Below are 288,358 nucleotides of genomic sequence, written 5' to 3'. Positions count from 1 at the left end.
AAGTTCTTCAACTGTTTTATATGGTTTTTATCCTCATTTTCCAACTGTGGAAACTGAACTACAGAAAGGTTTAGTGACTCACCTAGAATTATGCAGCCATCACATGGTAGAGCTGAGGTTTTAATTCAGGTCTGTATGCCATTAAATCTCACATTTTAAATTACTGAACACTATTGGCTCCCAACTTACATTATATCCACCTTAATAAGTACTTGAAGAACTTGCTGGGCTTATTTACATTCAAGAAGTGGTGAAAACATTTGACTTCTCTTTTCTACTAACCCTGGCCATATAATGAGTGCATGGCTTCCAGAACCCTGGGTCAAACCCAGCCTACCCATATCCCTTTCTATAGGACCATGCCCTTTCATGACAACTGAACACTTTGGAGAGAGGAGGTGCTGAAGCTCTCAGCTCTAAAGTGTCCAGTTGCAGGAGCTGGTGCAAGAAAAAGGCTATGAATTAGCAGCATACTGGTGGGAACCAGCCTCCCACCTTAAGAATGCTCCTGAGCAAGTCACAACTTCTCACTGGGCAAACCAGGGAAAATCCCAGCCCCATGCCATTATACTTGGCCAACTCACCTACACACTATGTGGCAGGCAGCCAAAGAAAATGAGTCACAGACCTCAGGGCCTCATTTGAAGCATTGCCTTAAACCTTCTCACTTCAGTCCTTCCCTTGCTCTTCACTTACTGTTCTGTTCCTTCTGCATACCTGGCTCCAGACCTTCTTGGAACTTTCTTCTATTTGTGGCCCTGCATTATTCACCCCTTAGGCTTTCCATGCTCAGCTTTTGACTGTCTCTCAGCACTCTCTAAGAACAGGCTTTCCTCATTCCCTGGCTCTTCCTGTTCCTTACAGTTCTAGGTCACTACGCTGGCCAATTCAAGCTACTGTCCCTGGAAACTCCACTCCTCAAGGTGGTGAGAGGTTGGGAAAACAGAAAGTAAATCAATAAGTGATGAAGAGTCAATGATAAAGATACATAACCAGTGCCTCCATCTCCTTCATGGTACACTAAACCCTAATCCCTTTCACTATTTGGAAATTTCCTATGGCCAACCCATTTATCCCACAAAATATACATGATGCAGGGAACTGAGAATGCATACAGCTACCATATTATTTAAACTATAAATTAGAATATGTGAACTGATGCTATGAATGTGCTTATGGCAACAACACAGTAGAATATTTGAATTCATTAATGCCCTGGAAAATCTTTGATATGCCATCACATCTTCATATAGTAAAATGGAAGGGTACCACATGTGCCTGTGTGCTCAAAACCAATGCCTACTAGCCTGATATGTTGACTATATCTTACCCCACACTGCTCATTCCTTGCACTCTGACCACACTCACCTGCCTTCAGTTCATATTTGCCCCACTCCCTCCTGCTACAAGATGCAAGCAATTTCCTTTTCTGGTAAGTTCTTTCTCTCTTCTCTAGAATTAACTCCCGTCTTTTTCCAGCTCTTGCCTCTGTCATCACTTCTCTACAGGAGTTTTCACTGCCTCCCTCAATCATAGCACCATGATCTTACCCATCGAATCCACTGTAACACTTACCACAGTTGTAATTTTGCATACATTTGTGTGATAATGTAATTAATATCTGCCTCCATTAGAATGAAAGTTCCATGTGAACAGGAGCCATGTCTTCTTGTTCACCACTATATCCTCTGCATTTGACATGTCTAATACCAAGTAGGTATGTTTTTTAATTTGTTTAATTTTGCAAAAATTTAATGGCCTAAAATGCCCACCAATCAAGTCTTCCCAAAAAATTTTGGCTAAGTTCATCAACCCCATGGAAAAAGAAGAAGGGTCCTGAGGCACATCTAGGTTGGTTCTCTTCAATTAGCAAATGGGTACCTAGCAGTTTAACAGATGAGTAAAGTACAGTCTCTTGGCAACCAAAATATAGGCTATGTAAGAAATTATGGTAATCAGGACACAGAGAGTAAATCAACATGCCCAAGTTCACTTACCTAGTAGACAGCAGAGCCAGGATTTAAACCCCAGCTGTTTGGCTCTATTTGATTAACCTTGATGAACCTCAGCTTTCTCATCAGTAAAATGGGAGCAATGATGCCAGCTTACAGAGTTATTATAAAAATTACATAATATAGTATATTGAAATCACTTGCACATAATAAATATTCATAGTATGGTACCAATTGCTATTAGTTTCTTTGAAAGGGAAGGGAAGCCAGAGAAGCTATATGCTAAGAACTGGAGAAATACTTGCCCTTCCTTAAAATCCTCATCCCCCCCCCCTTGTCTTATTCCCTCCTCTTTCCCTCTCTCCCTCTCTCCCTCCCTCCAGCTATAATCTTCAGAAGAGATATTTTTAGGGGCAAAGAAAGGAAGAGAGGAGAGCAGATTGAGTGAGAAGTTAGGGAAAAGGGGGCTTAAAGGACACTGGAAAGAGGAAGAAAAAATAGGAGAGAAGGACCAACACATGTAAGATGGTTATATTTCTGCCTCTACTAAATAAAAATATGGCTGCATCCAGATTTACCACAGGACTTTCTTTTCATTCTTAAAAAAGAGATGGGAGTGGGGCGCCTGGGTGGCTCCGTCGGTTGAGCGTCCGACTTTGGCTCAGGTCATGATCTTGTGGTCCATGAGTTCGAGCCCTGCGTTGGGCTCTGTGCTGACAGCTCAGAGCCTGGAGCCTGTTTAGGATTCTGTGTCTCCCTCTCTCTCTTTGACCTTCCCCCATTCATTCTCTGTCTCTCTTTGTCTCAAAAATGAATAAACGTTAAAAAAATTTAAAAAAAAAGAGATGGGGAGAAAGGGAAAAAATAGACATGGGCTTAGAAGTGTACTGGCTAAGAGACCCACTTAGATTATGGCTGGCCCTGCCCCCAAATTATCTAAAAAGGTCAATGGGCCTAGAAAAATTGCCTCAATTTATGTAGCTTTGAAACACACACACACACACACACACACACACACACACACACGATTGTTCAAAGCTGTCCCTTCAGCATTTCCCAGTCATATTGTTCACTTTTGTGTGTTTGTTAGTTGAAGGTGTCCCTGGCCCTCATGGAACAGGAGCCCCAGGAGTCCAGGGAATGTGCCTTTTCCTCTGCAACCAAATACTTAATGTTTGCTGGGAATTGTGATGAAAGATGGATGAGGGGAATGGCTCTTATGATGGTGGTAACACAGTCAGCTCCCCGTTCCCTGCTGGGTTTGTTTAGCTACGCCTCAGATACCAGCATACCTGGGGCTCTTAGAACACAAGGAACCAATTGAATAGATCCCCTGGAAATTCAAGGGGCAGAGCACAGTGGGAGAAGTGATTTTTGGGAGATTGCTAGGCCAACTTGGCAGACTGGAGACTTGGGAACCCTCTGGGATACATGTCCAAACCAAACTTGCGAAATACTGGCTCATCCCCAGGTCCTTTGCTAGGGTCTTTGGGGAAAGTACTAAATGCAAGCCAGTCAAGTTGAACATTACACTATTTATAATTACAAGACAGAAAAAAAAGACAGAAAAAAGGAAGGGGAGACAGAAAGTAGGAACATGATTAAGGCTTGCTAGCAACAACTTAGATACAGTGTCATTAAAAGTAACACATGCTTCTATAAATCAATGAATGCAAGCTTTAAAAAAATTGTTTTCAAGAAAGAATGAATGTGCAAAAAGAACCATTGTAGTACTTAGCATTACGTGAAATGAAAAAAAAAAGATACTTGCATTCAAAGGGAAATGTGCCATGGAAACACATAAGAGATGAAATATTGAAGGATCTTAACCACGAACATATGCAAAGTATTATTATAATTAGCACTGTTACAACTCTTTATGATGTTCTTAGAAATACAATTTAATTAAGGGGGTGGGAGCAAGCATTTTACATCTCATGAGTCGCCATAATGCTACTTCCCTATTCCTGCTTATGGTGAACTGACCATCTTTAGATTAACAATATGCAGAACTGTCAAATAAAATATCCATTCTTGCCATTGTAATCAGGGGAATAAAAGCTATTCTTTTAGTAATATAAGTTAGAATATTTGAGTTAAGTTTTCACCTTCCTCCTTGTCCTACTATAGAAGTTAAATAAGTGACTTCACCTCTCTGAATCTGAAACAATCCATCAGTCACTTAGGGTTTAATGCATGTTACAGACGGTGCTTGCTTTTGTCAAAAGAGAATTTTCTCCCTACATTTTATCATGGGTATAGCCCATATACAGTGTGATTTGGGGAAGTCTTAAAGATTGATGTAGATCTGTTTACAGCCCCTCCCCAAGAAATCTGTATGGGCTTACTAAAAGCTATTCAGTGGCTTCAGAGAATGTGACTTCATTCTCCCTTTCAATTCAGTAAGCACTTCTTGAGTATCCACCATGTGCACAGGAAGCTGAAGTAGCACAAGTAGAATGTGGAGAACATTAAAATTTCTGGGGTACTCTCAGGAGAGCCTTCTACTCTTCCTCCCCATGCACTGACACCCCCCACTACCTCTTTCGAGTTCCTTCAACTATTAGGGTTCTGCTTAGTTCACAGGGGCCAACAGACTCCCTGGTCCCTTCCTTCTGTTCATGCCATATGTGAGCTTCAGCAGCCACAAAACTCCTAAGTGAAAGAAGCCAAAAGAGCTTGGAAGACCCAGGGTACCTTTGAGCCTCAGGGAAATGTTTGACTTTTGAAACATCTATGGCAAAGTATTTTCTGCCTATTACTCCAGTCTCTGGTAGGGGGAGGAAAAAGTTAGAGACAGGGAATCCTGCTCCCCACATCCCCTTCCCAGTGGCCCCTTGGGTGCAAAGGAATTCATGATTCCCCTCACCTCCCATAACCAATAAGGAGATAACTTCTGGTGCAAAAAACAACCTAAAACAAACAAATAAACAAAATACAGCCTAGTATTATGGGGAGTTAGAGGAGGAGTTCGATGCTTAGGAAGGAGGAAGGGGCTGCTGGGTAAGGTGAGATTCCTTCTGTGCTCCCATCCTCTTTGTTTGGTTTGCTATCAAAGCTGCATCCTGTGCTGGAGAAATCCTTATTGACTATCATACAAGGTAATAGGAAACAGTCTGGATACCAAGGAGAAAAAGAGAAATTCTGTTCTAACAGGTATTCTATTCTAACCCACAGCCAAAACAAATTGTTCCTTCCAACTCCACTGGGAACCAGAGCCCAAGCCACTGATCAGCTACCAGAGCTCCCTGTGCAGCTCTGGAAAAACACACAAAGCATACAGCTGCTCACTATTAATTGATGGGCTGATAATTAACACTGTGTATGTAGACTTTGGGCCCAATATGTGACTTGATTTGTGAAAACAATGTCTGCCAGCCATATCTGGTCCTGAGGGACACCAGCTGGGACTGGGATAGGGCCAGAGGCAATGGCAGACTAAAGAGCACTGCTGGCATCCTTGAAACACACAGCTAAGGGAGAAGTCTGGAGGAGGCAGAAAGTCCTAGGAGAATAGGAGAACGAGAGGAGACAAGGATAAAGGAAAGGAAATAAGGGAAGGACAAAGGAGAAAAAAAAAACAGCAAAGCCCTTCTCTAAATGCCCCAGATGAGGGCCTTTGATGCCATGGAGCTTGCCATTCTCCCTGCCACTCCCCACTCACTGCACTGCACCTTTATTCTTGTTCTACCGCACTCCGTCACTGTATTCTTTGTCAAGGTAACCAAATCCACACATTCATAGACAACAAGACATGTCAAATCCATTTTTGGTTAAAAGCCAATGGTCACCTACATTTTAGTGGCTGACAAAGATACCACATTGTAAGTAGATCTCTTTTGTTGCAGAGTCTCTTGCTGCCATATTATTCTCTGCAATTGTGTCACTCAGTTCTCTTGGGTGAGCCAGAAGGACAGAAGAGTCCTGTTTCTAAGATTCTCCTCTGAGATCAAGTCCTACTGCAGCAGGGCTGTCTTTCTTGACACCCTTCCACCTGTCCCTCCAACACCATTGCCCTTCTTGATCCTGATTCCCTCAGTCCAGCCCCCTGCCTCAAGATCCTTCTGCTGCGTGTCTTATCCTAATCCTTCAGGGACCTGTTTTTCCTTCTGCTAAACAGCAAATGAAGTCTCCCAAACATGTTAAATAAAGTTGGTGGCTTAACGTGTCACTCTTCCCTTGTATGACTGTTGCATTTTCATAGAGGTTAAACAAAAAGAATAGCCCTCAGATGACAAAATAATAAGCATGACTATAGATAAGGAAATTCTGGGACAGGAGATCTGCCTATTCTGCTTCTAGGAAAGGCTTATCTTGGGTATGAGGTTGACATTATTGGATCACCAGGGATATTTCTCAAAGCTGAAAGGTTGCCTTGTTAGTTAACTGGTTAGGGAAAAAGAGAGGGAAGTTAGTTTTACTTCCTACCCTATTGGTCAAATTGCTCTTCAGGAACTTCACACAATGGCTATCTCCTGCCATGGCATATACTCAGCTTACTAAATTTTGTAAAGCTGTATTAATGAGAACACCAGTGACAAGAAAGATAGACTCTCTTGGGTCAGGCTTACTCCCCAGAATCATGCCTAAATCACTGTTACTTTCAAACTATGCTCTTGATTCAACTCACAGACCAGCTGGGCAAAGTAAGGTGATTGCCATTCACAGAGATGAAGATAGAAGACTCAAGTCCACAGTTGGTTTAAGCATCAGATTCTTGATTTCAGATCAGGTCATGATCTCACTGTCATTTGATAGAGCCCTATGTAGGGCATGGAGCCTACTTAAGATTCTTTCTCCCTCTGCCTCTGCCTCTGCCCTTCCCCTACTTACACTCTCTTTCTCTGAAAAAAAAAAAAAAAGACTAAAGTCCATTCCAATACACCCATGGCCTAGTCACACTGGCCTGCCTTTGTACTTTGTGGCCCCACATCTCCTTTGCTTCTTGTTCCACTCTGCTCTGAGCCAGGCCAGAAAGGCAAGTGTATTACTTCCTCCAAGTGAAATGGCTGAGTTCCAAGTGCAGGAAGGAAGCAATCTTATCAGACCTCTGGACCATTGATAAAACCACAGAAGGAAATCATTGAGTTTCAAATTGAGAAAGGGAAGTCTTAGATAAAACTAGGAATTGCCTAGGGGGTTTCCACTTTAAAGTTTTTTCCACATCAATAGAAAAGCTTTTTATTATAGCTAGGGGAATTTATTTGTGGTCTTAGAGCTCAAGTGCTGTCTGCCTCTGAGAGCTGTTTATAAGGTCTTCAGTAATGATGAGTCCTTTCCATCCCCAAAAGATAGCTATTCTTTTCTTCACCCCACTTCCTTTTGTAGAGCCATCAGGCCTTTTCCTAGAGGCCCAGAGTTATTTCAGATATTCTCGGAGGATTTTCAGAACTATATTTAAGTTTCACAATAGAAGAAACTTCCAGATAGGCAGGTAGACTGTACCTCATATCAAAAGAAATTATGGAATTGCTTTCATTGTACATATGTTCATGTAAAGGATTGTCTAGAATATATTACTTCACACTTCATTTCAAGGTCCTTTCCAATACTAGGCTTTGGGAATTCTATGTGGTGTTTTGGGTTGGTTAGTTGGCTAGCTTTTGTATTCAGTGATATTTGTCTTCAACTATACTTAGGAAGAGAACACATACACTGAGGAGTAAAGGATGAGGTGAGCATACAAATGAGCACTGAGGCAAGAGAGACTTTTCAGATAGGTACACAATTTGAAAGGAACGTTTGAGCTGAGCAACTGTCTTCAGCCTAACTTATTCACTAACTTACTTAAGCTGAATTCCTAAGGGGCAGTGGCCCAAAGACTTTTTCAGGAGTTAAAAAAGAATGGAGGATCCAATTAAGAACAGAATCTCTTTAATTTTTCTCTTTTTTCAGGTTTGGGAAACAATGAAGTGCAGATAGTTATGTCTGTTTTATAAATTCATATTTTAAAGGGCTTTATTGAGGTATAATATCCATACCATCCAATTTATTCACTTAAAGTGTACATTTCAGTGGCTTTTAGTATATTCAAGGAGTTGTGCAACCGGCAACATTATCTAATTTTAGAATATTTTCATCACTCCAAAAAGAAACTCAATGTCCATTAACAGTCATTCCTCATTCCCTCCAAACCCTTCTCCCAATCATTGGGCAACCACTAGTATACTTACTGTCTCTGCAGATTCATCTATTCTGGACGTTTCATCTAGATGGATTCATACAGCAATTTTAACAGCTTTATTGAGGTATAATTGATATACAAGAACTGCACATATTTAATGTGTATGATTTAATGAGCTTAACATACTGTAAACTCTATGATAACATCACAACCAAAATAATAGACATAGCCAACAACTCCCTCAGCTTCCTTGTGTCCCTTTTTTTTTTTCTTGGCAGGGGAGGATTGTGGTAAGAACACTTAACGTGAGGCCTGCCCTCTTTTTCTCTTTCTTTATTTCTTTTTTTTTGTATAGAGAGAGAGAGAGAGAGCGCAGAGGAGGGGCAGAGAGAGAGAGAGAGAGAGAAAGAGAGAGGGAGAGAGAGAATCCCAAGCAGGCTCCACACCCAGCACAGAGCCTGAAGCAACTCCATCTCACAATCATGAGATCACGACCTAAGCCCAAATCAAGAGTCTGGCATTTAACCAACTGAGCCACTTAGGCGCTCCAAGATCTACCCTCTTAACAAATTTTAAAGTGCACAATACCACATTATTAACTATAGAAGATCTTTAAAACTTATTCATCTAGCATAACTGAAACTTTATATCTAGTGAATAACAACTTCCCATTTCTCCCATCACCTCCCCAACCCCTGGCAACCACTACTGTATTCTCTGATCCTGAGAGTTTGACTATTTTAGATACTTCATATAAGTGGAATCACAACATTTGCCCTTTTGTGACTCACTTGTTTCACTTAGCCTAATGTCCTCCAGGTTTATCTAAGTTTTCAGAGTGGCAGTATTTCCCTCTTTTTTAAGGGTGAATAATATTCTATTGTATGTCTATACATCTTCTTTATACATTCGTCTGTTGATGGACACTAGTGTTCTTTCCATATCTTGGTTATTGTGAATAATGCTGCAATGAACATGGGAGGGCAGATATCTCTTTGAAATTTTGATTTCAATTATTTTCATATATACCAAGAAGTGGGATTGCTAGATCATTTGGTAATTTTATTTTCAAATATTTGAGGGAGTGTCCACACTGTTTTCCATAGCTGCTACAACATTTTACATTCTTAACATTTACATTAACTACTTAGCAATTTCTCCACAATGCTGCCAACAGTTATATTTTTTCTTTATTTTTTAATAGTAGCCATCCTAATAGTTATGAGGTGATATCTCATTGTAGTTTTGGTTTGCATTCTCCTGATAAATCATGTTGAGCATCTTTTCATATACTTGCTGGCCATTTGTATGTCTTCTTTGGAGAAATGTCTGTTTTACAAACAGCACTTGTTTTGATCAAATTCTCTCACTTAGCATATATGTTTTCAAGGTTTATTGATATTGTGGCATGTATCAGTACTTTATTTCTATTTATTGACAAATAATATTCCATTGTATGGATGTACTGCATTTTGTTTGTCCTTTGTCTATTGATGGATAATGGGGTTATTTCCACTTTTTGGCTAGTATGAATAATGGGGCTGTAAATGTTCATGTACAAGTTTTTATGTGGATGTGCATTTTCATTTTTCCTGGGTATATACCTATGAATGGAATTATTGTGTCATATAGTAGCTGTATGTTTAACTTTTTGAGGAACTGTCAGATTGTTCTCCAAGCTGTTGCACCATTTTACACACCCATCAACAATAAATGAAGATTCCAATTCCTCCACATCCTCTGAAACACTGGTTATTATCTGTCTTTTCACTTAAACCCATCCTAGTGAGTGTGAAGTGCTATCTCGGTGTGGTTTTGTCTTAAGTTTCTCTAATGACTAATGATGTTGAGTATCTGTTCCTGTACTTATTGACCATTTGCATCTTATTTGGAGAAATGTCTATTCAAATCATTTGCCTACTTTCAAATTGGGTTATTTTTCCTTTTATTATTGAGCTGTAATAGTTCTAGACACAAATCCTTTAGTAAATCCACTTTTTAAAAAATTAATAAAATCCTCCTGGATTGTTATTTTATTTCCTACATTTCTTTCCAAAATCTAATAGACCATCTTCTTTCTGACACCTTTATTACTTTTAGACTGCTGCCTCCATTGCACAAAGATACTAACAACTCTGGCCACCATTGATTTTTGTAATGGATGACAGACCCTACTGTTCGTGTCTTGAGGTCCACCTTATCAAAGACAATGGACGTCTTCACTGTCTACTCTGCTTGCCAACTAAAAACTGTTTCACAATCCAACCCAGAATCACAAAAAAACAAGAATAAATATAGTACCCCCACTCCTGTACCCAAATAGCTGAACAACTAAAAAGAAACATACCAACCTCAACTAGGCTGATGGTTGACACCACAATGGTTCTAGCTTCTCTCAGACACCAGTCAGATGAGCCACATAGACATCTCAGCACCGAGTCACCTCATGAAAAGTGTCTTGCCCTAATTTCATTGCTATGTATTCTAGAAGATGGCATCTTCTTCAGAAAATACAGGAGCCATCCTGTGTGACCATCTAAACTATTAGTCATAAATCAAAAGGTTTATAGGGGCTAAGCAGGTAACCTGATAAGTAAAGCTGCTCAAGTATAGGATGTGCTGAAGACTTTGGGAAACTGGAAAGCAAGTACCCAATATATGTACAACCTGTCTCCAGTTGATTTTGCCATGCAGGATTGCAAGCCCCATGTTGCCAGATCTTATTTTTTTTTTTTTCAACGTTTTTTATTTATTTTTGGGACAGAGAGAGACAAACAGAGCATGAACGGGGGAGGGGCAGAGAGAGGGAGACACAGAATCGGAAACAGGCTCCAGGCTCCGAGCCATCAGCCCAGAGCCCGACGCGGGGCTCGAACTCACGGACCGCGAGATCGTGACCTGGCTGAAGTCGGACGCTTAACCGACTGCGCCACCCAGGTGCCCCTTTTTTTTTTTTATTTTTTTTTCAACGTTTTTTATTTATTTTTGGGACAGAGAGAGACAAACAGAGCATGAACGGGGGAGGGGGCCAGATCTTATTTTTTAAGGCAAGCTAGAAACTGGATTTTTGTGTGAAAAATTCCTTTTAAAATACTGGCAATAAATTTGATATTTTTTTATTATTTTTAAATATAATTTATTGTCAAATTGGTTTCCATACAACACCCAGTGCTCATCCCAAGTGCCCTCCTCAAAGCCCATCACCCACTTTTCCCTCTCCCCCACACCCCCATCAACTTTCAGTTTGTTCTCTGTATTTAAGAGTCTATAATGGTTTGCCTCCCTCCCTCCCTCTCTGTAACTATTTTTTCCCTTTACCCTCCCCCATGGTCTTCTGTTAAGTTTCTCAAGATCCACATATGAGTGCTAAATTTGAAATTTTAGAAAACATTGTGCAGGCCAAACAAAACATGTGCACTGGCTGGATCTGGCCAATCGGCCACCAGTTTATAATCTCTCTTCAAAACACTACCTAATTCTTCCTCCAACATTCTCTGCCATTGGCAACACCAATCTGGGATCACATTGTTGCCCACATGCTTAAGGCTTCCTCCAGACTATTAGCTGTTTTTTAAAAATACTTTTTTTCTAGCTATTTCTTTCCATGTGCATACCAAGAAACACCATCCTCAAAGAGTAGCTTAATATACTGACAAAGAGCATGATCAGTCAGTGAGATCTATGTGCAATCCTAGCTCTTCCAACTACTAGCTATGTGTCTTTGGGCAAGTTAATCTACTTCTTTGAGCCTCAGTTTTTTCATCGTTAAAATGGATAAAGTAACATTCACTTTGCAGATTTGTTTTGAAGCAGTACATTTTAAGAATGTATAACATAAAAGATGCTTAATAAATATTATGAGTCATCCTTCATTCTTACTTCTTAACTAACATTATCTAATGTTTGATACATTGACACCATTACCTCCATCTCTTTTTCCCCTTTAAACTTTAAGTTCTGGAAGCAATGCTTTTTATGCTCATAGTGTGAAGCTCATGAACCTCAGTGTTCATCTAGACCCTGCCCAATGTCATTTCAATACCCTTGATCCCAAACGCAAGCTCCATCCTAGACTATGTGTATTTGTCCTGTATATTTTTCATTGTTAAATCTAAGTGACAATTGTTTGTTTCATACTTGTCAATTTCTGTGAAGCTTCTGGTAAAACACCCCATACACCCTACCAAGCTTTTTGAATGGCCTTCTAGAATAATATTTTGGATCAGCCAATATTTTGGATCAGCCAATAATATCTGTCTATTCAATTTTGTATCAGACCAGCTTCCTCTGAAAGTTCTCTTACTTTTGTTTCTATCCATTAAGACCTGGATGAAATTCATTTGGTTACATGGAATCTATTTCATAAAGAGTAGAAAGTATAAAATATTTCCACCTAATTCCATTTAGTTGTCCATTTGCAAGTAAGCAAACTCTGGAAGAATGACCATCGACTCAGGATAAACATGGAAAAAAGACCTAAGAAAAGATAACAAAAGTCATATGAGTCTCACCACTTTTAATCAAGTAAGATGGCTCCATTTATCTTATTGGTATAGAGGTCACCTCTCCAGCTTCCCAAAAGATCATCAAAAGTGATGGCTGAAAAGTGTTGAGCCTTATTCCAGTCTTCAGCTAGTTATTTCCACTGTCTGTCTTAAAGGAATGAGCACATTTAGCATATTTGTCTCTGAAGACTAGGCCAGAAGAGAATTTTCAAGGGTGTGTTGAGCTGCATTAAGAATCTAGACTCCCAAGATGTCTGCTTTGAAGAAGACAACCCTGTTGGAATATAAAGTCCCGGTATCTTTGTTTCAAGCTACATCCATCACCTTATGGTTATATCTCATGTGTGAAGGCACACCTGTTTCAGGTTCCCTGCAGGTATATCCCACTCCCACCTCTGAACTTTTCCAAAACAATATATTCTCCCTGTAATACTTTTCCTTCAGGCAGTCAAACGGTCTTTCCCATCATTTAAACAGCTTCTGAAATCCCATCAATCCTCCAGTCTTCTAAGATTGATTGGCCAACTGACAGGTTTTATTTTTTGTGGGGGGGTTAGACTGGACATGAAACACCCACAGCTATTTTTCCCTCCCTGATCATGTACTTAGCCCTTATTGCCTCACTTTTATTGAAGTACATTTACCGTTTATATCTGCAGAATTTGTTCTGGTCAAAGTTTGAGCAGAGAGTAATGTCTGCTGTACAAACAAATAGCTCATAAATCCAAGTTTCAGAATTCTACCCATAATACTATTGTACAATGCATTAATTTAGTAGGTTAAGGAAAACCCTAGGTTTTTGTTAGAGGTATTAAGGTACAAAAGTATTAGCAGAGGCTAGATCTCTTTTTGTGAAATATAAATGCAGAATTTAAATGCATATATGTGAAATAGAATTCAGTAACATTTACTAATGATGAAAGTAGAAGAGCATAGTTAAAATTAACAAGATATTACACTTAACAATATAAGTGAAGCTAGGACTCACATATTGATGATTGTTTTTTTTTTTTTCTTCTGTCATATTCATTATAGAGTAGAAAAGTAGTTCAATGAGAAGTCACATGGACCTGAGTTTGAACACTAGTTAGTTGCACTACTTACTATCTGATCATGGTCAAATTAACTAACTTCTTTGAGCCTCAGTTTCATAATCTTTGGAATATAGATAATAGTTACTACCTTATAAGGTTAATGGGAGAATCATTAACAAAAGATAACATTAATTGACCAAATACTTGGAATCAGGCATAGTTTTAAACTCTTTAAATGGATTATCTCATATAATAATCCCAACCACCCTATAAGACAGGTACTATTATTATCTCCAGTTTACAGGACTCCTTAGGCAAGGGAAGTTAAGTAACTTGCCCAAAGTCATACAGTTACTAAGTGGTGGCACTAGAATGTGAATCTAGGCACTCTATTTCTTTTTTATTTTTTTATTTTATTTCAACACACCTTTGAAAATTCTCTTTGGCCTAGCCTTCAGTAATCTCTATACCCAATGTGTGGCTCAAACTCACAGCCCTGAGATCAAGAGTCACATGTTCCACAGACTGAACCAATCAGGCATCCCAAGGCACTCTGTCTTAACCACAACCATGCAATTCTTTCAAAGAGTAGAGTATATAATGCCTGCAAAGCACTTAATACAGTACCAAGCACATAGTAAGTGCTCAAAAAATGTTTATTATTTGTATAACTTACCATGACTTATTAAGAATATCCTCTCAGGGTGCCTGAGTGGCTAAGTTGGGTAAGTGTCTGACTTCTGCTCAGGTCATGATCTCATGGTTCATGGGTTCAAGTGCCACATCAGGCTCTGTGCTGACAGCTCGGAGCCTGGAACCTGCTTTAGATTCTGTGTCTCCCTCTCTCTCTGCCCCTCTCCCCAACTCTCTCTCTCTCTCAAAAATAAACATTAAAAATAATGTTCTCTCACAATTTATTTCAGTATATTCAGCCATCTGCCTCATATAAAAACATATACTTCAGGGCTTTCTACCTTAGAGTCTTCCCTCTTAGAAGTCATGTCTCACAGTGATATGGCTCCCTTTATAGACCACCAGGTAGAACAAGGTCCTTAAATGCTTTCTGAAGAAGAAGTAAGAGGAGAAGAGGAAGAGAGGGAGAAGGGACAGAAGTTCTTAACATTTGTGGAAAGAGGTTCAACAATTACATGGGGGGGTCTGTGGGGCTAGGTTGGACTTCTACTGTGGGACTTTCCAAGTTCAGTTTTAGTTGCTGTGGAAAGAATGGGGGTGATTTCCTGTCACCCCTACTTCACCATGCCTCCAGAGTGATCCATACCCTTCTATGGAGCCTAGCAGCCCCATGTCAACAGAAAGCTTATGACATTTTGCATAATTAAGCATGATTGTGAAGCTTGTTGAAAACAAAAGTGGGTGAATTTTAACATTTTATGAGTATTGAGAAGAAAGCATTAATTACTTATGGACTGTATCTTTTTAAGAATTTTTTAATGTTTATTTATATTTGAGACAGAGAGAGAGAGAGAGAGAGGCAGTGCATGAGCATGGGAGGGGCAGAGAGAGAGAGAGAAAGACAGAGACAGAGACAGAATCTGAAGCAGGCTCTAGGCTCTGAGCTGTCAGCACAGAGTCCAACATGGGGCTCCAACTCACAAGCCATGAGATCATGACATGAGCTGAAGTTGGACGCTCAACCAACTGAGCCATCCAGGTTCCCTGACTTATGGACTATATCTTTAGAGGCCCAACAAGCCTTGAAGGCCCCCAGATTTCTGCTAAACTCCCACCAATTGAGAGTTATTTATTTTTACCAAGGTCTCCCTCAAAATTCATTATTATTTTTAAAAATAAACACATTAAGCCAGTTATTCACATATTAAATCAAGTTAATTTAATCAGAATGCTTCCTCCCTGGCAAATAGAGGGTATCCACTGTGGAGGAATTGGGAGATTGGCTCGAGCAAAGGGCAAACAGATTAATTTCAGAATGTAGGGGCACTGGTTAAGTGTGGGCATGAATGCACAAAGCTGTCTCCATGTCCTCTTTTAAATACCAAAACTCATAAGAACCGATAACCAAAATGGTTTAACACTGATCTATCTGATCTGCTTTGTTTCAAACAACAAGGAGATGCTAGAGTAAATACTGCAAGGGGGAGAGAATAAAGGGGATTTTTGTGCCTGGTCCACAAACCCAACCTTGGGGCTTCATATGGTTGATGTTTGATAATAGACTGCTCACTTGAAATCGGAGAAAGGCTGAAAGGGGAAGGTAAGGATTGTTTGTTCTTAGTGCCTTCCTCCCCTTGGTGACAATTTGAAGTCCCAGCAGAATGATCCTGAAAACTCACAAGATTCTTCAGAACTTGAATGTGTGGGTTCACCAAATGGAACAAAGCCTTGGCACTCTTTAATGTAACAGGGTGCCACAAACCTGCCCACTGCAGCGGTTACTGTAGCACAGGGAAAATTCTCCACGTCCCCACACAGAGTACTTAATGGTGGACTTTCAGGTGCTATGGCAAGCCAGTATGAGAACAATTTACAGGTGGAGAGAACTTCTTGGTTATTCTAAAATTGTACCACAAAAGTAAGCTCCTACCTCTCAGTTTGGCTCTGCTTGGGTATATATAAGTTGGTGATTCTCCAACTTATACATTCATTCACTTATATGCTAATCTCCCTGTCCAACACATAGGGGCCCAAATTTAAGCTTACATTGAATGAGCTCACAATTTGTTTCAGAGCCAAGGGCTGCTGTTGCACCTACTTCAGATGTCATCCCCCTGATTTTAGTGGGCTAAATAACCAGTAAGGCTGTAGACAATAAAGGAAAGGGAAGGAAGGAGACACTATTTGGGAGTAGGAAAAGAAAAAAAGAAAGCAAGAGAAAGGAAGAAGCTAACTGTGGGCTAAGGAGCTGCTGGTTCCAACACAAACACACACACACACACACACACACACACACATTCGTAAAAGTAAGAAACACAATCAAATCATCTCCACTACATGGGCCACCTAAATAAGGATGAAATCAAAGGAAAAGAATTTGAGGCATTGCTGGAAATAGAGAAATCATACTTAATGTGGTTTTCATAGCCTAGTTTGAGATCATGAACTACAGCAACCACAGTGGTACAAGAGACAACAGGTGTTGTAGAGGATTTAGAGAAAGGGGAACCCTCTTACACTGTTGATGGGAATGCACACTGGTGCAGCCACTGTGGAAGATAGTATGAAGGTGCCTCAAAGAGTTAAAAATAGAGGAGGGAGTTAATTAAGATGGTGGAGAAGAAGGGGGACCAGTATTTTCTTTGTCCCTCAAACACAGCTTTATTGAGGTCACATCACTTGGAATACCCGGGAAATTGATTGGTGGAGTGGCAGAAGGATCTCCATAGTTGGAGGGAGACAGCTTGGCAAGATCAAGCCTCTGGAGCTGAAACTCAGGAAGTTTCAAAAATGCACGACTTTCTCTGGAGTGGGGCCAGGGTTACTTCAACAAACAAATCAAACCACACCTGGTTGAAGGTCCAAACACTCCACAACTACAAGCAAGGAGGAGCTCAGCAGAGGACTGACCAGTGGAATAGAGCAGCCAAAATGCAACAATAGAGTGCATGCAACATACACCAAAAATACTTCCTGAAGTGCTCAGTTCTGGACAGGGTATGACCCCTTTTTAATATATTAGTACTCTCAGGTGTAGGACATAACAAGCTTTTATTTTATTTTTTAATGTTATTTAATGTTTATTTTGTTTTTTCTATTTTTTTTATTTTTTAATATGAAATTGATTGTCAAATTGGTTTCCATAACAAGCTTTTAAAACATGCTAAAATCGGAAACTTAGCCAAAATAACAAAATGGGGAATTCTCCCCCTGTCTCCAAAAAAACGGTTCAGAAAGAAACCAGAGCCAGAGAATTTCTCAAAACAGATATAAACAATATATCTGAACAAGAATTTAGAATAACAATCCTAAGACTAATAGCTGGGCTTTAAAAAAGCATAGAATATACCAGAGAAACTTGCTGCAGAGATCAGACCTAAGAACTAATCATGATGAATTAAAAATGCTATAACTCAGATGCAAAACAAGCTAGCTACAATAACAGTGAGTATGGAAGAAGCAGAGGAGAGGATAGGTGAAATAGAAGATAAATTTATGGAAAAGAACGAAACTGAAAAAAAGAGGGCAAGGAAATTACTGTATCTCAAGGGGGAGAATTAGAGAACTAAGTGATTCCATGAAATGAAACAATATCTGTATCATAGGAGTCCCAGAAGAAGAGTGAGATAAAGGGACAGAAGGTTTATTTGAACAAATTATAGCTGAGAACATCCCTAATCTGAGGAAGGAAACAGGTATCCAAGCCCAAGAGGCACAGAGAACTCCCTTCAAACACAACAAAAACAGGTCAACATCATGGCATACCATAGTGAAACTGGCAAAATACAAAGGTAAAAATAGAATTCTGGTAGCAGCCAGGGACAAACAGTCCTTAACCTATAAAGATAGACACATAAGGCTAGTAGCAGACCTGTCCACTGAAACTTGGAAGGGCAGAAGGTTGTGGCAGGAAATATTCAATGTGCTGAATAAGAAAAAATATGCAGCCAAGAATCCTTTGTCCAGCAAGAGTATCATTCAGGATAGAAGGAGAGGTAAAGACTTTCCCAGACAGACAAAAACTAAAGAAGTTCTTGACCACCAAACCAGCCCTGGAAGCGATCCTAAGGGGGACTCTGTGATTGGAAAACAGCAAAGACTACAAAGGACCAGAGACATCACAACAAGCATGAAATCTACAGATAACACAATGGTACTAAATTCATATCTTTTGATAATCACTCTGAATGTAAATGGGCTTAATGTCCAAATCAAAAGACATAGCGTATAAGAATGGATAAAAAACAAGATACATCTATATACTGCCTACCAGGGACTCATTTTAGACCTGAGGACACCTGCAGATTGAAAATGAGGGGATGGAGAACCATTTATCATGCTAATGGACATCAAAAGAAAGCTGGAGTAGTCATACTTATTATCAGCCAAACTAGATTTAAAAACAAAGGCTGTAACAAGAGATGAAGAAGGTCATTATATAATTAAGGGGTCTATCCATCAAGAAAAGTTAACAACTGTAAATATTTATGCCCTCAATGTGGAATACCCAAATATATAAATCAATTCATCACAAATATAAGCAAACTTATTGATTATAATACTGTAATTGTAGGAGAGTTTAATACTCTACTTACAACAATGGACAGATCATCTAGGCAGAAAATCAATAAGAAAACAACTGCTCTGAATGTCACATTGGGCCAGATGGACTTAAAAGATATATTCAGAACTTTTCATCCTAATGCAGCAGAATACACATTCTTCTCGAGTGTGCATGGAACATTCTCCAAAATAGATCACATAACGGGTCACTAAACAGCCCTCAACAGGTACAAAAATATTGAGATCATACCATGTGTATCTTCAGATCACAATGTTATGAAACTTGAAATCAACCACAAGAAAAAATTTGGAAAGCCCCCAAATACATGGAGGTTAAAGAACATCCTAGTAAAGAATGAATGAACTAGGAAATTAAAGAAAAAAATTAAAAATACATGGAAGCAAGTGAAAATGAAAACACAACAGTCCAAAACCTTTGGGATGCAGCATAGGCAGTCCTAAGAGGAAAATACATTGCAATTCGGGTCTATCTCAAGAAGCAAGAAAGGTCCCAAATATACAACCTAACCTTACACCTAAAGGAGCTAGAAAAGAAGCAGCAAATAAAGCCCAAAGTCAGATGAAGAAGGGAAACAGTAAAGATTAGAGCAGAAATAAATCATATAGAGTCCAAAAAACACAAGTAGGACAAATCAACAAATTTAAGAGCTAGTTTTTTGAAAGTAAAAACAAAATCAATAAATCCCTAGCCAGACTTCTCAAGAAGAAAAGAGAGAGGACCCAAAATAGATAAAATCATGAATGCAAGAGGAGAGAGGTTGTAGTCAGCCAATACCACAGAAATACAAACAGTTATTAGAGAATACTATGAAAATTGTATGCCAACATAACTGGACAATCTGGAAGAAATAGAAAAATTCCTAACTCGCACACTACCAAAACTCAAACAGGAAGAAATAGAAAATTTGAACAGACCCATAACCAGTGAAAAAATTGAATCAGTTATCAAAAATCTACCAACAAATAAGAGTCCTGGGCCAGATGGCTTCCCAGGGAAATTCTATCAGACATTTAAAGCAGAGTTAACTCCTATTCTTCTCAAACTGTACCAAAAGATAAAAATGGAAAGAAAGCTTCCAAACTCATTGTATGAAGCCAGCATTACCTTGATTCCAAAACCAGACGAAAACACCACTAAAAGGAGAATAATAGACCAATATCCCTGATGAACTTGGATGCAAAATTCTCAACAAGATACTAGAAAATTAAATTCAACAGTACATCAAAAGAATTATTCACCATGATCAAGTGGGATTCATTCCTGGGCTGCAGGGCTGGTTCAATATTTGCAAATCAATCAACGTGATATACCACATTAATAAAAGATAGCATAAGAACCATATGATCCTGTCAATAGATGCATAAAAAACATTTGACAAAATACAGCATCTTTTATTGATAAAAACCCTCAGGAAAGTCAGGATAGAAGGAACATACTTAACATCATAAAAGCCATATATGAAATGCCCACAGTTAATATCATCCTCTAAGAACTAAAGAACTATTCCCTTGATACCAGGAACACAACAGGGATGTCCACTCTCACCACTGTTGTTCAACATAGTGTTGGAAGTCCTAGCCTCAGCAATCAGACCACAAAACAAAATAAAAGGTATCCAAATTGTCAAAGAAGAAGTCAAACTTTCACTCTTCTCAGAAGGCATGATAATCTACAGGGAAAACCTGAAAGACTCCACCAAAACAACTATTAGAGCTAATGTCTGTATTCAGTAAAGTTGCAGGATACAAAATCAATGCACAGAAATCAGTTGTGTTTCTATATACCACTAATGAAGCAACAGAAAGAAATATCAAGAAATTGATCCCATTTACAACTGCACTAAAAACCATAATATACCTAGGAATAAGCCTAACAAAGGAGTAAAAGATCTGAACACTGAAAACTATAGAAAGCTTATTAAAGAAATTGAAGAAGAGACAAAAAAAATGGAAAAATATTCCATGCTCACAGATTGGAAGAATAAATATTGTTGAAATGTCAATACCACCCAAAGCAACCTACACATTTAATGCAATCCCTATCAAAATAACACCAGCATTCTTCAAAGAGCTAGAACAAACAATCCTAAAATTTGTATGGAACTACAAAGACCCCAAATAACCAAAACAATGTTGAAAAAAAATCTGCAGGCATCACAATCCTGGACTTTAACTTGTATGACAAAAGCTGTAACCATCAAGACAGTATGGTATTGGCAAAAAAAAAAAAAAAAAAAAAAAAAACTAGACACATAGATCAATGGAATAGAATAGAGAACCCAGAAAAGGACCCACAAATATATGGCCAACTAATCTTCAATAAAGCAAAAAGAGTATCCAATGGAAAAGGACAGTCTCTTTAGTAAATGGTGCTGGGAAAACTGGACAGCAACATGCAGAGGAATGAAACTGGACCATTTTATTACATCATACACAAAAAATAAATTCAAAATGGCTGAAGGACATAAATGTCAGATAGGAAACCATCAAAATCCTGCAGAACAAAACAAGCAGCAACCTCTTTGGCCTCAGCCTCAAGAACTTCTTGCTTGTCATGTCTCTGGAGGCAATGGAAATAAAAGTAAAAATGAACTATTGGGACCTCAAGACAAAAAGCTTCTGCACAGCAAAGGAAACAATCAACAAAACTAAAAGGCAACCGATGGAATGGAAGAAGATATATGCAAATGACATATCAGATAAAGGGTTAGTATCCAAAATATATAAAGAACTTATCAAACTCAACACTCAAAAAAAAAAGAATCCAGTGAAGAAATGGGCAGAAGATATGAATACACACTTCTCCAAGGAAGACATCCAGATGGCCAACCAACACATGAAAAGATGCTCAACATCACCCATCATCAGGGAAATACAAATCAAAACCACAATGAGATACCACCTCACACCAGTCAAAATGGCTAAAATTAACAACTCCAGGAAACAACAGATGTTGGCAAGGATGTAGAGAAAGGGGAACCCTCTTGCACTGTTTGTGGGAATGCAAACTGGTGCAGCCACTCTGGAAACCGTATGGAGGTTTCTCAAAAAATTAAAAATAGAACTACCCTACAACACAGAAATTCCACTACTAGGAATTTATCCAAAGGATACAAAAATGCTGATTCAAAGGGGGTAACTGAACCCCGATGTTTGAGGCAGTGCTGTCAACAATAGGCAAATTATGGAAAGAGCCCAAATGTCCATCAACTGACAAGTGGATTAAGAAGAATGTGGCAGATGGAGAAAAAGAAGATGGCGGCATAGGAGGACGCTGGGATCACTGCGCGTCCTGCTGATCACTTAGATTCCACCTACACCTGCCTAAATAACCCAGAAAACCGCCAGAGGATTAGCAGAACAGAGTCTCCGCAAGCGCAGAGCCAAGAGGCAGCCAAGAGCCAAGAGCCAAGCTCAGACCAGAGGCCCACGGAAGAGGGTAGGAAGGGCGGCGAGGCGGTGCACACTCCACGGACTGGAGGGAGGGAGCCGGGGCGGAGGGGCGGCCTGCCGCCCAAGCAGAGCCCCGGAGTCTGGCTGGCAAAAGCAGAGGGGCTGGACGGAGTGTGTTCCGACAGCAAGCACTACTTAGCATCTGGGAGGTCATAAGTTAACAGCTCTGCTCGGAAAGCGGGAAGGCTGGAGGACAAAGGGAGGGAGAGTTGCTGAGCCCACGGATGACAGAGCTCAGCTTGGCGGGGAACAAAGGCGCTCGCCAGCGCCATCTCCCTCACCCACCCCCCAGCCAAAATCCCAAAGGGAACCAGTTCCTGCCAGGGAACTTGCTCGCTCGGCGCAAACACCCAACACTGTGCTTCTGTGGAGCCAAACTTCCGGCAGCGGATCTGACTCCCTCCCACTGCCACAAGGCCCCTCCTGAAGTGGATCACCTAAGGAGAAGCGAGCTAAGCCTGCCCCTCCTGCCCCCGTGCACCTTGCCTACCCACCCCAGCTAATACGCCAGATCCCCAGCACCACAAGCCTGGCAGTGTGCAAGTAGCCCAGACGGGCCACGCCACCCCACAGTGAATCCCGTCCCTAGGAGAGGGGAAGAGAAGGCACACACCAGTCTGACTGAGGCCCCAGCAGTGGGCTGGGGACAGACATCAGGTCGGACTGCGGCCCCGCCCACCAACTCCAGTTATACACCACAGCACAGGGGAAGTGCCCTGCAGGTCCTCACCACTCCAGGGACTATCCAAAATGACCAAACGGAAGAATTCCCCTCAGAAGAATCTCCAGGAAATAACAACAGCTAATGAACTGATCAAAAAGGATTTAAATAATATAACAGAAAGTGAATTTAGAATAATAGTCATAAAATTAATCGCTGGGCTTGAAAACAGTATAGAGGGCAGCAGAGAATCTCTTGCTACAGAGATCAAGGGACTAAGGAACAGTCACGAGGAGCTGAAAAGCGCTTTAAACGAAATGCAAAACAAAATGGAAACCACGACGGCTCGGCTTGAAGAGGCAGAGGAGAGAATAGGTGAACTAGAAGATAAAGTTATGGAAAAAGAGGAAGCTGAGAAAAAGAGAGATAAAAAAATCCAGGAGTATGAGGGGAAAATTAGAGAATTAAGTGATACACTAAAAAGAAATAATATACGCATAATTGGTATCCCAGAGGAGGAAGAGAGAGGGAAAGGTGCTGAAGGGGTACTTGAACAAATTATAGCTGAAAACTTCCCTGAACTGGGGAAGGAAAAAGGCATTGAAATCCAAGAGGCACAGACAACTCCCTTCAGATGTCACTTGAATCGATCTTCTGCACGACATATCATAGTGAAACTGGCAAAATACAAGGATAAAGAGAAAATTCTGAAAGCAGCAAGGGATAAACGTGCCCTCACATATAAAGGGAGACCTATAAGACTCGTGACTGATCTCTCTTTTGAAACTTGGCAGGCCAGAAAGGACTGGCACGATATCTTCAGTGTGCTAAACAGAAAAAATATGCAGCCGAGAATCCTTTATCCAGCAAGTCTGTCATTTAGAATAGAAGTAGAGATAAAGGTCTTCCCAAACAAACCAAAATTGAAGGAATTTGTCACCACTAAACCAACCCTACAAGAGATCCTAAGGGGGATCCTGTGAGACAAAGTACCAGAGACATCACTACAAGCATAAATCATACAGACATCACAATGACTCTAAACCCATATCTTTCTATAATAACACTGAATGTAAATGGATTAAATGCGCCAACCAAAAGACATAGGGTATCAGAATGGATAAAAAACAAGACCCATCTATTTGCTGTCTACAAGAGACTCATTTGAGATCTGAGGACACCTTTAGATTGAGAGTGAGGGGATGGAGAACTATCATGCTACTGGAAGCCAAAAGAAATCTGGAGTAGCCATACTTATATCAGACAAACTAGACTTTAAATTTAAGGTTGTAACAAGAGATGAAGAAGGGCATTATATAATAATTACAGGGTCTATCCATCAGGAAGAGCTAACAATTATAAATGTCTATGCACCGAATACCGGAGCCCCCAAATATATAAAACAATTACTCATAAACATAAGCAACCTTATTGATAAGAATGTGGTCATTGCAGGGGACTTTAACACTCCACTTACAGAAATGGATAGATCATCTAGACACACGGTGAATAAAGAAACAAGGGCCCTGAATGATACATTGGATCAGATGGACTTGACAGATATATTTAGAACTCTGCATCCCAAAGCAACAGAATATACTTTCTTCTCGAGGGCACATGGAACATTCTCCAAGATAGATCATATACTGGGTCACAAAACAGCCCTTCATAAGTTTACAAGAATTGAAATTATACCATGCATACTTTCAGACCACAATGCTATGAAGCTTGAAATCGACCACAGGAAAAAGTCTGGAAAACCTCCAAAAGCATGGAGGTTAAAGAACACCCTACTAATGAATGAGTGGAGCAACCAGGCAATTAGAGAAGAAATTAAAAAATATATGGAAACAAACAAAAATGAAAATACAACAATCCAGACGCTTTGGGATGCAGCGAAGGCAGTCCTGCGAGGAAAATACATCGCAATCCAGGCCTATCTCAAGAAACAAGAAAAATCCCAAATACAAAATCTAACAGCACACCTAAAGGAAATAGAAGCAGAACAGCAAAGGCAGCCTAAACCCAGCAGAAGAAGAGAAATAATAACGATCAGAGCAGAAATAAACAATATAGAATCTAAAAAAACTGTAGAGCAGATCAACGAAACCAAGAGTTGGTTTTTTGAAAAAATAAACAAAATTAACAAACCTCTAGCCAGGCTTCTCAAAAAGAAAAGGGAGATGACCCAAACAGATAAAATCATGAATGAAAATGGAATTATTACAACCAATCCCTCAGAGATACAAACAATTATCAGGGAATACTATGAAAAATTATATGCCAACAAATTGGACAACCTGGAAGAAATGGACAAATTCCTAAACACCCACACTCTTCCAAAACTCAATCAGGAGCAAATAGAAAGCTTGAACAGACCCATAACCAGCGAAGAAATTGAATCGGTTATCAAAAATCTCCCAACAAATAAGAGTCCAGGACCAGATGGCTTCCCAGGGGAGTTTTACCAGACGTTTAAAGCAGAGATAATACCTATCCTTCTCAAGCTATTCCAAGAAATAGAAAGGGAAGGAAAACTTCCAGACTCATTCTATGAAGCCAGTATTACTTTGATTCCCAAACCAGACAGAGACCCAGTAAAAAAAGAGAACTACAGGCCAATATCCATGATGAATATGGATGCAAAAATTCTCAATAAGATACTAACAAATCGAATTCAACGGCATATAAAAAGAATTATTCACCATGATCAAGTGGGATTCATTGCTAGGATGCAGGGCTGGTTCAACATTCGCAAATCAATCAACGTGATACATCACATTAATAAAAGAAAAGAGAAGAACCATATGATCCTGTCAATCGATGCAGAAAAGGCCTTTGACAAAATCCAGCACCCTTTCTTAATAAAAACCCTTGAGAAAGTCGGGATAGAAGGAACATACTTAAACATCATAAAAGCCATTTATGAAAAGCCCACAGCTAACATCATCCTCAATGGGGAAAAACTGAGAGCTTTTTCCCTGAGATCAGGAACACGACAGGGATGCCCACTCTCACCGCTGTTGTTTAACATAGTGTTGGAAGTCCTAGCATCAGCAATCAGACAACAAAAGGAAATCAAAGGCATCCAAATTGGCAAAGATGAAGTCAAGCTTTCCTTTTTGCAGATGACATGATATTATACATGGAAAATCCGATAGACTCCACCAAAAGTCTGCTAGAACCGATACATGAATTCAGCAAAGTTGCAGGATACAAAATCAATGTACAGAAATCAGTTGCATTCCTATACACTAACAATGAAGCAACAGAAAGACAAATAAAGAAACTGATCCCATTCACAATTGCACCAAGAAGCATAAAATACCTAGGAATAAATCTAACCAAAGATGTAAAAGATCTGTATGCTGAAAACTATAGAAAGCTTATGAAGGTAATTGAAGAAGATATAAAGAAATGGAAAGACATTCCCTGCTCATGGATTGGAAGAATAAATACTGTCAAAATGTCAAAACTACTCAAAGCTATCTACACATTCAATACAATCCCAATCAAAATTGCACCAGCATTCTTCTCGAAACTAGAACAAGCAATCCTAAAATTCATATGGAACCACAAAAGGCCCCGAATAGCCAAAGTAATTTTGAAGAAGACCAAAGCAGGAAGCATCACAATCCCCGACTTTAGCCTCTAGTACAAAGCTGTCATCATCAAGACAGCATGGTATTGGCACAAAAACAGACACATAGACCAATGGAATAGAATAGAAACCCCAGAACTAGACCCACAAACGTATGGCCAACTCATCTTTGACAAAGCAGGAAAGAATATCCAATGGAAAAAGTCTCTTTAACAAATGGTGCTGGAAGAACTGGACAGCAACATGCAGAAGGTTGAAACTAGACCACTTTCTCACACCATTCACAAAAATAAACTCAAAATGGATAAAGGACCTGAATGTGAGAAGGAAACCATCAAAACCCTAGAGGAGAAAGCAGGAAAAGACCTCTCTGACCTCAGCCGTAGCAATCTCTTACTCGACACATCCCCAAAGGCAAGGGAATTAAAAGCAGAAATGAATTACTGGGACCTTATGAAGATAAAAAGCTTCTGCACAGCAAAGGAAACAGCCAACAAAACTAAAAGGCAACCAACGGAATGGGAAAAGATATTTGCAAATGACATATCAGACAAAGGGCTAGTATCCAAAATCTACAAAGAGCTCACCAAACTCCACACCCGAAAAACAACCCAGTGAAGAAATGGGCAGAAAACATGAATAGACACTTCTCTAGAGAAGACATCCGGATGGCCAACAGGCACATGAAAATATGCTCAACGTCGCTCCTCATCAGGGAAATACAAATCAAAACTACACTCAGATATCACCTCACGCCAGTCAGAGTGGCCAAAATGAACAAATCAGGAGACTATAGATGTTGGCGAGGATGTGGAGAAACGGGAACCCTCTTGCACTGTTGGTGGGAATGCAAATTGGTGCAGCCACTCTGGAAAACAGTGTGGAGGTTCCTCAGAAAATTAAAAATAGACCTACCCTATGACCAGCAATAGCACTGCTAGGAATTTATCCAAGGGATACAGGAGTACTGATGCATAGGGGCACTTGTACCCCAATGTTTCTAGCAGCACTCTCAACAATAGCCAAATTATGGAAAGAGCCTAAATGTCCATCAACTGATGAATGGATAAAGAAATTGTGGTTTAGATACACAATGGAATACTACGTGGCAATGAGAAAGAATGAAATATGGCCTTTTGTAACAACGTGGATGGAACTGGAGAGTGTGATGCTAAGTGAAATAAGCCATACAGAGAAAGACAGATACCATATGTTTTCACTCTTACGTGGATACTGAGAAACTTAACAGAAACCCATGGGGGAGGGGAAGGAAAAAAAAAAAAGGTTAGAGTGGGAGAGAACCAAAGCATAAGAGACTGTTAAAAACTGAGAACAAACTGAGGGTTGATGGGGGGTGGGAGGGAGAGGAGGGTGGGTGATGGGTATTGAGGAGGGCACCTTTTGGGATGAGCACTGGGTGTTGTATGGAAACCAATTTGACAATAAACTTCATATATTGAAAAAAAAAAGAAGAATGTGGCATATATATTGGGGTGCCTGGGTGGCTCATTCAGTTAAGCGTCTGACTTCAGCTCAGGTCATGATCTCACAGTCCGTGGGTTTGAGCCCCGCGTCGGGCTCTGTGCTGACAGCTCAGAGCCTGGAGCCTGTTTCAGATTCTGTGTCTCCCTCTTTCTCTGACCCTCCCCTGTTCATGCTCTCTCTCTCTCTCTCAGTCTCACAAATAAATAAATGGTAAAAAAAATTTAAAAAAAAGAAGATGTGGCATGTATATACAATAGAATACTACTCACCAATGAAAAAGAATGAAATTTTGCCATTTGCAACAACATGGATGGAACTGGAGGATATTATGCTAAGCAAAATAAGTCAGTCAGAGAAAAACAGATATCATATGATTTCACTCATGTATGGAATTTGAGAAACTTAACACATGAACATAGAGGAACGGAAGGAAATATAAGATAAAAACAGAGAGGGAGGCAAACCTTAAGGGACCCTTTAATACAAAGAACAAACTGAGGGTTGATGGGGGGTTGGGTTAAATAGGTGATGGGCATTAAGCAGGGCACTTTTGGGGATAAGCACTGGGTATCATATGAAGAGACAAATCACTGGGTTCTACTCCTGAAGCCAAGATGACACTGTATGTTAAGTACCTTGAAAATTTTTTAAAAAAAGTTAAAACTAGAACTATCCTATGACCTAGCAATTGCACTAATTGGTATTTATCCAAAGAACATAAAACTACTAATTCAAAGAGATACATGCACCCTGATGTTTATAGCAGCATTATCTACAATAGCCAAATTATGGAAACAGCCCACGTATCCATCAACTGATGAAAAGATAAAGAAAATGCAATATATATAAACAAGAGAATATTACTCAGCCATGAAAAGAATGAAATCTTGCCATTTGCAATGACATAGATGGAACTAGAGAGTATAATGCTAAGTGAAATAAGTCAGTCACAGGAAGACAAATAAATACCATATGATTTCACTCATATGTGGAATTTAAGAAACAACACAAATGAGCAAAGGGGAAAAAAGAGAGAGAGAGGCAAACCAAGAAACAAACTCCTCATAGAGAACAAACTGATGGGTACCAGAGGAGAGGTGGGGAGTATGGGTTAAATAGGTGATGGGGATTAAAGAGTGCACTTGTGATGAGCACCAAGCATTGTACGGAAGTGTAGAATCACTATATTGTACAGCTGAAACTAATATTACACTATATGTTAACAAATTAAATAAAAACTCTTTAAAAAAAGCATAGTGATATACATTCATATGCAGATATTAAATATCTTTCCTTCATAAATACAGCCTCTCAATACATGCATAGATATAGTTGCATACCAAGACCTCTGTACTCATACAGACACAGAAAGACATATACATCACTAAACACTGAAATATATATCTGTATACCCAGGTAGGCACATGGATGCAAAGTCAAATATGAACGTCTAGAAAATATAAACATAGAGGTACACACAAGAATACACAACTACAAATAAGATATCCATGTAAATTGTAATAGATATCCATGTAAATTGTAAATAGATACCCATGTAAGTAGATATGTAAATATCCATAGATATCCATGTAAATAGATATGTAAATGTAAATAGACATCCATGTAAATTGTAAAATGTAAATTGTAATACCATTTATCAGGAGTCTACTATGTGCCCAGAACTTTACATAGGTTGGCCCATTAATTCTCGCAAACACTCCTTTGAGAGGGGTATCATTAATCTCATTTTACAAAGTTAAAGGAGATAGTAACTAGCCAAGAGTCATGTAGCTAGTATAGCTTACAGTAGAACAATAATTCAAAACCAAGCCAGGGTGCCTGAAGAGCCACAACTCTCTAACACCTTTATGCTGTAGCCTCTCATGACAGCTTAGAGAAATTCACAGATGCACACCCATTTATAGGTACTTATGCTCTCTGGCCAAGAGAATTTTAAAATGTGATTAGCATAGTTCAGAGTCTGTTATCATCTTAATCATTTGTTTGAACTACAACAATCTGGAATTCCTTTGGGTCATTAGTACCTGTCAGTAAATTATAATGTGTTTAAATTACCTCTAGAGTATTTAAATTTAAACAGTCTTGTATCCTGGAGTAGGGCCAGCCAATATTTTAAAATAATAACACTATAATTAAAGCTTAAGGTAAGCTTAGGATCTCATTCAAGTTAACAAAAGATTACTCTTTACAGCAGAATTAAAAACAAGATTCTAATTAATTAATGTGCTAAATGTTCTTCCTTTTTGCAATCAGCATGGCAATTTCATCTGAGAAGATGCTGCACAAATATGCACACAAAAGCCCCAGCTGATACCCTGGCTGGATGCACTTCCCAGGGAACTGTCTTATTTCCTTGTACTATCCTGGGCAATTGTAGAGAACCCTTTGATGTCAAATATGAGCCTACCATAGGGTCCTCTACTGTGAATCCATACCCTCAAGTTTTGGGAAGCTTTAACAACCTCCCGGATAGGGAAATCAGGCACTCCAGTTTGCCCAAGACAATCCAGTTTACTCCTATTGTTTTGATTCAGCTAAGGGTATACTAAAAAGGGTCTTGATTTGGAAAATAACATACCTAAAGACCCTATTTTAGATCATTCATGAAGCCATGAATCTTCTGGCATGGAAGTAGACAGGATAGGGAAAAAAGCAATACAGAAGAAGTATAGAGGATTTACTTTCTTCTTGGACCTCCTACTAGATTTGGTGTTTGGGCCACAGTGTTGATTTCCTGTCACTGCACCCTAGTTTGTGCAATAATACCAACTATAGTCCCAGTTACTAGGGGCTTCCTCCCTCTCCCCAGCACAGCCAAAATTATAGTGTTTCCTGATAACTAGGGCATTTTCTTTGTCCATGGTACATACAAAGTTCAGCACCTTGTAACAGTGGTGATGGTGCTAAGGAATGGGCATGGGCAGAGCCTTCAAAAAACAGTAACAATGTAACATAGAGACTCTATAGAAGAACAAAAGGATTTGGAGAAATTTTCTAACAAAGTATTCAGGGGAAGAAATGTACTCTGTTAAGAAGATTGGAAACACTAAACAAAAACACATGGGATGTGTCATGGGGAGAAATCCTGCCTGAACAAGCAAGGGGTTGACTGCTCCATTGGATATTTTTCAAGTCTAACTTCTAAAGATTTTCTCCTGAAGAGATTACAAGAACAATGGAGGTCAAACTACAAAACATACAGTCAGCAAAAGCAACTCTTTTTCATGGATTCCATGAAAGACAGTGAGAAACAGTAACACCTTGGATCCCTACAACTTTCTTTTGAAAAGCTTATTGATGGTACTAACATTTTCTATTGAATTCCTTTGGCATTTGCATAATGTAGGCATGGAGAAGTGGAAGGACTTTCCCTAGGTCTCACAAGCCACTGGTAGAGCCCAAATCAGAACTCATCTTTACTGACGTCAAGGCTAGAAGAGTTTTAATTTTTTAATTAAACTCTGTGCCTATGGTAAGATTACATCTGCATAGTGACTAAATAAAAGGACCCTTGAGCTTGCCAAGGTTAGAGCCCTGGCTCTACCACTTACCAGCTATGTGACCATAGTCAGGATACTTCAACTCTCTTTGTCTCAGTTTCTTTACCTATAAAATGGGATAATAATAGTACCTCCTTCCCAGGGTTGTTGGGAGAATTATATATTAGATATAAAATCCTTAGAGCTGGTGTGCTAGAATAAGCCTTGCATTAGCTCTTAAGGACCAATTGTGTCCATCTTTTTCCAACACTTAGTGACACCATGCTGTTAGCTTGCAATCAGCCATGGTGGGAGTATTTTCACCATGGAAATAGGCAAACACTACAAATCAGGGATTTTCCCCCTACTGAGCCAGTTGTTAAACATTTACCACCACATCCCTGGGCAGGATAAACTGCCATTGTGTCAGATACAACTCCCTTGTGTGCTCAAGTGAGGTGGGGCTCTTTCAGCTCTTGGCAAATGTTGAGAGCCTTTTAGGAGCACAAGAGCTTCAATGGACTAGGACTAGACTGTTGTGGTTTGATTTTTCACTTTAAGGCCTGTTTGCTGTGGCAATTCTAATAACATATCCCCAAGGGGCACTGGATTACACAGCCTCCTCACATATAAGAGGTCTCAGCCCATCGGAGAGGAATTTGAGGACCAAGATGGTGGACACCACTGTAAAGAGCAAATCCAAAGGAAAGTAAATGGTAGGAAACTGAATACAATGAAGGGAGCAGTAACAAGTCTGCATTTAAGTTTCCGACGATCATTTTGGGGAGTGATAGAGATTCCATTATCAAAGAAAGAAGGGGATTGTATATAAAGCCAGGAACCAATTTGAACTTTAATGACCAACACAGAGAGAATTGGGTTAAAGCCAATTTATAGAACCAATGAAATGGATGGGAGTTGAAACAATACAGGCACAGAACAAACAGGCTTTAGGCCACGTGTAAATCTAGGCAAATACGAAACACATGGCATAGTCAGAGCACAGGCATTGCTCTCTGCCTCTCCCTCCACCATGGCCCTCCCCTTAAAGTTGGTCAGTCACATCTTGATAGAACTGGAACAAGAGACAGGAATCTACTGATATTCTGCCTGTGTTAGATTCCAAAGAAGACAAGACTCCAGCTTGCCTTTCAAAAATAAGACCAACATCCAGATCTATCCCTGGCACTTCCATGGAATCATCAAGTGTGAGTATGAAAATAATATTGTCTACCTTAGTCCCCTCTTTTAACAACTTTGGAAACTGAGGCCCAGAAAAGTGAATCCTCAATGTCTCAAAGCTGATTAGTGGCATACCTGGGCCAGAAGCTCAGGACTAATACGTTACTATGAAGCACAAGTTTAGTGTTTCTTAAGGGTTTCTTCTTATAAATATCACTTTAAAAAATGGGGTATGTTCATCAACTGATGAATGGATAAAGAAATTGTGGTTTATATACACAATGGAATACTACGTGGCAATGAGAAAAAATGAAATATGGCCTTTTGTAGCAACGTGGATGGAACTGGAGAGTGTGATGCTAAGTGAAATAAGCCATACAGAGAAAGACAGATACCATATGGTTTCACTCTTATGTGGATCCTGAGAAACGTAACAGAAACCCATGGGGCAGGGGAAGGAAAAAAAAAAAAAAGAGGTTAGAGTGGGAGAGAACCAAAGCATAAGAGACTGTTAAAAACTGAGAACAAACTGAGGGTTGCTGGGGGGTGGGAGGGAGGGCAGGGTGGGTGATGGGTATTGAGGAGGGCACCTTTTGGGATGAGCACTGGGTGTTGTATGGAAACCAATTTGACAGTAAATTTCATATATTAAAAAATAAATAAAATAAATAAATAAAATAAAATTTGAAAGTGGAAAAAAAAAATGGGGTATGTTCTTGTTAAGTTGGGAAAACCCTAATCTATTTTTGCTCCTAGCTTTCCTATTGTAGCCCAAAGTCAACAGCTCTTCTTCCAGATCACAGAAGTATTTACAAATTTAACTCACATGCAGTCCAGAAATCTTGGCTTTTAAAAGTTATTGATAACAAATGCTTGACACAATAGGATCTGGGAACCAGGTGAAATTCTAACATGTGTAGGGGGAAAAGCAAGGCTGGGGTAGCTTTGCTGTATTCATATGTGAACAAACTTCTACCTCCTGGTACATTTAATGTCCTCAGAAACAATACTTTTTAAAAAACCAATGAGTACTTGGGATAGAATTTATGTCTAGATTGCAGAATTCTATTACAGGGACTTCCTCTTTCTATTCTACCATTTCCCAGCTGCCAAGGTAGTCTCAGTGACTACCATAAGGTACCAAATCCCTTTGTCCAGAATACCAGCATATCTGTAGAAAGTTCCTTCAAGGACATTTTGGTTCACTTCAACCCTTTTGACTCACAGAATTTCTTTTTTTTTTTTTCTTGAAGTCTAATTGACATACAATAGTATATTAGTTTCAGGTGTACAACACAGTGATTCAATATTGATATACATTTTGGAATGATCACCATAATAAGTCTAGTTACCATCCATCACCATAGAAAGTTAATGCAGTATTATTGTCTATATTCTTTTTACACCAACTCAACATGATGATACATTTTGGCAGTTAGCTGGACATTGCTATTCTTGTGATTCTTTAAATCTTGAGGATTTTCCTGGTTTTGAACATCACAGGGTCAACTTATATATATCACTTGGCAAATCTGCTGCTGTAATGGAAGAGGGAAGGAAATAAAGGGCAATAGATGATCATGTGCTGACAAGCTATAGATGGCCTGCAGCCTGGGGAATCATACTCTTTGCATGAGGCTCAGAACAAAGGAAGGATTTGCTGGGGAGAGAGAACTAACATTTGTTGAAGGCTTTCTATATAATAAGGAAGTTAACTTGGAGTCTTCCCAAAAATTACACGCAGTACAGGAAAACTGAGGCTAATAAAGGACAAGTTACTCAGGTAGTAAGTAGCAGAACCAGAGTGAGACTCCAGGTCTGTTGGACTTCGAAGTCCATGATCTTTTCATAAGATCAGACTGCCTCCACTAAAGGGAGAGGAACATTTGATCTGAGTACTGACTGAACTCTTCTCATACTTCCTTCTTGAAGAAGGGGATCTCGCCTGCTGTGGTTATAGGTTCATCTGCTCAAGTCAGAGTTGGTGGCTACCAGCACAAAAAAAGGCATAAAAGTCAGTGAGAGGTGGAGGGAGCAACCTTCCAGGTACACAACACAGACTGAACCCCTTGGCCCTGCTTTGGAGCATTCCCACCTGCTGACCAGGCCAGATGAATAGCTCCTCACAGATCTGGCTGTCCTCACTGTACCTCCCCAACATAAAAACCATTTGCCTCTGAAAAAAGTTCTAATTGTTCAGACAACATAATAGCAGCCAGGACTTGTGTGGAAACTCTTGCTAACACCAGTGGAAAGGGAAGTAAGAAAACCATTTCACTTGCCTCTGAGTTTCTTTGCCAAGAGCACCAAATCTTAGTGTTCATTCATGCCACCTACAAATAATGAGCTATGACTATCTGCCAATTACTGTGTTAGGCTCTGAGGATATGAAGACAAATGACATACTCCCTTCCCTCAAAGAACTCCTAGCTCTTAGTAAAGTACAAGCTCTGAGAAGCAGTCTTATTTGATGGCTAATAGCATGGGCCCTATAATCAATTGCCATGCTTAAGTCCTAATTCTACCTCTTACTATTTGTGTAAACTTGGGAAGGTAATTTGACTTTTCTGTTCCTCTGTTTCCTCATCTCTGAAATAAAGGTTAGGAAGGTGAGTAAGCCCATGTTAGGCACTTATAACAATGTCCAGCAAATTTATAAATCCTCAATAAATATTTATTATTATTACTACTATAAGCCAAAGTGATTTCTTTCAAAGTCTGCCCTATCAGAATGAATGCATTCAGTGAATGAATTAACTTTAGCTTTTTAGAAAATCTCTTTCAATATTTGGATAGAAATGGAAGCTGAGGTGGGGGTGAGGTGTGATGTTCTTCACATGAGAAGACCATGAATCTTCTTATCCAGTTTATTTTGAGAACATGTGCCAATTGGAAGCAGGTAGTACCACTGACATTTTATAAATAATTAATTACCCTAATAGTCTCAGCTAGGTGGAGAATTTCCTTAAAACAACACAGCTTGTGCTGGCCACTCCCCTCTGTGGAACTGGATTTCTCCATCTGTGGGTTGAGAGGGTTGTATTGGGTTGATTATCAAAGGCCATTCAGGCTCTGACACTCAACATTTCTTCTGTTCTTAGTGCTCAATTGTTATTCCCAGAGAAAGAAAACACACATAAAATCTTGAAAGGTTTGTTGGAAAAGTTCCTGTTGTGATAAGGGAATTTGGCTAGGGAAGAAAATCCTGATTTGTCAACCATTGATCATTGATCAAAATATACACCTTTAATTATATAAAAAATATACCAAAATCATATACAGTAAAGATTTGAAGAGACCTTAAATTACATCATCTAGCCCAGCATTTCTCAATTTTGACACTATTGACATTTTAGACCAGATTATTCTTTTCCTGGAGGGGGAGGCTGTCCTGTGCATTGTGGGATGTTGAGCAGCATCCCCAGCCTCTGCCCACTAGATGCTGTTAGCAATCCCCCTGCCCCAACAACTTGTGACAACTGAAAATGTCTCCAGACATTGCCAAACGTCCCCTGGGGATAGGATTTCCAGATTTAGCTAATGTATTATATCTGGAAACACTACCTGCAGAGGGGGGCAACTCACCCCTAGCTGAGAACCATCAAAATTCTAGCCCCTTGCTACTTCAAAGTTCAACATGGGCAACACCTTGGAACTTTCCAGAAAAGCAGAATCTCAGGCTTAACCCAGACCCATTAAGAAAGGACAGGCATTTTAACAACTCCCCAAGTGATTTATATGCATGTTAAGTTTGAGAAACCCTGATTTAGTCTTAACCCTATATATATAAAACCCAAGATATAAATAGATAGATGATAGATAGATAGATAGATAGATAGATAGATAGATATAACTTACTGATGATACTTTTAAAAAGTATAGATGCCCACCATAATGTATTCTAATTTGGTAGGTCTGAGGTAAGGCTCCAGAATCAGTATTTCTAATTCTCACCACTGTTTCTGCCCAGTGAGCCTAAAATACATCAAGGTTTATGAAGTGTTGGTCCAGCCGTTTCATTTCACAAATGAAACTGAGGCCCAAATGAAGCAAATTACTTGCACAAGTCACAAAGACACAGTTGAAGAAGCATGGTTAAACTCTAGAATTAGACCCCAGGCCCACTGACTTCTAGTATTTCTCTTGCTTTCCCCTGGCCTTTCTACTGTCATTAAAGTTGCCTGCCAAAAGTTGTCTCCTCCTAAGAAAAGATAAAGAAAACAGAGGTGTTGCAAAATCAAATAGATTCTCACACCTCCAAAACCTTTAGGAATAACTGGCATTGATGACAGATAGCACCCTGGTAGGAAGGCTGATCCTAATATTTATCATCAGTTGTAATGAATGCTGCAATTAAAAGCAGGCTGACCTAACAGAAATCTGGAAATCTGTATCTCAATTCAGTTCAGCAGAGAATATTGCAGACAAAATAACAAGAGGCTAATATATTCAGATGCATTTTAAAATGAAATGAGGAGCAAGCAGTGAACATCTTAAACAGCATGGCAATGAATCTGTATTCTGCTTTAGGTTAGTTACAACACTGAAGAGACACATGCCTGGCCAGTGCCACCAGCATGGTACCATCTCTGAGTAGGCAGCCCTATACATCCCAAGATGTAGAAGCATACATTCTGGGTAGGATATGTGACTTTGGTGCAAGGTATGCTGGGAACTGACAGTCACCTCAAAAGAGTTTAGGAAACACCTCGCTTCACAGATTGCATTACAATACTCTGGGATGAAGCAATCTTTGGCTGAGGTTTGGGACTTCCAGAAGCCACTGAAATTTGTGGGGTGAAAAAACCCCAAACACTGTTTTTTTTTTAAAAAAATTTAATGTTTTATTTATTTTTGAGACAGAGACAGAGCATGAGCAGGGGAGGGGCAGAGAGAGAGTGAGACACAGAATCTGAAGCAGGTTCCAGGCTCTGAGCTGTCAGCACAGAGCCCGACACGGGACTCAAACCCACAAACCGTGAGATCATGACCTGAGCTGAAGTCAGACGCTCAACCGACTGAGCCATCTAGGCGCCTCCCCAAACACTGTTTTGACCCAAGGCCAGGGCTAGAGAATTTATTGCCTCCAGAAATCAGTTGAATTCCAATATCTTCATATTCCAGAACGAATGCAACTTCCACTTCTTAGAAGAAGAAATGTGGAAAGGGCAAGCATGAAACAATCTTTGCAGGCTGTCCACCCACCCCAAACCGCATAGCCCAGAGCACAGGCAGCTGGAAAAATTAATGTGTTCATTTGACAACCCCCCCAAAAGCTAGACCATGTAATTAATTTCTTTCTAAGCCCCTAAGTTATTCATTAGGAAGTGTGAAGAGTGCCCAAGGGACACTGCTGGATCACTTTTACCTTTATAGTTAAAATGATTTGTTAGGATTTATGAGCAATTTCTTTAATGCCAGTTGATTATTGGGTTGTCTTACAAAAAAGGAAAAAAAAAGCTCACTTCCAACAGCTTGTTATTGCCAACTTCTCCACCTGGAATTAATCAAGAAGTACTCAAGTAGGCACATAGAGCACCTACTATGTGCCCTGTGCAGTGGTAGGAATGATACAAAATAGAGGATTAAAAAGATGGGATATTTTCCTCATTCGCAAAGAATTTATGAATTCTATACACATGGAACAAGGACAATTACACATTAAGGTGCATGCATAGTTCAGAAGAATGGTTACCATAGAAGAAAGGCTCCATGGAAGAGGTGGAACTTTGTAGGATGGGGTGCCTTCCCAAATCACAAATCATTCCTAAAGCCAAGTAGTAATCTATACTAGATCATTGCTTCCAAACATGATGTCCAATCACCTATTGGGGATTTATGTACCTTTTTTCAAATTTTATGACATTCATCCATTCAACATTTATTGACCCCTACTATGTGCTAGGCATTTTTCTAGGAGCTTGACATACACCAGTAAACAAGGCAGGAAAGTCCCTGCCCTCATGGAGAATCTATTCTAATTGGGGAAGGAGACAATAACCATACATTCAAATAATTAGAAAGCAGGATGAGAGGATAGAGAGTGACAGAGGGTGTGATTTTATATAGGGAGAGCCAGGGAAGGCCTCTCTGAGGAGGTGATATCTGAGCTGAGACCTTAGCAGAATGAGAGAGAAACCAGGTGGATTGGATATCTGGAAAGGAGAGTATAGACTTGTTTCCCTGGTCAATCTTGCCTTGCCTGGGTATCAGCAAGCCTTTGTAACATCCTACTCCCAAACTATACCTGTTGCATTCAAGATGGCACATTCCATCTCCTCCTCTAATCCAGTGTACCTGCTTCTAAGCTTGAAAACAAATTGTTCCATCACTCCTTTTGAGCTGACAGATTCTAGTTACCAGCAAACATACTGGAAATACTGGTGGGAGTTAGGTGATGATTTTAACTAATGTCAACGTTAAAGTAATGCTAGAAGATGAAAATGGTTTAGTTTTGACCCAGGCAATTTAAAAACCACTAGATTCTCTATTTCTGCCAATCATTAAAAATTTTTAACTAAAACTATTATAGACACTATTATTAATCCAACTATATCATTAGTCTGACAATTCCTTTCATGAAAATAACTGGAAAATGTTTCCTAAACTTAAACTCAAAAAAGCCTTCTAACTTCTGTTTTGATCTTGATAGTTTATTTTAACAGCACATTATATCTATTTTATTCTGTAAGTCTTTGGAAGGCTTCAGACCAAAAGCAATAAAATTCTGAACTGACCGAAATGCCTTCCCCTCCACCTCTCCAATTCCTTTCCATGCCAAGTTCTCATAACTCCATGAAGCCTGTTCATCCAGCCTCATGTAAGTTCTGTCTCCTCAATAGATTATTCCAGGATGGTGAGGACATCTTATACTTTGTACCCCTGTACAGTGCTTTGCCCCCAGGTACTGTATATAAATACTTGTTTGTTGATCAACTAAATGTAGGTACTAATTGAAGTAAGCCTGAACAGAAGTCACAATGCTATAGAACCTGTCTTTCCAAGTTCTTTGTTGGAAAATTCAGTTACTGGTGTGCTTTCTGATAACTGGAATCCTAGGGACTAAGGGAATCACCTCATCAAGAAGTGTGGCTTCGTGATCAGACACTGAGTCACTGTATGGTAGTCTGTCTGCCCAGAAAACCAAGCCATCTCTTACATGCACAGGTCACTGAAGAGACACTTGGCTTTACTTCTGGGAAATGCAGAGCCACTTATCTGGAAAATAGAATGATCATTCCAATATTCTATTATTAACACAGGATTCAGTGTATACCTGGTTCTTTGGAGCAGTGTCTAGGATGGGTAAACTTTTGATAAATGATAAACTATTAATCATGAATGGAGAAAAACTTTCACTTAGATTAGGCTGATGGAAGAGGCTTGGACAGATGCAGATGTTTTGAAAGAAAAGATTTGGTAACTTAAACACTATGGAGGTAAGGCAATGTTAACATTTCTAATATGGGGCCTGGAAGAATGACTTCTTCTCTTACCTTAAGCATTGCCATAGGTGGTCAACGCTAAAGCAGAAAGGCCAGGGGAGCATGCATCTCTTCTCAGGTTACTACCATTGCCTCCAGTGCTGGCCTCTAGGAGGGCTGAATTTAATGACTCTTCTTCCTTCCTTCTGTTTATTTGTTTGAAAGTTAAGCTTGTTTAGTTATCATTGATTTGTTATGGGCCTGTCAGGGGTGATTTATCAGTAGTTTGTTCATAGTGACTTTTAAAATACAGCTATGTTATTGCAGCCATGTCATTTTCTCAGTATCAGACAAATGATTTAGTTGACATAGTCATGCTCTTGTACAATTTACTAAATGTATGGGGTGCTGAGCTTTTTCTGTTTGATTTTGTTTCGTTAAAACTTGGTAACATACTAGGTAGATATTGCCACTTAGTACTGAAGGCTAATTTGAACATTTTTGTTACTCAAGGTATCTTTAACCACATTTCTCCAACAGTACTACAATGAATTAAATGAGTGTGACTACTGGAGCATTTGGCAAATTGATATTTCAAGGAGGTTTTAATCTTTCAGGCTGGTCTGCTTTGTTCTCAAAGGCAACTGCTCCTTGAATGAACAATCCAATTTAGAAATGTGACTTGCTTTTCTGATTTTTGCTTTTGAAACCATGTTAACATTTTTTTTCTTAAGAGCTATGGTGTTTTTCTTCTGTGCACAAAGTACTTTCTTGAAAGGTATTTTGACAAACAGGTTGATGAAGGGCATACGGGGGCTCAACTAGTACCAGGAGAATACTACAGGTTTGTGATGCCTGTCAGCAGGCATAATCTTCATCTTGAATGGATTCAAATTAGAATTCTCCCAAGAAATTTCTGACATGGTTACAAATATATAGAATCATCTGGGAAGACTGTAAATAAATTGGTACAGCTTTTACAGAGAGCAAGTTGGCAACAATGTAATATTTTTCACCTATCACATTGGCAATTTTTTTTAATGATTAATAAAAGCCAGTGGTGGGAAAGGTGTGGGGTAATGGGTAGTCTCATACTCTATTGACAAGATTATATATTACCTTTTGGAGAGTAACTTGGAAATATGAAAAAAAATTGTAAATGCATGTACCATTTGATCCAGCAACTCTTTTTTTGACACTTAGACTAAAGAATTTGTACAATTTAGCAAAGGTATATGTACAACTATATGCATGGTGAAATTATTAGTTTATTATTAAAAAATAGAAACAACTTAATTACCATTAACCGATTTAATAAATCTATATATCCGTAATACAGAATACCGTGTCACTGTTACAAAGAATAAGAGTAATTCTGTTTGTACTGCTTTGAAGCATCCCCAAGATATAGTGTGCTTGAAAAAAGCAAGCTATGATATGGTATAGGTATTACTCAGAGCTCTCCAGAGAAACAGAACCAACAGAAGATTGTACACACACACGCGCGCGCACACACACACACACACACACACACACAGCACTTTATTATAAGGAATTGGCTCAGGTGATTATGGAAGCTGAGAAGTCCCAAGATCTGCAGCTGGCAAGCTAGAGACCCGGGAGAGCCAATAGTGTAAGCTCCAGTCCAAAACTTGGCAAGCTTGAAACCCAAGAAGATCTGATGTTTTAGTTTGAGTGAAAAGGCAGGAAAAGACCAATGTCCCAGATCAAACAGTTGGGCAGGAAGAGTTCCCTCTTACTTGCAGGAGAGGAAACCATTCTATTCAAGATTTCAACTGGTTGGATGAATCCCATCCACATTAGGGAGGGCAATGTGCTTTATTGGTTTTAATTTATTTTTTTTTTTTTTTTGAGAGAGAGAGAGAGGACAGAGCATAAGTGGGGGGGGGGGTAGACAAAGAGAGAGAGAGAGAGAGAGAGAGAGAGAATCTGAAACAGGTTCCAGGCTCTGAGCTGTCAGTACAAAGCCCAACATAGGGCTTGAATTCACAAACCATGAGCCAAATTTCAGATTCCCAACCGACTGAGCCACCCATGCACCCCAGTAATGTGCTTTATTTAACCTATCCATTTAAATGTTAATGTTTGCAGAAACACCCTCACAAATGCACCCAAAATAATGTTAACCAAATATCTGAACATCCCATGATCCAGTCAAGTTGACACATGAAATTAACCATTATAGTATGTATGGTATAATCTCATTTTTGTAAAACAAAAAAACTAAATAAAAATGCAACATTATGCATACACAGAAGAAAATATCAACAGCAATCACCTCTGAGTAGAAAGCCTGAGGTTTGGAGTAAGGATTGGGTACTTTGGGGGGGGGGGGATTGGGTACTTCTTTCACCATATATTCTTTATAGTTTTATTTTTAGTTGATTTTTTTAAATGTTTTTATTTATTTTTGAGACAGAGAGAGACAGAGCATGAACAGGGGAGGGGCAGAGAGAGAGGGAGACACAGAATTGGAACCGGGTTCCAGGCTCTGAGCTGTCAGTACAGAGCCCGACGCAGGGCTCGAACCCATGAACCGCGAGATCATGACCTGAGCCAAAGTCAGACGCTCGACCGACTGAGCCACCCAGGCGCCCCTTTAGTTGATTTTTAAAATCATGATCTTTGATTTCTTTATTGGTTTTATAATTTTAAAAAAACTAGTTAATAATAAAGTAGAGGGTAATAATAGGAGGTAGTACAGAAGTCCCTCTAGCTCAGAACCATGGGAATGGTTGTAAGTGATCGGTCAAGGCAAGGTGGAAAGAGAACAGGAGAAAAATCTACAAAAAAAATTGCTGGCCATCAACAGGCTGTAAGGGTAGCACAGTTTTGCCCTTGCCCTTTTTTTATTTCCTCTTTCTATTCCCTTCTTTCCGTAGTGTACCCATTGCTCCTCATGCTTGATAACTCAGAGACTGTAAATGTGATAAACCCTAATCCCCACCCCTACCCATGATCCTTTTCTTGCAGCACCTTTGGAATTCAACTCTTCACTTCCTCTCTCTTTCTCCTAATTATCCTAAGTGAAGGCAGAGCTTAATTGTTGTAAACAGTTTGTGTATAATTTAATCAGTAGATGGTACTAACGGGTAAAGAATTCATTCATTTACTCAACAAACATGTAACATGGACTGTGTATCTACTATGCATGACTCACTGTCTAGAGAATAGGCATTTCTACCTGGGAAAAGCAGTTGTTTGAGATTAGGAAAGAGAAGGTGTGTAAGGTGTTACAAGATATTCCAGGTAGAGGGAGCAACGCTGTCAAGATTTGATGATGTGAAATCCCATGACCTTTAAGAGAAACTGGACATTGTTTGGTATGACTAGAGGATGGAATATGAAGAGAGAGCACAGTGAGAAATGAGGCAAAGAGATACAAGGGAGGTATCAGCAGGATAATTATATATTATATGAGCTTGCCTCTCTGCAGAATGTTTGGTATCCATGTCTTTTCCCCATTAAATGCCAGAAGTACTCCCCCCCAACTATTATAATAATCAAAACATTATACCACAAATACACCTTTCTAAACATTCCTAAAGGAATCCCTCCCTGGTTGAGAACTACTGGGGCTTGATAAAAGATGACTATTTAGGTAAGAAATAACAAGTGTTGGTGAGGATGTAGAGAAAAATGAACACTTGTGCACTGTTGATGGGAACATAAATTGGTGCAGCCACTGTGGAAAACAGTATGGAATTTCCTCAAAAAATTAAAAATGGAAATACCACATGATCTGATAATTCCACTACTGGGTATTTACACAAAGAAAACTAAAACACTAATTCAAAAAGATATATATATATACCTCTATGTTTATTGCAGCATTACTTATAATAGCCAACATATAGAGGCAACCTAAGTGTCCTTTGATAGACAAATGGATAAAGAAGATGTGGTATAATATATACAATGGAATATTACGTGATCACAAAAAGGATGAGATCTTGCCATTTGCAACAACATGGATGAAACTAGAGAGCATTATGCTAAATGAAATAAGTCAGACCAAGAAAGATGAATACCATACGATTTCACTTATATGTGAAATCTAAAAAAAGAAAAAATGAAACAAGCAAAAAGCAGTATCAGACCTATTAATACAGAGAACAAACTGAAGGATGCCAGAGGGAAAGGGGTTGAGGAGATGGGCAGAATGGGTAAAGAGGAGTGGGAGATATAGAATTCCAGTTACAGAATGAATGAGTCATGGGAATAAAAGGTACAGCATAGAAAATATAGTCAATGATATTGCAATAGCATTGTATGGTGATAGATAGTAGCTACACTTGGGTTGAGCACAGTATAATGTATAGAGAAGTTGAATCATTATGTTTTATACCTGAAACTAATGTAACATTGGGTGTCAACTATACTCAAATAAAAAGAATTTTTAATGAGGACCTTTTATGCCCTGCTAATGAGTTTGGACTTAATGAGTAGGGCCTGAGCTTCTCAAACTATAGTAAGATAATGATGTGCAAACGGATACTTGAATTCCTAAGATAAACATGGCTAATTTTGAGGGATCAATTTTATCTGAAAACTTTTTAAATGAATGGAAATATGGTAATATAAATTTTACATTAAACACAGATATAATGTGGAATAGAATGCTAGATGATTATGAATTACTAAGGTAAAAGAAGGGAAATTTTATACTTGCACTAACTATACTCCAAACTTCTGGGGATATTTCAGGTAGAAAGTTAGAGAAACAATGGAAATTATTAGCCAATGAGTGTGGGAAACAAGGGAAAAGTATGATCAGATTTTCATTTTAGAAAGATCACTTTATCTGCAATTGGAGAATACATTGGAAGAAGAGAAAACATGCAGCCAGACCAGTTGAGAGTAAAAATGGTAAGTTATGGAGAGAAGGGATGGAAATGAAAGATATTTAGAAAGTAGAATTCACATGACCTAATGAATGAATGGATATGGAAAATGAAAGAAAGCAAGCTATTGATAGTGCCAACCATGTTTCTGCCTTGAGTAGCTAGTTAAGATAGAGACATTAAAAGATAAGCATAATTGGGGAAGGAAAGGCAAAAGTTAACTCAAATTTTTGAACATATTGATTTTGAGTTGACTACAGATTTCCAGTGAATATGTCTAGTAGGTAATAGTAAACATGCACTTGCAACTCATGGAAGAAATCTAGTCTGGGAATCTAGCTTTTGAAATTTTAATTATATTGGTGGTGATTAAAGCCATGGGCATGAATCAATTAACCCAAGGAAAGTGAATGGAGTGACAAGAAGAGTTCTAGGAAAAAAAAAAAAACAAACTCTAGGAAACAATGACTTTCAAAGGTTTGGCTGAGGAGGAAGATCCTGTGAAGGAGACTGGGAAAGAGTAATCCTAAAGGTAAGGAAAGAAAATCAAGAAAGAATACTGCCATGGAAGTCAAGAAAGAAGGAAGTTTCTTTTAATATTTTTATTTATTTTTTAGAGGTGGGGAGGGGCAGAGAGAGACACACATACACAGAATCTGCTGACAGCAGAGAGCCCGATGAGGGCTCAAACTCATGAACTGTGAGATCATGGCCTGAGCCAGTCAGACACTTAACCGACTGAGCCACTCAGGCACCCCAAGAAAGAAGGACGCTTTAAGTAGAAGAGGGTGACCAACAGTATCAGGTGACAGAGAAAATAAAGTCAGGTAGTGATGAGATGTGTAAATGAAATTTGACAGCTAAGAAAACAAGTTTAAGTAGTTTCAGCCAGATTGCAACAGGTTGTAATGGGTTGAGAATGCTTACTGCAGTGAGATAATTAAATGCATAGTATGATACCTGGAGATGTTTTTGAGGGTTTTTTTTATTTGTGTTATTATTGTTATTAGAATAAGGCTTGACCATCTTTAAATACTGAGAGGAAGGAACTAGATGACTGGGAATGATTGAAAGTAGATTTGAGCAAAAGGAAAATTAGTGAAGATCTCAGAACATATATGAGGTGATATCCATTTCACAGAAGGGAGAAAGACAAGGATGGGTCTAGATGTACGGATATTTGTCACTATGTCAAGGCAGAATGTTTGGTATGCTCCCTGTCCCAGATGGTTTCTATTATCTTGGTGATAGAGAAACAAAGTAACTTGCTGTAAGAGTAAGTGGTAGATGGAGTGGAAAAGGAGTCTGAGAAGAGAGGTTGAAGTTTGAAATAGGCAGTAAAGGGATGGGAAATGTTACTAACTGAGAAGTATGGAGGGACTTCCGGGTAGTGTTGTGGTTCCAGCTGCCAAAGACCAAGCTTTTATAGGAACCCCAGTGTGGTTGTGTGATTCCTTCTTTCTAGTATAAGCAACTTGGACATAGAAGGAGAGATACGATGGCCTGAAAATACAACATTGTTCAATGAATAAAATTTGGTGACTGCTGGGGAGCAATGAAGTCTCATACCCAACCTATTTTCTGACAATTAAAAATGATATGGTTCACTGTCTGTTCTTCTGTGCTCAGCACGTAACTATACCATTTTTGGCAGTGCCAACCACATTCCAGATAGATGTTAGTAAAGGCTGGAATAAGCAAATTTGGCTATATTCAACACCTGGACTGCAGTCTGCTTCCATCTGTGACAAAGTAGGTATTGTCACTATTTATGACTACCTCAGCTACATCATCTGCATGTGTGATTCCACTCACGAAAAAATTCAACAGCGAGGGAAACAAAGCAAAAATGAACTATTGGGACTTCATCAAAATAAAAATCTTCTCCATAGCAAAGGAAACAATTGATAAAACTAAAAGGCAGACTACAGAATGAGACAAGATATTTGCAAATGACACATCTGATAAAGAGTATCCACAATATGTAAAGAACTTATGAAACTCAACACCCAAAAAAACAAATAATCCAGTTAAGAAATGGCAGAAGCCATGAGTGGACATTTTTCCAAAGAAGACATCCAGATGGCTAACAGATACATCAAAAGATGCTCAACATCACTTATCATCAGGGAAATACAAATGAAAACCATGATGAGATACCACCTCACACCTGTCGAACGGCTAAAATTAACAACACAAGAAACAATAGGTATTGGTGAGGATGCCGAGAAAGGGGAACCCTATTGCACTATTTGTGGGAATGCAAACTGCTTCAGCCACTCTGGAAAACAGTATGGAGGTTCCTCAAAAGTTTAAAAATAGAACTACCCTATGATCCAGCAATTGCACTTCTAGGTATTTATCCAACTGATACAAAAATTCAGATTTGAAGGGGCATATGCACCCCAATCTTTATAGCAACATTATTGACAGTAGCCAAGCTATGTAAAGAGCCCAAATGTCCATCAACTATGTCAACAATAGTATATATATATATACTTATATATATATATATACATATATATGTATATATATATATATAAAACATCTTCTTTATCCATTCATATATATATATATATATATATATATATATATATATATATATATAATGGAATATTACTCAGCCATCAAAAAGAATGAAATCTTGCCATTTGCAATGATATGGAGGAAGCTAGAGTGTTATGCTAAGCAGGATAAGTCAGTCAGAGAAAGACAAATACCATATGATTTCATTAATATGTGGAATTTAAGAAAGAAAACAGATGAACATAGGGGAGGTGGGAAAAGAGGGAAACAAACTAAAAGAAACTCTTAACAATAGAGAACAAACTGAGGGTTGTTGGAGGGACATGGATGGGGGATGAGCTAGATAGGTGATGGGTATTAAAGAAGGCACTTTTTATGATGCGCACTGGGTATTGTATGTAAGTGATGAGTCACTGAATTCTACTCCTGAAATCAATATTGCACTGTATGTTAACTAACTCAAATTTAAGTAAAAATTTGAGGAGAAGAAAAAAATATACAAAACTCAACAATAAGAAAAAGAAGAGATTTAGCAGCAGTGTAAATACTGATAAAGGGAAGCTTGTCAACAATAGTAAGCCCATCTCCATATTCGAAGAATAAGGTATTACTAACATCAAATGGAACAATGCTGGTGTTGAATATGTTGTGGAGTCCACTAGTCTCTTCCCGTTATTAGAGAAGGCTGGAGCTCACTTAGGGTTGGAGGCTCCTTATCTCTTCCCCTTTCTCAGATATCTCCATGTTTGGGAAGGAAGGGAATCATGAGAAGTATGATCACTGCCTCACGATTATCAGCATTGCTTCCTGCTCCATGAACTGCTTGGCACTCTGGTCAAGATTATTTATCCATGTCAACTTTGAGATCATGGAAAGACTTATGATCACAGTTTACACCATCACTTCCACCATAAAAAATATGGATCTCCCCTCTAGAAAACTGTGGCATGTTGGTCATGGTACTTCTCAGATCATCATCTCTGCAAACATTGACACTGCCAAGACTGTGGGCAAAGTCATTCCTGAGCTGAATGGGAGTTTCACTGGCACAGTCTTCTGTGTTTTTATCCCCATGTCTTCCATTAATCTGACCTACACTCTGAAAAAAGATGACACATATGGTGACATCAAGAAGGTGTTAAATCAGGGGCGCCTGGGTGGCGCAGTCGGTTAAGCGTCCGACTTCAGCCAGGTCACGATCTCGCGGTCCGTGAGTTCGAGCCCCGCATCAGGCTCTGGGCTGATGGCTCGGAGCCTGGAGCCTGTTTCCGATTCTGTGTCTCCCTCTCTCTCTGCCCCTCCCCCGTTCATGCTCTGTCTCTCTCTGTCCCAAAAATAAAATAAAGAACATTGAAAAAAATATATATATATAAAAATTTAAAAAAAAATTAAAAAAAAATAAAAAAATAAAAAAAAAAGAAGGTGTTAAATCAGGCATTGGACGGCCCCTTGAAGGATATCCTGGCATATGCAGAGGACCAGGTTGTCTCCTGTGAGTTTAATAGTGACACCTATTCCTCCAGCTTTGATGTCTGGACCAGTATTGCCCTTAATGACAATGTTGTCAAGCTTATTTACTTATATGAAAATAAATTTGACTATAGAAACTACATTATGGACTTCATGGTTCACATGGCTTATAAGGACTAAAAGCCCTGAACCAGTACTCCCACTAACAGCACAAAAGGAAGAGAGAGGTCCTCATTTCTGGGAAGTCCTATCTCAGATATACCCTTAAGACATTGAGTATTTTCATCCTCAACATGATTCCCATCCCATATCCCCTAGAAGGATACCATCAACATAGTACCCTATACCCATCAGGGAAAAAATAAGGTGGTTTGCTGTGAACAAAATTTTGAAGCCAACTGCCAGCCAAAGAGTATGAGGCATTGCAGATAATAACTTTAGTACAGACATCATTTGGACATGGAGTAGAAATGGGCTGCAGCTCACAGTCTCTAGGTATGGGCATGGCTGTTTAGGCCCTGTGGAATATACTGAGACATTTGCCCGTTTTCTTCTTTGTGTCATTCTATGATGTATTTTTTTGCTCTACTGACCTACTCATAAGGGTTAAAGCTGGTTGTATGTGTCTCTTTAGCCACTAGCACCCCTATAGCTGTGACACTATCATGAGTACCACCTTTTAACCCAGGAAACCATGATATATGTCATGAAATACAAAACATAGTTACTCTAACCCCCTTAACAGAGGCAATTGCCCCATTTAGACAGAGGGAGGATATTTCCTATGTGGGCTTTCTGTGTGATAGGGGAGGCTCTTTGTGAATATGTGCATAGAGGCAGGGCTTTTTGTGAATATGTGGGCTCCAAGGGTGGTCTTGAGGCCTGGGAATCCTCAGACCATATTTCTGTCCATTCTTTTATTTGTGCATCCATTAAGAAAGATCTTAGGGGCGCCTGGGTGGCTCAGCCGGTTAAGCGTCCAACTTCGGCCCAGGTCATGATCTCACAGTCCATGAGTTCGAGCCCCGCATCGGGCTCTGTGCTGACAGCTCAGAGCCTGGAGCCTGCTTCAGATTCTGTGTCTCCCTCTCTCTCTGACCCTCCCCCATTCATGCTCTGTCTCTCTCTGTCTCAAAAATAAATAAACATTAAAAAAAATTAAAAAAAAAGAAAAGATCTTAGTATTACCTAAGAATAGCTGTTCCTCAGCCTCTCCTGAGGCATTAGCTCTGTGGGAGATCTATAGCCATGTGCAGAAATTTTCCCCAAATAGAATTTAGGGGACCCCATGATTATAAAATGGCAACATGAAAACTGTGGATCTCATGTAAAGGTTGTAGAGTTAGTTATTCTGTTCATGTGCTCTGTGTGTGATGAAGAAGATCCTTAAGTCCTCAAATAAGTCCCCATTGAATTATGCCACCAGGCTCTGTTCCTTTGGGTTAAGCATGTGTCCGTCTGTCTGCATCCCTCGCCCCCCATTCTCTCTCTCTCTCTCTCTGTCTCTCTCTCTCTCTATCTCTATCTCTATCTCTTTCTCTCATTGGGGAAAATGCTCCTTAAAAACATACAGCTAGCACAAAAAGGAGAGTAAGTAGGAGTGCTGGAACCTTGGGAGAGAGCCAGAAAATTTAAATTTGGGCTGATGAGGTCAAAGCTACCAAGTCTGGGAAGAGATGGTTCAAGAGCTTGCTTGCTTGCTCTCTGTACTCAATGTGAGAGATTAGGCCAGGAAGCATCTGTCAAACCCAAGAAAGCATAGAACCACAAGTGTCCTTATCCTTGTCTTTTCAGAATGAAGCTTGATATTTGCTCAACATGAAGCATCTTAGTACATAAAAATAAGTAATTTGGGACTCCTCTTTTAGGGAAGAAGATAAGACCTAAATAAGCCATGGGCTCATCCTGCCCTGAACTTCAAGTATATCTGAGCTTTTAGCACAGTGAAATGGGGAAAGCTGAAATGGGGAAAGTGAAAGGGGAGTAAGGGAAGGGAGTGGAGATCATATGTTGTTAATTAGAAAAGAAGGAATGAGAAGAATGCATCACTTTAGCTTAAGTTCTCCTTGTAGGTTGATGACAAGCCACATGTAAAGTTTAAGATGAGAATTTTCAAACTCATCCTTCTGCCCCACTGGAGCAGCTCCAGCTATATGGTAAAGAAGCAGATGTGGCAAAAGAACAGGATGTTTCAGGCTTTGAGTTTCAAAGGGCCAAACAGAAGTGGAGATTTGGTCCTTTGGTCTTCCAAACACTGAAAATTGAAGGGTTTGTGGCTCTCTGGGGCTGTATTTCTCAGCGTGAGTAGAGGCCCTGTTTTTTCAGGTGTGACTATAGGAGAAAAAAAAGAGAAATCAGGTTGGGTAGGCCCTGTGAGGGAAGAAAATGGGCTTTCTCAGGTACAATTGTAGAGATAAGATGCCATTCCTGGATCTGCCAAGAATCATTGGGTATTTCACTGAAATTGCTACTCAGGACTCCCAGATGGGACAATCTGCAAGTCTCCAAAGAGAAAATGTCTTCCCTGGATAGAAAGCTGCTAGATAGCTAGATCTCCTCTAGATATAAAGAAGAAGGAAGACCCTTGACTGGATATGCCTTTGCCTAGGGAGAATATAAGGAATTTTAATGACTTCCTGTGTAGTCTTGAGGGGCCTTGGGTAGCCAGTATAAACAGGAGGCATTTCAGTTGATTGGATTTATGTTTCTGAAATCAGGAAACAGGCCAACACGGGCCTCTGTTTAGCTCCGTTCTATGGGTTTGGAAGTTGGAATGCAAGGAGATGCCGCCTCAGATTTCATCCTGTAATCAGTGACCACTCTACCTTTTTGACTTTTATCGAGCTACTTAAAAAAATTATTATTATTTAAAAAATCATATATATACATACACATATATATACATATATATGTATATATATATATACATACACATATATATACATATATATGTATATATATATACATATATATACATATATATATATATACATATATGGTATATAGTTGCCTCTGTGGTGACATTGGTGATTGAAAGAAAGTCTGGCTTCCATGGGTGGAATGACTGAGTCACAAAAGGATCTCCCTCAATCCCGGAACAATATTTCTGTAAGGTACAGTGATTGGACCGTCTGATCTTGAACATCCATTACAGAAGATCCCTTATGTAAGAAACACAAAGGGCATCCTGGAGCTTCCATTCCCCATTTCTGACCAAGTCTCTAGAGTCTAGACCACTTTCTCCTACACTCATTTCTCCTTGTCTTGTGCAAAGAACTTAACACTTAAATTGACCTTGGATTCCAACTTGGGCTTTGCCACCAGCTAGCTGTATAAACTAAACAGTTCACTAAATAAGAAGAGCCACCATTGATTGAATGTTTACTTACTATGTCAGCCCTATGCTAAGTGCCTTGTGTAGATTATCACATTTCATCCCCATAATAACCCTGAAAGGTAGAGACTATTTTTATACTCACTTGAGGTAGATATTGTTCCTCAGTTGAGAAAATTCAAGTTTAGTAGTTGACTCAAGGTCAATGGCTAATCAGTGGCAAAGTCCAAACTGGAATTCAGAACTGTCTCCAAAAGCCCATGGTCATAAACACTACAGTAAACTGCTTCCACCCCCATAAATACTGTACTGTTTGTGTCCTGGGTCCTTGTAAAATAGAAATAATACCTTGAATAATGCCTAGCCTGCCTTCTTTATAGGGAAGTTTCAAGGATAAATTGAGAGCATAGCTATTTCATTCCATGAACATTTATTGAGTGTTATGGGTGAGCCATTGTTCTAGGGTTTGGGTATTCAAAAGTAAATAAGATGAGGTTCCTTCACTCTACAAGATTATCATCTGGATATGAAACTGCCTTGAAAAACATAAAGCACTGTACAAGTGCCAGGTTCCTATGATATCGTTTATTGCATGTACAGTGAAGGGAAACTAATAGTCATATGTACAGCACAAGCTAAGGTAAAAATCCCACATGGCTTTCAGCTGCTCCCTATAAAACTTGGCAACCAGCTGTTGCCAATCCCCATTGAGAATGAAAGGAGAGGAAATAGGCAATAATTTGAAATGTGACCATAATGTAATGTGACTGCTGCTTTTTCACAAACATACTAGGACATGCACATCCAAAGGAGTGATGTCCTCTTCAGACTAGCACCCTGGGAGGATAAATCCCTGTACATTTACTACAATGATGTTGCCATTGTTCAAAATGTTTTTTGGAACTCCTCTTTAACAAGTGAGTTCGGAGCCTGCAGCACATTCTTTTGAATATACTCAGTGGTGATAAATCCTTGTCCTTTGAGGGTGGATTTGATTTTAACAAACAGCCAAAAGTCACTCAGAGCTAAGTCTGGAGGGTAAGGTGGGTTATCAAGCTCAGTAATCGAATGTTTAATTAAAAAACAACCCACTCCCTCTCTTTTCCATTCCTTTCACTGCCCAACTTCTTCCCACATGCCACTGTCTCCATCTCTCCTGCCCTGCCCTCCCTTACTTTTTTTTGCATGGTTCATAACCTAGTGCAAACAGAGGTTAAATGACTATTGCCAAGATTAAAAGATTAGGTAAAAGGCAAGCTAACATTAGATTCTATGTCCCCTGCAAATCACAGCATGAGAAACCAGCTAACAGAGAAACTTGATGACAAAGGGACCTAATTAATGGAAATGGATGCACAAAGAACCAGGTGTTCTTCATCCCTGAAGGTCTTTCCAAATCCTTCACAGATGACATTATTAAGTATGGTGCTGAATGATGGCAGCAAGAATTCCCTGTGATTTGGTACTTCTCTCCAGACAAATCCAACTGGGAATCAGCCAATACCTCTGAAAAACAACTTTCAAATTAGGGTATACGTTGGGGCACCTGGGTGGCTCAGTTAGTTGAGCATCTGACTTTGGCTTAGGTCATGATCTCATGGTTCATGGGTTCAAGCCCCACATTGGGCTCAGTGCTGACACCGTGGAGCCTGGACCCTGCTCCAGATTCTATGTGTCTCCCTCTCTCTCTGCCCCTCCTCCACTCATTCTCTGTCTGTCTCTCTCAAAAATAAACATTAAAAGTAACAAAGAATTGGAAATTTATAAAAAAAACCTTAAAAATACAAATAGGATGTAAGTAGAAGGAGATAAGAACTCTTTAATTCTTATCCACTCTGGAAACAAAACAACAGCAAGACTGTAGGAAAGCCACGGCTGTTCCTGAGCAACATTATGAAGGCAGGAAAATATGCATCCTTAGCAACCACTTTTCCAAATGTTTACCCCTCCCCATCACCACCTTTTCCCTATTTCCCTGTTCTCCAGTGAGGGAGAAATGTATCTGACTTGTGCATTCATACTCAAGGGTTTAACAGATCATCTGCATTTTAGAAGAGAGTATCAGAGCTGTGATTATCCCAAAGGAAACGAGATCAGACCAGCAGAGACTTTTGATGCATCAATGAGGGGGATACTTTTAGGCAAGGCAAGGGTATGCCAAATCACCACAGAGAGACAATATCTACCACTCTTGTGCATAAAGTTATGCCTGTAGTGAGCTCTATTGCAGGATGCTTTCCCTCAAGTGCTGGCCACTGTTTGAAGAGCTGGACTTGGAATTACAGAATTTCAGAACTGCCAAAGCCCCTAGAGAGGAGACCAGTCCCTCATTTTGAAAACTGGAGCCTAGGGTAGGTGTAAGGGAGGAGCAGGGTGAGGAGTGGCCTACTCCCAGATCACACAAGGAATTGCATGTCCCCATGTTGGAGCTAGAGCCCAGGTCCCTGGCTTCCCACTACACCAGAGCACACTGCAGTGAACACTTGAGCTTTCTTGGGCCTCTTCTGACCAACAGTTATTTGCAGAAATGCCCAGATCCTCATTCAGTGTACCTTCAAGGTTTTTTGAAGTGAGCCACAGTTCTCATGCTAGTTACCTCTGGCTATTGATACAAGAAACTGTTGTGTTTCTCCAGGGGAAAAGGGAGTGACAGAAATATCAAAATCCTGTGCTCTTCCCAGAGACCCAATAGCTTCTCTCTTTTGAGGACAAGCAATCCTATTGGGAACTCAGGAACATTGCTTTTGAGCCCAGGCAGCCAGCATCTCTTCCACAGCAATTCAAGTTTGTATTTGCTGTTGAATCCCCAAGATGAACTATTGGAGAAAGTATTCTACCAATTATGTTTCCATGGGGCCCAGAGCACATGGTCTTGATTAGAATGAGCAAGAGCAAAGCAGATTTCCCCCTGTGAAGGTCTGAAAGCAACTTGAAATTTAGCCAATATTGTTCTAGCAGCCAATGCCTGGCTTCCAGCTGCTGCTTGGTAAAATTTCCAAGCTCAAGGAGATGATACCTGGCAGAGTAAGTGGAGGTACAGAAGGCTAAGCTAGGGAGGAAGAGAACCACAGGAGGACTGTAGTTAGAAGTGTTATGTTATGACTTTCCCCTGCCCCTCTGTCCCTCTGTCCCTACTCCAGATCCCAACACACCCAAGCAGAGCTGATTGCCAACCCATCACAGTATGGGGGCTACATGGCAAGACTCATTGGATACTAGGTCAATTCCTACCTCTTATAAAAAATCTTCCCAAACTATGCTATCTCACCAGAAAGCCTCCATGGCCTCTCAGTTCTTTCAGTAAGAATGCAGTTGCCCACAATTGAGTACATCTCTCCATCATTACATCCAGTTTTACAGTATCCAGCGGGTATGCTAATCTCTTCCTCCTAGCTATATTATGAGATTCTTGAGATCAGAACATTCCTTCTCCTCCTTTGCATAACCCACAGTGCCTCATTCAGTTAAGGCCTCATAGGTGATTGACCACAGAGGAGTCTGGACAGGGCAGAAGCACAAATGGTCCCTTTAGCTTTTGCTGGCCTTTTCCATCCAGGTTGCCACCCTGACCTGCAATATTCTGAGCAGGAAGAACTGCAGGAAAGGTCAGCCCCTGAAGAAGCCACTAGAAAAAAGGTAACTTAAGGATAGGTGAGTGCTTTAGCAGGACATGACAGTGAGGGCAGGCAAGTTTGGTACAGGGCAGGGAGAAGGACATAATGAGGAAGAACCTAACCCCCTATTTTCATCTAGAGTTTACCTTGCCTGGAGGAAAATCTGTGAGTGAGAAGAGGAGTTACAAAGAACCTGACTTCTTTAATCCAGATGTGAGCACCATAGCTCTAATTTGGGTACATCTGGGAGTCCAAGCTTTGCTGCTGTAGCAGTTTGTGTGTGTGTGAAGGGGGTGTGCTGAGGAGAGGAAGTTAGAAAAGCCAAGAACCCTATGGATGAGTGTGTGAGCATGTGTCTATATATTTGCACTTTCTTGTATTTTTCACACTGTGTCCCAGCTTGGATGCTACTAGAGAAACTGTCTTTGCCACATCTTCTCTGAAATGTCACTAACAGGTCCCAATCTACAGAGCTTCCACCACCAATAAGATTGCATGAGAATAATCCATTGACTGCCACATGCTAAGTGGAAACATGACCTATCAATCAACTAAGAATCAGTTTTTCCTCAAGGATGCAGAGCATTAGTAGAAAGGGAGCCCCAAACTAGATTCAGAGAACTGAAAATAACACCTTTACAGACAAGCTGGAGAAAAAGATTGGTTTCTGGTTTGGTTTTTCTTTAGTTGTGCCAGAAATCTCTAAAGTACCCAGGAAATTAAGAAGTGCTCTGACTCTTGAGGATTCCTGCAGGACTTCCCAGAAATAATAAGAGCAAAAATGATTTTGAATGTTTTCGGGGCAAGTGTCACACACTTCAGCGGGATTTCTTTGCTGGCTCTTATTAGCCCTGCCTGTTGAGGCCAGCAACCTATGTCATTCCCTCAGGCTGGGGCTCTGAGCGGTCCAAATTGCAACCAGATTCTCTGTCAAGCAGAGAGGGCGACCTGATCTTGAAGGTTTATCTCCTTTATATATACCCCATAGCACCTCACACGAGACAGACCACTCATTACTACCTACATCACCACCTGCAAACCAAGAAGTAATGAGCTTGTAGCAACACAAGGAATACAAGTCATACAAAAGAGAACATTTACAAACATTAAGTTAATTTCTCAAGAATTCTTTAAAATAAGGGTGCTGTGGCATCTGCCGGGGGTGGCTTAAATGTGACTCTGATTCTTAAAGTCCCTTCTTGCCCTAAGATCTTGTCATCTAAATGTCCTCCTTCTTAGAGATCCAGAGGAAAAACAACTTTAATCTGAAAGAGGTAATGCCTTAGCCCTCATTTGCCCTCTTCTCTGTCACTTATGCTGTTTTGCTTCCCTGCTTGTTTCAAACACCTTTTAGCCCTGATGGCTTTGTTGAAATGTACAGGTGCTTGTTGAAGGTGGAAGGCAACATTAGGAATAATTTCAGTTATGGGCTGGTGGTTACCCTGGTTTCAGGAATTCCTAGAATTTAAGCCTATCTTGGTGGATGGGTTGAAGTGGGTTGGGGGGGGGGCCTTTTAGGTGTCTCTTTATATCTCTTCAGGTATCTTTTTTCTTTGGAAGGAAATAGACACATACTTAGACACATGAAGACATACACAGCCTTCCCAAGCAGACTACTAAAGAAAGCTGAATGATAGAACTACACCCTTATCATGGAGGGCAAGGGGTCAAAGAAGCCAAGTTTAAAGTTTTCTAAATAAAATAGTTTTTAAATAGCAGTGTTAATTACAGAATTTTGGAGCTAAAAGAGAGTAGAAAACACCTACATCTGTTCCAACACTCCTGCCCTTAGTTCTTTAGAGAATGTGCTTATTTCCTCTCTGTCCACTGAAGATATACCTGCTACTTCCTTTCAATGTCACCAGAACCAACACAATTCCTCATAATGAGGTACTAGACATCCACAAAAGCTGCCGCCAGAGGGAGACTATGGCTGACTTGAAGGTGGAACCAGATAGCAGTTTGAGCCAATAAGACAGTAGGACTTAAGAAATCCAGTTGTCCAGGGGTGCCTGGATGGCTCAGTTGGAACTGCATGTGACTCTTGATCTTGGGGTCATGAGTTTGAGCCGAACAATGGGTGTAGATCACTTAAATAAATAAATAAACTTTTAAAAATCCAGTTGTTCATCCCCAGGTTGGGGTGCTAAGCTACATGAGGGAAATTACCTAAACACTTCTACAAATCCACTTGGATTGTATTACTTTACATCTGCTATAGTTTCTTGAAATTGTCCTAAAGTCTTTGTGGGTGTGTTTAGATAGCAGGATAAGGCATACCAGAGCAGGGAGGACCTTCTGCTTCATAAGTTCCTGTCACAATTCCAGTGCTGTGAATTTACCAGTTACATACATTCTGCTTATCTAGCGTGCAAATATGATGTCAACATGGCTCATTGTCATGGCTCAGGGACATTCAGAGGTAAGGTTTGCTCCATTTTATTTCATTTCATTTTCTCTCCCTTTCCCTCCCTTCTTTTCCCCCCCTCCCCTCCTCTCTCCTCCTCTTCTCTCTGTCTCTGTCTCTCTCTGTCTCTCTGTCTCTCTCTTTCTTTCATCCTTACTTTCTCTGTAGTTCTTTCAGCACCTATTTTAGGAGCAGAAACAGAAAGCATTTCTTGGATATCCATGCTGCATTCAGCATGGTTGGGTGGAAACAAGTGTGCTAACTTGGCTGCAATGACTCCTGTATGGCACAGACCTGACTGGCCTGAGGCTTGGCCATCTAACTTGTCAGGTCAGGGAAGCCCTGCTGTTCTTGCACTCAGCCCTCCATTGTTTTGGCTCAGCTCAAGTCAAAGTGCAGTGGCTCGTCTTATGTACTTTGGCAAGGCAACACTGTTGTAATAGGACAGGATGAGGTTTTCCTCAAGCCACTGTACAGTCCCCTGGGAGATTGTGGATGGCCCAATATAGCTGAGAATTCACTTCCTCTTTAAGACTTCATCAAGAAGTTGTAAAATGCTCAATGACTTCCTTAGACTTTGGAAGGAATACAGCTGCTGCCAGGCTCAGAATACTCACCAAGGGAGGCTTTCCAAGAAGTAAAGTTTTCCTAGGTTAATGAAAGGCAGTTAACTCAGCAGCCTAGGGAAGAAGCTAAGCTGGATAGAGGCAATTAGCCAGAATGGGTAATAGGCATTCCCCATTTCTACTGACAACAGCATGAGAGGAAGTACTCTTAAACTAAAGCATACGGGCTTTAGGGGAACTTTAAGGGACAGTCTGGATTGCTGGCAGGCAATGGACCAGGTTTGGAGGAAGACATAGATAGCAACTCCAGAGTGGATCTTTGGAAGTTTGGGAACTAGATGTGCATACCTTGCTTGGAGTGCAGAGACCACTCTCCAATGTCATATTTGGTACCTCTGATTGAGAGGGCAACCTGGATAGGTTGAGCCATTGTACCCAGCCAGAAGAGACTTCTTTTTGTCTAGTCTCACACAGAAAACAGGAAGATTCCTTTTTGCTTAGGAAGATTTAAGGAAAATACACTAAATAATCTGTAATATTACTTCTAGCTCAAGGGGTTGCTGACAATCTGCATCTGCTCAACCAGGATGCATGTAATACATGGGTCTGATCTAAGAAACTAGAAACTTCTTGCCCAGCATTGCTCTGTCCTTCTGGATGGGGGAGCAACTTCAGTGAGAGCTAAAGATGAGGTTTCTTCTTATCTGAAACAGGAAGCACAGAGGGCCAGTCATTCTTGGGTTCTTTTAATCTTTACTCCAAAAACTACTGCACTGGTTGCCCATTTTGTGTTACTCCCATCCACTTTGTCATTCATTACTCATTAACCCCTGGCATGCCAAGCCATTTTCTCTGCCATCTCTTTCTTTACTTACTCCTTATATTATGCATGTATTTCTTTTTTTTTTTTTTTTTTTTTTTTTTATGCATGTATTTCTAACTATATTACTGGTATATGCATCAGTCAGGATAAGATAGGCTATGCTACAATAAAAAATAGACTCTTACATCTCAATGACTTGGCACAACTAAAGTTTTCTTCATATACATATAAAATCTAATGAGAGTCATCAGGGCTCTCCTCCAACTTGGACAACTTGGGAATTCAATATCTTTCCATTCTGTGATGGTACCATTTCAACATGAGGTCCAAGTTATCTGCAGCAAGATAAAAGAGGGCTAAAATATTTTAAGGACCCAACTAGAGAGAAATACACATCATTTCTTCCACATCCCATTGGCAAGGATGCAGTCACATGGGCCCCACCAAACTGCAAGGAAGGATGGGAAACATAACCTTCCTGTGAGCCCAAGAAAAGGAAAATTAAACAAGACTTGGCAATATACAGCACTGTCTCTGCCAGAGTTTATGTCTGTGCTTTAGTGCCTACTTTTTCATCTTGGTGTCTCTCCTCTAGTGGAGCACCTTACTTCCTGACTCCCACACACAAGAAGAAGGGTGTAACTAGATAGTAGTGAGCATGAACATTATCTCAGAGCTAACCTAATAAGTAGAGCATGGCATTCCCAAGGCCACAGTAGCATGTGAAACTAATCTGCCTCTTTCTCTGGTGGTAAAATGGGATATAATATGTATCTTATAGTGCTGTCATGATTAGAAAAACCATATGCCAGACACAGGTAGGAAAGGGACACATTTACAATTTTCACTTTGCCCCATGAAGTTTCATGGCCAGTGGGATGGATTCAGAAGCTTTCAGGCTCACTTTTCCTGTAGGATGTTACAGTGAGCTATTCCCTGATAATGTGGACTTAAAATGGCTGCCTGACTGTCACTGTCAGCCTGGGTATATATATTTCACCCTTCTGAAGAGACTGGCCTACTTTCTGATAGGCATGCCTTGGTGAGATTATCCAGGTCTGCCCTGTAGGGAGCAAAGTTTTCATTATATAGCAATAGGAAGTTGAGCTGTTTTAAAGAATGACAGTAGCTACTACCATTTATTGACTGCTTGCTATATGCCAATGACTTTATATGTATATTTACATCTAATCTGCATAAAAATCCTCCCAACTTAACAAATGTGGAAAACTGAAAAGAGGTTAAGAAAATTGCCCAAGATCATGTAACTAATAAGTGGCAGAGCTAGGGTGTGAATTCAGGTCTGTCTGGCTTATAGTGTCCCCTTAGTGGGGACAGAGTAAGAGATACAGAGTATCTCAGAGTAAGGTAGGGAGTGCTTGGAAGAATGAATCCTTCTGCTTCAACTGCATTTTTTCTTCCTCTGCTCCAACTCCAGTTTAAACTCCCTCTTTCCCCACTTTTCTTTATCTTGATAGCACAGCTCCAGCAATAACTAATGTAGAGAGCAACTTGGTTTAGAAGAAGTCTCCAGACCATAGTGATATCCACCAGAAAGGGGTTTTGGACCAAAGGTAATTTTGTCTATCATAAATGAACAAATTAGTTTATTTGAGAAATAGCATATAGCTAGAGAGCCATGGGCAATTAGTGAAGTGACCTTCAGTTGTCAGCTAGCAGACCCCATCAGGGAAATATAGGGGAAATGCAGTCCTGAGTTGACCTTGCCAAACTTGTAAAGGGGCAGAAGAGTAAGAAAAGGATAAGGAAGTTTCTGCCACCAATCCAGCAGCGACCAGATAGGAAACTTGCTGGTAAACAAGAAGTGAGCTACCAGGGAAGCCTCCATTGGCTCCACATGAAGCAGTGGCCAGGGAATGAACTGAAGCCAGTTTGGGTGAGGGATGGAGTAGTGTAGGGAGGATGTCAAAATTACAGGGGCCTGCACTTATGTCTAGTCTAACTCACTCATTATCCCAGTGAAGAAACCATGGCTTAAAGGGAAGGGGTGGGGGACTTGCCAGAAATCACACAGCTGACTAGTGTCAGGACCAGGACTAAAACTTGGGTGTTTGGACTCTAACTAAAAGGCTCTTTTCACCCTGTCAATACATATTGCAAGCAACCAGTATTGGAAAAGATGGGTCCTACTAAGTGCACATTCAGAAAGGTAGAGAAGAGATTATACTTTTGGAGGACTACTTGTGCTAGCTTGCTTTGCCCAGGGACTGTGCCAGATTATTTCTGGAAAACCTACTATTTTTCTGCCCATAGAACATCCCTACTTTTAGCATACCCTCATGCCTCAGAAGGATAATGGGAAGAACCATCCTTCCATCTTCCTACCCTCTTTCTCTAGAACTTTCTTACCCTACATCCTCACTCTTGACTGCTCTTCTGGAAAACTAACCAGTATCACCCAGACCAGTCAGTAAGTTGCCTCCAAAAGGCTGAGATTGTTCGCTTTCATATAGACCATAATTTTCCAAAAGCCATTATGTGGACAAGTTCCAGTCTGTGACCATGTTTCCAGCAGTCTGTGTTGAAATTAGATGAATCAGAACAATGCAGTGAGTTTTTTTTTATGAATTAAATTTACTCTAAATTTATTCTGTCCTTCCTACCTTTTTGACGTTAAAGTATCATTTTTATTTTTAAATTAAATAATAGAAATTTTTAGCTTGTAGAGATTTTTGTTTGGCAAAATAAAAAACAACCAACTTATGCCATTCCAAAATAAATGATTTGTACTCATCTACAAAATTCTGCATGCTGGGGAGCACTGATGCAAGCTACCCAGTCTGTTTCCAACAACACATCTTTCCCCTCTCTGGCCTTTTTCTCTGCTTTCTGCTTATTTTCTCAACTTTGTTTCCTGCTCTGAAAAGTAAATCTTCAGATGCAAGGAACACAGCCAGCATCAGGTATTAGTGATGCTAATGCTAATCACTGCTGTATCAAATGCTTAATGAGATGCCTAAGGAAAGGCATACATGTCATGCCTGTTTGTTAATGGAACTGAGGGTAGCCACAGAATTATTAATAAATTAATTGCCCCATGATGTGAACCTCACACACCCCTCAGGCTCATCCTCTTAGCTATTGGCAAGATTAAAAGAAATAATTTGTTCTACTGAGGACATCCCAAAAGGAAATCGGATAATGGCAAATGGTGGGGTTAGAAAGTTGCTTAGGGTTCTTATGACCATTGTCATATTCCCACCTCAGTGTTCTCGTCTGTCTAAAAGTAATTTCTTCTCATGGTTAGAGTTGGGAAGCAAGACAAATATAAAGCCAATAGAGGAGTAGAAACACAAAAGCTGCAAGGCAAAAGGACACTTTCTCATAACCCAAAGCCATCTGATCTCTAATAGACCATTGGTAACTATAGAAGAGGATGAATGGCATGCCCATGTTCTGATAAGACTACGTGCACTGGTGTTCCTTGGTGTTCCCAGGGCTAGGGCAGAATTAGGGAGATAGACTATATGATTTGTTACCCATCCCAGTTCTGCCATTCTGTGGGCCTATACATTATAGGCTGCCAACTACAGTGATCTTTAGACCTGATTAGACTAGTAACTCTTTGAACAAGGCAACATATTTATTAAATCAGTGAGTTTTGTAATCTCCTAAATTGTACAAACCCTAAGCACAACATTACTGGGCTGCTTGGTGGTTATCCACTTTGGAGACAGAGGTGTAATTCTCATTCTGTGGCAGTTTTAAAGTAGGATAGAACAGCTGAGATTCTTGACTCCCTTAAGTTCTTGGTAAAATGAAGTGAGGAGTAAGTAAATGCTTGCAAGCAGGCTAAAATTCTGACTCTGTTGAACCTGGTTCTGAAAAGCAGACATCAGGGTGCAACTTGGCTTCCACTAGTTTTTGGGTTCTTTCTCCCATTGCTGGAGTTTCCATAATCCTTATTCTACTCCAAATATATGACTTCCATCTTGCACTGCTTCTTCACTGGTGATCCAAGAAGGACAATAGTTTATAAAATCTGAGAGTGGGTGGCAAGAAAGATACTTGAATTTGCAAGACTGGAAGGTTCTTGAATGAAGAACTAAATGTAAGGATGTTCTCTGTTCCAAAATTTTCTGACTCCCAGATCATCCCTTCCAAAGTAAACTGGCTTGCATCAAAATCCTCGAGGAGAAAGCAGGCAAAAACCTCTTTGACCTTGGCTGCAGTAACTTTTTACTCAACACGTCTCCAGAGGCAAGGGAAACAAAAGCAAAAATGAACTATTGGGACCTCATTAAAATAAAAAGCTTCTGCACAGTAAAGGAAACAATCAACAAAACTAAAGGCAACTGACGGAATGGGAGAAGGTATTTGCAAATGACATATCAGGTAAAGGGTTAGTATCCAAAATCTATAAAGAACTTATCAAACTCAACACCCAAAAAAACAAATAATCCAGTGAAGAAATGGGCAAAAGACATGAACAGACACTTCTCTGAAGACACCCAAATGGCCAACAGACACATGAAAAAAATGCTCATTACTCATTATCAGGGAAATACAAATCAAAACCACAATGTGATACCACCTCACACCTGTCAGAATGGCTAACATTAATAACTCAGGCAACAACAGATATTGGCGAGGATGCAGAGAAAGAGGATCTCTTTTGCACTGCTGGTGGGAATACAAACTTATGCAGCCACTCTGGAAAACAGAATGGAAGTTCCTCAAAAAATTAAAAATAGAACTACTCTATGACCCACCAATTGCACTACTAAGTATTTATCCAAGGGATACAGGTATGCTGTTTTGAAGGGGCACATGCACCCCAATGTTTGAGGCAGTGCTATCAACAATAGCCAAAATATGGAAAGAGCCCAAATGTACATTGATGGATGAATGGATAAAGATGTGGTATACATATACAATGGAGTATTACTCAGCAATCAAAAATAATGAAATCTTGCCATTTGCAACTACATGGATAGAACTAGAGAGTATTGTGCTAAGCAAAATTAGTCAGAGAAAGACAAATATCATATGACTTCACTCATATGAGGACTTTAAGATACAAAACAGATGAACATAAGAGAAGGGAAGCAAAAATAATATAAAAATAGGGAGGGGGACAAAACATAAGAGACTCTTAAATATAGAGAACAAACAGAGAGTTACTGGAAGGGTTGTTTGAGTGGGGATGGGCTAAATGGGTAAGAGACATTAAGGAATCTACTCCTGAAATCATTGTTGCACTATATGCTAACTAACTTGGATGTAAATTAAAAAAAAAAAATAATTAGGATCCACGTAAGAGTGAAAACATATGGTATCTGTCTTTTTTCTGTATGACTTATTTCACTTAGCATAACACTCTCCAGTTCCATCCACGATGCTACAGAAGGCCATATTTCATTCTTTCTCATTGCCACGTAGTATTCCATTGTGTATATAAACCACAATTTCTTTATCCATTCATCAGTTGATGGACATTTAGGCTCTTTCCATAGTTTGGCTATTGTTGAAAGTGCTGCTATAAAGATTGGGGTACAAGTGCCCCTATGCATCAGCCCTCCTGCATCCCTTGAGTGAATTCCTAGCAGTGCTATTGCTGGGTCATAGGAGAGACTATAGATGCTGGAGAGGATGTGGAGTAATGGAGGCCCTCTTGCACTGTTGGTGGAAATGCAAACTGGTGCAGCCACTCTGGAAAACAGTGTGGAGGGTCCTCAAAAATTAAAACTAGATCTACCCTAGGACCCAGCAATAGCACTGTTAGGAATTTACCCCAGGGATACAGGAGTGCTGATCCATAGGGGCACTTGTACCCCAATGTTTATAGCAGCACTCTCAACAATAGCCAAATTATGGAAAGAGCCTAAATGTCCATCAACTGATGAATGGATAAAGAAATTGTGGTTTAGATACACAATGGAATACTACGTGGCAATGAGAAAGAATGAAATATGGCCTTTTGTAGCAACGTGGATGGAACTGGAGAGTGTTATGCTAAGTGAAGTAAGTCATACAGAGAAAGATACAATATGTTTTCACTCTTATGTGGATCCTGAGAAACTTAACAGAAGACCATGGGGGAGGGGAAGGAAAAAAAAAAGGTTAGAGAGGGAGGGAGCCAAAACATAAGAGACTCTTAAAAATTGAGAACTGAGGGTTGATGGGGTTTTGGGAGAGAGGAGAGGGTGGGTGATGGGTATCGAGGAGGGCACCTGTTGGGATAAGTACTGGATGTTGTATGGAAACCAATTTGACAATAACTTTCATATTAAAAAAATAAAAATAAAAAATATGTCCAGTGAAAAAAATTAATTAAATAAAAATACAAAAAATAAAAACACACATACACACAAGTAAACCGGCTCGGATACCCCCTAACCATGAGCCCAGCATATATGTATGTCACTTTTCTCAGGTGCGTCTGGGGCTCATCCACTAAGAGCTTTTTTTTTTTTAATTGAAGTAGAGTTGACACACAATGCTACATTATTTTCAAGTGTACAACATCGTGATTCAACAACTCTATATGTTATTCTATGTTCACCACAAGTGTAGCTACCATCTGTCACCATACAATTCCATTATAATTCTATTGACTATATTTCCTATTCTGTACCTCTCGTCTTCATGATACATACATTCCATAATTGGAAGCCTGTATCTCCTACTCCCCTGTACCCATTTGCCCATCTCCCCACCCCCACGCCCCTGGCAGCCATCAGTTTATCTTTTTTATTTTATTTTATTTTATTTTATTTTATTTTATTTTATTTTGTTTATTTCATTTTATTTTATTTTATTTTATTTCATTTCCTCTGGATTTATAGGTCTCTTTCTGCTTTACTTGGCTGTTCATTTGTTTTGTTTTTTAGATTCCACATGCATATGAAATCATATGGTATTTGTCTTTCTCTGTCTTTCTTTGTCTCTACATCATTTGTTATAATACTCACTAGGTCCACCATATTGTTGCAAATGGCAAGATCTCATTTTTTTACGGCTCATTAATATTCCATTGTATATATATACTACATCCTCTTTATTTATCTACCAGTGGACACTTAAGTTGCTTCCATATCTTGGCGGTTGTAAATAAGGCTGCAATAAACATGGGTTGCACATAACTTTTTGGATCAGTGTCTTAATTTTGTTTAGGTAGATACCCAGTGGTGGAATTATTTTATCATATGGTATTTCTATTTTTAATTTTTTGAGGAATCTCCACACTGTTTTTCACACTGACTGCACCAATTTACATTTTCACCAACAGTGCACAAAGAAAGGTTGCTTTTTCTCCACATCCTTGCCAACACTTGTTATTTTTTGTGTTTTTTATTTTAGCCATTCCAACCGGTGTAAAGTAATATCTCATTGTGGTTTGGATTTGCATCTCCCTAGTGATTAGTGATGTTGAGCATCTTTTCATGTGTCTCTTGGCCATCTGTATATCTTTTTAGGAAAAATGTCTATTCAAGTCCTCTGACCATTTTTAATCATATTTTTGTGTGTGTTTAGCTGCATAAGTTTTTTAAAATATATTTTGAATATTAACCCCTTATTGTATATATCATTTGTAAATATCTTCTCCAATTCAGGAGGTTGCCTTTTCATTTTGTAGATAGTTTCCGTCACTGTGCAAAAGCTTGTTATTTGCTTTAGTCCCAATACTTTACTTTTGCTTTTGTTTCCTTTGCCTATAGATACATACCTAAAAGAATGTTGCTAAGGTCAATTTCAAACAAGTTACTGTGGGGGCACCTGTGTGGCTCAGTCAGTTAAGCATCCGACTTCAACGTTGGCTTAGGTCATGATCTCACGGTTCATAAGTTTGAGCCCCACACTGGGCTCTATGCTGGTAACTGGGAGCCTGGAGCCTGCTTTGGATTCTGTCTCCCTCTCTCTCTGCCCCTCCCCTGCTCATGCTCTGTCCTTCTCTCTCAAAAATAAATAAACATTTTTTAAAAAGAGGTTACTGCTATGTTTTTTCTAGGAGCTTTGTTGTTCCAGGTCTCACATTTAGGTCTTTAATTCATTTTAAGTTTATTTTTATGTATGGTAAAAGAGAGTGGTCTACTTTAATTCTTTTGCATGTAGCTGTACAATTAATGAAGAGACTGTCTTTTCCCTATTGTATATATTTTTGCCTTCTTTGTCATAGATTAATTGAAGATCTAAGCATGGGTTTATTTCTGGGTTCTTTATGTTGTTCTATTGATCTATGTGCCAATTTTTTTAAGTTTATTTATTTAGAGGGGGGGAGGGGGCAGAGAGAGAGACAGAGAGAGAATCCCAAGCAGGCTCTGCACTGTCAGCACAGAGCCTGATGCAAGGCTTGAACACAAGAACTGTGAGATCATAACCTGAGCCAATATCAAGAGCCAAATGCTTACCAGACTGAGCCCCCCCAGGCATCCCTCTATATGTCTATTTTTGTACCAGTATCATGCTGTTTTTATTATTTTAGCTTTGTAGTGTATCTTGAAATCTGGAATTGTGATACCTCCAGCTTTGTTCTTCTTTCTCAAGATTGCTTTGGCTATTCAGGATCTTTTGTAGTACCATACAAATTCTAGTATTATTTGTTCTAGTTCTGTGAAAACTGCTATTGGTATTTGATAAGGATTGTATTGAATCTGCCAATTGCTTTAGGTAGTATGGACATTTTAACAATATTCTTCCAATCCATAAGCATGGAATATCTTCATTTGTTTGTATCATCTTCAGTTTCTTCCATCAATGTTTTATAGTCCTCAGAGTATAGGTCTTTCATCTTCTTGGTTAAGTTTATTTCTAGGTATTTTATTATTTTTGGTGCAATTGTAAGTGGAATTGTTTTCTTCTTTTCTCTTTCTGCTACTTCATTATTAGTGTATACAAATGCAAGAGATTTCTTCTTTTCAAATACTAACACTTACTTTACAAATATTTCTTTTTGAGAGAGAGAGTGCATGAGTGGGGGGAGGGCAGAGAGAAAGAGGAACAGAGGATCTGAAGCAGCCTCTGTGCTGACAGCATCAAGCCCAATGTGGGGCTCAAACTCATGAACCATGAGTTCATGACCTGAGCTGAAGTAGGATGCTCAACCGACTGAGCCACCCAGGTGCCCTGCAAGATATTTCTGTATATTAATTTAGTACCTGCAACTTTACTGACTTTATTTATTATTTCAAATATTTTCTATGGTGGAGTCCTTAGGGCTTTCTATGTATAGTATCCTGTCTTATGCAAATAGTGACAGTTTTATTTCTTCCTTACCAATTTGAATGCCTTTTATTTATTTTCCTTGTCTGATTGATACAGCTAAGACTTCTAGATTATGTTGAATAAAGGGAGCAAGAGTGGACACCCTTGTCTTGTTCCTGATCTTAGAGGAAAAGCTCTCGGTTTTTCACCATTGAGTATGATATCAGCTGTGGGTTTTCAATATAAGGCCTTTATTATGTTGATGTATGTTCCCTCTAAACCCATTTTGTTGAAAGTTTTTATTACAAATGGATGTTGAATTTTGTTGAATGCTTTTTCTGCATCTATGGAGATGATCATTTGATTTTTATTCTTCATTTTGTTTATGTGGTGCATCACAGTGATTGATTTATGGATATTGAACCATTCTTGCATTCCCAGAATGAGTCCCATTGATTGTGGTGAATGATACTTTTAATGTATTGTTCAATGCAATTTGCTAATATTTTGTTGAGGGTTTTTATATCTATGGTCATCAGGGATATTCACCTGTAGTTTTCTATTTTTGTAGTGTGTTAGATTTGAGTAGTAGGGTAATGTTGGCCTTACAGAATGCTTTGGAAGCTTTCCTTCCTCTTCTACATTTTTGGAATAATTTGGGGAGAATCAGTGTTAACTCTTCCTTATATGTTTCATAGAATCCACCTGCAAATCCTTCTGGTCCCGGGCTTTTGTTTGTTGAGAGTTTTTTGATTACCAATTTTGTTACCAGCAATCAGTCTGTTCAAATTTTCTATTTCTTCCTTATTAGGTTTTAAAAGATTCTATGTTTCTAGAAATTTATCCATTTCTTCTAGGTTGTCCAATTTGTTGGCATGTAATTTTTCATAGTAGTTTCATAATCTTTTGTATTTCTGTGGTGTCTGTCGGTTGTTACTTCTTCTCTTTCATTTCTGATTGTATCTATTTGGGTTCGCTCTAACTAAGCTTTCCATTGACTAAATTAACAAATTTGACTAAGGCTTTTTGTTTTGGGAAGAGAGGCCAGAGCAGAGCAAGTAGAAACATGGAAAGTCACCCACAAAGAGTCATGTCACCAAAGATGTTGACCTTTTACCTTCACCAAGACATCTCTCAGGCTGGCATGGATGTTTGGCTTTAGCCATAAGCCATGTAAGCTAAAAATATTCAGCCTGTGTTCTAGCCTGCATCAGTAACTACTTGCTGACATATAAGGGTCCCAAATATGTCTCATCAAGCATCTTATTAATGGACATCCAACCAGTTACCCAGAACATGCATTGCCACCAAACAGCAGTGGTCTCAAAGTGCCATGTCATACTAGCCAAGGCTTTTTTAGCTTTCCTAATTGTCCTGTTGTCTGTAGCATCTGGCATTACCAGAATTCAAAACTGAATTTCCCTGGTTCAATTGCCTGAACTTATGGTACATAGAAATATTTCTGGAGCTATAAATACCAAACTGCTTATAGTATTATCTCATGAGGTAGAGATTGGGGGCTTAAAAGGGATCTTTCCCATTTTAGTTTATACTATGTTTGTACTGTTGAAAATTTTACAAGTATGCAAGTCTTTTGTTATTTAAAATAATTTACTCTTTGAATGTAGATTTGGTGCCAGTTTAAACTGGTTGAAGAAGGAAGATAGGCTTAGGCCATAAGACATCTGAGAAGGAGAGGTGCCAAGAGCACTTAAATTTCTGAACTAAGGATTAGTGTGGTCAGCCTGAAGCAAAGCAATGATGACTCCTCCCAGGTTGGGCTGGGTCTAGGAGTTGCAGCTGACTCCTAGGAGCACTGATGGACTTGTTTCACCATCACCAACATACTCCCACCATCTCTAGAAACAAAAAAATCAAAGTAGTGAGTGGTTGAGACAGAGTTGCAATGGGTTGAACTGTAAGCAGAGAGAATGAGGAAATCTATCTCCCGCCCCTTTTCCCCTAGCTCAAAACCTACACTTAAAGCTATTTTATACTCAGAGGACTTAGGGGGCAGAGGACTCTTTAAATGTTCTTTTTTTCTCTCTTCTTTATTCAAAAGGCAGCCTCAGCTACTACCCACCACCCAGCCTCTCTGCCACCCCACTCCCCACTGCCTTTAAAAGCTCAGGATCCTTCTGGCATCATGGACTGGCAGTCTCATTTGAAGCATTAGCCAATGACTGTGCAGTCAATTCATTTGAAACTTTGGGGGAAAGCAGATTTGTTTTCATATTTCACCAAAGTAACCATGCCAGCTTGCGATCCCTAAAGGCATGCCCAAGTGATGGATGGAAAATGAATAAGAATCTTTGTATATACAGACTATAGCACCTTTCACATAAATTTAATTCAGGGACTTCATCAACAGCTTGTTGTTTAGCTGTATTGGATTTGGGTTTGGGTGGGTAGACACCCACCTGGAGGACACTGAGATGTGACTTTTAGTGACTTCTGATGACTTGTTCAGTGTATGTCCATGGCAAGCCACAGGAGGGTGGAACAAGATGCCAGGAAAGAGGTGAACTGCTTACTTCCTTGAGTCTAGTCATTATAGGCCATCTAAAAGACTGATGACTGACCAAATTCTGAAGGATTAAGGGGCGTCTAGCCTGGTTCATGAGATGGCTGAACTGAATATGTCCTTGCTTTCAGTACCTATTTCAAATATGCAACTCAAAGGGCCAGTGAAAGTTTTGGCAAAGAGAATCAATTTGGATTCTGACTTCAATTAGACTAGTCTTTTGGCCTTTGGGCATGCTCTTCTAAGGATTAAGGCCAACTAGCCCCATTAACTAGTAGCTTATTTGCCCCAGGGGCTTATCTTCGTTTAGAAATATGAGAAGACAACATGATGTTTGCATGAGATTGAACCAGTGAAAATGGCTTCTCCTGCAGAACACCTGACCTCGATAGTCTAGAAAGAAACATGCACATATCTCATAGCTTCTATTTTTCCAAGGACTTCCATATATATTATTTCTTTTGAATCTCATAACATCTCCATTAATGAGATAAAGAAGAAACAAATAATCTCATTTGCCTAGTGAGTAAACTAAAGTCCAGAAAGGTAACATGATTTGTCCCAGACTGCAACAAGCTAATAACAGAGTTTAGACTAAATCTGAAGTTTTCTAAGTCTAGAGTTATATTCTTTGGACTGTGCCATATTATCTTATGTCATGTTTCCTTTTTTTCCAAATATTTATTAAACACCTACCACATGCCAGGCACTATTTTAAGAACTAGGGATAAGGCAGTGAACAAAACAGTCTTTGCTCTCATGGAACTGACATTCCAGTGGGGGAAAACAATCAGTAAACAATTAAACAAAGGTATAACTTGTCAAATGGTGTTGGACGTTATAAAAAATTTAAAAGAAGATGTTTAAAGTGTTATGGGTGATGTTTTTGATAAGATAATCATAGAAAACATTCTCCATTAAGGTGATATTTGAGCAGACACCTGAAAAAGGGAAGAGCAAATTATGTGAAGTCAAAGTATTCCAGGCAGAGGGAATGGCATGTGTCATAGCTAAAACTGAGGCAAGAATATACATGGTGTGTTTGAGGAACAGTAAGAAGGTCAGTGCATATTTTATAATGACATCCACAGACATTCTATTGTATATGAAAGCAGACAACACTCTTCCACCTTAGTCTATTGCTTATGCTCTCAGAATTTGGGTGGGTTTATGGGTAATATGACCCAGGAAGCAACGCAGGAGTTACTCAGTTAAGACAGAGCTGAGCTCTCCAAACAGAGCAGGGCTCTAACTCTGGAAGCTCAGTGGCTTCATCAATCAAGAACTGAAGTTGACTGGACTACAAATATATCAATTCAATTCAAATTTAATATTAAGATTATTTTGAAGTTCTGTGTTATTTTGGGTTAAATCACTTTAGAAAATGCCCAACATTGGGTCTGGTTTGAATCAATTCATCATATGTTAGGAAAACAACAATAGCACAGTTTGTTTTTTTAAGTTTTAATTTTTACTCCAGTTAGTTAACATACCATGCTATATTAGTTTCAGGTACCATATAGTAATTTAACACTTCTATTCATCACCTTGTACTCATTGCAACAATTGCACTCCTTAATCCCTGTCACCTATTTAACCTGTCCCCCCACCCACTTCCCTTCTGGTAACCATAAGTTTGTTCTCTATAGTTAAGAGTCTGTTTCTTGGTTTGACTCTTTTTTTTCCACCTATGTTCATTTGTTTAGTTTCTTAAATTCCACACATAAGTGAAATGATATGGTATTTGTCTTTTGCTGACTTATTTCGCTTAGCATAATACTCTCTAGTTCCATCTACGTCATTGCAAATGGCAAGATTTCATTCTTTATGATGGCTGAGTAATATTCCACTGTATACCTCTATATACCACATCTTCCTTATCCATTCATCAGTCAATGGACACTTGGGTTGTTTCCATAGTTGGGCTATTGTAGATAATGTTACTATAAAGATCAGGGTGGATGTATCCTTTTGAATTCGTATTTTTGTATTCTTTGGGTAGATACCTAGCAGTGCAATTGCTGGATCATAGGGTAGTTCTATTTTTAACTTTTTGAGGAACCTCCATACTGTTTTCTAGAGTGGCTGCACCACATCCTTGCCAACACCTGTTGTTTCTTGTGCTGTTGATTTTAGCCATTGTGACTGGTGTGAGGTGATATCTCGTTGTAGTTTTGATTTGTATTTCCCTACTGATCAGCGAGGTTGAGAATTTTTTCATGTGTTTATTGGCCACCTGTATGTCTTCTTTGGAAAAACGTCTATTGATGTCTTCTTCTCATTTTTTAATTGGATCATTCATTTTTTGGGTGTTGAGTTTTATAAGTTCTTTATAGATTTTGGATACTAACCCTTTATCAGATATGTCATTTGCAAATATCTTCTCCCATTCAGTAGGTTGCCTTTTACTTTTGTTGATTGTTTCCTTCTCTGTGCAGAAGGTTTTTATTTTGATGAAGTCTAGTAGTTTATTTTTGCTTTTGTTTCCCTTGTCTAAAGAGACATATATAGATAGAAGTTGCTACAGCCTATGTCAAAGAGATTACTGACTATGCTCTTCTCTAGGGTTTTGGTGGTTTTAGGTCTCACATTTAGGTCTTTAATCCATTTTGAATTTATTTTTGTGTTTGGTGTAAGAAAGTGGTCCAGTTTCATTCTTTTGGATAAACAACACACCTCAGTTCAGATTACAGTTCAGTGAGAATATTTGGCTTCAATTGGTAAAGTGCAGCTTAGCAAATGGGTAGGGCTAGTCCTAGCATTTCGTTTTTGGTTTGGTTCCATCCAAATTCCAGTATTCAATATCCATCAGAGACCCCTTCTATAAGCAGAGGTAGAGCTTCTTGAAGCTTCTTGAAGCTTCTACACCCAACATGGGGCTCACAACCCCAAGATCAAAGAGTCACATGCTTTACTGTCTGAGCTAGCCAGGCACCTCTATATGACAGGGTTTTTTTTAATGGTTCAGTAAACAGTTTTTCCTAGGTTAAATGTTTTGAAACAATACATCTAAGAGGCTGGAACTTCAGTTAACAACAATGTGATTTAATGGTTTGTATTTGCTTTTTCATTTCACACTTTGGGGAAACTTATTTCCACTTACCTGGCCAGACAAAACCCAGGGAGCACACACTCTGACTCTGGTTTGCCTAATATACTTGCCCCCCCCCCCAACCATGTTCTCCAGTATCTGCCTCATCCATCAAGTGTCTGTTGAATTAAGCCTCAAAGCTAGGAAACTGTTCCCTCAAGTGGGGGAAAAAATTCCCAGAATTTAGAATTCCAAGTAGTTCAGTGCCTTGCAAAGTCTGCAGTGAAAATGTTATTTTGGTCTCCTTGGATAATTTCACATCATGTGAGTACAATAGAATGTGAATGGGCTTTGGAATCAAGATGAACTGGTTTTGATTTTGCTTGCCACTTATCATGTTTGTGGCCTTGGGTAATATGCTTAACACTTCTGAGCTTCAGTTTCTTCATTTGTAAATAATAGTTAATTTGTTAATAATAGTACCTGCCTCCCAGGACCATTGTAAGGACCAGAAAAGATCATGTGTATACAGTTTCTAGCACACAGTAGCTACATAGTGATAGTGCTAATGACAATGATAAGATTTTCTGCTAAAAGGAATAGATTAGCAATTTCTGGATTTGAAAATGGTATGTTGTTAACTGGCTCTTCAGTAAACTAATGATGCCTGGAATTAATAGCCACAGTTGATGTTTACTCCAAGGATGATGAGCTTGAAAATTCCATAGTGACTCGATTTCTCATAAATAGACAGCCCAGATCATTTCAGCATCCCTACCACAAACAAAAATCCATTTTGGAGACCATTTATCTGGTTTGGCTGCTTCTGTGGTTCTGATTAAAAGGTTATTTGCCAGATTTATTTGCCATATTTGTCAAGCTTACCTTGATTCTTTGGCTCAGAAATGGATTGGAAGAGAAGCAGAAAAGACACTCCAACTATTACCCATTTGGCACTACCTCTTTGACACTGTAATAAAAAATTACTGGAGGAACTTCCAAGCACATGCCCAGGATTGTCAGGCTGTATGAATACCCAGCTGATGTCACAAGATGGAGATTAACCAATGAGTTACTTTAATGAGGAAGACCTTAGACAGACTCTAGAAGACAGCTTATTCCAAATTGTTCCATGGTAATCAAGTATATGGATAGTATATGAAACTTCTCAGTAATAGTCTGTTTCACTAGTTAACATTCAACATATCAAATTGTCCTTTGGAAACTAAGTTTATCTCTGTCACTGACCAGAGAGAGGGACAGGGAGGACAAGCCAGAATTGCAGTTCCACTGAACTTAATGTTACCACTGCCTACAACTGACTTTGAATAAATTCAATTCTCTTTTTCCCAAGATAGAGAATATCACTCTAGTGAGTGTCATAAATAGGTGAATTAGCATTCACTGGCATACGTACAAGACAGAATTTTAAAATCAGTTAACTTACCATCACGAAAAGCATTAAGAAGTTAGTCTGAAAAACTGTTACCTAGATCTGGCAGATCTTAGCAGATTCTTATTCTAGTTGTATCTTTTCACAGTCAGAAGATTTGGGTGAGAAGATTTGGAAACTAACCAGTTGACATGTGATCCTAAACTGATCCATAGATTGGCAATTTCAAATCTTTCTCCCATGGTGGGGAAAAATGCTGAATAAATATATTATTTAAATAAGCATGATTTACTTCCTTGTAAAGTCTAAAGACTAAGTCCATTTAGAAAGTATAAGTCAGGAAATTCTTATGAGTGTAGACTAAATAATCAAAAATTGAGGCTTTTCCTTTCTACTGATGTGATATAACTAACCAACTGAGCTCGTCCAAAAAATAGTTTGTGTAGCTTTTTCAGTCAGTGCCAAAGAGGAAGACAGAAAATGCAAGACCATGGAGCATACTAGAAATCATATTGCCACACAAAGACCTAAGTAATTGCTAATGATTCATTGGCTTCATAATGAAAGGGATCAGAATTAATTTATTTTTTAAATATAATTTATTGTCAAATTGGTTTCCATACAACACCCAGGACTCATCCCAACAAGTGCCCTCCTCAATGCCCATCACCCACTTTCCCCTCTCCCCCACCCCCCATCTACCCTTAGTTTACTGTCAGTCCTTAAGAGTCTCTTATGGCTTGCCTCCCTCCCTCTGTGTAACCATTTTTCCCCCTTCCCCTCTCCCATGGTCTTCTGTTAAGTTTCTCAAGATCCACGTGTGAATGAAAACATATGATCTTTGTCTTTCTCTGACTGACTTATTTCACTTAGCATAATACTCTCCAGTTCCATCCACGTTGCTGCAAATGGCATGATTTCATTCTTTCTCGTTGCCAAGTAGTATTCCATTGTATATATAAACCACATCTTCTTTATCCATTCATCAGTTGATGGACATTTAGGCTCTTTCCATAATTTGGCTATTGTTGAAAATGCTGCTATAAACATTGGGGTACATGTGCCCCTATGCATCAGCACTCCTGTATCCCTTGGGTAAATCCCTAGCAGTGCTATTGCTGGGTTGTAGGGTAGTTCTATTTTTAATTTTTTGAGGAATCTCCACTCTGTTTTTCAGAGTGGCTGTACCAGTTTGCATTCCCACCAGCAGTGCAAGAGGGTTCACGTTTCTCCACATCCTCCCCAGCCTCTATAGTCTCCTGATTTGTTCATTTTAGCCACTCTGACCAGCATGAGGTGGTATCTCATTGTGGTTTTGATTTGTATTTCCCTGATGATGAGTGATGCTGAGCATCTTTTCATGTGTCTGTTGGCCATCTGGATGTCTTCTTTGGAAAAGTGTCTATTCATGTCTTCTGCCCATTTCTTCACTGGGTTATTTGCTTTTCTGGTGTGGAGTTTGGTGAGTTCTTTATAGATTTTGGATACTAGCCCTTTATCTTATATGTCATTTGCAAATATCTTTTCCCATTCCATCGGTTGCCTTTCAGTTTTGTTGCTGTTTCCTTTGCAGTGCAGAAGCTCAGAATTTATTGAACTGAAGCACAGAAGTTATTATGGACACTTAGTGCCTTTCAATAGCATATACTCTGCAGATAGCCAATGTTTGAATTTAATAGTAACTATGCACCTGAAGCAGAAAGGAAGTTCTAGTCCCAGCTTTGCCACTAACCAGATGTGCAAATTTGGAGAAGAAAATTTCTTCTCTGGGATTAGTTTTCCAGTCTGTGAAATAAGAAAGTTGAACTAAATGATATTTGAGGTCCCTTTCCAGCTTTAAAATTCTATAAATCTATTTATTGGGAACACAAAAAGGAATAAGAAGATGCAAAAACTGTCTATTTGGGGTCCTGTAGGTGGTATATTTAGGTAGATGATAAAGAATGTATATCATTGTCATCAACCATCAAGCTCAACCTGCATTTTTATTAATGCACGTGAAAGCCTTTGCTACATTCTTGAGACATTGTGTCAACACTGCTATGAATCATTGAGTTATTCTCATTGCTATGTTTATGCCAACTACTACTCTTCATATGTATAATCAGACTGCAAATCCTATCTGGTATCAAAATCCCATGACTTACATGACATAGTAAGGTTAGAAAGACCACTGAAATGATTTACCTTGTTAATCTGTGAGTAATCTTGGTGAGATCTAGAAATTTAGACACACTAAATTTAGCCTTTACCTTTTCTATAATATATAGAAGCTGGCATTTCTTTTTTTAACTTTATTTATTTATTTTGAGAGAGACAGATAGGGCGAGTGGGGAAGGGGCAGAGAGAGAGGGAGAAAAAGAATTCAATGCAAGCTCCATGCTGCCAGCACAGAGCCTGATGTGGGGCTTGAACTCACAAACTGTGAGATCATGACCTGAGCTGAAACCAAGAGTCAGACACTCAACCAACTGAGCCACCCAAGCACCCCAGAAGCTGACATTTCTTTACTTCTACAGCTAGTGTTAGGGCCATAAATGAGAGGATAAAGATGTTTTCTTCATGCCTTTAAAGTGTTTTCATTTCAATTTTCTATCTCTTAGCCAAAATTTGTGTCAATAGAAAAGAATGGTAAGATTGGTTACTGAAATATTTACATTTGGCTTTAGAATTTGGGGTTGGATTTTGTTTTAAGAGGTATTCCTCATTCTTAGGGACTTCACACCACAAGCCAAATATTGAAGCTGCATTGTAAAGGCAGATGTAGAAAGCACTGGGAATTTTAGCCAGCCCCTCTTTGCTCCTATGTATGCTGAAGATGGCATCTCTCAGAATGATGTATAGAACTAATCCAAGAAAGGCTTCAGCCTTTCCGCCAGCCTTACTGTCTTTCCTGACCACATCTACCAGCAGGTTTTGCTATAACTATTGTTTCCAAATGTTTTTTTTTCCAACTCTTGTGGGAAAGTCTATTCTATAAGTTGGAGTAGAAAGGAGAGAGATTGGCTTAATAACAAAAGGGAGTGAAATTGAGTGATTCTGGTAATCTATTTGTCCATAATGGAGAATTGACTAAACTTCCATATCATGGTGTAATGGGATGAAAATATTAACTTAAAAAATTAAGGAAAATTAATTAATTAATTAATAATTATATATGTTAACAGCTTTCTCCATGTCTCAGTGCATCAAGGAGAGGTTGGTTTTTGTTTTCTGAGATTTTTACCACTCCAAACGCTTCTTCCTGTGCTTGGAAAATTGATTTTTGGTCTTTTTTGATGAAGAATCAAGAAGAGAGAGAGCAGGAATACAAGAGAGCCAGGAGGAAAAGATTTAGGCTGACTTCTAAGTCAATGTACGTAATAAAGTGCTTGGAGGAAGGGGAATATTGAGAAAAGATAATTGTTCTGCCTGAAGGTCCAGAAAAAGTTGGAGGGGGTGATGAATTAAAGAGAAGACCCTAGATACCTGTGGAATATGATGGAAAAAAAACACAGGAGAGAAAGTGGGATTTCAATGAGTTTCTCTGAATCCCCTTTGTGGTTTTTGATTAGTGTGAGAATATGAATTATTCTGAAATTACTGTTGTTTGCTAGACTCTGTCTTTGACCAAGACACTACTCTGACACTGGTCAACAAGGGTCTTTACTCCATAAAAGTTTCATTAATTTCATAAAATCATCTTTCTCTGACGTTGAATGCCTTGTCCCTGTAGATATGCAATGACACTTCATAGCAGATCTGACAAATTGGCTTTTCCCAGTAGCTAACCATCAAGGCCCTCCCTGAGGCCTAGGCCCTCGTGAGATGCAGTCTGATAGCAATAGCATTATCCCTCATCCCTGACATTTGGTTAGAAATTGTAACTTTCCACAGTGCTTTGACATCAATTTTCTCTTCTTCCATCTTCACGGCATCCCTATGAGGTAGGTAGGACCAGGATGCATATCTCTACTGTCCTTTGCCAGCAAGTAACTGGAAGAGACCACAAATCCTTAGGCTCCTAATCTCTATTTTTTTATATCATCCTCAGGGAATTTAACAATAAATTGTCTGCAATCTAAAGGATAGCTTGATACAGGAGATACTGGAGAGCAAATAAGGATCATGTTAACTGTCCATTCTTTTAGGTTCTCTGTGCCAGGTCTCTATATTAAGCCAAATCAACAGAAAGCAATTTATCTTAACTATAACATCTTAGCCTTCTGAGGGAAAAAGACTCCTACTGGCTTAAGAAGTGACATTTTACGGTCTTTTCTTTCCTTTTTTTTTTTTTTTTTTTTTTTTTTTGAAGGGGAAGGAAAGACATTTTCATTAGAAGATTATACCTATATCTTTTGTAAAACCACATTGCCCATTATAATAAACACTACCTATTATACAAGGAATTACATGATAAATTCCTTCTAGAATTCAGTGGCAGGAAAAAATCTGTCTAGGCAGATGAACTCATAGGCGGTTTTCTTTTATACTTAATAGACAACCATGTGACTCAATTTTGTTGTTTTCCTCCCTTTTTACCTTAACTGCCAAGAAACTCAGGAGTAAAATTTCATGGTCAAATACAGTGATTTATCATGGGGCTATCTCAAGCTTCTAATTCTGTTTCTTTTTTAAAGTTTATTTATTTATTTTGAGAGAGAGACAGTGTGCATGCACGAGCGGGTGAGGGGCAGAGAGAGAGAGGAAGGAGAGAATCCCAAGGAGGCTCCACACTGTAGCCCAACGCCGAGCTCAATCCCACAACCATGAAATCATGACCTAAGCTGATATCAAGAGTCAGATATTTAACTGACTGAGTCACCCAGGCACCCCTCTAATTCTGTTTATTATAACTCTTTGTTTGCTTATAACTTGAATTAATCTGATCTGTTTTTATGTGTTCTTAACATTTGAAAACTGCTTAAGTCTATCTTAAGGAGGCATGTTAGGAAATCATAGAACCAAAGACTTGAGTGGGAAGGAATCTCAAAAGATCATTTATCCCAATCCTCCATACAATGGTAGAAATATCAGCTACTCTTCCCCAGAACATGACCATTCAGCCTCTGTTTGAATACCCCCAATAACAGAGAACTCACTATCTTTGAGATCCAAACATTCATTTTTGGACATTTCTGATTACTTGAGAGTTGTTCCTTATGTTGACCTTATGCATCCAGCTTCCATCACTTGATCCAGATTCTATCTCCAGAGGCCACATAAAACAAAGTGAAACCCTGCTCCCCATGGTATCTTTTCACAGATATCAAGAAAACGATCATGGCCCCTCTTAGTCCCTTAGTCTTAGTATGCAGAGAGGCATAGAAACATTCATTTATTTATTCAACAAATATTTATTGAGTGCCTTCTATATGTGTCAAGCATTGTTCAGAGTACAAAGATGACTCAAACATGATTCCTGCTCTCAAGAGGCTTGTAACATGTATTATTTTCTCTAGACCAAAGTATAACAGAGACAAGTACACAAACGGCTATAAAACAAGTTAATATTATATAAACATTAAAGAAGTATAGGTAAAATTATTATAGAAATTCAGAAATATGGACATATCACTAGAGAGAACAAGGAAATCTTTATGGAAGAAGCAGTATTTGACTAGACTTTCAAGGATGGGTTGAATTTGGGCCTCTGGTGGTGGGAAGCAGGGGAGCAATTTCAGGTAGAGGGAAAAGTACAAAAAAAGCATGGCATTAGGAAAGGTCAGGGGAAAGAACAAATAATAGGCTTGGGCTAGAGCATAAACTGTAAGAAGGATAGAGAAAGTTAGATTGGAACCTAACTAAGGAATTTATAAAAGTGTAGAAACATTGAAACTTTTAGAACAGGAAAATTATAAGTCCTGAACTTTAATCACAGAAAAGTGCGCTACAATACAGAGATACAAACAGGGGAAAAAATTACTTCCCAGAAGTAACAAAACCATCTTATAACACTCTTTTGGAATACTATCACTATAAACCATTCAAATAATATTGTATGTTCAAATTATAGGCATAAATGAGGATATTCCATATTAATGTTTGTCCTGTGAGGTCAGTACCTAAGCCAACCTAAATCTGACCAATGGGGCAGGTTCTACAGACTCACAATCATCTCAAGAAATTGACTCTAGATTGCTCCTGGACAAAAGAATACCCAAAAGAACAAGTATGTCTTGCTTAACCACACTAACAATGTCCCAATGAAGTTAATATACCACCATTTATAAAAAACTTAACTCCATCAGCTAGCCCCCTAAACGGCTCCCAGCAATTGCTTGGAGAAACTGCTTTTCCTTTGATTTCTCATTTCCGGAAGGCCTGGTCATGGGAAGTTTACCTTGGACTATTCCACATGATGGGCTCAGTCACCCCTGAAACAGCTGAAGTCAGTGAACACATGAGCAAAGTCCCTCTTTAGCTATCCTATACTCACTGGGTATACAACTGTCCCCACAACTCATATTTCATGGCTCTGGAGGATAAAGGTGGTGTCAACAATAGTAATCTGAATTAGTTTTAAATTCTAATCTTGCTTTGAAGTTTGTGAGCTTAGTTCTCCTCTGACTTCTCTCACTATATACTGGAGCTCTTATTTGGATGATGGGCAACAGTGAGAATATTCTTAAGATATCCTCTGAAGTTAGGCCTCTTCTCAGGTATTTCTGAGACTAAATTGATAAATGGAACTAAGACCATGTGTTATAAACTATAAGTGAATCCATAAGCCTGGGAATAATTGGAGGTTTGTTTTCCATACATTTGGGCTAAATCAACTTGGGAATATTTATAGCTATGGATAAGATCCTGTTTGGTAGAGGTGATCTAGTGACCAAGGAATCTGCAATCTTTTCTCTCTCTCTCTGGACTGTGATGTCACAGAGTCACCTAGCTCAAAACACTGTAAACCAAAATATGCCTGCCAAGCTTGTGCCCACATGCATGGTTAGAGGTCTTATCCCAGGATCTCTAAGAAGTGTTCCTAAGTGTCAAGGGTTGTCCTTGATAACTCAGATCTCTTTTTGACTTTGGTAAGAACAGTTCTTCTTCTACTAACTAGATGGTAATCATAAGAAGATGACTTCTCTTCTCTGGACCCCAATACCCTTCTTCACCTTTCAACAGGGTTGATGATCTCCAAGCCCTTCCAGCTCTATGATTCTATGTGCATATTTATTTGCTTGGAATTCGATCACCTTTGAAAAATTCTTAATGGCATCTGGAGCCACTGTAATTTGCAGTGAGGCAAAGTGAGAATATAAATTAACGGTCACCTCTATTCTCAGTGCCTCTTTGAAAAAGGTCCACTACTGCTTGCTTGAAGTAAATCTGAACTGGAAAAGAGGTGACATAGCAGGGTTTTTTACAAACCACTCCAGAGAAACCCAAGCAATACACAAACAACAGATATATGATGTATTATTTAAGGTAACTTATGTCTGTGTCTGTGGTCTACTTATCAATTATCTTGACCTGAAAAGATGGCACAGACCAGAGAAGGGGTAAGAGAGAATTCTATTACAGAGTTTCCACTATTTTAATGGGCCAGAAGCAACCAACCAGATGGGAAATGTGCTTGATTAGGTCAACCAGCTTTAACTGGAAAATAAAATGGTCAATCCATTGTGGCCTTTCGTCTAATTAATGCTTACTTGATTCAACTAGGTTTTTAAGTTACATCCAATTGTTTGATGTCACATAGATGTGACCTCCCAGTGCATGAAGTATTACCATTTGGCTGTTTGCCACATCCCACTCCTTGCAAGTTGATTCCACTTGGATTAGAGACAGGAATGTGGTGAGATGAGTAGCTTGGTAATAAAGTTGTTTATACTAAGACTAAGACAAGGTAGACAGAATGGGAGTCCTTGGAACAACACTTTTTGGTAGAGTAGCTTTATGTAGTAAACCAAGTTATGGCTCTCTGATGAGGTATAACCATCTGCTATCTCCTCCTACTTACCTATGCCAAGTGAAATAAGGAACAAGTGGATCACTGAAAGCTGCCCAAATTTGAAACTGATTAAGCCTCTACACCAAAAGTATGGATTAACAAGGCCAGCAATAAAAGTATAATGGACTAATTTGAGAATCAGCTGACTTAAGGTATCATTTGGCTGAGTGGATGTTATAACATGCAGTAATGTATGAAGTTGAGCCCAAACAAGGAAAAATTAGAATAAAAGATCTAAAGAGAATTTGAGCAATTTAAATTTCCTATAAACCTTTCTGTCTTTTCTAAATTTTCTGCAATGAACCTGTATTGCCATTGAGATCAGTAAGAAAAAAATCTAAGGGGACTTAAACAATGCCTCATGGGATGATCAAATTGTTAAATTACATGGTAAAGTACAGAAAAACCTCAAATAAGCACAACCCAATTTGCAATTCATTAGAATTTGTCTTTCTTTTTCCAATAATCTATTTTGAAAAGCGGAAAATCACAAGAAAACAAGGAGATATAAGAGAGGTAATGAAACAAATTCAAATCTGTTTGAAAAAATACATTGTTTAAATTGTTTTCTAAATATTTTGTTTTGTACAAGGAATATAAGCTAGAAAAGAGCTGTGAGGGAAAAAATCATTTAGGTCCCTCTTAACCACCAACTCAAGCCATTGTGCTAGTAGCAACAGGTGAAGAGAGAAATAATCAGTAGTATATAAGAAGTAGGCTTGACTCCACTATGTAAGTCAAATGGATCATGGGAGTAAAGAGTGTTTATCTTCTCCACAGATAATTAAAATGCTAAGGCAGATTAAAGGAAGCTTAGTTTTGGTCAATGCAGAAGGCTCTAATGAAACAGAATCTGGGAAAGGATGGAGTGGGTTTAGATAAGGGTTCATGACAGAATCAAACAAAGGAAGACGTGATTGTGCATGAGACAGGATTAGTAGGCTATAAAAGGTAGGTTTGGTTGACACACCAGACTTGAGAAATACCAAAGAGGGAAATAGGGGACAGGATCAGAGAGCTAATGGATCACCCTCAGTGGGTCTTGTTGCTCAATATTTTGCAGGCCTAGGCCTGGGACTATAGTTCCTGGGCTAAAGGATTGGACTGTGTTTGGGAGAATCCTGATCCTTGGAGCCTATAGGTGCAGCCCCATTCCCCTCCCTCATCTTCAATGATCCTTCTATTCATACTAGAGGGCAGTGCCACCTCCTCTAAGAGAAGTGAAGTCCTGTTTTTAGTTGGTATCTTTCTTGGAAACTTCCCTTAGGCCTTGTCTCTCTAAAATCCTTAAACGCTCAGCTTTTGACTGAGACCTTTGCCACAGGTAGAGGATGATATTTCATGTCTCCCTCTGCCATGTCTAGAAAAAGGAATTAGAAACTCTGATCAAGGAAGCTGAAAGTCACCTTCAGCCTTTTCTGCATCCTTTTGAACAGCTTTGGCATAGTAAATAGACTACCTTAGGGTGAGAGAGGTTAAGCTCCTGTGAACAGTCCAAGGGTGCTTTGACTGAAAGTGGAGGGGAAACTGCTGGGAAGAACTTTTGACTTTAAGCCTAGATTCAGGGTGAGTTGATAATGGAAAAAATTAAATATGAGTGAGAAAGGTATCAAATTATACCTCAGGCATTTCTTTAAAAAAGGCTTGTTCTAAAATAATTAACTGTTTTACTGGCTGATATGTTTGAGTTCAGCTGTTTTAATAGATTATTTTTTACAATAAAAGGGAGGAAAAGTTTGCTTAACTATTTTAAACATGCCTGTGACTTAAGTCTTATTGCTTTGGTCCATGTGATTGTGGCAAGCCATTGCCAATAACCCCTTGAAAGTAGAATTTGGAAAACTAAAAGCACAAAGTAAAAACAAATGTTCAAAGGGATTTATTTTAGGGGCCAGGGTAGGGGCTTGAAAGGCAGGGTGGACAGGAGAAGGGAGAAAAAGAACAAAACAAAGGGAATTGCTCAATTCAATCCACTACTTCTCTATCTTTCATCCTGACGATATCTCCTACATCTCTTCCATTCACGTTCAGAATATAACCCTGAGGCCCAGTAAGATGCTCACCTATCTAGCAAGGACAATTCAATTATGTTCCTTAAACTCCTCTTACTTAGACAGGAAAAGAGACCATGACAATTGCGGAAAGAGTTTGAATAATAAGCAATAAGAAAACAAAAGAACTTCTTCTTAGCCCTGAATTATTCAAACAACACAATTAACCAGACTCTTCTCCTCCCCCCTATTCCCTAAGCATTCCAGTCAACTGAGGTCACAGTAGACTGTGGATTCAGATGTATGTTTGCTGGAAGAGTTTTTTTCCTGGCACTAATCTCATAGTATCTGAGTTATAAATTGTGCTCATTAAATACCTTCTAGAGATTCAAATGAAATGAAAAAGAAAACAAAGTACCTCCTACTTTTTTTCTGTGAAAATAGAGACCTTCTTATCTTAGTCCAAGTTGGGCCTGCTATTTTGGAATGACTAAACTTGGAGGTGGTTCTCTCCCCTTCCTTAAGGTTCACATCCATTGCAGTGTACATTCAAGTGGCCTTTTTGGTGATAGCTGTGTAATGAACAAAACTTATTAAATTTACTTCCCAGGAGCCTCCCTCACACTGGAATTAGGCTTAAATAACCCCGTAGACTGGTCATCCTCAGAGATATAGTCATTCACTAATTTCTTGCCCAGGCAGAACAATTTGTTGAACTGGAGTGAGCTCTTCCATTGCCTCACCAAGAGAAGATTCCAATCTTGCAGCCCTTCACTTCTGGGTGGGAGAAAGAGAAAACAGTAAGTATACCTTCTCCATCCTAGGCCTTTCACAGAATTTCAATATGAATGATTCTAAGTCACACAATGCCACTCTACAAGAAGAGCTTACAAATTGCTAAACTTTCCTGGATCACTGAAAAATAAACATTGTTATATTTGTCAGGGTTGCCTAACTAGATGTTGCTATTTATAAGGGTTTTTTTTTTTTTTACAAATTTAACAAAAAAGGGGGCATGTTAATATATAAGTAATCTTCAACTTACTAATGAGATGTGTCCTGAACATTTATAAGTCAATGATTTGGAACTTGGAATGCCTTGCTCCATAGAAATTGTGTTATATATGTGGTGGTCAAGTTTCTAGGTCAGTCCACAAAGGCTGATTTAACCCACATGGAGCAGTTATATTAGAGCTCTGGCAGAGGTCCTAGGTCCTGAGAGCAGAAGGAAAAGCATGCTTTCTTCCCGTTATTTGGGTCCAAAGAAAACCCATAGCAAAGGTTTAAAAGTGGGGTAATCTAAACTGACTTTTCCACTCATACTTGTCTTCACTCTTCTCCCATCTCCCAGGGATCCATCACTCTTGTGTTGTCCCAAAGCCTCCACTATGACCTTCCTTCTTTTCTTCATAACTGCCAAACTTCCTCATTTCTCCTGGTCCCAACCAAAATGAAAGTTCCAAGTTCTCCTGAACATCCAGCTCAGTTCACTTCCACTCTGAGTGATTAGTCCTCCCTTGCCTTCCAAAAGGTACATCTATGATTGAAAGGCACATTAACCCCAAATGAAGCCCAGTTGGTGAAATTTTAGGGAAAGTAACCAGATGAAGTGATAACCTTTAGGAAGGTTTGGAAAGTGGTGGATATTTGGGGACATGAGGAAGGAAATACTGGGTAGACATCAGGGCCCTGCCTGAGAGGCAGCCACTGCAGTCAGTTCACCAAAGCTGTGTCCCTGTCACAGCATCTCTTTTTCCTTCCTGTATGACCCCAGAGGGCTCTCTAAAGGTTTCATATTTTCCCCTAACAGCTCCCATGACAGCAACAGCATGTGAGAGATAGTCATTGGTGTTGTGGGTCTTTTGCAAGTTGGATCTGTCTCATTAGGAGTCAGCCTAAAAATTCATAGAACATTAGCAATATTGTGGAATAGGTGATGTTACTGGATGACATCAACATAGGACATTTAATGAGAGATGTGAGATGTCTGAGAGCTCTTGGAATTAGGGCAAGCCTTCTGATATTTGTCAAGGGTACTCTTCTTGAGGATTTTTGTGATTTGCAAAGCCTGCCAAGGTCACTGTGGTCAATTAACATGTTGATTAAAGTATAAGTGCTAATGAGGCTAAGACCAGAGGTCAAATCCACTTTGGGGCTAATTGGCTTCAATCTGTTCCATATACTCACAGTCCACAGAAGCTTGCCCTCTGTCAAGGGGGTCCAGATGAGTGTGTATAAATGGCCTAAGTCACATCCATCTGCAGTGCTGGGGAAGCATTAGAAAGCACACAGCCAATGATGGTGAGTCAGCTGCAGTGTCTTCTGCAAACTCCAACACATTCTTAGGAATGGATAGGTTCTTGCACAGTACTTGTAATGCCTATGCCACCCTACCAAAGGGGAAACCCTTCAAGAGCTTCCAAAAACTTGCCTGCTGTGAGAGAAAGATAGAGAGACAAAGAGACTGTGTGTCTATGTGCATTTGTGTGTTTCCTTCCCTACAGAAAAGAATGTTCCTGGAAATTAGGTGAATGTGTGTCCCAGCTGCCTATCTACTTGTATTTACCAATAGGAAAAAACAGAGCCAAGCTCCAGGATTGCAGGATTGCAAGGGGTGATACAGGGGGCTTCAGGGGAGCCACATACTCAAGACAGAAGACTTTCTGGAGCATTATGACTTATAGAGGGTACCTGTGGTAGTTGCAGAAATGAAGATGCACTGGGTTTCCTTGGGAGAGAAAGAGTTATAGACATCTGACAAAGTCAATAGAGCTGACAAAGTCAATAGAGGCTAATGGGAAAATAGGAGGTATGTGGATGCATTTGGTAGTTGCTGCTACAATTGTAATTATTCTGAAACATGCTAAGAAACAAGGGAGCAGGAATGTGTGGAGATGCCCTAATGTTTACTTTAGAAGCTTGTGATTTCCAAAAACATGTGGAGGGAGAAATGAGTATTAGGGTCAAAGTCTTCATAAAAGAGAAAATAAGAAAGAATGATAGAGAAGAGATGCTGACAGGAGCCCCAGAAGGCAACAGATTCCTCAAAGATAAATATATGGGGAGAATTCTTGACAATTAGTCTGTTGTTGCTACTTTGGAATCATACCGTTCTAGTAGGGGAGGAGGGATGGGGGAAATGGTTCTGAATTCAAGCCAGGCAGTCAAGGAGTAACCAGTCTTATTTTGGTTGGCAATTCCAACCTCAGAAGCGCTCAAGCATGCCACCAGAGGAAATGACATAACCTCCCCTCAAAGATGGTCTCGCCAATGGATCCTGGGGAAATAAGATCATCATAATATTGTTGTGTTGCTTAGATGTGAATCCACAAAGACCTGAAGTGGCCCATCATGTGGTCCAGGTACTCAACAATGAAACAGACAGGTGCACCTGCCTGATTAATTGGATAACGAGGCCAGCCTTGTTTAACATTCAAATGTGTTATCAGTACGGGAGGCAAAGGTCTCTCTCAGGAACAAGGCAGCTGACCTCCCTCAGATGCAGCTTGCTCTGCAACAGGCCTCCTGACTAGGTTTTTGCTCAACTCAGTGGAGCTTGGAAATTCACCAACTCCATCACACTCTGCCAACCGAGTGTAGGCTGAGACTGGCACCCATGCCAAAGGGAGCCCCAGCGTTGAAAATCTGGCAAGCTCCCGTGCTCTGTTTTCCTGCTGGCCATTACCTTATGGCTTGTTTCTCACCAGCTGCCTTTCTGCTTTTCTTCTTTGGAAGGCTGCAATCTCCACTGGTTGCAGGCCATGGCCTACTTGCCTGTGGGGCAGGAGAGACACAAAAATAGTGAAGAGAGTGAAGCAGAGACAGCTTGGGAAGACTCTAATTAAGCCAAAACTCTACTTACCCATCTTTTCCCACTGGTGGGGGCACAGGAAGAGGTTTTGTGAAGCCTTTTTTTCCAACCAGCCAGAAGGTCTCTTCTGTGCCTTTGCCCTTATTATAGAAAATACACAAAATCTTAAACACACTATAACTGATTTTCCTAAAGATGTCCTTATGGTCATTGGGGTAGAAGCACTTAGTTTGGCTCAGAAATTGCCTCTGCTTTCCCCTGTCACCACTCCCTGGAATCTTCCTTCCTACACAGCTTCCTTGCTATTTATACCTGAGGCTCAGGCATGCTCCATAAGCTGACAGAGCATGCAGGTGAAAAGTGAACACCACTACAAGCTGTCATCCAGATGTTTTGTCTACCTACTGCCACATAGCTCCATCTTTGGGATGTGTGGCTCTTTGGCTTCATAGTAACCAAACTTCTGAATGCTGAATTCACGATTTTGTTTCTCACTTCTGCCATTATGTTTTGGCATTAAGCATCCTGTTGTCTTTCATATCTAGAGTACGTATATTCAGAGTCTACCTCCCCAAAGTACTCGCCATCCAAAGGCTCTCACAAAACCCCCAAAATGGAATAGAAATGGAAAGCAGGATGTGCAACTTTAAGGGCCAGGGCATCCTGGCTGCTTTGAGAAGTCTACATTTCTGTAGTGTTCTTTTCTTCTTGCCAAGGCATTCTTACAGGTAGAGAGAGACCCCAGGGAGGCTTCCATCTACAGCCCAATTCCTTGGTTGTCAAGAACCATGGGTCTGAGAAGAGAAAGGGAGTGTAAACTCCAGCTGATCACCCAAGAGCCTATGTGATGACCTCAGAGGAGCCAAATTTTCTGCCTCTGCTTTGCCCTCTCCTCTTTCCAATAAACCCTCCTCTCTGTGTTTCACTCTCTTCCTTTCAATTCTCTTTTGTCTGTTTTCTCATTGCCTCCAATCCATAAGAAAAAAAATGTGTTTACTAAGACTGAGAAAAGTAATGGGATGTGTTTCCAACTCATTAATCTGAAATATGGTCTCACTCTTGGCTGATCTCATTTGGCACAGTTCTAAATTGTTTAACTTAGAAATTCCAATTAAGTTTCCCCCCCCTTTAAATATCAAATCCATTGTTCTCTATTTTACATCACATATATTCATTCCTTAACAATAATGACAACAACCATACTAATAATAAGCATATTTAATGGGAGAATCTCAAAGCATTTTGCAGATATTTGGTTCAAGGCTCTGAACAAGGTCAGTATAGGAAAGTAGGAAGAGAATACCACAACAGTCCAATCTTCACTAGTTGGCAACCAACTCACCCTAAACCTCAATTGGACTGTTTGGAGCCACTCTGTTTTCAGAAGAAGTGAACAACTTTAAAATATACTCATATCACTCATTCTTACATTTATTCCACCCTTACTGTACCAGGTCTGGAAATACAGAGATGGGTCTGTCCTTCAGGAGCTCACAGTGTAGTTAAAAACACTGTCAGGTCATGCTGTGGGCTCTAAATACAAGCCCAACTCTTCTGCCTCCTAAGCTGTCTTCCTCACAGTACCTAGTACAGTGTCTCATACAGAATAGTTGCTCAGTAAATAGACTGTTCAATTAACTAAAAAACTCAACCCTTGAGCACTTGGAATACTCAAGGTGTCATTTGACCTCTTTGAGCTAAAGCATGCTCTTAAAGCTCAAACTTGAAGATACCAACCCCCAGGCATATTTGGCTGTTTTTCTTGAGATCTAGAGGCTATCAGGACAGCATGCCAATCCCCAAGGGAGCTTTGTAGATGCCAGAATTTTCCAGATATTTGGGTGAGTCCTGCGACACACTGGGATGCCGAAACTAATGCTTGCAAAAGAGAATGGACTCAGGCAAGCTTCCAAATGAAAGAGTATGCAGTGGAGCCCCAGGGGCTCTCTGAGGTTTTGGAGCCCATCCAGGAAAATTCTTAGAATCCTAGCTCTGTTTACCCACCCTACTTCCAAAATTCTGCTGAAGAGAGAGAAAGGTGGGGGACGGGGGACAAGTATGCAACAACCAAAACCTAAAGAAAACCCTTTGACTTGGTATCAATCCCTAGGCAGTCACAGAGACCCTCTCTCCTAAATAATAGCATCTTATTTTTGGCCTGACACCTTTAAGACACTGTGGCATCTCCTGTGTTTTTTTAATTCTCACAAAAACTCTGGAAGGTGGGTTTATTATTAACCTCATTCTGCAAATAAGGACACTAAGTTTTGTGGAAATTGAATGACTTGTCAATAAGTAAACATAGGTAGAACTTGAAACCAATTTTACTAGACTCCAAGTTTTATTTATTTTCTTTTTACTGTTACTTAGCTATTTTTTATTGAGGTATAAATGACACATAACATTATATTAGTTTCAGGTGCACAATATGATTCAATATTATAAAATGATCATCACAGTAAGTCTAGTTAACGTCTTAGACTCCAAATTCTAAATGCTCTTCCTTCTATACCATAGAGCTTTTCCAACACACTGGAGTCAAGGGACAGGTCTAGAGGCCAAAAAGCAACTATTAGGAATTTTAAACCTTGTGATTAATGAGCTTCCTCATAATCACACGCAAAAAAAAGGCCTCTATGTGAAGAAATGAAAGCACAGAGAAGATAAAGTCCAATGTCACACATTGAGTCATTGATGGGACAAGAATTACAGCCCAGACCTTCTGACCTTTGTGACTATGTCAATACAATCTCATTACTTCTTAGCTCGATGGCTGGTGTGTGTGTGTGTGTGTGTGTGTGTGTGTGTGTACGTATATGTGTGCATGTGCTTACACATGTGTATACTTGTGTATGTGTGTGTAAGGGGTTGAGGGTAAGGGTGAAAGAGGTTGGGGGAAAAAAAAGAAATCACAAATAAAACAAGACTACCGCTTAGGGGTCTGTGAATCAAATACTATTTAGCCCCAGAATTCAGAGACAAGGTCATAGGTGTCCACCTCCAGCAAGGACAAACTTGCTGAGAACAACCATTTGGGAAAGTCTTTTTAGAATGTAAATCTACTTAAGAAGCCATAGTAAACACATCTGATAAGTCTAGATATATACAAAGTCTCAGCAAGAAGCTTCCAACTTGTCAGAAAAATGGTAACTGAAACAGGACTCATGTAAGAAAAGAGGTAATAAGATGACATATCACCAGGCCATTAGGAGAGAAATATTGCAGAATTGGCTAGTTAAGCACTCATGATTTATTGCCAGTACAGGACAAGAGGGAGTTGGAGTGGGCAGTGAGACAACTCCCCAGAGAGGCTGAGCTTGTCACCTCTAAATGAGTCCTCCCCCAATCTACCTCAGTTTCCTCATTCTGACGGCTTTCTTTGTAACCCCCACCCACCAAATTGCTCAACTATACTATGTTTTCTTCTCTCACCCAATCCAATCTATACCTTTGATTCTACTAAGGGAAACAACTTAAAGTGTCATCACTCCAATGAAGGAGATGGAATGGGAAAAGAGTGTTGTTGATCCAATCCTTGAGCCCAAGAGAAAAGGCTCTGATGTAAGAATTTCAAACTTCAACCAGCTGGAAGGAGAGGATGCTTTCAGCCATCATCTTTGCCATCACACCCGGTGGTCTATTAAATGTGGTCCTTCTGACCCATGTACTAAAGCAATCCTTGCTTTCCAGCAACACAGACTGAATGAGGGATGGAAATATTGGCTCAGAATTTGTGAAGTGTGCTGGTGATATGGTCTTATTGGGGATATATTGCATGCCCCCAAGGGACAAGGAATCTCCTGTCCCCCAGTCCCTACTATGTAATGTCCAATACCTGCCTCTGGTGGGGGACTGGGGTACAGAAGCAGAAAGGAGCTCCCATTTTCTCCCTTCCTTCTTTGGGTCTTACTTCCTATTCTCTTCTTTCTTCTCATTGTTCCTTCCTTTCCCCTGGGGCCCTCTCTCTTCTCTCTTAGTATCTCCCTGTCAATCAGGAAGCCTCTACCACCTTAATAAGCAAGACCTGACACGGCCTTAGGGGAAGTCTCTCCCTGCCTCTTCTTCCAACTTGCTGTGGTACATTCCCAAATTCCCTGGGCTAAGGGAAAATGTGAAGCTAGAAAGGGCCTTTTTGATGTAGTCTTGCTTTTGTACTCAAAACACCCAGTGGTGCAATTACTTCTGATTGGAATTTGGGGTACAATAAAAACCATAAAGGTGGGGGCATATTTTTTCTTTTCCATTTCACAAGTGTTACCTCTTCAGCTCTTCAGCTTTTAAATGAGGGAATCTGTGCCCAGCAATACAGAGAGGAAAGTGCCACAGGAAATAAAGCTGCCTTTGTCCTCCTCTACTGAGAAATGACAATATATAGAGGGATCACAAAAGCCTTGGGTGATTTGATTCACTGTTCAAGTAATATTGCCACTCCTATCCTCTCACTGAGTTCTCTGCAGAAGTGGGAAAGGAACCTCTGTCCCCTCATAAATGACCCATCCCACCTGCTAGAAGATATTAGGATCTATTGGAGGAAACAAACTAGAACTAGCCAGAAAAGGAATTGATCAACTAGAATCAAGTCTTCCAACCTTTAACTTCTGAAATCCTTTCACATGTAAATCACTGCCATTTGAGGAAGGCATGCCAATGACAGAAACAAATTGTGCATTACTCAATACCCGGGTGTGGCTTTGCCCAAATATAATCATTGAGAAAATAATTTTCCTGTGCAATGGTATCATAGAAAGGGTACTGAGTGGGAATTCAGGCTTCCTGGGTTTTGGCCTGATTCTGCCATCAAATGACTGTGTGACCCTGATCAAATTACTTCACCTCTCTGGGCCTTGGTTCTTTGGCTCAAAATGAAGAAGTTAGATGATCAGATATATAGAGTCTCTGATAAATGGGGCGGCCAGGGGCTCTGGGGTTATCCAGAGGAAGATGAAAACAATCCAGTGGAGATGGGATGGAAAAGAAAGAAGGAAAGAAAGAAAGAAAGAAAGAAAGAAAGAGGAAGGAAGGAAGGAAAATGGAGGGAGGGAGGGAAGGAAAATGGGAGGGAGGGAGGGAAGGAAAATGGGAGGGAAGGTGGATGGAAGAAAGGGAGGAAGGAGGGGGGAAATTATTCTAATCCTGAATCCCAGATCAATTGATAGTGCTAACTGAGAGAAAATGTGCTACAAAATGTTTGTCTTTCATAGGAACTGACTTTATTCCTCCTGGTCCTTGGGGAAAGACATAAAGCCTCTCTGTAAATGGAAGGTTAATGGTGTGAATGAAAAATTAGAAAGGGTGGCCACTGAGAAGGCAAATAGCCCAAACTCACTAATAACTTTAGCTTATTGAACAATGTCTAGAACTGCCAAAGAATAAACAAAATGGAAGTTAGAAAATGTAAATAATAGTGCAGATCATTGAAAAACCAAATTCAGAGCAATTCTTTAAGAGAGAAAGATACAGCTCATAGTCTGAAAAATTCAGGAGTCTTAATCCCCATTATTGTAGCCATACTTAAAGAGAAGAAAACCGAGGAAAAAAGGGACAATCTCTTGGGAACTGCAAATAGGGCTGGATATTCTACCCAAATTATAGCTCTAAGTCTCAGACATCCAGGTAAACTCTTTCAGCAGACCATGACCTCTCCAGAAGCAGGTGTGTCCAAGTGGTTTGATTTAAAAAAAAAACAAAAGGACATTATACCCTGAGCTCTGTCCTTCCTCGAAGCTCCACTTCATAGCCCTCACTTAGAGCTTGAAGAATTGTCACGGTGCTGTGACTGACATGAATGCGATAAGCTGTAAAAAGAAAGACAGAAATGACTCTGGATCCTTTCAGGTAAAATCAATGAGAAAAATATTAATGTAATAAATACCCCTGCTTCTAAACGAATGAGACCCTAAGAAAAGTGCCTGAGAGAGAGCTTCAGTTAGGGTTTCACGGGAGGAGGAACAAGGAATGATGGCCTTCCTCACCAGACCCAAATAAGGTGTTAGCTGTAGCACCTATCAGCCTCCTGGACACTATCTGAGATGAAAGGTCATGCAATAGAAAGGTGTTAATTTAACTCGAGGGTTATGATTGAGAAACCAGCTGCCACTACTGTGCTCCCAGATGAAACGTGACCTCCTCAGAGGGAAGTTCGGCTTCCGCAGCTTCTATCACAGGCTGCTGCTAAAGCAGAGCTCCCAAGGTCTACATATCCTACTTAAGAGACAAAAAGGTGTCTTTCTTCATACACACCTATACAACTATCTTTCAGTATTGCTGCACTTAAAATAAAACATCACTTAAAAATGTCCCAAGACCTCTGTCAACATTCTGTGGCAATTGTGCATTTATAGCTTTCCTTTGGATGGATACATCTAGCTGTGTATACACACGAATGTATTGTTTTCCAATTAATGAGTCCAACCTGGGATAAGAGTGTTCTACATGGAGAATTACAACTAAAAATTTTATGTAGAAACCAAGTATAATTATTTGGTGACGAACAATCATTTATAAACTGAGGTAGAATCCTTGACTTTCCTGAAAACTATTATCCTATGAAGTAAAACCTTGTTCAAGTTGGGTCTTAAATAAAAGTTCAAGACATTCACACACACACTTGAGAAAATAATTCATTCAGAAGCTGAGAGCAATCAAAGCCGGAAGGCATGGCTAGAAAGAACTGCAAGAAATTTCTGCTTTGTGTATTCAAAATAACTTTCCTTCTTTTGACAGTTCAGTACTGTTTGTGTCTTCCTCACTAACTCATGGTCACCCAAAACCTCTGCTCAAAAAGGGTCCCTAAAAGCCACATGTTCATCTGGGTGTCCCTAGCCAGCACTATGTGTGCCATTCAACTAGCATCTGGTCGTCAGTCATAATCCTACTAGTGGGGAATACCCAGGTCAAAAGAGAGAGATAGCTCATTCCAACAAGCATCCAGTTGTGTGGCAAGGAGAATCACGCCACGACTGGGTCACTAGTTACTTCCATTCCAGAACCAGTTAATTCAACTGGGCATAAAGGAGACATTGACGAAATTAATTTTTCAATAGACCTATGACATGTCCTGATCTCATATCCAACATGAGGCTACCTCTTTATAAATCTTCAATCAGGTGTGGAGCTTACTGCCATATTTCACAACTCCTTTAATGCTGTGACTACATGTGTATGTTTCTTTGTATCCCTCACAATGTCTTCCTTGCATAGTCAGTGCTTAATAAACACCTGCTGTGCATGATTCACTCCATTTTCTTCTTTCTAGCTGATCACTGGACAAGGGGCTGCTTAAATCTGAAAATTCAATTTCTTCTCTCAGCTCTGTATTTCCAATGTGTAATGAGTGGAGTTTCCCTGGTGCAGACCAGAATATGACTTCAGTCTTCTACAAGCTTACATCAGTCCAGAATACCATGCCAAATCTGCATTGCGGTTCCATGATCAATTTCACTTCATCTTGGGTTGCACTTCAGGAACAAAGTCATATGCATGCAGTGTTTCCTGGATGACTACTTCCATGGCTTCTGCCATGTCTGTGGAGTTCGAAGACTTTCCCAGATGCCAGAAAATTTATTCTGACAACAGCTTCTAAGTTCCGTGCTGCCTCCTTAATCATGGCCGCACAGGCTAGATTGACTAAGACTGGACCCATTGTGCAAGCCTGTTTCTGAACATGAGTGATGAGGAGTGGGGTCAGACAGGGCACCACCCACTGTGATATAGGCCACCATATCATCGGGGACTAGTTTGTGTATACTGCTGGAGTTTGAGAAGAGCTTGTCTTGCCCAGTAGCAGCCAGAGCCAGGGTTGCTAAGAGCTTAAGTGTTTTTAAAACATAAAATCCATGTAAACTGTATATAGAACCTATTATTGTTTTCTACACTTTTCCTATATTAGCATAAACAAATTTCTTTGCTCAACCATGATAAAGTTAAAAGCACATTGTGATTCTGACATTGCCTTAGTAGTGGCAGTAAATAACCAATAAAGAGGCACCAGCAACAGACAGATGGCATAATGGTTTGTACAGTTTTATTCCCAAAGAAGGGGGGAAGAAATGGTATCTTTGATACCATGCCTGTTTTAATAGAAACTAAAGGTTTCATATATAGGCAAATTGGAATTAATTATTTCAGATTTCCAAGCTCCTTAGGTTGAGGGATTATTGCTAGCTCAATTCAAGGGGGGGTGCTATTTGATAAAATCAGAACTCCTGGGATCCTGACTAGTTCAGAAAGAGGACTAGAGCAGCAAATAACGGCAGTGTAGGAGACAGCTTACTCTGGGTATGTCTCCACAAACCAGTTGAAAAACTAAAAATCCCAGTCCCTTCCTTATTTCTCTTTTCAACATGACTTCCCCAAACCCACCCGGCTGGCCAATTTTTTTCTTTACCCAAAGGACACTTTTAGTTGCTTTGAGCAAATTGACTATTTCGGTGTCACTTAGCTACAGCTTCATTTCTAGAACAAGAAAGGTACATGTTTAATCCAACATCACCCCCTACTGGCTTGCAATTAGAGACCAGGAAATACGTGTATAGAATCTCCTTAATCTTCTCAAATTATGTTTTATTTAAAAAAAAATTAAAGGGGCACCTGGGTGGCTCAGTCGGTTAAGCGGCTGACTTCGGCTCAGGTCATGATCTCACAGTCTGTGGGTTCGAGCCCCACGTCGGGCTCTGTGCTGACAGCTCAGAGCCTGGAGCCTGCTTCTGATTCTGTGTCTCCCCCTCTCTCTGACCCTCCCCCATTCATGCTCTGTCTCTCTCTGTCTCAAAAATAAATAAATGTTAAAAAAAAATTTAAAAAAAAAAAAAATTAAAATCCCAAGTACCCTGTTTTCCTTCCCCCTCTCAAAGAATAATCACTTTTCCAATCTGATCCCATCACTTAGGTACTCACGTAACCCTGTTGATTCCATCCGAGAAGCTGTGTTCACAGTGTCTCCAAACAGGCAGTATCTGGGCATGGTGAGACCCACCACTCCTGCAACAACGGGCCCTGTAGAGTAGCAGTTGATTGGGGTTACAGTCAACAGGTATACATCCAGTGTTAACAGAGGAACACCGCCAAGGGAAGGAATGTTGCTGCATAAAAGAACAAAGTTGCCGCCAAATAGCTCTGGGAATCTGAAGGAAGTGCTATAATGAGTACTAAACCCTTTGCCTTACAAGAAAGCACATTTATAATGATGCAAACATGACTACCTTTCTGATTTACACTCTTGTTCCAAATAACAGTTACACCCAAGGTGCTTGTATCTGTCAACAGGGACAAAAAAAGCATAAAACCCAAGCCAGAAAGGCCTGGGCAGGGACTCAGGATCCAAGCATGTTTGTTACAATGAAAAAATGTAACCCTTTCATATGTCTTAGGATTAGAAGGAGGGATCTCATGGGGCTTATTTCCCAAGAGAATTATTGTTAAGACAATTGGAAAATCTAAAAAGAAGTAGAATTGACTTTCAATCATTTGTATTAGGGGCATAGACAAGCAGTATATATAGATAATCCAAGAATATTTTCTATTTGTCCTTAGAATGTTTTTATTTTTACTTCTCAATATGCCCATGATAGGTGTTCAGATAGTGAACATTACATGAAAAAAAGCCCAGCCACCATACTGAAAACCTAATTCAGGAGTATCTAAAAAGTTCTCCACACTTACTTTTCTGGCCTATGCTCTGTTTCTATTTAAAATTGTTCACTATAGGGGTGTCTGGGTGCCTGAGTTGTTGGGTGAACAACTCTTGGTTTTGGCTCATGTCATGATCTCATGGTTTGTGAGATCAAGCCCTGTGTGGGGCTCAGTGCTGACAGCACAGAGTCTGCTTGGGATTCTCTCTCTCTCTCTCTCTCTCTCTCTCTCTCTCTCTCTCTCCTTCAAAATAAATAAATAAATAAACTTTAAAAATAAAATAAAATTATTCAGCATTACCTTTTTGCTATTTCCTTAATTAAATAAAGTAATTGTTTTTGCTTCAAAGAGTTCTTTCTTTAATTTATAAGGATAAAAATCAATAAGAACTACAAAACTTACATCTTTCATTTTAATTCATTTCTCACCCATTCATATGCATTCACTGAGCACTGAGCTAGGCACCAAGGGGAATAAAAAAATAAATGCAACACATGGTCTCTGTTCTTTAGGAGTTTATATCTAATTGAAGAGACGAAGCTACTGAACAGGAAGGAATTAAGCAACAACCCAAAACAATGTATGGTTGAGGTAAGATAAATGGTACAGGCAAAAATACTATAATAGTTTAGAAAATGGGAGGGGGTTTTGGGATGAGCACTGGGTGTTGTATGGAAACCAATTCGACAATAAATTTCATATATTGAAAAAAAAGAAAATGGGAGGGGGGATGCTTTGGGGGACATGGTTCAGTCAAGAAGGGTCTAATGGAGAAGGTAGGATTTTATTTACCTCTTGATGGGTAGTAGGATTTGAATAGGAAAAAAGGGACATGAATCACTGGTCTGTGGTTTGGATTGAGCATGGAATTTTGGGAAGTTCTTTGAGAAAGCAATCTGCCTAGTTCAGGGAGTAGGGAAAAACTGGAGACAAGATTGAATATTGGGTTGTTCAAGATGGAGGAACTTGAACCACTAGAAAATTTTGAGCAGAGTATTACATGATGAAAATGATTTTTCTTTTTTCTTCTCAGATCTGTGTACAGAATGCACTGAAAGGGGAAAAATCATGAAAACCTGTTAGGTGGCTATTGCTGTAATGCAAGCAAAAGGTTGTGAGTACTGGAAAGGAGGAGATGATGGGAAGGCAGAAAGGGGAGATAAAAGAGAGACGTTATGAAAGGAGAATCAACAGACTTGCTGGCTGTCTGACAACCATGAGGAAATTGGCATGGGCTTATGGTTTGTGGAAAAAGACAACTTCAGGGGCACCTGGGTGGCTCAGTCGGTTAAGCGTCAACTTTGACTCAGGTCATGATCTCGTGGTTCATGAGTTTGAGCTCCATGTCAGGCTCTGTGCTGTCAGCTCGGAGCCTGGAGCCTGCTTCGGATTCTATGTCTCCCTCTCCCTCTGCCCTTCCCCCACTTGCACTCTCTCTCTCAAAAATAAATAAAACAGTAAAAAAATTTTTTTAAAAATAAAAAAAGATGACTTAAAGCTTTAGATATGTTGAATTCAAAATAATGGTGAATCATCTAAGAAGAGATGTGCTAAGGAGGGTTGGAGATATGAAACTGAAGCACAGATGAGAGATGAGGGCTTTTCTTCAAAAGAAAAATACTGAACACTTGCTGTATGCTAAGCATTCAGGATGCAAACATGAGTAAGATATGGTTCCTGTGATCAAAAAGCTTATAGCATAGGGGCACCTGGTTGGCTCCATCAGTAGAGCATGTGATCTCAGGGTCATGAGTTCAGGCCCCATATTGGTTGTAGAGATTAATGTAAAAAAATTTTTTAAAGAAACGAATAGTCTAATGGAAGGTGAGACAAGTCAACACAGATTATGCTGATGACTACGAGAAGGATGGATAGAAAGAAGCAAGAGTACAAGCAAGGAAATGTTACTGCAGTGACCCAGATAAGAGATGCTTGTGGCCTAGACTTGAGCAGTGAGAGTTGAGTAGAGACAAGACAGATTCAAGAAATATTTAAAAGGTAAATTGCACTACTAGGTATTTATCCAAGGGATACAGGTATGCTGTTTTGAAGGGGCACATGCACCCCAATGTTTATAGCAGCACTAACTACAATAACCAAATTATGGAAACAGCCCAAATGTCCATCAGTGGATGAATGGATAAAGAAGATGTGGCATATATTTACAATGGAGTATTACTCGGCAATCAAAAAGGATGAAACCTTGCCATTTGCAACTACATGGATGGAACTAGAGGGTATCATGCTAACCTTAATCAGTCAGAGAAAGACAAATATCATATGACTTCACTCATATGAGGACTTTAAGAGACAAAACAGATGAACATAAGGGAAGGGAAACAAAAATAATATGAAAACAGGGAGGGGGACAAAACATAAGAGACTCTTAAATATGGAGAACAAACAGAGGGTTACTGGAGGGGTTGTGGGAGGGGGGATGGGTAAGAGGCATTGAGAAATCTACTCCTGAAACCATTGTTGCACTATATGCTAACTAACTTGGATGTAAATTTAAAAATAAATTAAATAAAATTTTTTTAATACACACACACACACACACACACACATAAAAATAAAAGGTAAACTGCCCAAGACTTGGTAAATGGTTGAATGGTGAAAGTCAGGGTGAGGGAGGAGTCAAGGAGGATCACTCCCAAGGCTAACTGGAATAACTAGGTGAATGATAGTACCACCAACTGAAATAGAGAATAAATACCAGAAGAGGAGGAAGCTTATGTGGAAAGAAAACAATTCTGTTTTGGATTTGAGTCTAATGTCTGTGTGGGACATTCAGGTGGAGATTTCAGCAGCAAGCTTGAAAGACAAGACTGAAGCTTAAGAGGGAACACTTGTGCTGAAGGTGTGGAGCTGGAAGCCATCAGTGTACAAGTGGTAGTTAAGTCATAGATGTGAATGAGAGAAGAGTACATGAGGAGAGAAAAACAGTGGATGAAAGACTGAACCTTAAGGAATGTCAACATTTAAGGAACAGAAAGAGATGGAAGAGATTATCAGACAATGGTAGGAAATGAAAGCCAGGTTGGAGTGGGTTGCAAAACCGAAATCAAGATGTTCAGAAAGCAAGGAGACCACAACTCAGAACACTGCAGAAAATGCGGGAGCAGCCACAATTAGAAAGCAGGAATTCCTAAAAGAACCAGTAAATCACAAGGAGAAAAGGCATTCAGAGAGTGAGGAGTATGTCATAAAAGTGAGTTGAGGGCAGTGTTAGGCATAAAGTAATCAGGGGTGTACTACCCTTTTTCTAATCTTCCCTTGTGGCACATAGGAAATGTTGGCTCTAACAAGAAAGGTAGACTGAAAGGGTTTGGGACCTAGGACAAGGACTGCTGCCCACTGGGGTAGTGCAGATGCTGGCAAGAGAGTAAAACTTGGGTAGGCATAAAGAAACTATGCAGTGCTAGATACCTGGGTAAACCAGCTGCCAGTAATCAAGGAAGCAATACCCTCCCCCACCTTTCTACCCTTCTCTTGAAGCACATGGGAATGTCTTTTCTTACTTTAGCTGGCCATTACCTGAATGCAGGCCTATTCGAATCCGGACTGGGACCTCTGGCATGTGTCTCATCTTGAAAGTACCGACGGAGCTCAGGATATCTAGGGACATGTTTGCAATCTCAGCTGCATGCCTACTGCCATTCCTCTTTGGGAGGCCTGAGGCCACCATGTAAGCATCTCCAATGGTCTCTACCTGGGAATTATGGGAAATAGAATTAGCAGGCAAATAACGTGTGTGTTGTATGCATGTGTGTGTGCACACATGTGCATATGTCTATGTTTCACAGAGCTTAAGGAATATGATGGAGGCCTACTTCTTGTAAAGGGAGGAAGACAGAGCAAGACTCTCAGTGGTTCAAGGTCTGGCTGCACATTAGAATCATTTAAGGAGCTTTATGGAAAAAAGTACTGATGTATAGGTCCCACACCCAGAGATTCTAAAATAGGTGCAGCTACTTTGCAGATTCCTGCCATTCCTAGAGAACTATCAGTCTCCAAGTAATTCCTGGAGAAAGGGGAAGGGAAGATTTCTGGGACCTCCCATGGGTTTCCATGGAAGAGCCCCCTAGCTAAAAGTGCATATGCCACTCTTCTAACAAAGCATTTCTCTAGATGATTTCAGGTAAATGAGCTGGGGTAGCCTTTAGGCAAATATAGAGAAAGTGAGAGGAAGGAGGTAGAAGAGATTGTCCCTTCTGCTTTGCCTTGGGTCTGAGAACTGGGTCTTTTTCCACCAGCTACCTCCTCCTCTCCTGGTGCTACCTATCTAAGGAGGAGCAGTATGTGCCCTCAACTGCTTTGCAGGGGGCAGTTAGAGCTGGATACTTGTAAAGAAAGGCAATCTATATTCCTCATCTTCCCAACAGAACTGTCCTCACTCTTAGTGACTGGTAAATTGAAGCTTTTCAAGTAAATCCAAAAGATAAGTAAGCTGAAAGGATTTCCATGAAATGTGCCAGTCAGGCTCTGCTAGGATAAGTTTGGATCAAGTTAAAATCCATGTTCTTCTAGACAACTGCATTCACAGAGTGCAATAGTTAAGACCATGAAATTCTGATGTCATACCACCTTGGTTAGAATCCCAGATACACCATTTACAGACTGCATGGCTTTGGGAAGCCACTTAACTTCTCTGTGCTTTAGTATCCTTATTTGTAAAATAGGACAATGGCAGTACCTACCTTATAGAGTTTTCTAAGGACTAAATAACTTAATATATGCCAAAGCACTTAAAACCTGTCTGGTAGATGATAAGGGCAAGCTATCAGCAGCAGCAGCCATCATCATCATCATCATCATCAACATCACCAAACTGATATGTCTTGACACAAACCATGGGATGGTGGCTATGACTCAGCTCCAGAGAAAGTTTAGTAATCAGCAATAGGCCCCTCATCATGCCTTTCTATATAGCCAATAACAATAATGCTTTGAATCCATGGGACTTTGTACCTCATCATGCTTCCATCCAGGGCCTCCCTTACCTGGTGCAATTTGAGAAGAGGATCCCTGCCCTCAAATATGTATGCCTGCCTACACAGAGGAAGGCAATGGTTATGATGCAAATGTTACATGGGAGGGAGAGACTCACTGGCTGGCCATTATCAAAGAATAGTGGTTGACTCTTCCCCCAAATGATTCAGTCACCCAGGAGTCCCCACCAGTATGGATGAAGATATTAGAAGGCAGGGAGCATGGGCACTGCCTAGTCTTGGTGTGAGACTGCTGTGGGGAACTGTGGGTGGTGTAAGCCAGCATAAGGACACAAAAAAAGCAGAGGATGTATAGAAGGAGGTCTGGTTGAGATTGGGTGGTGGCAGGACAATTGAAACTGTAAACAAAGCACCAACTTCATAATTCTGAAGTAACCTTCTTACTTTCATTTCAGATTATCAAGTGCCAGGGGAGGTGATTCCAATTTTATAGGTAAAGAAAATGAAAACACAAACAGGTTTGGTGAGTCACTTCTGGTTTAATTTTTATTTCCTTCACACTGTTGCTTTTAATAAACAGCAGTGAAAAGTTAGATTTCATTTTTGGATTTGTATAGCCCTGCTTTTTCCTGGAAACAGCCTACTAACTCCCTTCTGCAGCCATAAAGTACCAAAAGATCTTATGGCCTCAGCCCTAAGACTTCCAACAATTGTCTGAACAGTATCAGCTGCATTGATTAAACCAGTGGCTATGTTACTGCCCATGCTGAATTATCTTTGATTTTAGTTTCAACTGAATTAGCTTTTGGTGATTTGTTTTTCTCTTCAAGCTGCTTGAGCTGAACAAGTTAAGACAGGTAGTCTGATTCCATGGATTTTTCCTGCACTGTGGTTTCCATGTGTGCTTCTTGATTAGTTTGTACTCCTGCTGATTGACAGGTATGATGTCTATTTCTGAGCCCTATTTAGGTAGCTTGGCCTACCCCTGAGGCTCTCTACCTGACCTGAAAGGGCCCTCCCTGCCTAATCTGAGATAAACACACTGCCCTGTGTGTGATTTGAGAGTTGGAACATTTCAGACTAATGTGAAGGATCCAATGAACGGAGGTACTCATTCCACAGCTCTAACCTTGGTTCCTGGGACAGAGGAGCTGTCTGAAGTTTGGGATGCCTGGGCATATTTCTCCATCAATAAGACAAGTATCCATGTTGCAGACAACATGGAAATGGCATTTGCACAGCTGTAAGATTTTTAGTCAATTTCTGCCTCAATAAAGACAACACATAAAATCAAGGGTAAGGAAGCATGGCACCTGAAATGAGTGAATGTAGTCATCTGTTCTCTGCTCATATTCTGCAACCTTGATAGGAAGAGTGGAAATTGACAGCTGGAGGGGTGGAGGGAAGGTAGGGGCAGGGGTTTGCAACCTCACAATTAATGACTTCCCTAGACCTCAGACTACTAAATAGGCTCTTGGTTACCCAGTAGCAATCCCAAAGAGCCTCAGGTGTAATAGTTCTTTGACATATGTAATGCCAGAGTTCCCTCCTGTATAAAAACAGTACCTAAGGGAGGAAACCAAATTTTAACAGCATGTATTAGATCTACACAAGCTTTACCAAAAGGAACGCTGTAGCAGTCATCAACTAGGGGCAAAACATCAATGCTTCTTCCCCTTCCCCTTCAGTACCTAGCATGATAGTGCCTACAGTGTGGTTACTTAGCCACTGAAGCACAATAAGCCTTTTTTGCTCTTATTAGTCTCAGTTCTAGAAAACAAAGGAAATCTAACTAGCAATCTCTTGCTGGGTTCATACTGTTACTTTGTAAAGTGTGAAATTGTATGCATTCTATCTGGCCTTCATTTCTAATAACGTACCAATGGAAGTGGTATACTATCTAAATTTTACTTCCTAACTAACCACATTCAGTAAAATCCTTTTAGTTTCGGAATGCATACCAATAAGCCTCATACAAAAATTTTCTCTCTAGAATATATATGTCTCTGCTAAGTAACTTACCTTGTAGACATCATGACTGCCAATGATGGCATCAAAGAGTGTGTACAGGTCATTGAGAAGATCCACCACCTCAATGGGCTCACTCATGGCGGAAATGGTGGTGAAGCCCACAATGTCACTGAAGTACAAGGTGACCAAGTCAAAGCCCTCAGGTTCAACCGTGCAGCCCTTTTTGAGGGATTCAGCAACTGACCTAAAAAGCAGACACAACTATTCCTCAGAGAATATAGGCCTCCCTACATGCCACACACACATATCTGCTAGAGCACAGTTTCTCCAAAAATCACTGCCAAGTAAATGATGAGTAAGTAGATGTCATCTGGATGAAAACATTAATTCTTTAATTTATTCTATAAATATATATTGAGTGTTTATGATGTGCCAGGCACTGTGCCAGATGCTGGAATACAGCACTGAACAGACAGCCTTTGTGTTTTTGTGGAGTTTTTTCAGCAAGCTATCCTTCTTCCTCAGCTGTCCCTTCACTCAGGGAATGTTCCTAGGTAGCTGCTTTGCATGAGACTAGTTTCCCCTATTATCTCCTAGAAGATTACTTTATGACATGATAAGGTGCCTTGGAAATTTTGGAAACTGTATCAACAGATAAGGCTTTGAACTAAGGAAGGAAAAACCTAGAAAAACAACTCTGCTACTTTCTTCTAGGAGCTCAAAGAACTGCCTCCTTTTAATTGGTCAACTTCCAGGCAAAGTCATGAAGTGACACATAGAAAAACTGAAGCACCAAAAACTTAAATGACCAGCATGATCCACAGGTAGTGGGAAATTAGGAAGTGTGCTCTTCTCCCTTGGTTTCCAATTCATCTTTGATTTGAAGGTGTGACTCAAACCTACTGGGAGTAAAGAGGGTACGGGACAGGGGGAAGGAGCAGTTAGTTGATGGGTAATTTTTTTTCTATTTTTAATAAAACACACTGTTACAAAGATTCTCACTCCTCAGGTGTTCACACATACGGTGGTAGCATCTGTGTTAGAAGCTTTTCCGTTTTCTGTTTTTCAATTTCCAGCTCTTCAGTGCGTTCCCGGATCAAATCTTCCAAGTTGCTAGAATATTGTTCCAACATCCGAAGCATGGAATCAATGATATTGGTCTTCTTCCCTTTATTGAAAGTTTTAAACTGGAGGTAAAACAGAAAAAGGACCCAGGGAATTCTTAACCCACAAACTCAGAGATGATGGCTAGGACACCTTATCAAAAATCCCTTCCTCCAAAATGCCAGGGCATGAGAAGTAAACCTAGGTATAAGTAGGAAAAGTCACCACTCAACTTCAATGTTACCTGGCCCATTCACAAGACTCTTTTCCCCTGAGCACTTCTTCCCCCACCCTTCTGGTTCTTTGAAATCTGAGCAAAGGTGTTCTGGGAAGGATTCTTCAGTTCCCAGATGCTGTCACATGAATAGTAGCTACTTCAAAGACAATAGGATCTGGTCTTGAGCCCTGGCCATTTGTGAGTGGGATAAGAGGAAAGAGGGAAGGAAGCACTGTTTTACCCTTCTAGATAATCAGCCTATGAAATCATCCTGACTTCTAATGCCACTGTGTTATCAGTTCTTGGACAGAGGGAGGTTCCTTGACCTCTTAAATATGACCCAAGAGCTACATGGTAAAATCTACCCCTATTTCTTACCATAGGGTCCAGGAATAATAGGTGCCCTACCACCTGCCCTTCATGTCAGTCAGGGTCATGTAGAAATTCAACTGGTCTTGAGCCATTCTATGCCCTGATCCTTTAGAGGTGGGTGCATGCCGCAGATTTTTCATGTGCCCTCCTGAGACTCTGTCCATCTACAGAGACAGGGAGAGCGGCATAGCATTGGAATCACAAGAGGGTAACCCCCCCCTTGCTGATGTGGTCAGCATGCACAAGGCTGTGTTTACAATAAAAGACTGGTGGTAGTTTTGCTGAGCAGACATCTAGGAACCTATCCCAATGAATCCTTTTTATGCAGCTGGGCCACAAATGCTCCCCCTTAGCACTCAGTGCCCCAAGGCTGATACTAGGAGTCCCTTTCTGAGCCTGGTCCACATCTACATGTCTACCAAAGTCCTACAGGTAATCTCAGTAGCCAGTTCAATTGTTTAAGGCTCCCCCTATTGCCTAACCCAGGGAGCCTTCCTCTCTTTCTCTTCCCATTTAAGTTTTATTAGCTGCAGGAAGTTGGCAGGCTATCCTTGTCTTTCAGTACCGAAGCATTTCAGTAAAGGCAGTCCTACCAATGTCTTGTTTGAAGGCCGTATGATGTGCACTCCTTCTGTCTATCACCAGCTTCTCTGCTGCCTTCTGAAATAACATCTGTAGCATCAACACAAGAGCAAATGCTTTTTCTCCTGCCTCATGGTAAGTTTTCAGAAATGTGACCTTCATGGTCCTTTGCCTTTTCCATACTATTAAACACCTGTTTGAGTGTCCTCAAGAAACCCAGCCAGGCTAATGGAGGCATTGTTAGCTGGGGACATGGATGACTTCATATGCAGGGCCCCCTCAGGCTTTCCATCCAACTGTTTCTTTTTTCTGCCTCAGATACCTGCCACTCACAAAGCATCTCAGTGCTGTACTCCAGCCAGGCTCAAAAGCCTCTCCACCAGAGCTGACACAGCACTCACAGAAAGCACCCTCAGTTTCGGTATCCTGTAGTTTCAACAAAGCCCTAAGCAGCATGTTCCTACATAGGAACTGCACTTTAGCTCCCTTAGCAGGGCTTTCTCTGTCCTTACCTCATTTCCCCTTTTTCATCCCCAACTATAGGGAAAGAATCAAACTCTTTAGAAATTCAATATCTTTTTTTTTTTTTTTTTTTAATTTTTGTTTTCAACGTTTTTCATTTATTTTTGGGACAGAGAGAGACAGAGCATGAACGGGGGAGGGGCAGAGAGAGAGAGGGAGACACAGAATCGGAAACAGGCTCCAGGCTCCGAGCCATCAGCCCAGAGCCTGACGCGGGGCTCGAACTCACGGACCGCGAGATCGTGACCTGGCTGAAGTCGGACGCTTAACCGACTGCGCCACCCAGGCGCCCCAAGAAATTCAATATCTTAAGGAGAGAAGTTATCATTTTCTGTGCACTCTATTGCCTCAAGGAGTTCCCTAGGAACCTAAAAAGTCTCCTCCTTTTCTGCTCCCCATTTGCACTTTCTTCCATCATGAGCACACTTTCAAACACCATTTATCTTTCCTGACCCTCCAAAACCACCTGGCATCACTTAAATGGTATACTCAGCAGAGTTCTCTGGGATCTCCAAAGCAAACATGGCTCTATGAGGGTCCACATACATCTGTTCCATGATACCCATCTTTTAACAGTCTCAATGCCATTGCCTTGCAAATGCCCAGTGGTTCAATTTTATTTCTGAAAGGTTGGTTAGGTCAGATTGTGGGTGGTCTGGAACAGAGGTTCATATACCAAAGAACATTAAAACCAACCATTGCTCTCTTGGAGGATGTGCTAGGAATGCTCCAGGATCAAAAGCCTCCAACTAGCCACCCCATGCTACTTCCCCAAGAGGAGTGATGTTCTCTTTTGCAAGAGATTCCTTTCACAATATGATGAGAACCCAAATACTTAGTTTTGGTAGGCCGGCTTTGGGATGACTTCTGGGCAATGCTAAGATTCAGAGAGTACTTACCTGATTAAATATTTCATCAAAAGTTGGTCGCTGTTCTGCAGCTTCAGCCCAGCACTGCTTCATTAGCTGGAGACATTCTGCAGGGGCATATTCAGGAGGAACCACTGGTCTGTACACAGGAGGAGGCTTCTTAAGTCTGTCTATGATTTCTGTCCAGAAACAAGAAGAAAAAGTCTTATAAATTGTAGAAAAAGCACTAGGATTTGGCAAAGATCATTGAGTTTTAGCCAAGAAAGGGGTTAATCAGGAAAAATCACAGAAAGCCATCTCCTTTGCTTTCTCCTTAGGTGGCTTGAATATAAATTGTATCTGAGCAAAGGATGTGTCATTCAATTGATGAGGGGACAAGAAAATAATCAGTTGGGCTATTAGTATCATTTAGGCACAGCTTTATCCTGCTCCTACTAGGTTTTAGATGTGGCCTATCTGACGTTGATTCTAACACTACACACCTCCAATGATCTGGCTCCCTTCAATGACCCCCAAATCATCTAACCTTTTCAGTCCCCACAGTAGACCCACTTAGCCCTCCCTGAAGGCCCAGGCCCAGCCCAGATCCATGCTGTGAGCCCTGCCTGGCCCCTAGGGAAAGAGGATTAAGAACTCCAGTCAATAGTTTAAGACCTCATCTGGATCTTCCTGACTGCTTGTCCTTAAACTTCACTTTCAGTGGAAAATTTACTATGTATCAGACTATGGGCTAACCACACTGAATGCATTCTTTCATTAGATTCTCACTACAAACAGATGAGGTAGGAACCCTTATTTTTATTTTACAGAAGGAGAAAATGAGGGACAGAAAGAAAGTAAATTGCTCAAAGTCACAAGGCTAGTAAGTAACAGAATTTGAATTTTACCCCAGGCAGTCTCACTTCCAAATGCCTCAGACTTCAAGTAGGAGTTCCAAAACTCTCTGTTCAAGACCCAAAAACCATTAGTGAGCAAAGATCTAGATCAGGAAGACTGAGAGAACTCCCTGGAAGTAGGAGAAAATAGCCTCCAATGTCCTCAGCAACCCACACTCAAACTGGACCAGCCTAGCCTTCTGCCAATCATTCTTAAAACACGAATCTGGCCATGTCACTTTCTTGCTTAAAACCCTTTCACGACTTCTCATAACACAGAGGGTAAAATCCAAGCCCTATCTCTTGAGCTCATTTCTTATCCTTAAACACCTCCCAACACCCCCAACTCCAATATTCTTATCATGAACCAAACCTTGCTTGCCCCACCAGTGCGCCCTCCCCACCCTTACATTGGCTACAACACTCCAACAGTGTTGCTTCATACCATAGTAAGTGTCCCCTTGTTTCTATGAAAGAATTTCAGCTGTTGCCTCTGACTTCTCAGCGCCTTGTCACATCACACTTCTGCTTCTTTAGCCCCGGTTGGCCTATACCAGGAATAGTTTCTCTACTGCAGCACCCTGCCCTCAGTGTAATAGATTCCATGTGAACCAATCCCTTGGGGTTTGACTGCCCTCATCTGCTCTCTGGTAAAGGGAGTCATTATCCTTTTACCAGAATACCACTGAGTTGAATGGGTTACCTCTCTGCTGAGGCTCAGCATAATTCATACCCCTCAGGACCTAATAGTCCAATTGAGGAAATAAATAATGACCAACAATATAAGCCTTCTAGCAGACATACACACAGGGATGCACAGAGGGGGCACCTGGCCCACACAAAAGAAGTTATAAAAGGTTTTCCAGGGCAGATGGTAAAAATTGGATGATGCAAAGTGGGGAGAAGGTGAGGGCATTCCAGGTACTGTGAACAGCACTCCTGAAGGCACAAAGAGACCAAGGTGCTTCCAGTCATGTGGTTTAGCTGGCGTGCAGGGGGTGACAGAAGATAAGCTTAGATACGTGGCTAGGGGCCAGATTATGAAGAGCCTTGTATGTCATGTGAGGAATCTGGGCTTCATTTGACAAATGATGGTAAACACTCAGAGAGTTTTGAGTAGAGGAATGATATGGGACTCTGAGTAGGGCAAAGGATAGTTAAGTATTTGGGGTTTCTTTGCTTTGTTTTGTTTGCATTTTTTATTTTTTATCTTGAAATGAATTTAGACTTCCAGGAAAGTTGTAAAAGTAGTGTAATAATTCCCTGTATACCCTTCACTCAGCTTCCCTAATGTTAATAGCTTATATAACCATAGTACAAAGGAAATGAACATTTGGTACAATACTAATACTACTGTTCTAGTCTTTATTTGAATTTCATCGATTTTATTCCTAATATCCCTCCTCTATCCCACAATCTTGAATCCAATTCAAGATCCCAATCTACAGTTAATTATTGTGTCGCAGTCTCCTTCAATCCATGATGGTTCCTTATTCTGTCACTGTGTTTCATGACTTTTGATGAGTATTGGACAGTTATTTTGCAGAATGTCTCTCACTTAGGGGTGTGCCTGATGTTTTCTCATCGTTAGATTCAGGTTATGCATTTTTTGCAAAAATTCCACAAGGGTGATATTGTGCCCTTCTTGGTGTATCACTTCAAGGGGTACATGAGGTCAACATGCCTCGATCACTTGGTTAAGGTAGTGTCTGCAGGATCCTCTGTTAGTAAACGTATTATTTTTCCACCTGTAATTACTAAGTATCTAGTGGGTTTACACTCTTAGAATATGCAAATATCCTGTTTCCCCTCAAACTTTTGCCCACTGATTTTACCATTCATTGATGTATTGTGCCTGGTAGTCAAACATTTTCATGAAAGATGAGGATGAAAGCCTATGGTATGAAAATATGGAAGGACCTTGCCATTCACCAGCATCATGAGGGGTACTGAAATACCTGGCATGGAGTGTCTCAAAGTAGACGAGGCTCCTTAAAAAAAAAAAAAAAAAAAAAAAGGACCAACATAGGTCCTGTAGGTCCTTGGCTTGCATCACAGTTTGGGAAAAGCCAGCTTCTTGGGTTACGGAATTTCTTCCAAATGCCTAAATCTGTTTGGCTCCAAGTCCCACCTGTGCACAACTCGAGTTATTTGCAGACTAGCAGGCAGTTAGCACAGACAGATGACAGTGTTCACTCTTGTGGCAAATTACAACAGCCTGGGTTAGGCTGATGATCTGGGTCATGGTGGCCCCCAGTGCTCTTTTCTCACCTCCTGCTTACCTTTGGCAGGCAGATCCACCATGCAGAATGGGGTGCCCCGGACCATCACTTCTTGCATGATGATGGCAAAGCTATAGACATCTCCTGCAAAAGAACCTAACCTGCTGCCGTTTGGAGCTCTCAACAGTTCAGGGGCCGTCCATAGCAACTCTGAAAAGAAAGCATTGTGTAATAAATGCAGGAAGGATTAACTGACAGCATCTGCAATGCCCTCAAGGGTTCCAAGGGTGCTGTTTCATTGACTGCTTTATATTTTTATTAGACAGAATGGCATGCTAGTGCCCCCCAGGGTCCAAATCTATGAATCTAAGAAATTATGCACAGAGGAAAGCATACTACTCTCCCCACTCCAGGACCATGCAGGCAGGCACAGCAGAGGTGTGGGGAAGGGCAGAGAAGCTCAAAGTAGCAAAACTATCTGGCACTTCCTTTCTTGCTCTCTTGAACCTGCAAGTAGCAATTGGCAGGCTGCCAGGGAAAGGCAAGTGCACAACCACTCTGGTTGCCATAGATTTGCTGTTTGCTGAGATCTATATGTGCCTGGTAATTTGATTGTGTTGGAGCTCAGGGATTCACAAGTTGCCTTCTCCAGGTCTTCTCTAAGAGGATTAGAGGATCTCCAGGCTCCCTCTATTCCTCACAGAGCAAAAAGTGCCAACAGTCCCTTCAAGTCAGTTCTACAAATATTTATTGAGGGTCTACTATGTACGAGGCACTATGCTAGGTACAGGGATGGTGCCAGAGATGAATTTGACCTTGCCTCTGCCCTCGTAGAGTTCACAGACCAGTGGGCAAGACAGACCTGTGAACCCCTGACTGCAATACACGGCAGGGCCACTTAAGTAATGTAGAAAGAAATACACATTAATAATATAAATGGACTAGTCAAAAGTTGGAGGCAGCCTTTTACATTGAATCATATGAAATTGCCATTTCTGTGGGTCAAAAATGGTTGAATATTGGCAATTCCATGAAGTTCAAACTAGAAAAAGAGAAAACAGCTGATCAAATTAATCCAGGAAGGCTTCCCGGAAAAACTTAAATCTTAAAGGAGTTTGTTCAAAAGGTCAAGGATGCAGTTTCCTAGAGCTGAGAGGGTAAGGGCTTTGCAGGGAGAAAGAACAGTACATGCAAAAGAACGAGTAGAAAGGAGCAAATTGCAGATGGGGGTGGTGGTAAGCAGATTAGCTTGGCTGAAGAGAAGGGCTCTGTTAAGGAATAATGAGAAATGAGAAATGGGCTTGATGAAGTGGGGGAGGGAGAGTGGCTGGAAGAATGAGGGCAGAAGGTGAGAGGCCCTGAGAGTCAAATGAAGGCATTTGGAGTGAATACAAAAGGCAGTAGGGGTGCGGGAGCTGGAGAGGGATTTGATGAAAGCTGTGTTTGGAAGATTAATCTGGCAACCTGCACAAACTGGATTGAAGAAGGAGAGAAGCTGGAGTCAGGGAGACCAGCTAGGAAGTTATTACAGTAAGAGCCAGAGGAGAGGGGAAGGGGGCCTGAATGGGGGATGGGGGAAGCAGCAACAGGACAGGGAACCAGATACACAGGAAGGCTATAATGAAGGTAGTGACAGGGCTGGGGATGGGATTCATGTGCTCCTTGGAGGGGAGATGTTTGGAGTAAATAAGGGGTTGGAGTCCAGGAAGGAAGGCTGGAGAACAGTGTCTGCTGAGGGTGAGGGTGAGTGCAGGGGGAAAGTGCTGGCTAACTTTTCATCTCTATAAATTTTGGGGTATTGGGAAGAGGGCCCACGGGACTAGCCCATGGGAAGCAGGCCGAAGGATGGAAAGGTCAGAGGTTATTTTGATTTGTTAGTGAAACCCGGGAAAGAGAAACTCACCCTGGAAATTCCTATTTTGAGCCAATCCTGATCAAAATGGTGGAAAGGGAATTCTAGCCTCACCCCCAATCATGTACTCACTTTCTCCCTTTGTCTCCCAGGTGTCCCCAGCCTTTGTCCCACACCCCTATATTCTCCCACCCTCATGACATTCTCTGATATTTTTACTATAATGATTTTGCCATTATATCTTCTTGTCTAGGAGGATTTGTATTTGCAAATAACCAAAAGATTGAACGCTACTTTGGTGAAAAGAATACATTTCTGACTGTGCGATGTCAGGAATACATTTCTGATATGGTTTGGAGGGGCGGGGGGGGGTGTATCTTGGAGCAAGAAAAACGCAGCTGCTTCTTCTGTTACCCTCTCTCCTGCACATTTAAAAGCACAAGAAGGGAAAAGAGGGCGAAACTCTCTGGTAAAAAGCGGGGTGATTAAATACAATCATTACCAAATAGTATTTTCAAAGAGCACTTACATGTATGTTGTTAATGGCTAAAATGAGGCTTTATCTGCACTATACTTACATAATTGAAAGTGGACAGTAATGAATACACTTACAACCTACCCCCATTTCCCCATCCCCACTCCAGAGCCAAGTAACAGCCACTACCTGCCATTAGACTTGAACTCTCAGGAAAACTAGAAAAATTACTTTGGCTTGTTTTGTATCTGCTGATGCCAGTACTAACTCTGAGCCTTGCTATGGTGATAAAAATCAACTGTGGAGAGCCAGTGTGGTGAAGTACAAAAGAACATAGAGTTGAAAGTCAAGAGACAGGGGTTCACAATCTTAGCTTGGTCACCTTACCAAACCTCAGCTTCCCCATCTGTAAAATGGAAGTTGAGCCAGATGATTTGCAAGGGCCTCCTAATTATAAGATTCTATTAGCCCTGTCATCTAAGAGGGAAGCAGTAAGGTTCATTATTTCATTTTATTCCATCCATTCACTGATTCAACCAACATTTGATTTGCCAGATGCTGTGAAAGGCACTGAGGGAGGCAAGCCTGTTTCTTGCCTTTGCAGAGCTTATAGGTTGGGAAGGGAGAGAAGACAGAATGCCATATCAACAAAGTATGGTATTATAACTGGGGCACCTGGGTGGCTCAGTCGGTTGAGCGTCCGACTTTGGCTCAGGTCAGGATCTCACAGTTTGTGAGTTCGAGCCCCGTGTCAGGCTCTGTGCTGACAGCTCAGAACCTGGAGCCTGTTTCAGATTCTGTGTCTCCCTCTCTCTGCCCCTTCCCTGCTCATGCTGTGTCTCTCAAAAATGAATAAACATTAGAAAATTGTTTTTAAAGTATGGTATTACAACAAAGTTCAGGGGCACCTGCTTGGCTCAGGGTTAAGCATCCGACTTCGGCTCAGGTCACCATCTCACGGTTCACAAGTTGGAGCCCCACGATGGACTCTGTACTGACAGCTCAGAGCCTGGAGCCTGCTTCAGATTCAGTGTCTCCCTCTCTCTTTGCCCCTCCCCTGCTCGTGTTCTGTCTCTCTCCCTCTCAAAAAATAAATAAACATTTTTAAATGTTTAATATAAAAAAACAACAAAGTTCAAAGCCCTAAGGATCATAAAGAGAGGAGCTTAGCTGAGCAAAGGGGGTTATGGAAAGTCTCTTAAATCAGTGGTATTAAAGTTAAGCCCTGAAGAAAGAGTAGAATTTAGCCAGACTCAGAGGAGTGTATAACAGACTGGGAAGGAAAAGTGTCCCAAGGAATGGGCACAGCATGTGTGAAGACCTGCAAGTAAGAGAGAGCCTGGGGTAAACAACTGGAAGGAGCTCAGTACTGCTAGAGCACAGAGGTGGAGAGGGAGTGATTAAGCACGAGAGGTCCACAAGGCCCAAACCACACAGGGCTCATAAGCCATGTAAAGGAATTTGAACTTTATCCTACGAGCAATGGGAAGCCATTCAGTGAATTTTGGCACAGCTGTAACATGATCAGATTTGCAGTTGAGAAAACAACCCTCTGGCTGCAGTGTGTGAAGAAGGGATTTGAGCATCCAGACTGCCATTGAAATTTGGAGAGTGAAATGAAACAGTAAGAGGGAGAGACAGCAAGAGACAGACCGGATCCATACACACACACACACACACACACACACACACACACACACTATTCTTTCCCCACTCTAATACCAGAGTTTCTTAAGTTTGCAAGTTTCCAACCTGTGAATTAAGTGGAACTCTGGGAGGCTGGTCATTGTGTTTTATCTTTTATAGATGACTCATAGTGACAGGAAGCTAAGTACTTGCCAATCTGCAGCTGTTGTCCTCAACATCCTCAGCATTAACACCAGGCAACTACTCAAGATTTCAAATTGGAATTAGCCAAACAATAACCATAAGACTAACTTGGCAACAAGAACAGGTCCACAGAAAAGGCGGGGGGCGGAGAGAGAAAGAGAGAATATCACATGGTTTTTACTGTGATTACCAGGAGCTTCAAGTCCTCCCAAGCATGGATGGGCAGAGAAAGGAAAATGTTATTACAAGCCATAATTTAGCTAGGTGTAGGGGCCAGTCTTCCAAAAACCTGAACTGAATTTCTGGCACTGCTGCTAAGTAGCTGCAGGACTTGGGCAAACCTTGAGTCTCAGTGATCTCATCTGTAAAATGAGAAAGTTGGACTAGATGCCTCCCTAAAGTTCAGTATTCCGTAAGTTTTTTGTTGTTGTTGTTGTTGTTGTTGTTTTTTAACGTTTATTTATTTTTGAGACAGAGAGAGACAGAGCATGAACGGGGGAGGGTCAGAGAGAGGGAGACACAGAATCCGAAACAGGCTCCAGGCTCTGAGCTGTCAGCACAGAGCCCGACGCGGGGCTCGAACTCATGGACCGTGAGATCATGACCTGAGCCGAAGTCGGCCGCTTAACCGACTGAGCCACCCAGGCGCCCCTATTCCATAAGTTTTATACAGCACGAAGATGATGCCACTCATGGCTGAGCTGTCTGTCTGTCTGTATGCATGTGTCCTCCCTGTGTCTTTCAGTTTTCGTTTCTCTTATGTAGTAAAGTCTGCAGTGTGAAAAATTCCAATGCCACAGACTCTTAAGAATATGAGTATATGTTGTAATCTTGATATGTCCCTCTGTCTGCCTTTTTGGGGTTGTCGGTTTCTCTGTGTTTTTATGTCACTCTCTTCTTCACCCTTGCAGTGCTCGTTAAAACCTTTAATGCCCAAGTTTCCTATATGTATTTAACTCAGTTCATTCTCTCCTCTTACTCTTTCTCTTTCTTCCTTCATCTCTTCCATCAGTACATTCCCTCCTATTTTTCACTCACCCACTCCCAATTCCCCATCTCAGATTTCTCCTTTTTCTTTGATCTGTTATGACCCCTACAGGCATTGTTTGGTGCTACCACTGGGGCCCTAAACAGAAGACAAAAACACAAAACGGGAGTTTACAGGCATACCTACTTATTTACTAGAAGGCCATAGTTCTGTCTGAAGCCATCCCACACAACCCACAGAGTATTTACTTGTTGGGAGCCCCCTCCTTGCTTCTTTCTCTCAGACTGAGACAGTGAGGGTAGGCTCTAGTGACATCCCATTCCAGCATGTGCTTCGTGGGGGTCCAGCTACCAAATTACCTTCCATTCAACCTGACAAGTATTTATTGAGCACCTACTGTGTGCCTATAGCTCAGCAAGTTCCTCCAGAGACTCCTGGGGTCTCCAAACAATACCGCCTAATCCTGCCACAGCAGGAACTCAACATTATTGCACTGGCTTTGTTCTGAAGGGTAGGCTGTGCTGAGATTACAGCCTGCAGACTTCATTCAACTCCTTTGGCTTGGAAATGAGGCTGAATTTTCAACAAAAGTGGGTAGTTGAATTGGCCTGAGGCTTTAATTCAGTTTGTATTCTCATTTGAATTTTGGAGTTACCTTGTATGCATCAGAAGGGCATAATACATTGCTTACCTTCTGCAGAAGGTTCTTCTTGGGAGAGTCTTAGTGTTTCCAAGATATCATTAAAGCCGTAATCTGTCACTTTTAGTACAAAACGCCCATCAACCACACAGTTCCTAGACTTCAGCCTCCCATGAGCAAACTCTCTGTGGTGTAAGTACTTCATGCCCTGCAGATGATACAAACAGGATTTATTTAGTAACTTATTTAACTATTTTGTGCTTTTAGAAGCCAGTGTCTGAGCTTGTTAATGGTATGAGCTATTATAGTCTAGAATTCAGCCCTTTTTTCTTATATGCAAGCAAAGCAAAACTTTGACAACAAGAATTATTTCCAGGTCCCTTCCAGCTCTAAAATTTTATGCTTTGATGAATAAATGTATCTTGTATGTATAGAGAAGTGTCTGTTATTGGGAAATTTATTGACATTTCAAACATAGGATAGATCCATGCATACATAATTTCCAAGAATTGAAATATTCTGATTTCCCCCCAAAAAGTCTAGCCCAACTTTCATCCACCATTGGCAGGAATGAAAATTGGTTCACTTTTTTGGTGGGCAATTTGGCAACAGGTATCAAAATTGAAAGCATGCATACCCTGTGACCTAAGGATTCTGCTTCCCCTCTAAAGAAACGCTTGTACATCTGCACAAGGAGACATACACCAGAATGCTCAAGGCAGCTCTGCTTTATAATATTATATCATTAAAACTATAGTAAATACGTATCAAGAAGGAACCGTCCAAATTGTGGTGCATCCCAACTGTGGTATATTCTCCAGCAGTTAACAGCAATAAAATAGATCCGTATGTACGAACAGGGAATCATCTCTAAGCCATAAAGTAAGTGAAAAATACTAAGATGCAAAACTATGTGACATCATGTATTTTTAAAAACAACCAAATCTATAATGTATGTAAATACACATGAAATGAATTGCAAGGTTAATCACCGAATTGTCATCAGTGGTTAACTTTGGGGGAAGATGTGAAAGAGGGTAGAGTAAATGTCAATGTATTCCCATATATATTTATATCATGTGATTTTAAATTTCATTTAATACGGTATTTTTAATTAAAAATATACCACGAAAGCTGAATACTGCTGATCTTTGCAGCTTGCTGGGCAACTTTATATGACATTCAAATGTAATCCACCAGGACTCTATCAGATGGGTTTATTCGTTCACATATAAATGCAATTCATATTCTAGTGCAATCATCTCAGAACTGTTTATGCTGAGCCCTTTTAAGTATCTTGCTCTATTTTGTGGCCTGACACCCCTTTGTGTTTGTATGCTTTACATCCTGTGCCCTCAGAAAATCTGCAGTCCCCAGTACTTCCAAGCCAAGTCTGCAGTGGGTGAGATTTCCCCCGGGGTTGTCTAATGCTTGGCTTTCATTCATCATGGGCCTGAGAGGACTGTCATTTAGAAGATTCTCCCTTAACTCACGGGACCTTGCTTATAGGATGAGTGGAAAGAGTACTAGAATTGAAATCAGGAGATTTGGATTCTATTATCAGCTCTGCCACTTAATAGTTGGCTGATAAATATTTATTGAGCACTTACTATGTATGGCAGACACTATATAACAAAGTATACCTCATTTAGCTTCTCTGAACCTCCGTAAAAGGAGGCTAATCACATTTTATGGACAATTGGAATGCGATAATGTCTATAAAGCTACCTTGAAAGGGGTTAGGCCACAATAGAAAGGTCAAGACTGGTCAATATGCAAGAAGCTCAACAAATCATTGATTAAGCAGTTCAGCTCCATAAAAATGCATGTAGATAAAATTTGCATATTATTCCAAGGAGTTCAAGGACTGCACTAAAGCCAATACATAGACCCATCCATGAACCCCCTTAGCTGTCAATAGTCCTTGCCTCAGAGAATGGAGTTGCTGCCCAATAGACCCTATGGTCTTTTGGCTTTCTGGTCATGCTGAGTTTTATATTTACACCAATGGTATGTAAAGACCTGTCACCTGTTCTAGACTGAAACACCTTTTAGAAGGCGAACCAGGAGATGAAGCTAAGCAGCACCAAAGGATCTGAGAATGAGTACTTTTCCACATCCAGAACGCAGAGAAACAGGATGGAAGAAAGTATTGCTTAAGGCAAAGAGTGCTCAATGGCAACAGGAAGTAAAGACAAATCTGGCCCTCAAATTGAGGAACAGGGGTGGGAGGAGTAAATCTTTTCTATATCAGTACCTTATAATAGATATGGACAAAGGGACTACGAGAAGGGATGGGGGCAGACCATGGGTAGGAAGGTGGAAAAGTGAGATCATCACAATGACCCAAGGAAAATAAAACATCCGAAAAACATTTAAATTCTAATCTCTAGGGAAAATCTAAAATTTCCTCAGTCTTTCCATTAACCTTGATGAGATCCAGCAGGAGTGATGATTTAAACATCCAGTCAAGTTTCACATCCTGATTTGTCAATATGTCTTCTAGGCTCCTTCTGGAACAGAATTCTGTCACAATGGCAAACATTCCTGAATCATAGAAGAAGCCCAATAAAGGGTTAATATTTTCATGACGTAGGTCCTTCATCTGGAAACAGAGGGAGAGAGAAAAGTCACAACTGTCCTGTCACAACTGGGGACTAGAGTTTAGAGCACATACCCTTCTCTTCATTCTTCCTATGACTGGTTGCTGTGATAAGCTGAATTTTGGCCCCCATTATCTCCAATCTCTGATTTTAGTCTTGTGATTAAGTTATATGGCAAAAAGTAGGCCTAATCTGATTATATGAGCCCTTCAAACCAGAAGAAGAGGGAGGAGCAAGAGTCAGAGAGATTCAAAGTGTGAGGACTCAACACTCCATTGTCGACCTTGAAAATAGAGGAAGGAGGCTACAAATCAGGGAATATGGGCAGCCTCTGGAAGCTGCAGACAGCTCTCAGCTGACACCCAGCAAGGGAATAGGGACTTCAGTCTTACAACTGTACAGAACTAAATTCTGCTGACAATCTGACTGAGCCTAGAAGTGATTTACCCCCAGAGACTCCAAATAAGGGTCCAGCGTGACTGACACCTTAACTTCAGCCTTGTGTGATACTAAGTGGAGCACCCAGCTGAGTACACATAGACTTCTGATCTACAGAACACTGAGATAATAAATGGGTGTTGTATTAAGCCACTAAGTCTGTGCTATTTTGGTATGGCCATAAAGGTTCTGTTCACCAATTCCACTGTGTCTGTTGGGGAAAGGGGCTTCCCACATAACCAAGCAATTATTCAACACCAGCTGGGTGTCCTATAATTCAATTCTGACAATACCTGCCTGGAGATAGCATCAGATACCACAAGCTAAGGATTCAGTTCTACAAGATTGCTCCCATACACACACACTTCAGACACCAGTGACAAATCCAGGTCACCTGGGTTTCTGACAAACCAGGAATAGATTGGAGGTTCCAATAATTTGCTAGAGTGACTCGCAAAATTCACAGAAACATTTTACTTACTAGGTTACCAGTTTATTATAAAAGGATATAATTCAGGAACAGCTAGATGGAAGAGATGCATAGGGCAAGGTATAGGGGAAATGTGTGGAACTTTCATGCCCTCTCCAAGCATGTGCCACTCTCCCCAAATCTCCACATGTTCACCAACCTAGAAGCTCTCCAAACCCTGTCCCTTGAAGTTTTTATGAAGGCTTCATTATATAGACGTGATTGATTAAATCATGGGCCATTCCTGATTCATTCAACCTTCAGCCCCTCTCCCTTCCCCAATTGTCAAGGGGGTGGGACTGAAAGCCTCAATCTTCTAATCACGTGGTTGGTTCCCCTGGCAACCAGCTACCATCCTTAGATGTACTCCAAACATCTCGTTAACATAACAAAATACAACTTTACCATTCTCCTCACTTAGGGAATTCCAAAAGTTTTAGGAGCTGTGTGCTAGAAATAAGGATGAAGACAATATATATATTATAAATATATTATATATATATATGTAGTATATATATACAGTATCATAGGCAGTGATAGAAAATTAACGCAATGGTCAGAGGGAGATTTTAGAGAGAGATCTATCTTAGCATATTTTAAGTGAATATTAGGTCTGTGGCTTTCTTCCTGATTCATTGAAGACTCTGGAATGGAGCTCAGTGAGCCAGGAGAACTAAAGAAGTTTAATACAATAACAGATTGTCTATTTGTGGATATTCATCTATCCAGTGTGTATTAAAATAAATAGCCTACATAAACATCAGGCCAAACTCTATAAAACTTGTTTCAGAAGAAACATGTAGAATTTTTACCACATTTTCCCTTTGCATCATTAATTTTTTCACTAATGCGAAAAGCATTCAGTGTGTGCCCACATGTCCAAGGCACTGTACTACATACATGCTAGAGATGCAGAGATACACAAAATGAAAAGAGCTCACATTCAAAGAGGGGTGATAGACAAATAAGCTGACAGCTGTATTTTACTGTGAAATGTATTCTTACGGAAGGTTGCATGGCATGCTGGGGGAGCTCAGATGTTAATTCAGCCTGAAGGATCAGAGAAGGCTTCCTTGAGGAGGTAATGACTTGACTGCCAGGAAGGACAAATACGGGTTGACCAGATGAAGGTGACAGGGTGGGAGGGGCTGAGAGTAGGAGCATGTTATGTTGAGGAAATTGAAACAGGTTTAGGGTGGCCAGAACAGAGTGTAAGGGAAAGAATATGAGACAAAAGACTGGAGAGAGAGAGACAGGAACCACATTCCATGGGTCTTTGACAACCTTGATACGGTATTTGAAATTTATATTATGGGCACTCAATAATTACTATTATTCTTACTATTTAAAGGGGATGAGAGGGAAAAGGGCTCCATGATCACTTCCAGCTTTCTACCTGGATTCCTGGGCAGATAGCAGTTCTATATATCGATATAGGGGACTCAGGGATGGTGTAGTAATGGATATGTTGGTGTCCCACCCATTTCCCCTTTGCTGTGCATCACTCAGCTGCTGTGAATGTTGGCTGATAACTCACAGCTGTTCCATTCTCAGGAAAATTGTCCTAGGGTCCAAGCCAAATGGAAGCCAACTTACCTTAAAGGTTTGGTCCCACCCACAGACCTTAGCCAATGATTGACTCCCTGGGAATGGTACAAAAGTCCAACTCCCTGGCCTCAAGGTGGGACTCCTGATATAACTTGCACTCCAGCATTTTCCCCATGAGATCACACTGAAGCTAGTCTCCAGCTGAGATCACATACTTGCTGAACTATTACTTCTGCCCTATGCTGCTTCCCTCACTCCCTTTCTCTTGAAGCAATGAGTAATTTGAACAAGAATCTCCATCTCAGGCTCAACTTTTAGAGGATCTGACCTAAAATAGATGGAAAAACAACATTTTGGTGATGAGGAAGGCCAATTAATTCAGCTTGGGAATTGTTAAGAATGAGGTGCCTGTGGGACATCAAGGTGGAACTGTTCCAAAGACAGTTGGATATTCAGGGTTTGGAGCTCAGGAAAGAAGTCTGATCTAGATGGATAAATAAACTCGGGAACTATAAACATGCAAAGCATGGTATATGAAATTAATGGGAGTGGCTAAGATAGCCCAAGGAAAGCCTACAGAACAAAAAGAGAACAGGAAAATATCAACATTTAAAAAAAGGAAAAAGGAAGAACATCCTACATAGACTGAGAAATAAGGCCAGGGAAGTGGAGAAAAGACTTAGAACAATATTATGAACACCACAGAAAGAGTTTCAGGAAACTGAGGTAAATGACAGAAAGAATTTCAGGAAAATGTTATCAATACCAGAGAAGTCAGATGAAGATGAAGACAGAAAAGTAGCTGATGAATTTGACCATCAATAAATTATTAATAATAGAAACTTACCCTATAAATATGTTTACACAGATATACAAAGATATATATTCTACATATATTTCACAAATTGTACCTACATTTCATGTGGGAAATAAGGAAAAGGATTAAATCACAAATTATTCTATGTTGAGCATTGAGACTACAGTGGGACATTTATTGAGATGGAGTACACTAGCTTAGAATATGAGTCTACTTCTCCAACAGGGTGATATAAGCTGAGGTTAAATTATCCCTAGTGGAAATGGCAACTATTAACCATTAAAGGTGCCTTTTAAGCATAAAAGCCTGGCACCCATGACAAGTCACTTAGTAAAAATGCAGCTTAAACCAGCTAAGACAGACATGGAAATTCAGCCCACACTAGTAAAGTGGACACTTTTTATTAAGGTTTTATTGTACCATCTCTTATGGAGCAAGCAGCCAATACTACAGGTTCTAAATCTCTTTTAGAAGACAGAATACAAAGTGTCTATGTCTGCCAGCTATTCAACACAAATCTATTTCCTTTTCTTATTAGAAAAACATCTAGTCCACATTTTATAGCCTCCCCTGGAGCTAACTGTAGCCATATGACTGAATTCTAAGGAGTGAAATGTTAGAGGAAGTGACATGTGCCATTTCTAGGCTAAGGCTTTTAAGAAGTAAATATATGCCTTTCATGTTATTTTTCACTTGTATAGATGAATACAGTTGATGGCAGTGTCCTAGGAGAAGACAGAGGCATAAGATGGTCATATCTTATGATATGGGTCCCCAAATCCCTATATTGGAAAGAAGTCACCTGCCAACAAAGAACATCTGCATTGTACTGTTATTTGGATGAGAATAAAACTTCTTCTATGTTTGAGACATTAAATATTTGGGGGTCTATTTGTCACAGCATCTAGCTTTACACTAGGAGCCTTAGCATGGAAAAAGTTCAGGCCTGGGTTTTCCCTAGATCTTTACCATCGTATGTTCTCAGCTACAACCAATATAGAAGAGCCCACATAGGAACCAGGTAGCTACCTACATGCAGTCATGTCCTACTGATATTCTGGACAACCCAAGGAAGCAGAGAATCTTTGGAACACCTTTTTTTTTTTAGCAAGATGGTCATCTCAACATTTCCTGGGTAGTCATGTACCTCACCCCTTCAATAATATGTCCCTAAGTGGCTGCCATCAAATGTTCAAGACTTCAATTGTCCTGTTTCCCAAGATGTTTGTTAGTACTGCACCTATATAAAAACTTTAAGCATTCAATCACCAGAAAAAAACTGGTCCCGAGTCAAGCATTAGCTTAAGTGGCCTTAAAGATACCTTTAACTGCTTGAAAATGTTTCTGGGACATAGTAACATCAGCATAATTCCTACTTGCACTGCAGCTGCAATACCACATCAGTACCTGCCATTGCTATATCAGCCATTGCTACATATTTTGGCAATAAGGTTTTCTACCTCCATGGACTAAATGGCTGCTTATGTCTGTTTCCTCTATTTCATTTTGTTTTGTTTTGATGTAGAGAGCTATTGTTCAAGACCTCCTACCCTTGTACCGAACTATTCACTCTTTACCACCCAGAGGTCAATGGTCATCTAGAACATATTAACCAGGTATTAGTAGATTTCTGATGCTATGTTTCCTGCTGGTAACACTTTATTAATTTAAAAAGCATGTATTGAGTACCTTATTATATGTTAGGCACTGAGCTAACCAGCTTAGGGATGGTGACAAATGGGGAACAAAATGTTATGTGGTCCCTGACCTCTTAATTAAATAGTTACGTGAATAAATGTAAATGTGCAACTCTGACAAGACCTATAAAGGGGAGATACATAATGTAAGTGTGCATAATTGGGGCTTTGACTAATCAGAGAGGTTGAGGGAGGGTTCCTGGAAAGTAACAATTGAGTTGGGAGTTAAAAGATCAGTGGAATTAACCAGAGAAAGAAAAGAGAGAAAAGTGTTCCAGAGACTGAAATAGCATGTTAAAAGGCTCTGTGCTAGGAGCATATCAATCCAGGGACTGAAAAAAAGTCAATGTGGCTGACACAGAGAGGACAAGGGAAATATTGTGGTATGAGATAAGGATGAAGAGGCAAGGCAGAGCCAGACCATGGAGGATCTAATAGACCATTTTAAATAGCTTTTCTTTTATATTAATAGCAATTAGAGGGACTTCTATACCATGTAGGATGTAGTAAGTCATGGAAGACTACCATTCCTGATACCATAACATTAAAAAGCCAGATAAATTGCAAAAATATAATATTTTAAAAGACCGTGAGGTTATGTGTAGAAGCAAAAAAAAATAGGACCTAAAATTAAGGGGGGCAGGAGCCCTTCTGAGATAAGGAGACTGCTGCCAGCCATTTTCTTCCTCGGGGACATTTGCTAATCCTTAGCACAGGCTGAAGATCAGGTTTAGCCTACCAGAAGGGTTTTTCTGACAAAAAGAAAATCAGCAAAGTTTCAGCAATTGTGGAGTACTGGCATGACAATTAATAAACTTCAGGAGACCTAAATGTTAGCTGGCTCCCCCGCACACACAGTATATATTCTGAGATTGGAGGCTATATAGAAGACTAGGAAGCTTCTATAAGGTGGGCTGAAACCTCCTTTAGTCTCCTAATATTTAAGACACAAAGTTGCCACAAACACATGGCTGGTGTTTTCCTCAAGATATTTGCCAAACATAGAAGCATCATGGGGTAAGGGTAGAGGCCAAAGAGTAAAGACCAAAGGATATGAAGCATAGTCTGAACATACTAATCTTTCAAAGTGAAGAATACAGAGCTCTGCAGGCTTTTCAAGGGACACGCTTGGGAAACATAACAGGACTAGAGGTGTATTGAGTCTAATTAAAACTACAACACACCTTCCATTCAGCTCAGTCTCTGATTAGATTAATGTGATTACTCCCTCACCCTACCCACCTAACAGATGAAAAGAAAAAACCCTCATTGGTAGAACATATTACCTGGAGCCTCTACAGTGTCTTTATATAAAATACCCACATAATGAAAAAAAATTACTAGATATTTGAAGAGACAGCAACAATGGAAGACAGAAGACAATGGAACATGTCTTTAAATAATTCATAGACAAAAAAACCCATAAAATATGGAACAGTATTTTTTAAACCATGAAAGCAGTAGAGTGAACAAAAGCATAAATGGAGGTAAAATTAAACCTGAAAAACACACTAAAATAGGTAAAAGTGTGTTTGCATTTGTGTTTGTTTTGTTTTGTTTTGTTTTTATGATTTTACATGCACCTCAAACTGCACATGAGTTATGGGCAGAAACTGCATCCTGGCAGGTTTGAGGTGTCAGAAGGCAAAGTTTTGAGCCAACAGGACACCTAGAAAGTCAGGGAAGAATACCTGGAAGGTGATGTGCTGTAGAGCAAGTTCAATCCCAAAATATACATATAAAATTTATTCAAAACTACATTTATCATTGTGAGCATTTAATAAAGTATATAATTATGAATCTTTATGTTGTACACCTGAAATTAATATAATATTGTATGTCAACTCTACTTCAATGCAAGTTTTTTTTTTAATCTTCCCAAATCTTTGGCTGAATGTTAATCTTTTCATGCTTAGGGAAAGTCCCAGGGACCCTATAAAAAGGCAACAACTAAACCTGCAAGTATGGACCAGAGATTTTAGTTACTGCATACCACATGGGAGAAGAAGTTGAAAACTGAGTCTAGCTAAGATAACTGCCTGCAAAAAAAAAAAAATCATTCTTCAGAGCAATATAACAGAATCCAGAGTTTCTAAAATGTATCATTCATAATATTCAGCAATCAACCAACAAGTCTTAGATATGCAAAGAAGCAGGGAAATGTGACCTATACTCAAAAAAATAAAAGCAATCAGTAGAAATCAACCCTGAGATGATAGAGATGTTGCAACTAGCATAAAAAAACTTTAAAGCAGATATTACAAAAATAGTTGAGGACTTAAAAGACAACATATGCAAAATAAATATACAGATAGGGAACATCACAGAGAAACAGAAACTATAAATATGAATCAAATGGAAATTCTATAGCTGGAAAATATAATAACTGAGGTAAAAACAATTCACTAGATTGGCTTAGGAGATGACAGAAAAGTCAATAAACTTGAAGAGAGATCAATCAAAAATACACTAATCTGAAAAACAGAGAAAAAAGGATTGGGGATAAAATGAATAGAGTCGCAGGGATCTGTGTGATAATATCAAGCAGCCTAGCACATACATAACTTCAGTTTCAGATGGATACAAGAGAGAATGGAAAAGAAAAAAAAAAAAGAAATAGTAGCCCCAAATTTCTTGAATTTGTTGAAAGATTTCCATTTAAATATCCAAGAATATCTTCATTGAACACCAAACAGAAGAAATACAACCTAGGAACATCATACTCAAACTCCTGCCATTTGAAAATCAACTTAAACATCTAAGAAGCTCAGTGAACCTTAAACAGATTAAACACAAAGAAAACTACATGTATACCCATCATAGTCAAACTCTTGAAATCTAAAGATAAACTTTTAAAGACAGAGAATATATTTTTAAAAACTCAATGATTAAAAAAATTTTTCACAGAAAATCAGAAATAGGGACATGTGTGAAAAAACCTCCAGGTAACATCAAACCCAAGAGTAAAACATTAAATCGTTTTCCTCTCGGGCAAAGACCAAAGCAAGGATGTCTTTCTTCATCATTTCTACTCAATACAGTGTGAAAGCATCAAAACACTGATGAGAAAAATTAAAGAAAATGTAAATAAATGAAGATCTATACCACGTTAATGGACTGGAAAATTCAATATTGTTAAGATGTCCATCATCCCTAAGTTGATTTACAGATTCATACACTTCCTATCAAAAGTTCCAGAGGGTTTTGCTTAAGTAATAGAAGCTGATTCTAGGATTTATTGAAAATTAAAATGAACTACACTATCCAAACAATCTTGAAAAGAACAAGTTGGAAGAGTTTACACCACTTGACTTTAAGACTTACTCCAGAGCTCTGGTAATTAAGTAGTGTGATATTGGCAGTAGAGTACATTAATGAGTTAATGTAACAGAGTAGAGAGTCCAAAAATATACCTACACACATATAGTCAGTTAATTTTTACCAAATTGAAAAGTTAACTCAATGGAGAAAGGAAAGCTTTTTTAAAGCAGTTGTTAAGGAACATTGGATATCTCTATGGAAAAACAATGAACCTTGATAATTTTCTCAGTCCATACACAAAAAAATAATTCAAGATGGGTCATAGTCCTAAATCTAGACTCTTGGAATAGGCAAGGATTTCTAGACAATAAAATAAAATAATAAACTGAACTTCTTCAAAATTGAAAATTTTGCTCATCAAGAAATGCCACTAAGAAAACAAATAAACCACAGACTTAGAAAAAATAGTGTAAAACATATATCTGACCAAAGGTTTATATCCAGGATACATAAAGAATGTCTCTGAATCAAAAATTAAAAGGCCAAAAAAAAAAAAAAACCCAGCAATTTTGTATTAAATGGCAAAAATTTGAATGGGCAATTCACAAAAGAAGATACACAAATAAATTATAAACATATGAAAAGGTGTTTCACAACTTTAGCCACCAACAAAATGCAAATTAAAACCACAATAAGATACCACTTCACACATACCAGAAAGGCAAATATCAAAAAGACAGGTGCTGCTGAGAATTTAGAGCAAATGGAACATCCACATGCTTCTGCAAGGAGTGTAAAATATTATAACCAATTAATTAGAAGAACTGTTTGGATGTTTCATATAAAGTTACATTTGTCTTTGCTCTACAACTCATCTAGTCTATTTTTTTAAGATTTTATTTTCATAAGTGATCTCTACCCCCAACATAGGGCTCACACTCACAACCCTGAGATCAAGAGTCACATGCTCTACAGACTCAGCCAGGTGCCCCTCAGTTAGTCCATTCTTAAGTATTTACCCAAGAGGAATGAAAACATATGTTAACAAAAATACTTATAAAATATTTATAGTTGCCTATTAAAACATGTTCAATATTACTAATCATCAGAGAAGCAGAAATCAAAACAACAATGATATTTCATGTCAGGCCCACTAGGGTGGCTACTATTTAAAAAAAGCAAAAAAAGCAAAAAAAAAACCAAAAAAACAAAAAAAAACAAAAAAAAAACAGAAAATAACAAGCATTGGCAAGGCAATGGAGAAATTGGAAGCCTTGTGTACTATTGATAGGATTGTAACTAAATGGTGCAATCACTATGGAAAATTGTATGAAGATTCCTCAAAAAATTAAAAATAGAGCTGCTATATGAATCAGTAATCCCACTTCTGGGTATATATCCAAAGAATTGAAAGCAGGGTGTCAGAGAGATATTTGCACACCCATATTCATAGCAGCACTATTCACAGTAGCCAAGAAGGGGAGCCAACCAAAGTGTCCACCAAGAAATGAGTGAATAACATACAATGGTGTATTATTCAGCCCTAAGAAGGAAGGAAATCCAGTCACATATTATCACAAGGATGAACCTCAAAGACATTATGCTGCATGGAATAAACCAGTCACAAAAAGACAAATGCTATGTGATTCCTCTTATATAAGGTTTCTAGAGTAGTCAGATTCACAGAAACAGAAAAAAGAATGGTGGTCAGCAGGATTTGGGGGGAGGGGAAAAAGAGAGTTGTTGCTTAATGGGTACAGAGTTTCAGATTTGCAAGATTAAAAAGTTCTGGAGATCTATTTCACAACAATGTGAAAATATACTTAACAGGCCTGAACTGTGTATTTAAAAATAGTTAAGGAGGCACTTGTAATGAGCACTGGGTGTTTTATGTAAGTGATGAATCACTAAATTCTATACCTGAAACTGAAACTAAGGTGGATTCATCATAAAAAAAGTTAAAATGGTAATTTTGTGTTTTTTAACAATTAAAAAGAGTATAGTTGCCTTATACATTACACCAAAAAAACTAGAAAGTAGCCAAATGTTCATCAACAGGAGAATGATAAACTGTGATACATTTATAAAATGAAATACTACTCAGCAATTTTAGAAAATGAACTATTATTACCTTCAAAAACATGAATTAATCTTAAAAGCCACTATGTTGAGAGAGAAAAACCAGGCACATAATAGTACATGCTGTATTATCCTATTTATATGAAATCAAAGAACAGAAAAAAATACTAATTTATGATGATAGAAATCACAAAAGTGGTTGTCTCTGGGGTAGGAGCAATGACTGACAAGGGAAACAAGGAAACTTTCTAGGATGATGGACACACTCTATATTTTGTTTTGGGGAGTGGTTGCACAGATATATGCAACTGTCAAAATTCATTGAATAGAACATCTAATTAAACCTGAATAAAAATCTATTTTAAAAACACAATGATACTATGTGAAATAAACTGGCCACAAAAAGACAAAGGCTGTATGATTCCACTTACATGAGATAGCTAAATTCACAGAGACAGAAAATAGAATAGTGGTTACAAGGAGTTACAAGGAGGGAGTGGGTAAGGGGAGTTGTTTAATGGATACAGAGTTTCAGATTTGTGAGATGAAAAAGTTGTGATAATCTGTTGCAAAGTAACGTAAACATACTTAACACTACTGAAGTATATACTTAGAAATGGTACACTGTGTTATGTTTTTATCATAATTAAAAATAAATATTAAAAAACAAAACAATGAGGGGGCACCTGGCTGGCTCAGTTGGTAGAACATGTTGACTCTTGATCTCGGGGTCATGAGCTTGTAGCCCTACCTTCCGCATAGAGATTACTTAATAAAATAAAATTTAAAAAACAACAATGAGATACCCCTATAAATCCAGTAGAATGGCTAAAACTATGAAGACTGACATTAACAAATATTGCTGATGATGTAGAGCAACGGGAACTCTTACAACTTGCATGCAGGAAATCAAAATGGGAAAAGGTTTGATAGTATCTTATAAACTTAACTGTACACTATACGTTAACATAGAAATTCCACTGCTAGGTGTTTAGCCAAGAGAAATTAAAATGTGTCCATAAAAAGATTTGTAAAATAAAAGAGAGACGTGTGTAAAGCATATTTATAGCAGCTACATTCATAATAGTCAAAATTGGAATCTGCCAAAATGCCCACCAATAGGAAAATACATAATTAAATTGTGCTATAATCATACAATTGAATACTCATCAATGAGATGAACAAGCTATACACACACAATAATGTTGATTAATATCAGCTGGTATGTTGTATGATACTACTTCTATGAGGTTACAGAATAAGCAAAATTAATGTAAGATAGGAAAAATACCTGGAACACTGGGTCCCTCTTTGGGGGGGGGGGGTGGCGCAAATTTACTGAAGAACACAAAGGAACTTTCTAGAGAAAAAAGAAATGTTTTAAAACTTTTTTTTAAGTTTTATTTATTTATTTTTGAAAGAGAGAGAGAGAGAGATTACTAAGTAGCCAGGGTATTAGATGGTACACAGAATATGCCAATGGGGAAGAACATGAGCCTGGGAGATATGGCCTGATTTTTCTACATATACTTCAGAAATTGGGGCCCTAAAAGGTGTTGAAGGTCATCAGTGCTTTGGCCTTCTGACTCCAGCTGTTTGCCTTTCAAGAGCATTTGTCTCATTGTACACGGCTCTTTTCTATACCTGGCTCCCCAAGATCTGCTTTCAAGTCTGGTTCCTGGTATCCAGTCCCAAAATTTTAAGATCATGAAGGCATATAAGTAGTCAAGGCAGTGTTGGATGCATAGTGATAGCACAGTCAGATCTGCCTCCTGCCCCATAGAAGCACTAGAAAGGAATTAGGGCCTCTCACATGGTAAATTCTGGAAAACTCTGGCTTTCTCCCTAGAATTGAGTTGCTATCTGTACCTGACATGGCCACACAAGTCAGTAAGGGCACACATAAAAAGACGTCATGAGAATAATAGGAACCAGTTTTCTCATTATTAAAGAACAGAGTTACAATATGGAAAGGAGAAAGGACAAAATGAACCCTGTGGCATTCAATAATAATTAGAAGTATTAATATGAACTCATGGTTTTAGATAAATGATACATAGATAGGAATACAATTAAAACCCATACATGCACACTGATATAAATATATGAATAAATAAATAAATGGTAGAGAAGGTAAGGCTCTTTCTTACAATACAATACCAACCAATAAACATAAAAAGAACACTGGAATTAGGAAACTAGTGGGCAAAAGCTTGAAGAAAAACAAGATATTTACACAAACTTAAAGTATCTGTTTACAGATTATGTATGAATTACACTGGGGAAAATACCCAGTAAGTCTATAGTGGAGAAATCTAGTAGATTTTGAAACCACCTAAACTAAGTAATCAAAATTAACATCACCAATAATGGGACAACTGATATTGTGTGCCTCCTAATAAAAAGCACTTTGAAAAGGACAATGCATCACTTCTGTAATCTTCTGGTTGAAGATGCATAACCTAAATCAAACCATGAGGAACATGGGATAAACCCAAATTGAGGGACCATCTATCAAATAACTGACCTGAAGTCTTCAAAAATATCAAAGTGAAGGGGCACCTGAGTGGCTCAGTCAGTTAAGCATCCAACTTTGGCTCAGGTCATCATCTCACAGTTTGGGAGGTTGAGCCCTGCGATGGGTGAGCTTGAGCCCCATTATGGGCTCTGTACTCTCTCTCTCTCCCTCTGTCTCTGAACCTCGTGGGATTCTCTCTGTCTCCCTCTCTCCCCTTCAGTCACTCGTGTGCTCTCTCTCAAAAATAAATAAAATTAAATAAATAAATAAATAAATAATTTCTTTTTTAATAAAAAAAATATCAGGAGCCTGGGTGGCTCAGTCGGTTGAGCATCTGACTTTGGCCCAGGTCATGATCTCATGATCTGTGAGTTCAAGCCCCACGTTGGGCTCTGTGCTGACAGCTCAGAGCCTGGAGCCTGGTTTGGATTCTGTGTCTCCCTCTCTCTTGGCCCCTCCCCCACTAATGCTCTGTCTCTCTCTCTCCCTGTCAAAAATAAATAAACATTAAATTTTTTTTTTAAATAAAAATAGAATAAAAAATATCAAGGTGTAGACAAAAACAGAGAAAGGCTGAGAAACTGTTCCAGATAAAAGGCAACTAAAGAGGCATGACAACTAACCACAATATGTGAACCTGGATTAGAAACTGGTCTGGGAAAAATTAGCTGTAATGTATTTATGACCATTGATAAAATTAAAATATGGATACTAGTTACATAACATTATTGTATCAATATTCAATTTTCTAATTTTGATAATTATACCATAGTTATGTACAAGAATACCTTTTTTAAGGAAATATGCACTGATGTATTTACAAGTAAAAGGGCAGATGTCTATACCTTACTCTCAAATCATTCAGAAAAAATAATACATAAATTTATAAGTAGAGAATGAAAAACAATTAGGCAAAATGTAAGCACTTGACTAATCTGGATATGGTAAACAGGAATTCCTTTAATTATTCTTGCACCTTTTCTGTAGATTTGAAATCATATCAAAAGTAAAAATTACCCAAAAATCATAGATACTCTGTACCTTGGGCCAATACCTATTGTTTTCTTTCCATACTTCTAGTTAATCAGCTCCCCCAAGTTTGGCCCTGTTTGGTTCCAGACTTAGAATGTAGCTCTCTATTTAGCATCCTGGATCATCAAATGAGTGTGGAATTTCCTATTCTAGCCTGACTTTGGTCCCCCTTATAGATTTATCTCTCATTATTTTACCTTCAGCTCCAGGCATCAAAACCACATGTAAGAGAAATACCAAACCATAACATCTCATCTGACCCCTGGGGTTCATTCCATCTACCATGGGCCACATATCTTCTATTTCCCCATTTTCTTTGTTTTCTCACTTGTACAGTATTCTGGATGTGTATCATTCATACCTCTTGGATTGATTTGAACTCGCCTGCTTCGTAAATGTGAAGAAATCTATCATTACTTTCTAAAACTCCCACTCTCATGAGTCTGAAGGAACCAGAAACAGTCTCTGTAAATCTTTATGGACTCACAGTTCAAGGAGGTGCCAAGATTTTAAATAGTTTGGGAGGAGCTGGGGTGCCTGGGTGGCTCAGTTGGTTGAGCATTGGACTCTTGATTTTGGCTCAGAGCATGGGCCCAAGTTGGGCTCCATACTGAGTACAGAGCCTGCTTCAGATTCTCTCTCTCTCTGTCTCTCTCTCTCCCTCCTCCTCTCTCTCTCTCTCAAATAAATTTTTAAAAAATGTTTGGGAGGAGTCATCATCACCCCTGACATATCTACACACTGCTTCCTTAAACAAACCATCTAAGGACTCTTTAAACATAATTAGTGGGACTGGGGCAACCATTTTTCTTATGCAAGTAATAATCACACAATGACATTTCCAGGCCTGGCAACTGAAGATTTTGAATAATTGTGGGTTGTCTACTTAATCATAATAGCTACTATCTTACAAAGAAGCTATATGTCAGGAAATGTGCAAGATTCTTTATGTGTATTCTCCCTTTTAATCCTCACACCAACCCTTGGGAAGTAAACATTAATATACTTTTTTTTTTTTTTTACAAACAAGGAAAGTAAGGCCCAGGGAATGTAGGTGACTTGCCCAAGTTAAAACAGCTCTTAACTGGTAGAGCTGAGAATTGAATCCTTCATGTCCCTTTGACTTCAGAGTCCATACATTCTTCCTTCACAGCATCACCCAGTCATATCAAGCCAATAGCAATCCTGCAGTTTCCCTGCACTGATTTGTTAAGGGGACTTCCTAACAGCTGGTGTTCGTTGCTCTGGAAAAAGGATTGGTTTGAGTAGGTAAATGAGGGTTTCTCATACCATTTCAAACATATTACTTGCACATGCTTTAATGGACTTAATGTCTCCAAAACCTCCAGAGGGGAACTTCTTCAGCCACACCCAATCACCCTAGAAAGAAAAGGAAGAGAGGGGTGATAAGACTTAGTTGCCAACACCTTCAGAGCAAAGGCCCTTCCATACGCAGGGTTTTTAATCTGACCATCAACTCAAACACGCTTTGTTCCTTCCCCATTACCCTCCACCACACGGACACTCTGTGTTTGAGGTAAAAATGAGGCCATGCAGAGAAGTTAAATGTAAAAGCTCCAACTAACTAAAGACAGGGAAACCACTGCAGGTATGCAGACCCCAGAAAAGCAATGATACCTCTCTCCACAATGCCTCCCTTCAATAACTGCAGGAAGTGCTAGGTCATTTCCTTTATTCATAGCTAAGTGATGTAGCATCAGGTTCTCTGCAATTAATGGTGATGGTTGTCATTCTTACTGCCTCGAGGCATCTGTGTTGGGAGATGTAGGGCAGGAGACAGAATGCAGCAAATGTTGTCTGCATTTACCTTGATCCATTTTTCTCTCATGGGACAGGCCATTTTGGGGGAACACTTATGCTTCAATCATAAACCAGTTGGCTTAAATGTACATTAAACATTTCTTATTTGGATGCACACATGTACCACCGTGGTAATAGGAGTAATCTAGACTCTTCCAGAAGTCCTTTTGACTTTTGAACCACAAAGCACCTATTGCTAAGGCTGTGGTCAAGTCAAAAACCAACAATTATCTTATTGTCTTCACTTTAACACCAGGGCCTGATAGATAACTTTCCTCTATGTGCATAGCCTCAAGGATTCATCAGTCATCAAGCCCTATTTAGTTTCTGTCCGACCCAAATTTTTTGAAAAAGCAATACAAATATAGATCCCTTTTTCTCCATAATAATAATAATGCCTTACATTTGCACAGCGCTCTTTACTCTTCGAAGGGCTTTCACATCTATTACCTATAGCCTGGAGATTCCATTTCAGGCTGCACCAATTTGTCATCGAGTGGAGATAATAAAGCAGAGAGCTCTGTGCAGTCAAATTCCAAGAATAAGAGAGTGTAACCACTCTCTTATTAAGGAATATATCCGGCTGTGGCACTGCATCTGGAGACCTGCCAGAGGCAAAGGCTAATAATGGGAGCTGCAGGCATCTGAGTTACTCGCCTGCACTTTGTGTTACAGGGCATCTTTTAGCCAAGGAGCTTGAAACCCTTTAACTAGAGGCCTTCAGCCACTGGACAAAACTGTGCCAGCCAGGCTCAGCACCCACAGAGCCTAGCAAGGCAGTCCAGGATCAGCGTCTGTCTGCAGCAGAATGGTCGAGCACGAAAGGCAGCCTTCCTAGACTCTTGCTCAGAAATTCCGTGAGTGTGGCCCCAGACCAGCTGCCTCGTGATCACCTGGAAACCGGTTAGAAAGGCCAATTCTCAAGCTCCACCCCACACTTACTTAAAGTTTATTTATTTTGAGAGAGAAAGAGAGTGCACAAGCAGGGGAAAGGGAGAGAGAGAGAATCCCAAGCAGGCTCTGCACCACCAGTGCAGAGCCCAACACAGGGCTCAAACTCACAATCCCTGAGATCAGGACCTGAGCCGAAGTCGGATGCCTAACTTACTGAGCCACTCAGCACCAACATACTTACTTATTTAATCATAGAAGTCATGAGGGCCAGACATGAGCTCTAAGTTTTAGCCTTCAGAGGACTTTGCCCTTTAGAAGGATCAAAGCCAAAGTTTAAGCTCAAAGAAAAAAATTCTAATTGGGAATTCACAAAATCAGCAAATGTGTGGGATATACCAATGGACAATAAAGCTTCCCACCATCTTTGCAACTATATTACTCAGGCCATGGTCACTATTTGTTGTTATTGCACCTTTGTGCTAATTAGAAAGGGTGCTTTCGGGGCGCCTGGGTGACTCAGTCAGGTAAGTGTCTGACTTTGGCTCAGGTCATGATCTCACAGTTCATTGGTTCGAGCCCCACATCAGGCTCTGTACTGACAGCTCTGAACCTGGAGCCTGCTTAGCTCAGAGTCTGCTTCAGATTCTGTCTCCCTCTCTCTCTGCCCCTCTCCCACTCACACTCTGTCTCTCTTTCTCTCTCAAAAATAAACAGTAAAAAAAAAAGGGGGTGCTTTCCCTCAAGTAAAAAAATAGATATGTGAGAATATTCTTTTACAGCCTGTGGCAGCCCTGTGATGTTGGGCAGGAGCCCTGGCTGTATACATACATGCACGTGCCACACTCCTGTTTACTCATACATCCTCCAGATACCAGGGAACACATTCCACTAGCAGCATGGATACTCTGCATACCACCAAGCCCCAGAGCTTCTTTGTCAGGTTTGGAGTCAAGCTATAAGGGTGGAGGTGAGAAGCTGAAATTGGACTTCCAAAGCTATTAGGCAGGAGACAGGAATGACCTCAAGAAACTCCTGGGGGAATAGTCAAGATAGCATATAATCAGGTGCACATATGTTTACCAGTGATTATGTTCATAGTCAAGTGTGCTAGTATAAATGTAGGTATAAGAAGTTCCCACCCCCCACCCACCTCGTTCCAGAGCTAGGCTGGGAGGCCAGGACCTCTTTGCCCATTCCTTCACCACTCTCATATAACTTAGTATACATCTATAATGTGAATAGCACCCTCTTAGACATGGTGCCCTTGTGCAGTGCACAACCTGAACATCAGTACTGAGACTCTGCCAAAACCCAGTACCTGATACCTTCTTCCTGGAGTCAGCCATATTATAGACATGGGTTAGCCTTCTCTCTGACTTATTAGCTTTTAGAGAGAGTTAAGCAGAGCTTTTTTTCCCAGCCAAATCACCAAATTTGAGAGCTGGAAAGGGTCTTGGATATCCCTATTCTACTCCATCCATATTTTGATAAAGAAACTAAAGTCCAAAGAGATTAAATGACTTGCCCAAGGTCAGAAGGCTAGGTAGTAACAGGACCAAGGTCTTCCACTTTCCACTTGATTGCTCTTTTCTCTCATGGGCTTTCTTTGGTTTGGGGGATTTGTGTGTGTTTAAGATTTAAATAATTCTCACAAACTTTATAAGCAAATTTTTATTGAGTCTGTGTGTGTCCTACTTCATGAATAATGAGGAAACGGAAGGAAATGGGCAGGTTTTATCTTCACCACACATACACTATTTGTTTTGTTTTTTTCTTTTAAGAGAAAGAATGATAAAATAGTTCATTCATCATTCACTTTTTAATTAAGAAGAAGAAACATCAAACTCTACCCACTAAACTTTTTAGAAGTAATTTAAAGTCCATCAGTTTTGCACTAAGGCCATGGAGCATTAACTAAGAGTCAAGAGAACAAGGTCCTGGGACACCTGTGTGGCTCAGTCGGTTAAGCATCTGACTTCAGCTCAGGTCATGATCTCATAGTTCATGGGTTTGAGCCCCGCATCGGGCTTTATGCTGACAGCTGGAGCCTGGAACCTGTATCAGATTCTGTGTCTCCCTCTCTCTCTGCCCCTCCCCAGCTCGTGCTCTCTCTCTGTCTCTCAAAAATTAATAAATTTTAATAAAAAAAATTAAAAAAGAGAATGAGGTCCTAGACCTGGCTCTGCCTCAAATTCAGGGGTGACCTTAGGGCAGCCACTTAATCAGCCTGAGCCCCAGTTTTCTTATTGAAAGAGCTGGACAATTCTGTGATGAGAGAGATGGTTGGTGGAAAGCAGAGGGGGGTGGGAGAGGGAGGTATAAGCGATATAGAAGAAGGTGGGAAGGCCTCCTGGGTGGCTCAGTTGGTTAAGCGTCCAGCTCTTGATTTAGGCTCAAGTCATGATCTCACGGTTTGTGGATTCAACCCTGAGTTGGGCTCTGTGCTAATAGTGTGGAGCCTGCTTGGGATTCTCTCTCTCTCCCCTTCTCTGTCTCTGCTTTCCTCCGATCTCTCTCTCTCTCTCAAAATGAATAAACTTTTAAAAGAAAAGAAGGTGGGAAAATAGAAGAAAAGAGGCTCTGGGAAAGGAAGATGCATGGGGAGGGTGTGCAGTGGAGAGACAGAAATGAGACAAGGAGGAAAACACAGGGAGAGGCTGAGAGGCAGAACGAGTCAGAGATGAAGGGGGAGGATAAGTTCAATAGGTTCTCGCCTAGTGTATCAGGGTTGCATTAATGCCTGCCTCACCCCTCTCCCCTACACCGTGGGGGCTATTAGAGCGGATCATGACATGTTCCCACTGTATCTGCGATTCACATTCTCTCTCCCCAGCGGGCTGCTCATCTGGCTTTCTTCTCCTATCTCAAAGAGGATCTATGAAATAAGGGCTGATTTTCTGGTGCAGTTCCTTATGCAACTCTGCACGTAATCCAAGTGCGAATTTGTGTCAGTGTTGCACAATGTTATGGCACATCCTAGAGAAGGCTGTCCTTTGCTAGTATTAGCTGTCTGCTACTCCAGGCACGTTATCTGGAACATGCAGGTCTTCCAATAACAATTCTTTTGAAAACCTGATTTATTTTAAATAGAAACTAGATAATGAATCTTCTTTAAAACACTCTTAATAGAGGACCATTTCAGAAGGCACACTGAACCGCTTTGTTTGATCTGTTGATTCAATTAACTTACACTCCCTCCCAGAGTCCTCTTCAGCCTTTGCCAGGCAGTTTTCCAGCTTCCGCTGTCTTCCTTCGCACCCTGCCATCAGCCTAATCTTGACTGCATGGTGTGGTATTATTCTCACTAACACCCTCCTTTTGTGCAGATAAAGGCCCCCTTTGGCCTATACAGTTCAGAAATACTCATGATCTGACCGACCAACAGTCATTTATGGGAACTAACTCAACTTTCTGCCTCTTTCCGAAATGGGGAAATATCTGACAGATTCTTAAAGGCCAGTTACCTCCAGAGGTTTATTTTTTCCCTTCTCAATTCTACACTATAACCTTCCATCTCCACCAAATAAAACAAACCACAATTCAACACATAAATTCTTCTACAGAATCAGGGAATCATAGCATATCTGAGCCAGAAGAGGCCTTAGAGATCTCTTAGTCCAGCAATTCCCAGCCCTGGCTGCACACAGGGAAACTTTAAAAATATACCAATGCCAGAGGTGCCTGGGTGGCTCAGTTGGTTAAGCTTCCAGCTTCCGCTCAGGTCATGATCTCACGGCTCGTGAGTTCAAGCCCCGCATAAGACTTTATGTTGACAGCTCAGAGCCTGGAGCCTGCTTTGGATTCTGTGTTGCCCTCTCTCTCTCCGCCCCTCCCCTGCTTGCACTCTGTCTCTGTCTCTGTCTCTCTCTCTCTTAAAAATAAACATTAAAGATTTTTAAAAAGAAAGAAAGAAAAATATACCAATGCCTGAGCTTACCCCATAGAATCAGAGTCACTGAAGATGAAGCCTAGGCACAGTTCCATCCCTCATTTTACAGATGAAAAACCTAGATACCACTTTGGATTATTGAGCATATTTCAGAATGTTAGAGGTGTCAATATCTTCATAAAGCCATCAGCTCACTGAATTTGACACTCAAAAGCTATGTAGGGGTGCCTGGATGGCTCAGTCAGTTAGACATCTGACTCTTGATTTTGGCTCAGGTCATGGTCTCACAGTTTATGAGATTGAGCCCGGCATCAGGCTCTGCACTGACAGCACGGAGCCTACTTGGGAATCTCCCTCTCCCTCTCTCTGCCTCTCTCTTTTTCTCTCTCTCAAAATAAATAAACATTTTTTTAAATCTATGTAATTATCTTGCTTTTGGTCTTTCAGAGAGTAGAGCTGTCAATTCCATAATACCACAAGCTTAATCTGAAGCAAATCTCCTCATTGATTAAATTGGCTTCAAGGCCAGATCCAGAGGTTTCCTGCTACAAATTTAAGTCAAAGTACTCAGGTACACTGAGCAAATATACATCATGCCGATCTTGGTGTTTTAGGCCTCTGTCAATTATTTAGCCAATGGAGGGGAACACTCACTTGGAAATTTCAATATGTTGGACTATCTAAAAACTAATTCTGTCCTGTTTTGGACTTTCTTTGTAATTACTATTGAAGTTGAAAGTGTTTGCTTCTATTGGGAGTATCTTCAAACAAAACAAGGAAACCACACTGGGAAGGCATCACTTAGGAGGGACTAGTTTCCCTTTTACCCCCTGCTTAACTCTTTCCTGCTGAGAAGAAACAGTTCATCTCTCCAACTGATGCAAGATATGTTCTGGTTGCCAAATTCCAGTATCTTAGAACAAGGGGTCAGGGGTGGCCTCTTAAACCTTGAAAGACAGAAACTTAAGTGAAAATTTTCAAAAAGATTTCCATTTCACACAGCAGAAGGTAACCCATTACTCCAGAAGGCAGCACAGGCTGAGAAAAAGAAACAAATAAATGATTTTTAAAAGATTTCAGTAATATCCAAAGATGACAGGCATCAGAAGAACAACTAGAATTTGAAGGGTAGGGTTTGCCCAAAACTCTACTCTACACAAACATGTTTCTAGACACTCCATTGCAAACCATTGACTGAGGAAGTCATTTCTTCTATTATTACACCCATATCTCCTAGAATGAGTGACATGGTTAAGTATTTGAATCCACCAACATTTTTTCACATGCACAGTAAATAGATGGAGTTGAAAGATTGATGAAGTTATATAAGTAACTAGATTAGTTGCTGAGGAAAATCGTTGTCCAAAATGTAAGCCAAACAAGTCCAAAAGTGGATAACAAACCAAACACTGGAAAGACTTACCAAAAGCCTCAATATATTCACCCAAAGACTAAGTTGTAAATCACTGTCTCATTTTAAAACCCAAGAAGGAAGCAGATTAGATAGCTCTTGGATATCCTACCTCATAAATTGCTATGTTGGAGTTTTCATAGGTAGCTGGAGTTAGACTCCCTGAAGAAAAGGAGAGCCTTGGGGACCACCCAGTTTGGATTTCTGAGGTGACCTGGAAGCTTACACTGGCACAACTTCCTCTCTGTGAAAAGAGTAGGAAAAAAAGGTTATATGATTTAGGACAAAACATTAAGCTATGGTATAGATACTGTGCTTATCTGGCATTTCCTTTTCTTTTTTATTCCTCAGAAAGTAACTATATGAGTTGAACTCTGTAAACATAAGATTAATTTTGACTATCCCCCACACAAATTTTTTTCGGCTAGGATTGCTACCATGTTCACCTCCATATACCACAAAAGAAAGGTAAATGTTTACAGGCACTTCCGTCTCCTAGAGAAGATTAGAATCATAGATTTAGGGGGCAAGAAAGAGTGGCAGACACAATTTAATCTGGGACCCTCATTTTATAGACAAAAATAAGAAGAAGATAAACATCTCACATTGTGAAAAAAAATCAATAGCAGAACTAGGACACAATCCCATCCTTCTGGCTCTCAGGCCTGGCTCTTTTCGCTATACCATCTTCAATGGCATCCTTCTTTGTGCAGGCAAGATTAATGGCAGAAGGTATCCCAGAAGGCAATAAGATGGTAGAGAGTGAGTAGATCATCTGCCCATGATTTATAAGTCTGATGCTTAAAGAGGCCAGATTCCTTATTCCTTGATTTGTTAACTTGTCCACATAAGTCTGGTAAGAGAGGACTAGGAAGTACACAGTCGAATGACATGAGGAAGAGTTATCTGCAATCTGTGTTAACCTTTAAAATTGAACATCTTTGTCCTCACCTAAACCAGCAGACTTATTTCACATGAAGAAATAATAAATCAACAGGTTCCTCCTCTTCTCCATGTGTCCAAATATGCCTTCCTTAGAATGACAGCAATTCAGAGATAGCAGTTACATTCGGTATTGTCTAGGCTAGTGACCGCCTCCAACTCTAACACCCTCATTCTACGAGGAAACAGAGACCTAGTGAGGGATATAGGGACTGGAAGAAGAATGTGATGTTATAATTCCTGATCTCGTGTTTTTCCTAACACATCGTGCTTCACATCTAACACTCTTGCTTGCCAATACAAATTAATCTTAAGTACTTTCACATACTCTGCTCCTAATGGTCTTTGATTAACTGAAGATCGCCGGTTGATTTAGCCCTGGTTTAAGTTAGTTCTATCAATATGGGACTATCACAAAGGTCCAAGGTAATAGCAAACTATACCCAGCCCCTAATGTGTTGAAATCCCAACAGCTTGCGATTTAGACAAGATGTAAAACTTGACTCTTCACATAACCCTTGCATAAACCTGAACTCTCCTCAACAGAGCAAGGCCAGGAAGGAATCTACTTCTCTTTCATTCTTTATTTTCACATCTCAGCAGGAGCACCTGGATCTGTATATTGAGACGTAGACCTCTCCATGAAGGGGCAAAGGAGAAAGCAAGAGTATCTGCCAAAATCCACATACATTTGGGCTTCAGCTTTACTTTCTTCTAAAAACTTCCTTTCCTGACCTGACTTCTACTGACCTGCCAATTTTTCTAGACTGAATTAATTTTATATTCACCAAGAGTTTACACTTTCAGACATTCCATTTGGATGGAATTCTTGGCTTGGCTTCGTGACTGATTAGGCACAGCCAGCTGCAAGTTTGTGACCACACAGCAATTAAGGAAAATGTATGCTTCCCCTACCTTTTCCCACCAGAAACTCTGATACAAGCCAAATGCCAAAAGGGATCTGGAGGCCAAGAGCTGTGTTCTAGGATAATGCCATCCTTTTCCACTTGGACCAAAATAGTGTAAAATAAAAGAAGCATTCCCAGAGTGCCTGGGTGGCTCAGTCAGTCAAGCATCCGACTTCAGTTCAGGTCATAATCTCTTGGTTCCTGGGTTCAAACCCCTCCTCAGGCTCTGTGCTGACAGTGCAGAACCTTGTTGAGATTCTTTCTTTCTCCCTCTCTCTCTCTGCCCTCCCCCACTTATGCTTTTTCTCTCTCAAAGTAAATAAATAAAACTTTTTACAAGTCTCTTAAAAAAAAAAAGAAGCATTCCCCATGAGGCTATCAACCCCTGTTGCTATTCATTTTTCAAACTCATATGGTGAAAAGTGGTGATGATTGGGTGTGGGGTTTTTTTACTCTCATTATATCAAAATTTATGCACCAGTAGAAAGAAAAGATCTATCATAATGAACAAAATTTTTAAAACTTAAGCATTTTGTTCATCTGAAGGTAGCACTATTCTGTTAATTATGGTGATTTTGTGAGAACCAGCATGAAACCCAAATATGTTTTGTGTCTCAGTAGGAAAGAGAGAAGGCACAAGTGGAGGTTTTATAGACTTTGCTGGACTACTGAAAGGCCTATACAAAGAGGAGGCTAATTCAGCCCAAAATTGATTTGTGTTTGTTGTTCTAACACTTGAAAGCCAAAACATGTAGGCAATTAACATGAACTGTCATTCTGACATGGATACTGCCAAAGAAGGAGGAATTTTAAAAATAGGTTTATTGCTTTTGACCATAACTTTGGTACATTGGCTACATTTGAACAATGACTTCTCATCATCTGCTTTTACTACTGATTCCCCACTTCTGGATAAAATATTTTGTCTTAGAATTGAATACTTGTTTCCTTAGTGTGGGGCTATCTTTTGGGATTGCTTCAGAACTGGCACTTTTGGCATCTACCATTTCTAATTAAGGTGGGAAATTTCGTACAAGGCATATTGAGAATGGCACATCCAGACAAATTTGAGTGTCATGAGTCCCAGGGTCCTCTGGTGGCTTCAAAAATAGAGACTAACATCAATGCATTTTTATGACATGAGGATGGAATGTAGCTTTCAGCCACAGTGATAATGTTGGCTTTCAGTGATACATTTCCAGGAACATGATATCAACCTTACAAAAAAATTGGATGATTTAAACAAGTAAGGGTTAGGGTTGTAATTGAGAATTAAACTAAACAGCTGAATGTTTCATCTGATCCCAACTACACAGCCAACTAGTTAGAGCACACCCTTCAGTGTCACATTTAGGCAAATGATCAGTTTGGTCACAGAAATAATTATTCTCTTATCTGGTACACTGGTTTAGCTAAAGTTAATAAATAGCACTTGGGGACAATATGATGTGTTCACATTCTCTCCTCACATCCTGCTACCACAATACTAGAATTTGAGAAAACCAATGTCTTCATTTTAGCCACATAGACTGGGCACAAAGAGGCATACTTTACCATCACTAGATATAGTTGACAAAATTCTTCCCTACACGTTCTCTTTTTCCAAGCTTTGGTTGATGCCGTTTTCTCTGCTTAGGATGCCTACAGGGGCCAGGAAGGTAATTACAAATTGATGAAATACGCTGAGTAGAAGCTCATAGACGGTGATGGGAACTGTGACAAGCTGCAGATAGCATGTTTCTTCCAAAAAGGGCACTGGGCCTTTTGGCTAAGATCAAGTGTAGTATCTGTTCTTATCAATTTAATGTCTGATACGTCCTCTATTGAAAAAGGGCAACTACTACTGAGTTCCAGCTAATTGTCACAATGATACCCAAGGTTGACAGATCTTCAAACCTTTAAAACCACCCAGGGGCGCCTCGGAGGCTCAGTCAGTTGAGTGACTTCGGCTCAGATCATGATCTCACGGTTTGTGAGTTCAAGTCCTGCATCCAGCTCTGTGCTGACAGCTTGGAGCCTGGAGTCTGCTTCAGATCTGTCTCCCTCTCTCTCTCTCTGCTCCTACCACCCCCCTCTCAAAAATAAATAAACATTTAAAAAACACCCAGAAATCCAGATTTTTATTCCTAATCCCACAATATCAAAATACTGGCTACTATTGTTTATGACTATAAGGGTCAAAGAAAACTGGTTACCCATTTGTGACCTGTGACTTAGACAAGTCTTATCCATCCTTGTTGGAGATCCAGCACCAAAGCTGGGTCTCTAAAACAACCTTCATCCATTGATATGTCTCCTCTGAAGTTTGCCATATTTCCAGTGTCTTTTTGTGCAATATGGCAGCTATCAACTCTCTTGTGAGGTATAATTTGTCTCTCTGACTTAACAGTAATTTCTTTGAAGGCAGGGACCACATGCCATCTCTCACAAAGCATAGCCCAGGGCCAGAACATAGTAATGGACATTCAGTGAAGAGGGCTAGTTAGAACACAATCCTGAACATAACAGAAACCTCCACGATTCTCCATTGTCTTTCGCTAGTTGATTCATTCACCAGACTTTTACGAGTACCTGTTATACTATCAGCATATATGTCGGGTGCTATGGATGAACATTAAGAAAACATGTACCTCTGCCCTTGAGGAACTAGCAACCAAATGTTGAGCTCAGATATACAAAGAAGGACTATACGAAATCAAAACTACACTATTGCTCAAAGTGCACTGCATCACTTCCACAAAACTGTTCTAAGACAGCACTATCCAGTAGAAATGTAACCTGAGCCACATATATAATTTTAAGCTTTCCAGTAGTCACATTTAAAAACATGGCAACGTGGGGCACCTGGGTGGCTCAATTGGTTAGGCATCCAACTTCAGCTCAGGTCATGATCTCATGGTTCGTAGGTTCGAGCCCTGTGTAGGGCTCAGTGCTGACGATGCAGAGCCCACTTAATATTCTCACTCTCTCCTCTCTCTCTACCCCTCCCCCACTCGCATTTTCTCTGTTTTTCATAATAAATAAAATAAACTTTAAAAAAAGTAAAACAGAACAGGTGAGATAAATTTTAATGATATGCTTTATTTAACCCAATATATCCCAAAGTATTATCATTCTGACGTGTAATTAATATATGCTTTTCATTTAATGAGATATTTCACAGGTTTTTGTACTAACTCTTCTAAATACAGTGTGTAGTTTCCTCTTATAGCACATCTCAATTCAGACTAGCCACACGTTCAGTGCTCCATAGTCATTTGTGGCTGGTGGATACCACATTAGTGCATCAGGAGAAAGGGATGCTCCTTACCTTACTGCCAAAGTGGGGATTGATAAATGTCACATCCTCCAAAGTCAGTAGAATTCTGTTGGGTCCTTTAATCAACTGGATTTTATTTATACGACGCCTGAAATAAGCATAAAATCAGAGGGTCAGAGGGGGCTGAATATTTTTTTGAAAACCCAGGATAAATTTGCCCCACGATAGAAGTTTTAGAAATATACAAGATCATGGAGAGAATAACCACATGTAGATCTTTCCCTTAGTACCCACAGGAAAGAGAAACTACAACCCTGGTTCTCTCAAACTTTTGCAGAGTTACAAAGAGCAAAAGAGAGAAACGAAATGGTATTGAAAGGGGAGTTAGGGTTAGGGTTAGGCATCGAAAGGGGAGGGTGAGGATGCTGCATGGGGATGGTAGGTCAGACTAATAAAATGGTGATCCCTCATCAAGAGCACATTCAAAACAACACTTCGTGATACTTGTATAGAGCCCAATACCCTTTGTCATATGCCATAGTATATATCCTAATAATACCCAATCCAAGAATCATTCATCTCCATTTTATAGACGCAAAAACACATTAAAGAAACAAAACAAAATTAGGCAAATTGTGAGATCCCCTAGCCTGAGGCAGCACTGGGACTCACTCAAGTCCTTGGTCCTTGGCTGTGGGCCCAGATTTCTGCCCACAAGACCCCTTGTCTTGCAAAGTTGCATCTATGCGTTGCCAAAGCAACAGGTTGAAAAGTGGAAAAATTCAATCAGTTGGTTGCTTTGTCTACATGATTCCAAACAAGTGGGCTGACTGGGTTTTTTTTTTTTTCTCTTTTACTGAATTGGTCTCTTGTCTGAGTATCACACAGACACAGTTTAAACCTGATTCTCTTCAAACATGCCCATTAATTTGCAGCAAATGTAATTATTTCCTACAAATCAATTACTAGACACATAAGAGTTTATGATGCCTTACCCACGCATCCAGGTAGGTCATCTCAGTTGAGCTGACCCGGCAACCCAAGGACCCAGAGGGTACCTTGGATTTAGTCTGTGTGGTTGTTTTCTTCTGTTTTGTCTTGGGGGCTCTGACAGCAACAGTTTGGCTTTGCTTTTTCCACAACCCCTTAATGGTCACCCTGTGGAATGTTTTAAAGCCAGCGCCAGAGTGAGGAAAACAACCACTGAATCAAAATGCTTTGTCAAGTTGCTCTAAGGAACTCTGCAATGTCACTGTAGCTGTAAGCATCAGCAACACGGTTTTTCTCAGCAATTCCACTGGTTTGTAAACAAACAATTAATGTGTTTCTAATTGCCTGCCAACAAATATGTCCCTTATCACTCTGGGAGCTTCTACCCTGCAGAGAAAATTAAAAGAGCCCTGTAGTGAATTCTTGGGTAGAGCACATGAATCTTTTGGCAAAGTAAAGCATCGCTCCCTAACTTATTTATTTCATATGTGTAGTGAATTGTCTTAAGGCAGGCACACCTGTAAAAATAACCATGCTCCAGAGCACACTCCAGTAGAAAGAGAACTGGACTCCCCAGTCCACAGACCTGGGGTGTAGTGCAGATTCTGTCATTAATTAGCCAGATGACCTTAGATAAATAATTTAACCTCTTCATGCCCCTGTGTCTTCATCTGTCTAGCAGGATAATAGTTCTGCATTACCCACTTTACAGAGTTGTTTTGAAAATCAAATGAGATAATGTATGTGAAAGTGCTCTGAAAAGCATGAAGCACCATGAAAGTAGAAGAGCTCATTATTATCATTATCATCATTAGTATTACAAAGCACTGGAGAGCTTTATAGAAAGGCGAGGCAATCCGGTTCAGAGCAGGGAGAAAGGAGAAGTTCAAAGAATGCTTTGTTTTGGGGTGGTTGGGTTCTTTGCATGTCTTTCCTTCTGAAAAAGAAAAAAAACTTAAACAATCAAAACACACAGAAAGGGAAGGAACAGAGAGTCACTCTCCTGCAAGTAATCACCATCTATTACAGAAACTCATCAGACGCTCAGCTTTTCTGATTGCAGCCGTGGTGGGCAGAGAGAGGGAGGAAGGCAGCAAAGAGAGGGCATCTTTTGTCCTTTGTTAGCTGAAGAACCACCGACCAAGTGGCTCTGGCAAATGATGTGTCTCTCTCCCATCTCTGAGTTTTCTGTGACCACTTGAGGTACCAATTGTCTCAAACTCATTTTCCTCTCCAATCATTTTCCTCTCAAATCATGTCCCTCTCCAATCATTTTCCTCTCTAGTCTTCTTGGCCCTTCAGCCCACAAGCTCCAAACAACACCCCTCATGGTTTTTAAGACTTGTTTTTCTTGCTTTCCAAAGAATTGCAGATTGAGCTCATTATGCTAAGCCCAAAGAACCAGTTCATTCCATGGGAAAGACCAGGGAGGCCAGTCATGGAGGGTAAGGTGGGGGGTTGACTGACAAGTAACATAAGCAACTGAGTGACTCCATTTTCCACCTTGCCATGGGATGTTTTGGCATTAGGTAACCAGAGCCCATTACTCTTCAAATCTCCCTAGAGAGAGGAGCTTTTAGATTGGATGGCATTTATTTTCACTAAGCATCTAAGGATGTTAATTCAATCCTTTAGTCTTTGGCAGCAGCTAAATTCAATACATTAAATTTCTGTTCTGAGCAGGGATATTTCACAGTCACAGAAATTAAAAGAAAAACTTCCTTTGAACTCATGTCTTTGTCAAATATGTTTTAACAATTCATAAGCTACATACCACTCTGTATGGTTTTATCAAGTTTCTAATATGAGGAGATTGAATAATGGTTTTTCACAGTGATGCCAACATACTAAACACTAAGAGTTAACACCTGTTAGAGTTTCAGTCCAGGATTTCACAGACTCATTAGAACATCAGAGCTGGAAGGGCTCTTAAAGATCACTTAATCCAATCCCTTCATTTTACAAATGAGAAAATTCTGGCCAAGAAAGGTTTAGTGTCTTGTTCAAATTTCCACAGCTGCTTAGTACACTCTAGACATTTTTTTTCTTGGAACCTGCTAAAATAGCTCCACTCCGTTCCTTACCAAATTGATGTCATATTTTTGTCAGGACCACTCTTGCAAAGACATAACAAAGGTGTGGTTAGTAGGATGGAAAGGGTAAAATGGGAGGGTCATGGTTGATTTCATTTTTTACTTTCCCCAAATCATCTTAATATGGGGAGGGTTCATCTGTTAAAATGTGAAGGTTATAAGAAAGGAGTGATGTATGAAGCCATCTTCAACCATTTACCCCTGATCCCGAATTAGTTCATCAGAGTAGTTGCTCACCTATCACGGGATCTCAGGGAGGAAGACAAAGACTTGATAATGATGATGTTGATGATCCGCTAGGATAGCTTTTGTCCAAGGAAGAAGGACAGTACAAACCTGGACTGTGACACCCTGGGCAAAAGGCATGAGTGGCAAAGTGAGGATTCTGGGCTCCCAACAATCAGCAGGAGAATCCATGTGCTTGGGAAGGAGGGGAGACTTGACCACTTACTGAGCATCTACTATGAGTCAGGTATTATTCCAGGTGTTTTACTTAGGTTTATTGAATCTCTGCTACGATCCTGGGAGTTAGGACCATTATTCTGAACTCCTGGATTCTAGCCAAAGTCTGAGTAATTCTTAGAGCTGGTTAAAACATCCCAATTCTGTTTTCTATTTGTCCATACATTTGGGGGAAGGAGGTGGGTATAGGAGACTCTGCCAGTGGAAAAGGAAACATAGCTAGGTAGTAAACCAGCTCTAAAATACTAATTCTCTTATTTCATAATAGTGTTGAGAGTTAGATCTCCTCACAGGCAACAACACTGACAACACAGCTGAGGAAGTTATTCTTGGCACCATGAAAACACTTCACTCTAAATGGGGCCAGTAGGGATGGTAAATCACCATGGAAAAAAGGAAAATCAGTGGGTCATGTAATGAGGAAATTGTACTGAAACATGACTTCCAGGAAATAAATATTAACAAAGCCATTATGATCTTGTACTTTCATATACAAAAAGAACAAAAATGTACCTTATAAAGTAAGCAAATCCATTAATAGACAACAGGGCTATAAGCAAAGCGAGACAGACCATCACGGCAAAGGCAGGGTCGATGCCTGTAGAGAACAAGAGGAAGAATGGCATTATCTCAGAAAGGCTGTAAGTAAAGGGCACCATGGAGCAACTCCTCATGCTTTCTGGTGAGTCTAAAATCAAACCACATCTACCTAACTTAATTCCATTTTTCTACAGCACAGTATGTCTTGTTGACTTTATGGACACAGAAAGCAATTTCACCGTTCTGAAGCAAAACCACTCACCACTCTGACAATAACAAATCACATGAATTAAGCCTGACCCGGGTGTTTCTTTGGAGGAAAAAGTCCACGAATGGAAAACTTTGAGTACCTTAATTTAAGTTGGATGGCAATAAAGTTCTTGAGAATAAATATGTTATCTCACCTGTGAAGGGTAAGTATTATGTTGTCTTCATAAAATAAAAGAACTTTTAAATTCACGGGAGCCCATAGACCTCGTGAGTTATAGATGAAAAACATAATAGCACTTGTCCTTCAAGGGTGAGTCTGTTTTTGATAATTAGTGTTTCATCAAGATGTAAATTGGCCTCTAGAAAACCTAAACGTTTGGGAGGATTACTAAGATTTCAGAAGGAACTAGATGATGATGCTAATGAAAAGGTATTTGGGTGTGTCATGCTCAAGCAAAAGACAAATTGAAGCCCATATCAAATAGATGCATTTGGTTTTAGAAGAGTGTGGTGTACACTCACATAGGAATAATATGGGTCCTTCTAAAGTTCCCCCCTGATTCTCAGAGATTTGATGGACTTTCCACTCTTCCTCAAGCTAGAGGAGTTCCATCAGTCAATCAAAGCGCAAGTATTTATTGGATGCCGACTGTGTTGGGTGGTGGGAGAGGCTAAGAATTATTAGCTATGCCCTCCAGGAGCAGTATATTTGGGAGGGGGAGACACAATCAATACACAAGAAACAATTGAAAAGCAATTTTGTGCTAAGCTGTGAGGCACAGACTTTTAGTCCAATGAGAGTTCAGAGAGGAGAGGGTATAGAAATAGGATTTCTGTGGAGGGACCTGACTGACAGGATTTGCATGCATCAGGGGAAGGGTAGGTAATCTTTCTGGCAGTGGAAACAATCACAGGTCATAGTCAACAACAGACCAAGGAGAAGACTCATGCCTTCCTCCTATTAGAGTAACCTCTTTGGGAGGGCCGATCCTTTGAAAAGGAGTTGGGGGGGGGGGGTATGATTTTAAATCGTGCATGATTATTTGAGGCTGCAAAGTACCTCTCATTGTTCTCATTATTTTAAATTAACTACCTGTAACGCCAAGATGTTTATCTGACCTGAATACAAATGACTGATTCTATGAGTGTTCCAATATTAAAATGTGCCTTCACTTAAAGAGGTTCCCTGGTAACCCAAGCTGAGCCAAGCTGACTACCAGTGATTTTCCATTCCTTACCTCCTCGACAGATCTTCCCTTCTGCAAACCAGCATTTTGCATCTGCTTGAGGGGGCCTGCCACCAGGGAAGTGGATGGGGGTCCCTCTGAACCGTAGCAGCTCCGTTTCCATGTCCACAGTGTAAGTGCTATAGAGTTCCCATTCTTTCCAGTTGGTGTCCAGGATTACATATTCTGCAATTCCATTTCCGTTTGAATCTGTCCTTATAAACTGGTTGAATCCATAGAACTGCATGTTTCTGGAATGCTGAACCAGGCTGGCAGCACTAGCCTGTCCATTTTCTTTCATAGCATTATTCATGGCTTGTGCGATAAAGTAAATTGAATTGTAGATGGTTCCAAACAACGGTGAAACCTATTTTTAAAAATTACAATTATCTTGAGCTCTGGTCGCCCTAGAGCAATCTCAGAGTGTATTCCAAGCCTGTGTTCATTATTATGGGCTGCACGTCTGAATGGAGAACTATGAAGACCCAGAGGAAAAAAAATAATTGTTTCAGAGGACTTGCTTGGTTTCTCCCCTGAATTTTTCTGTTATTCTCCCCCAGGCCTTTACATCTTTAAATATATCAAATATGACAATTTTATGAGCAAACCAAGTAATACACAATATATTTTTATGCTCCTAAACTAAGAAAGTGATATAGAGTTATAAAGGGCACTTAAAAAAAAAAAAAGAATGGAATCAGCAAGAGGCATGCAGAGGAAATTTACCACGTTAATTACCAGTGCATTATGCATGGTAAAATCATTTTATTGACACTACTAGAGTGGTAGGTGTGTGTGGGAAGACTGTAAATAATGTGTCTCCACAGGACACAGTCTGTGTCCTGTCTTAGTCCAAAGTGGCTATTCTCCTAGACACATGCTCCTCAGAGGAAGTGAACACTAGAATACAGTTTTAAGCACATACTCCCACACATACACACGCAAACATGCATACTGACACATATGCACCCACAAACACAGAGTCAAATGTTGCAACATATGGAGAATGCGAGTTTTAATCAAGCAACCTTTTCTTCATGTTGGTGTCCAAAGTGGCAAAGCTTTGGTGAGAAGCCACTGTAAAGCATTAAGGCTTCCAAGGTGGACAACATGACTTTGCCTGCTATATAAACATAGTAAAAGCAACAATACTCGTGTACTATGTTCGATGCACTGATAATTAACCTAGTAAAAATTTTTTGGAACAAACTTGTATTTTTATTCCAAAAAGGTAGGGAGAAAGAGAGAACAATCCCTCCCTCCTTCCTCCCCCCACCCCACCAGGACATGGCTTCATGGTTTTCCATAACATTTCACTTCTAGGATGGAGTTCAAGAAAGCTGTGGTCATGCCATTTTACCGAGCTTCAGAGAAAGCTGATACTTGCTACTTAGGTTTCACAAGGTCTAGAAAGCTATCCTCCTATAACAACCTTCATCTGAATAAAAGGGTTTAAAATTGAGTGAATCGTTTTCATGTTGGAAATACAAGTCAAGATGCAGAGAGGTATAGCAACTAGCGAGACACTGCCGTGCCTCATTAGTGTAAAGCAGAGGGTTTTCAGTTACCCAAGTAGTATCAAAAACACCAATGCCAGACCCAACCCAGATCAACAAAATGAGACACGTTAGGTTTGGGACCCAGTAATCACGATAATTAAAAGCTCCCCAGGTATTCTAATATACACACAGGGCTTAAAACAACATAGAAGAAGACACACTGGCCTGTGGTCTCTTCCTACTGCCAGGATGTTGGGCAAGTCACTTATCCACTCTCTCTGGGCTTCAGTTTCTTCCTCCCTGAAATGTCTAGAAGCATGAATGTCTAAACCTTGGACATCATGTGGTCTAGCTGTCTTTCTTTTTAGACAGGAAAGGGAGACCCAAGGTGTTTAGTGATTTGTCCAAGTCACTCACTTGGACATGAAATCAGGACTAGAACCCACGTTTTCTGTTTCTTAGTTTAGCATTTTTGATTGAAATAGGTGTTACCTGTGTTCTTTTATCGGCATGAACTTCTGTGAAATTTCCTAACACCTGATCTAGTACAGGGACCAAATTTAGCTTGCAGACATTTTTGTTTGGACCGTACATGTTTTTTTTCTTCATCTTCTGATGTTTTAACATTAGAATGTTAAACAGTTCCATCCTTAGTCCTCTTCCCTATCAACACTCATTCCTTTGGTGATCTCTTCTGGTCTCCTTGCTTTAAGTGCCACATCTATACCATATATTTCAGATTTATACTTCCATCTCAGACCTGTTTCCTAAATTTCACACTCAAAAGCCAACTGCCCACTCCGGTATTTCTACCTGGATGTCAAATTTCAATGTACCCACAATTGAGCTCCTGATTTTCACCTCAAATCTTCCTGCTTCCTCTAGGAGTCTTCCCCAATCTTTGTTAAAAGCTACTCCATTCTGGGGCACCTGGGTGGCTCAGTTGGTTAAGAGTCTGACTTCATCTCAGGTCATGATCTCATGGCTCATGGGTTTGAGCCCCGCATCGGGCTCTGTGCTGACAGCTCAGAGCTTGGAGCCTGCTTCAGATTCTGTCTCCCTCTCTCTCTGCCACTCCCCCACTCGTGTTCTCTCTCTCTCTCTCTCTCTGTCAAAAAACATTACAAAAATTTTTTTTAAATAAATAGGCGTGGGGAATGGATGGCATGTGCTGCCACCAAGGCATCCACATTTAGTTGCCTAGCACACACTGAGGTCTCTTGAGGGGTTTCCACTAACTCCCCCTTTGACATTCTCAGATGCTCCATTTAATTGTCTTTAGGATTTCTGCAAGACCTACCTGTTTTCTGGGGCTTTGGTGGGTTATGACAGTAAGTTCAAGCTGGAAGGTGGGGTATAAAATCAATACTAGTAAAACAAAATGAGCAAAATACCACAGGGCAACAAGCCCCTGAAAGCAGAGAAAATGCTAGTATTCTGTTTCGAAAGACACAGAACCTTCTGGGAAGGAGAGTGCATCTACCTACAGCCAAAAGCAAAGATTAAAACTATTAAAAATAACACCCTCACCTCTGAGTTGACCCATCTCACAGGGTTTTGAGCTGGCCAGGCTATGCTGCTCTTTGTGTTCTTGGATTGACCCCTGTTAGAGCTGACTGACAGCAACTCTCCAAGATGACTGAAACCTGAAGCCTGTTTTTCAGGAGACTCTAGCCTCCACCATCTCTCTCTCTCTCTCTCTCTCTCACACACACACACACACACACACGCATGCCCACACACCCACAGCCACAAAAGTATGGTAGAGGGAGCTGAAGCTAAAGGAAAGGGCATAGGTTAATAATAGCATAACAACAGCATTCAGTTGCAAAAGAACTGTCATGGGCGCTCGGGTGGCTCAGTGGGTTGAGCATCTGTCAGACTTGATTTCAGCTCAGGTCATGATCTCACGGTTCATGAGATCAAGCCCCACTTCAGGTTCTGCACTGACAGTGTGGAGCTTGCTTGGGATTCCCTCTCTCCTTCTCTCTCTGGCCCTCTCTCGCTTTCTTGGCCCCTCTCTCCCTGCTCGTGTGTGCTCTCTCTCTCTCTCTCTCAAAATAAATAAATAAAAATTAAAAAAAAAATAACAGTCACAATGGCCCACTCTCACTGTGAGGGCTTAGATCTGTGTTCCAGCTGGTCTGTGTTGCTGTTTCACCCACTGAGCCTTTCAGCAGTAGAAATGGCCCCTTCCCATAAGTCAGATGCACAGTCTGTTAGCATTGGTCACAAAAGGTCTCCAGCTGCAGCTGCTACAAATAATGAGAAAAAGAAGAGGTAGAAGGTGGGACAGGGGAAGAAAGGACACTACCCACAACCTCTGTCCTGGCTTCTGACTACAGCTCCAAAGAAGCAAGACAGGATTGGCCGGAGCTTCTGTCAGGTACATGGCCTTGTTGACATCACGGGCCAGAATGGTGAAACAATTCATGACTCAGTCTATTGGTTTTGCCTGTTGTATAGACCTGAACCTGATTGAATTATGAATAAATGAAAGACAATAGAAACTTACCCTTGACTGTTTTTCAGTGACATTAGCTAGCTCTATCCTAGGCTTTTTGGAGTGTAGTATCCCAGAGAACAAGGCCTGGGTCAGGAGCAGTGATTTTCAAATTTGTTCAATTTAATGGCTCATGCTGTTGTTAAGTTGACTATCATCAGTTCAGATTTACTGTGCTTGAAACACACAAAACTGGCTTCCAAGGCATTTTGTCCTTAGAAGCATACATTGAAACATACCTGGGTTGGAAAATATCATTTGAAGGACAAAATGGCAACATCACTTTTTTTTTCTACATCACTTTTGAACAAAAATCCAGGCACATTCAGAGAGCAAGAAACCAAATGGTAATTGAGCTCTTGTTATTAAAGGTAGTACCTCCAACAATGAATGATTTCAATCCTTGGACTTTGCCAAGAGATGGCAAATAACCCAATCTGTTTGCTATGATACTCATGAACACATTACCTTTATTTTTTATTGAATGATGCACAAAGACGATTGTAGCCAATGTAAGCTGCTGGCAACAGTTTCTGACAGCTGTCTCATGGGCCCTATCCTGGAATGCTTCATTCAGTCCTAACCACATCCCCTTCAGCCAACCATCCCCATGCCAGGCACCTTTATTTAAGATAATAGAAAACAATAGGTGCAGGAGTGTAAGGTCCCCCCTGGGCTTGCTGAGAAATCCAGAGGATTTCCTTTGCTTAGTCAAATAAGGCCACATTTGGAAAAATTATCCCAAATGTGTGTTCCAGCAATATGTATTTATAGCCAATAGAAGTTTACTGAACACAAGCATGCAGCAAAAGTAAAGGATGCAGGCACTAAAACTATACTTCAGAAGTCTATTTTGTGCCGAAACTTAAAGGTACAAAGTGACCATCCTTGCCCAATCATCCTGAGACTAATTTAGGAAATTTGTCACTGGCTTCCAACCCTCAATCTCTCCATTCCAATTTATTGTTCTGTTTCCATGAGTCCTGGTAGAGCCCTATCACCTCCTATGTTAGAGGAAAAGAATCTGAAAACCCCATTCAAATCAAAGCATTAGTCACTTAGTAATATTACTGTGAGTAAATCATTAGACATGGGACACGGTGAAAGGCTAACATGTGGTTAAATGGTCAGGTTCCAGTAGCAGATTATTGTTGAAATCCCAGCTCTGCCACTTGCCAGTTGTATGACCTTGAGCAGGTTACCCTGAGCCTCAGTTTCATCATCCATAAAATAGAGATAATAATACATAATTTGAAGGCTTGATCTGAGGATTTGATAAGACCATTTTTGTTAACTAGAGGGTACAGAGCAAGCATTGAATGCATGATCGCTGCTATTGTTTGCATTTCAGAAGAGGAGCACAGAACTCTGGTAATATCATCCCAGAAATGTAGTGTTCAAATACGTCATCCCACTCTTGAATTGTGACCAATAAGTAAATGTCCCAATTTTTTTTTAAGATTTTTTATTTGTAAGTAATCTCAATACCCAACGCAGGGCTCAAATGACCCCAAGATCAAGAGTCACATGCTCCTCTCACAGAGCCAGCGAGGTGCACCTAAAAGTACCAATTTTATTTATTTTTAAGTTAATTTATTTATTTTGAAAGAGAGAGAGAGAGTGATTAATCAGGGGAGGGAGGAGAGAGAGAGAGAGAGAGAGAGAGAGAGAGAATCCCAAGCAGGCTCTGCACTGTCAGTGTGGAGCCCAATGTGGGGCTTGAACTCATGAACCATGAGATCATGATGGGAGCTGAAATCAAGAGTCTGACACTTAACCAACTGAGCCACCCAGGCACCCCTAAAAATCCCAAATTTAGACCCAGTGTTCTTAGCAACCTGAAATGATAAAACTGTTCCCCTTTATTGGGGGAAGACCTTATTTCTGTTTTGTTCTCTATGATATCACCTGCAGAGTGCCTAGCCCACAATAATAATAAAAAGAACAACATTCATACCGGTAATAATAAACACATTTATTGAGAGATTACTAGGTGCCAGGCAAGCTCTTTATGTGTATTAACTCATTTAATCCTCACAACAACTCTATGAGGTAATTACTATTATTATTTCCAATCTGAAATAATGAAAAGGTGGGGTGCCTGGGTAGCTCAGTCAGTTGGGTGTCCAATTTCAGCTCAGGTCATGATGTCACGGTCCATGGGTTCAAGCCCTGCATCAGGCTCTGTGCTAATAGCTTAGAGCCTGGAGCCTGCTTTGGATTCTGTGTCTCCCTCTCTCTTTGCCCTTCCTCTGCTCTCACTCTGTCTCTCAAAAATAAATAAATGTTAAAAAAAGAAATAAAATAAAATAATGAAAAAAAGATACAGAGAACTTATGTAAATGTACAGCACTCTGCCTTCAAAGCCCATGCTCCTAACTACCATGGTATACCTGAACTTAATAAATACTTGCTAAATTAATGAATTGACTGTGGTAGATCCACCAATAACGTTTTTGGGACTTCTTTTATCTTTCATGACTTCGTGATTACAGATACTGAAATCAAGATTTTTTTCTTCACTCTCTTCCTTCTCCCAAAAATCACTCCCAAACAAGGAGGACAAGGAACACAAACAGTAACCCTCCATATTTGTTAGCAATAGGAGTCGTCAATAACTCCAAACCACAGAATATGAAGACAGAAAGTGGTAACTGATTTAGCAGAGTAGAGGGCAATTAAACCTGAGTACCTGAAGAGGGGAATATTGGTAAGCAACAAGAAGATTTTCCCCCTGAGAGTCCCAGAAAGGCTTAGGAATTAGAGGCACCAAGTACTATAGAATTTGGAGTGAGGCAGAGCTCTAAAGGAGGGATAGCTGTGTGAATAGCTGTATAAGGAGTAGTTCGACATCCACCATCCCCACTTCTATTGAGGAAAGCCAGATTCCTGCAGGAAACAGGTTAAATTGATTCAGAGCATCTCCAGAACTGGGACACTTACTCCAAAGGAAGGTAGACATTACATGGGCCACCAAAAGGAATGATAAAGTTAATGTCTTTATACTTAATAATGAGAGTCCCAGTCTCCTTCCCCTAACATGATTCCTAGAATAGAGACAGCCAGGATTATGACTCCCAAGGCGACTGGAGTATTCTTCTGTGAAAAAAAGTGTACCCCAAGAGGCAAGATCTACATATATTGACAAACAACCCCAGCTGGGTTGCCAATTTCCCTACGCTGAAGCCCATTGGCCAACAAACATGTGATGTACATACAACTTCAAATCTGTTGTTTAGAGCTTCAATATTTTTTTAATCTTTTTCAATGTTTATTAATTTTTGAGAGGGAGAGAGAGAGAAACAGAGCTTGAGCAGGGGAGGGTCAGAGAGAGAGGGAGACAAAGAATCTGAAGCAGGCTCCAGGCTCTAAGCTGTCAGCACAGAGCCGGACATGGGGCTCAAACACATGAAGCAAGATCATGACCTGAGATGAAGTCAGACACTCGACCGACTGAGCCACCCAGGCGCCCCAAGCATGTTTGTAAAATATAAAAATTTAAGTATCACTGCTTTTAAAAATAATTATAAAAGTCATTGCTTATTAAGAGTTTTGAAGACACAGTCAATAAAGAAACAAGGGCCCTGAATGATACATTGGATCAGATGGACTTGACAGATATATTTAGAACTCTGCATCCCAAAGCAACAGAATATACTTTCTCCTCGAGTGCACATGGAACATTCTCCAAGATAGATCATATACTGGGTCACAAAACAGCCCTTCATAAGTTTACAAGAATTGAAATTATACCATGCATACTTTCAGACCACAATGCTATGAAGCTTGAAATCAACCACAGGAAAAAGTCTGGAAAACCTCCAAAAGCATGGAGGTTAAAGAACACCCTACTAAAGAGTGAATGGGTCAACCAGGCAATTAGAGAAGAAATTAAAAAATATATGGAAACAAACGAAAATGAAAATACAACAATCCAGACGCTTTGGGATGCAGCGAAGGCAGTCCTGCGAGGAAAATACATCGCAATCCAGGCCTATCTCAAGAAACAAGAAAAATCCCAAATACAAAATCTAACAGCACACCTAAAGGAAATAGAAGCAGAACAGCAAAGACAGCCTAAACCCAGCAGAAGAAGAGAAATAATAAAGATCAGAGCAGAAATAAACAATATAGAATCTAAAAAAACTGTAGAGCAGATCAACGAAACCAAGAGTTGGTTTTTTGAAAAAATAAACAAAATTAACAAACCTCTAGCCAGGCTTCTCAAAAAGAAAAGGGAGATGACCCAAATAGATAAAATCATGAATGAAAATGGAATGATTACAACCAATCCCTCAGAGATACAAACAATTATCAGGGAATACTATGAAAAATTATATGCCAACAAATTGGACAACCTGGAAGAAATGGACAAATTCCTAAACACCCACACTCTTCCAAAACTCAATCAGGAGGAAATAGAAAGCTTGAACAGACCCATAACCAGAGAAGAAATTGAATCAGTTATCAAAAATCTCCCAACAAATAATAGTCCAGGACCAGATGGCTTCCCAGGGGAGTTCTACCAGACGTTTAAAGCAGAGATAATACCTATCCTTCTCAAGCTATTCCAAGAAATAGAAAGGGAAGGAAAACTTCCAGACTCATTCTAGGAAGCCAGTATTACTTTGATTCCTAAACCAGACAGAGACCCAGTAAAAAAAGAGAACTACAGGCCAATATCCATGATGAATATGGATGCAAAAATTCTCAATAAGATACTAGCAAATCGAATTCAACAGCATATAAAAAGAATTATTCACCATGATCAAGTGGGATTCATTCCTGGGATGCAGGGCTGGTTCAACATTCGCAAATCAATCAATGTGATACATCACATTAATAAAAAAAAAAGAGAAGAACCATATGATCCTGTCAATCAATGCAGAAAAGGCCTTTGACAAAATTCAGCACCCTTTCTTAATAAAAACCCTTGAGAAAGTCGGGATAGAAGGAACATACTTACACATCATAAAAGCCATTTATGAAAAGCCCACAGCTAACATCATCCTCAATGGGGAAAAACTGAGAGCTTTTTCCGTGAGATCAGGAACACAACAGGGATGCCCACTCTCACCGCTGTTGTTTAACATAGTGTTGGAAGTCCTATCATCAGCAATCAGACAACAAAAGGAAATCAAAGGCATCAAAATTGGCAAAGATGAAGTCAAGCTTTCCTTTTTGCAGATGACATGATACTATACATGGAAAATCCGATAGACTCCACCAAAAGTCTGCTAGAACTGATACATGAATTCAGCAAAGTTGCAGGATACAAAATCAATGTGCAGAAATCAGTTGCATTCTTATACACTAACAATGAAGCAACAGAAAGACAAATGAAGAAACTGATCCCATTCACAATTGCACCAAGAAGCATAAAATACCTAGGAATAAATCTAACCAAAGATGTAAAAGATCTGTATGCTGAAAACTATAGAAAGCTTATGCAGGTAATTGAAGAAGATATAAAGAAATGGAAAGACATTCCATGCTCATGGATTGGAAGAATAAATATTGTCAAAATGTCAATACTACTCAAAGCTATCTACACATTCAATGCAATCCCAATCAAAATTGCACCAGCATTCTTCTCGAAACTAGAACAAGCAATCCTAAAATTCATATGGAACCACAAAAGGCCCCGAATAGCCAAAGTAATTTTGAAGAAGAAGACCAAAGCAGGAGGCATCACAATCCCAGACTTTAGCCTCTACTACAAAGCTGTCATCATCAAGACAGCATGGTATTGGCATAAAAACAGACACATAGACCAATGGAATAGAATAGAAACCCCAGAACTAGACCCACAAACGTATGGCCAACGCATCTTTGACAAAGCAGGAAAGAATATCCAATGGAAAAAAGACAGTCTCTTTAACAAATGGTGCTGGGAGAACTGGACAGCAACATGCAGAAGGTTGAAACTAGACCACTTTCTTACACCATTCACAAAAATAAACTCAAAATGGATAAAGGACCTGAATGTGAGACAGGAAACCATCAAAACCTTAGAGGAGAAAGCAGGAAAAGACCTCTCTGACCTCAGCCGTAGCAATCTCTTACTCGACACATCCCCAAACGCAAGGGAATTAAAAGCAAAAATGAATTACTGGGACCTTATGAAGATAAAAAGCTTCTGCACAGCAAAGGAAACAACCAACAAAACTAAAAGGCAACCAACGGAATGGGAAAAGATATTTGCAAATGACATATCGGACAAAGGGCTAGTATCCAAACTCTATAAAGAGCTCACCAAACTCCACACCCGAAAAACAAATAACCCAGTGAAGAAATGGGCAGAAAACATGAATAGACACTTCTCTAAAGAAGACATCCAGAAGCCAACAGGCACATGAAAAGATGCTCAACGTCGCTCCTCATCAGGGAAATACAAATCAAAACCACACTCAGATACCACCTCACGCCAGTCAGAGTGGCCAAAATGAACAAATCAGGAGACTACAGATGCCGGAGAGGATGTGGAGAAACGGGAACCCTCTTGCACTGTTGGTGGGAATGCAAATAGGTGCAGCCGCTCTGGAAAGCAGTGTGGAGGTTCCTCAGAAAATTAAAAATAGACCTACCCTATGACCCAGCAATAGCACTGCTAGGAATTTACCCAAGGGATACAGGAGTACTGATGCATAGGGGCACTTGTACCCCAATGTTTATAGCAGCACTCTCAACAATAGCCAAATTATGGAAAGAGCCTAAATGTCCATCAACTGATGAATGGATAAAGAAAGTGTGGTTTATATATATAATGGAGTACTACATGGCAATGAGAAAGAACGAAATATGGCCGTTTGTAGCAACGTGGATGGAACTGGAGAGTGTGATGCTAAGTGAAATAAGCCATACAGAGAAAGACAGATACCATATGGTTTCACTCTTACGTGGATCCTGAGAAACTTAACAGAAACCCATGGGGGAGGGGAAGAAAAAAAAAAAAAAAGAGGTTAGAGTGGGAGAGAGCCAAAGCATAAGAGACTGTTAAAAACTGAGAACAAACTGAGGGTTGATGGGGGTGGGAGGGAGGGGAGGGTGGGTGATGGGTATTGAGGAGGGCACCTTTTGGGATGAGCACTGGGTGTTGTATGGAAACCAATTTGACAATAAATTTCATATATTGAAAAAAAAGAGTTTTGAAGATCTGAAGTGCTTCTGGAATTCTAAAGGATAATGTGACATTCAGGAGAAGTAGAGATCTCTTTCCAAGAACTGCCACCATGTGGCAAATAAGGATCAAGAGGCTAGAAGTAGACACTATATCTTTGCTTAGAATTTGTTAAGAAGGCACCTAGCTTCATAACCAGATAAAGAGACTACCATACTCCTGTCAGAGTTTTCACCCAGTCTTCTTCCACTTGTTGGTTTTTAGGTGGCAAAAAGCAAGCATTCAAGTAGAAATGTGTTGTCTTTCCCCTGCAGTGTTTTGAACACAATGTTACCCATCATATGGCCCAAAGGAAGCCCTTTCTGGTGCTAAAGCCTACTTGGGTAGGAAGGCTGAGTTTGACACTGGCAGCTTGCCTGCTTTCTGAGAGCACAACCCAGGCGCCCCTAGAGCTTCATTCTTAAATATGGACAGCCAAGATCACCAGAGAATTAAGGAAAGCTTCCAACATGAAATAGAAAGACCAAAACAAAGAAGCATGAAAAATTAGAAGTGAAGAAAAACACAGAGAACAGGAAAAAAAAACTTCAAAGAAAGTACAATGAATACCTGCCAAGAAATAAGACAAAATACTATATTTACAAAACAAAAGCAGGATGCCATGAAAATAGAATAATCAATCAACAAGGATCAACGCTTGGAAATTAATAGGTTGATAGCAAAAGTTTTTTTTTTTTTTAATCAGCAAAAGAGAACGCAAAGTTGAGGCACTCTTTTAAGAAGAATAACTAATAACAAAACAATGGATGATACAAGAGAAATAATCAGACAATTAAAAAATCAACCCAGACAACTTATAAATAACTAATAGTGTTTCCAGAGAGAAGAAAGACAATGTTGTTAAGGAAATTATCAAATAAAGAATATACATGCATCCCAAAGCAACAGAATATACTTTCTTCTCGAGTGCACATGGAACATTCTCCAAGATAGATCATATACTGGGTCACAAAACAGCCCTTCATAAGTTTACAAGAATTGAAATTATACCATGCATACTTTCAGACCACAATGCTATGAAGCTTGAAATCAACCACAGGAAAAAGTCTGGAAAACCTCCAAAAGCATGGAGGTTAAAGAACACCCTACTAAAGAATGAGTGGGTCAACCAGGCAATTAGAGAAGAAATTAAAAAATATATGGAAACAAACGAAAATGAAAATACAACAATCCAAACGCTTTGGGACGCAGCGAAGGCAGTCCTGAGAGGAAAATACATTGCAATCCAGGCCTATCTCAAGAAACAAGAAAAATCCCAAATACAAAATCTAACAGCACACCTAAAGGAAATAGAAGCAGAACAGCAAAGGCAGCCTAAACCCAGCAGAAGAAGAGAAATAATAAAGATCAGAGCAGAAATAAACAATATAGAATCTAAAAAAACTGTAGAGCAGATCAACGAAACCAAGAGTTGGTTTTTTGAAAAAATAAACACAATTGACAAACCTCTAGCCAGGCTTCTCAAAAAGAAAAGGGAGATGACCCAAATAGATAAAATCATGAATGAAAATGGAATGATTACAACCAATCCCTCAGAGATACAAACAATTATCAGGGAATACTATGAAAAATTATATGCCAACAAATTGGACAACCTGGAAGAAATGGACAAATTCCTAAACACCCACTCTCTTCCAAAACTCAATCAGGAGGAAATAGAAAGCTTGAACAGACCCATCACCAGCGAAGAAATTGAATCGGTTATCAAAAATCTCCCAACAAATAAGAGTCCAGGACCAGATGGCTTCCCAGGGGAGTTCTACCAGACGTTTAAAGCAGAGATAATACCTATCCTTCTCAAGCTATTCCAAGAAATAGAAAGGGAAGGAAAACTTCCAGACTCATTCTATGAAGCCAGTATTACTTTGATTCCTAAACCAGACAGAGACCCAGTAAAAAAAGAGAACTACAGGCCAATATCTCTGATGAATATGGATGCAAAAATTCTCAATAAGATACTAGCAAATCGAATTCAACAGCATATAAAAAGAATTATTCACCATGATCAGGTGGGATTCATTCCTGGGATGCAGGGCTGGTTCAACATTCGCAAATCGATCAACGTGATACATCACATTAACAAAAAAAAAGAGAAGAACCATATGATCCTGTCAATCGATGCAGAAAAGGCCTTTGACAAAATCCAGCACCCTTTCTTAATAAAAACCCTTGAGAAAGTCGGGATAGAAGGAACATACTTACACATCATAAAAGCCATTTATGAAAAGCCCACAGCTTGGGGCACCTGGGTGGCTCGGTCGGTTAAGCGTCCGACTTCGGCTCAGGTCATGATCTCGCTGTCCGTGAGTTCGAGCCCCACGTCGGGCTCTGTGCTGACTGCTCAGAGCCTGGAGCCTGTTTCAGATTCTGTGTCTCCCTCTCTCTCTGCCCCTCCCCCGTTCATGCTCTGTCTCTCTCTGTCTCAAAAATAAATAAACGTTAAAAAAAAAAAATTTTTTTTAAAAGCCCACAGCTAACATCATCCTCAACGGGGAAAAACTGAGAGCTTTTTCCCTGAGATCAGGAACACGACAGGGATGCCCACTCTCACCGCTGTTGTTTAATATAGTGCTGGAAGTTCTAGCATCAGCAATCAGACAACAAAAGGAAATCAAAGGCATCCAAATTGGCAAAGATGAAGTCAAGCTTTCGCTTTTTGCAGATGACATGATATTATACATGGAAAATCCGATAGACTCCACCAAAAGTCTGCTAGAACTGATAGATGAATTCAGCAAAGTTGCAGGATACAAAATCAATGTACAGAAATCAGTTGCATTCTTATACACTAACAATGAAGCAACAGAAAGACAAATGAAGAAACTGATCCCATTCACAATTGCACCAAGAAGCATAAAATACCTAGGAATAAATCTAACCAAAGATGTAAAAGATCTGTATGCTGAAAACTATAGAAAGCTTATGCAGGTAATTGAAGAAGATATAAAGAAATGGAAAGACATTCCATGCTCATGGATTGGAAGAATAAATATTGTCAAAATGTCAATACTACCCAAAGCTATCTACACATTCAATGCAATCCCAATCAAAATTGCACCAGCATTCTTCTCGAAACTAGAACAAGCAATCCTAAAATTCATATGGAACCACAAAAGGCCCCGAATAGCCAAAGTAATTTTGAAGAAGAAGACCAAAGCAGGAGGCATCACAATCCCAGACTTTAGCCTCTACTACAAAGCTGTCATCATCAAGACAGCATGGTATTGGCATAAAAACAGACACATAGACCAATGGAATAGAATAGAAACCCCAGAACTAGACCCACAAACGTATGGCCAACTCATCTTTGACAAAGCAGGAAAGAACATCCAATGGAAAAAAGACAGTCTCTTTAACAAATGGTGCTGGGAGAACTGGACAGCAACATGCAGAAGGTTGAAACTAGACCACTTTCTCACACCATTCACAAAAATAAACTCAAAATGGATAAAGGACCTGAATGTGAGACAGGAAACCATCAAAACCTTAGAGGAGAAAGCAGGAAAAGACCTCTCTGACCTCAGCCGTAGCAGTCTCTTACTCGGCACATCCCCAAAGGCAAGGGAATTAAAAGCAAAAGTGAATTACTGGGACCTTATGAAGATAAAAAGCTTCTGCACAGCAAAGGAAACAACCAACAAAACTAAAAGGCAACCAACGGAATGGGAAAAGATATTTGCAAATGACACATCGGACAAAGGGCTAGTATCCAAAATCTATAAAGAGCTCACCAAACTCCACACCCGAAAAACAAATAACCCAATGAAGAAATGGGCAGAAAACATGAATAGACACTTCTCTAAAGAAGACATCCGGATGGCCAACAGGCACATGAAAAGATGTTCAACGTCGCTCCTCATCAGGGAAATACAAATCAAAACCACACTCAGATACCACCTCACGCCAGTCAGAGTGGCCAAAATGAAGAAATCAGGAGACTATAGATGCTGGAGAGGATGTGGAGAAACGGGAACCCTCTTGCACTGTTGGTGGGAATGCAAATAGGTGCAGCCGCTCTGGAAAGCAGTGTGGAGGTTCCTCAGAAAATTAAAAATAGACCTACCCTATGACCCAGCAATAGCACTGCTAGGAATTTATCCAAGGGATACAGGAGTACTGATGCATAGGGGCACTTGTACCCCAATGTTTCTAGCAGCACTCTCAACAATAGCCAAATTATGGAAAGAGCCTAAATGTCCATCAACTGATGAATGGATAAAGAAATTGTGGTTTATATACACCATGGAATACTACGTGGCAATGAGAAAAAATGAAATATGGCCTTTTGTAGCAACATGGATGGAACTGGAGAGTGTAATGCTAAGTGAAATAAGCCATACAGAGAAAGACAGATACCATATGGTTTCACTCTTATGTGGATCCTGAGAAACGTAACAGAAACCCATGGGGGAGGGGAAGGAAAAAAAAAAAAAAAAGAGGTTAGAATGGGGGAGAGCCAAAGCATAAGAGACTGTTAAAAACTGAGAACAAACTGAGGGTTGATGGGGGGTGGGAGGGAGGGCAGGGTGGGTGATGGGTATTGAGGAGGGCACCTTTTGGGATGAGCACTGGGTGTTGTATGGAAACCAATTTGACAGTAAATTTCATATATTAAAAAATAAATAAATAAATAAATAAATAAATAAATAAAAACAAATAAAGAATATACAAAAATTTCTCATGTGGAATGAGATTTAAAGGCCCCACAATAGATATTGCATAATATATGTCAAAGATCCAAATATCATCATGAAATTTTATAACATCAGGAATAAAGAGATAATCTTTAAAGCTTCTGGGTGAGATGGGGAGGAGCGAAAACAGGTTGCATCAAAGATTCAGTAATAACAATGGCATTGGAGTTGTCAATGCCAACAACGGAAATTAGAAGACAAAGTGCCATGTCTTTAAAGTGCTAAGGGATAATGATTTATTTTATTTTATTTATTTATTTAAAGTAATCTCTACATCCAATGAGAGGCTCAAACTCATGACCCCAAGATCAAGAGTCACATGCTCCTCCAACTGAGCCAGCCGGGCACCCCAGGGAAAATGATTTTTTTAACCTAGATTTATATACTCAAACTATCAATTAATAATGAGGTTGGAATAATGACTTTCAGGCATGCAAAATTTCAAAAATTTACCTTCTGTGTACCTTCCTCACTAGAGAATGTGCTCCACCAAAACAAGAGAGTAAACAACAAAAAAAAGGGAGTCCCGAGATTCATGAAATAGTGGTGCAGTACAGAAAAAAAGGAGAAAGGGACCTTTCAGGGTGATGAAAAGGGAGATCTTAGCATAATAGTTGTGCAGAAGTTTTAGGGAGCAGTAAGTTTAGATCAGAACAGGAAGACAGAGAGCCTCAGAAAAAACAAATGAAATTGATAAGGGGTTTTACGATGTATAAAATTTGTTCTGCAAGAATTCTACAGCTTTATCAGCCAGTGTGGAAAGACTTTGAAATTCAAATTAAGGTAAACAAATTTAAGAATAAAGCAATTATTAACCCCAGTAAAAATCAAAAGTTACATGTGAAATGAATGATTACCTAGTATACTACATGGATCAGCAATGAATGATACTTTGATAGGTATAATATTAGAAATACCAAATATGAATTTAACTAAAAATTGTGACAGAATTATATTGAAAGTTCGAAGGAGGGTAAGGAAGTATATAAGAGCTAAAAATCCTCAACTGTAACAGAAAGTCAACAACCCAGAGGTAAATACCAGAATAAAGAGCTAAAAGACAAGAAAGTGGTTGTTCCTGATGAAAGGTGGGAGGGAGGCCTAGGGACTGCTTCGTTGTTGACACAAACTTTTTAGGATTTCTTGACCTTTAAAACTATGTGCACATACCACTTTGACAGTCTTTGTTTTTACTTTTTAAAGAAGTAAGGGCATAAATTAAAGAGATTGCAAACCTGCTATAGGCAATATAGCCCATCCATAGAAATTTCAATTCCACTGTAAGTTATTGGCAAGAGAGAAATAAAGCCATGTTTTTCATATACTTGTTTATTCATTTCCTGTCTCTTTCACAAGAATTTAAGCCCCCTAAGATCAGGAACAAGTGATGGGCTAGTAAATGTTTAACTCTATGAGAAGGAAAAAAATACTCTTGTATCATTTACTGATTTCTGTGGTGTAAATATTCCCAGTGCCTGATTTCTAGCTATCAACATGATGTCACTAAACAGAGAATTGGGAAAAGATGCACAAAGTCAGCTTTTGTAAACGGGCTCCAACACACCACGAACAAAAATCTTGCTTACTATTCTATCTGGAGCTCAACATAGTGCATGACATGGCAGGTGCCCAGTAAATAATTGTTGATCTGTTGAGTGAACACAGGAAAAATAACAGGAGCCAGGGACAAGCAAGCAATGAACTACATAATTTGATCTAAGAAAATTGAAAGCAAAAATCATCTCGAAAGCTGAGAATATTGAGAAGGAGCTCAAGTCAGATTATAACTTGGATAATAAATCACCATGAATTAATAAGGTCATTCTGGCCCCAGGGAAGAAAAAGTGGAAAGGAAGGTAGTTGTGAGCCAGACATTTAGATAGTTACTTTACAAGTGTGACTTTGTTTAATCTTTGCAATAATCTTAGAAGATGTAGATCACTAACCCATTTTACAGATGGGAAAACTGAGACTCAAAAAAGTGTAAGTAATTTGCCCAAGGACACACAGCTAGCAGGAATGAGAGCTGGGATTCAAACCCATGTTTGTCTAACTTCTTATCATATGCTCTTTCTGCTATACCAGCTGCCTTCAAAAATTTAGGAAAATAATTTAAGGAAGAGGAGGTTTTGTTTATCAGAAATGTGAAGATATTGGCTCATCCTTCTATCAATCTTTGGTTATGAAGGTATAGCATAGGCACCTGCAAAGTGGGGGTGGAAACGCATCCAAAACAATCTGTTTGATAAGATCTAGATTCAAAACAAGCTGTTTTATAAGATCTAGATTCGTTGTTTTAGCTCTCTTCATTTTCTTGTGTAAAGCAGAGTAGAGGCTGCCTAGCAACCAAGATAATGGTGTCTCTTTTTTTGCCTTAATTATCTTATGCTTTCCACAAGCTCAAAGATATTGAATCAAATATTAAGAGAAGAAGATCTGAGTTTTTGTAACAAAATATCTGTTCATATACATGTACAATGCACACACACACACATACACACACACACCTTTCGCCTTCCCTCAATTTTGTGATTAAATTAAAAAGACAGTCTGTATCTATGTGGTGCTATACCATTGGCTAAAAAGTGTAAAAATTCACCATTTCAGGGCACCTGGGTGGCTCAGTCAGTTAAGCATCTGACTTTGGCTTAGGTCATGATCTCATAGTTCTTGAGTTCAAGCCCCACGTTGGGGTCTGTGCTGACAGCTCGGAGCCTGGAGCCTGCTTCAGATTCTGTGTCTCCCTCTCTCTGCCCCTCGCTTGCTCTCTCTTTCTCTCTCTCTTCTCTCTCAAAAATATCAGTCAGAGAAAGAAAAATATCATATGGCTTCACTCATATGAGGATTTTAAGAAACAAAACAGATGAACATAAGGGAAGGGATACAAAAATAATATAAAAACGGGGAGGGGGACAAAATATAAGAGACTCTTAAATATGGAGAACAAACACAGGGTTACTGGAGGGGTTGTGGGTGGGGGGATGGGCTAAATAGGTAAGGGGCATTAAGGAATCTACTCCTGAAATCATTGTTGCACTATATGCTAACTAACTTGTATGTAAATTTTAAAAAAATAAAATTTTTAAAAAATGGGAATAAATAAATAAATAAATAAATAAAACATTTTTAAAAATTAAGAAAAAAATTCACCATCTCTTTGCTTGTTGATAAATATACCAAACAAATGGTTTAGACAACCATTCTTAGCAATTTGAGGGATTCTTGCAATTCTTGACCAAACTGACCATTTGTTTTTAAATACATGTGTCTCCTAAAAGAAATATTTATTATAAACTTATCAGTAGCAATAAAGTTGAAAATCAGTACTGTTAATATCTCCACTACTTTTTTTTATTAGAACAAAAATTGGCAACATCTTTGTTATCAATACTTAAACTAAACCTAAATTTTATCTAAATCATTTGTTCAGAGAGACAAGCAGCCCACAGGATAAAGAAAAGGGGTGGATAAAAAGGAGAATATCATGGAGAATGTGAGTGTTAGACACAATCAAATGCCTACCTGACAGCCTTCTTCCCTGCTAACAGAATCTCCATTCTGTTCACATTTTTCTCGCAGCCATAGGGTCAATCATGATGGTCTTGTTCCTCTTTCTAAATAATTGACTTAGGTATGCATATGAGGCACGAATATGATCAGGAAGGTATGGAGAGAAGTCTGCATGAGGAGCTTCTGGGAAAGATTTCCTCACTCTTAGAAAGAGGCACAAGAAAGGAACATTCCCCATTTTTATCTGTAGACAGTTCCACCTATAATAAGTGATGTCTGGAACTGTGGCAGCCATCATGGGACCATGAGACCAACCAAATCATGATGTCAAGATAGCACTCTATGGCTCATAAAGAGGAAGGATGAGTAGAGACTGGTTCATTGATAACATCATTGAGCTGATGAATTAACTGACTCTTGATCTCCCATAGCTTCAAATTTTGAAACAATATAGTACTGGCCATTTTGTGTTGAACAGTCTATTTCTTGCAGCCAGAGGCTTTGTAACTGATACAGTATGCTAGCTGATGCTAGAACTTTTAATCCTACTTATGTTTTCTTCTAAATACTTCTGAAAATAACTACCTTCTCTTACATCTGGCCTCCAACCTATAACAACCTCCTCTGTATTTTTTCAAATCTCAGTGATAGCTTTGGCCTCCCCATCTTCTCATATTCCTTGTCTTCTTTGTATGTTTCTTCTTTGTTTTTGTCTTTGCTCCCCATTCCTTTATCTTTCTTCCCCTGTCCACTTCCTTTTTTTTTTTTTTTTGAGATTTTAAGTTTATTTATTTATTTTGAGAGAGAGATCACACACAAGCAGTGGAGGGGCCAAGAGAGAGGGGGAGAGAGAGAGAGAGAGAGAGAGAGAGAGAGAGAGAGAATCTCAAGCAGACTCTGTGCTGTCAGAACCCAACGAGGGGCTTAAATTCACGAACCATGAGATCATGACCTGAGCCAAAACCAAGAGTCGGATGCTTAACTGACTGAGCCACCCAGGCACCCCAGTCCCCTCTCCACTTCTTTACCTTCTTCTAGCTCTTAAGTGTTTGTGATTTGAACATGAAATATGTTTATACATGTATTCATTTATACATGTGTAAATATTATGTCTTGCATATTAGAAAGGAGGAATTATTCCCCACTCCAAATAATTCCTTTCATACAGAGATAGCTCTGCTAGAAAAAAAAACAAGACAAAACAAAAAACAAAAAAATACCTGACCTCTCTTTAACCCTTACTCATTCCTTCCCACAAAGGAGGAGTGACTTAATCTGACTGGCTAATTTGAAAGGAGAACTAAGCATGTGTAGCCCAGCCTGTCCTAATTTCTTTCTCTTGGGAGCCAGCTACCTATAGGAAACACTCCACCATGCTCCTCCAGGCTGTACATTTTACAGAAAGCATGCCCTCGTGGTGCAGGAATATGTGGTGGTCCTGCAATGCTGGTGACTAGATGGAAAAGTCTGAGTAATCCTCAGATTCTGTATTGGGAAGCTCAAATTCTTCCAAGGAGACAGAAGCCATATTCTCAAATACCAGTTCTATCAGTAATAAACTTAATACAGTCTCATTATACCAGCTGTCTTGTCTTACTTTGAATAGATTCAAAACTATTCAAAATAGTTGAACTTGGGTCAGAAATAAGACTTCTTCTCTCTAGCCCCCTTGAACAGCACTAGTATATATGAAAGCTTTGTTTCCCTGTTTTGAAGTATATTTTCTTTATTCTTCATAGTTGCATGCTGTCATTGTGGGCGGTGTGACAATAAAAAATATTCTCCAGCATTGTGTCTTTGTTTTATAAATGTTTTCTGCAAACAAAAGATGTTTTTAATTTGTGTGTGGCTGCTTGTTCTTGATGGAGCTTCCTATGGAATAGAGGCTCTTGATAGAAACAATATTTACCTTCCCGATTTTTGAGGGCCTCTGCTTATGATAACTTGTGAATCTGTACTTACTTGATCTGAGTCCAGCTTCTCAGGAACTTCACGTGTAGCTGCTGCCTCAGTATAGGCTTGGTAGAAGGTCTTTTCTTGGGACTCCACTGTAATGGTCAACACAGCATCATAGGCTTCCCGGAGTTTTGGGTTGTTCCTCAGGACCTGGTAGGGTGTATGCTTATAAGGTAAACTGTAGAGCAGGGCATCATAAGGAACAAAGACATAGGTTCCATCAGTCATTTTCAGATCATGAGCCCATTCCAAGAGATGCATCTGAGTCTCTCCCCCAATCAAGGCCGAATGCATACACATGATGATTACTGAAACCAACAAAGCAGGGAGGTTATGGCAGTAATAGGTTAGTAAAATACACTTCCAAAAACCACAGACCAGGGGAAATAAATAAATGTGTTACAACCAATTGCTAAATTATTTTTATCATATGCCGCTAAGATGATCAAGATGTTGAAGCCCTGAGCTAAGGTTTTGTTCAGGGACTCTGGATTAGGCATAGGGACAATACAGATATGTCTACAGCCTGCAGAGCCCAATACTAGACAGGAACAAGAACAACTATAGCAAATGAGAGGTAGCATAATGAAGAGGCTATGGGATCGGAAGACTCAGGCTTATGCCTTAACATCACTAGTTATTGTTAGCTGTCTACCCTTAGCTAAATCGCTTTACCTCTCTCCCTGCCTCATTTATAAAATGGAGATCAAAAATATGAACTTTATGGGGTGGTAGTGATGATTGAAGGAGCAATTCGTATAATGGGCTTGGCACATGACACTCAAAAAATCGCAGCTATTATTATACCTAAGAATAAGAAGGCTAGAGGGAGAGGATAGGAGAGACTCTCATAGCCACTGTTGCTGTTTATTGCCCAGCTCTGGCAAACATACATTCCAATAAATTTTGCACAACTGTTTCCACCCTTACCATGGCCAGTGTAGGCAGTGAATGGCACTAACTCACACTCTCCTGTAAATGATAATAATATTGTGGGTGATAGGCTCAAGTTTTAAAAATCTAACTTCCCTATAATTGGAATTACTTTGCACTCTTCTTTAATTCTCCCCTGACTTATGAAGCTATGTTGTTTGGCAGAGCTATGCTAGAATAGAGTGGATTAGAGGCGGCCACGGTTGAAGAATGGCAAGCAAGATCATGAGACTGAAAGCCTTCTATCCAATTTCGCCCTTGGCATGCTAAATGAGTTTAGTTTAAGCCCACTTGTGCTTCAGTGTGCACATCTTTAAAATGCAGAGTCCAAAGCATTTCACAGGTGCGTTGAGTAGTTTAATTAGATAATGCCTGGCAAGTATTCAGAGCTCTTTGCAGAAAGGCCAAGGTCCTATTGCTATTGGTAAATATTAATTACACGTGCTTACACGGAACCTTTAATCTCAGGAACTGAGTATGCTTAACTACATTCAGTGACTGGTTTTTTGGCATTTATATATTTCATCATCTATTTTCAGAAATCTTTTTTACACTGGTTAAATACCCCCAGAAATTTTCCCGTTTGACCTACAGCTGATACCTTTCAGTGTTTTAAGGTGTAACTAGCAAGTTATGAAGATGATTTAAATCACACACACGCCCACACAAACACACAGAGTAACCTGAGTTTTCAAGTGACCATTAGTTCCCTCAATATAATGGCCCTAAGAGGTTTTACGTGTATTATGATGCTCACATCTTCCTTCCAATACTCTGGGATATCTTTGGAGCGAGTTCATGAGCCACGCTAGGAATTCAGCCTCCTTCGTTCATAACCACACGTTGCATAATGGGGAAATGGAGTGCGAGAGAGGCTTGACAAGGCAAGAGCTGGATTTAGAAGGACAAACTAGAACCAAAGACATCTAACTCCCTAAATTTGGCTACACCATTGAATGTGAATCCGTTTGGTTAGATTAGTCCACTAACAAGCCCATTGAGGGGGGAAGATGAGTTAAGTGAGGCCCTTTAAGTAGTTGGCCAGTTCATCCACCAGTATCCTTAGCAAGTTACTCAGTATTGGCATCTTTCTTCTACAAAAACAGAGATTAGGTGACTTGGCCAAGATTACCCAAAAGAGATAAAATTTCATTTGCTGTATTTCAAAGAATATTAACATTACTTCACTAGATGGAATGTGTTAAATGGAATTAAGTGACTTGTTTTGGTTGAAATACAGCAAATACTATAACCAACACTACGTGCACTGGGTGCTGTGGTGTACCACCCAGATGCACCCTTCATGACTGAAGCACTGGTTCTCCTAGCTGCTGGGGGTGGGGGTTAGAAGATGATAGCTAACATCTCTCTGAGAATTGCCCTCAGCTGATGAGAGACACCTCTCACAAGGTCACACCTTCTCAGAAGTGTGCTAGAGCTGGCTTGTGCTAGTTCCCAAGAGCCTGTGGTTAAATTTTGGGGGGTTTTGTGCACCAGTTAGTTTCAGACTGGTAGCTTGAAATTGAGAGATTATGGAAATCAGTCCATGGAAATCAGCAAATGTTACCAATCAGGACTATTTTCCCCCTGACAAGCTGGCTGTCAAACTATTATTATCACGTTGTACCCCTCTCTCTGCACCAGCCTGTATCCAATGACTGGTCAACATGGGGGCATAGAGGCTAAGACTCCCTCCTCATCTCAATTCTGGACAACTCTGAAGGGCCATCCCAGCTCCAGAGTTCCCACTGGGACTGGCTGAGGCTTTTGTTGTGATGACATGACCATTTGGTTCCTCTCTCTGCCTCATTCTACTGCTTTCTCTTCCTCACAAATGTTGTTCTTGAAAGCATTCCCACAATAAGCTTCCTGCACACAAATCTCCATCTGACAGAATTTTTTTCCAGGACACTGACTTGTCACACTGGTGGAGAGCCCCATCGTACTCTGAACTGACTTCTATCATGGCACTTACAAGATTTATTGCCCTTATTTATTTATGTCAACCTCTACTATGAAACTGTGAGCTCCTTGAGGTCAAGGACTGTGTCTTATTTATCTCTGTATCCCAGTACATATGATGAACCCAGAGAACATTGTTTAAATAAACGCCTGAAAAATTCAGAAAGGTTGTACCCTTGGATATCGTTTGTGGGTTCCTTGAGGTGTGAGGCATGGACATATTTGGATTGTTAGTATGGAGGAAGGATTTGAAGTGATATTTGCTGGGCAGATAAATTCTACCATACTTGTCCTTAATGCTTAGAGTCATTAACTATGCTCAAGACCTTACCCTCTACCTTAATCTCTTGTTGTGATTTTTTTTCCATAGGCACACTAAGGACACTTCAGACAAAGAGTCAGAATTTTTATAGCTGTAAAGACTCTTTGAGACCTACTACTTCCTTTTATTCCCCCATTATTTTCCAGAGGAGAAAATGGAAGCCTTGAGAAGGTATGATCACAGGCTCCTCCATTTGTTGCATGGCAAGACCTTGCCATTGAACATGACTAAAGTAGAAAGCATCAATACTGAATTCAAACAACAGCAATTTAATTTAATGGATTGAGTGCTTTGTGAAAGGGATTTGTGGATGCATCTGTTCTACATGATGGTTTTACTAAATAGTTTTATTATCTCAAAATTACATTCATTAAAATGGGGTTTTACCTGTAAGTTGTCAGGAAATGATTAGTAGACAGAAACCTTAAATCCCAGACAAGACCTGGGTCAATGAGTGATCACTGAATAATGCTAATTTGTAAGTTTCCATCCTGATTGTTAACAGTCAGCCACTCGATAGCCAACACAAGGACCAGGAGATACATCCACCTGAGATACCATCTCACTAGGATATGATCTTAGCACTTTCTCTGAGCTTCCTGAGCCCCACTCAAGCCATCTAGCAGCTATGGGACCCCTGTGTGGCTCAACTGGTTAAGCGTCCAACTCTTGATTTTGGGTCAGGTCCTGATCTCACGATTTGTGAGATCAAGCCCTGCATCGGGCTGTGCACTGACAGCATGGAGCCTGCATGAGATTTTCTCTCTCCCTCTCTCTCTGCCCCTCCTTCCCCCGGTGTGCACATGCGCTTGCTCTCTCTCTCTCTCTCTCTCCCTCTCTTTCTCCCTGTCAAAATAAATAAACATTTTTTAGAAAGACATCCAGCAGCTATGTCTTCATACGGTAGTATCCATTATGGCAGGCTGTCCAGGATCAATCATATCTTTCACCTTCAACACTAGCAGAAAGAAACGTTATGAAATTCCAGGAAAAGCCAATTACTAAGTTGCTCAACTCCTCCTTTTGAGGAAGGAAATTGAAATTCTCATATTGAAATATTCTGTATGATATTTCCTTGAGATAGAGGATCTGTGTTTCTGAAAAGGCAACTTTCACTTTTTTTGTTTCTCACAGATTACTGGCTATAGAGTCCTTAGTGGAGGAAACTGGACGCACTCTCATACCTTGTGAAATGGAAATGGTTCTACTAGCTAGTGCTGAAGAAGTCCTTAGGAATCATATTCACATTGTGACCCTGCAGTATTGCTCCCAATCCACAGAAACACCCCACCAGTTCAACGGTTCTTTATCTTCATTTTAGTCCTTTTGTGACATTTCCCATTACTGACATTTTAACCTATTTCGTTTTAACAAATGTTGAGAGAGGGGGAAGCATGCTCTGCGATTTATTCCAAGTCTCACATTCCCCCAGGAGTCAGCCATCTGGCCATACAGTGAAAGAAGTACATTCAGACCCTCTTCCTCTCCGCTTTCTTCCAAGGCCAGTCTATAAAATGGATCCATAAGAAGAGCGTAGGAGGCTCTGGAATCTGCAGGTTTCCCAGTTCTGCCCCCCCACCCAATGTGATTCAGTGCAGGAGGCCTTGAAAGCACAACTTAAGAACACTGCACTAGGCAATGTGTGACCGTTTGTATCAGCTGAGGACACCCACCCACACGCATTTTTGTCTCTAAGTCCACAGACCACCACTTAAGTACCTGCCACCAGTGTTGAACCGGTGCAAGAAGCTCTGCATGATGGGAGACACATATTACCTTTAATGGCCATTCCACCCACATCAGATCATGTTTTCTCATACCCAATAAAACCCTGCACATTGTCGCACAGCTTGAGATAAGTTGTTAATATTTTTCCACACCTTGCAACATATGTTTTCTGCAACGTTTTCAAACTGCTGTCCAGATAAGGCCTCTTAAATGTTGGAAACCTCTTTACAGATTTCTTCTTGTGCTGGGTCTTCAATCATTTTATCTGATATTGGGCCCATTCATGAAAGCAAGTTGTCCTTTTACCATTTACATTTACTTACATTTATCTATACCAAATCCTATACCAAATTCCCTAACAACAGTAAGGTTCTTGGCCATAGTATTATCAGCATCACTGTTGTTATTAGTGTAGGAAAATCAGGCCAACACCTGCTACCTTGAGGCACTTTAAGGAATTTCATCAGTGAGCCCAAAAATTAAGAAAGAAAAATGGAAGAGCTGAATTATACACCCTCCATGGCACCCAGGATCTCAAGTGAGTATGCTTTGGGGACATACCTCAAGGAGACAGGACGCAATATAGTGTAAGTCTTTCATGAGACCTGTGTTTCTCAAAGAATGATCCCTGGACCAACAGCACTAGTACCACTGTGAACTGGCTAAAAATGCAAATTCTGGGGACCTTCCCGAGCTCTCCTTCCTGAATCAGCAACTCTGGAGAAGGAATCCTGCAATCCATGTTTTAATAAGCCCTCCAGGGGATTCTGGTAAACACCAAGGTTTGAGAGGCCTGCTTTAGACCAACCTGCTTGTATATGGCCTGGCTTTCCCATTCACTAGCTGTGTGACATTAGGCAAGTTACTTAACCTCTTTTGTCCTCTGAAGACTCATCCATAAAGTGTGTTCAATAATAGCCTTACTATATAGGGATGTTGCAAGAATTGAACGAGATGGTCTACACAAAGCTCTTACAAAATGACTAGCACACAAGAAACTCTCAGTAAATATTAACTATTACCCATGTTGCTATTCTTTTTTTGTCTTTTTTATGTACAATAATCTTCAATAGATGGGAAGAGGCTAGCCAGATCCCTGGCAGTAACACAGTAACAAGGTATTTAATTTTGGACAAAAAAGGGAAGACCACTCGGTGTCCTATTTACTAAATATCATATTGTAATGAAGCATTCCCAGTTTGAAAGGATTTAAAGGAATCCCCAAGGGCTTGACAACCTGGTAAGCCTAAATTGAAAGGATTTCACAATCAGCCAGGCATTGATAGGCAAAAAAGTAAGGAGAGGAGAGGAGGGCTTGAAATAGCCATTTGAAAAGTTCTGTAAAGAGTTTTTAGCGGGGCCTCCTGCTAGCCTTTGTGAGAATTAGCAAAAGCACCTCTTCTGGGAAATTGCCATCCAACAGGTGCTGTGCCCAGTGAGTGGACGCTCTTTTATGCCATTGGATCAAAACTTCCACCAGGGCTCGTGGTTTCAGTAGAGAAGGAACTGGATTTGGGCCCTCATGCCCACTCAGCTAGATCTTCTTGTGCAGGGCACAACCTACCTAACCGCGTACAGAAGCCCTGACTGTAAATCGAGGCCTTAGTCTTTGATTACGATCGATCTCTCCTATTTGACTTCATCAGAAACAAAGGTCATTGGTAATTGCTTTTGAAGCTTAAAGGAAATGAGCTGAGAATCTGGGAGAGGCTGAATCCCCCCTTCCCTGGGCCTTCATTTACCCCATTCTTTGTTGTTAATAATGCCTACACTTACCTACTTGTTATGTGAGACCCACTGGTGTTGTAAAACTTGAAAGGAAATACCTATCTTCTGGGTAATCCTGAGGATGGAATGAGATCATCTATATGCAAATACCTTGTAAACTGTAGAGAGCTGTTCACATGTAAAGTGATATTATGGTTGCTTTCATTGTCTCTATGGCAGCATCTAATACCCCTGCTGTTTCCCCTCCAAAGGCCCCGCAGCTTTCATTATTGTTATCATCTTTACTAGTAAATTTTATCATTGTCTCAGTCTTGTGTAAGCACAATTTAGACCTGTTTCTGAGAAAGACATTTCTTCTGACTCCAGTAAGGTGCCAGCAATACTTCTTAATTGGAAACATAAATTTACAAAAAACGAGAAGTGACACACCAGCCAATAGTAGACTAGCTTTCTCTCCCCTTCCCCACCCCACCCCCCCCCCGCAGCACAATTCCTCACTACCACCCCCACATGGGGTTGTGGTCATTGTTACTGTGAGCAGATCGGAGAAAACCCACCTCTCAACTATTTTTTTTTTTATCCCTGCCACCGTATTTTGTACATCACAAAAGGTCCTCTTCTGAAGGTTCACTTGAGGGTCCACAGTGTAAGAAGTAGCCTCGTGTCCAACAGAATAGGGAAGAGGCTCAGCTGAGGTCACACAAGAAAGCTCACTGCCTTTCCAATCAAGACGGATCACAGCTACAAATACTTTAGCAGTCTCAGTCCGACCAGATGAGAGGGGCTAGAGAATCAGCCAGAGATTTGATCTGGTGTATTCTGTGCTTGGTGTGCTGTAAACTTCCTCACTGCCCTGCTGTCCCAGTCCATACTCACTGGCCTCTGGCTTGGTTTCTCACCAGATCTCCCACTTTTTTTGAGAGAGAGAGAGAGAAAGAGAGAGGGCATAAGTGAGAGAGGGCAGAGAGAGAGAGACAATCCCACGCAGGGCAGAGAAAGAGAGAAGTGTGGCTCACCCGGACCCCGTGCTCACCCAATGTGGGACTCAAACTCACAAATTGTGAGATCATGACCTGAGCCGAAGTCAGATGCTTAACGACTGAGCCACCCAGGTGCCCCAGCTCTCCCACTTTCTGATGGGACAGGAGAGGTGCCCTGTACCCCAGGCAGCTTGCTTCAAGTCCTGATAGTCCATTTATGTTCATACCCTGGATCCTGCTTCCAATGTTTCTGCTGGCTGAAACACTTCTCTCACCAGGCAACAAGCCTACCTTACTTTGAGTCACTGCCCTTCTGCAACTCCTGCTGTCATACCCAACCCACTGCTGTGGCATGCCTCAGATGCCAACAGCTGGCTATACCCAACGTGAGTGCCACACACATCTTTGAATACTCCACACTGTCAGAGGTCATATGCAGCAGGCTCAGTTGCCGTGCCCTCCTCCCCCACTCGCATTCGGTCTCTTGTCACTGAGGTCCCAGCATGCCCCCTCTGAGTCTGCCCATGCTTTGCCAGAAACCAGAAACAAAATCCTGCAGTGCAGAGCTTTGTCTTTGCTCCCTTTTATCTCCCTTTCTGAGTCCCTACTTCACTTCCTGTTGCTGTCCTGTCAGCCCAGGGCGGGCCTCTGCTCCACAACCACAAACCTTCCTCTCTAGGTTTCCCTGCCCACCACCCCCCCAACCCAGCAATCTTAAAATTTCCATTCCTTCAGTAGGCTGATCCATACTGTTACAAAGAAAACAATCCGATTAAACAAAGTTATATTAGGACAAAAATGACTGGCAATCTAAAGTAAGGAACATTTATTTGCATTTTCATTAACTTAAAGCAGGTGGTTCTTAACCCTGGCTGCATTTTCCATGCATCTGGGAAGCTACTGAAAATGCCTTTACTGGTGCCCCACTGCAGACCACCAGAACCTCTGGAGGTGGCTTTCTGGCACCAGTCATTTTGAAAAGACATCCAGGTAATTCTGGTGTGCAGTCAGAGTAAGAACCATCGACCTAAAGGAACACATCTCGAATAGCAGGGCAAGATGATGTACATTTGCTACCTCTCCACCTCAAAGGACTTGTGGGTGGTGAGCACTCAGTCCTAACTTCTCTCAGTCTGACAGCCTGAAGAGCTTTAGCGCCTGGATTTATTTAACATTTATGGTAGAGGCCAAAATGTCATTTCAAAGAGCATACTATTTAGAAATGGGTGGGATGTGAAACACTCATGGAATGTAAACTTGCAGGAGACACTGGGCTTCGTGAAGATTTGTAGCATATTATGAAGTTATGATACTAAATATGTCAGCCTGTTACTGGCATGACTCCTCCCTGGAAATGGTTTTAGATCTTTAAAAAATAACTCTGTGCTCTGCTTTGAAAGTATCAAGCTCTATTATGAAGTAATCGGAGCCACGCTGATTGCTTAACATTATAGGATCCTGTACAAGGGAGCTGGAGACAAACTACTGTAGTTCCTGGAACGAAAACTTGCCCCTATCTTCCCATAATGATCATAATTACGGTCCAATCCGGGGGGGACACTTGGAACTTAAAATGGGCTTCTGTTTACAGGCCGGGCTAAGCTGGACCATTGTCTAACAAACCCATTGTTATGGTAAGGAAATGCCTGGGACTAGGACTAATCCTAGCAGTAATCAATTTAACAAGTAGTTGCTGAACTGTCCAGTCTAAAGTGGCAGAGTGGCCGCAATAGAGAAATGAGCAGTGTTCCCACAAATTGCTGCCACTTTCCAGAGAAAGGTAAAGTGGAGATTGGCAAGTTGGAATAGAAGAGCGCCTGGCTGGCTCTGTCAGTGGAGCATGCGACTCTTGATCTGGGGGTTGTGTGCTTGAGCCACACACAGGTCGGGTGTAGAGATTACTTAAAAATAAAATCTTCAAGGGGCGCCTGGGTGGCTCAGTCGGTTAAGCGTCCGACTTTGGCTCAGGTCATGATCTCAGGGCTCCTTAGTTCAAGCCCTGCATTGGGGCTCCGTGCTGACAGCTCACAGCTGGGAACCTGGAGCCTGTTTCAGATTCTGTCTCTGTCTCTCTGCCCCTCCAGTGCTCTCTCTCTCTCTCAAATATAAATAAGCATTAAAAAAATAAAATAATCTGCAAAAAAAGTTGGAATAGAAAATATCAAAATCAAGTGTCACAAGGGCTTGCCATCAGTATCAGTAAGAGACATCTGATTCAAGAGGACTAGGAAGGACTCCTCTTCCCCCAAATCTACCCAACTCGCTCTGCTGATGGCAGCTTCACTGGGTCATTCCTTTGCTTGACACTTTGTCCATTACCTCTGCAAGAATCACCTTTGAACATAAACCTTCTCTTGGAAGAGGAAAGGTGAAAATGTAGGCAGTCTCCTCATTTTAATATGTTTCTATTTATCAGCTAGGTCCCTCCAAATCAGCTAGTTGTGTGCTGCAAAGAGATAAGCCCTGGGTTTTTTTTTGGGGGGGGAGGGGGAAGCAGAGGATAGAAGGAAGATGCATATGTGAAATGTGATGAAATAGGTAACAAGATCAGACAAAAATGGAGCCATAAGAGCAACCCTCTGGCTGATCTGAAACTACTGGGGTTCTAAGGGCATAGAGGGTGTGCAGCTACAGTCACTCTTACAGTCTTCCCCCTACCCAGGTGCTGAGAGTAGGCACTGGAACCCAAGGGCATCTTAACCACCAAGTTCTCTGCACCTTTATTTACTTCATAAGATGGACTCTGTTGAAGCGGGACGGCCTTTGAGACTGAGTGTGAGTAAAAGAGGGCAAATGCATGAAAAACTGGGGAGTGATGTGCTATCCCGGTGTGCGAGGGTAGGAAACCTTTTGGAGATTGTCGTATTTTTTTTCCTGGAGCCACGTTTAAACGTCAGCCGGGAGAAAGCACTCACTGCGAATTCTGTCAGCCTGGCGAATCTGCTGGAGAGCTTCTCGAATGCTTTGGCTGTCTCGTCCTGTGCTCAGGACGACCCCTACAGGTAGGCCCCGGCTCTGAAGAGCACTTGCGACTCGATTGGCTGTGTGCACCCAAACGTCTTCATCTGAGGAAATGACTCCAGCGTGAGCCAACTGGAAATATTTCATGACGGTTACCAGCACACGGATGGGAGAAGGGAGTGTCCGAGAAAAGGTCGGATAGCTATTTTTATTGTCTAATTCATAATTCACACAGGCCCAAGAGAAAATCCCTTTGTCCCAGCTGTTTCCCAAGAGTGAGGCTGCCTCGCAGTAGCCGGGATTGGCAGGTCCAATAAATCCTGAGGCCATCTGGCGGTGAGAAATGAAACTGGCAAGGGCTCCGGAAGTCTGGCAGTCTTCATTGAGAATCACGTATTCAAAAGAGTAACCCAGGTTAAATGATGGGTCCCTGTTGATCCGCTCAGTGGCTAATCGAGCAGCAACCTCAGGCAGAGCTTTTGAGAACAACGGATCACAAGCCCAAGGGCCCACCACCCCTATCTTGTAAGGGGGTGCACACACCTGTTGCGGGATGGACGTGAGGGCCAGGAGGCACACACACCGCAGGAGCTTGAAAGCTACAAGGCCATGGTGTCTTCGCTGTCTTCTGGGAGCTGCAAACCAGAGCATAAGGTGAAAGAAAGGCCAAGGTCCCAAGAACATAGCCATCCCGCTTCTAGCAAGCTAGTGAAGAGATGTTGGGAGGTTAGTCTGCTTTCCTGAGATGCACAGTGGTGTTCCCAAATGCCTGTCAATCAGAAAAAAAATTATTGCATTATTCCTAAAGCTTCTGGAAATATTTGTTATAAAAGAATGGCAAAGGAATGGCCGTCACCAAACTGAAAGCTTCTTTCCCCTACCCTGACCCAAACTCTTCTTCCAATACATCCTATATTCCTTATCTCAGTAGATGGCACCTCCATCCACTGTTTGCCCACTTGCTCCAATCAGAAACCTGGTAATCAGCTGTTATTCTTTCTTCTTCTCTGTCCTCATATTCAATCTATCACCGAGTCCCATTGATTGAATTTCAGCAATAGCTGCCCACCTCACAGTGTTGCAAGGATTGATTACATGGATTAACATCCAGCAAGTGCCTATAACAGGGTCTGGCATGTGGTTAGCATTATATTAGTGATATTATTACCATTATTATAGGTTTAAATATGCCCATTTTTCTCCATCGTACTGCCTCTTGGAGAGAGACACAGAGGTAAACAAATAATGGCAACACAGAGTAAAAAAAAAAAAAAGTATGATTGGAGTAGTTCAGCAGGGGAAGATAGAGAGGATCATCCTCCAAACTCAGATTTCATGGGAGGTGAGGAGGGAGGAGAAGGGACTGTGTCTCTAACTCAAGTATTAAAAGAAAAGTTAGCCAGGTAAATAGGGTTATGAGGGAGTTGGTGCTAAGTGCCTTCCAGGCAGGAGGAACAACGTACAGTAAGACCCAGAGGTTTTTTCTTTTTTAATGTTGTTCAAGAAAAGGATATGTTAGATTCTCAGAATTCTAAGGCATTTGTTCTGCTTAGATCTATGATATCAGCCAAGGCAAGAGCCAGATCACCAACAGTCCTATATGCCATTCATAGGTTTTTAGATTTAATCCTGTAGACAATAGTTTTAATCAGAGAAATTGTATAATCAGATTTCCATTTTTATTTTTTTATTTTATTTTTTTTTAATTTTTTTTTAACGTTTATTTTACTTTTGAGACAGAGACAGAGCATGAACGGGGGAGGGTCAGAGAGAGAGGGAGACACAGAATCGGAAGCAGGCTACAGGCTCTGAGCCATCGGCCCAGAGCCCGACGCGAGGCTTGAACTCACAGACTGCGAGATCGTGACCTGGGCTGAAGTCGGATGCTCAACCGACTGAGCCACCTAGGCGCCCCCAGATTTCCATTTTTAAAAGATTGCTCAAGTAGCCGTGTGGTGAGCAGGTTGGAAGGGGGTAAGACTGGAAGCAGGGAAACCAGGTTGGAAGCTGTTGTAGTAATTCCACCTGAGAAATGATGATAGACCAAGAGAGTGGTTGTGAAGTTGTAGAAGAATGGAGATGAAATCCACCAAGCTTTAAAAAAAAATATCAAAGAGATTAAGAAAGTAGAGCCAACAACAACTTGGTGACTGACAAGATGGAGAAGGTAAGGAAAAAAAGGACTCCAAGATGATTTTGAGGCTTTCAGACCTAGGCAACTGGTTGGAAAATGATGTAAGTCTCTTGAGATAGGGAACACGGAAGGAAGGGGCAATATAATGCATTCTATTAGACATGTTGAACTGGCAACGCCTGTAGAATATACAAGTGGCAATAACCAGTGGACAATTTGATACACTGGATCTCATAACAGAAAGCTGAGCTAAAGATATAAATTTGAGTGTAATCAATTGATACAGGATAATTGAAGATACGTGGAAGACTGACAAAAGAGAATTGTGAAGTAACGAAAGAAGACAGAGGACAAAACCCTGAAAATCCACTTCACTTAAAGGTCAGGCAGAGGGAAAGGAGGTCATAATGAAAACTTACATGAGAGGTCCAGAGAAACAGCAAAATCCAAGAGATGGCATGATATCTTACAATCCAAGGAAGATGAAGCTTTGAGGATGAAATGTGTTTATCACATCTCACACTCCACTGAGAAGTCAAGTAAGCTAAACAGAGAAAAGAATCTGCCCATTGGGTTTGGACCCAGAGTAAAGCTGCAAGTTAAGGGACTACAGTGAGTCAAACATGAATGGGAACTATTGAAATGGAGTCAGTAAATGTAGAGAACTCTCAAGATGATGCATGCAAAGCCTTTCTCCATCTAGCCCTTGCCTTTATACCCCCATGTCCCACTATTTTCACCTGATGCTATAGTAAATTTCTTGCAGTTCTACAGACTTATATCACATAGCCTATCAAGCATAGGATTTGGAAAATGCCATTCCTTCTGCCTGGAATTCCTTCCTCCCACACTCTACTTCTGGCTTCTGATGAACTTTACCTTCAAGACCCAATTGAAGTGTTCCCTACTCTGTGCAGTCTTGATTAACACCCTCAGACCGAGTTTATTGGTTTTTCCATCTGTGCCTCATATTCATACTTCTACCCATTAGAGAAGGTGTCACTCTGATTTATAAACTGTCCCTATTTGGGGTCTATATTGTGACACAGATATTGTTCGATATCTCTTATATTTATAGGACCCCATACTTTCAACCACAAGGGATGAGCAACAATGAAAGCAACTCCATATGGAAAACAGAGCCCACTGGATTGGGAGTTCCTATAGGTCTTCTTCATAGTTCTAATGCCTAAGCAAGTTCCCAGCATAGTAGCTATGAGGTAAATGTTTGTGAAATGAATTAATAAAACATTAAGGTTGATCCAAGGTCAGAAATAACCTCAGCAGCCATAAGAAGAATGATTTGCTTGGGGGAGATATTAATGAGGAAATTTCTTAGCAAATTTTAATTCCATCCAAAGATCAAAACAATGGCATGGCTTTCTTCAGGGCTGATAATCAGTGCTGGTGTGTACCAGTCAAGCTCAACTGGTTGCTTGTTACCAGCAACAATTCTGCCTGTGCCAGGCCTGTTGGTTATGATTCTTGAGTCTCATTCCTAATTTTATGAGAAAGCCTGACTCCATAAGAGACTGTCAGGGACACACTTGCAGGATCTTAAAGACCTACTGCAATAGTATACCCCAAAATTTGTAAACAGGTGAAAGTGCGTTAAAATGAGAGTCAAGAAAGACTTAGGAAGGAAATGTCTCCCCAAACACCATGAGCCAGAGATGAAAGGCATATATGATGGAGAGGCAAAACTTCCAACTTTGCTTCCAGGGTGGTGGAAAGGTTCTCGGCTGATTATATCCATAAGGACCTCAAATCTATTCCTAGACCTTCAAAATAATCTAGCCCAATCTCCATCCCCCCAAACAGATTTATTCTGTGTGCTGACTATGTGGAAGGCATGAGGGTGAGATTCACAATGGATAGGGTATGAAATGTAGACTTGGCCTTCAAAGAGCTCCCAGCCTGGCATGTCAAGCTGGGCTCTACTGTTCCCACCTTCCCTCAACTCCAATCTTTTATCTATCATGGCAAACCTTGGGAGCCAGGGCACTCTCTGGATAGCATGGGAGATGTTGCTATTTCTTGTCTGTATTGTGACAAGGATATTGAACTAGATGGTATCTTTGTCCTTAGAGGACCTCACTCTTTCAACCACTAGGAGTGGACAACAGAGAATGTAACTCTATATGGGGAAGAGAGTCCTGTTCACAGCAACAGAGCAACGAGGCCCAACCAACTGCCTCTTCTTCCCCAGACACACCCAGTTTGGTGAGTTCTCTCCCAGAAGTGGTACCTTTGAGCCAGAAATTAGCAATTGGATAGCAAAGTCTAAGATTTACTGAGTTCTTGCTATGTATCTAGCACTGGGCTAAACTCATATATTATCTTATTGTAAAAACTCAATCAAAAAAAAAAATTCAGCCCTTTGAGGCAGGTATGATGATTGCATTTACAGATGATGAGAAAGAGGCTCAGAAATGGTAACTTTCCTGAGGGCACACCGCTGTAGAATGGGGATTTGCAACCCAGTTGATTAAGCACTACAGTAGAGAGACTGTTGACAGCCCCTCATCTGTGAAATCACTGAGACCACTATTATTATACCTTCTATGCTACCCATACTGAGTTTGAATAATTCCTTTGTGGTGTTAAAAAATTCCCTTAGTCCCCCATTACATAATGAGGGGCAGAGGCAGAGTAAACTGGAAAGAGAAAACATTCATTATCCAGCCAGAAGGAATTTACCTATACTGTTCAAGCCCAGTCTTGGGACAGCTCTCTTACCCCTCAGTCAGGGTTCAGTGTTGCACCATTGGGGGTGGAGGGCACCGGCCACACTGTATTGTATATATAGCTAATCTTAGTGTTTGAGAATGGAGGTCTTGGGAGTACAACCTTTGGAATGTTAGTTCTGATTCTCAATTTCCTCATCTGGAAAATGGAGGTAAATTTAATTTAATGCTTTTGAAGTAAAGGATTAAATAAGGTAGAATGCTGAGCACACAATTGTCTTTCTTTTTTAAAATTATTTTTGAGAGAGAGAGTGCAAGCAGGGGAGGGGCAGAGAGAGGGGGACAGAGGATCTGAAGTAGGCTCCAGGCTATGAGCTGACAGCAGTGAGCCTGATGCGGGTTGAGACCCGCATCAGGCTCTTGAACTCACTAACTGTGAGATCATGACCTGAGCCAAACTCGGACACTCAACTGACCAAGCCACCCAGGCGCCCCCACAATTGTCTTTCAATACATACTAGTTCTTCCTTGCTGTTTAAAGACAGGACTGCACTGGGAATCAGAAGGCCTGGGTCCTGACCCCAGTTCTGCTACTGACTTGCCATGTGATAGTGAACATATCATTCCTCCTTTCTAGATCTCTCTTTTTTCCCCTCAGCTGGACTAGAGGATCTGCAAGTCCCTTTCTTCTTAGATATACACTGATCCTGGGACTCTGTACTTCCAGGCAGTGACTTTATTAAACCTCTGCACTGTTAACCTGCTTTCTGAATTCACTCAACATTCTCTAGCCTTTGCTGTACTAATTAGTTTTTTACTAGTGTCATATTCCCACAAGTGGTTTGTACTTACTTCTATCTGGCAGATCCAGTTCTTGATTGTTTTATAACTCTGGTCTAGAATCCTCTATCAAAATACCTACAATATGAAGTGTGACTGCCCCCCCCCCAATGTTGGAGTTATGCTACACTGAAAATCTGGGTTCCTAAAGCCATTCATTATCTTATTGTCATTATTAACAAGTATACATCACGAACCTGGTTTGTGCCAAGCCTGAAACCACAAAATTGGGAAAATATATGGCCTGAAACTTCACCAAGAAATGCAACTGGGTGGGGGGCGCCTGGGTGGCTCAGTCGGTTGAGTGTCCAACTTCAGCTCAGGTCATGATCTCACGGTTTGTGAGTCTGAGCCCTGCGTCAGGCTCTGTGCTGACAGCTCAAAGCCTAAAGCCTGCTTCAGATTCTGTGTCTCCCTCTCTCTCTGCACCTCCCTTGCTCATGCTCTTTCTCTGTGTCTCAAAAATGAATAAATGTTAAAAAAAATTTTAAGAAATACAGCTAGGTAGGTACATCAGAAGTAAGGGGGCAATAATGTTCACCACTGTGGCTCTCTCTCAAAAATAATTAAATCTTAAAAAAAGAAAGACAACTGTGTGCTCAGAATTCTACCTTATTTAATCCCTTACTTCAAAAGCATTAAATTAAATTTACCCCCATTTTCCTGGTGAGGAAGAGAAATAGATTACAAATGAAATGTTTTATGTTCTTGAATAGGTTCTAATTTAGGCCTTGGTCAGGAACCACCTTTGTGAAAATTATCTAGTAGGTAAAGTTTGTCTTCAGACTCCTAGTCCAGCTTTCCAACCTGTCTATTAATGGAAAGAAAAATAACTCTGGAAAAAGAAGCTCTTTACATAATTTCTGCTAATATGTAAAAGATTAATAATATGTGAAAATTTCCCATATTCCTCCCCAACCAATGGTGTTTCTTTTTTTTTAAGTTTATTTATTTATTTTGAGACAGAGAAAGAGAGTGCGAGTAAGGGAGTGGCAGAGAGAAAGGGAGAAAGAATCCCAAGCAGTCTCTACACTGTTGGCACAGAGCCTGATATGGGGCCTGAACCCATGAACTGTGAGCTCATTACCTGAGCTAACATCAAGAGTCAGACACTTAACTGACTGAGCCACCCTGGTGCCCTGGTGTTTCTTTTTTAGTGGGGGAGTCAAGAAAAGTTTATGCCAAAGGAATTAATCTCTAATGTTATAATTTCAATTTCAAGCATCAGTTGCAGTTAGGCAAAGGGGAGAGACCACTCTGAGTAGAAAAATGAAGGGACTTTGGTGCTCCTCAGATCAAAGCGACTAGCCATCTATTCCAGGTGTAAGACTGGCATTTTTATGTTATAATCCAGGTCATTCCTCCTAAGCACAATGCCTACCCATCTCCAGTTCTAAAAAGTTTGATTTTCAACACCACATTAAAAGGATCATACACCATGATCAAGGGACATTTATCCCTGGGATGCAGGGATGGTTCAAAATATGTAAATCAATAAATGTGACACACTACATTAATGATAAAAATGAATGAATGATAAAAATCACATGATTATCTCAATAGATTCAGAAAAGTCATTTGACAAAATTCAAAATATTTTAATGATTAAAAACTCTCAACAAACTAGGTGTAGAAGGAATGTACTCAATATGATAAAGGCCATATATGACAAGCACACAGCTAACAACAGACACAATCGTAAAAAACTGAAAGCTTTCCCTCTAAGATCAGGAACAAGACAGTGATGCCTGTCTTCACCCCTCCTATCCAACATAGTACTGGAACTCCTAGCCAGAGAGGTCAGGCAAGAAAAAGAAATAAAAGGCATCCAAATTGGAAAAGAAGAATTAAAATTATGTTGGCTTCGAGACTGTCTGACCTTATACGTAGAAAACTTATAAAGACTTCTAAAGACTACACACATACACACACACACACTAGAACTGATTAGCAAACTTAATAAAGTTGCAGGAAAAAAATCAACATACAAAAATCAGTTGTATTTCTATATACTAATGATGAAATCCAAAATGAAATTAAGAAAATCCCATTTACAAAGCATCAAAAATAAAATACTTAGGAACAAATTTAACCAAGGAGGCAAAAGACTCATACACTGAAAGCCACAAAATGCCAATGAAAGAAAATAAGAAGACACAAATAAATGGAAAGACATCCCCAGCTCATGGATTTAAAGACTTAATATTGTCAAAATGTCCATCATGCTACCCGAAGAAATCTGTAGATTTGGTATTATCCTCATCAAAATCCCAATGGCATTTTTTTACAGAAATAGAAAAAAATACCTGAAATTCATATGGAACCACAGAAGACCCTGAATAGACAAACGTCCCTGAGGAAGAAGGACAAGCTGGAGGTATCATACTTTCTGATATCAAAGTATATCACAAAGCTACAGTAATCAAAAACACTCTGGTACTGGCATTAGAGCAGACATATAAACCAATGGAACAGAATAAAGGACATAGAAATAAACACACACACCTACAGTCAACTGATCTTCAACAAGGGAGCCAAGAATACACAGTGGGGAAAAGACAGTCTCATCAAAAAATGGTGTTGGGAAAACTGGACATCCACAAGAAAAAGGATGAAATTGGACCTTTATCTTACACTATAGACAAAAATTAACTCAAAATGGATCAAAGATCTAAATGGGTAAGAGCTAAGACTAAAATTCCTAGAAGACAATAGGGAAAAATCTTCTTGGCATTAGTCTTGGCAATGATTTCTTGGATACAACACCAAAAATGTAATCAACAAGGCAAAAATAAACAAATGGGACTACATCAAACTAAAAAGCTCTGCAAGGCAAAAGAAACAATCAACAGAGTGAAAAGACACCCTGCAGAATGGGAGAAAATATTTCCAAGCCCTATATGAGGTAAGGGGTTAATATTCAAAATATATATGAAACTTCTACAACTCGGGCACCTGGGTGTCTCAGTCAGTTGAACATCCGACTTTGGCTCAGGACATGATCTCGTGGTTGGTGGGTTTGAGCCCCACGTTGAGCTCTTTGCTGACAGCTCAGAGCCTGGAGCCTGCTACAGATTCTTTGTCTCCCTCTCTATCTCTGTTCCTCCCCTGCTCATGCTCTGTCTCCTCTCAAAAATAAACATTAAAAAAATAAACATTAAGAAAAAGAAATTTCTACAACTCCATAGCAATAAAAAAAATAACCCAATTAAAAAATTGGCAAAGGACTTGAATAGATGTTTCTCTGGGGAAGACATACAAATGGCCAGTAAGTATAAGAAAAAGTGCTCAACATCAGTAATTGTCAGGGAAACGCAACTCAAAACCACAGTGGGATAGCACCTCACACCTCTTAGGATGGCTATTATCAAAAAACAAAAAGAAATCAAGTGTTGGCAAGGATGTAGAGAAACCGGAAACTTTTGCACACTGTTGGTGGGAATGTAAAATGATACAGTAGTTGTGGAAAATAGTGTGGATATTCCTCAAAGTATTCAAAGTAGAATTACCATATAATCCAGTAATCCAACTTCTGGGTATATATCCAAAAGAACTGGAATCAGCATCTCAAAGAGATGTGTGCACATTTATGTGTTTTTGTTGAAGTTTTTATTTTAATTCCAGTTAGTTAACATACAGCTTTTGTGTTAGTTTCAGGTGTACAATTTAGTGATTCAACACTTCCATACACCACCCTGTGCTCATCATGACAAGTGCCCTCCTTAATCCCCATCACCTACTTCACCCTCCACCCCCTCCCCTGGTAACCATCAGTTTGTTCTCTCTCTCTCTCTCTCTCTCTCTCTCTGTCTCTGTCTCTCTGTCTCTCATTTTTCCTTTTGCTTGTGTGCACGTTTATGTTTATTGCAGCACTATTCACAATAGCCAAGATAAGAAAACAACCCAAACATACACCAATGGATGAATGGATAAAGAAAATATGGTACATACATCAAATAGAATAGTATTAAGCCTCAAAAAGAAGGAAACCCTGCCATAGACAACAACATGGATGAACCTGGAGGACATTATGCAAAGTGAAATAAGCCAGTCACAGAAGGACAAATACTGCACCATTCCACTTAAACGAGATATCTAAAATAGCCAAACTCATAGAAGCAGAGAGAATAGTGGTTGCCAAGGGCTATGGGGAGGAAATGGGAAGTTTTTCAATGGGTTTCAGTCAAGCAAGTTTCAGTCAAGCAAGATGACTAGATTCTAGAGATCTGCTGTACAGCATAGGGCAGATAGTTAACAATGCTGTATTGTGCACTCAAACATTTGTTGAGGGTAGACATCATGTTGAGTCTTCCTACCACAATAAAAAATAAATAAATAAAAATTGTGCTGTTTAAAATAACATTTTCCAAGTTAACACATTTATAACATGGGTTTTTCCTCAAGTCACATACTTTCTAACACATGACTTTTTGTTCTCGGTTTGCTGACAGTTTGTCCCTCCATTTTTTTCTGGGCTCTATTTCATGCATTGGGTGGTATTTCCAATTCTGGAAGGACTCCCTGTAGAACCAGAAAGTTCTAAATCGCTCTAGGATTTAGTCATGTTCCCGATCCCAAGATTTTGCAGAAGGAAACTTATTGTTTAAAAAAAAAAAAAAAGGAAACAGAGAAGAAAGGAAGACAGAGAAAGAAGACAGAGAAAAAAGGAAGAATGGAAGGAAGGGAGGGTACGAGGAAGGAAGGGAGGAAGGAAGGGAGGAGGGAGAGAGATGCCCTGTGCATTCACCTGCTGATTTGAACTTAAAGACAAAATTATAAAGCTCTTTGTAAAAGACACTGTTTTCAAAACCAGCAGGCTGAAGCCTCCCCTGGGGCTAATGGGAAATGTGGACTTAAGTAAAAGCTTGGAGGTACGAAAATTTGGAGATAGCATACTACTGACCCGCAGCTCTTCTGGGGCTGTTGCCTAGGCAACGCAGATTCAACACCTGCATGGAATCAGGCTTCCATGGAAAGTAGCTAGAGCATAGGGATACATCATTTCATTTCAGGTGGCTTTCAAAATCTGGTGGGAAAGCTGATTTCACAAAGCTGTTCTTTAAACATATACAAAGAAAGACTATGAAAAATAGCTCTGAGGAAAATGGTTCCTCAGCCTAGCTTGTCAAGCCGAGGACTTCTATGGATGATTGATCTTTACCGTGACAGCCTGAATCAGGTTAACAGCTCGTGTAAGATAACATCAGGAAGAAATAAAAAAGAATCATGAGTGAATCTAAATGAAACCTTGAGTGAGAAACTTTGAGCCCAAATCTTGATTTAAAGTGGTGAAAGTTCTTCCCCCCTTTCTTTCCTTCTTTCTTTTTCTCTTTTATTCTTTCTTTTGCTTCATTTATTTTTATAACATATTGCAGTAAAACTGATATATCTCAGTCAAAAGTCTGAGCTCCCACATGGGCTGTGTTTCTTCCCCATTACGATTTTTCTAATAAACAAGAGCTGTCAACTACTCACCATGTAAGTCACCGCTCAAATGTCTTCAATTTCCCTTCTGCGCATGCAAATCTCTGGCATGGCTACCCAGTGTGTTCATTTAAGTGCATCCTCTGTTCGCTCATAATCCTGCCAAGGACTCCAGGCTGTTGATAAATTCCATTAATGGGGTAAATAATTGAGAGGGATAGTAAACCTTCTTGTAAATCACTCTTCAGCATCCCCAGACCAAGACCGGGATTAGGATTTAGACAGACACTTCTAATCCTTTAAATTGATCCCACCTGTAGCAGAGTTAGTGCTGACCTAAATCCATTGACCCAGAGATTAACAAACAATTAGAGCCCTCTAGATAAACTCATTCTCCACAGACTACTGCCTTTTCTGCCTTTCAAAATGAGATTTATGTACCCTCGGATTTGCCTCTGTTTTCTTCCTTTTTCCTTTCTGTGGAATAGCCACACGTCGCCCCTTCTCCAGGACAGCTTAAATGCCAGAACATTCATCAGCTGTAATTTCAGCCCGGGATATGATCCAGGCAGGCTCCCTGAAAAATTCAAAGTAGGTGAAGTTTGTCTCCTTCTAGTTCCTTCAAATGTCTTCACTGCCTTTCCTTCCAATTTACCCCATACCTCGGCGAACTTCCCATACTTTAGATCTATCCTTTCTTCCTGAGCATTCCTTCTGTTGAGGGTACCATTCATTCAGGGCCCTGTTCTAGATTCCTAAGGCAAGAGCTGAGGGATTGGTAGCTGAAAACTACTTGTATTAAATTAGGGCTGCTATATGGCAGACACCTTATTTTTTTAATGTTTATTTATTTATTTTGAGAGAGAGAGAAAGAGAGAGAGCAGGGGAGGGGCAGAGAGAGTGGGAGAGAGAGAGAATCCCAAGCAGGCTCTGCGCTGTCACTGCAGAGCCCGATGTGGGATTCAAACTCACAAGCCATGAGATCATGACCTGAGTTGAAATCAAGAGTCCGATGCTTAACCAACTGAGTCACACAGGCATCCTGCAAACATTAAAAAAATAAAAGTAATAGCTTAATTGAGATGTAATTCACATCCCACAAAATTTACTCTTTTAAAGTATACCATTCAGTGTTGTAAAATATATTCACAAGGCTGTACAACTGTCACCAACTATCCAGTTCCAGAACATTTTTATTACCCCCACAAAGAAATCCTGTAACCATTCTCCCCTCCCCACAGCTACTTGGCATCCACTGATCTAATTTTTGTCTCTATAAATTTGTCTATTATGGGCATTTTATATAAATGTAAACACAATATGTGGTCATTTATCACTGGTTTCTTTCACTTAGCATGTTTTTTTAACGTTTATTCATTTTTGAGAGACAGAGACAGAGTGAGAATTGGGGAGGGGCTGAGAGAGAGACACACAGAATCCAAAGCAGGCTCCAGGCTCTGAGCTGTCAGCACAGAGCCTGACTGGGGCTCAAACCCACGGACCACGAGATCATGACCTGAGCCGAAGTCGGATGCTTAACCGGCTGAGCCACCCAGGCACCCCTCACTTATAGCATGTTTTCAAGGGTCATGTGTGTTGCAGCACGTGTCAGTACACCATTCCTTTTTATGGCTGAATACTATTCCATTTTATGGGATACACCACTTTTTTTAATTTGTTTCTCAACGGATGGACATCTGGGTGGTTTCCACTTTTCGTCTATTATCGATAATGCTTCTGTGAACATTGTGTATACATTTTTGTGCAGGCATATGTTTTCAATTCTCCTAGGTATCTGCCTAAAACGGGAATTGCTAGGTTATATGATAACTCTGTTGAACTTTTTGATGAACTACCAAACTGTTTGCTAAAGAGGCTGTACCATCCTACACTCCCACTAGCAATATAGGTGAGGGTTCTTCGTTCTCCACGTCCTTGCCAACATTCACTGTTTCTTTTCTTTATTTTTTAGTATGGTCGGCATTTTTACATGTACATCACCTCATTTTCTGTTCACAACAACCATGAAGATAGATATAATTTTCCCCACTTTGTAAATGAGGATACCAAGACCCAGATAAATAAGGCAATGATATTTATTGAGTGCTGATGATGTGACAGGCATTCTTAGAAGCCCTATCTCCTTTAATCTGCACAATGATCCCATGAGGTGGATGCTATGTGAATTCCAGATGTGCAGAGAGGTTAAAGTAACTTACCTAAAGTCACATAGCCACCAATCAGTGGAGCCAGTATTTAAGCCCAGACAGTCTGATTCGGGGTCCATGGTGCAGTCATAATTCAAACCCAAGGCCATTTGGCTCCAACGAAGCCCATGCTTATCCTTGCTACATTCCACTAATGCAGCTCTTATACTAATTCTCCAAGGCTGCTTGCTCTTTAGCAAGGGCTCCAGGAAAACAAGGTGACCACCCAAAGTAAATAATCCCTAATTGTAGAATTTGGGGTGACCTGATCAAAAATGTTCATGGAAGTGAGGGGCCGTCTAGCCTTCTTCATCTATCAGTGCCATGAATAGCCCCCAGAAGACACTCCACAGGAGAGTTCTGATGGGGATCCAGATGTTCAAGGAACCATCATTCAAGGAATGCTCCCAAATCCTGAACAGACATGAAATTCCAAATTTACATGAGGGAGAAGTAGCTGTGAATTCGCACATAAAAAATTTCTGAAGTGATTTTTGTAAAATTAAGAGTTCCATCAACACTTGTGTCTCTCTGTAAATATTAATAGCTAACACCTATTGAGCGTTCACTATGTGCTAGGCAATGCTCTATGCACTCTACATATACTAAATAATTGAATCATTACAATAGTCCCGTAGGGTTCGTATTATTATCATTCATGTTTTATAGATGAGGAAACTGAAACACAGAGAGTTCAAGTAACTTTCCAAGGACACACAGCTAGTATGTGGTGGAGCCAGATTGTGAAAAAAAAAAAATAAGTGGTTTAGATTTAGAGTCAAGGCCCTTAACCACTGCCTCATAAAAGAAATCACAGGGTGGGCCCATTGGGTTTAGCTATAGGCTCAAAAATACCCATTGGATCTCTAGACTTCAGTGACAGTATAATTAATGACAATTTTAGAACAACTGCTTGGGTTCCTTGTGAGTCTAAAAATATGCAATAACTCCAAATGCATGAGTACAATCAGGGATCATTCCTACAGAACTTTTAAAACCACTGTGTCAGAAACCTCAGGTCTGGTTACATACTGCCCCATGGGGGGTCTTGTTGACCTAAAGCACCAGAATGTTAATAGGATCCTACTGGATTTTATGGAAACATATCCGTTCCTGTTCTACATTCCCAATATTGAAGCCTAACAATTTACAGAATTCAGTTATCTCTGAATGATCTTCCTAAGAAGCCATGGAATGAAAGCATCCAAATGACACACTCTCTTGCCCCACAAGACTAATTGTGAAATCAGACACATCTCTCTAGTTTCCCTCTTAACTTTAGTTGCAGAGACAAAAACATAGTCCCTTCACATTTAATGGGTTATTTTTTTTTTTACTGCTAAACACTACAGGGAACCCCCAATTATATACATCATGGGAAAGTGGCTTTCTGGGGCATTAGCCTGGGATCTATGTATTCCTTTTGAGACTGAGACACAAATTGAATAGCTCTGCAGGGCTGGGGCATGGACTATAAAAAAAAATAGGTCCAGAATGATGTATTCCTAGTTAATCATCCAGAACAAGGCTTGGACAAGTAGCTCCTTGCAGTCAGGAAGTCATGTGAGAACCTGGGGAGCAAGGGAGGTGGGGGAAGACGAATGACAGTAGGAGAAGGAAAACTACAAGAAAGGATGTTAGACAAATGTCCACACTTTGCCACAAGGGCTTCCGTGTCACGTATAACCCCCCTGGGGATAAGGAGGGAAACAAAAGCTGTGAGGTCTACATGCCAATCATGGTGTACCAGCATGAAAGGCACCCTCTCATGTCAATCGTCACAAAAAACTATGATGCATGTAATAGTATTTTCCTCATTTTAGATAAATGAGGCTTAGGCAGAGTCGGTAACCTGCCCAGGCCAGATTCAAAGTCGGATCTGCATGATTCCAGTGAAGGCTCTGAACTGCAATCCTCAACCTCTCTTTAAAATGTTGCATATAAACCCTACCCCACTGAAAGTTCTTTGGTGAATTCAACAGTAATAACAAATTTTTCTCTCTGCTTATGGCGCTCAACAAAATACGTATATATTGGTTCTTAAAAGAAAGATAGTTGGGGATAGGAAGCAATATAATAATTGCCAATTACTTCCTCTCAAGTGGAGCTATCAGTATATTTTTTTTCATTTATTTCTCATAACACCCCTAAACGGTGAGGACGATTCTTACTCTCACTTTAGGTGTGGAGAAAAAGATAACATGCAGAAAGGTTATAGAACTTGGGCAAGTTCACACAGCTAGTAAATGGTGGAGTCAGGGATCAAATTTAGGCAGCATGGTGCCAGGGCTCAGAGCTTCATAACTTCATTATATTATTGCTTCAGAGTGCAAAGAAGCTATTTGAGAGTATTTCGTTTATCGATCGATCTATTTATCTATAGATTTATTATGGCAGTTTTGAGGGGAGAGGTGGAACCTTGACCCAACTTTCTGCCACATTCAGCCCAGAAAACTTGACCAGAACAAAGCCCAGTGCTGCCCTCTAGTAGTCACTTCCAGAATTGAAATTACATTAATTTAACGACTACTTCTGTAATGATCCCTTGTAGCCACGGGATGTCACTATTATACAAGCATTCGCAAACCCCAATTTTTAAAAAGTTAATGTTACACGACTTTTGTAAAAATATTTTTAGAAAATGCCAAACAGTAAAAGTCAGAAAAAATATTTTATTTTCAACGAATACTGTGTTATTTCTAACATTGTAATTAAGCCATGTCAACAATTTTGTAAGCTTTTTTTGTTTTGTTTTGTTTTCGTTTCTGTTTTTTCTTTGATGCTATAACATATGTCTGTCAGGGCTCGGGGCTCAATCCTAAGGGCTCAGGATTTGGAGTCAAAACCACTTGCCTACAAACAAACTCCAGCTCCACCCTTCCCAGACATGTGACCTTGGGCCAGTTGCTTAAGTTTGCTGACACCTAAGTTTCTTCTTATATAAAAAAAAAATTCTAATAAGCAGAACTAACCCTGTCCTGTTGCAGGGATTAAAGAAGATGGTGCAGGGCACCTTGATGGCTTAGTAGGTAAAGCATGTGACTCTCAATCTTGGGTTTGCAAGTATGAGCGCTCACAATGGGTGCAGAGATTACTTTAAAAAAATAAAGAAGATAGTGCATATTAACAGTCTGGCACAGGGGTACCAGGGTGGCTCAGTTGGGGTTAAATGTCCGACTTTAGCTCAGGTCATGATCTCACTGCTTGTGAGTTCGAGCCCCACGTCAGACTCTGCACTGACAGTATGGAGTCTGCTTAGAATTCTCTCTCTCCCTCTCTGGCACATAGTAGGTGCTCAAAACATATGCAAGATATTTTAAGACCATGCTAAACCCTAAGCACCCTTGCTTTTGGAGATGTTACCCTGCATCTTACCATATATACTTTAACGTGTACCCATATCCTACATTAAATACATCTTTTGCTAACAATTTGAAGTAAATTTTAAATTTTGTTTTTGACAGTGTAGAAGTTCCTCAAAAAATTAAAAATAGGCCTACCCTGAGATCCAGCAATTGCACTACTAGGTACTCACCCAAAGGATCTAAAAAGATTGATTCAAAGGGACACATGCACCCTGGTGTTTATAGCAGCATTATGAACAATAGCCACATTATTGAAAGAGCCCAAATTTCTATCGACTGATGAATGGATAAAGAATATGTAGTTTTTCGGACAGCAACATGCAGAAGGTTGAAACTAGACCACTTTCTCACACTATTCACAAACATAAACTCAAAATGGATAAAGGACCTGAATGTGAGACAGGAAACCATCAAAACCCTAGAGGAGAAAGCAGGAAAAGACCTCTCTGACCTCAGCCGTAGCAATCTCTTACTCGACACATCCCCAAACGCAAGGGAATTAAAAGCAAAAATGAATTACTGGGACCTTATGAAGATAAAAAGCTTCTGCACAGCAAAGGAAACAACCAACAAAACTAAAAGGCAACCAACGGAATGGGAAAAGATATTTGCAAATGACATATCAGACAAAGGGCTAGTATCCAAAATCTATAAAGAGCTCACCAAACTCCACACCCGAAAAACAAATAACCCAGTGAAGAAATGGGCAGAAAACATGAATAGACACTTCTCTAAAGAAGATATCCGGATGGCCAACAGGCACATGAAAAGATGTTCAACGTCGCTCCTCATCAGGGAAATACAAATCAAAACCACACTCAGATGTCACCTCACGCCAGTCAGAGTGGCCAAAATGAACAAATCAGGAGACTATAGATGCTGGAGAGGATGTGGAGAAACGGGAACCCTCTTGCACTGTTGGTGGGAATGCAAATAGGTGCAGCCGCTCTGGAAAGCAGTGTGGAGGTTCCTCAGAAAATTAAAAATAGACCTACCGTATGACCCAGCAATAGCACTGCTAGGAATTTACCCAAGGGATACAGGAGTACTGATGCATAGGGGCACTTGTACCCCAATGTTTATAGCAACACTCTCAACAATAGCCAAATTATGGAAAGAGCCTAAATGTCCATCAACTGATGAATGGATAAAGAAATTGTGGTTTAGATACACAATGGAATACTACGTGGCAATGAGAAAGAATGAAATATGGCCTTTTGTAGCAACGTGGATGGAACTGGAGAGTGTGATGCTAAATGAAATAAGCCATACAGAGAAAGACAGATACCATATGGTTTCACTCTTATGTGGATCCTGAGAAACTTAACAGAAACCCATGGGGGAGGGGAAGGAAAAAAAAAAAAGAGGTTAGAGTGGGAGAGATCCAAAGCATAAGAGACTGTTAAAAGCTGAGAACAAACTGAGGGTTGATGGGGGGTGGGAGGGAGGGGAGGGTGGGTGATGGGTATTGAGGAGGGCACCTTTTGGGATGAGCACTGGGTGTTGTATGGAAACCAATTTGACAATAAATTTCATATATTGAAAAAAAATAAAAAAATAAAAGAAATAAATAAAAGAAATAAAAAAAAGAAATTAAAAAAAGAATATGTAGTTTTTCTAGATATAAAACATAATAATTTATAAAAATGTTACATTTTTCAACATTTACTTGAACATTTGTTGACTTTAATTTTGCAGTTATCTTTATGTTTTCAAGCCAGCAATTTTCGTCAAATTTCAGCTACCTTTGTAGGTCCTTGAAAAGTTCATATGACTTAGGCATCGTGCCCATATTGATCAGTGGATTAAAATAAATGTCTCTGGGAGCACCTGGGCAGCTTAGTCAGTTAAGCATCTGACTTCAGCTCATGTTATGATCTCATGGTTCATGGGTTCAAGCCTCGCATCAGGCTCTGACAGTTCAGAGCTTGGAGGCTGCTTTGGATTCTGTGTCTCCCTCTCTCTTTCTGCCCCTCCCCCACATGTGCTCTCTCTCCCTCTCTCTCTCTCTCTGTCTCTCTCAAAAATAAATAAATTAACTTAAAGAGAAGAAAAGTCTCTGGTAACATGATCATTTCACTTACGCATTATTTTATGGCTGCAAAACATTTAATTTTGTATCTGTTCCAAAATTTACTTAACCATTCCCTTACTATTATATATATTTAGGTTGTTTCCAACTTTCCCCATTATAAATGATGCTACAATAAATATCTTTGAATGCAAACCTCTTTTCAGTATATTAGGAATATTACCTTAGGATAGTTTCCCCAAACTGGAATTACTGGGACACAGTATATGACTACCAGTAATGACTCTTGACATATATGGTCTCTTTATTTTCCAAAATATTTGGACAGCTTTATGCTGTCTCCAACAGTAAATAAAAGTGTCCATTTTATTGCTCTGTCACTAGTTTTAAGTTGTGTCTAACTTATATTAATTAATTTTATAAGCCAAAAAGGAGATACCTGATTTTACTACTGATTTTGAATCACCGATGTGTTGTTTAAAAGTTCTTCTCCCCTAATTTTGTATGTCATATGCATTTCCTGTCTTGTGAATTGCCTCTTTGTCTTTTCCCTCACTTCTAAAGTCCAGTGGTAGGCAGTGAATACCCGAACTTAGTGTCTTATCCAGCCTTATGCAGAAGCGGGTAGTCAGTAAAACTACATAATAATCACAGACTGTGCTAATACTATGGATAGGTTTACTCCACTTCCATCCCACTTCTCAATCCCATGGAGCTCAGGTTTTGCATGTAAATTCGAGATCAGCAAGTAGATGCACTTAAGTGATGTCTGGCAGGTGGAAGGAAGTGAACGCACAAGCTCGAAAGAACAGTCCTGTTTGTATACATGAGGTTTTTCTGCAGTGTTTCTCTTCCAGCTTCCTGGGCATCAAAAAAAAAAAAAAAAAAAAAAAAAAAAAAAGAGGGGTTACCCATAGCAAAGGCAGCAACAGCAGTTTCTTGATCTGGCTTATAATTGCTGGATCACGGCGACAGATGCTGTTCATCTATCTCCCTGAGTATTTAGAGGTGGCTGCAGCAGGTACAGAGGCGACAATGGCAGGTTCTTGACTCTTGGCAGAGCTCTAGGGGTGACATCAAAGGTAGTAGCTCCCTCGGGTTTTCAGTTCTGTATTTTACTGGACCTGTTCTTTTAAATCTAGCCTATACCCTGCTCTTTTAGAACTTCCAGCAATTTGGTAAGACTTAAATTCTCTGTTTTAAATCTCTTCCCATAAATTGTTATAAACTTTTTGGAACATAATCTAATTCTGTCTGTTACAGTTTAAAAATATTGAGGAGGAGGGGGAACAGGGTTTGGGGCTGGGAGGGCGAGCAGGCAGGCGCGGGGCGGGGCAGACCTGGAGGGGCGGGCCCGTGTAGGCCTGGGAGCCTCCCGCCCAGCCTGGGGGAGAGGTCACAGCGGGAGCCTGCCACCCTCTGGGCCGCCGCCACCGCTCTCGCCGCCAGGTCTGAGTGCCGACGCTGCAGCCATGGCCTATTGCCGGCAGGAAGGGAAGGATCGAATCATATTTGTGACCAAAGAAGACCATGAAACTCCAAGCAATGCAGAGCTGGTGGCTGATGACCCCAACGATCCCTACGAGGAGCATGGATTGATCCTGCCAAATGGAGACATTAACTGGAACTGCCGGTGCCTTGGGGGAATGGCCAGTGGCCCCTGTGGGGAACAATTCAAGTCGGCCTTTTCCTGCTTCCACCATAGCACAGAGGATGTCAAGGGGTCAGACTGTGTAGACCAGTTCCTGGCCATGCAGGAATGCATGCAGAAATACCCGGACCTGTATCCCCAGGAGGATGAGGACGAGAAGGAGGAGGAGGAGGAGGAGGAGGAGGAGGAGGAGAAGCCAGCAGAATGTTTAGAAGAAACAGCTCCTACTGAAGCCACTGCAACCAAAGAAGAGGAGAGGTCAAGCTAATGAAGACCATAAGGCACTGGGCTCCAGTCCTTCTCCTTCAGAGTAATATGAACCTTTTGTAAGATGCCTTTTGGTCATTCTCCGAGAAAGTGTCTTTCCCTCTGTTCTGTGCACTATAATGTACAAAATAACTTATTTTGATGATCAGGGGTCTTGGTCCTTTGACATATACACTGGAAAAAATGTATGTGTGCCTCACATAAACCTATCAGCAAATGTAGCTGTCACTTTTGAATTCTCAGATTATCCTGAATTTTTCCTCTTTGAAATAATGTACTGACTATGCTCAGCAACTAAAAATCATTATCTGGGAGTGTCTTGTGAGTGAGCTGATTTATTCTGATTGATTATATGCCCTTGTAGATTTTATACCCCTGTGGGAAACGAAACAAAACCATCTTCCTTTAAAAATGCTGGAGTGGGGCCATTCCCAATACAAGGCCACATGATCACTTATTTCTCATGAACCATCTTGACCTTGAGTATGTGAGGAGTACTATATTTCATTTCTGATGCATTTTGGTTTCCATTTTCACTTTGAGCTCCAGGTTTTCCATGCTTGGAAATTGGAACTTTGGACCCTCTGATTCACAGTCCCTTTCTAAATGAAGAGAAAGGCTGGTTTTGCTGTTGTTGTTCTTCCACAAGCCCTGGTTTGGGGCCTATGTTCACACTGGCTCTGTGTCAGCCTGTTCAGTGCAATGTTCTTGAGAGGTGGGGACCTAATTGTTACGAAAGTAGCAACCAAGAGAAGAAACGGTGTGAATTAAGTAGTCAATTAAAAATAAAATATTATTATAAATAAATAAATAAATAAATAAATATAAAAATATTGAGGCACCTGGGTGGCTCAATCAGTTGAACGTCCAACTCTTGATTTCAGCTCAGGTCATGATCCCAGGGTAGTGGGATCGGGTGCCGAGTCAGGCTCTGTCCTGAGTGTGGAGCCTGCTAAAGATGTGTGTGTGTGTGTGTGTGTGTGTGTGTGTGACCCAGCAATCTCACTTAGAAACTTCCACTGCACAGAAATAAAAGTACCAGGACTCACTGTCACAGAGGCATAATGACATTTACTGTAGTGTTAATTTTAGTGGCAAAAACCCTGGAGACAACATGAGTGTCCATCAATAAGGGAATGGTTAAATTTATTACAAGACATCCACACTATGGAATATTATAGATCAAACTGAAGAATAAGGCTGCATATGTATTGCCCTAAAAGTATGCCATAATACATGATATATTTAATGAAACAAGTTGTATAATTCCATTTTGAAAAAAAAAAGAGGTAAGGGGAATCACTTCTTAAATTTCTTTTTTTTTAATTTTTTCAATGTTTGTTTACTTTTGAGAGAGAGTGTGAATAGGGGGAGGGGCAGAAACAGGGAGACACAGAATCCGAAGCAGGTCCAGGCTCCAAGCTTTCAGCACACAGCCAGATGCAGGGCTTGAACTCACAAACCATGAGATCATGACCTGAGCCCAAAGCAGACGCTAAACTGACTGAGCCCCCCAGGGGCCCCTCACTTTTTAAATTTCTTAGAGTGGTTTCTGTTTCCTGCACTTAATTCTGATACACACAGTGTCATACTGTCATCATCATAACTAAAAATTATATATCTAAGGTATTGCAAATATCTGGTTTCCTATCCAGTTAAGGACCTCATAAATGAGAGAAATATACAAGAAAATTCTTGGAGGCCCAATACTTATTAAAGTATTATATGTATACAATGGAATATAAACCATAAAAAGAATGAAATCTTGCCATTCACAACAACATGGTTGGATCCAGAGGGTATTATGCTAAGTGAAATAAGTCAGACAGAAAAAAACAAATACCGTATGATGTCACTGATATGTGGAATCTAGAAAAGAAAACAAATGAACAAAAACAGAAATAGACTCATGAATACAGGGATCAAACTGGTGGTTGCCAGAGTGGAGGAGGGTGGGAAGATGAGCAAAACAGGTGAAGGGGACTAACTTCCAGTTATAAAATAAATAACAGGAATGAAAAGTACAACATAGGGAATATAGTCAATGATATTATAATAACTTTGTATGGTGACGGTAACTACACTTATCATGGTGAACACTTAAGATATATAGAATCATCTATGCTGTACACCTGAAACTAATATAATATTGTATGTCACCTATACTCCAATTAAAAAATATATTGTAGCACTCAAGGGATTTCTGCTTCAAGATGGAGTAACTTGGTGGCAACCTGCTGGCTCAGTCAGTAGAGCATGTGACTCTGGATCTTGCGGTTGTAAGTTCAAGCCCCGCGGGTATAAAGATTAATTTTAAAAATAAGATATTTTTTAAAGTAGATGAAAAAAAATTTTTAAAAAGGGGGCATCTGGGTGGCTCAGTCAGTTGAGTGCAGACTTTGGCTCAAGTCATGATCTCATAGTTCGTGGGTTTGAGCCCTGCGTTGGGCTCTGTGCTGACAGCTCGGAGCCTGGAGCCTGCTTCAGATTCTATGTCTCCCTCTCTCTCTTCCCCTCCCCTGATCACGCTCTGTCTCTTTCATCTCAAAAATAAAATAAACATAAAAAATTTTTTTTAAAGATGGAGTAACTTATAACCAACGAATGCTGTTCTGAGAACAACTAGAAAAATCAGGTAAAATATGAAAAAGAATTTTCTTTTCTGAAGGCATCAGAGAGCTAGGACTTCAGAGGTGAGATCCCAGAAAGAAGGGAAACTCATCAAAGTAAGACCAACTTCTTGCATGTTGCTTTTTTCCCTTAGAATACCTGCCACTTCTTGGACCAGACACTGAGTAGAAAGTGTCTCTCAAGAGGCAGAGAAGCCACCAGGGCTTTAGGTAATACCACAGAACCCAGGGGACAAAAAATGGAGTTTAAGGTCTGCAAGGCCAGCTAGAATTTGAATGTCCAAGATCTAGAGAGTGGAGAAGCACAGAAAAGTGAACCTGACACTCAGCACAGGTTTTCCCCTCCGGGAAATTGCTGATTAAGTTGCACAGAGTAACAAATTAGAAGTCAAGGAGAGTGGTCAAAAGTAGAGAGGAGTGTTTGGAAGTTTCACAGAGCTGAAGAGACAAAAATTGGAGTTCAGAACTTCCCAAGGAGGAAAATCCTTAGGAAACATCTACCTCCTGGCTCTCATTTGGGACCTCTTAGAGAGCTATATCCTAGCAATCAGGTCAACTGAGGATATGATGAGTCTAGCAAATGCTATAAATCAGCCTCAAGTCACCGCAGTGGTTGATTGGATTAAGGTAACTTGCGCTTCTGCTGGCTTGGGGAAAACAGGGTGCATCCTCTCTGAAGGGATATAAGGTCATCTAGAGCCTATATGCCTTTTCAGACACAAAGTCTGGTGGTCAGTAAAAAAATAACTGATGTACCAAGAAACAAGTCCAAGAAGAAAAAAAAACAAAACAATAGAAACAGACTCATAGTGGGGCGCCTGGGTGACTCAGTCGGTTGGGCGTCCGACTTCAGCTCAGGTCGTGATCTTACGGTTTCTGGGTTCGAGCCCCACATTGGGCTCTGTGCTGACAGCTCAGAGCCTGGAGCCTGCTTCAGATTCTGTGTCTCCCCCTCTCTCTGCCCCTCCTCTGCTCATGCTCTGTCTCTATTTCTGAATAATGAATAAACATTTAAAAAATTAACAAAAAAAGAAACAGACTCATAGTGACCCAGTTATTGCAGTTATATGACATAGACTACAAACATTCAAGAAAATAAGGGACAACATGATCACTTTCACCAGAATGCTAGAATCTATAAAAAAGAATCAAATGAAAATTCTAGAATTGAAAGTACAATAACTGAAATTAAGAATTCAATAGATGGACCACATAAAGCCCAGGATTCACTGCTCCTTTGCTGGACATATCAAGTGCCAGCTATGTCATCCCTTTTGGAAGACTCCCCACCCTCACTGTATGCAGCATTTGGGGACTGCCAGTCGATATTCCCTGCATTCCTCTGGTCAAAAGTTGGGCACAAGTTCTAAGCCAAGTCAATTAGATTCTCCTAGGAATTTGAACCTTGAGCTGAGCGATGCAAAGATGGAAAACAATTAGAGCTGATTGACAGTGCCACTGGTGCCCTGGAAAAGTGATCCATTAGTTCTATCTAGATCTCAGAAGATGCCTTGTTTGCGAGACCTGGTTGTTTAGTTTTTCCGTCTGTGAGCTAACCCACTGCCTTCCAAATAAATTCCTTTAGCCAGCGTAATAATTTGGGTAAGAAATAAACAAACTCTGAAATATTAGTGGCTCAAAAAATGTTTATTTCTCATTCATGCCCTATCCAAAGTGAGTCAGCAGAAGGACTATGTTCCATAGTTACTCAGGGACCCAGTCTTCTTTCATTCTTTGGCTCTTCTCTCCTCTAGATCTTAGGAGTAGTTATGAATTGGATGTTGCTGTGTCCTCAAAATTTATGTGTAGAAGCTCTAATCCCCAGTGTGATGGTATTTGGAGGTGGGGTCTCTGGGAGGTAATTAAGTCATCAGTGGGGAGCATTCATGAATGGGATCAGTACCCTTATAATAATAGACAAGAGAGATGATTTGTCTCTCCACCATGCAAGAATACAGAAATAAAGTGTCCATCTTCGGACCAGGAAGAGAATCCTCACCAGGAAGTGAATTGGCTGACACTTTGATCTTGGACTTCCAAGCTCCAGAACCATGAGAAATACATTTCTGTTGTTTAAGTCACTCTGTTTATAGGAGTTTGTCACAGCAGCTTGAACTAACTACAACAGGCAACCTCTGCATTCAGCTGGCAAGATCAGATGTGGGAGGTTTTTATGGAAAAATGGCACATATCACTTTTGTTCATATTCCATTGGCCAGAACTCAGTTACATGGCCACACTTCACTTCAAGGTGGGCTGGAAAATGTAATCTAGTTGGGCGTCCAGAAAAAAAGAACACTGATATTCATGAGCCCCTGCTGTCTATACTACAGCCAAAATCAGTTGTGTTGCTTACAAACAAAGGACCCTAATCAATACACATACATAGGGTTGTAATAGAGCTTGAAAAGGAGGGCAATTCAGATAAAAGAATGAGTGTAAACGAAGAGCATCATATGGTTTGGCTGGAGTGTTTGAATGGGTGATTGATGTTAGAGGAGGTCATCAAGAGGACATGACCACCGGTTGGCTTACAAGTTGGACCTAGGCACTTGGAGGCTCCTCGTCCCCTCCCCTGTCCTTGGAATGTGTGTTCCACTTGCCTCACCCAGGCTAGAAGGTGCCCCAAGGACATAGCCTTGAGATAGTAATGTGTTGAAACCATCTAGACGGTATATATGACTGAACCCAGTCAAGGCCTTTGTAAAAACTTAAAATTCTGGTGAGCAGGTATGGAAATCTACTTGTCTTGTGGCCATCCAAGACCAACCTTGTAAGTAAGCTCCTTGGCTTATTAAACTTGCCATTTATCAATCTGCAGTGGCCTGCCTGTTTCTTTGATCTCTCCTCTCCCTCCATGTACAGTTTGTGAACCAACAGTTGGAAGCAGTAGGAGGCAAGACTGTAAGAGGCAGATAGAGTCCTGAATGCCAAACCTAATTCTGTAGGCCAGGAGTTGACAAAATGTGGCCTGTGAGCCAAATCCAGTCTTTTCCATGGTTGACTTGGTAAGTTTTATTGGAACACATCTGAATGTGTTTGCTCTACAATGGCAGGAATGAGTACTAGCAATAGAGAACACATGGCCCACAAAGCCTAAAAATATTTACTATCTGGTCTTTTACATAAAACGTTGGCCTATCACTGCCATAGGCAATTGGGAACCACCAAAGGATTTTGAGCAGGTGACCAGTATGTAAGATCACAATGACACCACTGCGTAGCGGTAAATTGGACTATGTGAGCCAGTTGTTCAGTCTGGGTTGGAGGTGCAGCTGGAGAGGGAGGAGTCAGGTAGGCCAGTTAGGAAATTGTTACACTAGCCTAAGATGTAATAATAGCAGCTTCCATCTACCACGTGGCTACTACTTGAAAGACACTGTGATATGTACTTTGCAAGCGGTATAAAATTGTATCTTCACAACAGCCCTGTGAAGCACACTATTTTTATTTCCACTTCATGGATGGAAAAACTGAGGTCATGGACATTATATTACTTCTCGGTTTCTTACTAACCCTTCCTCCTCTCTCTCTTCTTGGAGGACAGTTTTCTTCATGGAAGCTAAGAACATGGACTCCAAAACAAGGCTGCTTAAGTACAAATCCCAGTTGTACCGCTTGCTATCTAGATGACGTTTGTAAGTTACTTAACCTCCCTGTGCCTCAATTTCCTCATTGGTAAAATGATGATAAAGGTCAAAGTGATACCTGTTAGGGTTATGGCAAGGATCGAGGGAATTACTGTATGCAATACACTTAGCACAATATCCGGCACTTAGTAAAAGCCATAAATACATTTGCTATTATTTTTCCCAACTTCTAAATTTTATCATGTCCCAGAGCATGGTCCAGGACTCTCTTTTCCACTGTAGCCACACTTCCCTATGATTCTAAGATTTCCTCCTCCCATGACACTTGTTTCCCATTACCCCATTTTGTTTTCTTCTGGGCACAATCTGAAAGTATTTATTGTTTTGTTCATGTATTTAGAACCTGTGTCCCCATTGGAATGTAAGCCTCATGAAGACAGGGATTTCGTGTTTTTCATTGCTGAATCCTCGGGGCCTAGAACAGTACCTGGCATGAAGCCGATGCTCAATAAATATTCATTGAATGGAGGGATGAACTTATTCAAGTGAGCAGCAGATAATGGAATTCAAGCCTATGTCTGACGGAGGCCAATGCCCATGCTCTTCATCACCATGCCGTATGGCATAGTAGCCATGGAACTAGAAAGGACAGGGTGGATGGCAGTGGAGGTGAGAGTGGGAGAAGGTTATGAGTCAAATATGATTTTGAGATTTAGGCCTGTATGCCAGCAAACTATAGATTCAGGAGTCATCTGCTTAGAGGTCATAGTTGAAATCCTAGTAAATACCTACAGTATTTACAGAAGGGAATTAGAGGAGAAAAGGGATAAAACAGAGAGGAAACAAGAAAGAACATATTGGAGTCCCCAGAAGAGACAGATGACATATTTGAAATAGGAAAATTCAAGGAGGGTTTAAAACAGAATGGTCTACAAGGGTATGGGCAGGGTGTAGCAAAACCACACGGGATAACGCTAGGCAATGAGCTGTTAAAAATCCTCTAAGCTAGAAGGAATGAGGGAATAAAGTGATTTTCAGAAATCAAAGATTCATGTAGAATGAACTCTGAAAACAATTGTGACTTTTGGTCGGTGGACACAACCAGCTCTAGGTGACCCTACAAGGGCAGAGCTGGGGGTAATAAATAGCCTAATTTTACTCTCTTACCTCTTTATGATATCCTGCCATAGACTCCCAATGGGCAAACCTGACTAGAAACTAAAGGACAAGGAAGCTTATTGATGTAATCCATAAAGGCCAGGCTCCCAGGGATGAAAGCAGGGTGAAACAAAATAGAGGAGTGGATCTGGGGGATCCAAGTCCAAAGGCAGTATGTTGGGAAAATCCTTTCTTGCTTGGGGCAGGTCAGTCTTTTTCTACTTCAGCCTTCCACTGATTAGATGAGGCCCATCCATGTTACATTGGGCAATCTGCTTTATTCAAAGTCCACCAATTTAAATGTTAATCTCATTCAAAAAACACTTTCAACAGAAATATCCAGAATAATGTTTGACCAAATGTCTGGGCACAGTCAAGTTGACACATTAAGCACATTATGGCAGTTGGGAAGAAACTTTGTGAACAGGATGGATAACTCTATATCAGGGTATGTGTCTATCCCTGTGGGCACAGGGATGGTGGGAGAAATCTAATGTAATCAACCAGCCACCAGGAAACCGACTGGTCCTCCCAGGGGATGGTGCCATATCAGAGGTTCAGCACTGGCCTATGCTATTGGCAGGTTGGACATCCAGCAGGAGCCGTAGCCAGAATCAACGTTACTAAGCTTTACAATGCCAGGCTCAGGCTGAACCTCTAACCCTGCTTGCATGTCCTTTCTAGTCATGAGTCAATCAAGCAAGCACTGGGGTGTCTGAGGAGAGAATCCAGTTGATATCCACAAGCTCAGTCTTCTTTCTCACCTGATCACTGAGAACCTCCTCTGGACAAATGCCCTCTGGCAGGCATTTATGTAGGGCATAACCATCTTCACACTCCATGCCCATTCTGAGAGGTCCATCTACATTTCTTGTCCCTAGATCTTGTGTCGTCAGTTGTCCAGTTATGGTCTTTCCACATCCCTGACCAGCAAGTACATACCTCCGGCCATTTCTCCTTCCACACCAAGGGGATAACTTGGTGCTTCACTGTATTTCAAGGCCACTCAGAGTGGGCTTATAGTGCAGTGATATCCACTTCTAGCTGGTGATGTCCTACTGTGCCGATCCATGCATAAATCAGGCTTGTACTTCCTCTTTGACCTTTACCTGTTCATAGGGAGCTCCCCATGAGGCCATAGGAAGGGCTTGAAGGGAGATGGTGAAGGAGTGAGAGCAAGTACCATAGGATTATTGGATCACCTGCTCAAGCAGTTGCCTTTCAGACCTGATTGTGTTCAGTCCTGTATATAGCGCATCAATTTTATGGTGGAATACTGATGCCTATATTCATTTTATGATCCAGTGAATCAGTTAAATATGATCCAATGAGTCAGTTAAAATACCCAGTTCATGATGGGAAAGTTCAAGTCACATGATCTCCGTGTGCTGCATCATCAGGACTTCAGTCCCTCCAGGGCTTAGTAATGAGCCAGGAGCTCCCTTTCAAATGGGGAATTTTTGTCAGTCAGGGAGATCATGGCCTTACTCCAAACCCTTATGGTCTGTGATGTAATTGTATTTTTTTTTTCAAAAAAAGTTTTATTGATTGACATATAAGCATTATATATATTTAAGGCATGCAATGTGATTTTTTATATGTATGCATTGTGAAATGATCACCACAATCAAGCTAATCCATATATCTATTACCTCCTCATAGTTACAATTCTGTGTGTGTGTGTGTGTGTGTGTGTGTGGTGAGGCCACTTAAGATCTACTTTGTTAGCAATAGATAATACAGTATTGTTAATTATAGTCACTGCTGCATATTAAATCTTAAGAACTTACTCATCTTGCGGTTCATGGCTTCGAGCCCCACATTGGGCTCGGTGATAACAGCTCAGAACCTGGAGTCTGCTTCAGATTCTGTGTCTCCCTCTCTCTCTGCCCCTCTCCTGCTTGCACTCTGTCTCCCTCTCAAAAATAAATAAATATTACAAATTTTTTAAATAAAAAAAGAACTTATTCATCTTGCATTACTAAAACTTTGTGCTTTTTGACCAACACCACCCACTTCTCCCTCCCCACCCCCCAGCACCAGCACCTGGCACCCACCATTCTACTCTCTGCTTTTTATGTGATGTGGTTTTCTTTTTTTCTAATGTTTATTTATTTTGGGGGAGAAAGAGAGCACATGTGGGGGAGGAGCAGAGAGAGAGGGAGACAGAGGATCCAAAGCAGACTCTGCACTGACAGCAGAGAGTCTGATAAGGGGCTCAAACCCACAAACTGCGAAATCATGACCTGAGCCAAAGTCAGACATTTAAATGACCAAGCCACCCAGGTGCCCCTGCAATGTGATTTTCTCATTGGTACTCGCCAGAGGCTTCATTCAGAAATTACGTTTTCCACAGCCCTTCCTTATAACCCTCTATTTGTCATAAGGCCAAGTGGTGGACAGCTTACCCCACACTCTGGACCCTTTTCTGTTCTGGGACCTACCTCCAAATAGGCAAGAATATCATACTCAAATATAGTTGGTCTATATTGCCTTCAAAATCCAAACGGGCCCACCAAGTATTGAGCTTCTTCCTTTAAGGTGGACATTGGGAAGTACAGCAACTTTTCTCTTCTTTTAGAAGGATCCCTCAAGATGCACCAGATTGGATCCCTAGAAACATTACCTATTTGGCAGGATCCTGAGCCATCTCCCACCCTATCTATGGATATGTCTTCCCTAGGTATCTATGTTTCTTTCTACTTAGCGATCATCACATCTAATAGGTATAATATTGGCAATTTAATGGAACCACGTGATCTTCTGTGAGATATAAAGATGATCAACCTCCCCCCACCAAAAAAAAAAAAAAAAAAAAAAACAAAAAACTATATTGTGACCAAGAACAGGAAAATTAGATTCACTCTGGGGTTAAGGCAGTAAAAATGCATAATCATACCTACTTCTGATTTTAATCACTGAGAGGATGGGAGGAAGAAGCATTTTCCGGGTCAATGGCTGGATACAAAGGGCCCAGATTTGTGTTCATTTGCCTTCGCAAAAACACTACATGCAGAACTACACCTGTGGTTGATATGACCAGTAGATTAAGTTTGTAATCATTTGTTGTCATTCCCCTGAACCTATCTGACTTTTGTACTGGTCAAGCAGATAAGTTAAATGGTGATGTGGTAGACATCACCACAGCTGCTTCTCTGTAGCCTTATCTCTGCAAATCCTTCAGGGATGCAGTATTGCTTTTGGTTTAGCCTGTATGTGGAATGGAGGAAACTTCCAGGGGCTTTTACTTGGCTACTTCCTAGCATAAGAGCGCTCATCCCTCAGGTCAGTGAACTAATGTGTGGATTCTATCAGCTACTAGGTAAATCTAGTCATACTCTACATTCTGTGGCTATGGGAGAGAAAAAAAAAACATACAGAATGGATCTCTTGTCCCACTGTAGCAAAGCCAGTATTTAATAGACAATCAAAATGTCGGGCATTTTCCCTCTCCCACTGCACAGTCACTTCCCCCCTGGGGAAGGCTTAGGTAAACACTGACAGTATATAACTGTGGTCATGTTGTGGGGTACCTTTTCAAATGGGTCCAACAGCCTCCTTGGTTGAGAAGCCCTAGGTCTATTAACAAGTGTAAAAACTGAGTAAGAGGTTGTGATTCCCCACTTTGGTGACTCGTGTTACATTTTTTTCCAACAGATCTAAAATTTGTACACCTATATAGAACAAGAAGCACTATAGTAAGCTGTCCATATATTTCATTTTGAGGGATCCTATTATCAATTAGCCACCACCACATTTCCCTCCATTCCAAAACACTCCAGTTGCCATTCCATCCCTGTGGTTCTCTGTAATGATCTGTTTCTGGTGGTTGTTACCATTAGGGATCTATCACGCTGGAAATCCATTATTCCCAATGTGATCAGGGAATCCAGCTGCACACCAACGTGGACTCCTTCCTCTATAGTGCATCAAGGGAGTTCAAATGTTTCTACCTTAATAATTAGGCCATCATTGAGACATTGAGACCAAGGCTTGATTAGTAGACTACTAGTGCCAGTCCCCAGTACTTGAGTCCCATTCAATTTTGAATCCTGGGAGAGTGCACTTCCATCAATATATTTCCCTCAACCAATCTTAGGTTTCCTCCTCTTTGATCTAATACATTTGGCAAGTGGTAAAGGGGTGCCTGGGTGGCTCAGTTGGTTAAGTGTCTGGCTTCGGCTCAGGTCATGATCTCACATTTTATGAGTTCGAGCGCTGTGTCTGGCTCTGTGCTGACAGCTCAGAGCCTGGAGCCTGCTTCGGATTCTATGTCTCCCTCTCTCTCTGCCCGCCCCCTGCTAATGCTTTGTCTCACTCTGTCTCTCTCTCTCAAAAATAAATAAACATTTAAAAAGGGTAAATATGTGAGTAAGCCAAAATAAACATGGACTCCATAAAACAATAATAATGTCTGATTTGTGGTTATAAAAAATGATAGATAATAAATATATACAGATCAGAACAGAGTGATCAGAGTTATAGTGTTCTATGCTCCTTGGGAGGATGGCAAATACATTGATTTACTTTAAACTTTATTAAATAAGCATGCTAATATTTCTAGGATAAGCATTAAAAGAATAGAAACATGGCATTTAACTTCTAAAGAGAAAAAGAAAAAGTGAGACAAACAGACACATATTTTTAAATATCAATACAAATGGAAGCAAAAAGTGAGGTAGAGGAAGAGAAACAAGAGAAGTAGGATAATGAGAAAGATCAAAATTAGATGTTATAATGTAGAAGTAAATCCAAATATACTAGTAACCACAGTAAACATAATAGACTAACCTCTTCAGTGAAAGCCAACGACTGGATGTGAGAAAAGACTTCCAATTCCAGGTGTAAAGGAGTAGCATTTAGCAGACTAATTCTCTCCCTGGAAAAAGTTATAAAAATTACACAAAATATATACTTTAAAAAGTGTTTGCAGATACTAATAAGCAACCAACAAGAAAGTGTCAGCAGTTCTGGGATAAAGAGACAGATGTAGAGTTCAGGGCTACCCAAGTCTCTGAAAGCTGGGGAGCAAAAATCACAGAAAGAAAGGAATCACAGAGAAATGAGTTCCAAAATATGCGTACGAATTCCCCTCAAATTGTTGGGAGACTCCTAAGCTACACATGTGCAGAGGGAGACTCCAAGAAACAAGCGATATTTTGGAGCCAATTCTCACCAGATGTGTGATTGTGCACATATCTTCCCAATTTCGCATTCCACTATGTCACATTGGTAACTTCACATTACCTATGGTGGGTGTATGTATGCCATGTAAATCAGAAAAATACTACAAATCAAGGTTTCTTCAACCCCTGGAGAGCTGACTTCTCAGAACACAAAAGCATCCAACAATATATAGCCCTCTGGTAAAGATAAATATGTGGACAAATACAGAATCTTGTAATACTGCAATCATAGTGCAAAAATAACCTTGAACTCAGGTGTGGAATTTAAAAGATAAAACTATAAAAAATAACTATAATTATAAAACTATGTTAATGGATACAAAAAATAAAAAGATATATTTTACGACATCAACCATAACACAATAAAACTAGAAATCACTACCAGGAGGAAAACTGAAAAATACACACGTATGTGGAGATTCAACAACACACTCTTGAACAACCAATGGATCAAAGAAGAAATCACAAGTGGAGTTAGAAAATATCTTGAGACAAAGGAAAATAAAAACAAAACATATCAAAACTCATGGGATGCAGCAAAAGCAGTGCTAAGAAGAAAATTTATAGCATTAAATGTGTACATTAACGACGAAGAAATATCTGGTTAATATTATAACTTTACACCATAAGGAATTAGAAAAAGAAGAACAAACTAAACCCACAGCCAGCAGAATAAAGGAAATTGTGAAAATTAGAGTAAAAATAAATGAAAGAGAACAGAAAAATTAGATCCAAAGAAACCTCCAGGCTCTGAGCTGTCAGCACAGAGCCCGACATGGGGCTCAAACTCAAGAACTGCAAGATCATGACCTGAGCCGAAGTCAGAGGCTTAACCTACTGAGCCACCCAGGCACCCCAATAAGGGGAATTAATAAACTAAAAAGTTGTCTCCTTGAAAAGAGTAATAAAATTGGCAAATCTTTAGCTAGACTGACAATGAAAAAAGAAAGAACAAAGGTCTACTCTCATAGCAACTTTCAAGTATATAATACAGTATTGTTAACCAGAGTCACCATACTGTTCACTTTTAAAATGGTTAATTTTGTGTATGTGAATTTCAACTCAATTGAAAAAGATATTTTCTTTTTTATAATTTTAGAGAGAGAGAGAGAGAGCACATGTGGAGGAGAGGTCCAGAGGGGGAGAGAGAATCTTAAGCAGGCTCCATGCTGAGCAGGGAGCCCGACATGGGGCCCAATCCCAAGACCCCGGGATCATGCATGACCTGAGCTGAAATCAACGTTTATTTATTTTTGGGACAGAGAGAGACAGAGCATGAATGGGGGAGGGGCAGAGAGAGAGGGAGACACAGAATCGGAAACAGGCTCCAGGCTCTGAGCCATCAGCCCAGAGCCTGACGCGGGGCTCGAACTCACGGACCGCGAGATCGTGACCTGGCTGAAGTCGGACGCCCAACCGACTGCGCCACCCAGGCGCCCCGACCTGAGCTGAAATCAAAAGTCAGACGCTCAACCAGCTGAGCCACCCAGGTGCCTTGCAAAAAGAGATATTTTCAAATAAATGGGTTTTTGTTTGTTTTGGTTTGGTTTTGCCAGCAGATGTGCACTACAAGAAACATGAAGGGGGACAACTTTAGGCTGAAGAAAATGATCCAGATGGAAGCAGGAAACTGCAGGAAGGAACAAAGAGCACTATTTACAACAATGATAATAATATCCTGTAGGGTTCTTTTATTGTAATATAATATACATAACATAAAAACCAACTCCCATACAAATGTAAACACACATAGAAATACAATATATAATAGTAGCACAAAAGTTGAGAGATCAGCAAATGGAGTGAAATTGTTATATGGTTCTTACATGTTCGGGAAATGGTGAAAGTATGAATTTAAGATGAACTGGAATAAGTCAAAGACACATATAATAATCTGTGGGATAACCACAAAAGGAATTTTAAAAGAATGAATAACTAAGAAGTTATACATGATAAAATGGGGTAATAAAAATACTTGAATAATAAAAAGAAGGCAAGAATGGAAAAATAAAGGATATGGCAAATGAACAAGTAGCAAGATGGTAGCTAGAAACCCAACTGTATTCAAGAGTTACTTAAAATGTAAATGGACTAAGCACTTCAACTAAAATACAGAGACTAGGGGTCCCTGGGTGACTCAGTCTGTGCTATCAGCACAGTGCCTACTTGGGATTCTCTCTCTCCCTCTCTCTCTGCTCCGCCCCCTCTTGCTCTCACTTGTATGCACTCTCCCTCTATCTCTAAATAAATAAACTTAAAAAATAACTAAATAAAATAAGGGTGACTGGGTGGCTCAATGAGTTAAGCATCTGACTCAATTTCAGCTCAGGTCATGATCCCAGAGTTTGTAGAATTGAGCCCCGTGTCCGGATCTCTGCTGACAGTGAGGAGCCTGCTTGGGATTCTCTCTCCCCATCTCTCTCTGACCCCCTCTGCCACTCACATTCTCTCTGTGTCTCTCAAAAATAAAGAAACATTAAAATAAATAAATAAATAAATAAATAAATAAATAAATAAATAAATAAAATACAAAGATTATCAGACGAGTTTTTCTTTTTTTATTTTAGAGAAAGAGAGAGAACATGACTGGGGGAGAGGGGCAGAGGGAGAGAGCAAGAGAAAGAGAATCTCAAGCAGGCTCCATGCTCAATGTGGAGCCTGACTTGGGGCTCAATCCCATGACGGTGGGATCATGACCCAAACTGAAATCAAGAGTCAGATGCTTAACCAACTGTGCCACCCAGGAACCCTTCCTTTCTTTTTTTTTTTTTTTAAATGTTTATTTATTTTGAGGGGGTGGGGCAGAGAGATATGGAGAGAGAGAAACCCATGCAGGTTCCATGCTGTCAGTGTAGAGCCCAATATAGGGCTCGATCTCACAAACCATGAGATCATGACCTAAGCCCACATCAAGAGTCTGACGCTTAACTGACTGAGCCACCCAGGCACCCCCTGCCATTTTACTTTTATAGAAAACAAAATGCAACTACATACTGCTTAAAACTCAAATTATGGGCACCTGGGTGGCTCAGTTGGTTAAGCATCCGACTTTGGCTCAGGTCATGATCTCACAGTTTGTGGGTTCCAGCCCCATATCAGGCTCTCTGCTGTCGGCACAGAGCGTGCTCGGGATCCTCAGTCCCCTCAGTCTCTGCCCCTCCCCTGCTGTTCTCTCTTTCTCTGTCAAACAAATAAATACACTTTAAAAAATCTCAGATTAGGGGCTCCTGAGTGGCTCAGTCGACTAAATATCTGACTCTAGATTGTGGCTCTGGTCATTATCTGAAGGTTTGTGAGTTCTAGCCTTGCATCGGGCTCTGCAATGGCAGTGTGGAGCCTGCTTGGGATTCTCTCTCCCTTTCTCTCTACCCCTCCCAGCTCGTGCTCTCTCTCAAAAAAAAAGTAAATAAAAATAAACTTAAAATTTTGTTTAACTCATTAAATAAAAGGATACAGAAAAGTTGAAAGTAAAAAGGGTATTACTATATTGTATATATTATATGTATATACTGTATATTACTATATACAATGCAAATAGTAAAAGAGAAAGCAGTGCAGTTATATTCAAAGAGGCCAGCAGAACCCTAATACCAAAACCTAACAAGGATATACCAAGAAAGTAAAATTGCAGGCCAATGTCTGTCCTGAACATAGATGCAAAAATCTTAAACGAAACACTAAGAAATGAATCCAGCAATGTGTATAAAATGAATTATGACTAAGTGAGGTTTAGCCCAGTAATGGAATCTTCATTAAATATTTGAAAGTCATCCAATGTAATTTATCATATTGGCTGAATAAAGGAGAAAGCTGCCAATAGATGCATAAAGGACATTTCATAAAATTTGACACCTGTTCATGATTTAAAAAAAAATACACATCAAACTAGGAATCGAAAAGAACTCCTCTAATAAGGGATTTTTTTTAAAGCTAGGATCATACTTAATGGGGAAATAGTGAATTATTTTCCCCTGAGATCAATTTATTTGTCCATTATCCCATTGATTGACATGTGCATTGTTTCCAGTTTGCAGCTATTATAAATAAAAAACGCTTAAAATGCTTAAGCCAGGGCGCCTGGGTGGCTCAGTAAGTTAAGCGTCTGATTCTTGGTTTTGGCTCAGGTCATGATCTCTCAGCTTCATGGGTTCGAGCCCCACATAGGGCTCTGTGCTGACAGTATGGAACCTACTTGGGATTCCCTCTCTCTCTCCTCTCTCTCTGCCCCTTCCCCACTTGTGCTATCTCCGTCTCTCTCAAAATAAATAAATAAACTTAAAAAATAAAAAAAAATGCATAAAGCCAGTGCTACAGTGCAACAATATGGGTGACTCTCACACTATTTTTGAGTGAATGAGGGCAGATGTTAACGAGTACATACTCTATGAATCCATTTATATGAAGTTATATAACTGACACAAACTATCCATGATCTTAAAAGTCATTATAGTGGCTACCTTTTGGGAGTACTGACCAGGAGAGAATAGGAAGGAGCCCTCTGGCACAGGAAATAGTCTCTGTTGCGATGCAGTTAGTGGTTATATGGGTGTATACGTTTTGAAATCCATCAAGCAGTACACTTAAACTTTTTGGACATTAGGTAAATTATATACCATTAAAAAAAATAGATATCAGGGGCACCTGGGTGGCTCAGTTGGTGAAGCGTCTGACTCTTGACTTCAGCTCAGGTCACGATCTCACAGTTCATGAGATCAAGCCCTGCATCGGGCTCTGCTCTGACAGCACGAAGCTTGCTTGGGATTCTCTCTCTCCCTCCCTCTCCCCTGAACTCTCTCTCATTCTCTCTAAATAGACATTTTTAAAATAAAATACAAATACAAATATTAAAAGAACAGATACCAGGCCAAAAAAAAAAATCCACTACATACAATTTACAAAAGACACAGCTCAACATAAGAACTCAAAACATTGAAAGTAAAATGATGGAAGGGCATCTGGGTGGCTCAGTCGGTTAAGCACCCGACTTCGGCTCAGGTCATCATCTCACGGTTTGTGGGTTCGAGCCCGGCATCCAGCTCTGTGCTGACAGCTCAGAGCCTGGAGCCTACTTCAGATTCTGTGTCTCCCTCTCTTTCTCTGCCCCTCCTCCACTCATGCTCTGTCTCTCTGTCTCTCTGTCTCTCTCTCTCTCTCTCAAAAACAAATAAACATTAAAAAAAGGAAGTAAAATGATGGCGTAAAAGTTTCACAAAGCAAATACTAGCAAAAAATTGTGGAGATCTATGTTAATATCAGGAAAACATATACATAAAGGTAAAAAGAATAGAGAAAAACTAAATGACTACAGGAAGCCCCCAACATTTTCCTTCTTTTTTTTTTTTTTTTTTGAGGGGGCACTTTTTGGTTTGCTTATTTTGGTTTGCTTATTTTGCTTATTATAGTGGGAGCAGGAAGAAGGTTGGAACTAGATGGGAGGGAGAAGTTAAGGAAGAAACAGATGTTTAGTATGAAGGTGACTTCTCAGACAGAGCCAAGTAAGACAAGGAGATTTTCAGATTTTAGTTTCTCATCTTGCTAATTAAATGTATGCCCCTGTCTGAACCTTACATTGTGATGTTCTGACAATGATAACTCACATTTGTCTAAGAAATTTGCCGAGTGGTTGAGCCAGGGTCTTAGTGGAACTTCCCCAAACCTGAGAGTTCAACCAATACAAAAGCCTTATTGTACGTTTTGCTTCTGGAAATAATTACTTAAAGAAAAAGAAGTTTCCAGCAGAGTTGAAAGAATTGTTCTCCCCTGAATATAAGACTTGTGAATACCCCATAGAGGAGGCAATTGAAAAGTAATGAGGTGAAAATGGATTATTTTCTCACTTCTTTCCTGAAAGGAAGAAAAAGTTCCCTTCATAAGAAATTAGTTCACACCTTCACTTCCTTCAGAAGTGATTCAGAATGGGGATAAAAGCAAGCTAAAAGGAGGAGAAATTTTCATTTGGTCATTCTCTTTTGACCACTTACTTTGCGTAAGTTTTTTTTACTCAGTGCCAGTGGTATGAGTAAATGTTTAATATATGAGAAGCACATAAAGTTAGCCCCTTAAAATCCAGTAAATATATAAATAATAAAAGGCATACCATAACAGTGTCTTTCAAAAGGTATACCAGAGTGGTATCTAGACAGAGCTCTGGAATGGCAGAGTTGAGGACCTCTGTAAATTCACTCCTCCATAAAAGCAATGAAAACACTGACAAACATTGACAAAATTAAGTTTTTCAGAACTCTGGAAATTAAGCAAACACTTGCAAAAGTGTGAGGAGCATGTATTCAAGAAGGACATCAGGGTTTGTAGTGTTGTAACTGGACCTACGCACCCTCTCCACCGCTCTATGGTAGTGAAAAGACAAACCACAGAATGAGACAAAATATTTGCAAATCACATGTCTGATCAGGGACTTGTATCTAGAATATATAAAGAATAACTAAAGCACAATAATAAAAATACCAGTTAATTTTTTAAATAAACAAAGGATCTGAATAGACATTGCTCCAAAGAAAATAAACAAATGGCCAATAAGCTCAGGAGAAGATGCTCTAGATCATCAGGCATCAGGGAGATACAAATTGAAAGCACAGTGAGCTATCACTTCACACCGACCAGGATGGCTGTAATAAAAAAGATAAGCAATGGCAAGTACTGGTGAGGAAGTGGAGAAATTAAAACCCTGATACATTGCTGGTGGTGTAAAATGGTGCAGCCACTGTAGAAAACAGTCTGGCAGTTCTCTAAAACATTAAACAGGTTTAAAACAAGACAACAGGCCCCCAAATGAGTTGCTTACCCTAAGCCCCACATCATCAAACCAAGACTTACTTAACTATGCTTTTGGCTCTCCCGGAACTGGAGTCTCAAGCTAGTCACCAGGAATCGCCTGATCAACTCTAGCCGGGGAATCAGCACCAGGAATCGCCTGATGAGTTACTACTAGCAAGTAACCTTGGAATAACGAACCTGCTTTTTTGCCTAGTAGAACTCCCTGGTTCCTTTCCCTTTCTGCCTATGAAAGTCTTTCATTTTGCACGGCTCCTCAAAGCTCCTTTCTATCTGCTAGATGGGATGCTGCCCAATTCATGAATTGTTGAATAAAACCAATAAGATCTTCAAAATTTCCTCTGCTGAATTTTATTTTTTTAACATATAAGTTACCATATGACCCAGAAATTCCACTCCAAGACTCTATCCAAGAGAACTGAGGACATATATCCACACAAAAAGTTGTACACAAATGTTTATAGAAACATTATTTATAATATCCAAAAATTGGAAACCACCTAAATACCCATTAATGGATGAATGGAAAAATAAAATGTGGTAGATCCATACAACAGAACATTACTCTGCAATTAAAGGAATTGGAGTATGGATACATGCTACAGCATGGATGAACTTTGAAAACATTATGCTAAGACACATATTGTCTGATTCTATTTATATGAAATGTCCAGAATAAGCACATCTATAGAAACAAGAAGTACATTGGTGGTTCCAGGAGGTGGGGGGGGGGCAAGAGGAGAGGTAACTGACTGCTAATGAGAAGGAAAGGGGTTAGGGGTGCCTGGGTGGCTCAGTCGGTTGAGTGTCCGACTTCAGCTCAGGTCATAGTCTCACGGTTCATGGGTTTGAGTCCCGCATCAGGCTCTGTGCTGACAGCTCAGAGCCAGGAGCCTGCTTCGGATTCTGTGTCTGCCTCTCTCTCTGCCCCTCCCCCACTCACGCTCTGTCTCTCTCTGTCTCAAAAATAAATGAACATTAAAAAAATTTTTAATGAATAACCATTATATAAAAAAAAGAAGGGAGGGGGTTCTTTCCAGGGCATTTAAAATGTTTTCAAATTTCATGGTGGTGCTTATGTGACTCTGTGAATATACTAAAAACCACTGACCTGTTCACATTGAATGGGTAAAATGTAAGGTATGTTACTTGTATCTCAATCAAGCTGTTTTTAGAGGCACTCTCTGATGTGAACAGGACAAGGGTGACTAGCCAACTTAGTTGGTAGGGCATGAGACTTAATGCGAACAGTCTGGTTGCCAATCAGAGACCCAAGAGGAAGGCCCTGACTGCTCGGATCACTTCCCTGATTGTTCTAAACTAGTCCATCTCAAACTCAGAGCAAAGTGAAGATTCAGACAGGGATGGTAGTAATTCCAAAAGGCCTTAATTCCATTAGGTCTGTGGTTGGCCAGGAAAAATGGATGCACAGCATAGCCATAAACAATCCAAATCAACCCAGCATATTGTTACTAAAGAGCACCCAACCTTCTCCCAGACTGTACAGGTGCCTCTCAATACACCAAGGCTATCTAATATGTCCCAACTTCATACTCTCGAATAGGTGGCTGCATAGTCCCTGCTGAGGGTAGAGGAAAATTATATTCCTCGAGCAGGGACTGTATACCCATAACAACAATGTTATGAAGTATGTGTTAATATTATTATTTCTATTTTACAGATTGGTAGACTGAGGCATGGAATGGTTAGGTAATTTGGCCAAGGTCACAGAGCTCCTCAGTGGCATGGCGAGCATTTGAACCCACGCTGGTACCAAGAACAGTATGCTTAACCAGGATGCCATTCTGTGTCCCAAGAAAAGCCTTTTCATACCCTTCCTAGTCAATCTCCCTGCTTTTTACATGTGTGCAATTACCTAGTGAAGAGCTATTCAATGTCTTGTTTGCCTGGTTCCCATTTGTCCCCCTAAACATAGTTTTCATTTGGTTTAAATTCACGGTTTTGAGCAACCAGAACCCAACATTGTTTCCTATGATGTTTGCCCAGTGTCCTGCCCTTGTAACACATCAATAAAAGTGCACACAATTCTGTGCAAACATTCAGGGCAAAATTCTGACCCTTACTACCACCTCTAGCTCAGCTTTCCCCTTTCAGTACTCCCAACACTCTAGTTCCCAGCACTATTGTTCCCCCACCAATAGACAACATGGCCATAAAGGAGGCCACAGCCTTTGGTGTTCTGGGGACATGAAATGAAGGAAGGCTTCACGGAGAAGGTTGCATCTTCTCTGGTCCCTGAAGGGCAGGTAGAAATGTAGGGAACAAACATTTTAAAAGAAGCATAGTTTAAGCAAATGCATGACTAGCAGAGTGTTCTGAGAGCAAAGACTTTGGGATCAGACAGCTGTGGGTTGAAAGCTGGGCCATCTTAACCAACTTACTTAACCTCTTTGAACTTCACTTTAAATTCTTAAAAACCTAGATAATAATATGTCTCTCTCCAGGGGTGAGGATTGAATGAACTTATAATAAACACTAGACACATTCTAAGCTCTCAGTTAAGAAATACAATCACCTATAAAGCAGTAAACATGACTCATTTTTGGCAAGCAGTGGTAGTTAACTTTGCCAATGTTGGTAAATAATGGCAGAGAAGTCTGGAAAGGCAAATTGAGACCAGATCTTTAAAGATTAGGAAAATCTTGGAAAAACGAAAAGAGTTATAAAGTTTGTATATAAAAGAGAGAAAGAAAGAGAGGAGAGAAGAAGAGATGGGAGGGGAAGGGAAGGGGGGAGGGGAGGGGAGCGGAGAGAGAGAGGTTGCTTGAAAAAAAATGACCAGAATCGAGAAAGTTGCTTGGAATTCCTCTGCAGTTCATTAATGTTTTATTTTGTAGCCTTCCCATTATATTGTGAACTATATGAGGATACGAATCATGTCTATTTTGTTTACCACTCTATTCCCAGAACCGTGCACAGTGTCTAATCGATAGTATGTGCTCAATATTTGTTGAATGAACAAATGAATTATGATGATGGGGGGGGTGGTAAAAATAAAGATTACAAGAATTTAAGCACAGATCACTAAACGAATGCATAAGATTGGAAGTGCAGAGGAAATAATGAGTTGAAATTTTGGACTCAAGCAGTTCAGGAAGCCTGTAGTGCATTTTGGTGTTCCTATCTAGCGAAATTCCGTATGTGGCCCTGGAAATCAGAGAAGAGGTGGGGGCTGGAGATGTGTAACTATGTATGATTCATTAGCATACGAGTAGCAATTGACATCACGCGGGAGGAGAGAAGTTTTAAAACGAGACATCCCCCGGAAGTGACGCCACTAAGCGGGGGTGGGGGGGTACGCAATAGAAGGAAGCTGGTTCGCTGGCAGTTGAAGCTAGTCTGAAGAGGGAAGAGCCGCGGAAAAAAAAAAAAAAAACGTTCAAGTATGAGAAGATACAGAAGAGACTGGTCTCGTGAAGACTATCGAAGATACCAAGGAAGGAGGGACTATTATGATGATGAGCCACAAACCAGTTATGGGTGGTAAGGCTATAGAGATATCTAACTGATTTGATGACCCAGAAGTTGTTGGTGTCTTTGAGGTGAACGGTTTTAAAGGATGCCGGAGAGTGTAGGCAGTTTGTAGCGGTAAATTGTTTGAACTTGAACCCCAACTAGTTTGTGACCCTGAACAGGTTACTTAATCATGCTGTGCCTTAACTATAAAACGGAGATGACTGTCTCGTATTGTTATTGAAGTAATAAGTGAAGTAATACGGATTAAAATGCTTAGAAAAGGAACTTTGCTCGTGGTCACCACTCAGTAAAATTTTAGCTGTTAAGAGAGTAGGTTGCAGAAGGCGGGTGAATGGCGGTGTATACTAATCTTCATTTGAGGTCTGAGAGACAAAAAAAAAGCCTCCCAGAATGAAGGAACTTGATAAGCCTTTCCTTATGAATAGCGCAAAATCAAACTGAATAATTTTACAAACGCTACAGAGACAGGTGGGATTCAATTCAATGAGGCTAGATTCTTCCAGAATGTTCCAGAACTTTAAATCTGTCTCCACCAGTCATGCGCAGTGTGATTTCCATCCTTTCCCCAAGCTCCACCCCTTTTTCCTATAGGCTACTGATACAGGTCTCTCCGGGCGTTTCTCGTTGGTCTTCGGCCAGCGTTGGCCCCGCCTTCTGAAGCAAAGAAGTCCTCCTATTGGGCCATTCAGATATTTTTAGCTTGTCCCACGTCCTTGGGAAAATGGATGCTTTCTGTCAGAGTATCCAATTAACGAAAGCTGAGTGATTTTTCTTCCCGACGAAGTAGAGAAATATCAAACAAGCGAATACAGGAGACGAATGGGAGGGTACGGTCGGAACTGAAGGGAACTGTACTTAAGGTTGGAACGTCGGGCTGCTTTTAACAACGGACCGAGCTACTTCCGGGAGAGAATGGGCGGGTGGAGAATTCGGCGTTTGGCGGGTTTAGCTGTCTCCCTAAATATTTGATCCTCCGGCAGCCGAGGGAGACGGACACGTGAGGAGGCAGTGACGCCGCCACCGCCGGAAAAACCAGCTTCGAGCTCCCTGATGGCCTCGTCTGTGGTGAGTGCCCGGGCCGCGGCAGGGTGCCGTGGCGCCGCGACTTGGCCGGCTGAGGGGAGGGGCACTGGGCCGGCTGGCTGGTGGTCACGTGGTCCAGTGGCGAATCAGGGCCTGGCCCGCTGGGCCTCGGGGCGGGGCCCGCTCTCCGTAGCCCCCTTGGGTCCCTATCCCCCCACTCCCCCCCCACCGCCTCCGACTCCCGGAGTCTGTGCAGTTGCTTTGGGTTGCTGGAAAGGACCCCGAGATGGGAATTGGTGGGAGGCAGGAATGTTGGGGTTTGTTTATGGCTTGCGATCTTTTTTCTCCATGATCTTTCCATCACCTGGTAGAGAAATGAAACTTAAATCTTAATTCAAATAATAGGGTGGGCTCAGTGAATGGCTGGGGGAAAAGGTACTTAATCTCCCGGCAGGAGAAAACCCCGACAACATCTCTCTTCTTCGTTTTTACAGTTGTTTACAAATGCCAGTGAATTTTTACGTAATATGAAGAAGTTTCCTGTCTTGTTTTCAAGTATTTTATTGAACTGTATTTGTACCCTGTTTTTTTTCCCACTGAACAACTCCTTATGGTAACTTCTGGCTTAGAGAACTCAATGCTCCCCCCCTCCTTTTTTAAAGGTTCAGACCACATCATTTTTATTAAAGTGAATGTTTTGTAAAATACTGGAAGCCTAAAAAGTACTTAACAGTACCAGTTACAAAGCAAAGATTGTAAATTCATATTTGAGAAAAACATTCACTAATGAGGGATGAGATTCCCTTAATATATGTATCTTAAAATGGTGAAAAATGTAAAAACTGGAAACTTTTGAGCCCTGAACTTTGCAATGTCCAAATTTATATGGAAAAATGTGAGCTGTATATAGAGCTACAATCATCAGCTTCTGTTGGTTTTCTGTTTGTTAGGAGTTGGAGGCGGTGGTAATGTACACTTATGAATTTTTTCTTGTAGGATTTTAAAACTCATGTAGATCAGGCATGTAGAGCTGCTGAGGAATTTGTCAATATTTACTATGAGACAATGGACAAAAGAAGACGGGTGAGTGTTAAGAGACTCTATTACTCTTTATTAAGTACCAGGTTTTTTGGTCTTTTCTCAGTCATTCATCTGACTTGCATAAGCGATGATTGTAGACTTGCTCTTTAATAAAGTGCACTGTTTAGGGAAGGATTGGTGTGATATCATGGAAGTGTGGGCTCTGGAATCCTAACTCAACTTTGAGTTGAGTTTACCTAATTGAGTGACCTTGGGCAAATTGCCAACCTTTCTTAACTTCATTTTATTTTTATGGTGGTAAATGGGAACTAACTTACTGCACTTGACATGGCACCTGACATATTTACTTAAATATGTTACCTTTTTTAATCCCATCATTCAGCCAAGATGGTTAAAATAGTATTATAGTGCTAGTGAAGGAGCTTGGCACTACAGGGACTGTTCCTTGATTTGCCCATTTAATTTCGTATATTAATAATTTCTGATTAAAGCTCATGGCTATAGTTGGTACTCAGAAATAGGATCCACATGGTTTGGATACTTTTAGTATCCAACAGTGCAAGTTATCACTTCGTCAGCTTTTTTGTTGTGATTTATCCCTGAGCGGTATCTTCTCAGTGATTTTTTCAGTGTGTGCTCCAGCCTTGCCTAGGTCTTTTATCCACACAGGATTGCCTTAGAGAATGTTCTTTATGCTGCAGATACAGAAGTTAATATCTTATCTCTAAAAATGTCTTTTTTTTAAGACAGAAGATAAAAGAAGTTTCTGGTACTTGATGTTTGATGACATGGACAGGGGCAAGGGACCTGACAATGGATGTTTTTTGTGTCTTGCTGCTTTCAAAAACAAAGTAGCAAAAAAAAAAAAAAAGGCAACATAGTTTATTACCAGAGTCAAGATAATGGGCTTGTGTTTTAATCCAAGTGAAGTTGTAGAATTAAGCAAATAATGTGTCCTGTGAGACACTAAACCCCTGTGACCAGGGAGTTAACTGTTGGATTTTGCCTTATTTCAGCCTTAACTACTTGACTTATCGAGGACTCTGCTTTACCAAGTCCTCGTGATTCCTTTGAACAAAATATGCTGTTTGCATAGTAGTAAAAGGAATTCTTCCTAACCTACAACAATAAATGGTTCAAACATTAAATGACTCACACTTACAGGAACACTGGGGTTGGAATGTATGGGTAGGACCTGATTGGCAACTTTGTTAATCTCAGAACTAGAAAACTGAGAGAGACTAAAGCTGGTTTGGGGCTGCGTGTGCTTGAAATTTGTGATCGTTTACTTCATTTTAACACAGAAAGCAAAACTTTACATTTAAAACTTTCTTCCAGTTGGGAGGCCAAGTTTTTTTTGTGGCTAAAGTGAAGTATCTATTCAGGCCAAGAGTCTATAGAAGGCAGCCACCTTGCTCACAGTGTCTTCCAGTAACAGGGGGCGAGGGGAGTAGAGGTGGAAGTAGCACCATGGAAATGTTTATCTGCCACCTGTAACCCTTCAACCCATTTCTGTAAAATGCTTCCCCAGAAACAAAAATCCTCATCTTTTTTTCTTTTCTGTCTCTTTAGGCACTAACCAGGCTGTATCTAGACAAGGCCACTTTAATATGGAATGGAAATGTTGTTACAGGGCTAGAAGCCCTAACCAATTTCTTTGATATGTTGCCTTCTAGTGAGTTCCAGGTCAATATGTTAGATTGCCAACCAGTTCATGGTAAGATCATGGTCTTTCTGTGTCTTTTGTCTTCCTCTAGCGAGCACTGAACTTTAACACCAAAAGCAAACGTGCAACTCTTAGCCACAGAAGTAATTACTTTTTTGAGCAAGTTAAAAATGAAAAATTCAGGGGTACCTGAGTGGCTCAGTCAGTTAAGCATCCAACTCTTGGTTTTGGCTTAGGTCATGATCTCACGGTTTGTGAGTTCGAGCCCTGCGTCGGGCTCTATGCTGACAGTTCAGAGCCTGGAGCCTGCTTCAGATTCTGCATCACCCTCTCTGCCCCTCCCCTGCTCGTGCTATGTCTGTCTCTCTCAAAAATAAATAAACATTAAAAAATTTTTAAAAAGGAAGCAAACTAAGAAACAGCTCTGTTAGAAACCCAATGAAGTATGGATAAATGCAGGAACCGAAGGGTCCTGTGCTAGATATAAGAAACTTTACATAGAAACTTTAGTGTACCCCAAATCTTTCTGGACTGCAAATAATTTTAATCTGCTTTGAAATGATTATTTAGTTTTCTGCTTTTTGAGAGCACAGGTTCAAGATTGTGCTGAAGGTCGAGAAAGTTGATGAAACTCTTTTGCTGTGTCAAATTATAAGCATTGTAGTTTAAGCCTGAAAATCTGTTTATTGAGAGAAACTGTGACCTCTTCTCTTTTTTTTTCCTTAATGTGGGTGAAGAGCAAGCTACTCAGGCCCAGACCACAGTTCTCGTTGTGACCAGCGGAACTGTGAAGTTTGATGGAAACAAACAACACTACTTCAACCAGAACTTCCTGCTGACCGCCCAGTCTAATCCTCAAAACACCGTGTGGAAGATTGCAAGCGATTGCTTTCGTTTCCAAGATTGGGCTAGTACTTAAAGTCCATTCTTCTTTGGTCCATTAGTTCCAGCAACAGAAATTTATGTGAAGTAATTCATTTCATTGTGGAAGCACTAGAAACTAGTATGTGCCGAAACTGTGTTTCTTTAATACTTTTTTTATTCATAGCAGCGCCTTTTCTAGCAGCTGCCAGTTTGGATCGTTGCCCTTAAGAGCTTTAATGCTAGTTTTTTACATGCCTTATATGCATTTCACTCATGACATTCTTACAGTTATATTGTACACATGGTCTCTGTATTAACATACTCACTGTGAGCCCAGCCTATTGCAAAAATGAAATTCTTTTATAATATTATCTATGGGATATCAGCACAACATAACTCTGTGGGAGAAAGCAGAGTTTTTCATTGTTACTAGATTAAGTTTTTAGTAAGACATAGAGCTATTGCCAGTAAATGCTGGTAATGCAGTTTTAACCTAAGGCTTTTCCAAATCAGTTCAGTGAAAGTATTACTAATATAGGTTTGCATAGCTGCCCTGATGTACTAGCATATAGAGATGTTCAGTCGTCTTTTTTTCACGTTAAGTATTTGTTTTATGTCAGCATGTTTCCCTATGGAGTGAATTTATTTACTAAAATGTTCCCAGTTGATACTTGAGCATTAGATATACTCAGTGGTTTTCAAAGTAAAACTACTTAAAAAGATTTTTTTGTGGCAGCTCCAAGTTTATAACGTTAGGTACCGAATGGTATAGTAGGACTAATATAGCTTTAATGGGAGAATGGGGAGTGAAAAATGGAGAGATCCAAGGTTGGCCAAAAGTTAAGAAGGGTGGCCAAATGGTACATTTTTGGTACTTGTTTTCTACCTCCTGAAATCACCTGTTTTTAGGGTTTAAGTCATAAATTGTCCTTGCCAAATGGTCCCGAGTGTCACTTTTGTTCTAAGAATGATTTTGAAAGGTTCTTCCAGTTCGCCTCATACTTCCCACCAATATTTATCTCAGATGTATTCAAGAACTTATGGGAGTTAAATGTCAGCAATAAGCCTGACCCTGCAGGGTCTGACAAGAAAGTGGGAAACGAAGCCATTGCTATATATTTGGGACACTCTTACCTGCTAAGTCTTCCATGTGAACTTCAGGCCAAACGTCTCCTGTGTATTACCCACCCCCAAAGTAAGTGATTTGTTCTCTGTGGTTTACACTGTCGTCTGCATTTTTTTTATTACTTATTTAAAGTTAAAGTTATTTAATTTGACGCGCTGTTCTTCTGTGAAGCAAATGGAACTATTTTTAAACATGTTCCTGTTATGTGGCTAGGTCTCTGTCTTTTTTAAAGAGAGAAAAGAGGAAGGCAGGTTTTCATCAACTCCTAGGCTTCAAAAGAACAGATTGATTCATGTTGCATCTCGACATCTAAAGAGAAAAGGCTAGTGTTGGGTTTTTGTTACACTTTAACATTTTTTCCATCCTTGTGTTTATTGTTTCAGTGTTTTTAAGCTAAACCTGCCAGCTTCATTTCTCCATTGCAACTCAGAGTCCCTGTTTCTTACCACTTACTTTGAAAACCAGCAGTTCATTTACTGTTGCCCCAAACTACACATTTTACTTCTGATAATAGAACCAACTAGGAGAAGGAGGTGGAACAGAAATTTAGACCACACTCCCTTGTGGTACTGATCAAAGCTTACATGGTATATTCTACTCAAAGTGAGCTTATTCTAATCTGGGGTTGGCTGTTTAACGCCTGTAGCAGCAAAAGCCAGTGCCCAAACACTGCCCTTTCCCTTGTAGAGAACAGTCTCAATTAAAAGCTGCATATAACTAGCAATAACTGAATTGAGCAGTTATACTGTATTGTTTTACGATTCCTATATACATTGCTTTTTCCTTCTGTATAACTTTTAAATGGCTGGAACTACTCTTCTGTGGACTAAGACTGTATTTTTGACATGCACATATTTTTGTAACTTGAAAAAATAAAATAAAATTTTCCTTGTGACAGGTTTTCTCAAGCTTGTTTTAAGGTCTTTTGGTTTTTCTTTTGAAGACTCCAGAAATGACTACCTGTATAATACAAAGTTTTCAAATTAAACACACACACACACACACACACACACACACACACACATTAGAGTGTTGAAAACAATGGTTGACAACCTGGATTTTGTCTCTTCTCTAACATGTGTTCTTTTCCTACCAAATGTTCACATCCTGATATCACCTGTTTGAGGTAGCAGGATTCTGGTGAGATGTTGAAAATTTTAACCCTGAGAAACTAGCCAAAATGCTGGATTCCATAGGCAGTTAAACCAAAAGAGTTGGTTTCCAAAAAGAATGGTCTCCTTAAATTCAATTCTACATTAAAAATATGTCAACAGAGGGGCGCCTGAGTGGCTCAGTCAAGTGACTCTTGATTATGGCTTATGTCATGGTCCCAGGGTCATGGGATCAAGCCCCACGTTGGGCTCCACAATGAGTGTGGAGCCTGCTTGGGATTCTCCCTCTCTTGCCTCTCCCCCTGCTCACGCCTGCACTTGCTGTCTCTCTAAAAAATGAAAAAATAATGTCAACAGACACTTGGAGAGGAGGGAGAAGATGCAACACCCCTTGAAACCAACTACCATTTTTCATCTTCAAAGATGCACATTTTTCACAAGTTAATACCCCTGAAATTGGTATGGATCATAAACATGTCAAATCATAGTTTAATCACCTTTTTTCCTTTTTTCAGTAGTACACAAAATACTGCTGAGTCTCAAATTGATGGCATCTTAGATTAGACTGATGAAGTCCAGTAAGGAGTTGCCTAGATAAAAAATGGTTAGGAATCTAATCTACTTAGGTCTAAATTTGTAGGCAGTGGAAGTAATAGGCTATCAGCCTAGGAGGCCTGTAACTCAAGACTCAAATTCTGCCAAGTTACTTGTGTTTCTATATGGCTAGAAGAGCCACAGACCTTATTTAAACATACTTGAGCCTTGGAGAATTGGAGTCATAACATTTTCCTGATTTTTGAAAGTCACCTAGTAATATAAAATGTGTCTAAAAAGATAGTCCCAGTGAGATTAAAGGTCACATGTGTTTGGGGAAGGAGCAAGCAGTCAACAAAAGGCAAGAAGATAGCATGTGTTTTATTGTGGAATGTTTCTGGATTAACTTGCTTGAAACTAGTGAGGCAGGAAATTTGGTAGAAGGGGACTTCACTTGCTGATTCTTGTTATGATTTAATACACGGTATAAAGGATAAGGCTGGTATAAAGGATAACCTGTCTAGGGGGGAAATGATAGGGCAGATTTGGCTTTCTGGTTTAACAGTTGGCTTGATACAATGAAAACATTTCATCAAAACACTTGCCTCCCAAACTTCTGTATTCTATTTTTTCCCAGAGCACCTGGGTGGCTCAGTCTGTTAAGCGTCAGAGTCTTGATTTCAGCACAGGTTGTGCTCTCATGGCTCGTGAGTCCAAGCCCTGCATCCTGCTGTATGCTGACAGCGGGGAGCCTGCTTGGGATTCATTCTCTCCCTCTCTCTGCCCTTCCCCCGCACTCTCTCTCTCTCTCTCTCTCTCTCTCAAGAATAAGTAAAGAAATATAAATTAGTTAATAAATATTTGCCTTTCTTTGCCAAATGCAGGTTTCTGTACAAAAGAGTTCTCAGTGACTATCAGTGGCCTATATGGATCAGTCTTGCTTCCTAGAGAAGCACTAAAAGGAGGAAATATGTTGTTGGAGGGTCTTGGGATACAGACTGCATCTCAAATTGAGGTGTATATATCTTCTAGATCAGTGGTTTTCAAAGGTTTTGCTCTAACCCACAATAAGTACAAAATAGCACAATCCAGCATGCAGATGCATAAATGTAACAAACTAATTCAAATGTTATGTCCAAACTAAAACTCATGTTTCCTACTTTCAGGTTGTTTCTGGTACTTTCCATTTCATTGTATTGATTTTATTTTATTTTTATTTTTTTGAAAATTCTGTTCACAGCCACTGAATAGACTTTTTCCAACTTCTTAATGGATTATATCAGCAGTTTGGAAAACACAAAAATAGAGCAAATATATTATTTTCACTATCACTTTCTAGTGTAGGCTGGGGTCGGGTCGGCTTCCAGAAAGTGGTACCGTGGGTCAGCAATGTCACCCTGACTTAGAAATGATCAAAAACTTCCTCCTCCCGGGTGTGTCATATTTGTGGAGGGCAAAGAAGGGGAGCACTGTTTTCCTCCTATTCCTTATCTTGCACCCAAAGTCCAGAGCTAAGAAAGCAACTGTTTAGGCAGAATCTGAGAATAGCATGTGTGGTGATGAAAAGGATTTGAAATGGGGAGGCTGCCCTATTTCAGGTGTCCAAGAAGAGAATGGAGTAGGCATTCCAGCAGAAACACTTTTGAACATGGGTTGAGACTGCATAAACTGTATTTTGGTCTATTTCAAGTCAATTTCGTGTGGGTTTTTTTTTTTTCCTTTCCCTCTCTTCTTGGACATTCCAGACATTTACATTATCAACTCTCTGGTTTAACAAAGGCTGTGGTGTTCCTGGCTGTGTAAATCCTGGTCCCAGACCCAAAGGAGACCCGTATACTAAGGCTGTTCTGCCCCTGCCGTGCTTTGTGGCCTTTGGTAATTCACTTAGTCTGGGCTTCTGTCTTCAGATGTTGAGAATGGACATTTGCCCTATCTGGCCCACCAGGCAGTTGTGAGGTTCAAATAAGACAACAAATGAGAAAGCACTGCACAAAACGGTATGTTTTTGGCTTGGTGATTGGATTCTCCCTCTCCCCAAATTCTGTTTCTTTTGCAGTAAAATCAGTTGATAGAGACTGCCATCCACAATCACAACTTGCCACTGCCTGTGCAAGACTTCTTCCAGCTCCACAAAAAGGCTAACGTTAGATCCAGATAGCAATGACCAATTTACTGTATATTAAAAAAAGGGATTTAGGAGGTGCCGGGGTGGCTCAGTGGGTTAAGCATCCAGACTCTTGATTCCAGCCGAGGTCACGATCTCACGGCTTCGTGAGTTCGAGCCCTGCGTCAGGCTCTGCACTGACAGTGCGGAGCCTGCTTGGGATTCTCTCTCTCTCCCTCTCTCTGCCTCTCTCTATCTCCTCTCAAATAGGTGAGACAGATAGATAGATGATAGATAGATTTAGGCCCTTAAAGGGAAGCAAGAATAGCAATTCGCAAACGTATTTTTGAGAGGTCTGTCTGCACCGGGGAAAAAATGGAATGGAACATTATTGATTCCAATTCTCTTACTCAAAGGCAGGAAATCATCGAGAGGTGTCTGCAACACTAACTGCAGGTGCTTCCAGCCCCCCCTTCCTCGTTCCCCACCCCCACCCCCTGCAGCCCTCAGCTTCTGGAGCGGCCCACATGAACTTTGTTCCCCTTCCCTTTTTGTGCTGTTTCTAAGACAAACAAATCTTTGGGAGACCAGTGACAAAACTAAGAACTAGGAGGCCTCCTACCTCCACACCCCTTCCTCCCATGCTTCTGGAGCTGTACCTCGTTTTGCATTCCAAGGTCCCCACAGTTGCAGACTCTGGAGTCTCCTGCCCTCTCCTCAAACACCCCTCCCCATCCCATGGGGACATCTTTGCCCTAAGACCCATTCTCTCAGGCCCCACCCTCCATTTTCAAGTTAAGCTTGTTAACTCCTAAACTCAACAGGGAAGTGACTAGCTTCTGTCTCCTGGGGTTTCTGCATTTTGTCTGGAAGCAACTGGAATGATACTATACCTCAAAGATATGGCCCCTCATCATGGCTCTTGGGACATATGTTTCGTGTGTGAGGGATGGGAGTAATGTGATTGGTGCCCCTCAAACTATACCTTGCAGAAGGCCAACTTCTATATACTATTTATCGTGGGATATAAATGAGCCCAGCATATAACCTCCAACGTATCCTATTGATTAGGCATTCTTTTGACTTCCGTTCACTGTGAGAAATGTCTTCTATTCCACTGCTGCTCTCATCCAGTTGTTAGTGGGCCGAGAACCCTCCCAAACCCCGTTTCTGCCCCATGCTGTTTATCAGCCTGCAGAACCCCTTTGGCACCAGCCTCAGAAAACTCTAGAACATAGCGTGGTGTGAGCTAGTGGGCCGGCTTGGAATCAAAGAGACACAGAGGTGGATTGTGGGCTTGCCAATTGCTGACTGCGTGATCCTTTGGCACGTTATTAATCCTCTACCAGAGCCTCCACTTCCTCATCTATAAAAGGGAGATAATAATAATTACCTTGTGGGGCGCCTGGGTGGCTCAGTCAGTTAAGCTCCCCACTTCAGCTCAGGTCATGATTTCATTGTTCATGCGTTCAAATCCCACATTGGGCTCTCCACCCTCAGTGAGGAGCCTGCTATAGGTCTTCTGTCTCCCTCTCTCGCTCTGCCCCTCCCCCACTGGCTCTCACTCTCTCTCGAAAATAAACATTAAAAAAATGTTTTGGGGGCGCCTGCGTAGCTCAGTCAGTTGAGCGTCCGACTTCGGCTCAGGTCATGATCTCACGGGTTGTGGGTTCGAGCCCCGCGTCATGCACTGTGCTGACAGCTCAGAGCCTGGAGGCTGCTGCAGATTCTGGGTCTCCCTCTCTCTCTGCCCCTCCCCCGCTCATGCTCCATCTCTCTCAAAAATAAATAAAACATTAAAAAAAACTTAAAAAAATTTTAAATACTAATACTTACCTTGCAAGGTTACTGTGACACTTGAATGAGGAAATAGCTGTACCAAACCTGGCACACGGTAATGACATAGCTAACCGTCATTAAGCACTTACACGTGCCGAGCAACACTAAGCACCTCGCGCATTATTATCTCATTTGACCTCACCGTAACCTTAGGAAATAGGTGCCATTTTCATGACCAGTTTGAAAATTAGGAAACTGAGGTTCAGAGAAAGAGTCACTAGTCCAAAGCTACCCCGTGGCAGAAGCAGGGTTCAACAGCAGGCCCTTATGACTCTTAACCATTACAGTAGAATTACAGGTATGTCATGAATGGCAGTGATCACCATAACTCCATAACTGCTGTGTTGTACATTCTTGGAGCCAAGCCTGAAGGAGACTCCACTGCCCAGATGCCCAGTGTATCTATGTGCACACTCATTGTCTGTCTTCGGCAGAATCTTCTTTACTTCCCTGGCCAGAAGGCTCCTAGAGCTGAGGGTTAAACATGGAGAAGCATCAGAGGCTGGAACCTGCTTCAGATTCTGTTACTCCTCTCTCTGCTCCTCCCCAACTCATGCTCTGTCTCTCTCTGTCTCTCAAAAGTGAATAAAGGTTAAAAAATATATTAAACGTGGAGAAGCATATTCAGTACATAAGTCACAAGTCGGGGGGAATCTTGAGCTCATGTCTGGAGGGAAAAATACAACAGAACAGGGTGGGAGCCACTCTCACCCCCAACTCCTTATAAGGCAGGGAGCCAGCCCAAAGCTGCAAACCCTGTCTTGGGAGTATCACCGGGTGCTACCTTGCATTAGCACTGATCTGCCTTGATGCAGGGGTGTTGGCCATTTTCTTGGTGGTTAGAAATGGTTAAAGGTGTGGCAGCTTAGGGACACTGTTCAATTTACCTTTCTGGAAAGAACTCACCTTTCGGCTGTGAGGACAGCCGAGAACCTCTATATAGTTGCAGTGGGCTGCAACATCTGAGCCGAGGCCATGCTCCTTTGGGGCAGCCTTGAGCCAGTGACTGAACACAGGAGGGTGCTAAAGCCTGGCCATTTCAGTCCCCTGCTTCACTAAAGATCTATCTTTTCTCTGCAGCTGCCTCCTGGAGCGGTCCAAGCTTCCAGATCCATATCACAGTCTACCTAACTCTGCTTGTGTCCTTCTATCCTCTCACCAATGTTGGATATACAGCAATGTCTGGAGATTTGCTTGCCCAATCCCGCTTCCTCCTTCTTCATCTTTCACAGATGTCAACCCCCAATCAACCTTTCTCCCCTAACTCCATCTTGATGTCTGCTTCCTAGAGACTCCAAGCTGACCCAGGAGTTTCTGTCACCTGTCGTTTGTTGAATTGAAGCACTGATCAATATTGACAGTATCTGGTGGTTTCTCCAGCAGGTATCCTAGTAGCTTGCTTGACATGGAAACTTCCACGAGCAAGGAAAAAAAAAAGAACAGGAGACAAAGACTCATTGCAAAGCCCTATACTCAGGCTATGGGAGAGGCATCCCCGGCACTTGGGCAGAAGATAGAGTCCTGGCTGACTGCATTTGGTCTAGGGAGGGTTGGAGTTGAAGAGGAGATGGAGAGATACTTGGGCTGTCCAGGCCTGGCAGGCAGGGAAAAAGATGGGTGACAGGGAGGGGAAAGTTGGGGAATGGGAGAGCATGGCCCAGATAACACTGTTAGTATTCACCAAGGGACTCCAGCATCCTGGTATGTTAGCATCCTGGCAGCAAAATCTACACCTAACCAGTACTTTTCAAATACAAACTGGCCTGCCAGAGATCTCGGTATACCTTGGCCTTCTGTCCCATCCCACCTCCCACTCTTGCCTTCTGTGTCCTCTTGCCCAAGAACAGAGATTCTGAACCTGATCTGGGGTCCACAGAACTCCTGGAGCTTGGGGAGGGTGGGCTGTGATTTCCCAAGCAAATGAATATTTATCTAAGGACAGAGGTTATAGGTTTCACTAGCATCTCAAAGGACAGGAGAACTGAGTGCTAAAGAGATTAGGAACTATTGGTCCGGAGTAAGTGAGTCTATTTTTATGGATTTTGTAGAGAAAACTGGCACAAAGTAGGTGCCCCAAAGTAATTGCTACATGAATGCGTGCCTAGAGAAAGGAAATGACCATGGGTAACAAAAATTCATTCAGAGATAAAACCTAAAACACTTGGCATGGTACCTGATACACAGTAGGGCTTCAGCAAAAAAATATATATAATTATCACCATCATCACATGGTCAATCTTTTGAACAGGAATCTGGACTCCAGGCTGACTGAACAATAATGTATTTAACCATTTTCTGTGGCTGGGTATACCAATTGTCCTCACTTATTTTCCATCACACACAGTGCAACACTGAACACCTTATATACATACAGTAAAACCTTAGTTTGCAAGGATAATTCATTCCAGAAACATGCTTGTCATCCAAAGCACTTGTATATCAAAGCGAATTTCCCCATAAGAAATAATGGAAACTCAGACGATTTGTTCCACAACCCAAAAATGTTCATATAAAAATGATTACAATACTGTAATAGAATACAAATAATAAAGAAAATCCAAAATATAAAGAAAAATAAACAAATTAACCTACACTTACCTTTGAAAACCTTCATGGCTAGTGTGAGGGAGACAAGAGACAGGAGGGGTATTGTGTAGGACGACTTTCACTATCACTAACAGAATCACTGCTATCTATTTGCTGAGTGGAATCTTTTTCTGCATGGGACCATTAAATACACTCACACCAATGTTGACTTAAGTATAGTATTAATAATCTCTTGTCTTATATTGTATTTAATGTAACTGGCAATAAGGCAGAAGAGGAAAGGGTCTATATCTGCAGGCAGCCTGACCTAGAATGAAGCGCAGCATGCTTAAGCTTCCTCTTGTATGGAAAAGCAAAGGACTGTCCATAGGTGCTTTGAAGTGACAACAAATATGCTCGTGCCAGTTGTGGGCACCTTCTAACATTCTGAAAAATTGCTGATTTCTGCTGAACACTGCAGCCTGAGACTGAGCATCTGAGCATGGGAGATGATCACCCACAATCCTGCAGCGAAAGAGAGAGAGAGAGGGGGAGAAGAAGAAGAAGAAATAGAAGAAGAAAGAAGAAGAAGGAGGAGGAGGAGGAGGAGGAAGAGGAGGAGGAGAAGGAGAAGAAAAGAAGAAAAGAGAAGAACCACCATTAGGTCAGTTGTGATCATGTGACATTCAGCGTTATGTACTACTCATATTGCAAGACATCACTCATTTATCAAGTTAAAATTTATTGGAACTGTTTGCTCATATTGTGGAACAGTCGCAGAGCAAGTTACTCAGAACCCAAGGTTTTACTGTATTTTTGTACACACCTGTGAGTATATCTAGAAGATTGAATTCTCAAGTGCAATTGTTGGGCTAAAGGATATGCACATTTTAAATCTTGATTAAAACTACCAAATTTCCCTCCAAGAAGGCTCTATCAATTTATACTCTCACAGCATGTATATGAATTCTCATTTTCCCATACCTTTAGCCACATTGTACACTATTAATTTTTAAAAATTTGCCCAAGTTATTAGTGTGAAAACGGTGTTGTGCTTCAGTTTGTAATTCTTCAATTGTTAGCTAATTTGGTAACTCCTAAACTGATACCTCTAGTCATGACCTCCAATGTTGTACTTAAAACCAACAGCCTATTCCAATGTCTAATGGACAACTCTAACATAATTTAGCATGCCCATAATCAAAATCCTAATTTGGAAAATTTTCTTAAATGTAAAACTGAAGTATAGACAACAAAACATTTAAGACGGGAAGGAGTTAACATGTGTAAATTAAACTCCCCATCTTATCCTCCAACCTGCTGCATCTACACAATGTCCCATCTCTGAAAATGGCAACTCTATTCTTCCAACACTCAGGCGAAAACCCTGAAGCTATCCCTACCTCCCCCTGTATCTCAAATCCCACAAAGTCTGACAACATGTCACTACTCCACCAATACCATCCTGGTCTATACCAGGATTATTGTTTAAACCTCCAACCTCGTTTTCCTGATCCCATCCCAGCCTATTCTCAACACAACAGCAAGAGTGGTCCTTTATTTTTTTACTGTTTATTTATTTTTAGGGGGCGTGGGGCAGAGAGAGAGGGGAAGAGAGAATCCCAAGCAGGCTCCATGATCAGCGCAGAGCCCAACATGACCGTGAGATCATAACCCAAGTCAAAATCAAGAGTTGGATACTCAACCAACTGATCCACCTGAATATCCCAAGAGTGGTCCTTTAAAAAACACAAGTCAGGTCATGTTACTCCTCTGCTCAAACCCCCCACCCTCAGTGCCTTCCTAAGTAATTTGCAGTAGGAGCCAAAGTCCTATTCAATGGCCTTCAAGGGCCTTATGGTCTGACTCCTGCTCATCACAGTCAAGGTCTCTCTGATCTCATCTGCCTTGTGCTCCCTCCATTCCAGCCACTGGGCCTCTTTGCTAAATGTGGACCACTCTAGGTAAGACTCCTTACAGTTACAGCCTTTGCCCCTGCCCAGAACATTGTTTGACCAGATACCTTTGTGCCTCATCCTCATAGTTGAGGTCTCTTCTGTTAAAATGTCATCTACTCAAGAGATCTTCCTTACCCATATGTATTATTCAGGGTTCTCCAGAGAAACAGAACCAATGTAGAGAGATATAGATACACATATAAACTACATCTATCTATTTATCATCTATCTATCACCTATCTATCTATCATCTATCTATCAAGGGACAGAGAGAGAGAAGGAAGGGAGGAAGAGGGAAGTGAGAAGCAAAGCAAAAGTAGATGAAGAAAAGGAGAGAGAGAGAGAGAGAGAGAGAGAGGAAGAGAGAGAGATACTATAATTGGCTCAGAGGCTGAGAAGTTCCAATATCTCCAGTCAGCAAGCTGAAGACCCAGGAGAGCGGATGATGTCAGTTCCAGTCTGAAAGCCAACAAGCTCGAGACCCAAGAAGAACTGATGTTTCAGTTAGGGTTAAAATGCTGGAAAAAACCAATGTCCAGCTCAGTCAAGCAGGAGGAGTCCCCTGTTTCTCAGGCTTTTTGTTCTATGTAGGCCTTCAACTGATTGGATGATGCCCACCCACATTGGGGAGGGCAATCTGCTTTACTCAGTCTACCAATTCAAATGTTAATCTCATCCAAAAACATCCTCACAGATACTCCCAGGATAATGTTTGAACAAATATATGGGCACCCATGGCCTGGTCAAGCTGACACATAACCGTCACATCATCCTTTCTACAAAAGCACTTTCCACATCACAGTCTATCCCCTACTCTGTTCCAGAGCATTTTTCACCACTAATATATCATATATCTCAGTTTTTACTATTTGTCTCCCTCCACTGTAAGTTCCAAGGCAGAGATTGTATATTTTGTTCACTGCTGAATCCCTCACACCTATTACAATACTTGGAACATAGTAGCCGCTCACAAAATATTTGTTCAATAAATGAGTGTTTGAGGTTGAGCATTAGTGAGTATGACCACTTATAGTGCTTTATCTGTGAACTGCCGCTTCATGTCCTTTGCCAAGTTTCCCACTGAAGTTTCTTTTTCTTTTTCTTTTTGTTGTTGATTTTTATAAGAGTCTTTTGGAGAAAATGTATATCAACCCTTTGTTATACACTTTATTACATGTGTTACAGATATTTTCCTGTCACTTACCTTTTGACTTTCTTTTTTTAAGTTTATTTATTTGGAGAGAGAGAGAGAGAGAGCGAGCATGCACAAGGGGTGGGGAGGAGCAGAGAGAGAGGGAGAGAGAATTCCAAGAAGGCTCCATGCTGACCTAGTACAGAGCCCAACATGGGGCTTGAACCCATGAACTGTGAGATCATGACCTGAGCCAAAATCAAGAGTCAGACACTTAACTGACTGAGCTACCTAGGCGCTCTTTGATTTTCTTCATACCTTTGGCCATGCAGATATTTTATGATTTTTATCCAGTCAAACATGGCACTCTTTTGTTAACTTCTGATGTTCATGGTAAGTTTAAGGCAGTATTCCCTACCCCCAAATTATAAATACTTCCTCTCATATTTTCCTCAAGAACTGATAGAGGTTTGGGGATATTTTATTTTCATGGGCTTTTATAAAGTTTAGATTCATCTGAATTTTTTCAATAGTTATAAACTGTAAGACAGAGTTCTGACTTTATTTTTGCATTCCTATTTTAGGAAAATGTATGCCAAGTTCACTGATAGAATTGGCCAGCATGCACTGAGTTCGTGATTCCCACAATGGAACTTCCTGCCAATCTGTGCAATGGGGAGAAGGGAGATATCCTCATCCACCACCACTCCCTTCTATAATCAGATGAGAAACCAAGGGGTTATGGAGAAAAGCTTTGAAATATAATCCTGGACAGAGGAGGGGGCAAGTGCTTTATTACATAATATATGCTGTCTATTCCCAAGAGACTGTCCTTAGACCTGTCCTCTGACTTCCAGTCTCATGTATCCAACTGTCTGGATGGATTTCTTGGACGGATAATTGCCATATCTAACTTATGTTCAAAATTGATCTCACCATCTCCCCTATACCCCTGTTCCTCTCAGTGTATGACACCATTGTTGACTTAGTGGCCTTATTCAGAAACCTGGCAGTACACCTGAACACCTTCTTCACCCTCACTTCCCACATTTAATCCATCATGAAATCCTGTCAGTTTCCATATGCAGACCATATAAAACATCTACAGGCAATCCTTACTGTTCACAGATTCCATATCTGTGGATTTTTCTACTCACTAAAATGTAACCCCAAAATCAATACGTGCATAGAGTGGTGAAAAATAAAAGTCAAGCAATGTGCACATTCCCAACTGAGGTCAAATGAGGCGATGCTCTGCCTTCTTTTTTCTGTTCTCATACTGTAAATAAATGTCTTTTTCACGGTCTACTTAGTGAAATGTTTTTCACATTTCTGTGCCTTTTGTTGACAATCTCACTGTTTGAAATGGCCCCCAAGTGTAGTGCTGAAGTGCTTTCTAGTGTTGCTAAGTGCAAGAAGGCTATGATGTGCCTTTCAGAAAAAAACACATATGTTACATAAGCTTTGTTCGGGTATGAATTATAGTGCTGTTGGCCATGAGTTCAATGTGAATGAATCAATATTATATATTAAATAAGGTCTCTTTAAACAAAACATACATATGAGGTGATTGGGTGGCTCAGTTGGTTAAGCGTCCGAATCTTGAAATCAGCTAAGGTCTTGATCTCAGGGTCGTGAGTTCAAGCCCTGCATTGGGCACCCAGTGCAGAGCCTACCTAAAAAAAAAAAAAAAACACTTAAATAAAACATTATCAACTGATATTCATCAGTTGATGAAAATGTTATGTCCAGAGGCTTGCAGAAACCAAATCCTGTATTTCCCCCTAGGAGCAATGGTTCAATCTTCATTAATGCAGTGTTCATGGTGACTTTATAGAACATAACTACCACTAATAATGAGAATCAACTGTACTTTACTCAATTTCCAGTCTTCACCCTAGACCAAGCCACTATGCCATCATCTCTTGGGTACGCTGCTGTAATATCTTCTTGCATATCTTTGCGTCTACTCTCGCCTCACTAGAGCCCATTCTCCACCACACAACAGCCAAAGTGAACTTCTGAAACAGTAAATCAGGTGATGTTACATCCCTCATAAAACCACTGGGGGATTTTCTTCTAAGTTTCTGCTCACAACCTGGAAGCTTTTCACCTCTACAAATCAGTTGTGCTCAGGCCCTGGAGCAATGTGTCAGAAACTAGTTGTCTCTCAATATATATTCTTCACTTTTTCTTTTAATAATAGAAACTCCATGGGGCGCCTGGGTGGCGCAGTCGGTTAAGCGTCCGACTTCAGCCAGGTCACGATCTCGCGGTCCGTGAGTTCGAGCCCCGCGTCAGGCTCTGGGCTGATGGCTCGGAGCCTGGAGCCTGTTTCCGATTCTGTGTCTCCCTCTCTCTCTGCCCCTCCCCCGTTCATGCTCTGTCTCTCTCTGTCCCAAAAATAAATAAAAAACGTTGAAAAAAAAAATTTAAAAAAAAAAAAAATAGAAACTCCAAGTTTTAGCTGGGTATTGACCTCCCAGCTGAAGACAACATTTCCTAATCTCCCTTGCAGCTAGGCTGAGGTCATGTGACTGGAAAAAAGCAGAAGTGATATGTGCAATCTTCTGAAAAATACCTTTAAAGGGAAAGGACATATAGATATGATGGTAAGAGCTGCAGAAGCCATCTTCGATCATGAGATGGAAGTTGTGTATTAGAACACCTTACCTCCATTTCCCTTTCTTCTGACCTGTTACTATCATCAAGTACTTTAATAGATTGTGCATATTATTTTGAACTCCACGAGATATTACTTTTATTGTTTTTTAAGCGGATATTTATTTAGATTTATCCTTTCCATTGCTATTCATTCCTTCTTGCACTTTTGTGTTTTCATCTGGGATCATTTGGCTTCTACCAAAGGATGGCCTTTATTATTTCTTTTAGCATGGGTCTGTTGATTTCTCAGGTTTTGTTTGTTTGTAAAAGTATTTTGCCTTCCTGACTGAAGATATTTTTACCATACATAGAATTCAGTATTGGACATTAATCTCTTTTAGCACTAAAGCCAGCACTTTTTCTTCTCACTTCCATTATTTCTATTGAGAAGTCAGCTAATATCTCTTATTATTGCTCCTTCAAACATAATGTGTCTTATTTTTCCTTTTGGCTACTTTGGAGATTTTCTCTTTAATTTAGTTTTCAGAAATTTGAATATGATGTACCTAGGTGTGGGTTTCTATATATGCTTGGTGCTTGTGGTACTCTTGAGTCTGCAGCTTTACATCTTCAAACAAGTTGTGTTCATTCATCTTCTTTATGTCCAATCTGCTGTTAACCCATCTGTTGATTTGTTTTTATATAATGTACGTTTTAGTTCTAAAATAGTCATTTGGCTTTTTTGTAGATTCCAGTCATCTGGTGATGCTTTCCACACTGTCACCTATTTTATCAGGCATATTAATCACATTTATTTTAAAGTCTGTGTCAGGTAACTCCAAGGTCTGGGTCACTGAATTTGTTTCTAGTTCCTGCTTTTTTTTTTTTTTTCTTTTGGTCTTGTTTCTTTGTATGCCTGGTCATTTCTCATTGAAAGGCCAGAAATTGTGTATGAAAAGTAGTAGAAACTCTGAATTATGCTATCTTTCTCTAGAGAGGGTAACCTTATCCTGTAATAGTCACTGAGGGGGGGACAGAATTCACCTTAACCAGATCGAGGACTAAGCTGACTTGAAGCTGAGTCTCAGTCTTTGTAAGGTTTAGTCTACCCCTGGTTCATTGCCATTCCCAAGGTGTTGCCCCTTGGTAACTGAGAGTCTGAGGGGTCTTACTAGGGGCTCTCTGTCCATCACAAGTACTGAACTCAAAGGTTTTCCCCTTCAGTATTATAGGGCTTCTGAAAACTCCAGACTACTTCTCAGTGGCTTTCTACTTGGTTCCTTAGCCTCTTGCCCTCCACAGGTTAAGAAGTTAACAATTGTCTTAAGTACAAAAAGCACTGAGGGACACCTGGGTGGCTCAGTCAGTTAAGCATCCAATTCGTGGTTTCGGCTCAGGTCATGATCTCACAGTTTGTGAGTTCAAGCTCCACATTGGGCTCTGTGCTGGTAGCATATAGCCTCTTGGGATTCTCTGTCTCTCTCTCTCTCTCTCTCTCTCTCTCTCTCTGCCCCTCCCCCGCTCGTGCTGTCTCTCTGTCTGTCTCTGTCTCTCTAAATAAATACACTTTTTAAAAAAGCACTGAGTGCTTGGCTACCTTCTTTATGTTTCACCTCTGTCTGGGTTGTTAGCCCTTTGGCAGCTCCAAACTCCAATTTTTATCTCCTCAGCTCCGTGAGATTTCTGAAAGTTCCGGTGATTTCTTTGCTTCTTGACAGAGAACTGGGTCCAGACTCTCAGTTTCTTGTCCTGCACCAAGAGTCAACAAATGCCCGGAGGCTTAAGCCAGTGACTCGCTTCTTTTTTGTCTCCTTCTCTCTGGGATCTTGGACACTCTGTCCTTGACTTTATTGGCAGTTCTTGATGCCTTCAAAGAGCCTTTTCTAAGTTGTTTGCATGCATTGTTCTGCAACAATGCGCTCTATCATAGGTAGAAGCAGATATCCCTAATGAATACATGCATTTATAAACCCATTAATAAAATACTCTCTAATAGGTTTCTGACGTATGGTCTTTTTTTATGTTTATTTATCTTTGAGCCGGTGGGGGGGGTGGTGTGGTGGGAGCGGCAGAGAGAAGGAGACAGAGGATCCAACGCAGGCTCTGCATTAGCAGATTTCCCCCCCCTCTCAAATACATAAATAAACTTTAAAAAACATTATTTAATTTTACACTTTGCTCAGGTAAATATTCATGCAAAAATTACAGAACTAGCCACTAAAAAATTCAGAAATAGAGTATAAATTCCAAACCAATAGAGGAAAAACAATATAATGTTTAAAATAAATAGAAATAACAGTAAAATCAGTCCTTTCCCAAAAGGTGAGAGGAGAAAAGACAGGACATAAGATGACAGAAATAAGCTCAGAATAATCTGAATATCACAATAATGTAAACGGACCTAACCAACTAGGTAAAAGAGATTGTCAAATTGAATTTAATTTTTTAAACGTATTTATATGCTAATTGTGAAAGACCCATCTAAAACAACACAGAAAAGTTGAAAATAAAAGATCAGGAAAGCAGGGGTGCCTGGCTGGCTCAGTCAGTGGAGCATATGACTCTTGATCCTGGGGTCATGAGTTCAAGCCCCCCATCGGGTGTAGAGGCTACTTAAAATAAAAAATTTTTTACAAGGTTAGGAAAATATATAAAAAACAAATACTAACATTTTCTCTTTCTATATTAATATCAGACAAATTAGGCATCAGAGCAAGAAGCACTATTAGGGGTACAGATTGTCACTACATAATTATAATTTTTTTAATGTTTACTTATTTTGAGAGAGAGAGTGCGAGAGGAGCAGGGGAGGAGCAGAGAGGGAGGAGAGAGAGAATCCTAAGCAGGCTCCACACTGTCAGTGCAGAGCCTGATGTGAGTCTTGAAGTCATGAAACTGTGAGATCATGACCTGGGCCAAGATCAAGAGTCGGACACTTTAAAAAAAAAAAAAAAAAAGTTGGATGCTTAGTCAACTGAGCTACCCAGGCACTCTGGTCACTACGTAATTATAAAAGATTAACTTCCCCAGGAAGACACAGCAATCCTAAACTTGTATATACAAAATTAAGTAGCCTTGAAATATATGACAAAAGTTGATAAAATTACAGAAAGAAATAGACATATCCACTATCAAAGTGGAAATTTTCATTCCACCTTTCTCAATTATTGATAGGTCAAGAAGACAAAGAATGAGTAAAGATATAGGACATTTGAAGAATAAAATTAACATGTATAAAGTACATGGAATGTTAAAAAAATAATCATGTTCTAGGCATTTTTAACAACCCCCCAAAATAACTATCATATAAATCACATTTCTTGACCAGCATGCAATTAGTTTTGAAATCAGTAACAAAAAGAATGGAAAAAAACCTTTCTGCACATAAAAAATTTTTTAAAAGAGCACTTCAAAAGAACATCTTCATAGATCAGGGTCGCCTGGGTGGCTCAGTCAGTTGGGCATTGGACTTCAGCTCAGGTCATGATCTCACAGTTCAGGAGCTTGAGCCCCGTGTCGGGCTGTGTGCTGACAGCTCAGAACTTGGAGCCTGCTTTGGATTCTGTGTGTGTGTCTCTCTCTCTGCTCCTCCCCTGCTCACGGTCTGTCTCTCAAAAATAAGTAAACATTAAAAAATTTTTTAAATCATTAGATATTAGGGGAATACATAACAAAATCATAATGAGATACCACTTTATACCCCGTAGGATGGCTATAATAAGAAGGACTGACAACAACAAATGTTATAGAAGATATAGAGAAATTGGAACTCTCATACATTGCTGTTGGTGCAGCCACTTTGGAAAACAATTTGGTCATTCCTCAAAATGTCAGCATAAAGTTATCATACGATTCAGCAATTCCAGTCCTAGGTATATACCCACAAAAATGGAAAACATGTCCACACAAAAATTTGTGAAAAAATGATCATAACAGCATTATTCACAATAGCAAAGGTTCGAAATAACCCATGCCCATCAACTGATGAATGGACAAATAAAATGTGTATCTATTCAGTGGAATATTACTCACCCATAAGAAAGAATGAAATTATGACTCCAAGTTCTATTTTGGGCCACATGATCAGTACCAATCTGTTAGAGCTGCCCATATCTCATGCAGACATGAGATCTACCCTATCAGGGTTAGTCTATTAGAATTATCTAATTTGTGTATACGTAAAACTCACAACCACTTGGGGGAGGAAAGGGCAGAGCCATTGTGTGCACTAAATCATATTTAGAACCAATATATTCAGGGGCGCCTGGATGGCGCAGTCAGCTAAGCATCTGGCTTCGGCTCAGGTCATGATCTCACGGTTCATGAGTTTGAGCCCCGTGTCAGGCTCTGTGCTGACAGCTCAGAGCCTGGAGCCTGCTTCAGATTCTGTGTCTCCCTCCCTCTCTGCCCCTCCCCTGCTCTTTTAATTTAAGAAAATTAAAAAAAAAAAGAACCAACAAATTTCAGATTCAGTAACCATTAAAACCCTGAGCTTTCACATGACACTTGCACCCACTGCAGGGATACATGCTGTCCTTCTGCTGTCCTCACACTGTGAAGGCAATTGTCTGTACAGACACTGTAGACTCCTCTCTTAAGGACAACCCTCAGGGTGGGTTACATCCACAAAGAAGGCCTATGCAGCAACTGGGGAGAGATAGAGACAGCATATACCATACCTGCAAGGGAACTCAGGTTACGTGGCCTTCTACCCAGATCCCAAACAATGTGTTTGCATGATGTACAAATTAATAGAAAATTTTCATTTAAGAAGATAATATAATTTTATGTTGGAAAATATTCGGGTTACAGTGAATAATTTTATAATACCTGCAATTTGAAAAGTTTACCTCTGGTGAATTTCAACTTGATTACATCGAATCTAATGGAATGAATATAATGGGTTTCGCCCAAGGTATCAAGACCTTCCATAACTTGAAAAGCTGGCTACACAAGTGTGTTTACTTTGCAAAAAAATTCCTAAAGTTGTACCCTTTTGATTTGTGCACTCTTTGCTTTTCCTTTGATTTTTGTATCTATGTTATACTTTAACAAAATTATACACACACACACACACACACACACATAGTCACACACACATGGAAAGATAGATCTCCATGTTCCAAACCAGACAAGAGGACTAGATGATTTTAAATGTTACATATGCCAAAATTTCAAGGAACAGACTACTCTAACTTCACACGAAGCCTTCCAGAAAATACAAAAAGGGAGGATCCTCCCCAGCTCATTCTGAGGTAGGTATAACCTTGCTATCAAAGCTTAATAAACACTTTTATTTAAGTGATGAATCACGAGAATCTACTCCTGAAGCCAAGAGCAAACCGTATACACTGTATGTTAGCTAACTTAACAATAAATTATATTTAAAAAATAAACTAAAAAAATCAATTAAAACAAACTGAATAAACACTGTATGAGAAGAACAATATAAGCCACTCTTATTCATGGATACACATGAAAACATTATAAGCAAAAATATTAGCAAATTGAGCTCAGCAGTTGGTAAAAAAGAGAATATACCATAAACAAATTGGGTTTATTACAGGAAGGCAAGAGTAGTTTAACATCAAAAATCTATATCAACTCAATCCCTATCAAAGTAACACCAGCATTCTTCACAGAGCTAGAACAAATAATCCTAAAATTTGTATGGAACCAGAAAAGACCCTGAATAGCCAAAGCAATCTTGAAAAAGAAAACCAAAGCAGGAGGCATCACAATCCCAGATTTCAAGCTATACTACAAAGCTGTAATCATCAAGACAGTATGGTACTGGCACAAGAACAGACACTCAGATCAATGGAATAGAATAGAGAACCCAGAAATGGACCCACAAACGTATGGGCAACTAATCTTTGACAAAGCAAGAAAGAATATCCAATGGAATAAAGACGGTCTCTTCAGCAAGTGGTGCTGGGAAAACTGGACAGCAACATGCAGAAGAATGAACCTGGACCACTTTCTTACACCATGCACAAAAACTCAAAATGGATGAAAGACTTCAATGTAAGACAGGAAGCCATCAAAATCCTCGAGGAGAAAGCAGGCAAAAACCTCTCTGATCTTGCCCGCAGCAATTTCTTACTCAATGCGTCTTCAGAGGCAAGGGAAACAAAAGCAAAAATGAACTACTGGGACCTCATCAAAATAAAAAGCTCCTGCACAGCGAAGGAAACAATCATCAAAACTAAAACTAAAAATCATCAAAACTAAATCAACCGACAGAATGGGAGAAGATATTTGCAAATGACATATCAAATAAAGGGTTAGTATCCAAAATCTACAAAGAACTTACCAAACTCAACACCCAAAAAACAAATAATCCAGTGAAGAAATGGGCAAAAGACATGAATAGACACTTCTCCAAAGAAGACATCCAGATGGTCAACCTACACATGAAAAAATGCTCAACATCACTCATCATCAGGGAAATACAAATCAAAACCACAATGAGATACACCTGTCATACACCTGTCAGAATGGCTAACATTAACAACTCAGGCAAGAACAGATGTTGGCGAGGATGTGGAGAAAGAGGATCTCTTTTGCATTGTTGGTGGGAATGCAAGCTGGTACAGCCACTCTGGAAAACAGTATAGAGGTTTCTAAAAAAAGTAAAAATAGAACGACCCTACGACCCAGCAATTGCACCACTAGGCATTTATCCGAGTGATACAGGTGTGCTGTTTCAATAGGACACATGCACCCCCATGTTTATAGCAGCACTATCAAGAATAGCCAAAGTATGGAAAGAGCCCAAATGTCCATCGATGGATGAATGGATAAAGAAGATGTGGTATATATATAAAGTGGAGTATTACTTGGCAATCAAAAAGAATGAAATCTTGCCATTTACAACTATGTGGATGGAACTGGAGGGTATTATGCTAAGTGAAATTAGTCAGAAAAAGACAAAAATCATATGACTGCACTCATATGAGGACTTTAAGAGACAAAACAGATGAACACAAGGGAAGGGAAACAAAAATAATATAAAAACATGGAGGGGGACAAAACAAAAGAGACTCATAAATATGGAGAACAAACTGAGGGTTGCTAGAGGGGTTGTCGGAGGGGGGGTGGGGCTAAATGGGTAAGGGGTATTAAGGAATCTACTCCTGAAATCATTGCTTCACTATATACTAACTAATTTGGATGTAAATTTAAAAAATAAAAAATAAAGTTAAATTATAAACAAAAAAAATTAAAAAATTAAAAAAATTTAAATATCAATCACCAAAATATGCAACAAAAATAATTCTTAAAAATATTTTTAAAAATCTACATATGTCTCGAGCGCCTGGGTGGCTCAGTTGGTTAAGTGTCTGACTTCAGCTCACATCATGATCTCGAAGTTTGTGGGTTTGAGCCCATCATCGGTCTCTGTGCTGACAGCTCAGAGCCTGGAGCCTGCTTCGGATTCTGTATCTGACTTTCCTCTGCTCTCTCTCTCTCCGCCCCCTTTCTCTTTCAAAACTAAATAAACATTAAAAAAGATTTTAGGGGCACCTGGATGGCTCCGTTGGTTAAGCGTCTGACTCTTGGTTTCAGCTCAGGTCATGATCTCATGGTTCCTGAGTTCAAGCCCTGCATCGCGCTCTGTGCTGACAGCGCAGAGCCTGCTTGGGATTCTATCTCCCTCTCTCTCTGCTCCTCCCCTGCTTGCTCTCTCTCTCTCACACACACAATAAATAAATTTTTTTTTAAATTTAATCTACAAATGTCATTCACTATAAAACTGACTCAAGGAAAAATAAAACATTACTAATTCAACAAATAGAGAAAAAAGCATTTAATAAAATTCAGTGTATACTCACGATAAAAATACTTAGCAAGCTGGGAAGAGAGCTTCCTTAATATGATAAAGGTAATCTTCTAAAGATACAACAAAACAAGACCAATAGGGGCACCTGGGTGGCTCAGTTGGCTAAGTGTCCAACTTCGCTCAGGTCATGATCTCACAGTTCATGAGCTTGAGCCCCGCGTCGGGCTCTGTGCTGACAGCTTGGAGCCTGGAGCCTGCTTCAGATTCTGTGTGTCCCTCTCTCTCTGCCCTTCACCCACTCACTCTCTCTCTCTCTCTCTCAAAAATAAATAAACATTAAAAAATTAAAAAAACAAAACAAAACAAGACCAATAGTGAATATGATTTTTGAAAGGAAAATGTTGGGAATATTTGGTTAAAATCAGAAACAGGACATGGATGTCTACTATCACTGCTTCTATTCATTATTGTACTGAAGAACTAAGTCAGAAAAGTAAAATAAAAATAAATTAACAGTGTATGAATTAGAAAGGAAGAACCTAAGACATCATTATTTGCAGATGATACAATCATCTTCATTAAAACACCCTTAGAAATCTACAAATGATAAATTATAAGAGATTTAGCAAGGTAACCTGCTAAAAGATCAATATTCAAAAATCATTTGCATCTCTATATTAGCAACAAAGAGGTAGACAATTCAGTGATTTTAAAAAACACCATTTATGGGGCGACTGGGTGACTCGGTGGGTTAAGCGTCCAACTTCAGCTCAGGTCATGATCTCGTGGCTCATGAGTTTGAGCCCCACGTCGGGCTCTGTGAGCTTGGAGCCTGGATCCTGCTTCGGATTTTGTCTCCTTCTCTCTCTGCCCCTCATCCGCTCATGCTCTGTCTCTCTTTCTCTCAAAAATAGACATTTAAAAAAAAACAACACCGTTTACAACAGCAATGAAAATATAAGGTACCCAGAACAAAGTAGAGCAAAAGAATGCAAGACCTAATCGAGAAAATCATACCACTTTTCAAAAAGACATTAAAGAGGCTTTAAATAAATGGAGCAAAGTACAATGCTCATAAATAGGCACACTCAATAACCATCAAAACACCAATTCTTCCCAAATTTATTTCTAGAGCCACTGAAATTCCAATCAAAATCCCTACAGGATTTTTCACTGAATTTGGGAACCGAGTGTATAACTTATATGGGGTAACAAAGTACCAAGAACTTCCAAGAATCCTAGAGAAGAATAAAAACGTGGGGGAGATTTGCCTGAACAGATATTAAGACTTATTATAAAGTTATAGTAATTAAGACAGTATGCTACCAATGCAGGAATTGACAAGTTAACCAATGGAAGTAAATGAGGACTCAGGAATAGACCAAGACATATGTGGAACTGTGATATATGAGAGAGGTAGCACTGCAGACCATTGAAGAAGCAGTGGTTACTTAATAACTGGTCTGGATCAAGTGGTTCTCCACATGCCAAAAAAGAAACTAGATCCTTGTTATACACCATACACAAAATAAAGTCCAGGTGCATTAAAGACCTAGATGTGAAAAGCTAAACTTTTAAAACATAACAGAATATCTCTGTGACTTTATGGTAGTAATGGATTTCTTTTTCTTTCTTTCTTTTTCTTTTTATTTAAAAAAATTTTTTTACATTTATTTATTTTTTTTTTTTAATTTTTTTTTTCAACGTTTTTTATTTATTTTTGGGACAGAGAGAGACAGAGCATGAACGGGGGAGGGGCAGAGAGAGAGGGAGACACAGAATCGGAAACAGGCTCCAGGCTCCGAGCCATCAGCCCAGAGCCTGACGCGGGGCTCGAGCCCACAGACCGCGAGATCGTGACCTGGCTGAAGTCAGACGCTTAACCGACTGCGCCACCCAGGCGCCCCACATTTATTTATTTTTGAGAGACAGAGACAGAGCACAAGTGGGGGAGGGGCAGGGAGAGAAGGAGACACAGAATCCGAAGCAGGCTCCGGGCTCCCAGCTGTCAGCACAGAGCCCGACCAGGGCTCAAACTCACAAACCGTGAGATCATGACATGAGCCGAAGTCAGACGCTTAACTGACTGAACCACCCAGGTGCCCCCTTATTTTCTTTCTTTCTTTGTTTTATTGAGGTATAGCTGACACACGATGTACCATTAGTTTCACGTGTACACCATAGTGATTTGACAACTTTATATGCCATGCTATACTCCCCGCAAGTATAGGGGGGTAGTAATGGTTTCTTGAAAAAAACACAAAAAAAACACTAACCATAAAAAAAAAAGACTGATGAGGGGCGCCTGAGTGATTTTGGCTCAGGTCTTGACCTCACAGTTTGTGAGATCAAGCCCAGTGTCTGCTGAGGCCACAGAGCTGTGAGCACAGAACCTGCTTGGGATTCTCTCTCTCCCTTTCTCTCTTCCCCTCCGCGGCTTGTGCACACATGCGCTCTCTCTCTCAAAACAAATAAATAAGCTTTTTAAAAAACGACAAATTAGACTATATTAACACTGAGAACTTCTAGTTGTCAAAACAGACCATAAAGAAAATGAAAACGTAAGCAACAAATTTGGAGATATTTATAATATATACAACCAAAAAAGGGTTCTTAACAAGAAATATAAAGAAATATAGAATTGTTGAATCACGATATTGTATGCCTGAAACTAATGTAACACTGTATGTTAATTACATTAGCAATACATACATACATACATACATACATACATAAAACAGATATAAAGACGGGCTAAGGCCATGAACGGTCATTTGACTGAAGAAACAAACAGTTGGCAAGCCTAGGAAAAGAGGCTAAGCTTCATTAGCAATAAGGACAATGCAAATTAAGGCTACAGTGAAACAATATTTTAAGCTCCTGGCAAAAATTAAGATGTCTGATACTATCAACTGTTGAAGAAGATGTGGGTCAGTAAGAACTCTTATACATTTCTTGTGTGATTGTCAATGGTCCAACCACTTTGGGAAACTATTTGGCATTACTTTGTATTTGCATACTCTATACTCCAGCAATTCCACTTTTTGGTCTACTCTCTTGCACACGTGTATCAGGAGTCAAAAATAGAAATGCTCAGGGGCACATGGGAGGCTCAGTGTGTTAAGCATTAGACTTCGGCTCAGGTCATGATCTCATGGTTCATGAGTTCAAGCCCTGCATCAGGTAAGCCCCAGTTCTCTATGTCTCCCTCTCTGCCCCTGGTGGGATTCTCTCTCCTTCTCTCTCTGCCCCTCACTCATTTGTGCCTTATCAAAAAAAAATTTTTAATTAAATAAATAAAATTTTTAAAAAATGTCCATAGAAGTACTGTTGAGAAAAGCAAATATTTGGTAGTAACCCAAAGATTTATGAACAAGGAAATGGATAAATATATTACGGAATATCATGCAGAGTAAGAATGAATGAAATACAGTTACACTAAACAACATGGATGGATCTTAGTAACATTATGTTCAGGATGAAAGAAAGTCCAAGAAAAAGACCATATCCAGGAGGATATAATTTATATACCTCAAGATATATTCTTTAGGCATGCATAAATATGTAACAAAACTATTCTTTAAAGCAAAGTATGAAAACACAAAATTCAGGATACTGATTACCTCTAGATTTGAGAAGAGAGTAGGATGGCATAGATAGGTATAAATCACTAATAATCTTCTATTTCTTGAGTGGTGAATTCATGGGCACTTTCTATATTCTTATGAATTTTTAATGTTTATTTATTTATTTTTGATAGAGATAGGGTGTGAGCAGGGGAGGGGCAGACAGAGGAAGAGAGAGAATCCCAAGCAGGCTCCTTGCCCTCAGCACAGAGCCCGACGCGGGGCTGGAACTCACAAACTGTGAGATCATGACCTGAGCTGAAACCACGAGCTTAACTGACTGAGCCACCCAGGTGCCCATTATGAATTTTAATATACATGTGTGTTGTGTTTATAGCTATATGTATCAAATAATACACTGAAAGCAATAAAGAAAAATTAAGTGTGAGAAATAAAATAATTCATGCTTCAATATATACATACTTGGTTATGATTTCACTAAAGAAATACTGAAGTACTCAGTTGTTTGCACTTTTATGTCAAAGCAACCATGACTGCAACAGACACAAGTGTAGACTGATAAAAGCTTGGTGGTATTTTCAACTCAAATACCACGACTGATCAGTGTTGTGGTTTTCCAAAATGGCAAATAATTCTTGGTAACGTTTCAAACAAAATGTAGCACAATTTTCTCTCAAATTACATGGTAGTTACATTCTTGGAAAATTCAATACATATCGAACCCTTTTAAAACTTCATTTGTATTTGTATTTAACACAGAATTAAGTTCTGGACTCAGATAATCAGATTTTGCACCCACTTAATTATCCAGCAGAACATTAGAAAGTCTTACGGGACAACCTTTCGTTGTGTGGGAAGATTCTGAGTGTTACTGAAGTTGAGTATCCTCAGCCCCCATCCACTTAATATTGATAATGTCTCCCAATCATTGTGACAACCAAGAGCGCCCTTATAGATTTCTCGATTATTCCCCAGAAGAGACAGTATCACCAGGACCACTGCCCTAGTGGAAAGGGGGTAAAGGGGGGAAACTAGCAGCTTTTCTGCTATTCAGGTTCTTATTTGAATAAACCAATGGGCTCATCAGAGAAGCTTCCACACCTGACCATTGAGGACTGAAGTGGGTGGTGGGGTGAGAGAGAGAGAGAGAGAATTTGGAACTATAAAATGGGCAGGGAACAGAGGCAGAAAATGGCAGAGAAGAAACATAAGCCTGAATGCCAGGTCCCCAAACTGGTAAAGTTATCCAAGAGAGCACGCTGCAAATCTTTGGTCTAACACTGTAAAACTCCTCCATAAGGGGCCTACCTACCAGGACCACTTTAAGACTCAAGGGGACTTTGCGGCACCTAATAGGGTGAGGGGGAAGAATCTATACCTGTCTTTGGAGTAGGGGAGGGGTGGAATTGGATCCCAAATATGAGAGTACGCCAATCTGGGTTAGTGGAAAATGGACCTCACAGTTACATAACTTTGTTAAATGCGTGGGGATGTTGTGCCCTGAGCAAAAGGGGCAATGAAGTCAGCATGTGGCTTTCCTGGCAGTGCCCACAAATGACATCAGGAAGGACTCCACACCACCAGCTTTACTCACCGTTGACTGATATTTGCGCAGAAGCCCCAGCTGTCCATTGACCTCAGCTTCGGGGTAGGGGGCAGGGTGAAGAAGAACACAGGCTTAACAGATATGCAATTGAGCCAAAGGATAAGGTGGCCCAGAATAACCTAGCAAGACAAATAAAGCACTTGATATACAGGTGCGGTGCCAGGAGTCAAGGACCGGAGATTGGGTCCAGTTGCGGAAACTGGGCATCCTGAGTCTAAGATAGCTAAGCGTTGGAAGGGCACACAGTATGTGGTAGGGAACAACAAGAATAACTGCCAACATATCAAGTCCAGCCTGGAGGAAGCCAGGAATGGGGGGGAAGCAGCTGTCGAGGTAATATGTTGTAATAATCATCTGCCCCTTAGGCAGCTGGAAGGGAAGGGTCAGGTGAATGCATTGTGAGGCCACGGTTATTGGCTCACAAGAAATAAGTTATAAATTATGTTAAGAGAAGAAATATGAATCTTTCTTACAAACCAGAGTGGGGGATGGGGAGTTGAGAAGAAAATGTATCCTTGTAGAATCCACACTCTAGAGTGGAAGGCTTCCTATCCACACATCAGAGTGCATTCAACCCCACCACTCACAGGATCAAAAGACAACGAACTGGCATATTGTTTGGAGGGGCAAGTTGCAGAGTAATGCATTGGCTATAATCTCATTTAAATATTTTTATCCACCATGGGGAGAACAAACACATGCCGACTTACACACTTGTAAGGAAGTAGAGAAAGATGTGAAATGATATGCGCCAAGCTCTCAGCACTGGTTACTTTAGGGGGAGTGATTTAGTAATGGGGGTGGACAAAGCAGTCGATATTTTTCTTTATATACCTTGATGTCACTTCACTTGTTCAACTAGCATGTGAACATTTTTTTAAAAAACGAAATCCGATAGAAAGACTTGGGCTGACCCATCCTTTCTGCAGATGCAACAGACGTTGGGCTGGGGATGGAAATTCATTGACATTCGACAAACACTGGAGGCAGCAAAAGACAAGAGACATGATCACTTCTGTAGGGAGGGGTGGGTTGGGTTCTCAAAAAAAAAAAAAAAAGGAGAGGTAGGGACGTGGGGGAAGAAATGGGGAAAAAGAAGAGGACTTAAGAAAAGGATAAAGAAGGGGGTAAATCAGAAGGATGGCCAACCTCTGGAGGCCTGGGGAACTTCTCCAGGTGATGCTCCCATAGACCAAGGCAGTGAGGGCTTATGCCTTTGTGCAGAAATGAGGCAGCTAGGCTAAGGGCACAATGCTTACCCTCACCCTCAGCCTGATGTGACTTTGGATCAGTCATCAGAGCGCTGATGAGTCCGAGGTACATGGTATACTTTAGAGAAAGGCAAATGTGGCAGCAAAACAGGGAACAGAAGAGGGAAATGGCTGCCTCACTCCCTCTATGGATATCAACAGTACTCTTACTGTGGACTATGGGGAAGCAAGGAATGCCTACCTGCCAACGACTGTGGGTGACAGGATTTCAAGGATTATCCACCTGTGGATGGCGATCCAGCTGGATAAACAGTAAGGTACATTTCCTCTCTTCCCCCCACCAGTGGTAGCTACAGACTCACCTTGAGGGTCAAAAAAAAATAGAAGAGACCATCACCCCCAGGCAGCTGTGTTTGGAAGCCAACTAGATCCCTAAGTGACCTCTGCCTCATCAAAGAAAAGATTATCTGTTTTAGCACATTCCCAATGATTTTTTTAATTTAATTTTTTGAAAATTATGGGTGTGATGTATCAGCACAGTCACGCTCCTCGAGTACAGGGTGCACAGAATTATCTGAGGGTGGGAGTGAGGGCAGAGGGAGTGCTTTTTGAAACCAAGTATCCTGGGGATGCCTGGGTGGCTCAGTCTGTTAAGCGTCCATCTTTGGCTCAGGTCATGATCTCATGGCTTGTGGATTCAAGCCCCATGTCAGGCTCTGTGCTGACAGCTCAGAGCCTGGAGCCTGATTCAGATTCTGTGTCTCCCTCTCTCTGTGCTTCTCCCCTGCGTGCGCTCTCTCTCTCTCTCTCAAAAATGAATAAACGTGAACAAAATTTTTTAAATAATAAAAAAATAAAACCAGATATCCTAGTCCCCAACCCTAGGTGGAAATCCTTACCTTTGAGAGTCAGTGCTCTGAGCAGAAATGTGTCACAGCACTCAGATATGTTGGAACAGAAATGAACAAACAAAAAGGCAAGAACCACTTGACTAGTCCAGTAGTTTTCAAAGTATGGTTTCCAGACTAGCAACATCAATATTACCTGGCAACTTGGAAAAATGTGTATTATTTTCGCCCTTCCCCAGACCTTACCAAATCAGAAACTCTGGGTTGAGACCCAGTGATCTGTCTTTAACAAACCCTCCAGGGGATTCTGATGCATGCTCAAGTTTGAGAATCATTGCTTTAGCCAAATGCCAAGCCTTAAAAAATTATCAACTCCTTTCAGACCATCCACCTCTACACTCCCCTGTAATAATTGAGCCCATTAGACCACCTCCTTTTGCTTAAATACCTTATCCTTGAGTTTCCCTAATTCCTCCTTTTTTTAAAAAAAAGTTTATTTATTTTTGAGAGAGAGAGCGAGTGAGCGCGCAAGAGCTGGGGTAGGGCAGAGAGAGGGACACAGAGGATCCAAAACAGGAACCGTGAGATCATGACCTGAGTCAAAGTCAGACACTTAACCCACTGAACCACCCAGGCACCCCTCCTCCTGTCTTTTATTTCACCCTTGATGTCTCCCTTTCCCCTTCCCTTTTCCAAAATGTGAATGTATGCCCAATGCTCAGTCATCTACCCCATATGCCTTCTTCTCCGTTCTTCTCCCTTAACCCACCATCACGATTTCAATGATCATTTCTTTAAATATTTTAACATTTATTTACTTTCGAGAGACATTTAACATTTATTTACTTTCGTGCTCTACAGAGCACGAGTGGGGGAGGGGCAGAGAGAGAGACACGGAATCTGAAACAGGCTCAAGGCTCTGAGCTGTCAGCACAGAGCCCAACACGGGGCTTGAACCCAAGAACTGTGAGATCATGACCTGAGCCAAAGCCGGACGCTTAACCGACTGAGCTGCCCAGGTGCCCCTCAAAGATCATTTCTATGTTGATGTAGCTTGACCTCTAAGCCTTCAGTGACCAAACACATACAGGCTACTATCACATATTTCCCACCAAGCAAATATCCAGTCATCGCTTCAAATCCAACATGTTCAACGTTCCCCATTCTCCACCGCCTCTCCAAACTAAAAAAGCTCGTGTTTACCTTCTATAGCCCCTTCTTTCTTCTCACCTAATCTATCCAAACATCCTACTGAATGTTTCTTCACCGAGTGTTCTGGCTATGTCACTCTCTATTCCTTGGCACCGCCCACGTCTAAATTCTCACCATCTCCGATGCAAACTTCTTAAATGATCTTTGAGATCGTTTTCAGACTCTCCACCTTCAAACTCTTCCAAACTGTCAGACATCTTATTCACAATAACATTGTTTGCAGCATGTTAACTCCCTGGTTTAAAAGTCTACTGAGGGTCGCCTGAGTGGCTCAGTTGGTTAAGCATCCAACTCTTGGTTTCGGCTCAAGTCATGATTTCACAGTTCATGAGTTTGAGCCCCATGTCGGGCTCCGCGCTGACAGAACAGAGCGTGCTTGGGATTGATTCTCTGTCTCCCTCTCTCTCTTCTCCTCCCCAGCTTGTGGTCTCTCTCTCTCTCTCTCTCAAACATAAATAAGTAAACCTTAAAAAAAGATTAAAAAATTAAAGTCTACTGATAGGTTCCTATTATTCACTGCTTCAAATCTAAATTGGTTGGCCTGATTTTAGAGACCCAGCACAATTTGGCCTTTTTTCTTCTCACCCACCCATCCCTCATCCAGTGAGCATGTCCCTATTGTAGGTGCCATATTGTAGCAGACACTTAAATGTTAGCCATGACAATGACAAGCAGTCTCCCTGAACTATTCCTGATTTCTCTTAATCAGCTGCTTCTTTTCTTTGTGGATCTCCAATCCCTGACCCTTGCTCTCAGTATGTTTTTTTAGCCCCTTGGTTTTGATGAATTGGTCCAAATCTCTCTGATTTACCGGACTCAGCTCCCTGCTTGACCCTTGTGTGTGCATACTGCTCTGGCTTCAACATCATACTCTTTCAGCTTCAGGAAAGAAGTCTGTTGCACCACCATTGGTCCTAAAGAATCCTTCCAGCTATACAGCTCATCCTCCACCTCCCACTCCTTCTCCATCAGAGGAACTTTTTTTGGACATTGCCTCTACATTAAACCTGCCATTCAAGTAAAGCTGGCTACTCACTGATAGCACCCCACACACATACACACCCTTCTCTCATCTTCATGGCGAGCTCTTTGCTTTTTTGTTCCTCTCATATCTGTCTTTAGAGACTGATCACGTCCAGCCTGTATGAAATCCCCACACGCATAGGGTAGACCGGCCTGGGTACTAGCTAGCAGATCAGAGTCTAAGGTCAGGTTCCAAGCGGCCACAAAGGCAGGTACACTCTTCCATGTTGCCCAAATCAGGAAGTGAGGGAGAATGGTAGGTCCAGTCTAAGCCCAAGTCTTGAAATGGAGAAAACATCAAGAACGAGTGAGACAAGATGCAAACGTTCAGTTCCAAGGATGAGAGCAGGGTTATAAATAAGCTGTTGAGTTTTTAAATCGGATTGTTACATGCTGAAAGTAATAGCAGGCCAGAAAAAAATAAAGAAATATCTTGGAGCCAGAAGAAGGTGGAAATATTTTCCAGGAACAGTGTTGGATATCCATGGCTTACTTTACAGGATGACAGAAAGGTGAGGATGACAAATGGGTTTAAAGTTTCAAGGTTGAAACAGATATCAATTCCACCTCCTTCTTGACTTCCAGGTTATGGCACAGCACTTGTTTTTTCCTGCTTCCGTTGAAGTCTCCCTCTGTATGTTCTTTTATTCCTATGATCTGTTTAATCATAACTACCTTTTTCAGTTCTGTCCCTCTCTTTAAATATCACTCCATTTTTTCCAGTCTTTGTAACATTTTTGGGTTTTATTATAAATTTAATGATAAATGCAATTCATATGTATTAGATTTAATTTGAAGACATAGAAGAAGGGTCCCTGGAGGTCACAATAAAATGACTGCCAAATTCAAAACTTTGGGAGAGACATGGTAGCCACTGAAAAAAAAATTGGCTTTCCAGAGGATGAACTAGAGAACTAGCCCACAGAGTTAGAGCAAAAGCACAGGGAAATTGAAATTATGACTGAAAAGATAAGAGATATAGATCTAGCCTGACAGCCTGACATAAAAATAAAATAATAAGAGTTCAGGAGTGAGAAAAAATAAACAGGTGTAAAAATGATGATCAAGGAAACGATTGAAGAAAACTTCCTTGCATTTACAAATTCCACAAATAAAGGAGAAAAACCATACAAACCTTCAAAGAATAGGGTGTTTTCCATTTGGTTTTGCGTTTACTAAGGAAAGCAGCAGACTGGAATCAGAATTCCCATCTTCCTCAGTGAAAGCAAGAAAATGATGAAATAATACTTATACACAACTGAGTCAACTATCATTCAATAATTGTATATCAGCCAACATATCACCGGTCTGCCTGAGCAAAAGCCATTTTCAGACACCCACCGACTCAAAAAATTACAGAATAAGCAACTCTAATCAGATATTAAAGTGAAATCAAAACGAAGATTTCAAGATAAGTAAAGATTTAGGGCCCAAGAAACAATGGTTGTAATATTTACAGCTAACTCTAAAAGGATGATAATAAGGTGACAGTTGACTGTAGCGTGTGATAAGAGTACAAACAAAAGATAGATAGATGATAGATAGAAAGATAGATAGATAGATAGATAGATATACTTGAAGAGAAAACTTCTTATCTGAGCTAGAGTAAATTACTGTGCCATTGGTCTCCCCATCTACTGTTGAATCCTCTCTAATCAATTCACCTTGCAATAGCCATTGATCTTTGTCAAATGTGTGGCAGAATGGGGCGGGGAGGCATGCTCATATTTAATGTTGACATCTAAGAGAACATAGCTTAAATACGGTTGTTAAAAATAAGCATGTAACCACCAGCAGAAATAGAGCTATATTTATAAAACTTCTCAATTCCTTGGGGAGAGGAAGATGGCAAATAAAATGTTTTACAACTTGATACATCTAGCAAAAGGAAGGAAACAAGAAAAAGAGAAACCAGTTTGATGAACAAAACATGAGGGAAGTAATAAGATGAAATACATTTGTTATCAAAGCAAGTGAGGTTGGGTTAAACTATGCTTTCCTCAAGAAAATAAAAAATAAAAGGGACTCTCTCAGTTTGGGTTTTAGAAAAAAATCCCAACTATATGGTATTTCTAATGAATACTCCTGAAACAAAATAACAAAGGAAGGATTGACAATAAGGCTATAGAAAGACTGTGTCAGACAGTGCAAGCAAAAATAAAGCAATATTAAAATTAGATAAAGTAAAATTCAAAGCCAAGAGAATTAATCAGAACAAGGATATGTTCTTGTAAGGATAAAAGGCACATTCACAGAGAATTTATAAGTGAATCTCATGCACTAAACAATATAGTAGTTAATATGTAAGGAAAAACTAAAAGCACAAACACAAACACAACTTAATAGAAAACTGTAATTTCAATGGGAAAAGTTTTTTACCTCTAAATATTTAACAAAACACAAAAATTAACCAAGTGTATAAAGAATCTAAATATTATAATTAACGAGTACAATTTAATATTACATTGAACTTTAACAGAAAAGACACATTCTTAACCTATATCCATATAACATTTCTCAAAATCAGTCATGCACTTGGCCCTAAAGCGATCCTAATAAATTCCAAGAGGGAGAAATTGATAGTCTGCATTTTCTGACTAAAAGAAAATAAAACAAAAATTAACAAAAAAGATAACTCCCCAAAATTTAATATTTGGAAATGAAGAAAGACTCTTCTGAACAGTTACTGGCAAACAGAGTAGCAAAACTGAAGTTACAAACTATCTAGAAATAAATCCAAGAAGCACATTTCATAAAAGAAAATCTATGAGATGTAGCTTAAGAAACTTTAAGGAAAATGTATAGCCTCAAATATATTTGTTGTTACAAAAAAGAGTGAAAATAAATGAATGAAGAATTTAACTTAAAAATTAAAGGGAGGAGTACCTGGGTGGCTCAGTTGGTTAAGTGTCGGACTTTAGCTCAGGTCACGATCTCACGGTTGGTGGGTTCGAGCCCCATGTCGAGCTCTGTGCTGACAGCTCAGAGCCTGGAGCCTACTTCGGATTCTGTGTCTGCCTCTCCACCTCTCACTCTCGCTCTCTCTGTGTCAAGAATAAATAAACATTAATTTTGTTTTTAATTAGAGAAGGGGGAACCTCGCTGGTTCAGTCAGTGGAGCATGTGACTCTTGATCTCAGGGTTGTTGATTCAAGCCTCACCTTGGGTGTAGAGATCAGTTAAAAATAAAATCTTTAAAAATTAAAGAAAAAACAATAACTTAAAGAAAGTAGAGAGAATAATAAAGATAGAATCTAAAATTAAAGAAATAGAAACTACAGCTACCACACAGCACCCCCTCCACACACCTCACAAACACAGACACACATGGATATGTGTGTGGGTAAATAAAATCAAAACCAACAGCTCTATAAAATAAACCACCTCTTTCAGCAGCCTATTGTTTCCAAAAGAGATTAAAATGTATACTAACAGGAATGAAAAATGCAGTATAGCCACTTAAGTAAAACACTGAAGTCACTATGAGACAAAATTATAAGCAACTCTGTCAACAACTTTGAAAATGTAAAGAAAATGAATGAATTTCTACCAAGACACAGAATATACTAATGAGCACAAGACATGGTAGGAAAGATGAACAGAAGGGTAAGTACAGGGGAAAAAATATTGGAAATTGTTGAGTTCTATTTATCCTTAAAAAAAAAAAAAAAGAATTTATGTTGCTCAAACTGTCCTAGATTTATATAAAGCACCCTAATATATTCTACACATAAGTTTTTAAAAATGTGATGAAAGAATGCAAGAAAGAAAAAACTACAGACCACTTTTACTTATGAATATACATGCAAAATGTTTTTATAAAATATCAGCAAATAGATTCCAGCGGTAGTATTAAAAACATTATTCACTCTGATGAAGCAGGGTTTATTTGAGGCATGTAAATAAGGCTAATTAAGCCATAGATCAGAATAATTTATTACATCCCCAATTTTTTTAAAGATTCTGCATTAAAATGGTTTTTAATGTTTATTTATTCCTGAGAGAAAGAGAGAGACAGTGTGAGCAGGGGAGGGGCAGAGAGAGAGAGAGAGGGAAACATAAAATCTGAGCTGTCAGCACAGAGCCTGACTCAGGGCTTGAACTCATGAACCATGAGATCATGACCTGAGCCGAAGCTGGACGCTTAACCAACTGAACCAACCAGGAGTCCTGATTCTGTATTTTTTTTTTAACGTAACTTCCACACCCAATGTGGGGCTTAAACTCACAACCCAGAGACCAAGACTCACAGGCTCTACCAACTGACCCAGCTAGGAGCCCCTCATTAGGCCCACAAATTAAAGGAGATGAATGTTATCTAATTGTATCAAAAGGGAACAAAGAAGTATTTGATATAAACCAGCAGGCATGGATAATAAAACTGTTAAAAAAAAAAAGGGAACTTAGAAACAAACCATCTCAATCTGATAGACTGTTTACCAAAATCCAACGAACGTTATGAGAAATAACTCAGAAATAACACAAGAGAAGTACATCAGACCTATGCTGCTTCAGGCCTGCTTGAGAACCACGTGGGTCTCTCCTAGTGCTGAACAGAAGAGTTAAGATAAAGGAGAAATGTTGTGTCTGTTGTGGTAGTTGAATGGAACATTCCCACCCCCCAACTCCCATTTTGGCTAGATTAACTGGGAGCAAACTGTTAAGACTGTTACCTTGTTGCCACACATGAAACAAATTCCAGATGGATTAAAGATTTCAATTTTCACATGAAAACCTTGGAAAACAAAGAAAAAGAAGAGTTTTAGAACCAGAGTGAGAGGGGCCTTCGAAAGCAAGATAGGAGGCTCAGAAGCCATCAATGGACAAATTGGACAACATAATTTAAAACTTTCTGTTAGAGCAAAAGACTCTGTAAAGACCCCACTGAGAGAAAATGGCTACAATAAAAGAAAACAGACGGGTAGCCTTATACTAGAAACAATTCCTAAAACTTTCTGTGAAAAGGACAACAATCCAAAGATTATGGCAAACAAATCATAGAAGTGAAAATACAGATAAGCATATGAGAAATAGATGATAGATAGATATGCATAGGATAAGTTTCAAACCTCATAGGTTGTGAAGCATATAAAATAGTATAAGTGATGGGATGGGACTTCTTTTTACCCTTCAGAACATTTAAAAATATCGATAATAAGGGTGCCTGCGAGGCTCAGTCGGTTGAGCGTCCGACTTCAGCTTAGGCCATGATCTCGAGGTTCATGGGTTCAAGCACTGTTTCGGGCTCTGTGCTGATAGTTCAGAGCCTGGAGCCTGCTTCAGATTCTGTCTCTCTCTCTCTCTCTCTCTCTCTCTCTCTGCCCCTCCCCTGCTTACTCTCTCTCTCTCTCTCCCTCTAAAAATAAACACTAAAAATTTTTTTTTAAAAATATATTGATAATATTCAGTCCTGACAAAACTATGGGGAAACAGCAACACTCTTACGCCTACCTCTAAGTAGAAGACTGAGTTGCTACAACCATTTTGGAAGGTCATCAGGTGGTAACTACCAAAAATCTAAGTACAAGCATTTGATCTGGCAATATCTCTTCTAGCAATGTATCCTAACATGTTATTTTTACCAGTGAGCAGAGGCCTATGCCTAAGAAGGTTCGCTACAGTTGGCAGTGTTAAAATAAATAGAGGAAAACAATCTGAAGGTCCATCAGAAGGGGAATAGTTGAGTGAGTTACAGGACAGCCATATACTGGAATAATGAAACACTGGAAGAAAGCATCAGTTATAGCTCTGTATCTGTTGGCCAGGAAAGTTGTTCTTGATGGATTATTGTTGTTGTTTTAAAAGAGGCAGAAGTATGGGGCGCCAGAGTGGCTCAGTTGGTTAAGTGTCCGACTTCAGCTCAGGTCATGATCTTGCAGTTCACGAGTTTGAGCCCCACCTCGGACTCTGTAACAATAGCTGGGAGCCTGGAACCTATTTCCAGTTCTGTGTCTCCCTCCTTCTCTGTCCCTCCTCTTCTTGCTCTTTTCCTCTCTCTCAAAAATAAATTAAAATATTAAAAAATAATTTAAAAAAGAGGTAGATTATTAGGGCACCTGGGTGGCTCAGTCAGTTGAGCATCTGACTTCGGCTCAGGTCATGATCTCACAATCCTTGAGTTTGAGCCCTGTGTTGGACTCTGTGCTGACAGCTCAGAGCCTGGAACCTGCTTCGGGTTCTGCGTCTCCCTCTCTCTCTGCCCCTCCCCCACTCACACTCTGTCTCTGTCTCTCTCTCTCAAAAATAAATAAAGATAAAAAATAATCTTTAAATAGGTGAGGGAAAAGGCCATACACCCACATGCATAAATAACTACATTGAGTAGAGCTCAGGGACGATCTGTCCACCCTCACAGATACTAGTCCCAGATCTTCCTCTGAATTCTACTCATTGCAGTTCATGAAATGTGTTTGAATAACAAGCTACAGTGGGATATTTATATGGTAAATGTGCCCTTGTCTCTCCAAGCAAAATGCTACCCTTCTGTCACAAGATTGTGATATCATGGCTATGCCGACATATTTATTAAAGGGATATGTAACAAGGCAGAAGTTTGCAAATAATCAAGAACAGTCTGAAGTTTAGGTGAGGTCTTCAAATCTGAAGAAAGCCTGAATCAAAAAAAGTTAGCCCGTTTGTGTGTGTGTGTGTGTGTGCGTGTGTGTGTGTGTGTGTGCGTGTGTGTGTGTGTGTGCGCGCGCGCGCACGCGCGCGGGGGGGGGGGGGGGGGCAGGGGGCTTAGTATATTCCTGGAGAAGACAACAAACTATTAACACTGGTTGTATTCCAGCAATTACAGAAGAAGGGGAAGCTTTTTGCCCAAGCAGATCTTTGAACTGATTGATGATCTAAAATAGCACAGAGCAACATGAAATTGAGAAAGGCGAGAAAGGAAGAGAACGCAAGGCAGAAGCCAGCCAGAAAGAAAGAAGGGGTGGGGGCGAAAGAGAGAGAAGGAGATAGAGAAAGAGAAAGAAGGAAGGAAGGAAGGAAGGAAGGAAGGAAGGAAGAAGAAAGAAAGGAAAGAAGGAAAAAAAACAGGCAGGCTGTGCATGGGAGAGGGGGATGGGTTGTGGGACGAGGAGAGCTCGGCGCTGGGAGCTCAGCGGAGCCCGGGGGGTTCTAATCCCCATGCACCTGTGGCCAGCTGCCTGCAGTGGCCTGGAGCGACCAGGGCTCCACTAACGTGGGAAGAAGCAGGAGCTCACGGAGTCATTTTCGGAAGCCGTACCTGAGGCGAGGAGAGCAAGCCTCTGGACACATGCAGATGGGAGCGGCTGCTGCAGAAAGCAAAGCAAAAAAGCAGGCGGGGGAAGCCCTCTGAGACACCCCGCTGAAAGCTCGGGCTGTACCACATCCTGCTTCTGCACAGGCAAGGGCCACCCACCCTTTAAGCCATTAAGCTCAGATGCAGCAAGTACCTGTTGTCACAAGAGGGTGAGAATCTGGAAGAGGTGAGGAAGCACAGATGATCACAGAGCACAGGGCAGGAGCAGGGACCAGACAGGCCAGTTATTCCCATCCTGCAGCCAGCTGCACGCTGCCCATTTTTTTTTTTTTTTTTTTTTTTTTTTTGGTAATTGAATGATAATTGACATACAATATTATATTCGTTTCAGGAGCACAACAGAGACTCGATATTTTCATCCATTATGAAATGATGACCAAGATACGTCTAGTTACCATCGACACTATACAAAGTTAGTGCAATATTAATTAACTGTATTCCTTATGTGTAACATTGAAACCCTGTGACTCATTGGTTGTATAACTGCAAATTTGTACCTCTTAATCTCCTTTGCCTATTTCAGCCATTCCCCACCCCCCCACCCCGGCCCTCTCCACTGGCCATCACCAGTTTGTTCTGGTGTCTATGCCTTTGAAGGGGACTCGGTGGAAGTTTCCTCTCTCCACACCCTGTGGATGGACAGGCCAGGGAGCTGGGGATGGAAGGACCACTACTGGGGAGAGGTAGAGGCCCACCTCTGGGAAGGAAAAGCGTGGAGCTGGAGACAGCCGGGAGCTGAGTCCTCTTATCCTGCCAGCCCTGACCATCCATGTTGAGGCCCTTCACCTAAGGAAAGAAGGGGAGCACCCAGGCCCCACACTCAAACCCCCAGCTCTGCCACTTGCTAATCGTGACCTTGGGCAAGCTACTTGACCTCTCTGGGATTCAGTGTCTTATTGGTGAATGTTATTACCCCTCCCCCAGGGTTTTGAAGAAGCAGGGAAGCAAAGAGAGAGAAAAAAAGAGAGATTGAAGATGATCATGTACATGAAGTATAGCGCCCGGGAAAACTTGAGTTCTCAATAAATCTTAGTTATTATTAGAACATTAATTAATGTGTCATTTGTGTACAGAGCCTTAGACCAGGTGCTGAGCTTTAATAGCTGCAGAGGCTCCTAGATTCCTTCTCCTTCCACCATCTCCAACCCCTCCCCATTTCTCCTTCCTGCCCCCACCAGTGCCGGAACTAAAATTCTATCTTGCCTTGGAGTGTCTCCAGCTGTTTGCTCATTTTTCCACCAGCCCGCTGTGGGCCCCCCACACACATTTCCTTGGGGCGCACCTTCCCTTGGGGAGTTAAGCACCTGCGCACACACACCCCCCTCCAAGCCTCCTGTCTTCCAAGTTGCTAGGGAACCTAGGGAGAGTGGAAGGATTTTAGGTGGGGGGAGTCTTCAGCCCCAGACAGACACCCGGAGAGAACAGAGCAAGGACACACCGAGTCCTGCTTGGGAGGCCTTTCGAGGTGCTCTGCTGGAGGCAGCCAGCAAATAGCAAATGTTTAAGGTTGGGTTTTTTTTTTTTTCCATCGAGCATCTGCAGTTGCTGGATGTAACCCTAGCCTCCTTCCTCTGTGAAATGTGTGAATGTGCCATCGTCAAGCATTCCACATATCGATTCGCTCACATTTCACTGACTTGATCCCTCTCTGCCCCCATTAACTCCGCATAATGGGCACTTGCTGTTTCAAATCCAGGTCGACCCCCACAGATGGCCAAGTGTTGTAATGGTTAACCAGCCAGCCCAGCGCTCTCCGTCTCTGTTCCCGAACCAGCTACTCTGTAGACGAAAATGTGGGGTGTAAGGAGGAAGCCAAGGATTATTTCTTTGAACCTTCACTTGTTTTGCCAAAGTATAAACATGATGCTGCAGAATATGTCCAAATGTTCCTAAAATAGACCGAGCGCTGAGGCTGTGTTCATGCTGGGCCATTCCCAGAACTGGTCTCACTGTCCAACTTGAAGTCACTATCTGCGCAGAAGGTGGTGAGGAATTCTCACTTGATGTGGTGCTGAATAGTCAATCCTTCAAGATTAGGAAAGCTTCTTGATTTAGGAGACATTTGTTTCGGAAAGATCTCAGTTCCCTTTGGGGAATCTCTCCCCTCATATATCCTACCCTACTTCTCAGGCAGATTATAGTCATGGCAAGGATGTGCCTGCCCACGGGCAGCCTGGACCACCCTGGGCAACCATAACTTTCTATACTTTCATTTGTTATCTCCAGGTTTCTCAAAGTGGACATGCTTCTTTAAATTACATTTAAAATAAAATAAAATAAAATGAATGAGATATTTAAAACAAAAAACAAAAAAAAAAAAAGCTTATCAGCCACCTCACTTGTCCTCATCAGCACCCACCATTGTGCCTTTAAATATTTTTATCTTTATGGGGTGCCTGGGTGGCTCAGTCTATTAAGCGTCTGACGCTTGATTTTGGCTCAGGTCATGATCTCATGGTTTGTGGGATGGAGCCTTGAGTCGGGCTATATGCTGACAGTGTGGAGCTTGCTTGGGATTCTCTCTCTCCCTCCCTGTATCTTTCAAACTAAATGCATAAACATTGAAAATATATCTGTCTATCTATCTATATCTTTATTAAGTATGACTACAAAAGTTAAACACGATTGTTATAAATATGGAAAAGTTACGGAACCTAACCAATGAGAAACACAAGAGCCACACCTAAACTGAAGGACATTGCAAAAAATATCTGACAGGTACTCCTCAAAACTGCCAAAGCCATCAAAAACCGAGAAAGCTTGAGAAACTGTTACAGCCCAGAGCAGCCAAAAGATATATAATAACTAAATATAATGTGGAATCCTGGATGGCACCTTTAAACAGACAAACTAGTGGAAAAATTAGGGAAAGACTCGTGAAATCTGAATAAAATGTGGACTTCAGTTAATAATGTGTCAATATCAGTTCATTAGTTGTGACAAATACACGATAGTGATGTAAGATGTTAACAATGGGTGGGGGGGTGTGCCTCGGTGGCTCAGTCAGTTGGGAGTCTGACTCTAGATTTCTACTCAGGTCATGATCTCACTGTTTGTGGATTCGAGACCCATGTCGACTGGCACTGCGGAGTATCACTGACACTGTCACTGACAGTACAGAGCCTGCTTGGGATTGTCTCCCTCCCTCTCTCTTTGCCCCTCTCCCGCTTGTGTGTTCTCTCTCTCTCTCTCTGAAAATAAGTAAATAAATTTTTAAAAATAAATAAAATCTTTAAAAACACACACACATATATATCTATATATATCTATATATATATCTATATATATCTATATATATCTATATATATATGCATATATTCCAAAATAAAAGTTTATTTAAATCTTTTCAGAGTGACAAAAGGGGGTGGAGTGGTGATTGACCAGAATGGGCACAAGGGAACTTTCTGTGGCTATGCTAATGTTTGATGTCTTGAGAGAGACTTGGGTCATGCAGGTGTATCCATTTGTCACAGCCTGTTGAATCAGGCACTTAAGATTTGCTCAATTCATTGCATATGAATTTTATCACAGAAAGGAAAAAACTGTAAAGAAATATTGAAATCCAGTAAGTAATATGCATGCTGAAGTGTTTTTGGGAAAAGAGTACTGATGTCAGCAACTTTTTTTGAGGTTAAAGTTAATATAAAATTCTTTAAAATATAAGCCAGATGGAAGGGTCGGAGAGAGGGATAGATAGTTGGAGAGATACGTGATAAAGCAAGTAAAGTAAAATGACAGAACCAAGGTGGTGGGAATATTGGTCTTTCTCTTTTTCTGTATGTTTAAATTTTTGTCATGATGAAATGTGGAGAAAAAATTGCAGACAGATATAAAGGAAAATTCTTATAATCCCCCATCCCAAGAATAACCACTGTTAATGCTCTTGTGTATTTCTCCACATATTTGTCTACTAAACTCATCTAATTGTTATATGGGATGCAACTGGACACATATAATTCCGCACTCATTATCTCCATTCAATAATTTCTCTTTTTTTAATTTTTTAATGTTTTAATTTGAGAAAGAGAGAGAGCATGAGCGGGGGAGGGGCAGAGAGAGAGGGAGACACGGGATCTGAAGCAGGTTCCAGGCTCTGAGCTGTCAGCACAGAACCTGACATGGGGCTCGAACTCATGAACCATGAGATCATAACCTGAGGCGAAGTCAGATGCTTAACTGACTGAGCCACCCAGGCGCCCTTCTGTTCAATCATTTCTCTTGGGTGTTTTCCCATGGCATTCTCTTTAATATGACTGCATAATATTCTGTCTGGTGTTTATAGAATAATTAATTTTCTTTCCAAGGAAATTTGAGTTGGGCACAAGGGTTTTTGTGTGGAGGCTTGTTTTTTACTATGACAAACTTTGAAGCGGTGGCTATCATCACACATATATCTGTGTACCTGTGTGATTATACCCGTGGTATAATTTGCTAGAAATGGAATTCCTGGGTTAAAAATATTGTGCCAGTCTGCACTCCCACCACCATGGTATGAGAATGTTTAGGTCCCCACACCTTGACCAAGATTCATTATTCCTGATTTGTTTTAATTTTTGTAAATCTGAGAGGTGGAAATATATACATAATTGTTGTCTGTTTTGATTTTAATTTCTGCATTAGTGAGATGAACATCTTTTCTGTCTTTATGGCTCTTTGTAGTTCTGTTATTGCCTGCTCATTTTTTTGCCCATTTTCCTACTTTTTTTTTTAATTTCTGAGCACTCTTTATAGTATATATTGCAGATGTTTTATTTGTAACTTTCCCACAATGTAGCTTTCAAAGTGTTTATGGTGGAAGTGTTTTGCATTTTCTTTGGTTTTGCCATCTTCCTGCTTTGTGTGTGGCTTTTGTCATCCTCCATGCCCTTTCTTTCACATTACAGCAGCCTTTTGAGGTAGGTAAGACAAGAGATGTGAAAAAGTCACAGTTGTCTCAGGGTCACACAGATAATGATGAAACACGGGACTTGAACCCGGTCTCTTCAGCCCTCGTCCAGTACCTTTTCCATTACCAAGAAAGGGCAGGGATGGTTACTTCCAGTTAAGAGAAGAGAGAACTTCTTTCTGCATATGCCTGTTGCCAATCCCTGCTGGCAGACAGTTCCATACTACAGTCATGGCTGCCAATCTCAACTGGGCCTTCCTGCTGCCCTGTGATCCTTTTGGTTTCCTGATTAGTTTGCTCAGAACCTCTTCCGCAACAAAAATTTCAAACTTTCTTCACTTTTCTCGAACCTCTGGTCACCATCCCTCTCCTTCCCACTGTCTCATTTCACAGACAGAATAGAAATTATCAGCTGGGAATGCTCAACTGCCTTCCTAAATCATCTAACTAGGTACGTCCTGTCCAGTGCTCCATCTCTCCTCTGGTCGTGAAGGGAAGGGGAGGAGGGTCCCATCCTTTGCCATTCATCCCAGGACCTGGCTCCAGCTATTAGCCCCTTCACTTTTCTGCATCCTCACCTTTTCCTTGCCTATTGACCCTCAGCACTGAAACATGCTCAAGCCTCTCCCTTCTTAAGAAGTAGAAACATACGGGGTACCTGGGTGGCTCAGTTGGTTAAGCTTCTGACAGGTCATGATCTCACGGTTCATGAGTTCAAGTCCCACATCAGACTCTCTGCTGTCAGTGCAGAGCCCTCTTTGGATCCTCTGTCTCCCTCTCTCTCTGCCTCTCCCCCTCCCTCTCAAAAATAATTTAAAAACATTAAAAGAAATAGAAACAAACGCAAACACCTGTCTCTGACCACAGGTCCTCCTCCGAGTTACTTCTTCTAACTATGCAACCAGAAAAGCCAAGACTCTGCCTTCGAATGGAAATGTCTGAGATGCTATGTGTGTGGTGCAAGGCCACTACAAACCTTTCTTGAAGGTAAGAGAAAAAAGATTGCTTGCAGTAGGGGAGACAAGGCTGGTCTGGGGGGAAATGGGGTTTTAGCTGAGCAGAGAGGAGACCGACTTGGGAGACTAGCCTGGCTAGTGGTCCCCTTCTGGCCCACTGGGCTAGGTCGAAGCCCCGCTGGTGAAAAGACTGGACAGAAAGCAACAGACTTGGAAACTACTTGCTGAGCGCCAAGGTTCAGGGGCTGATAGAACAATTCACCAGTGACTTTATGAGACTCTAGCCATAGGCGGGCCTAGATTTGGGCCCCAATAACCCAGTGTGGAAGAGAATTAGAGAAAGGATGGTTACTCCAGCCTCAGCCCACAGCTCAGCTCTCCAGTGGCTCCCAGAGGAACACAGGTTCCTAGGACACCAACATGCTCCCAATGGCCACCCTCACCAACAATAGCAGATATGGACAATGGGACCTGGAATAAAAAGAAAAGAGCAGAGTAGTGAGTACAGCCAGCAGACTAGTTTATAGGCACACAGAAGGCATCACTTTGGGGGGATTCTCAGAAATAAGTAGGGAACTCTCCGAGGAGGCCAAATTCTGACCTGGAGCAGCTGAAGAATGGGGAAGTATACAAACCTTGAGCATAACTCTAAATGTGACTCAGAGTCACAGGTTGAAGGGGTTGGGAGGCCTTTAGGTCACAGGACTGGGCCCAATCACCCAGAGAGTCGCCAAAGGCAGAACCCACATTACATTCAGAGGCTAGGGCTCTACCTCTCTGAAACATCTCTCTTCTTTCCCAAAGGATGACCAGCACATATTGAAGACAGGGCTCCAGTGGCCAGTGGATGGGGCCTCTCTGCTCCCTGAAGGAGCGAACACTAGAAGTACGCTCTGTCAGTGTATTTGGATTGGGTCTGGGCTTGGAGGAGAAATGCTGCTTTTCTATAGATAGATAAGAGCAGGCTTGTTTCACCAAAGCTTGGGACTCCCTTCTGATCAGCCGACAGGGCTACATGGGAGACTTCCCTGAATCTCCAGAAACTGCTGGCCCCCACATCTCCCCCTCCAGGCATTGTGCTTGGATTCCAATTCTCTGCCAAAACAGTCTTCACTTAGGAAAGCTCTGGTCAGTGTCACCGAATGTGCACAGGCAGCAACTTTAGCCATAGGAAGAAGTCTTTCCAACTGGCAATCAGCTCTGACCCTGACCTAGATGAGAGAGCAGGAAAGGTTGTCACTGCAGCTGGACTCAAGGGAAAGGAACAGAAGAACAAAGGCAAGGTAGATAAAGAACCAGGGGTGGGGTACAGAGGGAAAATGTAGAGGAGAAGCATAACATCCCTTTACGTGTTGGTTGCTTTTTGATAGAAGCCCCTAGAAGCCTACAGTTGCTCAGACAGCACTTGTTCTCAGTGGCTCTATAAGATGGGCACTGATGTTAGTTGTGAGCCCAGCGTCTGGGCTTCATGAATGCCACTGTAGGCCTTGAGCTCCAGCAGAATTTTCCATGGGGAAAGCATGTCTCTGATAAACTCCTGATCATGAACTAGAAGATCTCAACCACAAGTCCACCTTTAGGTCACTATGCATCAAAATTTGAGAAGAAGATGGCGGGAGAGATTTTTTTTTTAATAAAAGCAACTTTCAAGGAATGGTGTGAAGTCAACACAGATTTTAGAACATTTTCTACAGCTCCTAGAGATACCGACCTGAACAACAGATACTTCTGACCTCTGAGTTCTTGCAAGATCCTTAAACATATTCAGGAACCTGAAAGAAAAATTCACTAACATTTAGAATTTTAGCATTGCATGCATTCTCCCATATTCTCACTTAAAAATTTTTTGTTTAAGTTTATTTATTTATTTTGAGAGAGGGAGAGAATCCCAAGCAGGCTCAGCACTGTCAGCACAGAGCCCAAGGTGGGGCTCAAACTCACGAACGGGGAGATCATGTCCTGGGCCGAAACCAAGAGTCAGATGCTTAACCGACTGAGCCACCCAGATGCCCCCATATTCTCTTTTAAAAGGACATGATATTTGTGTGGGGTTTATGGAGGAGAGAGAGAGAGTTTCCCATCTTGCAAGTGGGCAAATCTCCCTAAGCACCTAATGCCAAGATGCCTTCAGATTTCTTTGCTCCCTTGGGTGCTCAGAAAAACCAGGCCAGAGGATGGTCTGCAATAAGTCATTCATTTCCCCTCCAAAGTTCTGGCTTTCTACCCAGTCACTCACAGACAGAATTCACACAAGCTGTACCCATTTCACTGTACAGGAAGTAATGGGTTGAAGAGCCATCTATTTCAAACTGCTATAATTTAAGTTTAACCCCCACGACTTGACTCCAGTCTGAGGTGACCCCCAAAGGGCCTTCTACTGACAGCAGTTAGCAACTCCAGTCTGGTCATCCCTGATCTCAAAGACCCTGACAAGGCCGGATAGCAGAATTTCCTAGATACTCAAGATCACTAAACTAGGTTCATTGGCTTTTATCGAGCAACTAGTAACAATCGCTAATCGATGTGCCTTTTTACATGCATCTTCTCACTTATCTTACCCAGTTATTACAGGTAGGCCCTGTTATTACCATGAGGAAACTGAGGCTCCAGGGAGCTAAATCACTTACTCAAGGTCCCTCAGCAAGTAAGTGGCAGGACAGGAGTCTGATCTGTCTGCATGATCCAAGATGCTGCACCGACTGCTTCCAAAGCTTTATCATTTGCTTTATTTCCAAGACTCTCAAAAGAAGAGTGTACCCTAGCTGCCTTCTGTTCCTACCGCCAAATCGCTCCTTAACACTGTTCCCCACTGACCAGCCATCTGGAATGTGATCGGTGACAATAATCAGCAAATCCAATGGCTCTTTCGCAGCCCTTCAGTTGCAATATATCTGCAGGATCAGACACTCCCTCCTTAAAACTCTCCTCTCCTTTGGCCTCTGAGATTTCACCCCATTTTCCTGTTACCTGCCTGATCTCTTCTTCTCTGTCTCCTTCAGTGGATTCCTCTTACACCTTCCCCTTCCCCCCATAGGTGTAGGTTTTCCTTAAGGCTCTGTCCTCAGCCTTGCCCCTACCTTCCTGGATTCAAGTATTATCCCTCTGTAGATGGAATGGCCTCTGAGAGAGGCAGCACAGCAGAATGGCACCGACCCTAAAGTCAGTCTGCATGAGTTCCAGTCTCCTCTCTGTCACATGCTAATAACTCTGTACCCCTGTGTGCTCCTCTGTAAAATGAGGATTACTTGAGATCCAGTACGTAGTGCACTAGTCCAGTGCCTGACAAGTAGTAAGCCTCATGCAAATGTTTGCTATTATATAGTCTGGGCCCCCAGGCTCTAACTCCCACCTGTACTCCAGATCCACTGCAACTGGGTGCATTATATCTCCACCCTGAAGGTCGCTAAGAAACTCACCATGTCCACAATTTCTTCCATGTCTCCTTCATTTCTACCTGTGCAAGATCCCACTTTTTATTTAGTCATCTCTGTTGGGGATCGCCACTGTCCCAATCAGTATGCCATCCAAACCATCCTTTCCATTTCCCCATCGATATTCCATTGATTACACAGCTCTGCCAGTTCTTCCTTTTCAGATTCTCCCATCTGGGCTATGTAAATGTTCTGTTCAGACCATTATGTAAATGTTCTGAAATTGATCATGGTGATGGTTGAACACCGTGAAGGGAATAAATGCTGCTGAATTGCACACTTTAAAACAGATGAAATGGTAGATTCTCTTTCATGTGTATTTTACCACAGTAAATATATATATATATATATATATATATATCCACTTCCACAGCTACTACCATAGTCTGGGCCACTGGAATACCACCGGAGCCTCCTAAGTGGTCTTGGATGTTTCTACTTTTGCCTACCCCCAAAGGCACTGATCCAGTAGATATGAGGGTGGATTCTCGGAACATGCGCTATTAAGAAGCACCCCGCGGTGTGCTTCCTTAAAGTTTAGGAATCTCTGCCCACAGGATGAAGATCATACTGCTTAGTCTGGCAAGATCCTTCATGTTTTCCTATAGTTGCTGTATATTGTGACCGAGGGTGCTAATAGGCCATGAACTACAGAGTAGGGATTAAGAGAACCCTCTGAACTTCAAGGAAAAAGAAAGCAAGAGAGAGAGAGAGAGGAAAGAAGGAAAGAGATAGCTCTGGATTTCGATCTTAGTTCAAATCCCAGTTCCCCCATTTACTAGCCATATGACCCAAAGGAAGTTGCTTAATGTGTCTGTTCACCAGTCTCTGCTGTTTTTGTAAAAACTAGTACTATGCTACTGTGAACTATGCTACTATGGCTGTGGAGATTGAATTAGGCAACATATGCCAAGTGCTTAGTGTTTGCAATACTTTAGTGTAAAAAAAAAAAGTAATGGGTTTTTCAGCTTAGGAAAAAAAAAGAAATGATGCATGTTAAAAACATAGTTTTTCAATAGAGTTTTCTCGTTGCTTAGCCCAGTGTGTGGTCCATATCGAGAGCTAAGTACATTTTTTTTTGGGTGTTGTTGTCATTGTTAAAATCATTATAGTTGGGGCTAGGATCAAGCACATGGTCAGAGAGCTTAACCTTGGCAAAGTGAAGGAGCATGTCTTCCTGAGAGTCGGAAGAGCTTGAGATGGCTGTGTGCAGATGGGTCGGATGGAAGCTGAAGAAGCTTCTGTCATTTGGCCTCAATCTTTTCAGTAATGAAGGAGGTGAAGTCATCTCCTGAGAATGAGGGGGAGGGCTGGGGCTGGGGGCTTGAGGAGAGGGCAGGAAGTTTGGAGCAGCTGCTGTAGGGAATGTGATAGGGAGTCAGCAAGCGAGGAATGAACGGATTGTTGAACAGCCAGAGGGGCCAGCTTAGGGTAGAGAGCATGCATTGGCAGTGAACCCAATGAGTAGAGTTTCTCCAACAAGCCAACCATGGAAACAGTCACCTTCAAGGGGTCACCCAGGGCTGCAGATTGGAAAGGCAGGAATCAGACAAAAGTCAGGGTGGTGAAGGATTCTAGGGTGGGCACAGAAGTAGTGGAAATGTCCATGAACCTGGGCTGAAAAAGAAGGCTCACTTATTCATTCAACAGATATTTAACTACCACATAATATGTAAATATCATGCAAGTCCCTGGCATGGGAGATATTGTAAAAACCAGACACAAAATCCCTGCATTCAACATATATCCACACAAAGACTTGCACACAAATGTTCATAGAAGCTTAGTTCATTCATTTCGAAAAACTGGAAAGAACCTGATATCCTTCAACAGGTGAATGGAAAAACAAACTTTGCCCTACAATTACTGAGTAATAAGGAGAAACAAACTATTAATACATGCAACAACATAAGTGAGTGTCTAAATCAGGAAGCTGAGTAAAGGAAATGCATACTGCATGATTACATTCATATAGAATTCTATAAAATGCAAATTAGCCAATAGTGACAAAAATCAGTTCATTGATTGGCTGGACCAGTAGGAAGAAGGCACAAAGAATCAAGGGAAATTTTTGGTGGTGATGGATAGGTTCTGTTCGTTAACTTGATTTTGGTGATGATTTTACCGGTGTATATGTATGTCAAAATCAATCACATTATATATTTTAAGTGTGTGTACTTTTTAATGTTAGTTATACTCCCTCCAAAGTTATAAAAATACTCAAAAAATTTTATAATTGGCCTGAAAAAAATCCCTGCCTTCATGTAACGTACAGCCTAAATGGGAGAGACTGATAATAAAATAGTAAGCAAACAAACATGGTATTTTTAGACAGTGCTTCATACTGTGAGGTTAAAATAAACAAGGTAATGGGATAGAGAATAGGGTGGGGGCTGGGAGAAAGGAGCAACTATAGATAGGATGATCAAGGAAGGCCTCTGGGGAAATGGCATTTGAGCTGAGACTTGAATGATGAGAAGGAAACAGCCATGAGAAGATATGGAGGAAGAACATTCCATGCAGAGAAACAGCACATGCAAAGGCTCCGAGGCAGGAATGAGCTTGATGTGTCCAAGGAACAGCAGAAAGATTACTGTAACTTGAGTTTAGTGAGCAAGACGGAAGGGTATCAGGAGATAAGGTTTAGAGAAGTCTTGTATACCATGGGAAGGAGTTGGGATTGTATTCTAATTGTGTGGGTAGGCCAATGGAGGGCCTTAGGTAGAGACGAGACACGATCCGCTTTGTGCTTTAACACTGCTCTGGCTGTTGAGTGAAGAACTAACTGCAGGGGGTCAAGGGTAAAGGCAAGAAGACCAGTTAGAAAGTGTTATACTAATCCAGGTAAGAAACAATGTGGGTGTAGACTAGGGTGGTAGAAGTGGAGATCATGAGAAGTGGTTACATGTAGAATTCCTTTGGGAAGTACTGATGAAAGGACTTAGATCCTAAATTAAATATGGAAGGGTGAGGGAAAATGCAGAATCAGTATGACTCCTGTTTTAACCTAAGCAACTGGATAAATAATGGTAGTACCATTTACCAAAACAAAACAAAACAAAACAAAACAAAAAAACAATGGGGAAGATTAATACAGCAAAGCCATAGACCACCAGGAACAAATTTGTAGTTGAACAAATTTGGTTTATGACTCATGGCAACAAGGGAGGATTCATACCACAGGGAACCCTGGGTGTCTCAGTAAGAGGTTTTAGAAAACACTTATTATTGGATTGGAGCTCATCTTAGGTGATTTGGGGGAAGGTCCAAGGAAGTGAGGGTTTTCTCTGGATTGGATGCTATTCGGAAGGGACAGTAATTCTGTGACTGGGTATCTTGATAATACTTATCTAGAATGAAGGAAGACTAAAGCTATAAGGGGGAGAGAAGTATCAGCCACTCAGATTAGGTGGGAAAGGAGGATGTTTGGTATTTGTGAGTTTCACCACAACCTTGTTTTTGTCTGTACCTAGATAACACTACACAGTGGTCTTGTTTTGTCTCACTTCATCATGATTGCGGAGACATGTCTTGTCATTAAACTAATCTGATGTTGGCATTCTGGGAGATGTTTCATGTCCAACATGAGAATAACATGGCCAACCTATGAGCACCAGGCTAGCTTCTAAACAATGATCAGTTACCAGCAAATTTGGGTGGGGGGAGGGATTCAAAAAAACTCTGATTTGGATATGTTAACTTTGAGACAAGTTTGGATGCCCAAGTAGAGATGTTAAGTAGGCAGTCTGATATGCAAGTCCAGAGCTCAGAGTAGGGGATTCAGGAGTTAAAAAAATATATATATTTGGGGATCAACATTGTTAAGATGGTATTTATATACGAAGAAGATGTTTTGCATGTTGGGACTAGTCAACATCACCAAGGGAGAGAGAATAGATGGAGAAGAGAAGAGGTCCCAGGATAGAACCCCGGGCAATTCAACAGCAGCAGGAAGCAGCAAAAGAGACTAAGAAGAAAAAGACTGGTGAAGAAGGAGTCAAACCAAGAGATTGAGGAGTTAAGAAGTCAAAAGAAAGGTTCAAGAAATGAGCATTAAATGCTGCTGAGTAGGGGCACCTGGATGGCTCAGCTGGTTTAGCCTCCGACTCTGGATCTCAGCTCAGGTTTGATCTCTGGGTCATGAGTTCAAGCTACGAATTGGGCTCCATGCTGGGTGTGGCGTCTACTTTAAACAAAATGCTGCTGAGTAGTCATAGAAATGAGAACTGGGAATTGGCAACATGCCGGTCATTAGTGACCATGACAAAGCCGTTTCGTTGCTGCAGTGTACGTGACAACCTGCTGCAGTGGATTGGGGCAAGATTGGAAGCTACCATTACCGAACCTTTACCATGAACCAGACACTATGTAAGCTACACAATCTCCACCACAACCCCGGGAGGTAGGTGCTATTTCTTACATCCATTTAACAGAGCGGGGAAAGGAGGCTCAGAGAAGGTTAAGCAACATTCCTCATGCTACCCAGGTAGTCTGGCTCTAGAGCCCATGTTGTATACACTACACTATTCTGCATTAGTGGATGATGGAGAATGTGAAAAGGTGGGAGCTCTTGAACTGACCAGTCCTTAAACTTGCTACAGGGAAAGCCCATACTTCTGAGGGATGGTGCCAGTTACTTGGGACAAGAGATGGAGACTAACCCAGCTGATTCCAGAGCAACCTTCTCCAAGTAGGACTTCTCATTTGTCTACGGCCAGAGTTGGGGACAGATGTATAGAAAAGATGGCATGAAAATGATAGGAATTCCATCCTTACAAGCCCTCGGGGACTCTGTCCTACTATTTCTTCCGTCATTCTTTTCAAACATTCCTTTCCAGTGTCCTGTTTGTTAAGTTAGCCTTCCAATAGACAGAGGTCTAACTTGGGAGCAGGCCAAGGGCTTCTCTCCCTTTCTGCCCATCCCAGTTACTCCCATCCCCATCCCACCCTCCACCCTAGGAAATTCCCATGGAAATTCAGGTGCCCTTCTAGATGGCTGAAGGTTGAATCTTCCAAATACCTCCAGAAGTAGTGGGGATAAATTTTAAAAAAGCCAAAGTGCTGTTCTTGAGCTTATGACAATTGTGGGACTGCCAGAGCGGCCTTACCCATCTCAGATTTGGGAGTCTAGGACAAGCCCCTTTTCATACCTTTCACCCTCACAAGTGTCTGAAAGCCACCATTAACGATGCATTTCCCCCTTTTTTCATGGCAACTTGGAAATGGTCAGCTGCTTCAAGATGAAGTTGAACATCCCTTTCCCAGACCCTGGCTGCCAGGAACTCAAGTTGACAATGAACACTAACTTCCTACATTGTATGAGAAGCTCATGGCCGCTGACAATCTGGGTGGAGAATGGAAGGGTTACATGGTCCTAATCAGTGGTAGGGATGACAAACGAGGTTTCTCCATAAAGCAGGGTGTCTAACCCCATGGCCATGTCCATCCACTAGGAAAAGGGCATCCCTGTTACACACCAAGGAGGACTGGAGGAAGAAGGCACAAATCTACTTGGGGTTGAATCGTGGGTGCCAATCTCAGCGTTCTCATCTTGGTTATTATAAAAATAAAAGGAGGAGACGGATATTCCTGGACTCACTGGTGCTACTGTGCTTCATTGCCAGGGGCTCCACAAATCTAGCAGAATCCACAAACTTTTAAATCTAAAGAAGATAATGGTCCACCAATATGTTGTAAGAAAGCCCCTAAACAAAGAAGCTACGAACCCTAGGACTGAAATGTGCAAAATGTGCAAGATTTAACGTCTTGGGACCTCA

General features: G+C 40.5%; 2 protein-coding genes and 2 pseudogenes across 4 annotated transcripts; 3 read left to right on the top strand and 1 right to left on the bottom strand.

Annotated features, from left to right (window-relative positions):
- Window positions 1-88,557: 88,557 nt before the first annotated feature.
- GUCY2F (guanylate cyclase 2F, retinal) lies at window positions 88,558-197,073 on the bottom strand. Its single transcript, XM_081792449.1, has 19 exons — window positions 196,895-197,073; window positions 185,713-186,527; window positions 175,151-175,452; window positions 153,815-154,169; window positions 152,340-152,424; window positions 148,333-148,429; window positions 143,285-143,416; window positions 136,448-136,537; window positions 121,124-121,300; window positions 118,747-118,903; window positions 112,971-113,120; window positions 109,844-109,992; window positions 107,171-107,334; window positions 106,199-106,391; window positions 102,762-102,936; window positions 98,490-98,588; window positions 95,295-95,389; window positions 89,646-89,734; window positions 88,558-89,557 (listed from the first exon to the last, which is right to left on the bottom strand). The coding sequence occupies exons 2-19, from the start codon at window positions 186,446-186,448 to the stop codon at window positions 89,470-89,472; spliced, it is 3,333 nt and encodes a 1,110-aa protein (XP_081648575.1). The 5' UTR covers window positions 186,449-186,527; window positions 196,895-197,073; the 3' UTR covers window positions 88,558-89,469.
- LOC145714799 (U2 spliceosomal RNA) lies at window positions 146,772-146,881 on the top strand (annotated as a pseudogene).
- An 8,775-nt stretch (window positions 197,074-205,848) lies between the features above and the next one.
- On the top strand, window positions 205,849-207,132 carry LOC145714696 (mitochondrial intermembrane space import and assembly protein 40 pseudogene; annotated as a pseudogene).
- A 21,916-nt stretch (window positions 207,133-229,048) lies between these two features.
- Window positions 229,049-235,847, top strand: NXT2 (nuclear transport factor 2 like export factor 2). 3 transcript variants are annotated; one of them, XM_081794241.1, is made up of 5 exons: window positions 229,049-229,225; window positions 230,200-230,284; window positions 231,239-231,325; window positions 232,856-233,000; window positions 233,687-235,847. In XM_081794241.1, the coding sequence occupies exons 1-5, from the start codon at window positions 229,128-229,130 to the stop codon at window positions 233,866-233,868; spliced, it is 597 nt and encodes a 198-aa protein (XP_081650367.1). In that variant the 5' UTR covers window positions 229,049-229,127; the 3' UTR covers window positions 233,869-235,847. The 3 variants fall into 3 exon arrangements, with proteins under 3 accessions (XP_081650367.1, XP_081650368.1, XP_081650369.1); XM_081794242.1 differs by lacking the exon at window positions 229,049-229,225 and adding an exon at window positions 229,925-230,046; XM_081794243.1 differs by lacking the exons at window positions 229,049-229,225; window positions 230,200-230,284 and adding an exon at window positions 230,469-230,559.
- Window positions 235,848-288,358: the final 52,511 nt, after the last annotated feature.

This window comes from Panthera onca, chromosome X (genome assembly GCF_046562875.1).
Source record: "Panthera onca isolate mPanOnc1 chromosome X, mPanOnc1 haplotype 2, whole genome shotgun sequence".
Lineage (NCBI taxonomy): Eukaryota > Metazoa > Chordata > Mammalia > Carnivora > Felidae > Panthera > Panthera onca.
Note: the sequence above shows the minus strand (reverse complement) of the source record. Positions and strands in the feature narration are given on the sequence as shown.

Excerpts from the sequence above, each read along its gene's own strand:
- GUCY2F (XM_081792449.1), bottom strand. The coding sequence starts at position 186,448 with ATGGCTATGTTCTTGGGACCTTGGCCTTTCTTTCACCTTATGCTCTGG. Across the intron at positions 113,121-118,746 it reads AGAAGAACCTTCTGCAGAAG|AGTTGCTATGGACGGCCCCT; the intron begins GTAAGCAATGTA and ends CTTTCTTTTCAG. Across the intron at positions 89,735-95,294 it reads GAGGAAGGACAGAGCTCAGG|GGCAAAGGCACAGAAGAGAC; the intron begins GTATAATGTCCT and ends TTCTATAATAAG.
- NXT2 (XM_081794241.1), top strand. The coding sequence starts at position 229,128 with ATGAGAAGATACAGAAGAGACTGGTCTCGTGAAGACTATCGAAGATAC. Across the intron at positions 231,326-232,855 it reads CAATGGACAAAAGAAGACGG|GCACTAACCAGGCTGTATCT; the intron begins GTGAGTGTTAAG and ends CTGTCTCTTTAG. Across the intron at positions 233,001-233,686 it reads AGATTGCCAACCAGTTCATG|AGCAAGCTACTCAGGCCCAG; the intron begins GTAAGATCATGG and ends ATGTGGGTGAAG.